General features: G+C 41.8%; 9 protein-coding genes across 20 annotated transcripts; 3 read left to right on the plus strand and 6 right to left on the minus strand.

The window, feature by feature from the left end:
- The first annotated feature begins 29,911 nt into the window (after positions 1 to 29,911).
- On the plus strand, positions 29,912 to 39,394 carry LOC115365461 (4-aminobutyrate aminotransferase, mitochondrial-like). The gene is made up of 15 exons (XM_030060521.1): positions 29,912 to 29,973; positions 30,237 to 30,334; positions 32,740 to 32,769; positions 32,900 to 33,017; positions 33,174 to 33,223; positions 33,353 to 33,433; positions 34,294 to 34,386; positions 35,159 to 35,221; positions 36,023 to 36,086; positions 37,202 to 37,350; positions 37,486 to 37,623; positions 37,919 to 38,086; positions 38,314 to 38,460; positions 38,636 to 38,747; positions 38,913 to 39,394. Exons 1-15 carry the CDS (start codon positions 29,925 to 29,927, stop codon positions 39,032 to 39,034), a joined length of 1,482 nt encoding a protein of 493 aa, XP_029916381.1. The 5' UTR covers positions 29,912 to 29,924; the 3' UTR covers positions 39,035 to 39,394.
- A 6-nt stretch (positions 39,395 to 39,400) lies between these two features.
- On the minus strand, positions 39,401 to 42,235 carry tmem186 (transmembrane protein 186). 2 transcript variants are annotated; one of them, XM_030060909.1, is made up of 2 exons: positions 42,126 to 42,235; positions 39,401 to 40,849 (listed from the first exon to the last, which is right to left on the minus strand). In XM_030060909.1, exon 2 carries the CDS (start codon positions 40,622 to 40,624, stop codon positions 40,163 to 40,165), a length of 462 nt encoding a protein of 153 aa, XP_029916769.1. In that variant the 5' UTR covers positions 40,625 to 40,849; positions 42,126 to 42,235; the 3' UTR covers positions 39,401 to 40,162. The 2 variants fall into 2 exon arrangements, with proteins under 2 accessions (XP_029916769.1, XP_029916692.1); XM_030060832.1 differs by lacking the exon at positions 42,126 to 42,235 and adding an exon at positions 41,470 to 41,601.
- gde1 (glycerophosphodiester phosphodiesterase 1) lies at positions 41,664 to 49,924 on the plus strand. Of its 2 annotated transcripts, none has more exons than XM_030060720.1 (6): positions 41,664 to 42,369; positions 43,648 to 43,823; positions 45,076 to 45,181; positions 45,586 to 45,678; positions 45,983 to 46,194; positions 46,441 to 47,509. In XM_030060720.1, the coding sequence occupies exons 1-6, from the start codon at positions 42,100 to 42,102 to the stop codon at positions 46,472 to 46,474; spliced, it is 891 nt and encodes a 296-aa protein (XP_029916580.1). In that variant the 5' UTR covers positions 41,664 to 42,099; the 3' UTR covers positions 46,475 to 47,509. The 2 variants fall into 2 exon arrangements, with proteins under 2 accessions (XP_029916580.1, XP_029916505.1); XM_030060645.1 differs by lacking the exon at positions 46,441 to 47,509 and adding an exon at positions 48,038 to 49,924 and having other exon boundaries at positions 41,670 to 42,369.
- Positions 49,925 to 52,029: 2,105 nt separating this feature from the next.
- On the plus strand, positions 52,030 to 57,179 carry mcrip2 (MAPK regulated corepressor interacting protein 2). The gene is made up of 5 exons (XM_030061031.1): positions 52,030 to 52,632; positions 52,804 to 52,873; positions 54,307 to 54,440; positions 55,590 to 55,697; positions 56,637 to 57,179. The coding sequence occupies exons 1-5, from the start codon at positions 52,578 to 52,580 to the stop codon at positions 56,705 to 56,707; spliced, it is 438 nt and encodes a 145-aa protein (XP_029916891.1). The 5' UTR covers positions 52,030 to 52,577; the 3' UTR covers positions 56,708 to 57,179.
- Positions 57,180 to 57,277: 98 nt separating this feature from the next.
- On the minus strand, positions 57,278 to 74,302 carry slx4 (SLX4 structure-specific endonuclease subunit homolog (S. cerevisiae)). 3 transcript variants are annotated; one of them, XM_030060234.1, is made up of 14 exons: positions 74,243 to 74,302; positions 73,217 to 73,750; positions 72,069 to 72,276; positions 71,677 to 71,895; positions 70,382 to 70,614; positions 69,512 to 69,807; positions 68,852 to 69,116; positions 64,623 to 64,822; positions 64,148 to 64,294; positions 63,435 to 63,604; positions 60,162 to 62,686; positions 59,207 to 59,306; positions 58,647 to 58,967; positions 57,278 to 58,203 (listed from the first exon to the last, which is right to left on the minus strand). In XM_030060234.1, the coding sequence occupies exons 2-14, from the start codon at positions 73,683 to 73,685 to the stop codon at positions 57,825 to 57,827; spliced, it is 5,532 nt and encodes a 1,843-aa protein (XP_029916094.1). In that variant the 5' UTR covers positions 73,686 to 73,750; positions 74,243 to 74,302; the 3' UTR covers positions 57,278 to 57,824. The 3 variants fall into 3 exon arrangements, with proteins under 3 accessions (XP_029916094.1, XP_029916258.1, XP_029916176.1); XM_030060398.1 differs by lacking the exon at positions 74,243 to 74,302 and adding an exon at positions 74,106 to 74,156; XM_030060316.1 differs by lacking the exon at positions 74,243 to 74,302 and adding an exon at positions 74,090 to 74,152.
- A 2,175-nt stretch (positions 74,303 to 76,477) lies between these two features.
- crebbpa (CREB binding lysine acetyltransferase a) lies at positions 76,478 to 141,352 on the minus strand. Of its 6 annotated transcripts, none has more exons than XM_030058417.1 (31): positions 140,437 to 141,352; positions 126,042 to 126,772; positions 118,997 to 119,176; positions 116,821 to 117,073; positions 112,395 to 112,508; positions 108,198 to 108,467; positions 107,936 to 108,035; positions 107,615 to 107,752; positions 106,566 to 106,683; positions 106,202 to 106,373; positions 105,679 to 105,741; positions 102,497 to 102,618; positions 100,397 to 100,612; positions 99,743 to 100,060; positions 99,223 to 99,402; positions 98,914 to 99,085; positions 98,076 to 98,194; positions 94,768 to 95,007; positions 94,512 to 94,600; positions 89,066 to 89,146; positions 88,271 to 88,327; positions 87,497 to 87,574; positions 86,216 to 86,283; positions 85,479 to 85,629; positions 83,069 to 83,215; positions 82,684 to 82,797; positions 82,293 to 82,458; positions 81,460 to 81,627; positions 80,943 to 81,104; positions 80,337 to 80,618; positions 76,478 to 80,050 (listed from the first exon to the last, which is right to left on the minus strand). In XM_030058417.1, exons 1-31 carry the CDS (start codon positions 140,522 to 140,524, stop codon positions 77,753 to 77,755), a joined length of 7,455 nt encoding a protein of 2,484 aa, XP_029914277.1. In that variant the 5' UTR covers positions 140,525 to 141,352; the 3' UTR covers positions 76,478 to 77,752. The 6 variants fall into 6 exon arrangements, with proteins under 6 accessions (XP_029914277.1, XP_029914292.1, XP_029914286.1 ...); XM_030058432.1 differs by having other exon boundaries at positions 99,743 to 100,048; positions 116,821 to 117,076; XM_030058426.1 differs by having other exon boundaries at positions 99,743 to 100,054; positions 116,821 to 117,076.
- A 957-nt stretch (positions 141,353 to 142,309) lies between these two features.
- Positions 142,310 to 203,044, minus strand: LOC115364037 (adenylate cyclase 9). Of its 3 annotated transcripts, XM_030058463.1 has the most exons (12): positions 198,868 to 203,044; positions 165,595 to 165,788; positions 162,063 to 162,170; positions 161,510 to 161,784; positions 160,351 to 160,453; positions 156,502 to 156,719; positions 154,675 to 154,831; positions 151,325 to 151,473; positions 151,049 to 151,078; positions 148,938 to 149,223; positions 147,859 to 148,350; positions 142,310 to 142,885 (listed from the first exon to the last, which is right to left on the minus strand). In XM_030058463.1, the coding sequence occupies exons 1-12, from the start codon at positions 200,786 to 200,788 to the stop codon at positions 142,832 to 142,834; spliced, it is 3,987 nt and encodes a 1,328-aa protein (XP_029914323.1). In that variant the 5' UTR covers positions 200,789 to 203,044; the 3' UTR covers positions 142,310 to 142,831. The 3 variants fall into 3 exon arrangements, with proteins under 3 accessions (XP_029914323.1, XP_029914310.1, XP_029914317.1); XM_030058450.1 differs by lacking the exon at positions 142,310 to 142,885 and having other exon boundaries at positions 143,745 to 148,350; XM_030058457.1 differs by lacking the exons at positions 142,310 to 142,885; positions 151,049 to 151,078 and having other exon boundaries at positions 143,745 to 148,350.
- Positions 203,045 to 210,143: 7,099 nt separating this feature from the next.
- On the minus strand, positions 210,144 to 227,645 carry LOC115366324 (sarcalumenin). The gene is made up of 9 exons (XM_030061687.1): positions 227,576 to 227,645; positions 220,030 to 220,685; positions 219,547 to 219,861; positions 216,725 to 216,803; positions 215,658 to 215,753; positions 213,759 to 213,875; positions 212,280 to 212,513; positions 211,194 to 211,543; positions 210,144 to 210,777 (listed from the first exon to the last, which is right to left on the minus strand). Exons 1-9 carry the CDS (start codon positions 227,631 to 227,633, stop codon positions 210,277 to 210,279), a joined length of 2,406 nt encoding a protein of 801 aa, XP_029917547.1. The 5' UTR covers positions 227,634 to 227,645; the 3' UTR covers positions 210,144 to 210,276.
- A 680-nt stretch (positions 227,646 to 228,325) lies between these two features.
- Positions 228,326 to 239,703, minus strand: LOC115366331 (transcription factor AP-4-like). The gene is made up of 7 exons (XM_030061700.1): positions 239,373 to 239,703; positions 236,563 to 236,728; positions 236,331 to 236,429; positions 235,753 to 235,923; positions 234,044 to 234,196; positions 232,979 to 233,149; positions 228,326 to 231,898 (listed from the first exon to the last, which is right to left on the minus strand). Exons 1-7 carry the CDS (start codon positions 239,459 to 239,461, stop codon positions 231,743 to 231,745), a joined length of 1,005 nt encoding a protein of 334 aa, XP_029917560.1. The 5' UTR covers positions 239,462 to 239,703; the 3' UTR covers positions 228,326 to 231,742.
- Between the last annotated feature and the right edge of the window lie 5,164 nt (positions 239,704 to 244,867).

Genomic DNA, 244,867 nt, shown 5'->3' on the forward strand with positions numbered 1-244,867 from the left:
TTCTGTTGCAAATAAATTGTCAATGACTAATTTTTACCTTGTGCGGCCCCTACCCCGGTCACAAATGTGTGTGTGCATGTGTCTGTGTGTGTATGCACATTTGGATGCATGCGCCTGTGTGTGCAGATGGCGAGTGTTGCTGTATTCTGGATGATTGTTGTGCTGAGCCTCGCCCTGCCAGGAGGTGTGCAACCAGGGAAAAAAAAACCTTCTGCTTCCCCCAGGCAGCCTGTTGCTGGTCCCAGTCAGCCTGTTGCTGGTCCCAGTGGTGCGGGCGCTAGCGGTCATGACACTGCTAGTGGCTCTACCCAACAATTTGATAAAAAAATCCTGCACAAAACGATGATGGACTTTTGGAGCATGTGAGTAATTTATAAGTAGCCTAATATCTGAGGGAAAAAAGGAAATTGCATTGAAACTGAAATTATTAAAGCTCAAAAAATAATATGTCAGCGATGGACATTTGTCATCTTAAAGTGTTTATGTAGAGTATTTTGAGGGTGATTGGCAGCTCTCTGTGGGTGTGGCACTAACGTTCCATACCAACAGCAGATAGGCTAGGAGCTGAATCCCAACAGTCATCCCTTGCACTAATAGAAACTCTATTTAGCTGCCCTTGTCTTTTTGTTTTGTTTTGTTTTGTTTCAAGAGTCCTTGCTGATACAAATAGATAAATAGATTAATAAATACAAGGGACACTGTTGACAGAAGTAGCAGATTTTTCATCATAGCTGATTGCCATCACAGTTGACATTAAATTCGGCTGACGTCCCATACTGCTTCCTCTGAATTCTATGTAAAAAAGACGGTGTTAAATTGCATCTGGTGAATGGCCTTAAGCTATACACCATCTCATCTCACTCTCTCTTCTCTCTTTCAGATATGATCGTTACAACAATTTAAAACAGTACAGCATGGCCATAATCATCCCATTTGTAAACGGAGAGCCAGACTTTGACACAGTCCAAAGAGCAGACCATCCAACAAACGTCAAAAACAAAATCACTGAAAGAGAGGTTTATAGTGGTGATTACATTGTGGCAGCCAAACCTTCTGATCCAAATCTGGGCACCAAGGACCATGCTGAATATCGGGTGTTAGAGGAGATGCAAAGGATAAACTCCGGACGATATCACACATTTAAAAAGAAGCAGCTTGACCAGAATGCTGATTATCGACTGATTCTTTACACTTATTTTTCTCCATGTCTTTCCCCTTGTGCTAACAAGAGCCGTAGGAACAACATTCTTCAATACCTTCACTTCATCAAAGACTGGGGAAGATATGCACTTGTGTTCACTAAGCCTTTTCAACCCGGAACGGGAACAGATAATGAGATACAACTATACACACGCAGTGAGCTAGAAACAGCCATTATGAATATTGCTCAGGAAAATGAATTTGGCTTGGACCACATATTTCGTTGTGATAATAAACGATGTGTGAACTGTAAATATCAGACAGTTGAGGGAAACATTAAAATCCATGACAGATGTGTTGAGGGTGAACTGCGTTAGCTGATCAGTAATTTGGCGTTCAACACAGAGAGGTGGGGTCTTGGCTTCATGAATTTTGGAATGTATGCAATGTATGAAGATCGTATTAAGATCATGAGCCATGTATTAACCAACAAATGCCAAACATTAAATAAAATGCTTGAAAAACCTTCTCTTCTAATTTTTTTCTCTGGTAAGTTTCTGCCATACATGATCATGTAAGAGACAACAAACCTGTTGTTGCACCTTTTGTCTGGCCGTCGTGGCTCTCTACTCATCACTGTAGGTCATGGAAGTTGTTGGAAATTGTAAAACTCCTATCATTGTTTTCCTAATGAATATGTAAATTTGTGCCACAAAATCAGATCATCAGCCTTGGGAACTTTGTAGTGTAATCATGAAGGGTCTATCATACTTTGAGCTATTGTGTTCACCAGAGTGTGAGTTGCTTTCTCTTGGCATTATATTCAAGAATGTAATTTATACTATTGCTATTATCTGTAATATTACTTTCAGTCAGCACTTGTGTATTGGTAACTGTTGTATCAAGGCCATAATGACTGAGGATATGTTGGTGCTATACTGAAATATAAAGAGTGGAGGCATAATCATTTTATGGTTCAACTACAATTCAACTGACAATGAAGGCTACACAAAGCCCTGGTTAAAAAGACGTTAGCATGCATAACCTCTTAAGGTTATGCATTTGATACAATTCAGTGACATCCCCTGTGAATTATCAGAGTAACCCTGTATCACATGACCTAGAGAAGGCCATAATTTCTGTCATATTTGATCTTTAAGCTCGTTCCTGCATCAACTGAGAAGATGATGAATGTGAAATCTGGCTTTGCTATGATTCAGTTTTCTCTCTGTTCCAGAGACTGATGATGGCGATTAAGGATCACCTTGTTTGGTATTCATTCATTACCAGGATAAGTAACGACATGTGTGTGAAATGTATTATCATCAATGTCATATTGTTGATAAAATCCTGAGCCATCATGGGTATAATTGCACATTACTTTATAATCGTAGCACAGTTCTCCACAATCATTAAATACAACATTCCTGAAAAGCACCACAGACCCAAATCCTCCAATTCCTCTTTCCATGTGCTTCAGCGTGTACAGACACCAGGCGTACTTTGGGTCACTCTCATCACACAGAAGTGAAACCATGGATGAAACAGTCCTTCCATAATTAAAATATATGCCACCAAAGATTTACAGCTATGTAGCAGACACATACAGAAGAGGAGCGAGGTTGGTGGGGATGACAGATTTGGTTGCCGAGGTATTGCACATCCTCAAAAAACAAACTCCAATCCATCTTCCGCTGTGTCCTTCAATCTTTGCTCAGTCGTTACTGATTGAGATCACATGAGGTACCAGGCGGCAAATCCAGCGAGGACCGCCACCCAAGTGAGCAGCACCACCTGGCAGGTGGGGTGTTTGAGAAGCATCATGGCTAACTGGCAAGCATAGGTGGGATTTCCACCGGCAGCTGTAGAGAGGAGAGAGGAGGAGAGGGAAGAGGAAGTGACCCTTCTTATTTTGGACACCCAGCCCTTATTATGGCTATAGTTAATAGCATAGATATAGAAACGTAGATGCCGCATTTGCTATTGCCGTACATCGCCACTATGCTTCTGTCAGTCCGCCATATTGCACAGGGCAGAAGCTAACGTTCTAAACGTTGTAACCCCAGATTCTGAGTAAATCGACTATCACTTGCTTAATCCTGAACCAATATTCATGAAATTTGGCTTATTATAAGCACACGAACTTGAGCATGATACTGGTTACTTATTGGAATTAAATTCAGATACTGATGGTGGGTCTAATCAGCTCTAAATATCAAAACACCTTCTGAATAGCCACAACTTACCTCTCAGGGATATGCAAGGCTACTGTCCAATGATTAAGGAACATCAAATGTAAAAGAATATTAAGAATTTCAACTTGAGTGTCTCCAAATATATAGATTTCAACATCCATTTTATTGTTAGCCTGTAAAACTGCCTGGTTGCTTGTTATTCTATTAATAATAATAAAATTCAGTAATAAATAGAGCAAAATTATTTTTCCCCCAGACTCCAGTTAAGAGAACACCCAGTCAGTTCATCCGTACACACCCAAGACACATGATAAATCCTATTTTTTCCATCTTCACAACATGCAAAAGATGTAAGTTTGTTGTTCCCTTTCCACACCACACTTAAGCTTGCCCACATCATCACCTGTAGGAATCATTTATTTTTCAGCACTCTTGACTAGGCCTACACAGAACATCATTTTCATCTTCATTAATTCAGACATGGAATACAAAACTAATTATAATATACACATTCATTCAACCTTTTTTAATCAGGTAAGTCCCTTTGAGATCAAGATCTTATTTTCAGGAGACCTGGGTACATAGGTGCATCCACAAGCAATCAATATAAAATGTAAAATATTAAGTTGAGGATGATTAAAATAATACCACATAACACACAATGCCACATAATAACAGCATAATAAAATAACACAAAAGCAACACAATAAAAATGTCAGGGAATATTATGAAAATCTGGGAATAAATTCCTCACCAATTTTTTTTTTGTTTGTTTTTTTTTTGTTTTTTTTTTTGTTTTTAACCAATGTGTTTATAAATGTGTTTAATAGTATAAAAAGATTTAAATTCAACTCCGTAGGAAAATCTGTAACAGCTACTGAAAGTTCGGATACCCAGGGAAAACTGAAGGGATGACAAAGAGAAGCGTGGTCTCAGTGGGCTTAAAATCCTTCCTCCTGACAGCTATGGCCCAAGCTCTCCTAGCTTCAGGATCTCTCGGGAACCTTTTGACAAAAAAACAAAGCCATCAGCAAGCCCTAACATTAACTAACCGTTAGCAACTAACGGTTGCTGAATGATGCAGCTAGTGCATTAAGCCAAAGTTAGCAGCATAAACATAGCTTACTAGAAGTAGCTAACGTAAACACACTCAGCTGAACATTTTTATTAACTAAATTATACAAAAAGATGTCAAAATATCATGTTTAACTTTACTTTAGTCATATACTCAGTAAGCTAGCTAACCCGGAGTAAGAGGCTGGTGATGTGAGGTTACAAACGTTAGATCACCACCACAGTGTCAGCTTATATTCATGACAGTTTGAAGCAACATTTTACGATCACTAACTTTAAACAGTTCAATACAATGAAACTGCCACTTATACCTGTGAAAGGTCATCCCACCTTGTCGATTTCTGCTGTTTGCCTGTGAGAGCATCCAAAAGACATGGTGAATGGATTTTTTTTTAATTACTATGCCAACCCTTTTTAGTTTTGTTAATATAGGCTATATTGGGAAGTCTTATTGTATTCTTACTTAATTTATTTGAGAATTAGGCTGTCCGATTAAGAGAGATTTTATGTTGTTGGTACTCAAAATCTGGATGGATATTTTATGTCATTCTTTATTATTTTATGGGGCGGCCCTGCAAAATCCAATTCCATGACGAAACACCAGAACACACCCCACCCCCCTTTCCTGCTGCCGCCATGTGCCCCCTTCACATTTATTTTTGTGATTCAGAAAAATACTGTAACCGAGGGTACAATAATGAGGCTAGTTTATTGGACAACGCCACCTGAGGTTAAACCCCCAAGAAAGACTAACTATGGGAAGGTACGGGTTCCCCACAGATAGTAACACAGAGACATGGATTTGGCTGGCAGACAGTTTATTAAGCACTAGTTAAAACATGGGTTTTTGGACAGTTTATTCATCACCCCAAAATATAGACAAGCTGTAAAAGACAAATGTTGATGTCAACTTGCCCGGCGCTAAAAAGACGATAGACAATTAAAGCAATAAAAACACCTCCAAACCATGAGGGCGCCAGAGATGCGGGGGTGTACCCTTAAGTGCTACCAGGGGGGCCCAAACACCACACACACACACTTGAGTGTTGCCACTTACACACAGCAAAAACACACAATAGTGAAGGTTACAAGTCCACGCGTAGCCACGTCACACCACATGCAGGAAAGGGGGAGGGGCACCTCCAGTGCACCACCCTAATCATCTGGCAGGACCTCTATAAAAAAAAGGAAAACAGAGTAAGGAACTGAGATTTACACGCGTAATAGAAAAAGTACAAAAACATTAACATTATCAACTGCTGGCATCAACATTTCTCATGTCCCACCCCATACCAGCTGGGCCCAATACAACTTTAAACACACAATAACATAAATGGCAGTGTAGTAGATTACAGGCAAAACAGCAGTGGCTATGACCCCTAAAATGACAAAGCAGATTAGAAAACCCAGTTAGTACATGTAATGCAAGACTAACTAATTAACTAAGAGTTTTAGATTGATTACTTCCAACAATGCAGTATCTGGCAACCCAGATCTGGTTCCAGTTAATGCTACCTCAAGCAAAGCAATCTCAGGATGTTCAAGGCAACTGCAGTATCTCTCTCTCTCTCTCTCTCTCTCTCTCTCTCTCTCTCTCTCTCTCTCTCACTCTCACTCACACACACACACACACACACCAAAGTCACTTTTACCTCTATGGATTTACAACTCCCAGTGCCTTTCCTGTGGTGGGCTCCAGCACACAACAGCTACCTATATATATATATATAGATATATATATATATATATATATATATATATATATATATACCGTATTTCACCAATTAATCGCCTGGGCGTTTAATATGCAAAATCGACTTGGACCCCGGGCGTTTAAAAGAACCAGGCGGCTATTCGCTGCAGGCCTTTATTTATTTTTGCACCAGGTCATTATCGTGATGACAGCTACTGTCCAACATATTTTCAGTCGGTCGATTTAATATTACGGTACACCCTTTTGTTCTAACGTTAGCTAGCGCTCTTATTTTGACAGAAAACAGAAGTGCCGCACTGTTATTGTGCGGCTAACTGTTTACTTCTGCAAAAATAAGGTGAGTAGCCTTATTTTAGGTTACCTCATTATGATGCAAATAATCGCCCCGGTGGTTATTTGGGTGGGCGTTTAATACGCAAAATGGGTGCAGACCCCAGGCGTTTATAAGAACCCAGCGGCTATCTGCGGCCAGGCGGTTAATTGGTGAAATACGGTATATATATATATACACTACTCACAAAAAGTTAGGGATATTTGGCTTTTGGGTGAAATTTATGGAAAATGGAAAATGTTCACGCTACAGTGATATTATATCATGAAAGTAGGGCATTTCAGTAGAAGCATATACTGGTGATTTCCTCATCTCAAACAATTTCTTGAAACAAAAGCCAACAACAGTGGTGGATATACCACAACAAAAAATGTCAGTGTCAATAACTTGTCATGTGCCCTTGAGCATCAATTACAGCTTGACAACGACGTCTCATGCTGTTCACAAGTCGACTTATTGTCTGCTGAGGCATGGCATCCCACTCTTCTTGAAGGGCGGCCCTCAGGACATTGAGGTTCTGGGATACAGAGCTCCGAGCCTCTACACGGCGACTCAGCTGATCCCATAGGTTTTCTATCAGAGGTGGCAAAAGTACTGACATTCTGTACTTAAGTAGAAGTAAAGATACTTGTGTGAGAAAAGACTCTGGTAAAAGTAGAAGTACCAATTCAACTTCTTTACTCAAGTAAAAGTAAGAAAGTACAGGCTCTGAAATGTACTTAAGTACAAAAGTAAAAAGTAAAAATGATTTATTTATTTTTTTTACCATTAATGATACATATACCTTTTTGATAACTTTTTGACGAAAAAAAAAGTTCAGGGCACACAAAACAGGAACATTTCCTCTTTTATTAACAACCTGCAAAGTGCTGGTACAGAGAGAATGAAAATCACGCAACATTCTAGTTTTGCTGCAAGCCCACTTTCACACAATAATCAAGACTGAACTGACCAGAGGTCTTGAATGAGTACCTTGATAACAGCTTTGGTACTCTCAATACTTAATATACTTAACGTATATGACTTTTAACAGATTTTTTCTTGCTTCTCCGACTCTGTTTTGTTGTCGGCTAACGTTATCTTCCCTGGCAACTGTCTTCCTCCATGTCTCCAGATTTCTCTATATGGTTTTCTTTTTCTTAACTGCTCTCACGCCCCGCGCCCTCTCTCCCTTTCCCTCTCTGTGCAGGGTTTCCTCCAGGATTTTTTGAAACTGTGGGGGAGGGCTTCAGCATTAATGTTAATAATTTTTACCACGGATCTTTTGTAGCACAGAGGAGATATGCTGCCCAAACACTCAGTATGTAGTGTTGGTGTATGTTTATGAGTTGTAGAACATAATAAATTATATTGAAGGAGTAGATGTTGACTCCAATAATTTAAAAATATGTTAAATTATTATTTGTTTTAAAAATGTAAATTACTTATCAAACAGACCTAACAATTCAACTACCAATGAATGAGCAGTAGTATGCATGTGATAACATAGAATGAAAAATAAGCCGAAGTGATACCTCTTCTCTGAATAGACAAGCTAAGCCAGTGTGCTGCTGTTAGCCAGTGAAAATACAGCGGAGTGGCAACTCTTCGCTTTGTTTCACAATCTATGTCAGTCGCTGCTGTAGCCTGGAAAGTTTCTCTGCCTTTTGTTCTCGTACGGTGCCGGTGCAGGTGTTGTAATGTTTTTCTTGGTGGTAATGAGCCCGCCCGCCCCCACCAAAAAGAGAGAGAGAGGGAGAGAGAAGTAACGAGCCTGTTTTGACAATGTAAGGAGTAGAAAGTACAGATATTTGTGTTCAAATGTAGGGAGTAAAAGTAAAAAGTCGGCAGAAAATTAAATACTCAAGTAGAGTACAGATACCTGAAAAATCTACTTAAGTACGGTAACAAAGTATTTGTACTTTGTTACTTCCCACCTCTGTTTTCTATGGGATTCAGGTCTGAGAAAGTGCAGGCCACTCCATTTGAGGTACCCCAGTCTCCAGCAGCCATTCCCTAATGATGCGACCTCGATGAGCTGGAGCATCAAACACCTGATGTGAATTTTGCCGTTAAACTCCTTGTTAGAGAGCAGCAACTTGTGCAAAAAGTACTGAAACACTGAACAGTTGGACATGTGCATTCAAAAGTTTACAGAAGGTCACATTAAGTTCACCTGTAAAGGTCATAATGCATTTTAGGTTCATCCTGAAATTTCACCCGAAAGCCGAATATCCCTAACTTTTTGTGAGTAGTGTATGTAAAATGTATACAATGTTAACAATCACCTGTTGTCATTTGTTATCCTCACACATTAAAATAAGCCACTGATCATACCTTTCAAACAGATTATGCCGCCTCTACTGGGCTTGGCCAAAAGGTTGCTTACAGTGCCTGTAGTAAAGAGGTCAAAATGGTCAATCAAAGTCTTTAAAAGTATTCCACAAAGTGAAGACAGAGTCAGCTTAAAACATACCTTCTGGAAGACTAGTCTCTTCCCTAGCCACACACACAGGACCAAATGCATCAAGAGTGAAAACCTGAGTGCTACCTATATACCAGCTCTTAATGAGACAATAGTCGTCTTCTTCTTCTTCTTCTTTGGGTTTTTATTGGCGGATTGCAATCTTACCTTGAAGGTGCATACCGCCACCTACTGAATGTAGGTGGCGGTATGCACCACCTAGTATGTAGAATGTATACTAGTTTATATTACGTCATGTCTATTAATTATAATTATAATTTTAATTTAAAAAAAAAAAAAACACTATATTCTACAAAATAAACCTGTATTATATAAATAAACTATTACTTCTCTTTGTACCTCCCGCACCTTATCTCCCTGTGTTCCCAATATCCCTAACATAGTCCATTCCCTTCCTGCCTCTCTAACTCTTTTTTTTAATCTAACCCTTTCTTCATAATATCTATTGCAGTGCATTAAAATATGTTCTACAGTTTCAGTTGTATTACAAACTGAGCAATTTTGTGATTCCACCTTTCCCAATAAAAATAGTGTCTTATTTAAACCCGTGTGATCAAACCTCAACCTTGATAAAACTACCTCCTCTCTTCTATTTCTTCCCTTAATATTCTGTACTCTGATTGTGTTTTGTATACTGTAATATATTCTGCCCTTACTGTCCTCATTCCACTTCTTCTGCCAAAATTCTGATATTTTTGAGTTGATTAGTGTTTTTCCCTCACCTTTCCCAAATGGTATATTAATTATATGTATCTTGCTAAATGCTCTTTTTGCCACCCTATCTGCACATTCGTTTCCTTTTAATCCTGCATGAGCAGGTACCCAGCAAAATTCAATCTCAATCCCCATTTTCTGAACTCTATACAGGCACTGAAGGATTTCAAACATTAGATCCTCCCTAATTGACTTCATGTTCTGTAAGCTCAGTAATACTGCTGCAGAGTCAACACACATCACCACCCTATCAGGTTTCACCTCTTCCACCCACTGAAGCCCAAAAATGACTGCCATCATCTCCGCTGAATAAACAGACTGAATTTATCTGTTATCCTATTGCTTAGATGAATTTGAAAAAGTGGGATGTAAACTCCTGTACCAACATGATCATTTTGATCTTTTGAACCATCAGTAAATATTTGTAAATAGTTGAAATTATTCAATATATATTGATTTGCACAATGTCCTATTTCCCTTTCCATCCAGTCCTTTCTGAGTCTCATAATACTAAAATCAACTTTAGGAAAAAGCCATGGAGGAACATTGCTTAATGGAAAAGAGGAATTAAAACAAATTTCTTTAATACCATATTTTTCAATTTTATCTTTTTTCTTCCATCCAAAACTATTTCCCTTAAACCTGTTATATTCCCAGCATTCATTTATGTCACTTTTGACGTTTTCATCCCCACATCCTCTTAATCTTATCCAATATACTAATGATAATTTATCCCTTCTGAACTCTAATGGACTTTCACCTGATTCCACCAGCACTGCGTTATTTGGAGTTGTTCTCATTGCACCAATACAGAGTCTTAAGGCTTTGTTTTGCATTCTTTCAATTTTATTTTTTTTTTGTGACCAAATTTTTATTATTTTCCACAATTAATAACAGGTCAGTTCACATATTTAACATACATAATTCTTATGCAAACTTGTCAGTCTCCTATGTAGTACGTGACTGCCTGACATCCCCTTCCTTCCCATCTCCTTACCCCTAACATGCTTAGGTTCCTTGTATTGTAGGCACCTTAGCATTGAGGGATGCATACATCATACATCAAAGAAATGAAAAAAAAAAAAAAAAAAAAAATTAAGAAACTTCTAGGCTATATACATTTCAAATATACGCACATATGTACATTTCAATGTACATATACATACATGATGCACGTACATACACATACACACACATATACATCTGCATATATATACATATACATGCACACATACATACATATACATGCACATACATATATATACATATATATACATGCATACATACATATACATGAATACACATACACACAAACATACATATACACCTGTACATACACATACATTCATACATGCACATACATGAGCACACCCGAAATGCATTAAAAAAAAAAAAAAAAAAAAGGCATCTTTCAATTTTGTTTAAGTGTGATTTGGCTGCTGCTCCATAAACAAAACATCTATAATCTATTGCTGATCTCATCAAAGCCTTATATATGTCTATTAGTGCCTGCTTATCTGCTCCCCAGTCATATCCTGATATAGCTCTCGTTAAATTAATCACTTTTTTGCATTTTGTTTCTAGTTTTTCAACATGCAGCTTCCATGTACACCTTTCATCAAGCCACATCCCCAAGTACTTGAATTCCTTTACTTTTGTCCATATAAAGTAAGACTCTATTCCTCTATTTTTCTCTTCTTGGTAAAATACATGTAACAAGACTTACTGGGTGAAAGTTTAAATCCCGAATTGTATGACAAATGTTCTACTTTTTGAATAGCCTCCTTTATCTTTTCAAAAACACTTTTATCATCTCTCCCTCTGATCCATATTGCTCCGTCATCCGCATATAAGGATCAACAAATCCTTCTATCTAGGTTCATGAAAATATCATTAATCATAATATTAAATAATATTGGACTAATAACACTTCCCTGGGGAATGCCATTCACTATATCAAATTCATCTGACATTTCCGTTCCTACTTTAACTCTAAACTTTCGTTCAGAAAGAAAATCTAGTACCCAGTTAAACAACCTTCCTCTAATACCTATTTTATGAATTTGGATTAACATCCCTTCTCTCCACATGGAATCATAGGCTTTTTCAATGTAAAAAAAACAACAACAAAAAAAAACAATTATCATCAATTGTTTCATTTTAAATGTTTTCTCTATTTCATTACTAACTTTTACAACAGCATCCATGGTTGACCTTGCTTTCCTGAAACCATTCTGATATGATGCCATAATAGTCCAGTCATTTTATGAAAAAACCTAGGACAAATTGCAAGAGAACCAAACTCAGCTGATTTTGTATCCTCAGTTTGTCCTGAGTGAGGGAAAAAAGTCCCAAGAAATCTCATTGGTGGAAAGTTTTGAAAATCACCTATTTAGGACCACATATTACCAAAAAACACTGTTTTTAACACACAGGGGAAATGGGTTCAAAATTTTACTTTCAGATATCACTATAAAAATTCACAAGTTGATTACACACACAAAGACAAGAAAAAAAGTCAATTACAAGTTCTTTGAATTATTCTGTTTACACATGCATATCATACATTATCTGATTTGATATGCATTAATAAGGAATATAAGGAATAAATGCCATAACAGATATTAAAACAGTGAATTAAAAGGTTACTATATATATAACAACCTTTTAATTCACTGTTATATAGTAACCTTTTAATTCAAGGTTACTATATATATAGTAACTATGTTTGTTCTCAACAGTTCTCAACATTTCATGAATGTCTTCTGCTCTCAGATCATGGATATCTAGGAGCTCTTCTGCTGCATTCACCACTGTCTTGATTCTATCACTTTTTCTCTCTTGCTTAGTAGCCACATTGATTATTTTACAGATAAAGGCAACAAAACTTTTCTGATCCACTATCAGTGAATCCTCTTTAACCTTACATATATGTGCACATTGCATCACCGGTGTCACTAGAGCCTTATCTGCTACATCTTCATATCTTCTATACCTGCTTGTTCTCTGTGGTAGAGACCTCAGATTGTCACTTATTCCTTGGCTGCTTACCACTTCTACAGATTTATCAACATTGACTCTCTTTAAAGCTTCTGCATATGATATGTTGTTGATTACCTTGCATTTTTGCACCTCTTTTGCTTTAATCTGTACAGCACAACCTCCATATGCTGCACTGTGTTCTCCTCCACAGTTACAACATTTCAACTTAGCATCTTTCGCACATTTGCCATATTCATGTTCCCCTCCACATTTTGCACATCGTTGTTTACCGCGACACTGTTGGGCTACATGTCCCATTCTTTGACAGTTGAAGCATCGTATCGGATTAGGGATATATTCTCTTACCCTATAATTGATCCACCCCATTCTGATCTCTTTGGGAAGTATGCTCTCAAATTGTACTAGCACTGACAAACTGTCATTCTTTTTCCCCATCTTTATTTGTCTGGAGTCTCTTGACATCTATCACTTTTCCTCCTTTGATTTCTTTCTTTACTTCCTCCTCAGTCATTTCTAGCGGCACATTTGAAATTACACCTCTCAGTTTAGCCACTATACCAGGTATATGAGTTGCGATCTTTACTCAATGAAGTGTGTTTATCTTAAGGATTTTTTCTTGTTGCTGTTTGTTCATAGCAAAAATGAGAACTCTGCGGTTGTTGAGAAACTTAGCGAATCTTATCTTTCCAATTTCTTTTCAATTGCTTTCGTCATTTTAACTGGATGAAAATGTCCGGTCTCTCTTCCAAACGTAATGACTACTTTCCACTCTTTCTCAGTCTCACTGTTCAACAAATCTTCCCGATGAGTTCTTACTTTTTTAGAGGCACCTTCTTTTTCCTGGCTACTTCGATCTGACCAGTCTTTGCCTCTACCTGTCTTATCTTGTCTTTTCCTTCTTCTGTTTGATGCAATACACCAATCCATACCTTCCTCGCCCCATTCCTCTGAACTTTCTCCCATTCTACACTCACGGTTCAGTTGATTGCAATCCGATCCACACCAACGCCAATTCTCTCAAGCACCCTCCTCATCAGACAATAGTCTCCAGGTGTGTGCCTGCAAGTGAGGGAAAAACAGAGGGAGGATCCCCATGAAAAAGAGGCTGAGCTAATGGCCTTACCAGGCCCAAAAGCCTACCTACCACATCTACCCCCCCATTTTGTATCGACGTCCCGGCGATAAATCAGATATGATTTGACGCTATATAAGATGCCGTCAGCACTAACACCAGGGGCGAAAAACAGCTGTCACCATACTACTAGAGCCAGGTATCCGGGAATTCACAGTCCCTATTTCTATTCCCCTGGGTGGTCCCGGGAGATGATGTGGATTGCCATGAAAAAGGGGCTGAGCTAATGGCCTTACCAGGCCCAAAAGCCTACCTACCACAGTACTTTCTGTGATCTTTGTGTGTCTGTGTGGTTGTCATTGGTCACTTCAAAAACCTAAGCCTAGGGCTCTGGTTACCTAAATAGTTATAGTGTAACATACATAGCTTTACGTACATTATGAGTAAAAGTAAAATGTCTAATATGATTATTCTGTTTCCAAACTTGTATTTCTGCAACACAGGAAAAGATTTTGTTCAGACCCTCGTAGCTCATGAATAACTTGCAAAGTAACACAAAATTAAGATATGGTAAGGAAACAGTATAGCTCCAATCCACAAGCATTAATCCAATTGTCACCAAAATGACTACATTTGTGTCTGAAGTACACAAATGCAGAGGACAGAGTACAAGCTAGGAGGTTTCTTAATGACAGCTGCTGTACCTACAGTATGTGAATAATAAGTCATGTCTCAATGATTTCATTAGTACTAAAGTTTCAATAAAAACAACTGGATCATACTACACTAAACAAAATGGTTAAAGGATTATCAAGTATTTAAGGATAAATGCAACTTAAGTGAAAGAAAAGAAGATAAAAGACACTGGGCCTCATTCACCACTATCGTCCTAACTTTTTTCTTAAATTTCTTAATAAGAAAGATTCTGTCAGAGGTCAAATATCTGGGAATCATCATTGACTCCAATCTAATGTTCAAAACACACATCAAAAAAGTAAGTCAAAGAATTAGGTTTAGTCTCGCAAATTTTAAATATATAAGGAACACAATGACTTTTAATGCTGCTAAATTATATGTGAATGCCATGATCATGTCGCATCTAACATACTGCCTCACAAGCTGGGGACAAACCAATGCCTCAACCTTGAAGCCATTGGAAACCCTCTATAAGCAAATCCTTAAAGTGCTGGACCAGAAACCGAACAGCTCACATCATTGCACCATCTTACACAAACGCTTCTGAGCTGGGAAGATGTCATAAAATATAGGAACATCTGTCTGGTCTTTAAAATCCTGCATGGTTTAGCTCCTCCTCCACTGGACTCATTCATAATCCAATGCAATGACACTGGTCAGATCACTAGAAGCAGCACACGTGGTGACTTATCAGTCCCATTCAGAAGAAGTACATTTGGTCAGCTATCATTTTCTGTTAAAGAAATACAAAACTGGATCTCACTTCCCATCCATATTAAAGACATACATACATACTGCACTTTTACAGCCAAATTAAAAACATGGCTTGTCAACAATCATACTTGCACACACTAACATATGGCTGGGTGTTATTTGCGTCATGATCATGCTGCCTGTCTATACGTGATGTCTGTCTGTATCCCTGAATGTATTGTATGTGCCGATGTATTGTGTGATTACTGGTATGTTGTATGTGCTGCTTTTGTATGTTTTCATGTGCTGTCTTTGCATGTTTCACTGTCCTCTCTCATCTTTACTGATTTATCTTGTCTCTTAGCTGTCTTAACCCTCTCTTTTTAATCACTGTGCTGTAATATATTGTTGTTGTTTTTGGTTGTTTTTTAGGGTGCCTATTGTCATCTGGCCGGGGACTACAGCAGGATTAGTCATGTTGGCTAAAGCTGCCCTTTTTATTGTCATTGAATTGCAGTTAATTAATTGGGACTGTCCATGACATAATAAACTAATAAACTAAACTAAACTAAACTAAGAAATGTCTACGTCGGATTAATGACAGTGCTGCAGGAAGAGAACACCCAAATGACTGGTCTTTTTTTATTGTGCAAGAAAGTGATTACAAAACAAGTGAGAACAAGTACAGGGACACATAAACAGATATAAGAGCTGATACAAAGTAAGACAAACGCTCAAAATAAACTGAAGAACGCAAATTGAGAGAGTTCGAGGTCCAGAAAAACTGTATACTCTATACTTTGTATGGGTCTGTGTGAGGTGTGTATGCATGTGTGTACATGACAGAGGAAGCCTCAACAGGGGAACTGCTGCAGAACCCAGAGCTGTCATTTCTTATTTCTAGCACCACCAGCAGGCCAAAATGTCACAGCAGTGGTAGTGGTGGTTGTAAGAGTTAAAACATTGATCAACATTTCATGCTACCTTGTGGATTGTGCTTTGTGCACTGGGGCACAGTCATGCTGGAACAGAAATTTGGTAGCACAGAATTGTCCAAAATGTCTCGGTGAGCTCAAGCATTAAGATTTCCCTCTGCTGGGACTGAGGGGCCGAAGCCGACCCCAGAAAATCAAGCCCATAGCATTATCCCTCCTCCACCAGACGTTACAGTCGGCACAATGCAGTCAGACAGGGTGTTGTGCTTGGTGATGTGAAGCTTACATGTGGCTGCTTGGCCATGGAAACCCATGCCATGAAGCTCCTGGCACACAGTTTTTGTGCTGATGTTGATGCCAGAGGAGGTTTGAAACTCTGCAGTTACTGAGTCAGCAGAGTGTCGGCCTCTTTTATGCACTATGCACCTCACTCTGTAACTTTATGTGGTGCTGTCCCCTGGTGGCTGAGTTGCTGTGGTTCCTAAATGCTTCCACTTTGCAATAATCCCACTTCCAGCTGATGGTGGAATATCTTGGAGGGAAGAAACTTCACCAGCTGTCTTGTTGCAGCGGTGGCATCCTCTTACATTACTATTACAGCAACACGTTGGAATTCAGTGAGCTCTTTAGAATGAGTCGTTCTTTCATAAATGTTTGTAAAGGCAGACTGCATGGCTAGCTGCTGGATTTCATACACCTGCGGCAATGGGACTGAATGAAACACCTGAATTCAGTGATTAAGAGGCATGGCCCATATACTTTTGTACATATAGTGTAGTTTCTGCCTGTCAGATAAGACCTGAGCCAATTTGAGGCTGTGCCAGAGTAGCCAACACAGTCCTGAACTCTGTTTAAAATATGCCAAACAGTATCCAAAGCAGAGCTTATCTACAAGAACTAAAGTTTACAGCTTCCTGTCATCCCAGTTCATTCAGAGGTCATGAATCACTTTCACAAGGGCCATTTGAGTGCCAAGAGGAGAAAACCAGACTGGAATTTCCCTAAAATACTGTTGCTGTTGTTAAGCTGGGTAAAATAACATTCTCCATTGATTTTGCTGAAAAGGAAAGAGTTGAAATTGGTCTAAAATCATTAAGAACCAAAGGATCAAGTTTAATAGTGGCACCGGGGAAGATACCAGCAAGCAGGGACTGGATTACAATCATCACCACATCATCCTAAAACAATCAAAAACTTAAAAAAGCCGGATGGGATAAGATCATGAGAGCATGTTCTGTGTTTGAGTTACAAAACCTCTTTTTATGTGTCTCCCTGTCAGCAGCCATTCTGATATCAGCTGGCTCCTGGCCTTGTCAAAAGGAGAGAGTGTTCCCAGACAGGGGCTCAGAAACAACATTATTAATGTTCTTGGTAATGTTTAACTTTACTGCTGTTATCTTATCTCTGATAAACCCAAACTGTAAACTTTGGAGCAGGATTTATGAGCTTGTTAATTGTTGAGAAAAGCATGTGACGGTTAGGAATATTATTGTGTTTATCATTATTATCATGTCATTATTACTATTGTCATAGCGTTTTTTTTTTTGTTTGTTTTTTTTTTATCAGGTTTTTCTAAATTTCAAGATGCAGTTGTAAGTTAGATCTTCTCCACTTACCCCCAGCTTTCCTGCAGTCCCTCTTTAGTTGACTTATTTCTGGTTTGCAGTGAGGTTTGGCTTTAGGTGAAACCTTAAGTTCAAAAGGAGCTACACAATTAAGTGTATCTGTCAGCCTTTTATTGAAGGTGTGCACTCATTCATTGCCTGGCGAGGAACAAACTAGAGAATGTAGACTATTAAGGTGCCCACTAAACTAAACTGCTTCATAGGTAAGATACAGTTTCTTAATGTCCCGCTGTGTAACAGGGAAGGAAACTGAAACTCAGGCAGAAAAGAATCACAGTCACATCAATTCTGACAACAATCTGCAGATGCCTCATTGTAAAAAGGTAGTCTGAAAGGAATATGCCAGTGATTTTGCATGTTTAGTCTATTGTCTATTAGTCTATATACTTGCATTTCTGCTAATCTTTTCCCAAAGCAAGCGGTCATATTTTACAACTCTGATATCAGTTTCCCTATCTTTGATCCACCCATTTGTTTCCATTCATTCCACTACAACATGCAAATGAACTTTCAGAGACTTCAAACTTTCTTCACACCAGTATTACATCACCGTAATAAAGTCGTCCACATTCAGAAACAAACAGCCCCTTAGGAAATGTCTGATTTACACAGAGGAGTATCATTTCGATGGCTTAGAAATGGTGATGACTTTGTTAGCTGGCGAATCAGAATATTACAAGGTGGATGTTTCAACGAAAAATTCCAATTTAAAAATCAAAGCATTTTGTTTGTGAAATATTTAGTACCCCTCACATGATTTGCATAATGATTTACTGCAATGCAAGATGTGTCATTTGCAGTAAATGGGCCTGTCACAGGGTTAGACTGTGCCCTGTAAAGTAAGACATACACTCGTTTTCGCACATGCATGATGTGGTCACTTTCATTCATAATTCCATCAAAGTCCACTTGGAAGTGTCTATGTTGTAACATTAGGCATCAAATTCAAAATGAGTGAATATTTGCCAAAAAAAAACAATAAAGTTCATCAGTTTGAACATTAAATATCTTGTCTTTGAAATGTATTCAATTGAATATAGGTTGAAAAGGATTTGCAAATCATTGTATTCTGTTTTTATTTACGTTTTACACAACGTCCCAACTTCATTGGAATTGGGATTTGAAATTGTCTTTTTGAATTAATATTTGCTTGTCATTTGTAGTAGGATGTCTAACAATGACATTGTTAATGTCTTAATATGTTTGTAGTGAAGATAATTGTGTTGTATGAGATAACTGATTTTGCTGTGTTTCTTGGTAGGGCCCTACTTATAAATGGAGCAGGCTGGAGTTGTAATCAGACAAGGCAGAGGCCAGTGAGTTTGCATGTGCTAAGGGTCCTGTCTTTAAAGGGCATAGCCTTCAGTGCGGCTGTTGTCTTTGGTTAATTTTCTCTTAATTTGCAAGTATTGTTTTCTTTTTCTTCAGTTTTGTTTTTTCGCAAGGCCTGAGCTGTAACTAGTACTGCACCGGATTTGTCTGTTTTTTCATCTTTGGAAATAAAACACCTGGACTGCATTACTGAGTTTTTCTGTTTTTTTTTTTTTTTTTTTGCCTTTGCTGCTTTGCCAATCTTACAGGGCCAAACATTCAAAATCACTGGTACAGTCTTTTCAATGACATAAATTATTTGCATGCCGATACATACCCCTGATTATGAAGTTGTCCCCCACTGTGAAGAGTAAAACCTGCCCGCACTATTGTTGATGTCCATTACATTGTTGTTTTCATATGTTTTACACATACACACACACATTCTTATATCTTAAATAGTAAAAAGACAAATTAAAGTATCTTTTTAAAAATATTTTTAGGGAAATTTCTGTTCTATTAGACAGGTACTGTAGAGAGAGATGGGGGGTGAGGGGCAGGGGCATCGTAGTAGGGGAAAAGCGGGACTGATTACCCAGGGCCCCAATGGGGGAGTAGGCTCTCGAAAGGCCTGAAATAAAAAAAAAATACAAGGGCCCAATAAGATTTCTTTTCATGGGGCCCAAAATCCCTGGTGGCGCCCCTGGTGAGGGGTGACATGAAACAAAGGTTCTGGGCCGGATTCAAACCTAGTACACTGTACGTTAAGTGTCACGCCCTCTACACTGTGAGCCACCAGGGCACCCCAACAAATGATATCTTTTAAATTCAATGTTCAGTGGATTGAAATGGCTAGCTGGTTTGATTATTATTATTATTATTATCATCATTATTATTATTATTATTTATTATATATTTTTTTAAATGAACAGTACATTTACAAACAATAAGGCAAGTCAAAATGATATTATAAACTTAGGCATGTGTCTGAGTATTTTGATTCATCAATAGTGGTGGTGAATGTGCTTCCCTATACAGGCAAAGCGTCAACATCCTGGGAATATACCATTCATTTTGTTATTTATTATCATTATATTTTTAACTTTTTTCCTCTCCTGTAAATAGAAGTCATCTATATTTATTACTTTTTGTATTTTACTTGCACAGTTGCTGGAGTAGTTGCAATCCCATTTCACTGCTGCTGTACATGTACAATCATGCGTGTGACAAATAAACCTCTTGAATCTTGAATCTCGAATCTTGGTTGCATGTTTTTTTTATGTTTTTATTTTATGCATTCTATGTATTCCATCTTTTAACTTTCTTTTTAAAGTGTGACAGTACTGTTTGGCATTTTGTCTCATTCTTCATCATTGATGAATGAGGATATAGTATTGAAGAAAAGCGTGCTGGTTTTCTTTTGTTACATTACTTTTAGCATTCTATCCCGTTGTTACATTCATTCTATGTATATTTACCCTTGAAGCACTTAGTCCGTGTAGTTTCTTTAATGTAACGCACTTTGAGCTGTGTTTCTTGTATGAGGGATGCTATACAAAGTTTATATTATCATTATTATTATCAATAGTGTACTAGTATGCAGTTAACTTAGCAACCCAGAGTATCAACAATGGAAACAATGAACAGAGAGACTCATTCATGTAGCCTCATGTGTGGTTTTGATTTCATGTGTAATTATATTGAGATTTCGTCACAAGATTTCTTGAAAGTTCTTAACATTCTCAACAAATGCTTCGTCCGTCAACCGTAGAACAGCTAGGTTTGGAGCGGACATGTACACTCAAATGACCAGTGGCCGATAGTTGGCGCCCAGCTTTAAGGACTTTGATGACAGAGTTTTTTCCCAACCCATAGTAAGATGCTATGGTGTTCCCAATATGGCATGGCTAGCAAAAGGTTCTTGACAATTTGTGAATGCTTGGCCAGTACTGATTTGATGTCCACTATTGCCTTTTCCTTGCAGGGTGATTCCATGATGAGAGGTACGTCCAGTTCTGCATGATGGAAATGGTGAAGGAGTAGAGCGAATATGTCGATGTCATCAGAAACCTCAGATATTTGATGGGCTTCTTCAGCTCTCTCGAAGACATGTTGGACGATGATGGTGTCAGCCTCTAACTGCTGCATCTCGGCTCCTTCTTTCTTCCATCCTGATCTCGCTGGGGCATGAATCCTCTCCTGTCCCTACCAACTTGTGTTTAAGCCTGTCTTGGGTCAGTTCCTCACATAGCAATCAGTTCTGCTGTTTCTTGTTTTCAATGGATGACAAGACAACCATCTGGACTGGTAGCTTTGTTGATAGGAGGAGATGCCTCCCTGACCCTTTGGGTGACGGATTTGATACTTCAATCATCGTACCTTGAAGATGAGGTAGATGTCATTGTTTGAAATGATGGTATGAGGTCAGCCATGTCTTAACATTTTTGATTAAGTTAGCTATGGTGCTACCAGCTGGCCAGTGGATGATCCAAAGAAGGGCTGATCCATCAATGATAGTGATGTCTGCATCACCACCATTCCTCCCGCAGACTTCTTTATTGTTGACTTGGTTTTACAAATTCATAGTTGGGACTGATGCCAGCTCGTGGTGAGGACACCCTTCATATAAACATCACAGTCACTAGACAACAGTGCAATGATGCTTGAATAGATGGCATTTAGGTCAGAGGCGTTGCCAGGATGCCAAGCTTGGGTGGGCATTTGTCCTCTTTTTTTAAATTACCTTAATGTCCAACAACAAGATCGACAAAATATGCGGTGGAAGAAGTAGCAACAAAAAAGATGATATGGGTGAAGTTTTAATTCCCTGAGAGAAGCACAGGTCCTATATGAGCAGCATAAACGTGCGAACTCAGACTGAGTGAACTCAGAGTGAAGACGCCAGTCTAACTAAGAGAATGGGGGAGTCCCTAGTAATTCGAGAGTGCCCATTGGTTAGTTTCACATCAGAAAAGACTGGCAAAGGAATCCACCAATCACACATAGTGATGGATAGCCTAGATGAAACATATGTAAAGCTCTCTCTTAATGGCTGTCTGCCTCCGGCTGTGAATCATGTGGGATATCTCGTAATTCACTGTCAAATAGTAGTAAATGGTGGGCACCTCTTTTCTCAGGGTGGGCACTGCTCACCCTGGGATGTTTGTTTGGATCCAACAAATGAATGCAGGTGTCTACTTTCTGAAGAAGTCTAGCCCTGTCCTTGGTATCTGCTATAATGTCTGCTAAAATCTTTTTTACTATATAACATTTTTTTTAATTCAATATTAGTGTCCCAGTTTTTGGAGGTATAGTGAGAGAGACTAAAAATAACAAGTATCTGAAGATATATGCTATGCTAGTGTAGCATCTAGTGCAATGATGATATGTTGCAATTATGGTTTAATTACATTAAGTATAATTGCAAGACACATTACACTATAGATGAAATGGTTACAAAGTGCGGAATATAATTACACATGAAATAAAAAGCACACTTACCTCAATTCCTGCTGGCCAGTCAGTCAATCAGCTTTTAGCACACACCACACCACCTCTGTCCTGTATGCCTGTATGCAGAGACTTCAGTAGAACCTTACAAGTTCATGATTTCCCAGGGAATTTCAGACATAGAGGGGTTAATATCAGAAAATGCTCAAGGGATATCACTGGGCAAAAGGTTAATATTCATTAATTTATAATCAAAATACATTGTGCATGACCTCCTTCATAAAAAAACATGTAAGAAAGTAAATTTGATACATTTGCTTTGAGTGTTTTGCATAAAATCTCATAAATCCTTATTGTTCTAGATTTTTTTACTTCCTCATTTTTCTTATTCAAGAATCATGAGAAAAAAAACTTTGCCCAGCAAAACCAGGTTCAACACCATGGCTCCCGACTAAACCAGCTGGCACTAGTTATAACAGTTAGTGCATGTGATCGGTTTACAAGGACAAAGGTTGTAGATATGATGTTTTTGTCATACCGTACGTACTGTTACTATGTTCCAAGGTCTTTTGATTAATAAGGTACAGGATGCAACAAAGTGAGGGACAATATACCCAAGTCTTAGATGGTGTCTGATTAGTTCTGAAGATTAAAGGGATTAGATCACACAAGTGAGATTGAATGTTTGGCCTACTTACTACAGTTTACCCACATTTTACCTCGTAACAAACCATTTCAGAAATCATCAAGAAGATTTCACAAACAAAATCCTTTGATTTTTAAATTGGAATTTTTGGTTGAAACAGCCGCCTTATGATGTTCTGCTTCTGTGACTCACAAGTCGTCAGCATTCATAAACAACACACAACTGATCATTCTGTGTGTGAAGCCATTATTTCCCAGGGGACTATTTTCCCTGGCGGACGGAGCGATTCGCTCGACCCCAATCAGCCAAGTATCAAGGCGAAGCATGTAAAAAAGCCGGCGGTCCACCACAGGAAAACATGTCAGTGGGACATTGTTTGTCACGGAAGCGTGAAAGATAGATGGTTGTATTAAAGAGCAGCAAAGTGCCGTAGTGTAAAGGGAGCGACAAAGTCCATGTTAGGAGGAAGGTGGAGTGGTGGATGGGTAAAACTCACAGACTGTGAGAGACCTGAGTTCAAACCCACCTCCAAGCAAAAACTGTCCCTGGAAATGTCCCCGATTTAAGCATATTATGAATGGTACGTGTCATTGCACGCAGGAAGCCTGAGCGAGCAGAGCGCACTTGCCATGCCTTTTTTTTTTTTTTGGCTTTGCTTGTATTATTGTCACCAAACCTAATTTCCATCAGGCATAGTTACAGCCGCTAAGCTTTAGCGGCCATAACTAATGGCCCGATTAAGAGTCACATTCCTGCTTTTTACACCGTAGTTTATTTTAGGTTTATCTGGTTAATATCTGATTGATGGTCGTTAAATGATCAAAAGAATGTGTAAAATATGCATTCTTGGCACATGCTGGTGTTTTGTTGCTGGTCTATTTGGTTAAAATAAACTAAAATTGTCCCCGTTTCTTTATTTCATCATTAGGCTATAACATTTTTTTTTTTTTTTTTTTTAACCTCAAAGCTGGAAATGTCCCCGGATTTCATTTGAGAAATCTGGTCGCCTTACTTTACCCAAACCTTAACTGAACCCTAACCCCAACCTTAACCTAACTGTAACCAAGTGTCTTAGTTAACATTAGCTAATGATCTAAAGTTAAGGCATGCGCAAATGTTACGCTGCACCTGATAAGTGACGTGTGTAGTTGTGATTCCCAGGCGACACAAAATGCAACACTGCCTCTGCTGGAGCAGTGGGTGCATGACATGCTTTGGCCAGGCATCACCCTGCCCATGTTCAAGTCATCAAAACGCAATAGTGCTGCTGCTTTTGGGGAAACTAATGTGGAGGACTTTATTGTGGTGGTGGAATACTGGTGTGAAGAGAGTCTGAAGTCTCTGAAAGTTCATTTTCATATCCCAGCAGAGTGAATGGAATCCAGTGCCAGTACCTTGAAAACAATGATTTTAATGTTAAATAGGAGGGAAGTGTGAAGGAATTTACCATTAAAATCATGTATTGCGTCAGCCTTTGTATGACCTCAGAGTTAAACTGGTGGTATGTGCAATGGAGCAGACCCTCTACCAGCTTATCTCATTTAGTTACTTTTCAGTTACTTTTCTGGAATTTATGACTAGGCCGGTTCATTAGCTAGGTTTGTTTCTGGAAAGTTTTTATTGCTTTATTACATGATTGACTATGTGAGACATGCAAAGTATAGGTAAAATCTGAAGACCTTAAAAGCTTCCTGTCACCTCTGTCATATTGACGATCTACCTCCAAGCTTTGGTGTATGATTCTCCTGCAGTCACAGCATTAAAGGCCTGAAGACTATCTGACTGTTCGTTTTTGTTGAAGAATTCCACAACAGTCCGTCTAGGCTGTTTGCATTTCCAGCAGTAGCTTTTTTTCTAGCTTCATGTTCTTTAATTCTTGCCCTTTATTTGGTTGTGTTGGCTTTGTTTGTTCCTCGATCGTCTTGTATTGCATCCATTCCAAAATTCATTAACCAGTGATCCGCCCCTCTCTGTCTGACTGGCTGTTTGGCAGGTTGATAAACCTGCAGTGGCAGGGCGGTTGTGCTCTCTCTGAGGTGTTCCCACTCATCCTACAGTGCTGCTGTTCCTCCCCCATCTCTTTCCTCTCTTCCCCAGAGTAAGTGTCAAATCGCTTTATTTACAAGGTCATTCAGTTGTGCCATCTCAGGCACAACTGACATTTATTTACGAACATTTATGTCGTGCATAATGTTAGGTTGCATGAATATCCCCTGACAATGGCTGTAACTGGTACAGAAAACATTTCTCTTTGCTTTGTGTAAATTTAGCCTGTGTTTCCATGGATTACCATTATCTTTTTTGTGATTGCTCTATATATTTCATATGAAATCTGAATCAGTGTCATCATTTTTAAGACCAGTCTTGGTGTGAACAATGATCTGAAAAGGAAAAAGTAATTGTTTCAGTTTGTTTCAGACCTTATGTCTCTCTTTTTCTGACACATTTCAAACATATACTAAAGTTATTATTTGCTTCTCACTGACTGTGCTCTATGTCTGAATTGTTTTATATTCCTGTATAGACCACTGCCACATTGCACTTTTATCAGTTTATGAAGACTGCAATGCAAGCACAGCTGTTTTTGTTCAGATGTGTAAGCCTACATATATGAGAAATGAACTGAATGAGAAACTGAGTGAAAAATCCCTCCAGCATAGTGCTTTATGAAGCCAAAACATCTGGTTCCTAAAGTCTTTCCAATGTCACTGTGTGATTGACGTGCGCGGGTTATGAGGGGCTAATTAAGCTGTAATTTCATACTTGTTGGCATGAACCCCATCATAGTCTCACACATACTATCCTGTCTCAAGTACACTATCATACTCTGCCCATAGAAACACAATTGAGCAGGATTGGCTTTGGTTCATGGTCATTGGCTGTTTTTGCTGGTGGTTCCCCCTGCTGAGGCCACAGCTGTAGCACTGACTGATGTCACCGCGTTGGTTTGTTCAGGTCTGTGAAGGTGACAACCTGGGCTGAGTTGCCTGATGTACAACTAACACAAAACATGTTTTCACTCTACTCGAAGAAAACTCAAAGATACTGAAACTCTAAGAAACTGAAAACAAGACCTGAAAATAACACTATGTAATATTAGTATTACTAATATTACTATGATTGAATTCGATTTTTTTCCCCTTAATGTTATGCGACTGAACTAGCAAAGTGGAGATTTGGTGAGTTTCTGCTGCAGATTTGGGTTAAGTGTTAGGTCCCAACAAATACCAGCTAACTACCCCCTTTTAACATCCACAGTCTGAGCCACAGCGACAACTAGTGACCAAAATTAGATGTTTTATTGTATGCTGTTTTTTTCTTCCCATGTCAACTGTAAACTATACATATTTCCCATTACAAATGATTAAACTTTTTGCACAATGGTATTGTCAATAAACTTATTCCATCAGTTCCCCAAAGATTGCCACCATTTGGCCCATTAGCAACTGTAGAATCTGCTGTACAATATCAGTTCTACTCGATGCCATTTCCATGACTTCCCATGACACAGTGGACACATGAATAGAATGATTATGTATGCAAAATACGTTCCATCTTTGTTCTTTAATTTGTATTTATTTGTTTATTTATTTATTACACATATACAGGAAAGCACAAAGTGCAAGGAACTGATAACTGTGTTGCAAAGCCAATCAGAAGCAGCATATTTATCTGATGACACAATTAAAGGACCATACCAGTGATTTTGTATTTTTGACCCATTTACTACAAGTTCCCCACATTTTACATTGCAGAGTACTAAAGATTTCACAACATCTAATCAAAATCCCTAAATCTTCAAATTTGAATTTTTGGTTGTAACAGCCACCTTATAATGTTCTGTTTGCACATCTACCAAAGTTGCGACCATTCATAAATCACAGAACTGATAATTGGCTTTGTGAAGTAAATGTTTCCCTGGGGACTGGTTTCTGGCAGAGGGAGTGTTTCACTCCGCCCAATTTTAAATCCTCAAAACACAACAGTGCTGCTGCTTTTAGGAAAACTAATGTGGATGACTTTCTCACAGTGATGGAATACTGGTGTGAAGAAAGTCTGAAGTCCCTGAAAGTTCATTTTCATATCATAGTGGAATGAATGGAAACCAATGACTGGATAAAAGGGAGGCCATTTATTCATCCTCTGGATTTGTTACATTTCAACATGTATGGCGCTGTACTGCTCGCTCTGTGTTCAGTTGTATATTAACTTACTCATTTTAAACCCAGTTTACGCTCACTGTTCTGTGTGTGTCTGCAGATCAAGCAACCAGTCAACATGACCTGTAGTTTACTGAGTCACCACGCGGCCTCTTCACTCAGACTCCACCTCAGACTCACTGCCACAGGTCAGATATGAAGATAATGTACTCTATAAGAGTTCAGAAAAAAAAAAAAAAAACATATTTGTTGTTAACTTCTTATTGCATTTAGTTTTATGTGTATGATGATTTGTCATAATTATGAAGAAAAAATGTTAACCTACACATGCGCCAAGATTGAGCAAAGCACATTTTGGAGTGGCTTTTCCTCACTTGTGCAAACACCTTTTCTCTTTTTAATAACAGCTTCTGATCACTTGAAAGGTGAAATTCATTTTAGCCTTTGTGTTTAGAGACATTTTGACAAGAATTAATATCATATTGTGATTGTTTACCCTACAGATCAGGGGTTGGGATGAGCCATCTTATTGTATTTCACAGTGGAAAAAACAGTAATTCCCTGGGCATCTGCAGCTTATTCCGTTGTTTGATAACTTCTCCCTTCAGTTGGCTGATTTTTTTTTTCCTGTCTTACTTTTAAACGCAGTTGCTAATATGCAGATTTTACTGTGAAGGAATCCAGGCTGAGTCAACAGGTTTCAGCGAGGAGAGCAAAGATGATATAAATGATCAACTCAGTCCATATTGCTCCTGGTTCTGGCTGGTTCTTCACTGTATTTTCACAGAAAATGACTAAACCAGCCAAAGTTATGTTACTGAGAGTGACTTTGTACATTCCTGCACAGGGACAACCCCATCTTATAATGTAGGGGTACTACTGCTCAAGCCGGCTTAAATAATTAAATTAAAGTAAATTTAATTAAAATGCATGTACTTTGTATCTTCACATACCAAACAATATATTCATATGTGATAATAATATGATAAAATAAAAACAAGAATACTTAATCACTATCATTACATCAATTCTTGGAAGAAAAAACGTCAGGAATGACATCGCTGAAGGAAGCGTTGTAATTCCAGTCAAAGTAACATGAGCTGTGGGCATAACTATGTTTCCAAATTCAGCAACAGGCAGTGTTACATCTATCCTTAATCCTTAATAGGGAAAGCAAATACCAAAACATTTGCAGATTGAGTGCAGCACGCAACTTTCATGGACACCCTTGAGAACAGTTTCATGCTAAAACTTTTGTTAGTAACTAGTTTATACAGCAGTCTGATTTTACCGGGCTTTAAAACATCAAGCTTCATCAGCTCACTCCCAGAAGATTTTAAAAATTGTTTTTAAAAAAGATTTTATGAATGACATTCTGGGTTTTTAAACACTTCACTTTCTCCAGAGTTGATGATGAAAGTGGCTAAAGAGTGAGACATCTCACCGCCGTCCTGTCTCTGTTGACAGTTGTACAGGCTCAGCACCGATCAGGCCGGACGTGCAGATCAGGCAGCGACAATCAGTGATCATCAGCTAATTGTGATAATGTTAGCTATGAACTGACACTGCATATCATCACATTACTCAGTGCTTAAAGCTACATTAAGCAGTGTTACTTCTTTGTTCTGTTGTTTTGTTTTGTGCAATAAAATGAGCCCTTGCAATGTGACAGTCATCACTGTGCATCTTCTTTCCATCTTCCTGGCTTGAGCTCTCTAAATTTCCAAACACATTGCCCCGAATACGCTCCTCCTGGGGTCCGTTTCCCAAAGCAGGTTTAGTGAAAACTCTGAGTCTGTTAACCCTGAAATGAGGGAAACTCTGAGTTTTCCGTTTCACAAAGGGAGGTAACTCAAAGCAGAGAAAGAGGGGTAACTCCAGCCCGTTTTACAGAGGGAGGGAACTTAAGCTCTCGGTCAGTTACCGCAGTAACAGACTCCATGAAACTAACCTGGTTGGGACCAGGTTTTTCTCATGAAACCTCGAGTTTCTCCCTGTGTCCGCCCTCTTTCAGCCACACACGGTATCTAACTTCCTCATTCAGTTAGTCAGCAGGCGAGTTTTAGCGTGGCGTATTAGTTCTGCCGTCTGTTATTTAAAAAATACTAATAATAATTAAAAAACAGTGAGGAGGCCTTTATTAGAAGTCCATTAGTAGTTAGGTGGCGACTTTTTTCCACGAACATGACATGTCCTTTCGACAACGATCCTGTGGATGAAGGTGCAGCGTTACTGTGCAGAGAATTAAATATTCATCGGGAGATAAGACCGCACATAGATGTATATTTAGGTCTTACCTGTTTGAACAATGTTTTTATATTTCATCTTAAGCTGCTGCCAAGTGCGCTTCTCACCCACGGGGTTGCACCTAAATGAAATAAATTAATAGGCTACCATTCAAGCAGTTTTCCCCTGTAATATTATTGTTAATGCAACGGACTACATTTAAACTTACGCATTGACCCGAGCATGTTCTCCCACGCCGTCTCCCTCTCCTTTGCCGCTGCAGCGGTGTTGCACTGTTGTTGCTGAACCTGCTTCGTGAAACGGACCCCTGCTCTGCTCTTCACGCCCTCACACTTCAACTCCAACAGGTTTTGTTCTCTCAACATCCTCTAGGGGTCCAAAATCCCTGACTGTAGCTTTAAGGGGACAATATTCAAATGAAAACATGGTAGCACTATTGCTTTTTCTTCTGCTGATGTCTATGAATGAAGCTGGAAAAAGTCACCCCCCTTCTTTGATCTCAAGTTGGTACTCTGCTGAAAAATACTTTCTGAGTATTTTAAAACACAAAATACCACACACATAGTAATGCAGGGGTAACATTTTACAAATGATGTTATATTTTTATTCAGACTGATCAAATACAAATTACAAAATACTCAAAAGTACTTCAAATACATATTTTCAGTTACTTTTTTTTTAAATGCTGCCTGTTTCTGAGTGTATAGATGCTAGGCTTTTTAAATGAAGCATGCTCCGGATAAAATTGTGTGCGTTTTGCCAACAGCGTACCGTCACGCGAGCCAGACTGCAACCGACCTTGTTCATGAGGCTGATTTTGAGGGTCCGTGCATGAAGACAGAGGTGCCTGGCCCCATATCCAGGGTAAGGCAGGCGTCACGCTTCATCTCCTCTGTGATATTACATGGAAAGGCTATAGGATTGTGATGATCAGTGCCAGTGTGATACCCAAGAGTAATGGAGGTACAGGAATTTGTGATATTAGTACATACATATTGACAACATTCACAGTAGCTGTACTTGGGGTAAACTGTCTGTCACAACCTCACACCACAAAAAAGAAAAACTGCCATTAGTGAAAAATAAAAGGAGTCACGAGATTGCTTTCATGCCCATATCACCAGTTCAATATTGTGATGTTTTTTTCCCTTTTTTCGTCCTCTTTTTGGCCCATGTGAGCCTATGAATGATTTATGTAACAAGATACATAAATCATTCATAGGTTTTCATAGATAAATCAACCTTTCTTGGGGGTAAAAACCGTTCCTCAAGAATAGCTTCATTTACTCATTCATTCATTCATTCAGATAAAGGGTGATTATAAACACAGCTTCTAAACAGAGAGGTGTCATATTAAAAGATCTGATGCTGTGATGGATTTTCTTTGCCCACTTGAGAAAAATAAAAGCAAACTTTGTAACACACTGTTCCATCCTGTTCACTGTGGTGAATGTTTGTCTACTATTGTGAACATTAACATCAACAATGACCAAAGCTTATTGTGAGGTCAATCATTCATTCACACACACATACACACACACACACACACACACACACACACACACACACACACACACACACAGGTTTAATAATTTTATATTACTTTTTAGCTATTTTTTGGGGCCCCTGTCAGGCAAGGGCCCTTGGAATTGTCCTAACTTTTCCCCCATATATGGCGCCCCTGCACACACACACACACGGAAAAAACTGTCATCACAAGGCCAAGCAGGCCTATCAAACATAAAAATAGCATGTGTTTTGTTTACCAAGTATTATACACATATAAGCTAAAGGTAACAAAACTGGCTAAAATAGCGTTCAACCAGATATGCTGATTAGAAACATATTTGTGATACATGACAAACAAATGTAACCTACAACAACATATGTTTACCCCTAAATATAATTAAGCATGAAGTTTAGTTATATGGGAAGATAATATTTGGGAGACAGGGTTGATATCCATCTAGTTTCAAGCTGGAACTATGGAAGACCTGCAAAAAGACTGTCCAGCTTGCAATGAGAGGCTACGTTTATTTGTGAAGTTTCAGTTGTAGATTTTCAGACAAAATGTTGGAGCAATACCTCATCAGTATCCCCACCTCTTTTTGATGGCACTATCATGTTACTGTCTGAACATTTCAATGTTTTTTTGTTTTGTTTTGGGTTTTTTTTTGTTTTTTGTATGATTCTTCTCAATGAAATGACATGCCACAAGGGACAGCTTCTTAAGCTATCCTTACACTGAGTCCTTGATGTCTTTCCTACTTAGTACGAATTACAAGGGCATGAAAGCAGACAAATTACATTTGAAGCAGTACAGCATCATACATGGTTTCATTCATTGATTTGATTATTTATTAATGGGTTTACAAGGCACTACATCTACAGCATTCACTGAAGCACAGTAAATTATAGACAGGCCTACATTACATACAAAAATGGATCCAGTACCAACTCATCCAGAAAAACGAAACAAATTCAAAAAATGTTTTCTCTTCCAGGCTTTTTTGAAAAATCCCACTCAAAGAACAACAAATAAAAACCTCCTCCTTGAAGAGCCATATTCTCTTCTTATCTAATCTCATAGGTCTTCCTTGTGTTTCAACATGTGAATTCTTCTGTGCGAGCAATATAATCACATTATACAGTTCCTACACATGAAACCATCAGAAATAAGTAGCCCACATGCTTCCATCTATGCATGAATCTAGGAGGATGTGTAAAGATATTATTTAAAATTTGATCAGATTCAAATTTGATTCTTTGTCTTTTTGTAATGAGGAACATCTCTCGGTATATCTGTAGCATTTTTGTATGCAGCTGCTAAACACTGTTCAGGGTAATAATGCTCTTGAAATCTATTTAATATGATGCCTGATTGTTCTTTGAACCCGTGATTCATCATTACAAATACTTTCAAATTGACAAAACTGGCTTGATGGAAGGCTTGTTTTTATCCCATGCTAATGAGAATACAGTAGCAGGCTATTCTCCTCCACAGGCTTTCTATATTTGGTTGAGATTAAACCTGATCATCATCATGAAAAAGTATTAACTATAATCTGGTGTTCAGATACAGGGCAAATCCATCTTATAATGACATGGTATCTGTGTGCAGGAAAAGGTGGAAAAGGGATGTTTTCATGAACGTGTAGCAAAAAACAAACTTCCAAGGCAACTCCTCTTATGAAAATAATTATGGTTAATGTTATGCCTGGTGAAGTGACACTCATTTTTGTTTTTATTCTTATGTTTTTCTTTTACAGAGCCTGTCAAATCAGCTGGCAAAAATCCAGGTGAGAATTGACTCTGTCTCATATGTTACCTCACATGTTCATTTCACTGACTTTGTAGGAGGACCAAACACAAATGAAGAACAAGAGATGTTCCACATTTGATTTATTTTTATTTTCATTTTGTTCACAGAATGTGATGCAGGTGAATTTCTTCTGTGACTACGAGGAGAGCAGAGGGAACTACCTGGTAGATGTGGATGGCAACCGCATGCTGGATGTCTATACTCAGATCGCCTCCATTCCCATTGGTGAGGGACCCAGCCATCTTTATGTGATACTGTTATTCTGTTTTTCATTTCATAGTTTATCTTTTCATCCTTCTTTATGTCTTTCTCAAATTTACTGCATATCCTGTGTTGAAAGTTCTCAGCAAAGCACAGTGACTACAGCTGAATTCTTTTCAGGATACAACCACCCAGCACTCACCAAAGTCATGGCAGACCCAAAGAACTTGGTAAACACGTGTATTGTTCATGCATTCATAACCATTGTTGGCGCAGCATGATCATATGAAGAAAACGTGACAAGACGCTTGCTGTGGATGAAATGTCACACAAATTATGTTTTTTTTTTTTTTTTCCAGGGTACACTGGTGAATAGACCAGCTCTTGGTATGCTTCCACCCCGCAAACTTCCTGAGACGTTGTTTGACAGCTTAATATCAGTAAGTTTAAAGCAAAATTTAACTTTGGTGAAATGTTGGGTTGTGTAGTTCCCTGGGTGTCCACATGGTTGTGAAATATCCTCATTAGTTGCTCCATGCTCCCCTTGGCTGCTAATCTACTATACTGTATTTCTATCTTGCCATTCACTTGCAGCCCCCAAAATAACTCACACATTAGCACACAAACAAACAGGAACAAAGCAGATTATGCCAGTATAAAAACAAGTCCTTGTACCCATTTTTGTGCAATTACAATTATTTCAGGAAGGTCTATTTTCTCCCTTCCCCCTGAGGAACATCTACTATGTTGAAGTTTTCGGCAGATGTTACCTGCCGGATGTACTTTCCAATTAAAATAGAGAAATAGCAAGAAAAGAGGCACTTAATTTCCTCAAAAAATGGGTACCGGGACTTGTTGGTTTTATTTTGGCATCATCCACTTTGTTCATCCTCATTTATGTGCTGAAAATGTTATTTAGGAAGCTGTTTTGCTCTGGAAGTAAATGGAGAGGTAGAAACACGGTGTTGTGGATTAGCAGTCCAGTGGAGCATGAAGCAGCTAAAGAGGATATTTCACCACCATGTGGACTGATATAACACCCAGGGAACTACACAACCCAACACGCCAAAATTCAGTTTGGTTTTAATATATGACAGTGGTGCAGCTTTGTAGGATCATCACTATACTAGGGTTATTAAATGAGAGAACAGTTTTCACAAGATCATGACTAACAAAAACTCTAAGAGCATGTGATCAGTGCAATCCTCTCTGTCTTTCAATAACATTCCCGCCATATAAGCAATTTGTGCAGATCATAATGATTACAACTCATTGGTGTAATTCTCCAATTATCCACCAGGTGGCACCCAAGGGCTTTAGCCGAGTGCAAACCATGGCCTGTGGCTCCTGCTCCAATGAGAATGCATACAAATCCATCTTCATCTGGTACAGAGTGAGTGATGGATAAAACACAAAGGCACACATGGAGGTGTTGTCAGAACAGATGTTTTCAGGATTTTATTATTGCAAACATGATACATGCAAATGTCTGCTGAGATTTGTTTCTGGACTTGCAAATATGTGATAAGTAGCTTATGTTTGATCCAACCCAGTCCTAAAGACTATGTATTTGCAAATTAGCATCGAGCTATATGAAAGTTTTGTCCATTGGCACATCTATAGGTTTGCGCTACAATTTGTAGATATGGAGTCGGTTTTGCAAATGTCAATACACATTTGCAGATCTCAGGACTAAACTAAAAACGAAATGTATCTCAGTTAAATGCATGAATTTATGAAACCACTTTGGGGACAAGTTGTAAAGTTTCAGCTTCATATGGAAACCTTTTTTGTTTTATTCTCCATATTCGCTCACTTATTTTTGTTGTTTATTTTTAATATGTCTTCATGGCAATTAAGCTCATGAATTTTATAATATCTATATACAATGTGGATAATATTTTGTTCCCTATGTAATAATTCTGACCATTTTGATTACATATTATCCATTGCTGACCTTTTCAATATAGGTTCTGGGAGAACATCTGTAAAAACTATTTTCAATCAATCAGTCAATCAATCAATCAATATCATATAATGTGTAATATAGTGTGATTTGTTTTATTTATTTATTTATTTATTTAAATGAGTAAAGCTGCTTCTAGAGATTGGTTGTTTTTACATGTAGGTGACGCCTATTTATACATGTGATGTTTTCCCTATAGAACAAGCAGAGAGGCACCAGTAAACCAACCCCAGAGGAGGAGAGAACCAGTTTACTCAATCAAGTACGTCAAGACTGACGTCAACTTAGCCATGACTCAAGGCAATAACATGTTAACATTGACGCCTCCATTGCCACTAGTAGATCAGGCTGTAAGGAATTCATTATTTTGAGTCATGCCACACTGGTGAGCCATCCATCCATGGGATCATATGACACCATTACCAGTTTACACCAAATAGTCCAATTATTCTCCGCAAATTTCCGTCCACAACAGACAGAAAAATGCTGAGAACGGACAGTTTGTACAAACATGCACCCTCACATATACATAGTATCTACATGTGCATGTAATACACACTTACATAAATTAATATGTAGTTTCATAAATGAGGGACAAGCAAAGATTATTCCTTTTGTTCACACAATCTTCCTTTTTTTTGTTTCTCAGCCTTCCTCCAAATAGTTTTTTACATTCCTTAGTATATAAAAGATTATTAAAACAAAATGGACCTCATTTGCAGTTTCATATGTCTACATCATATTACAATACTGGGAGGGAAATATAACTCATATAAACTGTATACTGTACATATGTATATATGATAATAAAAAGCACTCGGGATAAAAACATCTACCAAATGGCTTTAACATTTTACAATGCCCCCATTCAGGAAAATTCCTCAGTTGACTTATCCCAGCCCCATTAACTTCCTGCGCACGCACACACACACACACACACACACACACACACACACACATCCAAACTATTTTTCTAATGAAGTTATGCACTGACAGGAAGGTTACAGTATTTTATAGGAAATATTCTATGGGAAACATTTCTAGAATGATCTTCTCTCTCTAGGTCCCGGGATGTCCTGACCTGACTCTGTTGTCCTTCATGGGAGGCTTTCATGGAAGAACTTTGGGTATGACACACAGCCCAACTTGAGCTGGTTCATCATCAGTATTAAACATGTTTATATATGTTATGTAAGGCACTTATGATCTGATAACATTTTACGGTTATCCCTAGATGACACTTGAACAAATGTTGTCTAAAAAAATTTTTGCCCCTCACTGTCCTGGAAAACACTTTCTGGGGCTTTCCACACTGCACTTTGCCTGGGGCTCAAACAGCTCCCTTAGCCCCTGGCTAAATTTGTGGGATTATCCCCAATAGTCAGGGTTAAAGTCTGCGGAGTGAATGGAGGTCAGAATCAAGGTTTGAACAACAGCAATAGAATTTCTGTTGTCCAATCAAAACCCTGTTACAAAGGTTCTGAACATTAACCCTGGGCTTTGATTGTCAAGCGTGAAACCTTAACCCAGGGCTAACTGTTAGCCCTGGGTTAATACATGTGGGTTAATAGTGTGAATTGAGGCTAACCTTAACCCTGGACTAGAGTAAGCTCAGGCCTTAGTTAATCTAGGGCTAAAGACCTCAAGTGTGAAAAGGGCTGAGCAGGTTAGTTAGTCCTGGGTTAAGAGTGGGGATGGCCCACATTCTAAGTTGCAAGTGTTAAAAGACAGTTAGCCCAGGGCTATGGGAGGTTTTACCTCCTGGCTAACTGGGATCTCAACCCAGAGCTAAGTGTGATGTGAAAAGGACTAATAATAAAGGTTCAACCAAATATGAGTTTTTGTGGACTGATACTAACATTTGTGGATTGAAGGTGCTGAGAGCTTATATTATGTACTCCATGGATACATTTCCTCCAAAGACTTACTCTTGTTCAGGTCAGGAAGCCTCTGAAACAGCACAAGGTGCTAAAACCCTCCACTGAATCCTCAACTAATGAAATTCTTAATTTGATTTTGTGGTTTTAAGGCAAGGGGGAGACAGGTTTCATTGCACATTTTGTGGACTGACATCTCTGAAGCTGGTTGAGTATGACACACACATCTGTCATATTGGCAGCAGGCAACATTAACTGACTGACAACTGATTTTTATTGAAAGTTTTGTTGGCAAACTGATATATCGGTCTAATGCAAACTATTCATGTAACTGTAATAAACTCCATTTATAATCTATGCTGCAGGTTGCTTGGCTACCACACACACAAAGGCCATCCAGAAGCTTGATGTGCCATCGTTTAACTGGCCCATTGCTCCCTACCCCAAACTGAAGTACCCGTTGGACCAGTTTGAGAGGGAAAATGCTCAGGAGGAAGCCCGCTGTCTGGAGGAGGTCAGGGTCTTCCACAATGTTCCCCATAATCCATCTATATATTTGTTATTAAGCTAAGTCCTTCGATGTATTCTGTCCTGTATCAACCATCAGCATCATCTTTCATCTCTCTGTATTTCCTCCTTGCTGCACTAGGTTGAGGACTTGATAGAGAAGTGGGCGAAAATGGGCAGGCCCGTGGCAGGGATTGTAATTGAGCCAATCCAGGCCGAGGGCGGGGATAACCACGCCTCCTTTGACTTTTACAGAAAGCTGAGGGGCATTGCCAAGAAGGTACCTGGTGAATCCTAATGACTGGATTTGATTTCTGAAATATTATAGATGTGGAATTTGACAATATCGCTAAAAAAAAATGGGATTCATGCAGAGTGTAAGCAATAATCTACAACACTTAAATAAATGTCAGTTTTGCTCCTCCCTATTGCTGATTGTACTGTAGAGTAGTGGTTCAATCCTGTTCATGTTTTGTGGGCGATAGCACAGTATATAATGCTGGAACTTGAATTTGGTATTCTGTGTGTGGTTTCACTGCTCAAAACCTTCCCTCTGACCTTTGTGTGTTGGACAGCATGGCTGTGCATTCCTAGTGGATGAAGTGCAGACAGGGGGCGGGTCTACAGGGAAGTTCTGGGCTCATGAACACTGGGGATTGGACGATCCAGCTGACATCGTCTCCTTCAGTAAGAAGATGCTGACAGGAGGCTACTACTACAAAGATCACTTCCAGGCAGGCGAGGTAGAAACCTTATCCATTGGATAACATCAGAAAACACTGACAAGTTTACAGTGAGATGCTACCTATCTGCAGCATCGCAGAAAATGCAGATCAGTCTCTTATTATTTGGGAAGCAAATAGACCTTCTCAAACAATTCATTTTGTGGCTGAGTGAAATACATTTGAATGCACAGCGTTCATTTGATGGCTCCAAAGGATGACGTCCTCCAAGGTATACTTCTCCTTAGCCTTTCAGGATCTTCAACACATGGCTTGGAGACCACACCAAGAACATATTCCTAGCTGAGGTGATTAAGGTGATCAGGACTGAGAACCTTCTGGAAGAGGTGAAGAGGTCTGGCAAGGTCATGTTGCAGGGTCTCTATGACCTCCAGGTGAGACGGTGTCAGGACATTTGACTGATCCTCATCACCAACACAAGAATAAAGACAAGAATAAACTCATTTGACTGAACTAGAGTATTTCCACTGTATGATTGCTGTCATGGGTGTAAATGTGGCAAAATTCTGAGCCCAAGTACAACAATCTCCTGTTATCCTCTTGCTCAAGGCAAAGTACCCTCACCTCCTCAGCAATGCCAGAGGTATCGGGACCTTCTGTGCCATTGATTTAAGGGATGAGGCCACTCGCAACGTGCTCATCTGGAAAGCCCGGAACAAGGGTAAGACATTTTAGAATGCCTTCTTTAAATTTACCCTTTATTTAACAAAGAAGTCCCCTTGAGAATAAACGTCTTGACGCTTTGCGGACCAAGCAACGATACTGACTAACAAAATAAGTATACCTGACAAGGTGTTAGCATGCCAGTGCTTTGTCGTCCTTGCAGGTCTGGTTTTGGGTGGCTGTGGAACACAGTCCATCAGATTTCGTCCTGCTCTCGTGTTCAAAGAGCGTCATGCACACCTCTTCCTAGACATCTTCAACGATGCCATTGCTGAGCTCAGATAAAGAGCCAGTGGAGATGTCCTCAAAATGACTTTTAACTCTGATTGAGTACTTTTGCCTTTAATGTACACCCCATGTCTGTTATGTGAAGCTGTGCACATTGTTGTCATTCATCAGAACTATCAATTAAGTTGCACTAACTAAGGCTGAAGATGACAAAATAGAACAGTGGTGCAAATACATGTGGAGTTTTTTTTTTTTTTTTTTTTTTTATGCTGCTAGCTTTTAACAAATAACCTAATGGACAAAAATGGCTGTTTATATTCTGTAGAAGGCCAAGTAATGTAAAAATGTATACTTAATGTTTTAATATAAAAGAAAATGTACAGCTTTAAAAATGCTTTAAATAAAACCACAATACTGATTTCATTCAGTGTAATGTTTTTATTGATACAACTCTCCCATTTGGAATAGCTGTCTGATGAGAGCAGTTCAAAGCTGAATCACTGACAATGTTGGGGAAAATTACTTTTAAATGTAATTACTCTGTTATCATTCCTGTCAATCTAATGGTGATGAAAACAGAGGGGATGATGGAAACCATGTGAAACCAACACGGTGCAAAATACAAAGTAAACATATTACGCCCAACATGGGTCGTGGATCATACTGTTGTAATATCTTGCTGAGGCCTGAAACTGGTCATCCTTGTTATTCAGTTTCAAACCTACCTTACCAAACACCCATTAGCCAATCATTCACACTGCACACAGACTGCCAACATCTGGCTCATACCAGAGGGTAAATATAGTTAGCATAGTTAGACATTGCACATCATTGCATAATCTTTAACTCTCATACGACCTTTACCAAGATCACAACATTCTAGCAAAGTGTTCAGAACATGATGCTGAGCAGGGCCAGGTGATATGGCACAATCAAATAGTAGGTTATCTTTGACCAGATACTTTGCAATCAATATTGCAACACTGTAAGGATGACTACTGGTGTTTTCATGACATCTTTACACACAAGACACTTTTCATTAGCAAGCATTTGTCATGTAGATATAATGACCAAGAGGGTAGAATAACAACTACAACAGTCTAGTAAGTTCTGAAAATTGCATCCCTTTACTGTAATGCATCATGTCTGTAATATAAAATCAATCTACGTCTAACAAACCAAACATCATTTTAGGGCCCCAAACACTTTCTCAAAACCCTGCTTGTCCACCACACGCCCAAACTGTGTGGAAAAATACAGCGTGTGTGGGGTGCTGTATCTCCTCAGTTTCAATATGGGCTCGCCTACAGTGTCCCCCGCATCCCCGATGGTCATAACATCCGTTACAGGCAGGTACATATCATGGCGCTTGCCCCAGAATGTGAGGTGGGACACTTTGAGAGTGGTATGGGACGGGTCCAGGTACATCATCCCAACCACCCTCCTGAAGAGGTGACTGGCAGTGTACAGCATGACACCGGCAAACAGCGCTATCCCTGTTGTATAACCCACCAGGAAGTAGGAGACGTCTCCCTGGACATAGAGGTAGTAGACAGGGGGCAAGATGACTAAGGTGAGTCCGGTTTGAAGCAGTTTGAGTCTGGATATGGCTCGGAGGAGCTTGATGTGCGGTAAAGTGTAGATCATACTGTACGTGTGTGTGGACACGTCACTGTACTTAACCAGGCCAGTGACTTGCGGTGGAAAGGGTCCCTTGCAGCAGCGCTGGATGGGTGCTGTCAGTCCTTCTCTGCCAGGTAAACGAGTCTGTCCACCATAAAATAGGCGACTGGTGGGACTTGTCAACACACATGATCCTCTGGAAAAGTACAGCACTTGGGAGGTCAACCTGGGAAGAAGCACTGACCTATGCTGTGGGACATAAACATACAGATCAAATGGAAATTAACATTACCTTACTGGCTGGTTTTGTATGAGGATTATGCCACACTATCTAATTGTAGGGGAACATGTCCTTGGAGCTGAGGACATAAAACATGTAGACACAAATACACAAAGTACTAAACAGCTCATCAAGCCTGTCATTCACACAGCGATATAAACAGCCATAACAATGAACTCTGACTAGTCTATAAAAATGCAATAACAAGCACAGACCTTTTTCAGAGCAGTCATTTTGATATGACACTGAGGGGTAAACACAGGTGTTACAAATGACATTACTAAAGGTTTTGTACCAGTTAGGTTTACAGAGCAGGATCCTGGCTCTGTTAGGTGTAAACGGAACAAAACCATAATACTTGCTGTTTCATGTCCAAATGGTTACTATGAAAAGCGTTGGTTAAGTAGCTATCAAACATAAGAGATACAGGCTACTGAGGGATAAAGTGAGCTAGCCTACTGTCCCAGTGCAAAACGCCTACAGAACTACAGCTGCGGCTAATATCGTTTTCTCTTCCCACATCATTTACACCTCTTGCAAACCAGTGAAAGCATTACCTAACAGGGGTTAGAGCACACCGGCAACTCACCATGACATGCGACAGGCTGTGTGTGTGATGAAAAGAAAAACAGGCCAGGGGAAAGTACACACACATTAACAGGTAGCCATTATGCTAGAGGTCAAACGTTCTGTCTGTGACCCGGATGTGTTTCATGCCGGCATCAGCATTTTTTCTTTTTTTAAATCTTCTCACGCTTGATCTGTTGACACATCCACGGCTTGTGTGCCCCCTTGTGGGGATAACGTTATTTAAAAAAAAAAAAAAAAGTAAAGCGGCACATATACTTTATTGGGATTTTTGAAATTTAAATTCGAAGAAAAAGTTTATTCTGCCCTTCTCACATTGCGCAATGCGGAAACGACAGCTGTCATATCCGTCACACAGCGGGGTCAGCTTCTGTAGGTTTGCCTTCATGTGTTTAACGTTTTAACTTTCCTAAATTACGACTGTCGTTGAAATTATGCCATTAACCAGTTGAGGACATTTCGACGGAGAATGAGCCCATGTCGAGTCAGGCTTCTGAAGAAAATACAGTTGGCGAGTCAGCCCGGTAGCCTAGCTGCAGTAACGATAGGCTGTTGTCAAGCGCCGCAACGGACTCCGCTTCTTTTTTGACACACACCCACACACACACCGCCTGTACGGGGTAAAAATAAAATGCTGCAAATGGGAGATGAAGTCACCCTTTACACGGTCGTGTTCGTTGTGGTTCTGCTGGCCTCTAGGAGTCCGGTCTGGACCACCGTCCTCACAGCCTCTCTCTACCTCTTCCTGGTGATGTTCCGGTTCCCTCAGGCTCCGGCGAGCCGGGCTCGGCAGGTGCTCCGCCCGGCTAGAGGCGCCGCTGGCTCCGGCGGGGTGTCGGTGGTCGCCCACCGGGGTGGTGGGCACGATGCACCGGAGAACACAATAGCAGCCATCCGTGAGGTGAGCCAGGGAGCGGAGGAGGGTTTTGTCTTGTTGTCTTGTCCAAGGGTGGCTTTCCTCAAAGCGAATATAGGCCTCTCACAGCATCTTGAACGGTGATACCCAGTGGGTACAAGGCAGCTACAACAACTGGAGAGGTGACAACAGGGTTACCACTGGTACAACCCTGATAAAACAAAGTGGATACATTAGGGGCGGGGAATAAGATCAATTCGCTTAAGTATGTCGGTTTTTTAATCGATTTTTTTTTTTAAATATGGAATCGATTTAAGACATTGCTGTTATATGAAACTAGATAGATGATGCAAGGAATCTGTTGGTACCAAGCATGTTATGTTAGATTGTAAAATCTTGTTCCAAAATGAGGCTGAATTTTGGCATGGGAAAATCTGACATTTTCAGCATGGTCCCTTGACCTCTGACCTCCAGATCTCTGCATCAAAATGGGTTCTGGGCCTGGGCAGCCATGAGCTCTCCCCTTTGCAGACGTGCCCACCTCATGCTAATCCCATGCAGTTTGGGCCGCAAACCATGCAGTCCAAATGTGTTCTTTTGGCCTGTTGTAAAATGGTGTGTTTGTGCAGACTGGGGCCTAAACAGTCTTGGAGTTGCATCAGTTGCGTCTGACTGGAAAGCTGAAACTCTTCTGGATTCAAATTAGCGGATAGTTCAAAAACAAACATTTCAATAAATCACAATATTGAATCGTAATACTTGTAGAATCACAATACTTAAGAACTGCAATACATATTGAATCAGCACCCGAGTATTGTGGTAGTATCGTATGGGAAGATAAATGTATCATACCAGCCCTAAAATGCATCATATCTGTTATTTGATTTGGTCTTAACCTTATACTATAAAAGAGGGTGAAAAGATCAGACAGATTCAGGGAGTTAGGGTTAATGTTTTCAAGCACACAGTATACATTTAGACTTAATTGCATCAAGGTGTCCTTACATTGAGCACAGAGGAGAATACAATATGTGAAAGTATCGACATCCTATTGTTGCTGCTTTACAGTGTGAAATTAACTTGTGAACCATGTAGCCTTTCATTAAAATCATATAGGCTCTTCCATGCAGTATGCCCTCTTTGTGTTCTCATAATATCCCAGTCCAGTGTCCAGCTCTTGAACACACATTTTTGGCTTCTATTCATGATTCGGTCTGCAGTGAGGTTGCAGTGATTCAGGCGAAGGTGAGAATAAATTCTGGTTTTGCGCTCTACCTTAAAAATCATCCCTCTCTTCCTTGTCGTTCATCTGTCCTTTGCTAGGCCAGTAAGAACGGGGCGACAGGTGTGGAGTTGGACCTCGAGTTCTCATCAGACGGAGTCGCCATACTGATGCACGACGAGACTGTGGACCGCACCACAAATGGGTCTGGACCACTCAGTCAGATGAGCTTCTCAGAGCTGCGTAAACTGGATCCAGCTGCCAAACATCGGCTCAGGTGACAGGGAAAGATCCGCTTTGTTATGCGCGGACACACAGAGACAGATATCTAGCTTGTCATTGTTCGTGTTCTGTTTTTGCAAGCCAATATCAGAACGAGTGCTTTTAGACTGAACTAACAAGGGAAACTAAAACTCTCCACTGAAACTTAGATTGATGAAATTGTTTTAGGGTTGGCAGCTCTTTAAGGTTATATATTGCTTTATTGCAGTTGATTGCACTGTAGAAACAGCCATCATATAATCATAAACTGCTCGTATCTCAGGAGTCTTGACTTAGATGTGCTTTACAATTTGACTATTTGGAGGTATGACTGGTGATGATAGTCACCTGTGATAAATATTTGGGGCTTTGAAGACATTTTTGATGAAACATAAAAGAGAAATGATCAAATGAAAGTTGCTGAGTTGTGCAGATCAGATACTAATAACACCATCTTGCATTAAAGGAAACAGACAGTCACAATAAACAAAGATGACAAGCTAAGGCACAACTTATTGGATCCCTTCTAAACTGAGGTCAGGACTTTTCAGTTTTCATTCATCTCATACTGGCATTTTTGTCTTGTAAAATTGTCATGACATTTTTCCATAGTCTTTGTCATCAAATGTTCATTTCTGTTTAGTTTTTGTCTTGGAAAAAGTTTTGCTGACAAAAACAAAAATTAACACTTTCTAGAACACCAATGTTACAAAAAAAAAAAAAACATTAGTAAGATGTGGAAGAATTTGAGTCACCATGCCTTGACAATATTCCTTTGAGTTGAGAATGGTTGTATAAAAGTAAGGGTAAAAATGAAAAAAATAAAGAGTGCTTTTGAGATGTAGAAGGGGATATCAGAGGATATAATCATATCCTCTGAAACATTAATAAGATGACAGAAGATAAAGAGAAAAAGCATGTGTTCAGAGAGGTTGATAAAGCTGATCACATGGATTTCATTGTGATGCATTCACAGATGCATAGGTGTTTCTGTGATATCTTCTCCACATTCACCGACAAGCAGAACCCAAATAAGGAAACTAGCTCTGACTGCTGTCTGTGGCACTGACCCGGGCACAGCTTGTCATGTTGTTGATCATTTTAAATCGCTCTTTATACGAGTCTCAGTGCCTTCAAAGTAATCTAGCTGTGAACAACTGTCTTGTAATAGTGATGTCTCTGAAAAGCTGACGTGCACCTGACTCTGTCTGGATTCACGGTCAGGAATAGCACTACAACATTTGTGTTGTTTCCTGTGACCCCCCCAGGGACAAGTTTGCAGGAGAGAGGGTTCCAACTCTTGAGGAGGCAGTAGAGGAATGCATCAAACTGCAGCTCACCATCTACTTCGATGTCAAAGGTCACCCGGATGAGGTGCAGCCAATCAGAGGAGTCTGCTATACGTTTTGACTGAGATGATGGCATTACAACTTGACAAAATGAGCAAATGATCCTGTAATGTTGCATCATTAAGTTTAGTGAAAATATTTAATTTATGGACTAAAGGTAGAACACATCAGTGTTATCTTTATCCACTTGATAATTGACAGGTGGTTTGCTAAGACCAGTGATGGAATGCAGAGCTGTAAGGGGTACTTGTTGTTTCAGGCAGTGAATTGCTAGAGTTCAAGCCACAAAGCAGCGTTACTACACTTACACAGCTGCTGGCTCCCACCAGCGAGTGGGGAACACACACACACATGCAGACAACTACTCACACATATTGTCAAGAAACACTGCTGACATATGATAGCCATGTGTTTCTCCTCTGCTCCCAGGCAGCCGCAGCCCTTAAAAACCTCTTTAAGAAACATCCAGTTCTCTACAACAGCAGCATCGTCTGCTCCTTTGAGCCCAAAGTCATCTACAGGGTAAGAGAGGGCGGGGGGGAAGCATTACACACTAAGGTGAGGTGTTGCCAAATTACTTCCAGGGATATTTGCCTTAGTTTTTGGCAACATATCGTGTTTGTGCAGAAAGAAACAATGAACGAAAAAATACCCTTACAATTAAAGCAAGGTAGCTTTTTGTCTCTTTGTATCCCTCCAACTTTTTGACATAATGGGACTGGTCAAAAAAGTGAAATGTGGGTCTTCATTTTGCATGTCTTTTGCGTTATGTTACTAACTACTTGTGTGTTGAGTAACGGCAACCAACACTTTCGTTCTTGCCCAGATGAGGCAGACTGACCCAGAAGTGGTCACAGCACTGACCCACAGGCCGTGGAGCCTGAGTCGCTTCGGAGACGGCGCCCCACGTTTCTCGTCACTATGGAAACACCACTGGACAACGCTGCTCGATGTGCTGTTAGACTGGGCGCACCATCACGTGCTGTGGAAGCTCTGCGGCATCTCGGCCTTCCTGATACAGAAGAACTTTGTCTCGCCGTGAGTTTCCTCAACTGAAAGCATACACACTCATGTCTTCTCTACATGACTAGTATTTCAATTTTACAGTCAATCTCCTCAGTGCTTCTGTGCATTATAAAAGTGTCATTTGATATGACCAGAGTCAGGGTGGCATAAAATATTTGCTTCGTAAGGCAAACTTAAAGGAAAATTCCAAACTCTCAGTGTATTCCGCAGTCTGTGACATTCCCATGTTCCTTTAATAGGCTTTGTCTACTTGTGTAGGTGGGGAGAGAGCAGCTGTGCGAGCAAAAACTAAGTGAGTGTTTCAGTCAAGAAAAAAAGAAAGTTGGGAAGGAACAGAAGAAATGAAGAGGGCGCTGTATTTCACATGCTTCTAACACATCTGCAACTGTGCAGGCTGTGGCTGCATTGCATTATGGTCTGTTGAGGCTGTGGTTAGTGGACAAATCGGTATCTTTGTGTCATATATGATGGCTTTCTCCTTATAGGACTGGTGACCGGTGGTGCGAAAATGGTGAATCTGTAAAGAACCCCTTGCTCTTTGATTGTGACGAATGGAGATATCAAAACCTGATGTTTGCTTTTGACGTTTTACATAGCTGACTTTTTTCTGGTTAAGGACCATTCCTGTGTTTTTGGAGTTTCACCCCATTTGTTACACTGTTACAAATGTTCAGGTGATAAACCTACATTACAATTTTCTGCTGCTGCGGTTAACATTCATGCCCAGATAGAAGCATTTAGTAGTCAAATCCACATTATCCTACCTGTGGTATTTGTCTTCAGGGTTTGATTCTCTAACCAAACAGCAAGTGAAAGCAGTGTTATGTACAACTGCCTTTCCAGTCCTGGATGTTGGTGCTTCCTGCCCACATGTGAGCACAGCAGAGGACATGCAGACTTATCAAATCAGTGAGGGCATTGCCATGCAGCAATAAAGTAACTTTGAAAACTGTAAATCTGAGTGGGATGTTCACTGTGACGGATTACCTAGCTGAGGGATGTCTGCAGTAAAAATAAATGGAAATAAATGGCTGCATTGAACATAGCAAAATGCATTTAAACATTTAAAACAATATGGTATGCCTTGGAAAATGGCCAGGAGTAATGTAAAATATATGAAAATGTTACTCAATGGGCAAAAAAACAAAAACAAAAACAAAACAAAAAAACATTGTATGAATATCTAAATTCTATCTTGACATGTCTTCCTGTTTAAATTGGGCAGTTATTTGCAGGAGTAAGAAAAACAACAGCAAAGGACTCAGAGAAGCAAAGTATATTGCCAGTACCTGTGTCTTTTAGTGTGGATTTTTTTGTTTGAATATGGATGATTCCTTGGTGGAATCTAAATAAAGACTGATGAATTGTTTTTCAGACTTCTCACATTCACTTTGTTGTGCTGTGAGGAGCCGTAGTTGACGTGAAGCCAGGCATCAGTAAGGACTGTAGCTTCCTTTCACATCTCAAACTGTGATTCCTGTGTTTGCTTGCATACACACAGATGTGCTACCGATCAAGCTCAGTCAAACCCTTACTAGCCATGTGGTCAACAGATAATATTTACCAAAGGAGTAAATTTAACCAACTTTTGAACTCTGCCATGCTTGCTGTCCTTACCTGACTCATGGAGAGCCGGGCTCTCCTTGTGATCGGGGTCAGCGGGCACAGTGTCACAGATGTCATTCACACTCACGAGGACGGCAGTTTATCCACAGAGCGTTTCCCCTTCCAGATCTTAAACTGGTAGCCTCACACTTGCCGGCATGATTGACAAGTGTACTGCCAGTCCCACTTGATCAAAGGTTATTGTTCCTACCAGAGAGTTTTACAGTGCAACTGTGTCTCCTGTGTGCAGGGACTACGTGCAGTACTGGGCCCAGAGGGGGGTGGAGGTGGTAGCCTGGACGGTCAACACAGAGGTTGAGAAACAGTACTACCAGGAGCAGCTACAAGTCAACTACATCACCGACAGCCTCTTGGAAGACTGTGACCCACACTACTGACGTCAACATGCACCCCAAACACATGTACACACAAAGCAAACAGCCGGGCAAGTGTGCATCTCACTGTTTTCAAGATACAGTAGGTGCTCTGCCTACAGCAGGAAATAGTCTGAATGCATAAAGAAAAGTGGCACACAAGAACGAATAACATGTCAAGTCCCCATTCATTAGGTCTTTATTAGTGTAACATATTTAAAAAAAAAAAAAAAACAACAACAACAACAAAAAACAACAACTCAGGGTCACCTTTCTTTATCCATGGGTCCACATATGCTTCAAAAGATTAATCCCATGTTAACATCATATTTCAGCTTCTACCCATTACTAATACTGACACATTGTTTGGTCGGGACATTCCCATGAGCACATACATTTAAAACATGGTTGTTTTTACCGACTGACCTGACTCTGGTCGTCAGTCTTTGTGCCATGCTGTAGTTAGTGTGTAATGGAGACCTAAGTTCTATTCCTAACCAAGTCATTTTTTAAAAAAAAAATAGCACATTTTCCCTCAACATCTTTACATGCCTTTTAAAACATGCTAACATAGTGTGTTGGCATTATGATGTCTGGACACCAGGCATCAGAAAACAGACCTGTATCAAATGTACTGTACTCACCAACTCAGGACTACACTGATTGAGAAACCATGGTAATGTAAAACCTATACACTGCAATAATAGTGTGACTTTTACTTAGTAGAGGCCTGCCACAGAATATCTGGATACCAGTGAGGGATGCCATGTGGGAGGAGTGAGGACATTTTTCTGTTGTATTTTTTTCCTGAATTTTAAATGTCCTTTTGTTGTCACTCCTCCAACGTGGTTGTGCGTCCTTCATCACCACCATCAGTCACTCGCCCAATATTCTGAGTGTGCAGAATGTGCCTACCCAGCCACTACAGGAAGAATTGGAATCGCTTACAATAAATGTACAACTTTTCTTGGTGGCACTGGTGCAGACATTGTCACATTAACAGTATATAGTGACACATGGTACAGCAGCAGCATAGGATGATGCAGATTGCAATGCGGATGTAGTGAGTGTACAGAAATGAGAATAACATTAAGTTGTATGGAAATGTGTTCCCTAAGTGCAATAAGTGGGCAGGGACTTGTCTTGGCGGCATTGCTAAGGATACAAACTTACAGAACTTACCTACTTGAGTGCAATAGTCTACACACTGACTTCTTTTACCAAACCTCGTATATAGTTCACAATCTAGTGAGACAGTAGGCCATGTGTATCAAGAGTAGACTTGTCCCAGTCAATGAGGGTTATAAACCAGAGACTAGGTAGTAAGCGCTCCAGAATAAAATAATAAGGAAGTCTGTTTACTACAGGACTTCTATATCAGAAAGCTGTAAAAGATTATATGTCCTCAATCAGTATTATCAGTTGCTACGTTTGATCTGTATTTTAGAGTAATGAGTAACTTTTAAAATATCTAAAAAACTTAAATATATCTCATAATTAGCTAACATAAAAAGAATATACAGCTATGGTTATTGGTTATAAAAACAGAAAATATAGAGAAAATTTGGCCCTAGACTCAGTTTTACTTAATAATTTACATTTATTATGCAGGTTTACCAGTATTTTCACAAGTCCTGTAGAGGGTCTGTAATCTCAGGTTTTGCCCCAGATACTTTTGGCATCTGTTCACATTGCATTCACCTGACCACACTCACAATCAGGGGGAAAAAATAAATCAATAAAATGTCTCAAAAAGTGGTGAACTCTGCTCCAGTTCTTGAGTGTGTTAACACTTGAAACACCAGTGGAGGGCCAACAAGCTGCCAACTGAGGAACATTATAGCTATAATTCCCTAACTAGGCAATTTCAATGGCCATTGCAATCAGTTTTTAAAAAGCATGCAGTGTGGACTATTGATCATCAGCCCCACGGCCTGGAGACTCAGCCTGATGACCCAGATAATGAAGATGATGGAGGTGTCGGCGGGTATCACCCTAGATAATCCTGTCTGAGCCGCTTCGTGTCACAGCTGATCTTCGGTCACCAAACAAGTGTCAGCTCCTACTGATTTGTCGTTCACGTGATCTGTGCCCTACAGAACTAGAATGTTCCAACAAAAAGATAGTTGATGTGTAGTATAAAAATATCACCACAAAATACTAAGTCTCAAGTGGAATAGCACAGTGGATACAGGTGATAGTGATAAAACAAAGATCAGATTGGTCTGCATGGAGTAGGGCTGCCCTCACACAAACACATTTGCAGTCCTCAAAGGAGTATGGTAGGAGTGTAAGAGGGAATTTTCCATGTTTTCTCTGCTGCTCCCTGAATTATTGTCGAACATTCTGCAGGTGCACGCCACTTTGCATGGAGCACAGTGTGCATGGGCTCCTAATAATATCAGCCTTCACTATGAGGCCTTGACCTGGTTATATAACACCTGCAAATGTTTGATTTCAGTGGGAGACTTTCACTATAAACAAGCTTATGCACTTCAGAGTTTGGTTTAATAGGTGAAAGGTGAGCGGAACGCCCCTCCTCCAAATCTGGGGGCGTGTTGTGACGTCATTCGGGGTTGCCCGGCGTGGAAGCTGCGTAAAGGCGGCTCAGAGATAACAGGAACAAAACCGGAAGTGGAGAGACTTTCCCTTCAAAATAAAGGTACAATTTACGCATAAAGTGGGGTGTTGAGCACAGGAGACCATAAAACGAGAACAGGTAGTGGAATCAGCAGATTAAATATTGAGTACAACTATTGTTTTAAAAAGGAAAGCCTACTAAAAACATGTATCATAATGCATGGGTTAATAAGTAAAGTGTGACGTAGTTGAGCAAATGTATGGCTAAAGTAAAATTTAACAACACGCAAATGAAACACAGGATGGTGTCTACTTGATAAAAAAATGGATCACAATTTCCCAGGTTATCAACTGTGGCCTCTAGCACCAAAAATCATGCAGATAACGGCACTACTAAAATGCCATGTGCTTTATACCCACTGTATACTAACAAAAACTTACAAAATCCTTACAAAATAACATACAGAAAAAGTCAGGCAGTTTAATAATATGGATTTCAAAGTATATAATCGAAATGTATAGGTGGTTCACTTATGAATAAAAACAGAATGTATGCGGAAACTTGTGTCTGTATGATAGTGGCTTTGGGCCACAGCAGTCTAGCTGTGGTTGAAACTTCTCAGAAACAGAATGATCATTCCACCTCTGTGGTTTATCCCCTGCAAACCAGGGAAGATGAGCAAGAGCTCTTTAATTATGAGAAGTCAAATGTTGCTGTTAAATTTAGGGCCACAGTGTGAGCGCTTATTAAGACTCAAACACAAAACCCAAGCCATTCAAGTTCTCCTCACTTGTTCCCAGCCTATTTCAAAGTGTAAATATGACAGATATGATATGCCATGCATTTTAGTGATTTTGGCAGGAAAATATAACCAAATGGACTTCAGTACAAGTGATGGCTGATTGATTGACTGATAGATTGATTTTTAAATCAAGTCACACAGAGCTACAAAAGGGCATGGCTATATGCTAAACGAGGATAGCAAAAAACATAAAGACTGTAAGCTCATAACAGGCTGAGGCCAGACTTTTCAAATTTGTACATTGTGCATACACACTATGCAGACTTGCACATATTACACATGCTTTTTGTACAAATTCTAATTCATATGTTTTTATGTCTCTTATTTTTTTTTCTCGTCTTATGATTTCACTTATGCTGATAATATATTCTCTTGAGAACTTTCACACCTGCTAATGAACCAGTTTCCCCTGGGGGATCAATGAAGTATTTGTGATTGTGAGTCCTGCACTTTGAAATGTGACCGGAAGTCGTGCTCGTTATCGCGGCTGGCTTGACTAGGTCGAGCATGGTCGGACTGAGTCCTGGTGAAATCAAAGCGTGCGGTGCCCTTTACCCTGGCAGAAAGGTGTTGTCAGACCCAGAGCATCGGGGGAGCTGAGCGGACTGAGCTCCCACCTCACACTGCGACCCGAAGGGAGGAGCGCAGCCTTGTCCCCGACTGATCCCGGGCGTGCGGAGCCGCTTTCTCCTTGGATGACCTACAGCCAGGCCACCTTGTGCAGGAGCAGCGGCCGTCGCTTTATTAAAACACAACACCTGCTTACCAGGAGCGAAGGCAGGGCGCCTCTTCATCCCAGCGGGCACCGTGTCAACAGAGCCAGCCGCTCGCAGGCTTCGGGCCGACCCCGACACACCGGCTCACCGGGGAAAAACACACGCTGCAATATTCCTGTCCACCGTGGCTGCGTCAGGGGGAGCTGGCAGAAGACGGGACGTCGCAACTGTGTGAAATAAAGTGTTTCCAGTCATTTGCACCCGATAAGTGACAGGACAGCAGACGCCACACTGAAGTTGGGATTACGGGCGTTCACATGATGTACACAATTACCAGAGGTCCCAGTAAACTTGTTACACAACGGAGGACAGGTGAGCGCTTCCCCGGAGCGGCCGAACGTGATGCAATGTAACACGGGATTGCACTGGGATTACTGAACTCGGGGGAAACGCCAGAGTTGTGACGGCCTCCAGGAAAAGTCTGCCAGTGTGGTCGGTGAGACTTGAGCAGGCCCGTCTAACGATTTGACTTGTGTCTTTCAGGTCCCACGCAACAAATTGAGAGTAAACTCAATGATTTGAAGCTTAAACCGACATCTTGGCTCACGTCAAAGTAAGTAACGCGCAGTTGCTTTCTCTCCCTCTCCCTCTCTCTCTCTCTCTCTTTATTTTTCCATTGCATTGGGCAGCGCGAGCTCAAAATACCCAACACGTGCGCTTTTGCGCGATCATGTAACAGCGTTGGCACTTAGGTAACTGGCTAAGATCCATTATCGGACACGGCTCTTTCCAAGTTTTGTCGGCAGGCCTATAACCGACTTGGTTTTGACTTTAAAATCAGCAACTGGTGCACAAATAGTGAGGACACGGTTATCTACTTGTTGCTCGCACCTACATCTGTTTCAGCGCCGTCAAGAGGCACGACGTATGCCAGTTTTTTTTTTTTTTTTGCATGCCAAGTAGTGACTCGTGGTTTGGATTTGGACGATCAAACGAGGCGACACGATAACAACATGCTCTCCTGCTGCAGGCTACCGTCCATAACTGTGACCTTGCAAGGTTAGCTGAGGGCCCTACTACCTGAGGGCCACTCTGAGGGCCACGCTGCCCTACTGTTTCACTCAATAATCAATAATGAGCATTTTAAAAAAAATCACATAAACTACCTAACCCTCCTGGTGCCTCCAGAAAATGATTAGAATGAAAATGTTACCTAAGTTTATGTGCCAGGCACTTTGTTTCTTGATGACACCTAAATAGCCCCCCCTCTCTCCACCACACACACACACACACACACACACACACACACACACACACACACACACACACACAAACATCACACCTCTTGTAGGAATCAGGTGTTGTCACATGAGCCATCAGTGGTTGTGGCACCACTACAGTGGTTATGTTAGGTGAGGGCCCTAAAGCAGAGGGAGGCTTTTGGAAGATTAGAAATGGCATGTCATAGTTCCTCAGTGTCCAAAACAGCTAACACAAATGTGTGTAAAATGTTGATATTCCATATGTGTTTTATGCAGCTAAAACAGCCTTGGTTCAAACAGACCCCAAAGTAACACCGAGCACCAAATGTGACCATCATCAATTTTATACTTACCCACTTGTCCCCATTAAATTGGTCAAAGGCATTTAATGTGAAGCAAAAACAACAACAACAAAAAAGACTCCAAAGATGTAAAGGCCGTTTTTAGGTGATGTAACCTGCCTTCCCTGCCTTTTCTGTGCCCATTGTGTTGCTTTGATGGTATATATTTCTATTATTTGTAATTACTATAACCAGTCAAGCACAGACTCGGTGGCACCATGTGGCACCAGTTTGATTCTAGTCCCTCATAATCAAAGAGCAGATTTGCTCCGGACTCCTGATATATGATTTTGCACTGACGTTCAAAAGGCCTACAAGGAGGAATCCAGTCCAGTCAGTCACTTTGGGCATTTTTTTTGGTTAGGAATTATGTTGACCAACCCCCTTGTGAGCACTTTCCCACAGGTCTGCCTCTAATACAACCCGCTGTCTGAATTTTCCAGCTCTCCGCCCCCTAAGATAGTGTTCAATCGGCTCAACGGGAAGCGCTACCACGCGGCGGCCGCGCAGAAAGCGGACAGCCCTGCAGAAGGTTTCACCCCTGCACACGAAGAGAACGTCAGATTTGTCTATGAAGGTGAGTGCTGAGTTTTGATCTGAGTGGCTGAAGGAGAAGGTCACATTGAACCTTGGCCAGGGCCCTCAGAAATGGGAATTAGAGGGATACTTCACCCATTCTGAAAAGCCAACATTCATGAAAATAATCAGTCAAGTAGACAATAGCTGCTGTCCAGAGTCGGTGAAGAGAGTGTTGGCAGTCGTCACCAACACCCAGGACTGTGCAGGAGCAGGAGTGCACAAGTGGCCCGTCTCTGGTGCAGGTCACTAATACTTCATGCCCTGGTGAAAGTGAATGACTTGTGGAGCTGAATCAGCATGAACCAGCATCTATGTTACTTTTGGATCGCTGCCAGAAAAGATTGCTCAGTGGCGTGCCATTGTGAGCAGAAAGGTTTAGTTTGAGAGCAGCTCCTCATTTTTCTGCAGCACTCAGACCTCGAGAAAACCTGTCCGTTTCTCATGCAGCAGCCTTCATTTGCAAGTTGTCTCCAGATGTCGAGCCCAAAATTGTCACTGGAGTTTACAACACAATTCCTTTTAAAATATCTTAAGAAATTCACAAATGTCTCCATGGCTTTAAACGTCAGTCATAATCCTCACTGACGTTTTTATCGTCACATTAGTCGCTTTTTCAAAGTTTGAGGCCACTTTGTGCACAGTCGCCTCCCAACACTCTACTGTGTGTTCCAACTGAACCGCCTGTTAAAACAAGCAGAACCTTGAGCTTATCTGCGGGTGAAGCTGAAGCCCTTCACTCAGAGCTGATAAACACCCTGCACGCCGCTCTGGCCTTGGTTCAAGGGCACTGGGCTGCGCTATTTTCATTTAAATGCTGACAAATTTATTTGAAGTATATTCACTTAATCCTACCAGTGGAATATCTGATGCAAAATTAGTCACTTTACCCTCAGTCTCAACCTGTGCATTTCTGCTTTAGTAAATGTTTAATAGAGGCTTCTCCTGTGTGTATTTTGTAGAAATGTGAGTGCAAGTGATGTGAGCAGGAAATTTTTTTTTTTTCTCAGCAGAAATACATCAGGATTGCATCCCTCCCCCAAAATAAGTGAATTCTGATGAGATTTAAAATGTCCTCCTTGTTGTGGAGGAATACGTGGATTTCAAGTGTTAACTGTGTTTTCTCTAATACCGGTTTGCTGGTGCGCAGCCTGGCAGGAGGTGGAGCAGAAGCTGGGCGACAGTGATGGTGGGAAGCCGGCTGGTGGCCAGGGGCCCGTGCAGTACACCGAAAAGACCCCCAGTCCTGTGATGAAGAGTACGTCTCTCTTTGCTTTTGCTGTATTTTCCTACATGGGTCATTTTTTTCCCCAATTGCACTACAATTCACATTTATTCTTCTCCTGCATGTTTGGTGTTCCTCATCACAGTCTCCATTCTGTTTGGCTAAAATTCTCAACCGCAGAATGGGAACATGTATGACATCTTATGTCACTACTCACTTTTTTCTGCCTTGGTATTACACACTAAGTGTGTTTTGGCACCGCTTTGTCTGTAGCAAGAGGGCAACTGTTGCAATAGTTCGTCAGCTTTAATTTTTAACTCTTGACATGTCTATAAAGAACTCACCATTCTTGATAAACCTGCCCTGGCTGCTGATTGTAGCGTCTCCTGTCCCGCCCACCGGCCACACCTGTCTGCTCCTGTTCCTCCTGCTGATCCCTGCACTGAGAGACGGGGGCAGGGAACAGGAGGTTCAATTTTGGAAAAAAAAGAAAGAAAAGAAACAGGATCCAAGGCATTCTGTTGTGATGAAGAAAGGTTAAAAGCCTTCATTTCACCGTGGCAGTTGAAGTTTAATGCTGCTGGATGCGTTTCAGCTCCAGTAAGCCTTTTGTCAGATTGTGTGATGGGAAATAAAGGTCAATTAAAGGCCAGTGCCTCAGTTTGTAACACCCATTCCAATTTAATTGGTGGGGCAGATGTGGATTTATAGTCCACATGGCTTGAAAATATCACATCATAGATTTTCTTATGGTTTTATGAAATGTAATATGAAAATGTTCATCTTTGCTATTTATTTTGTTTCTCACTTTAGGGTTAGCATGACCTTTTTCTTAGTCCCCTGTGTGGTTTTTCTGGCTTGTCTTCTATGCAACTGCACCAATAAGTTAATTCACCACTCATCGTGAAAAGCAGAAAAACACAAGTAACATATTAGCCATGAATTCACGGCTTTGTGTTTGTCTCTGTGCAGACTTTGTGCCCATAGACCTGGAGGAGTGGTGGGCCCAGCGTTTCCTTGCCAACATTGCCAACCTGTCATGACTGGGTTAGGCTTTGAGCTGGGGGAGGAAGAGCTGGGAGGATGAAGAGCCTCAGCGGCCTCGTAGGTCCAGCAGTGAAGGCATCGTGAGGATGCAGAGAGCCGAGTCCGTCACTGGGGGCTGCGTTGCCGTGGGTTGTACGAACCTTGGAATCTGTGATTTGACATCGTTGCGCTTCATGCTCATGTAGAGAACCCTGGCTGTGCAACATACAAAATCACCCCCCTTTGCAACAAACAGCCTGACTATAAACTCTGACCATGTGGACCTGATGTTGCGCTGACAAGAGGGGGTCCTCTCTCTACTTGAATGTCCTGTCAGATAGAAGAGTTGAGATTTTTCTTCCAAATGTTTTAAGAACCTGCCTCCTTCCTCAAGTGTGCTCAGCTCAGCTGTATGCGTTTCTTGGCTGATCTTTGGATATAAAACTACTGAAGAGCAAAAGAAAAAAAAAAGTAAAATGTTTTCCAAAATTTCCCTGTGTACTGGAATTATTTGTTTTTATCCTCTTGTTTAGTTGAATAATATGGTCTCATGTTTTTTAATTGAGTCAGTCCAAATTCATAGACAGAATTAAACCTTTTCTTGATTAGGTTTGAAGACTTTGGATGGTATTCAGATTAATATGCTTGTCAGCAATATGACAATATGATTCAACCAGGTCATATCACAGAAGCTGAAGATTATTCATTGTGATGTCAAATATAATAATTAGTCATTTGTATACTGAGACTGATCAAGACTGGCTATGCCATACTACTGGATATGAAAACAGAAGCATCCACTATTTTTTATCTTCAGCTGTGGCAAAAAGACACTTGGCACTTTTGTTTATTTTCACAACCAGAATTTATGCAACATTTGAAAAAAACATTAAGATACACAAAACCTTTTGTAAATTAAAGTGATAATTTTCATTAAAATGGTAAAACTTGTTTTTATCCATGAACTTTCATGCTCTTTCAGTTTCAAGGCTCAGCCTTCAGTCTGGGTTTGTTTCAAGGTAACCAGGAATAATTATAAAACATTATTTTCAGAAAAGTTTCACAACACACTGCAGTAAATCTCACAGTAGCAAAATTAGTTTCCACTTAAACCTTTCCTGCAGTCCCAAGGTTTTAATAATCCCTGGCTGTAACTCCTCTCTTCCTCCCTCTCACATGGCGTTCACCTGCTGCCTTCGCCCTCCTGCCCCGCCTGCGGCTGGCTGCGGTGTGGCCGGGCTTGGCTGTCGTGAAGGTGATGCACTGGGAGTCCAGGTAGTCCAGCAGCTTGGAGGCACCAAGCCGGATCCCGGCGGCTTTGAGCCGTTCCTGGAGCTGGGAAATGACCAGAGGTTGGTACTGGAGGATCTGACTGTACAGCTCTGAGTCGGACAGGATGAAGGAGCGCACCGCCCGGAGGCGATCTTGGAGGCGGGAAGCTGCCTGAGATGCTGTCACGCCTCCGTCACTATCTGTGTCGCTGTCAGAGGAGAGGCACAACTCTGGGTTGGACCTGCAGACACAGAAATAGATGGATTTATCCTCCAGAGTCAAAATCGCCCTGTAGATTTGTTAAATAGGTTGTTGATGTTAAGAATGGTAATTTTTCCATCCACAGGAAATGACAAATTGAACTTTAAGATTAAATACACAGTGCCTCCTAAACAGCGATGAGAAGGAGAAAGCTGGACTTGCAAATCCTAGATCTTTGGCCTTTTTTTCTTCTGTTGGTATAAAGACATTACAGACAGCACTGCTGCAACAGGCTGCTGCACTGGGGGGTTCAGTTACCTCTTGCTTGTCATTTGATCCCACCAATATGGGAAGCTACTAAGTGCAGCTTTATTGCTGTGTCATGTTTTAGACCACTGCAAACATCTACAACGTCAAAAAACACTCATGATATAGGCATAGCCTAATATTTGAGATACGAAGCACATCTTTAAAAACCCTTACCGTTCAGATTCTTCACTGGCGGCAGCTGAAGACGAATTGGAGCCCTGTGAGGCAGACAGGGGCTCAGCATCTTCCTCACTGTTATGTTTTCTAGGGGAGACAGTCATGGGTGCTCTGGGCAGTTTGAAGCTCACTGCCTGGACGCAGGCGGCCGGCCTACTGGTCACACTTGTGGTTTTGGATAGGGGCTTCACCTGAGTGGTGCGACCCTCAGAGGGTGGCTCATCCTCTGAGTCAGAACTGACCAGCTGGTGGGTGTAGTGGTGGATCTCCTTCAGCTTGAGGATCATCTGCCGCTTGGGCAGAGGACGAACACCAAACCTGCCCACAAGAGAAAATAGCTGGCATTGGTAACAGACAGACTAAGCAGCAGATGGACGGGGCAAAATAGCCTAAGAGGGAGAGTGGAAACAGACAAGCAGACTAGGCTGACATCGAGGGTGGTAATAGGATATGTTCCTAAGTTAACAGCCTTGATTAGAAAAAATAACACACACAAGCTTGTGTCCTTCCTTAACTTGCTTTTCTGTGTGGGTGGGGATGAGATTGAACCGACTGACCTGTTGAGTTTGCTCTTGAGCTCCGGCGTGTCCATGTCGGAGTAGCTGGGCATGGGAGTGATGGGCACTATGGGACCGCGCCTTTTTCTCCGAGGTGCAACTAGACAGACATCAGGACATTCTGTAAGCTCAGACAATGCTCGATGGTTTCTGCACCACAATTTCTAAGTGCCTGATGTTAAACAAAATGTAGTTTTCGTTTTCTTTTTCTCCACAAACTCCATTCAAATGTACCTTTCATTATTTCTTTACATTAAAAGCAAAAATCCACCCTCAGACACTCTTGTTCTGTTAGATAACAGTGATGTCCAGTTCATCACAGCAAGTGCTCCAAATGACTTCTTTGATGTACCCACTTTCTCTAAACCTGCGTCATTTACTTCAGCTAGTGAATGACCACGGACAACCTTGCTGCTTCAAACAAAGGAGGGAGTAACGGCAGATAAATGTGACTATTCAGCTAACTAGCTCATGAACATTAGTAGGCAATCAGAACCACATCCCTTACCCAAGCCTCTACTCGTCTTGTGGCTGCACTGCATTTTGGTCTATAAAGGCAACTGTTGGTGGCAAAATTGGTTATCTGTGCCTCTTCTACAATGGATTTCTTCATGTGTGATCGCTGAACAAAACGGTGAGTCTAATGATGTTTTTAATGACTTAAAAATATTCCAATGTCAGATTCTACTTGTAGCTGCACTGGAAATATCACATTTTGGCCAGTTATGCACAGGAAAAAAAACACCAACTAACAAAATAGTTTTAGTGGAGTTTTTATGAGTTTTAGGATAGATTTTTCCTTGTAACTTATCATTTGCAGTTTGGGGCTGGTACAGTGCTTCTGTGGTTAATACTGTTGCCTCACAGCAGGCGAGTCTTTCTAGTACATCAGTTTTTATGAATTGGTATATCAGACAAACACTGCTTCATCTTTGCACCAAACAAGCCTTCATACCTGGGGTTTTTAAATGAGCCTGAGGGTTCACCCGCTGAGAAAGGGGCAGAGCTTCTTCCTCCTCTTCCTCGTTCCAGCTGTCCCATAACTTGCTGTCCAGGAGGCTACCATTGACATGCGGTGGGGTGGGGGTAGTCGTGTCAGGTGGAGGAGGGGTCAAGGGGGAGCATGTATGGGCAGGCATTTTGGATGTAGGCGAGGAAGATGGTTGTGTGGTGCGCAATTTGGGTGGAGTGGAGTTAACATGTTGCCCAGGGTTGTGAAACTGGAATGACTCGATGACATGACTTGTGTTGGGATGTTGAGAGGTGGTAGATGAAGATAGCCCAGCTGTTCCTCCCTGTCCAGGGCTGCGATCATGTGGGCTGCTTCCTCCACTGTCCTCCAGCCTCAGACTGAAGCGGACACCTGGGTTTCCCTCTCTGTCTGCACCAACATCGAGGCCCCATGAGTCGTTGAAAGCCATGGGAGGCTCGTCCATAATCGTGAAACTTTGCTGGAAGCTGCCGCCTAAAGCATCCTCTGCATTACCTTTCAGTGACGTTTCTTTCTGCTCTCCTGCAGTCCCTCTACCTTCTTCTTCCCTCTCTATTATTCCATTTCCTGTGTCATTTCTAATTCCCCTGGCTTCATTTTTGGTCTGCCCTGTCAGTTTAGTTCCTGTGTTGTCAGCAGTAGATCCTCTTTGTGTTGAAGTTGAAAGGCCTCTGTACGAGGAAGAGGATGGTGAGTCTGAGAGGTTAGATGAGGAAAGACGAAGACTTCCTATCTCTCTGTCAGAATGCTCCTTCACTTGACCAAACGAACTCTCCCTCTCAGGGTCACAGTGGACGGGGGAGGCAGGAAGATGGACAGGGGGTTTGTGTAAATCTGTGTGTAGGGGAGTGCTGCTGTACTGCTGAGACTGGATGTGAAGAGGGTTTGGCTGCATGGAGGCCCCCTGTTGGGACTGGAAGGGAAGGGAGTAAGTAAAGCTGGAGGCTTGTGAGCACTTATGGGGACCTGCAAAAAGTGGGAAGTTATCACTAGACTCCACCTCTCTGTCCATATTCACATCACTACTTCTATTGTTTTTTTCAGCACAGTTAAGAGCCATCCCAGAACTACAAGGGAAGTTCTTCTCCAGTTTCCTGGAAACACTTGCCTGTGTCTGATTTGTGTCGGATTTGTGACGTCTGCTCTTTAATGATAACCTTGGAGAAGATAACACAGGGGATGAGGACGGTGAAACACTGGCTTTGGGGAAGAGCTGCGTCCTGCGCATGCTGCTGTGCGTCTGAGTGGAGCTGGTGATGGTGTTTCTGCTGGGCTGTACTGGCGTGGCTGGAACGAGCCAGGAAACTTCCGGAGAACAGTCTACTGGACTCTGCTCCAGAGCATCACAACTAAAACCAGATCGACCTGGAACTGGGAATGCAGATGGAGTGCTGGGACTGAGCCCAAAACTACATGACTCTTTCTTCTCCAAGGTAGCCTCGTTAGGTTGCGGCACTGGTTGGGGTTTGATCTGGGTGAAGTTCTGCACATTCTGACTGGTGCATGGTGAAGGTCTACGGGAACTGGCAGCAGCTAGATCTACTTCCATCTCTTCACTTGAGTCAGACAGAACTATTAGCTCAGGTTCCTTTCTGTTCTGAGGTGAAGCAGGAGAAAGGGCAGCACAAATACTGCGACAACCTTGGCTGGGCCTTTCATCTCTAGAAAGAGCGCATTCTTTGGAGAAGTCTGTATCAATGCTATCTGTTCGCTCATCTCCTCCATTACCAACTTCACCAGGGGACAAACCTGGGAGAGGCAGGTTGGATGTACTGGGTGGAGGGCTGATTGAAAGGTCAATGATTTCACTAGCTGAGGACTGAAGGCAAGTTCTGTTGAACTGTGTCTTTCCCTTGTCCGTAGTAGTTGAGTGCTCAAGGTGTTGAGACTGACAGGTTTGTGTCTTACTGCGACAGGAACTGGAGGGTGGGGAGGAGGGGTCTTCTTCCTCATACACCCCCCAGGAGTCTGAGAAGAGGCGGCTGTAGCTGCGATTCAGGTTGTGGTCTGGCTCAAGGTTGGAGACAGGTGGCACACTTTTTTCCTTAGAGCCTGTTGAGATCATTTTAGGCTCTGTTATGTCTGGTTTGGTGAACACTTCGTTGTCCTCCATCTCCAGGTCTCCTTCTTTCTCATCTTCTTCTTCTTCCTCTGTGCTGCCTTTCCCCTCCTCCCTCTTTCTCTGTGTGGCAGCAAACTCATAGATCTCCTCCATCTCCTCCTCATTCACTTTTTCTTCACATATCTCTTTGTCTGCTAATGTGAGGTCATTAACTCGACCTGCTTTTTCCAACCCTGTCTCGCCGTCCCTTCCTTCATCTGTATCTTCATCCTCTTCATTCCACATAGACTGAAGGAGATCCATGAAGGCGTGGTCTGTTTGCTCCTCGGATGGCTGCTCCTGGCCTGCACAGTCTGCTCCTTCTGCCTGGGTTACTGCCTCTTCTTGGTAGAGCTGACAATGCTGCCTGAGCGCCTCCAAGTCAAATCTTAACAGTTCAAATATACAAAAAGAAGAAAGAGGAGTTTTCACACAAACTGCATTCAGTGTTTCATTCAATGTCTCCCTCTGGAGAACTGTTTTCCACTGGAAAAATTCCTACATTTTCTCAACCATCATTGCCATATAATACCCAGAGAGCACACAAACATTGGCCCTTTGTGTACCCGATGTTAAACTGATGAATGAGTCAATTGTATTTATATTGGCTCTATATAGTTTACTGCACATCATCAGATCTATGTTTCTGTTTCTGATGTCTTTCCTACATCATCACCATGTAGTCTGGAGTTCTGAAGTCATGCCTCCATAGAACAACTCCGATGGCATGCCTACATTGGACATAGGTGGGCAAGACGCTTTTTCTCAAGTTCAGCTGATTTGTGATCTTTGATCTACAACCTACAACAGACCTACATATGTGTGCTATCCAGGTATGAACCTCTCATTCTGGAATGAAAGGAGAAAAAAAAACATTCTGACAAACAAAACTCAACTTGTTAGTATAAATTTTGAGGAGAGAATCCCAGTGATTCTGCAGTTTTTGCTTGGAATATCCATGCATAGAATTATTACTTGATCAAGGCTTGGTTAAAATAAAGATTGTTCCAGTGTATGTGGTTACGTTTTTTTTTAGTTGATTGTGATACTGTAAGGTGTTAGGTTCTTTATGGGCACCACTGTGTGCACAGATGCTGTATGGATGCATTTATAGGGTTTTTAAATCTCCTACTGACCTGGATGCCAGCTCCAGAAGATGAGGCAGCAGGGATGCTGAGATAGGACAGTGGGCTGTATAGACGTACTGAAGCAGACTGTACACCGCCTGTCCTGGAACCTCCCCTACCAAAATCCTTTGGGCAGCAGGCATGCCTTCCTCCTGCACTCCGAAACCACTGTCATGTACCTGCGACAGGGGGAGAGTGGAAAAGAGAGAGTTATGAGATGAAAGACAGGCAAGGAAAAAGTAAGGATGGCAGCCATGAAAACCATGAAGTCTGATTTCCCCTCATATCTCCCCTTAAGTAGCTTCAAAGTTAGAAAAACATTTGTTTCCATGGTATAAAATAATGTAACATACATGCTGTGTATCTGCTGGTTGCAACACCTCTCAAGCCACATCACACTTCAACTGTGTGAAATATTCAAACCTAAGCTGTCATTGTTTTATGGCTGAAACATTATATCAAACAAAAAATGTAATAATAATAAAAAAAAAGTTCTGAGGGGTTGAACAAAGCTTGGCTGTAAAGCAATGACAAACTCACTAATGGAACCAATAGAGCCGTAGAGGTTAAAGCAGATTTACCATGGCCTTATTGTGAACTGCAAAAGGTTTGAATTTTTATATACTGGCAAACTGTATCTACATTTAGTCAAATTAAGATAAAGGGTTGCTGTTTGGGTTGCACAATTATGGTTGCCATCAAATACAGTGTCAAGTATTTACCATCTGTGCCAGCAGAGGGCAGCGGGTGTAAAGCATGAACGAATGGGCAAAGTAGACCTCTCCGCTGTCCACCTGGAGCTGCACATCACTGAGCTGTGGGTTGTTCACCATGCTGCTCAGGTCTGACGCCAGCCTGGACAGCATCACCTACAGGGGACGTGGCAGCACAACACATCAGGGGTTAATGGACTGTGGGACAAATGCAGAGTTGTGGTTCTGTGTCCTTTCAGGCGCCATACACAGGTTCTTGTGGCATTTGTACAAGAGAGCCATGACTTTGGATGGGTTTTGTTGTCCTATAGTGGTGCACTGGAGAACCACACACACAGACAAGCTAGATGTAGGAAGTTCTGTAGTGAAGCAAATAACAAGATTTTGGTCAGAACTGATAGGTGTGATGGAGAATAATGGGAAAATTGAGAACAGGTTGATAACAGTCTGAGTTATGATTTAATTTTATTACGAATGGTCTTACTGATTTGTGGCTGCCTTGCTCTCTATCTGCTCCTGAATGGCCAGTGGGCGTCCTTGCTTGGCAGTGGGGGTGTCGCGTGTAGGTGGTTGTTGTTTCTGGCAAGAAGCCACTCAGACAGAGGTCAGCTTGCTCTTGTGGCTCCTCCAGGACAAATCCACTAAGATGAAGGTCAGGGATCAGACCGCTGCTGTTGTCTATGTCTGCGGGGGAACAGACGATCAAAATCAGAATTATAGAGTTAACACATACAGAGAGTTTGACTTGACAGGACGCTCCCATCGGTTACAGTAAACTTAAAAACACACAATAAAATAATAATATAATTTAACGTTATCCAGCATAATTCACAATATATTTTCTGCAAAGTGCTGTAAACTGTATGGAATAAAATCACATAATAGAAGATATAAGACATAAGTGAAGTAATGAATAATGAATAAAAGTACTAATAATTAAATGAAAAGAAGTAGAACCGAATAAAAACTGTGAATAAAATCAGTTAAAAGCAAGTCAATCAAAGTGAGCTTTTAATTCTGAAATCAGCCATTTGGACAGAATCAAAAGGTAAATGAAGACAACAGTATGTATAGTGGTTAATTAAAAAAAATGTTTTGCACTGAAAACTATGCAAAATTTTACTTATTGCACAACAATACGTCTGTTTTCACACAGGTGGTATCTTGCCTTTGCATCTGGAAAATGGACATTATTTTGGTCAGGCTGAACAAGACAAGCTCTATCAATTATGTGATTTTCAAGAAACTGAAAGTGAGTCACTCTGTTTTGTAATGTCGGTTTGTTTTAAGATTTAAGTAAACTTTTATTTATTAAGGTTGAGAACTAATACTACTATTTTTTTGAAGACTATGAAATACTGAAAAAGGGCGGACCGCTGTCTGCCTTTGCTACAAAAATATCAGATTTTATTCATGTTGACTTTGGACTGTACTGGACTGATTGCTGCGGCAGACAAGCTCATACCGGTTTTCATTTGTCATTTATCTTTTATTTGTTAAGGACGTTTCACTTCACTGGTCTTATTGATCATCAAATATACTATACTATTAAGTCACTCATTCTTTCTGTTAAACAGACATACGCATCATACAGAGATATGCATTATAAAACTCTATCACAAACATGACAAATATAATATATCACTGCTATAAATCCACTGATGGGGACAAGAAATTATGATTCTCAACTTCAGAATTCATTTAGACCCTACCAGACCTGTGACTTACCACATTTTTGTGGATTTGAGAGAAGGTAGAAATGTGAGATGCAGATCATGACGACCTGAATTCTTTAGAGTCAGCTTTCTCATGTAAACATTTGCACGTCCTGTCAGCCTTAATAAAAAAGGATGGGGTGCTATAGAGAAGAATGGCTTCTCCCCTTATCCTTAGGGCTTTACCCCACTACTTCAAACCCCATAGTTTGATTCTATTTTCCTGGTGTCGGGTAGGAATGCTTCTCCACCCAAAGAATGCAAGGAATCTAAATTTAAGAGTGAAATCCAAACCTCCTAAACAGCAGTGAGCTGTGCTCTGTCCAGACAAAGCTGGGCTCAGCAATGTTAGATCTTTTCCCTCTGTTGTCTCTTTGGTGTGAAGCATCACAGACCAGCTGAGTTAGTAAATAACTATATGAGAACATGACTGTGCTTTGTCCAGATACCGGAACATTACAATTTTTCAAACAGTTACACCGAAAGGACTGAGCCCTAATTTCATTGCATTATTATACGTATATGATTGTGCAATGACAATAAAATCTATCTATCTATCTATCTTGCTGCCATTAGGAGCTGCCAAGGTGCAAAGTTACCTCATATTGTCTTAAACAGATAGAGCAAAGAGAAATTTTTAGGCTAAGTGCACATCTGCAGCTGTCGTCTCACAACAAAAGTGAAATGTTTTACAGTAAGAAAATCAACTGAAATGACAGGTGATACCAAGGCCAGGGTTTCCTCTAGGATTTTTTGAAACTGTGGGGGAGGGCTTCAGTGTCACAATATGTTAAAGTATTATTTGTTTTAAAAATGTAAATTACTTATCAAACAGACCTTACAATTCAGCTACCAATGAATGAGCAGTAGTATGCATGTGATAACATAGATTGAAAAATAAGCCGAAGTGATACCTCTTCTGTGAATAGACAAGCTAAGCCAGTGTGCCGGTGTTAGTCAGTGAAAATAGCGCGGAGTGGCAACTGTTCGCGTTACACAATCTATGTCAGTGCTGCTGTAGCTGGAACGTTTCTTTGCCTTTTGGACTGGTACGGTGCCGGTGCAGTTGTTGTATTTTTGTTTTCTTGGTGGTGCAGGTGAAACGACTGAGGGGTTGCACCACCAAGATTTGCTTCCCTCCATGTAATTTTCCCCAGACAAACGTTCAGATTCCACACAAAAACAGCATTTCATTCAAATTATGTCAAATCCCGCGTTAAAAATAGATTCCGTTTCATTTGGCAAATTCCGCGATTCCGTGTTCGCGGAAATTATAGGGCCCTACAATGTTAACATTAACGATAACCATTAACGATAATTAGGGTCGTTTTCACAGGCTTGAACAAAAAAATGGATTAAATATAATCTTGCCTAGGTACCTTTCTCTTGCCCTCGTCTCTCCCTCTGCGAGGAGCGCGCAGCAGCAGAATCAAAACAGGCGGGTGATGACTCCGGTGTTCATTTTTCAAAATAAAGTTAATTGCAGTGTAGTGTAACATTTCAGTGCAACATTTCAAATTCTGATTATAGTAAGTATATGTGCGCAAATATGGGCTATATATATATATATGTGTATATATATCCATCCATACAATATACTTTAAATTGTTTTAACATCTGAAAAAAAAAAAAAAAAAAAAAAAAAAAACATCATTCGGAAGGCGTGGTGGCTTTTATTTTGCCGTGTAGCGGAAACCCTGAAGGCACAAATGTCAGTCATGTATTTGTATGAGCTCTCTTGAGTTGTATGCATGGAGGGTGAGCACTTTGTCCAGACATGTCAGGCGAAGCCATCGGTGTCAGTGCACTCTGTAGGTCAGTGTTTCCCAACCGGGGGTACGCGTACCCTACATTGCAGGGGGTACGTGAAAACATAGGCGGAAATCCCGGGGGTGTCGGGGGGGACAAGACCCCTCCATCCATAAATTTTGAATAATATAGTAATATTCAATCAAAGTGCAATGCAAGCGGTGCTAATTATAAATGTAAAATAGTGGGTTTTTAAGTGTTTAAAAGTTATGACCCCCCCCCATGCCTCACAGTGGTTTGGTCCGCATCCTGCTCCCGGCAGAGCGGCTGCGGCAGCTCGGTAACTTTCAGTCCTTCAGCCGGAGAGGCAGCAGCCTGATGAGAGCTAGCAAGAAAACCTCCTCAAGTGAAAACCAGTGAGTCATTTATCACACCACTTGTTCACCAAGCACAAGGTTGTAATATGAAAAGCTTGGTCCAAACCCTGCCTCCTTCAGCTCACTGTTTAAGCTAATAGCTAATGACTGTTTCCAAGCTGAAGGGAGTGCAGGACAGTGAGGGAGAGAGAGGACAGACCACAGGAGGAGCAAATACTGAGCTTTTTATTCTTTCAGAAAGTCTGTCAGGATATTAATGTCAGAAATAGTTCATATTTTACTGATATTTTGAGTTTGTCTCTAGATAGTTATCTATTTTTTGCATTTTAAACTGCATTATTTTGTGGCATAGTTTCATTTCATTTTCTTATTTGATCTCAAAGGGACAGTGCACAGCTCAAACATATACTGTATGTCACTATTTGATGCCATATCTTGCTTTGTTTTTTGTTGACACTACAATAAATTTTTTTGAAGAATAGTTTGATGTAGTTGGATTATTCAAGGTATCTCCTGTAGTTTTAGAGCTTATTTTGAGTTTCTAGTTCTTGTAAAGCTACTTTGATGGACTGTAGTGGAAATAGAACAGTGAGTAAAGAAATTAGGATTATTGCTTTTAATAGCATTATTTAAAACCTATGAACATGCTGAGGGCTCAGCACTTAATGGCAAATTTCAAAGGAGCATAAGAGAGTTCAGAGAGAGATGTACAATCGTGCCAGACAGCAATTAGTCTCTGAAATTTTGCTGTTTACCCCCCCCCCCCCCCCCCCCCCCCCCCCCCCCCCCCCCCAAGACAAAAAAGGTTGGGAAACACTGGTTTAAGTTACATAAATGTGAACTAGTATTAATTTAGAAAGCTAGACTGTTACCTTTGGCAGGGCCAGAGGCAGTGTAACCCCACTGGGTGAGGGTCATTCCGTCTTCAGCCAGCTCCACCAGGTCTCTGACAGCCTGGCTGCCTATTGAGAGCTTTGCTGAGGATGAGGCAGAGGCAGCTGAGGAAGGGGCCGTCTTGGAGGAGGAGGTGGAGGTGGAGGGGATGATGGAGCTCCTAGTCACTGGGACAGGGGCATCTTCACCAGGAGTTTGGACAGAGGAATCAGGCTTCTCACTGGTTGAGGAGACTGTATCAGTCTAGGAATGAAGGGCAACAGACATTTTTTTGTACACATATATTTGGTCAATGTCACTGCATTTCAATTCAGGAATCAATTTACTTCATTCAGCAATGTCATTACATGGTACTATCAGTTACCAACATTTGCTGTGAATGCAAGGCAGGAACAGAAACAGAAACAGGAACATTTTAGTCCACAGGAAAAAGTGACTGATTCATCAAACGCTTTCACTGTTCCAGCCACTTTCTATATTTACATGCCAAATTTGAGTGGTAATATAGAATAGTCATTGTGTGGTGGGGGCGCTGTCAATTTCTGGCCAAAACTTTACTAAAATTTGGCTGGTGTGGCATCAATGTCTCATTCAGATAATAAACAAGACAGGGTGTAAAAGTGTTGTTCATCTCTCACCATTCCTGCATCCTGAGGCATTATGAACTCCCTGAGCTCCGGGGTGTAGAACTCAGACTCACAGCTGGGCCCTCCATCCCGCAGTGCACTCTTTTCCCAGAGGGGGGCGTCACCACTCCAGGCAGACAGGCTGCTGGGGCAGCGTTTGGGGGTGGGAGGTGAGGGGGCCCTGCCGCATAGGAGGAGAGCAGAGACACGCTCCTGAATCCTCCTCAGGGCCGCCTCGGCATCTTGAATAAGGAGCAGCGGGGGAGGGCGGGGAACACCGCCCTTTCTCTTCCTGCCACGCCCCTTACCTGCAGCAAGAGGTGTCAAAGAGAGGAAAGGGTTTGTATGCTGTCCACATCTGTATGACTGTAAACATGGAAATAGCTTGATGATGTATTTAATGTCTCATTTGATTTCATCAAAGAAGTATCTATCTAGTTCCATGACTCAAGGAAGTCACAGAGCCAGGAGAGTAATGCAGGAAGGGTGAGATTTTTATCAGTGTTCACTGCTTCAGGCTGCTTTCACACAGGACACTAGCACAACTGAGAACAAGTGCATTAGATCTAGGAAATCATTCAGTAAATACTGGAGTTTTGAACCCACAGTGCAGTTGTTTCATTCATGATGTCTGGAGTAATTGTATGGTCTTTTTTGGGCCTTTCTGGAACTCTACAGCCTGGCACAGCTGGCTGACTTGAGAAACCATTTGGCCACGGACCGAAGGGTGGATACACAGTGACCCTAGTCACCATAACACCCAACCGTCCCATGTTTACAAATGCAGAGCATTAGTTGTGATTATCTTTTGTGCTACTGACCAAGACCAAGCAGAAATGTGGACTGAATGTTAGCGAGCAGGTGTTGGAGACGCTACTGTACCTGCATCTGGTCTCCACTTCAACAGTGGGGTCATGGAGGTGTGAGACGCAGCAGTCTCCCTCTGAAACTCTTTCTCCACCTCCCTCTCCCTCTCCTGTTCTAGCAGGGAGGATGAAAGAGCTAGGGCCAGCATGGTGTCCTCATCCAGAGGCTGGGTCTTCTTCCTGGGCTTCTTTTTTGCTGGGATGCCTGGTTCAGATGGCGCCTTTCTCTTGGTGCCTTCAGGTGCTGCACTGAATGAAAAACAGAAGAAGAGACAAAAAGTTAATATAGAAGACAAAGTACATTTGATGACTTAGACAACTTCAGGTACTCGTATGCTCCTTTTATTGTAACGGTTTAATCCTGTGTTCATGCTGTAAGCAGGACAATCAACAAGTCACCAGAAGTCCGTTCACTGACTACAGAGTTGAGCAAGCAGGAAAGCTTGGCTGAAGTGTGGATGGTCAACAAGATTGCCATCTTAGAAAGGGTGGCCACTGCCCACAGCTTAACTTTTCGGATAACTCTACCAGAGAGGCATGAAATGGACAAGAACCAAGGCTAGGTGATACAAACAAAATCAAATATTATAATATCTTTGACCAATATATTAATACTGAAATTGTTACAATATTTTAGGGTTGACTACTGGTGCCTTCATGTGATATTTACACACACAAGATTTTTCACTAACAATCAATAATGTGGTTATAATGACGAAGCAGATAGAGGCAAAAACAGACCAGCTAGAACAGTCTAATCATTACAGAAAATTGCATTCCTTTACTGTAATGCAGCCGTTAAAACCAGGAAAAGACAACACTTATGATATATATACAATATCCAGAAACCCCAGAAAATATCTACTCTGATACAAAAAGATCATTATATCAATATATTACCCAGCCCAAATGAGAAGTTGATCCTAGCTATTCAAAGCGCTTCATTTCAGCTTCTGCTTTACAAATTACAGAAATAAACATCTCCAAAACTATGCTTGGAGAATGGCTGCATCCATTAGTTGATGGTATAATCTAAAATTGTTTCTTTCCTGTTAATTGTTTCTCAGTTCTACTTAATGCCACTTATTTTGACTTGTCAAAACAGTATATTATGAAAGGCAACACCAGAGCAGAGAATATAAATGACTGGATTATGTTTCTTGGTCAAAACATTGTGGCTGCATGAAACCAATTCACAGATGCAACTGAAACCTCTCCCCTGGTCACATAACATTTGACCACGTTCCTCATAGTGCGAGCACACAGCTGGAGGAGTGACTGGATGGGTAGAGGCCACTGAGGCTGACTCACGGTTGGTTTGCAGTGCTGTCTGCCTGGGCCTCGGTAGCCTGTCTCTGCAGAGCCTGCAGCAGCACGGCTGGGGACACACCCATCTCTGAGGAGCAACGCTTCAGGTGGGCAGAGCGACTCTTCTGGGACTTGAACTTTTTGCCACAGATGGGACAGTCAGAAACCCCAGAGGGAGCAGGAGGAGGGGCTGGGGCACTGTCTTCATTCTCATCCAAACACCTGCAAAAGGCATTTAATTCAACAAAACCCAGAGAAAGGCAAACAATCATTAAGGCAGAGCCAAAAACATCTTAAACTAGCATTCAGGATGGTAGTTCAAAGAAACTAAATGCATCAGTTGTGCACATTCTCAAATGCTCAGATGCCTAGAATGAAGATTTATATATCCAGACCGGTTGAGGTGCTGTGTGCGCCCCTCGGGGGACATGTGGGACAGGTCTCTGTGGCAGAGCTGACAGAAGAAGAGGCCTCTGTCCTCCAGGTCCACCACCTGAGCCTCGGCCGCCTCCCTGTCCAGCTCCTGCTGTAGCCTGAGGGCCAGCACCTCATCACTATCCTGGGGCTCCTGGTGGAGGCCAGGTGTGGCTGGTTCTGGACTATCTGCATACAGGAGACACAAATACAGTGAGGGGCATGCTGGGGCAATGATTTCACAGTCAACAATGAAGGGAAAAGGGATTGTTAAATCCCTAAAAAATTATGTCACTATAACTACAACTACTAGCTTTTTCTGATACTGGTTATTAGGAACGGGACTCAGCACGGACCGCCCAATATGATACCATTCATGATACCTGGGTGCCAGTTCATGTATTGTTATCATGTAATTACTGGAAGTATTGTCATTTGATTTGATGATATTGTGCTATAGAATAACTTTTTTTTTTTTTTTTTTTAACACTATAGAAAACAGCTGAATCATACTTAAAAAGACAATTATCATGAGCATGACAGCCAAATTGATTTTTGAATTTCTATCATTTATTGCAGGGCTAACAAATAAATAAATAAATAAAACAACCAGCCACTCAAAACTGTATGATGTTTTCTTCCTTGGGAATCTGAACCTGATATGGGCAGCATGTTGGGTGTGTTACCACAAAGCTTGACTTTTCATTCAACTGTGCTAAGGTAAAGCTGTTGCATTCTGAACTGCACTTTTCCCACCTTGAATAATAGAAACGTAATAATAATAATAATAATAATAATAATAATAATAATCACAATTTGTAAGTGAACTGATTTTTCCCACCATCCCATACTGGTTAGGGTGGAGTTAGGACAAGTTTGTTTCATGTCCTGTATGGAGGACCCATGTGCACACAAGCCAGAGCTCAGACAAGAAAACCTGTGTGCGAGCCATGAGAGCCAAAGACAGGAAAATAGCTTGCACCGCCTGAGTAATGGATCATGAAAATGTAAAAACTCATGAAAAGGCATGAGGAAGAGCACACCTTCATCATCTTCAGCAAACAGGGGGCTGACGCTGTGAGAGATAGACAGTGGAAATCTGCTCAAAGCACAGATGGCATCTTATTACCTCGTCTTTGCGGCGGCAGAGGAGGAACACAGTCGCTTTCACTGCCTGGCAGCTGGCTGATCTTCTGATGCGCTATCCTCTGTGGACTGGCTCTCTTGAACTGCTGCATTCTCAAAAGCACTTTGTCTTTGGCCCTTACATTTGTCGCAACCACCTCCTCCGCTTCGGGCGCACCAGAGCCCACAGAAACCGACGAGCCGGTGTGTCCCGGGTCGTCAGCCAGCCCTCCATTGACCGCTGGTGGTTTGGGTTCAGCGCCGGTGCCACAGGGAAGCGGCTGGGTTGCACTGACACGCTTCGCGTCCGGGTCCGTCTCTTTCTGGTGTCTCCTCCTCTTGTCTCCGGTGGCCGCCTGGCTGCAGGACCGAGCCTCTGCCTTGCTGGGCTGCCCGGGCTCGCCTGCTTTCCTGCGGACTCGTTTGAGCAGCTTTGAATAAAGATCGACGAAGTCCTGGTCCGAGTCGTCCATGATGGATGTGCTTTCTCCTCACACTGAGGCTACGCCGACATGTCAGCGATCGTATTGTGTTCACCCTGCAAGGACAACATGTTAGGGCAAAGCTTCCCAGAGTCCGGCTCGGGGTCAGCACGGGCTCCAGGGGGATAACTCAGTTTCAGACGTCAACTAGCAAGACGGAAAATACTGTTTTGAGCTCCACGGTGCTCACTATGACATTCCCAAATACACAAGGCAATTATACACTATATCCTCAACATCAAACCACAACTACAACAGTATGTTCAGGAGGTAAAATCAAACAAAAAGAGGCTCTGAACATCGTTTGGGGCTCTGAAAGAGGCGTTTCTGAGCCCCGGTGCACAGCTAGCTTCCTCTTGGCACCAACACCGACATCAGCATAAAACAACATTTACTTCATATTCTCTCCACCTTCCGCCTATCTGGACAGATGAGCGTTCGTCGTCTGCTATTTACTTATCGGTTACATTGGTTAAAAATAATTATGCTAGCTGTTGGGACATAAAAACAGGCCTAAAGACTTCAGGGTTTATTTTTAAAGTACTCACGTTCGAGCGCTTCGTTTCGCACTTTCCGGTCATGTGACTGATCATTCGCGCGAATGCGGTCCTTCCAAGTCACATGACGAGGTGCGGTTGAGTTACAAAACCTGGTTTATTTAAATAATTAAACACTGTGTACAGGCTATGTTCATGTACATAGGCAGACGTAGATAGAATAAAAAGACCTTCACTGGGCTATCCTCATAATCCAAGCATCCACAAATAAAAACATGTTACCCCTAGAAAAGCATTAATTACCTCAGCTGGGCTGCTCGCATCAGTTGTAACTGCTTTATTATGGTGACGTTAAGGCGTAAAACGGAGAAAAACTATTCCATTCGTGCAAAAAGAGGCAAACTAAGAGGAAAACTAAACTGAGGCTCGTTTGTTTGCGCTGACATATGTCAACTATTATGCAATAATTTAGACCTGTGGGACAATAACTCAACCGTGCATCCCAGTGTATGTAAAGTGCATATACAGCTGTCCCTCGCTATAACGCGGTTCACCTTTCGCGGCCACGCAGTTTCGCGGATTTTTTTTAGTGCAATTTTGCATGTTTTTTTTTTTTTTAACAGCGCATTGTGTTCTGCGTCCTGATTGGCTAAGGGACTGTAGACCATTTCAATCAACCTCCTCCGTGCCGTGTCTCCTGTACAGTACAGAATGCGTTCATTCTATAATACTGGACTTATTTTTCTACGAAGGTTTGAACTTTGAGAGTGTTTAAACAAGAGAGAAAAGTGAGAAAATGTTAATGCCTGTCTGAGAAAAGTGTATAAAGTATGTAGTGAGGGGTTTTACAGCCTTAAAACATTATAATAATTGTAAAAAATAAAGCTGACTACCTCCCGCGATAAACGAGGGACCAATGTACTTTTTTATACATTATAGTTATACATAATCCATTTTTTTAAATTTCTTTTTATGATTTATTCTTTTACAAATTTCTAATGCACATATTTTTTATATTTGTTATTTCTATTTCTAGTGATTTCACGTATGCTTATGATTTATTCTCTTGAGAATTTGACTAACTGCAACTGACCCATCGTCCCCCCGGGGATCAAAAAGGTATTTCTGATTCTGTTTGTAATTCATCGCCACATCCACGAAAAACAAAACAAAACAAAACATTCTCTGTAGTAAAAGTTGGGCTTTGTTCCAAAACGTTGCTGCTCACATTGGCATGCAAAAAACACTCGCACATCATCAAATATCCAAACACACTGTCAAATACCTTATGTGGACTTTATGTGGTATTTTACAGACCAATTTCTTTCCAATTGTTTCTAAGAAAACTTCAGGGACTGCTGACAAGTATCTCACACAGTAGCAGGAGCAGAAGTCAAAATTGGTCCTTCAGTTCCTGGCGAGTCTCTGAATGGCTATGGAGACTCTGGTGACAACCACACAGTTACTTATGCATATGATCTTTGATAGACACGAACCCTTTTGGGGAGTTGTGATTCCCAGCACCGCCACAGAGGGAGCACACAGATGGTGTCTGTGAATGGGCTCGTGAATTTGGACCCAAGGCAGGATGAAAGACTGTGGCAAACAGCCAAAGAAAACTAAGGGCATTTTCGGAAAAGCATTTACTTCTCTCTTATATCAGAGGTCAAACGACACTACATGGCTTTTACTATTTTGATATTACCAAGGATGAACTGATGCCGCTGAGACTTACGTCAGCCTCAATGGGGTCACACTGTAAGGTGTTGGCATTTTGCTTTTCTGGACCCATGATCCTCACTGTCGAAATCCTCCATTACTGCAGTAAATGCATCAGTGTTTCTTTGCTTGCAGCGCCAGACAAAAATTGTTACAAATGTAACTCATCCACTTTTCAATTTGCATGATACCTAGTGGAGGCTGACATCAGTCTGTATATAGACCGTATGTCCACGAGTGGCATCAGATAACCTTTGCATTTCAATCATTCAGTCAATCAATGTGGTAAATTGTTGGTCACCACCAGGAGGTTGTCTTTCCGCCTGCACCCTACATCAGGAGGTCAGAGGTCAGGGGTCCGGGTTGGCCATGGAGCAGCATCCCTGGAGCTGCTAGAGATTCTGTCTGATTCAACAGCAGCAGGGCAGAGGTATGTCGAAGCCAAGCTTGAATCTGGACCATGCAGTTGAGGGACATCTCTTTGAAGCTGAGCTGAAGTAAATCAACACAAATAATGAAAAGAAGGGCTATGCCACCATTATTTAATCAATGGAGTTACTCAGGTTCTTCTGTTGCACACAGTTTATTTAACAATATGGTATATAAGTAAGAAATGAGTCTTTAACCAGTTTTATACAGTGATTTCATTCTCTCTTCCTTATATTTATAGTATTTTGCTTAATAACTTGCATGATTTACAATAGGAGAAAAAGTAAATCCCCCTAATTCAAGTTTTTGTGTGAGAGAGGAATGAGGGTTGATGACGCTTAGTTTTCCTCGGTGAATCTCAAATACACCTGGATAGCACACGACTTAGTGTAAAACTTAGAGCATAGGGCGTCATCTGAGATATTGCCTATAAACAAGCAGTCAACCTTTGATCATTCCATCTCAGCTTAGGGGGCTGGTCATTTTCTCACACTCTCTTTACACTTTACAACATCTGTATGACAAAAAGGTATGACAAATTCTTTTTAATGTCAACAATTTTCTACACCTGCAAGACAGATTTTCCGATTTCCAGACCACTGAGATGTGGGTTGCAGTCTTTATTTCCTTGTTTGCGAAACCGGTCATAACTGTGTTTCTCAGTGACTGTGAGGGTTTGTGTCAGTGTCTTCATGTGCGCCTGCATACATGCCCGTGTGTACACAACCTGTTGCAGTCCATTTCCTTTTTTAATACAACTGAGTGCTCTTCATACACAGAAGGAGGAAGGGAGAGGTCTCCATCCCTGAACGCATTGTCTTGAAAAATGGTACAACACTAGATTACAACTGCCAGGAATGACAACTTGAGAAGAGAACGAAAACCTGGCCCAATTCCCAGACAAATTATTTTACAGTTTCAACACAAAAATGCTTTAAGGTTTTTTTCCAAAGGTACAAAATAAAAAGGTATGAATAATATAATGCAATTGTCTTGTAAATTTTCTTTAAAAAAAAGAAATGAGAAAGGCATGAAACCATACCAAAACAAACCAAAAATAAAACAAGTATCGAGCACATTTGGTCTCAACCAAAAAATATATTCTTTGTGATTTAAATTTCATTTAAGAAGCAATTTGCAAATCCCTCAACATTTTAAGGAAGAAATACCCATCACGTGGGCTTAGGAAACTATTACATTCCCTAGAAGTGTTGACTTTTTTTCTCCCCCCCAAAGTCTTTTTTTCTCTTTACAACTGTTGAAACTTTTTACATGTCAGTACAAAAAGCGTTCTCAACCTTACAAAGAACAAACAAAGCCTTCTAACAGGACAGAGTCCGGGGGAAACAAGGAAGAGGAGTGGGAGGATGGGTTCCTGGGAGCAATACTGTTTTTCAGTTCCCAGCGGAAATGCTACAATCCCTCCACAAACTTCTCCAGAGTGTCCCCTGTAGCATCTCCCACCATCCCTAAGTCACTGTTCAGCCCCCCTCTATTGGGTGTGTTAAGCTGCGGGAGCATGGCGCTTTGTTCTGGTGTCCCCATGTGTCCCTGTTCCATGGACCCTGAAAGAGGACCTCCCAGGCCTGGGTGTGGGGAGCCCGAGTGTGGTGGAGGTGGGTGCTGGGGCGAGGGCTGGGGCTGGTTCTGAACCTGTGGCGAAGGACTGGAATGTGGCGGCTGCTGTGGTTGCTGTTGTGAGGGCGGACAGGGAGACTGAACAGGTGCTGGGGAACGAACCTGGTTGCTGAGGGCGTTGGCCAGGGCGGGTTGGCCAGGGAGGTGGGCTCCACCCTGGGGCTGGCCAGCCAGCAGGTGGGTCTGGGGGCTCATGGGACTGGGCTGGGCTGGGGAGCCCATCTGCTGTTTCAGGACGGCCTGCTGCTGCTGGGGAAGCTGCTGTTGCTGCTGCTGTTGCTGCTGGAGCATTCGTTGGTGCAGGAGGTTCTGGGGTGAGTCCATCCCCATGCCGGGCTGGCCCATCTGAGCCATGGGTGGGAGCTGGCCCATGGGTCCCCCGGTTGCTCCCGAGCCTGCCTGCATGGCTAGCTGCTGCTGCTGCTGCTGTTGCTGCATGCGGAGCTGGGAGTAAGTGGCTGCTGTACCCTGGGCTTGGGGAGGGAACTGGCCAGGGTGTCCTTGAGGCATCACTCCCTGTTGTTGTTGCTGCTGCTGCTGCTGCTGTCTTAAAAGCTGCCGACGGTAGAGCTCTTGGATCTGCGGGTTGGAGTTGTGAGCTGGATTCATCAGCTGCCCTTGGGGCCCTAATGCGGTCATGCCCTGGGTAGGAGGCTGCTGTGGCTGCTGTGGGGGCATCCCAGGCCTCTGCACCGCCCCTCCTTGCATGGCCATGGCCTGCATTGCTGGCATTCCGGGCTGCTGCTGCTGCTGGCCTGCTTGTTGCTGCTGCGGCTGGTTGGCATGGTACTTGGCAGTTCGTTGTTTGATGAAAGCGGCCATTAGCTGGGGGTTGGATTTGAGGATGTTGAGGACTTGCTGCTGCTGCTGCGGTGAGCTGGGAGACTTGAGGGTGCGGAGGAGGTCCTGGAGGGCGTTGGGAGGAATAGCACCAGGTCTCTGGGGTGTCTGTGGCCGGACGCCAGGCTGCTGGGGTACCAGCATCCTCTGGGCCTGCTGCGGCTGCTGCCCTTGGGGCATCATGGCTCGCTGCATGGTCATTGCCTGCTGTGGAGACTGCCCTTGGGGAAGGCCTGGCTGTTGAGATGGGGCGGCCTGCATGGGTCCCCCAGCTCCGGGCCACTGTCCTGGGGCCATACCGGGCTGCATGACCTGGGGCCCCCGGGGCCCTGGCACCATCTGCATGGGGGGCTGCATGGGTCCGGCCATGCGCTGCTGTGGCTGCTGAGGGTTCATGGGAAGGCCGTTCATGTTGACCCGGTAGTTCTGCTGGTTCTGTTGGGCCTGAGCCATCATCTCGATGTGCCGCGCCATCTTGACTGCAGCCAGGGGAGGCTGCTGCTGCGGGGGCTGCTGTGGTTGCTGGGGTGGTTGGGGAAGAGGGGACTGCTGCTGGTGTAGAGGGGAGGCCTGGGGTCCTGGCTTGCCCTGGGACACTGGTGCTTGAGGCTGGCCATTGCGGGGTGTGTTGGGGAAAGAAGGAGACATGACACCTGCTGTGTTTGGAGTCTGCGGCTGGTTGGAGAGTGGCTGCTGAGGTGTCTGGGGGGTGTTGGGCTGAGGGTGGGAAGTGGGTGTGCTGGGGGCAGCTGAAGCTGGTGGGGACGGTAGAGGCATGGTTCTGCCTTGCATGGTGGCCATCCTTCTCCTCATCAACTGGGCCTGCTGGAGCCTGTGCTGCAGCTGCTGCTGGCGGAGCTTGTGCTTGATGTTCAGGCAGAACGGGACAGGACATTTGTTCTCCTGACAGTGCTTGGCATGGTAACAGCATAAAGCGATGAGTTGCTTGCATACTGGACAGCCTCCATTGGTCTTGCGCTTGCAGCCCTTGGTGTGCTGCACTACCCTCTTCATCTTCTGGCAGGACGGCAGAGAGCAGTTGGCATTGCGGCACTGGCAGGCATGGACTAAAGACTGGATGCAGCGCTGGATACTTAGGCGCCGGCTCTCCTGTGGACTCTTTGAGGCTTCTCCACTCTGGCTGTTGCTGTCGTCGTCCAGGCCAAGGCCCCACTTGACCATCTGATGCTCATGACCCTTGGTGTTGTAACAATTGATGCACAGATCAAAGTCCTGAAAGAAAAGAGACAGAGATCCGGTAGTTAACAACACTGTGTGGTCGAGGTTTCACAAATTCCATCACATAGGTAAATGATCATATTTCTGATCTAGTTATTCCTGATCTGATCTCTCTTCATGCTTTTACCTGTTTTAATCCACTACACTCAATAACATGCAATGCAAAATAACATACATGCACTTGAGCTTTGTTCATGTTTTTAAATGACTGTAACCATTTTGGTCACAGGAAACAAGATGAATTCCTTTGTTAAAACAGGACAGCATTATCCTATCTCACCTCACAGACGGTGCAGTGCCAGCGCGTCTCCACATGGTGCTTGCACTCATTGCAGGTGTAAACGAAGCGGTCCTGGCCCTGGTTGTGCAGCTCAACCAGCATGCACATGGTGCTCCACTTACACCTCCTAAGGGAGCTGAACTCCCAGTGTTTGTCCCTGGCCAGAGTCAGGAAGGCGTCGCGGCCATCCATCAGGTCACAGGTCAGCAGGGGGTCCGGGTCGATGATGGGCGGCAAGGTGTTGACCATGGGCCCAGAGTGCAGGTGGATCACAAAGAACACCTGCAGGAGACAAAAGTAAGTGCGAAAAACAGGTGAGACACACAGCCAAACTGAAATCAACATTCAAACAGTATTTGAAGAAGAACTTGAGGTATCTATTACAGGTATCCAAAAAATTACCTTTGTTCCAATGATGTGAAAGAACTCAATTTGTAAAGGTATGTGTCACCTTTCTTCAAATGGTGGCTGTCCGATTTAGGTACAAAAGTCTTCAGTTATTTTTGGCTTTTGAATCATAACGTGTCTTTGTAATACAAAAACAACTCCCAGAGGGCACCTGTGAACTGTAGCACAACAAACAACACAAGACACGAGCAATCTCACCTCTTTGTGCTTCTCCATGGTAGCATAGAGCTTCTGGGACAGGTCATTGGCTACATTCGGCATCCCAGGCTTCTTCTTATTGGCTCGGCTCACGCTGCTCTTGTTTTTATTGGTCTTTTTGTTGTTCTTTTTCTTGGCATTTTTGCTGTCACCCGGCGTACCCTGGTGTTTAATTACAATGGCCAAGAGTATGCAAATCAGCTTATTTTAACAACATACATCACACATTCTTGCTATCTTGACTATTGACATTTTCTATTACTCTGCCAGAAGTCAGTATAATTAGAGTGCTTTCAAGCGAACAGCAGCTCTGTTATTATGACAGAGGTGCTGCATGTTCATCTTCAGTATGTACAGTATTTTTTGCTGAAATTAGTTACCTTCAATATGTTCTGTGTCCTTTTTGCTGCCACAATGACAATTTCTCTTCAAGGATTTTAGGGTTTCATCTCATTTTATATTATAGTAAAAATTCACTTTGAGCACCAATGCATCAGACATGTCACACAGCTCTGACCTCAGGAGTTTCACAGGCAGCGGTGTTCTCTTCCTTCTTCCTCTCCTCTTCCTCCTGCTCCAGCTCCTTGATGCTCTCCTCCAGCACGTTGGGCCAGAAGTCACCTTCAAAGTAGGGCAGCTCATTGGCGCTAGTCAGGCGGTCCTCTGTTGCCTGCTTGAAGATGTCCTGGGATGGAGGCAAAAAACAATGTTTGATTCCAATTATTCAAAAACAAGGCCCACAGCAAATGGTCCTGTTGCAATAGAAACAAAACACTTCATTCAACTGCAATAGTTTACATATTCTGATGTGCTAAGCATTTCCACATTCTGTTTGTTAAGCTGTGTAAATTGTTTTTCAGTAAAACACTGAGGATTTTACTTGGTGGTATTTCCAAAAAAACAGACAGTTAGAGAGTTTTTGTTCTGAGAGCAACAGACCAATGGTATCACACTAGTCTTCAAGGGCAGGATGGTGTCCTGCAGGTTGTTCATTCTCCTTGACAGTTAACGAGCCAGTCCTGCCCGGCGTTCCAAACTGCATACTTCTGCTTTTTACTTTTAGTACGTACTGCAGCTGCCCTTACAAAGTATGTAGTGTAGTATGCAGGCGTATGCATACTATTGGGACACACTATATGCGTCAGCCCTGAAGTCCGACCCTCTTGCTCACTGCCGCCGCCGTCCATAGCGGCACATTTGAATGCTGTTGTCAAAATCCTGGTGCTGTTTCATACTGCGCGGTAGTCTTCTGTCTTCCTGTCGCTTGTGCTGTCACTGACTGAGGTGAGTGCGGTGACATCTTCAAAAGCCTTAAGCCAATGTGTGGGAAGACTACAAAGTGCCCCTCACCTTGTAATCATGCAGGATCCTCTCAGCAAAGGCCTTGTCCAGCATCTTCCTGTACCACTCCTGCAGCCTCTTAGGCTTGGGGATCTTCTGGTCGGCAGGGTGGCAGTGGAAGATGTAGTCGTCCCCTTCACTGGGTGGACATGCCCAGATGTGGCCCTGGGCATACCTGCAGAGACACAAAAAACCACAATTCAGACGAGGGACGTAGTGTAGTGGGTATGCCCCTAGTGGTCAAAAACTGAATCCTACTAAAAGACACTCACTGTCTCAAGCGTTCCTCTTTACTGTCTCAATAAAGGACTGCATAAGGACTGTGGATTGTCTGTTGTCTTTTAAAAACACAAGTCAATAAAAAATGGAGGAAGCAAAGGTGAAGGACAAAGTGGCTCACCCAAGTTTCTTGACATATTCTAGATAACCAATAAGGATCTCGTGGTAGACAGCTGTCCGTAGCATCCGAGGTCTGAAGAAGTGAATACTGTCAAGGTACGATATGTAGACCCGTCTGAGGAGAGGGGAGGAACAAAGACAACACCATTTAAGTTTCTGCTTTCTTTTAGGAAAAATAGCGGCCGATACAACCACACCTTCTGTTGTTGTAGGAATCTTAAACATAAAATGTATCCATCTATCCATGTATATGTGTCCAAACACAAAAATTTGCAGTTGCATTGCCTCTACCTTAGTACTTGAAATCACTATATTTCTAAGATGGTTAATAATATGTACCATGTAACATTACTACATATTGCTGTCTTTTGACACACAATACAGACCTGGTGTTGGGGAAAGGACAGTCGGAACCGTACTCCTGCACGTGCATGCCAAAGAAGCACACGTCCACACCGTCAATCTCCTCAAAGGCGAAAAGTGCTTTGGTTCTGTAGGGAAAGGCCTCGGGCATATCACCTGTGTCCACAAACCTAGTTCAACAGGAGGGAGAAAATCAAACTGCAATCACTCTATCAAACTGCACAAAGAGCAAAATGTAGTTTATTGAGATGAGATGAGAGAATTTGGCACAGTATTTTGGAAGAAACTGCAAATGAATTAAAATGTTTTCACCAAGAAAAAAAGTATACCCTCTCTGTAATTTCTTAATTCTTTACCTACTTTTGTTTTTACTATGTACGATCTCTCTAAGGAAATTAAGTGTCTGGGAACTTTGGCCTTTGTGATGGGGGACATAGGAATTCTGAGTCTTTCATTAAAGGCTTAAAAGCATAACTGTTCATTCAAAGTGAAAATGATGTGGCCTTTCTTACTTTTGTAATTTGATGTATTTATATTTATATTTAGTCTTTATTATCTTTATTGAATATACTTCTGCATCTATTCTATTTAACTTTATTTTATGTTTCTATTGATGCTGCTGTAACATAAGAATTTCCCAGTTTGGGATCAATAAAGTAGCCTAAATCTATCTATCTATCTATCTATCTATTTATGGTTAACAAGTTGTAGGGGTGGAACATGACAAAAAGTTCTTTCTTTACAAAAAAACAAAAACAAAAACAAAAAAACAACAACTTTGCTTGTATTACTGGTTGGATTTTTTTTTTGTATAGCCACTGGTATGCCATGAAATAATCACTAAAAATATTCTTCATTTCACTGCTATCCATTCTATTACAGCTTTTATTGACAGTCAAGGGCATAAAGGGACAATTGTAGGCCAAAGGTCATGAGTCAATAAAAAGCAAACAGCCTTGCATCAGTCAACTTGAAGATGACAGGCTCTTCTATTTGGGCCACCTCCCTCTCATGAAGGGACAGGCATCACAGACTTTGATCGTGTCTAACTAAACAGTGAATAACCGCCTGATGTTGTCACAGGTTGTGTGCACCATGTAATCAAATGTCAGCTGTACAACAGCTCTGAGTAGGCATAAAAGCATTATACAGGGTGCTCATCTTTGTATGGCATGGACAATAAAAAATAAAATAAGGACAAACACTAACTTTACAAATAGCATTGTTAAAGAGGGTGTGACATGTATTTCGTAGTCCAGAAAACACTTTTGTCCTGAGAGGGCCACCCTGTCTTCATTGTTGACTACTTAGCTACCAAAGACAGTTTTAGTTGAGAGGTCAGTTTAAAGTCAGTTACTTCTTCTTTCTTCTTTTCTTTGTTCTACCATTACTTAGGTTTAAAAGCCTGTTTCTGTCACAATCACAATACTTAGCAAGCTGTGTTGGTCTTTGACTGACCAAACAATAGATTCCAAGGTCAGGTAACATGACCTTCAAGATCTCCTCAGTCTGAATTAGGGCTTTACCCGGCTCACAATTTCCAGAGTCGACCCAGAGTTGGCATGTCAATACAATGATCCAAAGATCCACCACCCGACACACATTACATCAAACACAAAACTGTGTTCTCTGGCACTTTAGCAGTGAGTGTTTTGTGTGGCATGAAGAGCTGAATGCTATATAGAAATCTGTTTTTCACATAGTAGTACTTAACATCATACAACATTACTGAGTCAACCAGTCAACCAGGACAGTTGATGTTAGATTGCAAGCTTCATCACACCCAATGTGTTTTACTTCCAGACTTTACTCAATGTGTCCACCATGTTTGTTGACATTTGATCATTAATTTACGCTATTCCTATTGTATCATGTAACGCTGTCAAACGGTGACGTTAGCTTGGAAGTGGCTGAATGCTAATGTTAGCCATTGTCTAATGGTAGCTAATGGGTGATCAAATATATTGTTTTACCTTGAGCTATGACCCAATATCGCTTCAATTTTTACTATCCATTGTCTTTTCAGTTGTTCATCAATCAGGAAGCAGTGAAATGACAACAGTTTGTCAAATTCCCCACATTGATATGACATGCACCCTGGAACACAGCAGTGCTACATGATAGCAGCATCTGAGCTTCTCATCTTGAGTATGACGTCAGGGGAGGATGGCTGCAGTGTGAATACGGTCTATTCTCTGGCTAATTAATCCAATTAATCACACATCATCTAGCCATTCTAAAAGGATATAAAAACATAACATTTTGTTCATTCCCTATTGCAGTATATTCTAAGTACATATTTAAGAGAATGTGTCTTGTGTTACTGTCATATTGCAATGCCCAGTAACCATCTTAAAAATAAATACCAATGGATGATTCAACTTGGTGAATTTCAGTCTGAATGAGCATTAATGCCATTAATAGTGCCCTCACCTGGCTTTCATGCCGGGTTTAACCTCCACCGTTTTGTCAGAGCTGGCCACCACTCGCACAAACACCTCTCCAGCCTCCGGGTGGTTCTGCCTCTTCAAGTATTTATTCACACGATCCTCTATGTACATTCCCAACCGTGTAGACTGTAGCCCTACAATGTGCACATAAAAACACAGGGGAGGCATGAGAAGAAACAGTTCAGAAAATCTATAATTCAGTCGGATTTAACAAAGGCAGCTTCGTCTCTGGATTGGCTAAGAACATTTTTGTAATGTTGTAGGTCTTGACTGGATTTGAACTTGCTCTACCTGTGAAAAGGACTTTCAGTAAGCCTTTGGCTCAGTAAAAACATGGAAACCACCAGGAGCTGGAGTTACAAGGACTTTCCATGATAAAAGTGATGTTTCATGTGATACAGGGAGAGATGTAATCTAAGTTAAAACCAGATGCCATAAAGGTCAGACATGCTCTATGGGGTTACAAACACCAGGGAGTGAATGCCAGTAAAAACCACGAGACCAACAACAAAAAAGGCAGCCAATGCAACAAAGTCAACGATGGTTTTATGTCACAGACATTTGCAGTTCACACTAGGGACAAAGGTGGTTTATTTAATCATTTTTTCACAGTGCTTATGAAATAAAAGCGCAGTAAGGTGCTGAGATTTTAAATACTATGAGGAAACGTGGCCAAGGGAACCAAGATTGAGCCATCTGAATATAGAGAATAGTACTAACGTTTTGCAGAGAACTTGTTGTCCTTCCGTGTTTTACCACTCTTCTTCAAACAATTGTCACAGACGAATCTGGACAGAGAGAGAGAGAGAGAGAGAGAGAGAGAGAGAGAGAGAGAGAGGAAAATTATAATTCTTGCTATTATTAAACACAAAACATATGCAATAATACTGTTTACCATTTAGAAAACTGTGAGATATCTTTCTATTAGAGATTGTCTAATAGGGAGATATTTCACCTACAACATCTGAGACCAAAACACCAGGGGGCAACTTTGAGCACTAAAACTGGGCTAAACTGAGTAAAACGAATGGTGGTCTATGGGGCGTCACCAGGAAATCAAAACTATAAAATATAATCATTTTTATCCTGAATTGAGGATAAGAAAAGAAGCATCTGTATGTCCTTCGATGAATGAAATCTCAAAGTATTTAGGTGAGAAAATGCTTTTGTTCTCCAGTTATACAAATTACATCATGAATAAATTACTAGCCTATAGGATGATGGGCTGCAATGTGGCCAGCAAGCAGCCAGACTCAAGTACTGATCACGGTGAGTAAGTAATGGGAACCAAGTGTTTTTGGAATCAATAAACTAGCCTATATATCAGTAAGTAACTTGTTAAATCTTGTTTAAGAGTGGATGTGTAATTCCTCGCCGTATGTAAACACACCAGGTAGGTGTGAGATCCCTGCACCATTGTGCAGGGATACACTTCAGTTCTAGAACGACAGTAGTTCCACCAGGTTGGAAGTAAGGGGGCCGGAGAGAGCGTCTATTATGAAATCCTTGACAAGCATGTTATTATGCATCCTTTAAAAAATTTTTTGCAGCCTTGGTCACCACTCAAAATTGTGTCATTTATTTTGGAAAAGAGTAGTTGCTTGTTCTTGTGACAGGGAAGGAGTTCACAGGACAAACTTGCATGGAGTAGCTTATATACTATATAGGTAAGAACCCAAAGCATCACTTTAATGTAATGGTAATGAGAATGAAATGTTGTGCTGTGGAGTTAGCTCTATCCTTGTGGTTTCCCATGCAGGCAACAAGATATTCCGTGGATAGCTAGAGCTAGCCAAACAAGCTAAAACTGATACCTGTAAATAATCTACCTTTCATTGTTCTTTGGAAGCCTCACTGATCACCATACACTCTGCTCTGTTTGGCAAATTGTCAACAAGGCCCCTGATGCTGAAAAGACTGCTGCGCTCTTGATTTTTGTCTCACTGTGGTCAATGGTGATGGTTTGTTTTCCTCTCGCTTTAGACGTTGATGAGGACTTACCCAGACGGCCAGATGACGTCGTAGTGTAAGACACATATCTGGTGCATCTTCCGTCCACAGTCTTTACATTCAACAAATCTGAAGAAAAGGAAAACAGCCATTGTGGATATTTCACATCATTTAATTATCTTTGACTGGAACAGGTCCCAAGTGGTTGGAAACACAGCCCTCTAGCTTAAAGGTCGCTCATTCTAAATCATACTGGGTCAGACTGTTGACTGTTGATATCAACCACTGTACAAATTCTGAAACAGCTTGAGATCATGTTCCTGGTGCCCATCATCTGTATTGTTTCACTGTTGACAACTTAGCAGCAGTTGCAAAGAACACCTGCATTCAATTCTGTCTTCCTCCAGTTATTGCACACTTGCAAGTGTTATCACAGAAGATTCAAATGCAAGTGTGCCTTTTAGAGGATGCTGAAGTATCCTGAGTTCAGTTTAACTCTGTTTAAAACAGGCACTGCATGTCCAAGTGCATGGCCCAGGTTTTCTGATAGAAAACCTCTCTTGAAGCTGTGATTCTATTCAGCAGGTGGTGCTGCTGAGCTGCCCTGGGGCTCTACTAAAACCCAACTAATAGATTTTAGAGGTGTATGGAGACTGTGCACCAAAAGCACAAAAACAAAGCCAGATATAAATGGCAGAAGAGTTAGCAACTATCAAAGATGTGATTAGAAAGAAGGCAAGATAAAAGTAATTTTAAAGACAGAATCCTTTAATAATGTGACATTAGTCTCTCTCACTGATTTAGTGTGGGTGCTTGTCTACTTACGGTTCAGGGTCTAGTGTATCATTCTTCTTCCTTTCAAACTGGTCTTTTGATATCATTCTGTATAGGCAATAAAGGAGGGGAGGGAGAGCGAAAGGAATGAAAAACAGTGATAGAAAATAGACAGGTACATACAGGAATTAAGCCATATCTAAAAATAAAAAACAAAAATGACGCATTTTCCTTCTACCCCACTCAAAATGCAATTGGTTTATTAGGTGCTTGGAATGAAGCACCTCATCAAGAGCTGGGCTATGTATGTTCGTCAGTGTTGGCAGAGTCTGTGGGTACATCTGTGAGGATGTATGCACAGGATTATACAAGATAGCTTTGAGATCGAACGTGTCAGCATGTGCATATTTACTGTTGCTCTATGGCACTCCAATAATGCATTCCCTACAATGCCCTAGACAAGTGCTGGTGTATTTGTTATGAAATGAATGAGTTAAATGATGGATCTGTATCTGAAGTCCAGTCGAAAGGAAGGTTTAACAAAACATGACAATATACAGCAGAGATAGACACCACTTTGTGAGATATTAACAAGAAACAGCGAGACAGTTGTCACACCTGGAAACAACTTTATTTCTAACGGCATTATTACAAAACTGTGTAAATGTCACTTTTTGAAAAAAATATTGCTGGATAGTGCAATCACAAGAGGAACCAAAAGGCAATTAACTGACTAAAATCCCAGGGGATATATAGTCTTACATCGGTATAATAATGATGTATCACCCATTCCAATGTTAATATTAAGCATCTTTTTCTATCGGTACAATGACTGGCAGGACTTACGTCTGTGGCTGTGCGGGATCATCCCCTAGCGTCACACTCTCCCCCTGGATCTCATTGAAGCACTTCTCGCAGAAATGATATCTGCCAGGACACACAACTGGTCAGCACATTCAAAACTGAATTATTTTGTCACTGAAAGAATAGTCAAGTCTCTACGTTCTTTTTCCAAAAGGTGTGTAGTGATTTAGTTTTCCCATATTTAGTACTCAGGTACTTGTTTCTATGTCTCACAATCAAATGTGTGCAAAATAACGCAAGTCTTAGATGAATTTTAAAAGAGAGGGGGAATCCCTGAGCTCCCATTGCGAGTGTAAATGGGCCACGCTGCAGGAGCCCCATGCTGCCTGTCAGGCGGTGCTGTATCATTACTGCTGCTGCACAGCTCCATTCTCAAAGTGCCCCATCAAAAGAAGGAAAGGAAAAAAAGAAGGGAAAATAAATAAATAAATTCTTTGGGCTGCAGTTACATATTTCATGCAGCAGGAGGTGCAAGGAAACATGGCACGAGCAGTCATCTGCTGGCTTTCAACAGTTGAAAATTCAATGATACGCAACGCTGCTTGTGGCCTTAACTAAGGCTTTATATTTTCAGCTGTCTTACAAGAGAGGAGCAGCAGCACTCAACCCACAGTCTCTCAGTGGATGCTGAGCAAATAAATGAACACACTGCTTTCCTGCACTGTGTGGGAATGTCCTAAAACCACTGTTGGGCAGTCGTTAGTATGAGTGTTTTTCTGTGTGTGCTGAATGGTGATAAATGATGTTGTTATGCCATGCTGGACCTTAAGGCAGAGCCATGCCGGCCACAGCTGTCAGGGTAAACCCTTTACAGCTTCAGGGGACCACATCCCAGGGCCCTGGGAACGGGGACTATAGTTCAAACTGCTGCATTTATAGCCTACTAAGACACTTAATAAGCCACTGTGCATGCCAGTGACATAGTGTATGTAAAATATATACCAAATTATTAGTTAATGCAAGATTCAAATTCCATCAAGTGTAATGTTTGATCTACTTTATACCAATATATGAATTCACAGCCACCAATAATTGGATGTATATACAGCAGAGTCCAAAAGTCCACAGGAACTGGCTGTTTTCATCATTTATCAAAAACTAATACATTATTTAGAACTGATATAAACAAAAAATGTAGGTCTTTAAGAAAGGCATACACAAAACTGAAATGGTATGACTAAAATCTATTTTTTTCCTCAAACTGTTTGCTAAAATTGTTCTCAAGCAATATATTTCACTCAAATATTAACACATGCATGAAGGGTGAATTGTTTAGGTCTTTCAACAAATAACTGACTAAATTAATGTGATTCTCTATGTGTTACCGTCACTATTGCAAATGCCTTAAAGTTGAAAAAGGACCTCTGTTAAAAATACTTTCCAGGCGCTCATAAAAATATCATAAAGGTTAATGAAGCAGTTCAGGGCCAAACTCTTCTGAGTGCTACGAAGCTGTTGTGGTGCCAACATGTAGCTAAACTGAAAGTTTCTAGAAAAACATACACAATGGAAAACATTTCAAAGCTGTGACATTTCCATTCTGAAACTTCATTAAGGTTGTTGGATTTAGGTACATTAACAACACTGATGAAATGTTTTGCTGTTGCAGCTCAAAATAACCCAGTACCACTTTGTTTCTAAAATAGTCACCAAATAGCTACTTTTGTTTTAGGGCTATTTTGCTATTTCTAACTAAAAAGTGCCTGAATTAAGGTTGGGTCAATGGATGATGTCATCTTCCATTGCTGATGGTTGACAGCCATCAACCACTGGGCCCTCTAACATCATAACGTTGTGATTTAAAAAACCCCATTCCAGAAAAAAAGGTTACAATTCCACTGTCTCTGCTATACCATACAAATGTGCATTTATAAGTCATGCATTGCTTATTAACAGGAGTTTGTGCTAGGATCAAGCTAAAGCTCAGAATAATCTTCATGTATCCGAGGGAGGCATAACATTCAGGTCTCATGATAAAAGGCGTCTAGGAGACGGGAAAAAACTTGTTTGGGATGGATATACACTACCAGTCAAAAGTTTGGATACACCTTCTGTTTTTTCTTTATTTTCATGACTATTTACATTGTAGATTCTCACTGAAAGCATCAAAACTATGAATGAACACATGGAATTATGTAGTAAACAAAAAAGTGTGAAATAACTTAAAACATGTTTTATATTTTAGATTCTTCAAAATAGCCACCCTTTGCTTTGATTTAGGGCTGGGCGATAAAATGATAACGATAATTACCGCAAAATAATCTTTCCTCGATAGAAATATAAGACATGGTCGATAGAACTCATTCCATCCATGTGTTGACAGACAACACGTCCAGCCAATGATAATGAGAATAGCGCTGTGCCGAACCAATCATATGGCTGGAATAGAGTTACAGCCTTGTCAGGCTACGTTGACGCGCACACACACACAGAGCATAGGAGAAACAACCGGCATAAACATAAACACACGTGCTTATGTTTTTAGGTACTGCAGTGCACACCAGTACGTTAGGAGTGGGAGCGAGATATGTGAAAATTTGCAGAAAATGTTAACATGAGCGACAGCGTCTCCTAAGAAGACACCCCAATGACCACAGCCCAAGGCTCAAAAGACGAGCGCATTGTAGAGAAGAAAAGTCCGAGGAATTCGGTAGTGTGGGGATATTTTGGCTATTTAAAGTCCCACAAGAAGCAGAGTGGCGTGCACTGCAAACTGTGTCGAAATCATGTTCACACAGTCAGGTAAAACCACTAATCTTTTTTACCATCTGAAGCAGTGCCATCCTCTAGAGCACACACAATGCAAGACTTTACAGTCTCAGACCCAAGCAAGTGCTGGTGGTCCCCATAAAAAAAAAACCCAAAACAACAACTGTGTGATACCGGCACAACAACAGACTATAGTGTCCTCTCTCTCCAGCGCCATGCCTTACAACAAAAAAAATGAAGAGACACAGTGATATCACAAGTGCTATAGCCTACTTTACTGCAAAAGACATGATGTCAATAAGCACGGTCAAAAATTATGGATTTAAGCAGCTGATTAAAGTAACTGACCCTCGTTACTAACTCCCTAGCTGTAAACATTTTTCTCAGACGGCTCTTCCCAAGTTATACACAGAGTGTAGAGAAACCGTTGAAAAGGAGCTGCGAAGATCGATATCGACTGATATGAAAAATCGTGATAAGATTTTGTTCCATACTGCCCAGCCCTACTTTGATTACTGCTTTGCACACTCTTGGCATTCTCTCGATGAGCTTCATGCGGTAGTCACCTGAAATGGTTTTCCAACAGTCTTGAAGGAGTTCCCAGAGATGCTGAGCACTTGTTGACCCTTTTGCCTTCACTCTGAGGTCCATCTCATCCCAAACCATCTGGATTGGGTTTAGGTCCGGTGACTGTGGAGGCCAGGTCATCTGCCGCAGCACTCCATCACTCTCCTTCTTGGTCAAATAGCCCTTACACAGCCTGGAGGTGTGTTTGGGCTCATTGTCCTGTTGAAAAATAAATGATCGTCCAACTAAACGCAAACCGGATGGGATGGCATGTCGCTGCAGGATGCTGTGGTAGCCATGCTGGTTCAGTGTGCCTTCAATTTTGAATAAATCCCCAACAGTGTCACCAGCAAGCACCAGCACACTGTCACACCTCCTCCTCCATGCTTCACAGTGGGAACCAGGCATGTAGAGACCATCCGTTCACCTTTTCTGCGTTGCACAAAGACAAAGATCTCAAATTTGGACTCATCAGACCAAAGCACAGATTTCCACTGGTCTAATGTCCATTCCTTGTGTTTCTTGGTCCAAACAAATCTCTTCTGCTTGTTGCTTTTCCTTAGTAGTGGTTTCTTAGCAGCTATTTGACCATAAAGGCCTGATTGGTGCAGTCTCCTGTGCACAGTTGATGTAGAGATGTGTCAGCCACTAGAACTCTGTGTGGCATTTATCTGGTCTCTGATCTGAGCTGCTGTTAACTTGCAATTTCTGAGGCTGGTGACTCGGATGAACTTGTCCTCAGAAGCAGAGGTGACTCTTGGTCTTCTTTTCCTGGGACGGTCCTCATGTGAGCCAGTTTCATCGTAGTGCTTGATGGTTTTTTGTGACTGCACTTGGGGACACATTCAAAGTTTTTGCAATTTTGCGGCCTGACTGACCTTCAGTTATTAAAGTAAGTAAGACTGTCGTTTCTCTTTACTTAGCTGATTGGTTCTTGCCATAATATGAATTCTAACAGTTGTCCAATAGGGCTGTCAGCTGTGTACCAACCTGACTTCTGCAAAACACAGCTGATGGTCCCAACCCCATTAAGAAGGCAAGAAACTCCACAAATGAACCCTGACAAGGCACACCTGTGAAGTGAAAACCATTTCAGGTGACTACATCATGAAGCTCACTGAGAAGGCCAAGGGTTTGCAGCGCTGTCAACAAAGCAAAGGGTGGCTACTTTGAGGAATCTAAAAATAAAACATGTTTAGAGTTATTTAACAATTTTTTCTTTGCTACATAATTCCATATATCTTGCTTCATATATTTGATGTCTTCAGTATGTATCTACAATGTAGAAAGTAGTAAAAATAAAGAAAAAACATTGAATGAGAAGGTGTGTCCAAACTTTTGACTGGTAGTGTACGTCTCTGGTGGGACTCACTTCCTAGATCAAAGGGGAATTCAGGGATTTTATTATCATTTTCATTAGCCTATACCATATAGAAAAGGACAAAATGAATGCACTCCGCTTCTATAGCTACTACAATCAGTGTTTTCCACTGCAGAGGCTGACTACAACTGAGTGTTTGTCCTCTTAGATGACTGAGGCATGAGACCTGTGAAAAATATGATTCTGAAATGTTCCCGCAGTTCTGATCATTGCCCAGGTCATACCAGCAATAATGCCTGTTTATTTGAATAGACTAACAGCAGCACACTCCCAGATGACACACAAACCGATCATCAACACCAACCAACCAACACCAGCCTATGAGTTGGGACAGAACAGGGATGAGGATCACAACCAAATTGGAACAGAAGCCTGTGTCTTTCGAAGCTGTGACTTTATCCACACTGAAAGCTAACCCTTGTTATTGTTAGGCTGCATTGAGTTACATTATGGTGTGTTCAAGCTCTACTCATTAAAAATGAGTATTGGGCAAAAGTACATTTTTGTGGCAACACATGCTCAAATGTAATCTTGGAAATTTTTGTCAAAACACAGCTGTCCTAAGGAGCAATTTGTTGATTTTTCCACAGTGATGTAACATAATAAAAAGGGAATTATGACCTGTTCACCTTACAAATTCAAGGCGTCTTATAATATATAATTAAAAACACTGGTGTCAGTTTTTTTTTTTTTTTTTCCCCAAATCAAAGCAAATCGTCTGGAGCCCTGTTGGTCAGAGAAACAAATGTAAAGAAAATCCTGCATGGGTACCTGTTTTGGTAGCTGTAGTATGTGCCTCCAGTGGGTATGGTGCACAGCTGCTTGCCGTAGCAACACAGGGTTTGAGGGGAGAACTCGTACTGCAGAGGCCAAGGAAACGGCAAGATGTGAGTTAAAAAGCAAAATTATTTTTTTTTCAAACTCAACAGATGCGGCATAAATCCCTACTTCAGATCAAACCTCATCTATGATTTTAACTACTTTGCTCTGTCATTCATCCGCTCGCTCCCCCCGTTCTCCATCTCACCTTCCTGCCGCAGCAGTAGCCCAGGCCCTGCATGACGGGGTCGATCTCAGACTCAAACACCTCAGCCAACTTGGAGCAGTACTTGTAGACGCGGGACGTCTTGCGATTGTAAAGCCAGGCGTTGTTGAACATGAGCCAGACGTCATCCACATACTGCCAGGGCTCTTGGTATTGGCCTGTGTCCAGCTTGCGTTTTATTGTGGACAGGTCTATGGGGTTCTTCACAATGTCAAAATAGTCCTGGAGAGACACAGGCAGACACAGGGATATGTTCCTGGGTCAAACATTAAATGGTACTGATGAAATTCTTAGTGTCTTTTATAACTCTTGTACAACATTTAACAATATGAGTGATATTTGGTGACATCTCTGATTTCTCTGTTTTATTTTTTTTACTGAATAGTTGGTGGGATGACTGAGATAACTTCAATCATCCGCTAAGACCTGAAGTTAGCCATTAGATGAGCTGGGCATTTCAAATTCGAGACTCAATGCTTACTGCCAACGCATGTTTGGGATTTGATTCAGTGAGTTCATAAAAAGGCCAACAAAAATATATGGAAAATTAAAAACAAAACAAGAATAGAATAAATCTAGCAGAACATATGAACAGTCAGTTCAGTCAGTTAAATCAGTTAAAATGAATACATTAGAAAAGTTAAGAAATAAAATAAAAACCTCTCATTAAAATAACATGACCAGTGCGTTTAAAAGACACCTGCTCATTACCTGGGCATTTACTGTTTGTTTATGATGTGCAGACGTATGGTTGGTGAACTGTTCAGCAGTTGAATAGTTTTGCACTTCTGAATAGTTATGTGCTGTTAAGAAAGCCTGAAGTTCTGGTTTTCAGAGACTTGAATCTTTTACCGCAGGGGAAAGGGATTAGAAGGGGGTGTCTGGAGGCTCAGTCTTACAATATTTTCAGTCCTTTTTGTCAAATGCAGTGGGTGTAAAATGTACAAGATGGAGCTTAACTCACATGCAATTACTTTCGACACTGAACAAATAATTCTGTCCAGATGTTTCCTTCACTGACCTGTGGAGTTGCCACACCAAGCACTTACTGAGAATTGTGGTGATATGTAAACATTGACTAGTATCGCAAAGGTCAAGTTATTTGGCAGAAAGAGAGGTCTGCATTTGATGACAAGTAACTCCAACAGCCATGATTTGCCGGTGTCTAATATGAAAGAGTGATTTTGTCTGTGCACCACCACTGGTTAACAAAAACACATATCTTCGCTTTTTTACTTCAACGAGCCGATCATGCTGTCAGCACGGTGAAGAAAAAAAAAGCCATCCTGATGTAATTCCGCATTTGGTGTACAGTTGTTCAGCGAGATCTCAGTTTAACACAGTTCAGCGATATTCTGTCCACTATTTGTGAGGATGGCAAGCTCATCTTGCTTGTTGGGACATCAGTAAACATCTGGCTCAGTGTAAACCCATGATACACCAGCAATTTTGGGGGTAAATTTAGTTTTAAATTTTCATTTTTTTTTTCCTGGTAATACACTCTCACTGAAGGCTATGTGTCAGTTGGAAATCTAGCCGAGCTAGACTGGAGAGCAAGATCTTCTGGAAACGGTTCAACTTTAACTAATCAGACTTTAACTACAGCCTCCTCGCCTTTGTCTGTCTTTACAGTTATCTTCTTGACCATGTCCTCTTTTTCTTCGTCTTTACTATCAAATAAACCGAAAAGAAATTGTTAATTGTAAATTGATAATTTACTAATTCTGGGCAACTGATGGTTGATAATAGCAAGGGTTATAAAAGAGGTATTCTACATTGTTAATAAAACTACCTGAGCCAATAAAACACCTTAGAGTAGATAAAAATAAAGACATATTAAATGATTATCTTTTCAGTAGAAAAAGAAACCAAAATGACAGTGATCCAGCAGTCTCTGCCAGTCCATCCATTTCCAACTGTCAAATTTGTCAGTATTCGGTGCCGACAAATTTTGCCCTAAATTTGCGCACATAAAAAAACAGCACCAGCTTTTCCTCCTTGCTTCCTATGTCAAGGCCAGTGATTGCAGCCGTGCTGTAGGTTTGCCTCTGTGCTAGTTTGTAAATTTGTGTAGTCGACGAGTTAGGCACTGGTTTATGATGGCCTATACTGTCACAAATATTGAGAGGGTCCAATATATTTCATTTGATCATACAATTAACAGAAACCACTTGGAAAGACAGAAAAACTACACAGGTTAATAGACAGAGCAACACCAAGTGGCTATACGCAGCACTACTGTTTCCTTTATCACCTACTTTACAGAAAATGTTCACACTTCAAAAACAAATGACACCACTTGCAAATGAGGTAATCATGGTATTTGTTCTTTGGATTATTTAGTACTCTCACACAGGAAAGTCAGTCTTGGAGCAGGAAAACTTGAACTGTTGACATAAGAAGTTTACGAACAGCTTCCCACGACATTTCAAAACTTGTTTTGGAAGAGTTTCATTTCCCTTGATATTTCCACCACTTAAAACATACGTATTTGCCATATTCTATTCCATGTTTTTTTATGATATAGTGATGTCTGACTGCTTTCAAGTTACACTAAAAAAATGTATTATTTAATCTATAACCTGGGGATACAGACACATTCTATGTTATGGAGACTTCTGAACGGTTTGGCTGTAAGTTTAAGTTGGCAGTTCCAGGTTTTCATCTACACGTTTTCGGTCAACTTTTTTGGAACTGGTGTTGCCAAGGGGCATGTTAGAAGTGCCCAGCAATGCCTACAGAGATTAATTCAAGTTATCCACGCTATCAGGGATGGGACTTTGGACAGTTTTGGCTGATGGAAACGGCCGACGAGTTATCAAGGGATGATGCTTTGTGTGACAGGGAAGAGTTTCCCAGAGCACAGGTGTCACTGTTTAGGCATCACTAACCTGTCTGACTAGCTTTTCCTACGCTAACTGAGCCAGTAACTGTGACAGCTGTATCATTTGGGTCAGCAAACACAGGTTGTGTGCTAAACCTAGATTGCTTGGAGAAACCACAGTATGTTGCCTAGTAAGCACTATTTAAATTGACTGTTTTTATATTTGATATTAAATTTTAGACTTGAGGAAATGAGGAAGCTGTCACAGGGTCATTCTGCTTATCAGTGTTTCAAAATCATAGAGTCTGTGAATAGAGAATTAAATTTCTTAACTACTAAAATTATGACTCTTTCTGACTCCTTCAAATTTTACTGTAAACTAGAGACAAAATGAAATGTGCTTAGAGGTTATGAAGTCATAGGGTGAAAATCTGCTTTAAGTGGGCTATGTATGTATGTTACCTACCGGGATGCCCAGCAGCATGGGGTCTACCGGTTGTCTGAAGGGCAGTGACTCTGGGTCCTGCCTGTAGAGAGACTCCAGGGTGGGCATCAGAGCTTGGCGCAACTCCTCAGGCTTAAAAACTGAAGTGAGAAAACAAATAAAAGATAAAGATGTTACAAAAAGGGGAAGCCATATAACATGAGGAATATCCATCCAGTGTTTGAAGTCACATTTTCTGCTGCTCTGAGGCTTTCCTAACCTTTCAAAAAATGAGCAAAAATCTTTGCCTTATCCTATAATGTCAAGTTATCATTGAGAAACAAACATTAGGCCATTATTATGTACTTGTCTATAGCTAATGAGGGCTAGCATGCGACATAAACATACATTTCTCCATACGGCTTAGGAGAGTTCTGGACATTTGTAGCCAAGCCTGAGACCTTTTCAAAGCATGATTCATACAGAAGACACAATATTACCAAATTCTAACACTAGCCCATTAGCCATTGTTTTGTCTTTTTTATGTCACAATGAAGCCATCACTCCTGGCCAGTTCACAGGTTGTGATCTATATTGAGTCACCCATTAATATTCAAGTTTACTGACAACCAAAATGGAAAGGCATGCCAACTACAACACTAACAACACATGACTAATGTTACAAACATTTCACTGAAAACTGAGAATATGTGACAGCCTGAGTCAGATGTAACACAAGGCAGGCATCTTAACATTACTAGGAAAGACGAGAACTCCTTCCCTTCCCCTTGCTTGCGCTGCAAATCTTCTCCATCTCTATTTATTAATGAGAGGTGCTATACGAAAGAAAATTTCACTGATCCCTTAGCTCTAGACTCACTTTTCCTCCGTGACTGCGATGGGGATGAGGAGGTTGTGCTGTTACAGCCTCCATCCTCCTCGTCTTTGGGTTCTGTCTTCATTTCCGGCTTCTTTTCCTCCACCTCCATTGGCTCCTGCTTCTCCTCTGGCTCCTCCTTCTTCATTGACAGTGAGCCAGAGTCATCTTCGGTCTACAAATGGGGAAAGGAGGGGAGGGGCAACTGTGATTTTTGTCCTTTTTGTCAACTGTGCAATCACAGCTACAACTGATGAATGGGTGAATGAATCATTGGTGTAAAAGTGCCAATGAACACACATCATCACCCACCTCCATCTTGGGCTCAGTCTTGCCGCCACTGGCCTCAAAGTCCTGCTGGTCGTGGCGCGGCTCTGCTTTGGTCTCCTGGACAGGCAGGTCCGCTCCAGCATGCTGTGAGTGTAGGTCAGCACTGGCAGCTGAGGCCGGGGTGGGCACCCGGTTGTCCAGACTGGCCCCTGGTTGAGATAGCTGAAAGAGGGGAGCAAGGGAGGGAAGGAGAGAGAGAAAGAGAAAGAAAATACATGAGACATTGGTGACAGCTCATTGATCCCTTGTTTGCATGCAGGGTTGAAGTTATGACGCGCATGAACACCTCCCATTTGCAATTCATTGCTCCCAAAAGTCCAATGATGCGATAATCCCATTGTGATGAATGCTACAAACAAAGCGGTGGAGATGCAGTTATAAGACAAAAAAAATGGCTGAGTGTGGGTGGGACAGGTTGGTTCATGGCAGTCAGAGGGATGGAGTTTGGGGGGGGGGGGGTTATGGGTCAGAGTGGAGGGCATGCGGCGGGTCTCAGTCTCACCGGCGTGGTAGGGGGCTGAGGCGGGGGCTGCGTCTGTGCTGCTGCGGGGAGCTCCGCCTGGGTTTGGGGCTGGGTGGGGCGGGGTGGGGTGGCACCCTGGGCTGGGGCGGGGCCAGGGAGGGTGGGGGTGGAGCTGCGGCTGGAGGGCTGGGGGTGCGGCAGGTTAGTGGCCCCCCCAGCCGAAGAGGCAGAGGAGGCAGCGGGCGGAGGCGTGGAGTGCAAGGGGGTTTGGGAGGAGGCTAGCTGCGGGCCCAACGAGGGGCCAAGCGCATTCATGGGGAGGTTAGCACTCTGCTGCTGCTGCTGCTGCTGCTGCTGCTGGAAGGACACACAAAAAGGGCAGGCGGACACGGACACACACACACATACACAAAAGATAAGCAGACAAACACAATCACAAGGTCAGACAGAAAACAAAGACAAACAACACCACACAGAGATCTGGGTTTAGAGAGCACCTCGTGATTGGTATGAGAATAATTCAAGAGCAAGTAGTAGCTAGTATGGTTGGTTAAGGCAGGTTCAGATTAGTTCCCCAGCAGCTAGTCTGAATTAGCGTAACTTAGTAGTGAGTCTATTCCTACAGGAAACAGGCACCCCATCAGTCACCCTAGGTCACCACCACTCCACACACTGTCTCCGTCCATGTCTCACCTGGGTGACTGCAGCCTGTGCTGGTGGCTGGCCCATGCCAGGCCCCACGGTAACATTCATGGCACCCGTGGCAGCAGCGACAGTGGCAGATCCGGGTGGGAATTGGGTCTGAGCCAGAAACTGTCCCTGGGTAGCCGTCTGGCCCGTCATGTTGCCTCCACTGTGAGTTGCCATCATGCCCTGGGCCTGGGGCATCCTGGAGGGGGACATGCCCATCTACACGACAGCAAAAGGGAGGGAAAAGGGAATGGAATGTTACCATGAGCAGACCAGCAGGATGTATAGAGAGAGGTTTCAGTGACCACACCAGAAACACATGCTTTTGCAAAGGTTAATCATGCTGAGGTTCAGCATTTTCCCTAAATGCTGACAGTCAGTTTAAACTGTACACTATAAAACAAAGAATAAAATAACAAAATATCCACTGTTTGCCTGTAGTGGTCTCACACAACTAGAGAGAGTTGAACAGGCTAAGTGTGTATTTTTGCTTCACTGATACGGCCACTTAATTCATCTATAAGGGCTAAATAGGTAGCTTCAATCCAAAATAAACAAACTCATTAAAATTACTTTCAAATTTGTCATCAGCCCCAATGATGAATGCAACCATTCCCAAAGCACTGTTTGTGTAATGTTTTCTTGTAGTCTTATGAAGTTAGGAAGCTTTCTTATTTTCATTTGCCAGGCAGAACTATTGCTCACGGAGCAAAATCATATTTGTCAGGAAACAGAGTAGCTTCAAAAGTGTCTGCACACTATCCAAGTTTCCTTTCAAGTGTCTTTTTGATCGTGCTGCTAGTCATTTGAATGCACAGTTAATGATATTAGTGATTATTGTTTATAAATAACTTCAAAGCAAAGTCAGATAGCATCATTACATGATCAATCTGAGGCTGGGTCGCACTTTTTTGCTAAGCATCTTCAGGGAAGGCTCTGAGGGTGACAGGGTGAGGGTAAGGGTCAGACAAACTAACAGATGTTTTTGCACTTCATGAAGTTTTTGGTGTTTGTGTGCAGTGTGAAGTAACGTCAAAACAGCAATATAAGGATATTAATTTCAAGAAGTCCAAGGGATCATGTAGCTGCTATGTGTTCTCATAGACATTCAACACTTGAGGTACGGAAAGAGTCTGGGTGCCTTTTTCTAAGCTTTGTCTGAGGGGAGGCCCACAGTCTCAAACTTTGAAAAACCCTGGTTTAGCTAGTCAGCATCAGGTGCTCAAAGTATGTATGTAGTGTGGGGATCCTGTGGAGCAGAATTCTGCAAGAGGCAGGCTATACAGTGATTAACTGTGGAAAAGGAGCCCCCAAGAAAATAAAAGACAACAAGCATCAGACTGAAGAGACCACTGCTACAACAGCCAGCGCAAATTCCCATAACCATAGCAACAAAGATGCCCCAGGGTTCCTTGTGAATCGAGCATGCACAGACGTAACTGAATATTCGGGTACGGGGCATTTTTCGATTAAGGTGTTTACATGGCACAATATTCTAAAAAAAGAGGCATATGCCAGGGGTCTTACTCGGAATTTTCTCCAACCGGAATATGACCTTAATCGGGTTCGGTGCGTGTTTACATGACTCGTGCGCAACCGGAATATTGAGGATATTCTGAATAATACAGGAATATGGTGTGCATGTAAACGTGCTCAATGATTCAGGTGCTCCAAGAATACGGCTGCAGTTTAAAGAGGGGGTCATGTTTTGTAATATGTGTCGTGTTAACACAGAGGAAAGCACAGAGGCAATTTCTTTGTTGTTGGCACTCCAACTATGAAACCGGAAACCATTTTAATTCACAAAGAGCTCAAAATGTCAATGTGATTGTTACACTTCAATGTTGAAACAGATGAATATTTTTAGCATACAGTGTTACTACTATTATTACTGTACGATAATATTGACTGATATTCACATGTGACCAAGATGACATGCTAAATAGAAATAATAGTAAATTTTTCCATCTGCCAGCCACCTTGACAGCTAGGCCAAAAAGCTTGGACCCTGATCCCACACCTATGTTTCTACAAGCTCTGTAGTTCCTAACTTGTACACTGTGAGTGTACAATGTTCGATTTGTATGTCCCCTCCCCTCTCACCGTTGGGACAGAGCTCATGTTGATTTGCTGTGGGTGGTTCATGGGGGATGCAGCACGTGCTCCTATGGGTGCCTGGGACATCTGGACATTGGGCAAAGCCATGGGGTTGAACTGGTTGATTCCTGCACACAAGAATGGTGCACAATGTTAGGCAATGCACATACAAAACATTGAAGAAACACATGTACAATGCTAATAAAGTATTCAAGATGTTTTTTTTGTTGTTTTTTTTTTTTTTTTTACAGCTATTTATTGTATATTGAGTCAAAATTGAGTAAAGTGATTTTTCTTTAAGCAAGCAACACGATACCCCAAAGGCAGCAGAGCAAAACATGCATGAAATTAGAATTTTCTGTTAAATTTGTGAAATATTTCTTTTATCTAGTCCCAATGTTAGAACTTTGCCTAGGCACATCTTGCTGCATTATATTTTGAAGTTTTTTTGTTATCTGTAGCAGCTTAGCAGATCTAGATTTTGCGGTTGTGTCCCGCTGTTCCTTGGAAAATTCCTGGAGCTATTAGCGTTTGAAGGAGAGCATCTGAAGCACTTACTTCAAGTTATTACAGATTTCAACAGAGGTGAATCAATTCTAGTGCTGATTTGGCTTTATGCTTAAGCTCACCGTCTTGTTGCAACATACACTGCTTTGTTAATCTAAGTGGGCACTTTTTTTTTTCATTTAGTGAATCACAGCAGCAACAGGGCAAGCAGCGTAGCATAGACATCCTTGCCCAAAGTGACTCCCAAAGATTCCCAGGTACTGCCAGGGTTGCTGGAAGTTTTAATCTCTCCAGTGTGTCCTGTATCCACACTGGGATTGCTTTTCAATCAGTCCTGTTTGGTACACTTGACACTAAGGCGCCTGGGGGTTATGCTCAGTATGAAATGCAGTGGCGCAGCGGCTTGACACCAAGGTCTTCCCTGATGCTCGCTGAGCTCCTCATGCGATAATGCAGTGTACAGCCAAACACTCTGTACCTGCCTCAGCTGCATGTAACCAACATCTCATTTTTGCGGTCACTACCCAGAGCTCATGACCATAGGTGAGAGTCCTAATCAAGACTGACCAGTAAATAGAGAAGTTTGCTCTGCAGCTCCCTTTCCACCACCAAATCCTTCTACATTACATCTGCTACATCCATCCATATCCTATATTTATTCCAGCATCTTTGCTCTCTGCTACACTGCACTATTGTCTGCTTGTACGTCAATCTTTGTAAGTACATGAGAGCAGCGGAAGTGACAGAGTCAAATTTCTTGTATGTGCATACATAATTGACAAATAAAGCCGATTCTGATCATTGATGACAATGCATCTGGGTAGCAGTCAACATACATTCAAAATATGGGACATATTCCACTGCAAATTTTATGGGACAAGTGGTGAAATGAAATGAAACCAACTCTTAAATATTTTAATACCTGCACTCATTATGGAGAGGCATTAACACAGCACAATATATGGCTTGCATTGTATGTTAGGATCCCCTCGAAAATGAGATGGTTCATCTCTTGTGGTTTATCCTAATGAATCACCTTGAACATATAAAAATAAAACTCTTAATGAGGAAATTAGACAGAACTTGGACCCAATAGAAAGGAAGAGGTGGAAGAACTACAAAAGACGTAAGAAAATGTTTGGTCACCAAAAGAACTCAAACAAACGTGTCTCTTGACATCATTGTGCTGTGCATGATGTCTTTTGCCGCCAAAGTTTTCCTTCTTAACAAGTGTACTGGGGCCACCCTCATTTGTCCATAAGACCCTAAGACAGCCAAACTCCTCCATTTTGGGCAGCTGCTCCCCCTCATCTAGATATGGCAGACCACATTTGGCCTCTACCATCTACCATTGTTTCAACGTACATAAGGCATCACAACATTCAATAAGTAATTCAGCTTTGAATTTTTAAATGAATGTATGGGTAACTGTGTAAATCAGAGTAGGAAAACAAACTCAATCCTGAATAGACCCATTATTAACATTAACAAGGGCACTGGATACTTTCAAGGTGAACACTAACACACATTTACACAGAAAGACGTTTGCAACAGAGGTCCATAAAAAATACATACATACACACAAACCTGGGGTGCAACTATCAGTCAACATTGTGGACAAAAACTGATGTCAAAATTTGTTGCTGACAGAAGTGTCAATAATTAGTCATCGCATGTGTTTTTCACGCTGTGCATGGACCTGACATTGTTTTCTAGAGCTGAGTTCCTGAGGGGTGACCCATCTTGCATCATTACTATCTTTGCTGTTAGGCGTGCCAAACAGTGACTGGGAACCAACAGGTAAACACAAAATGTAGCAAATTGGCAGCGGCCGATGTGGAACCATTGCATCCCAAAACTTCAAAAGTTTGGGATTATTTCACACTAAACCCTGCAAAGAAGAGGACTGGCTACAAGATTTGTAAAGCTGACCTTGCATATTATGGGAGCACATCAGTCATGTACCAACATTTGAAAAGAGGGCTCATCAGACTTGTGGATGATGCAGACTCATCCGGGTAAAATAATTAGCTTCTCAACTAGCTAACAGATATCTAAAAATGGAGTCATACTGGCTTTTAATTTCTTCCACCCCAGACTTGCCATCTGGACTTGCCGTCGCTCTTCATCAATGTTCAGTCGGCTTCATTACACCAAAGAAAATGTTTAGAAAACTGAAATTGTGCTGACTCATGTCACATGTTAATTTTGCAAGTGTTTTAGGGATAACGGCAGGTGTGCAAGACTTTTGTGGGGGAACGCCTCTTATGCAATGCTAAATCCCCAACTAACGAGTTTTAGGACTCTGACGCAAGATAGGGCCCTATCTCTCAATCTGTGTTCGATTAGGAATCAGATAATTAACTGAATTAATTTGCAGAACAAATACCTTTAGCTATTAACTTTAAGTGGACCAAAACTTGATAACGATTTTTTTTTTAAATCATATCTATTAGTAGTGGCTAAATCAGCAGCAGTTTAATAAAAGACATCGTTTTGAATGAAGAAGTCATATATTGTCTGTCTTGTTAGTCAGCACATGCAAGAGCCATTTAATAATTGTGCAGTTAATCATCCGATTAGTCGACCATGAAAACATTTTCAGCTCTAACACATGCGCACATACACACACAAACCCATTCACAAACACACAAAGTTTGTCATCATTACGGAGGGAGTACCTTGAGAAACCTGCATTCGATTCATGATCTGATTTGGCACGTTGGGCATAGGCACAGGTCCATCTAAAAAGTAAAATGAAAAATGACAACATGGGACACAGCTTAAAAGAAAAAGTATCAATGAATGCTGATTCCCAATCAATGACCAAATTTCAGCACATCGCTGACCTTGATTTCTAGAGACTGCTTGGGTTTCTAAATAGTTTTCCATTTTAAAGATACACAGTTTATCCTTTGCACAATCATTGAAATAAAAAATTAGTTACATTGAAATTTTTAAAAAAGGCCATAAAATCCAGTGGTCAATATGATTTGTTATCTAGTCTGTTTCTCTTTATCAAGATATATGAAATGATAATGGATCAACTACTAAAGAAAATATTAGGTTACTATGTTTATCAGGACAGAGAGAAGTTTTATCCCTTTTCCATACTTCTCCAATTCCCACTATGTTCAAGGACTGAAACTCTAATCTTCATTTTCCAAGATTTTTAGACCTGCTCAGGTAAAAGCATGCACTCACTCTGTGGCCTGGGGCCCAGGGCATTGGGCTGAGGGAGGCCGGGCTGCTGAGTCCCCTGGGCGGCCAGGGGGGCCTGGTTGATGATCTGCTTCTGTAGCCGTGAACGCCTCTTTTCCTCCAGTTCCTTCTGGATCTTATAGATTTTCTCAGCCAGGAAGTGGTAGTACTCATCCTTACGGGAGGAAGGGAGGGAGGAGGAGGGATGAAGAAGACAGATAATGTATTGAAAACAGGTGACGATCAAAGTAAGTATAGCGTAACATCTTTGTATACTAGTTTCTTTACTGTTGAAAACTGATGGTGCCCATATGAAGCTGGCCAAGCTGAGCCATGCCCCAGCTGAGACCTGTTAAATAATACCTACCCTGCTGTTAGCTGACTCGTACATGTCCCCCTCCACCTTTCTGGCGTAGGCCACCAGATTCTCCATTCGTCTGTCCTTCAAAGCTGCCGGGTCAGGGGTGGGGAATATGGCTTGTACTCTGTACAAACATGTAAGAAGACAATTTCTAGTAACGATTATCAATATGACAGGATAAAAAAAAACAAGCATACAATGATGAATGACCATCCTTTCATCCACTGACAACAAGTTCAGACACAGCACAAAACTGACTAGCACTTTGCATTATTACACTTAATTTGCACCATATTCCAACCAACCAACCAACTAGACTGTAGGGTTAAACAATTTGTCAAAATTTTGCTACTGCCCTCCTTCAGCCCAACAACCAGTGACTGCAAATACAGTCACCGGGTGTGCAGTGTTGGGGTTTGCCAAGCAAAGTCAGGAGAGATTTATCAGCCAGGCATTTCTTCATTCTCTGTTTAGAAGCGTTGGAGATTGTCACTAAAATGAGAATGGCTGGTCTGCCTTGTAGGTCAGTCCACCTTAAGCGAGCATGGTCAGGTTAGACTAACCCACTGTCACCAACTTTGGAGCTAAAAAAGACTTGGCTTGAGGAGTTGTATTTATTCACTGACAAGAAGCCTAAACTGTACACACATGGCTCTGCTACGTTCTCAGCTATACTGCTGACTTCATACTCTCTGCTCCAGTCGCCAGCCTCACCATCTGAGTTGCTCGTTCTCTCTCAACTGAACACTCGCAGATGTATAGAGGGAATTGCACCAATGTTGTGTATGTCTTCAAAAGGACTCAACTTTGCTAAGTAAATCCAAGTTCCAAAACTGCTGGTATACAACTGATTAGACAATCCAATCAGGGTGAATTTGATATGTTGAGTGTTGAGTTTGAGAGGCTCCAGAAAACTCTAACACTCCTCTCCTTTACAAAAAGCGTTTAATATGGTGTGCCTACCTCCCCAATAGAAAACTCTTTGGATCACCACAATTCACATAAATGGCCTATTTATAAGTCAGAGCATTTCTCCACTAGGGGGCTGGACTTACAGTTTGTGTACGAGGTGATTGCGCAGGTCCTGAGTGACGTGCTCATGCCAGGCTTTCCTGGTACCTGTGGCAGAGAGGGGTGCTGCTGTGGGCAGGTTGCCCATGGAGCCCACAGCTGACCCATCTGACAGCAGCTGACTGGAAGAGGAACAGGAGGGGGAGAGAGAGAGCAAGCAGAGAAAGACAAAGAAAGAGACACTGAATAAAACTTTAAGCTCTGTGGAAGAGAGAAACTTTATCAAATTCATGAGGGAACGTTGGTTTCAGTAATTACATTTAGATTCATTAAATGGATGTTAATATATATTGGTGGGGACTGACTTGTTAGCGTTGAGTGTGTTGGGAAGGGAGTCTGTGTGCAGGTTTGTCTGTTCTGACGTTGCAACACCCATTGCAGCACCTCCAAGAGCCATCTGGTTACCTGTAAGCACACAACAGTGTGAGAAGATCTGACATTACAATATAAATGCACATACCTACCTTAAATACCATTAATTCTACATTTCTCTTGATTGTATCACAGCAATAAAAATCACATACATCGTGTTAATTTCTGAATTTATACTAGTTTTCCAGACTTTACCAAGTGCATTGATGGGTCTCATCTGCTGCGGAAGCTGCTGCTGGGCCTGGGCATTCTGTGTAGCAGGGGTTTGCCCAGGTCCTGGGGCCTGCTGTGCCTGGGCCTGCCCTGGGGCCTGGCTGCTGTAGGGCAGTCCCAGTGCTGCGTAGGCCCGCTGCATGGAACTGGGGTCTATGGGGGCCGAGGTGTTGATGGTGGGAGCGCTGGGCTGGCCCGCGCCCACTGACGACATGGGGTTCTGGAGGCCTGTGTTGGGGGAGCTCAGCATGGCTGGAGAAAAAAAATGGAGCAGTCAAAACTTAAACTTTAAAGGCCCCATGGCATGAAAAATGCAATTTTCATTGTTTTATCGTGATAGGAAGGTCTCTGGGGCACATAAATACTGTCCCATGCATTAAACCTATGATAAACAGAGAAATGCACACAGCCCATTCTTTGAAACTCTCCCTTTCAGACGAGCGGACAGCACTTCCTCCTTTTTGTGACGTCACATATAAGGCTACGCTGCCCACTTAAACTAGCCGGCCCGCCTCCGCTCCCCAGGTAACAAGGTAACAAGTTAGCAACATGTCAAAGACACGTTGTTGTGCCATAGACGGATGCAAGGAGACTCATGTTTCATTGCACAGTCTTCCAAAAGAACCACACGTTAGAGACCAGTGGCTGATGTTAATTTTTTCCCGGGTCCCGCAGGATTTTTGTCCAAATTTGCTTGTTTGTTCGGCTCATTTCAGCTCCGACTGTTTCATCAACCTGACATAATACAATGCCGGGTTCACAAAGAAACTATTGGTAAAGGATACTGCTGTCCCCACATTTTATGGACCAATGTCAGCTCCACGCCAATCAGTGGAGAGGTGCTGTGAAACTACATTTAGCGGACCACAGGTACTCAAAACCACAAATACATCTTGCTAGGAATATTAACAGTTAAATCAAAACCCTGGAAAAGTGTACAGCATGGGGCCTTTAAACAGAATCCTGTTCACCTTATACTGTTGCTTGTCAGTAATGTTGGCCACTGTTGAGCTAACACTCATCCTACAGCTGCAGTCCACACAATATCTGTTACACAGTCAAACTGTAAATGCTGATGCTATACATATCAAGCCTAATAAATGTAAATCAATTTATTCTGCTGGAAATGGTGCATCCAATGACATATTGGTTACAGTATATAGATACACACTGGATAACAACAACAGAGGCTCATAAACAGAACAAAATGACAAGCATGGGTACACACCTTGGACTTTGACAATCATCAGTCACAGGACAACAGAGTGAAACAGGACTAGCACTATGTTATTTAAAAAGCAAAGAACTGAATGAATGCATAAATCCCTTTAGGGACAGACCATTTGCATATTATTATGAGCTCAGGCTTTGGTCAGGCTAAAAAAGCACTCAGTATGTGTAAAGACGAAAAATTGGTGGAGGCAAACAAAGAAATGCTGCATGCTGTTTGCACTGGCATGAGAGAACACAAGTTGTGGCACTGTGCTCTCCAATGTGAGCCAAACAGGGACAAACCAACACTGGGACTCTCTGGGTGATGAAAGATGCTGAGCAGAGTGTTGAGTTAAAGCACAAACTGGAGTGAGAAAACCGGAATAACTGTGCAAAAGTAACTAATACAAGTGAGACCAAAAAAAAGGAGGTTCAAGAGGATGGTAGACATTAAGAAAGGAGAGAGACTATGACATGCAAAGAGTGTGACAGAAAGAAAGCAGAGAGAAAACAGTAGTTAGTATGTGGGAGAAAAAAAGAGGGAGCAGCAGCCACCAGCCCAACAGTCAATGGCTCAACGGGACTCCTCCAGCACACGCGTTCTGCTCTCTGCCCTCCTCCCTCTTCCACCCCTGTCCTCCCCGCCCCCATTCCCCCTCAGTGTCAGATTACAAGCCCAGCAGGACGCCACTCTTGTTCATCAAGCCCTCTTTGTCAGCACGGAGGGGCATAGAGATAGAAATATATTGCCTGACTGGTAGCGTTTGCAGTCTGCACAGAAATCTGTAAGCCTATTCCTCACACAAACATCACACCAGCTGAATTCTTACTTAAGTAGTGACTACTGGCTGTATTTACCCAAACAGATATGGATTTATCATGGTGTCCCTTGCTGCTCCTGGATTTCTATTAGGGTTGCAAAGGGGCAGACAATTTCTGGTAAATTTCCATAAACTTTCCATGGGAAGTTAAACTGGGAAATTTTGGAAATAATCCAAGTTGCAAACTTTCTATGGGAATTAACAGGCTTAAATGGAAATTAATGGGAATTTAAGGGACTATATTTATACAAACATAAATATAAGCATTTCCCTTTTTTATGAGCAGACATATGTGCAAACTAATACAATTTTTTTTTTTTTAAAATGACTGATTAATTTTCTGAGTCAAATTTTAATTGATTCTTCATTGAAAAACAAAAACCATGAATGTTGAATAAAATAAAAAATATTCTCTTTGGACCAATTCAAAATATAAAATGAGAACATTTTCTCTCAAGTCTCAAGCTTCTGGTTTCTGCATTTTGTCATCAATCCTTTCAGGTCTAATGTGCAGGATTTTAGAAATGATCGGTGCATGTGATGACGGAATGCACAGTGCAGTGTAGAAATTCAGCTGATTTGCATCAAACCTGGTTGTTTAATCTTGGTTGTTTTAACCAAGGATGTTTTTTTTTTTTTTTTTTTTCCCCCCCAACTACATCTAAGTTCCCTGTTATGGCCTAACATGCACTCATACACTATATTACCAAAAGTATTCGCTCACCCATTCAAATGATCAGAATCAGGTGTCCTAATCACTTGGCCTGGCCACAGGTGTATAAAATCAAGCACTCAGGCATGCAGACTGTGAAACAAGACATTTGTGAAAGAATGGGCCGCTCTCAGGAGCTCAGTGAATTCCAGCGTGGAACTGTCATAGGATGCCACCTGTGCAACAAATCCAGTCGTGAAATTTCCTCACTCCTAAATATTCCACAGTCAACTGTCAGCTCTATTATAACAAAATGGAAGCGTTTGGGAACAACAGCAACTCAGCCACGAAGTGGTAGGCCACGTAAAGTGACGGAGAGGGGTCAGCGGATGCTGAAGCGCATAGTGCAAAGAGGTCGCCGACTTTCTGCACAGTCAATTGCTACAGAGCTACAAACTTCATGTGACCTTCAGATTAGCCCAAGTACAGTACGCAGAGAGCTTCATGGAATGGGTTTCCATGGCCGAGCAGCTGCAGCCAAGCCACACATCACCAAGTGCAATGCAAAGCGTCGGATGCAATGGTGTAAAGCACGCCGCCACTGGCCTCTAGAGCAGTGGAGACGCTTTCTCTGGAGTGATGAATCACGCTTTTCCATCTGGCAATCTGATGGACGAGTCTGGGTTTGGAGGTTGCCAGGAGAACGGTACATTTCAGACTGCATTGTGCCGACTGTGAAATTTGGTGGAGGAGGAATTATGGTGTGGGGTTGTTTTTCAGGAGCTGGGCTTGGCCCCTTAGTTCCAGTGAAAGGAACTTTGAATGCTTCAGGATACCAAAACATTTTGGACAATTCCATGCTCCCAACCTTGTGGGAACAGTTTGGAGCGGGCCCCTTCCTCTTCCAACATGACTGTGCACCAGTGCACAAAGCAAGGTCCATAAAGACATGGATGACAGAGTCTGGTGTGGATGAACTTGACTGGCCTGCACAGAGTCCTGACCTGAACCCGATAGAACACCTTTGGGATGAATTAGAGCGGAGACTGAGAGCCAGGCCTTCTCGACCAACATCAGTGTGTGACCTCACCAATGCGCTTTTGGAAGAATGGTCAAAAATTCCTATAAACACTCTCCTCAACCTTGTGGACAGTCTTCCCAGAAGAGTTGAAGCTGTAATAGCTGCAAAAGGTGGACCGACATCATATTGAACTCTATGGGTTAGGAATGGGATGGCACTTCAGTTCATAGTATGAGTAGGCAGGTGAGCGAATACTTTTGGTAATATAGTGTATATTCCCCCTAATTCCCATGGAAAGATTCCAACTTCCAAAACTTCCAAAAACCCTGGAGTTTTGCGACCCTAATGCCTATTAAGCTTGCCATGACAGTCTGTGGCACAAGTATAAACTTGTGTTTGATTCAATGTATGAAAGAGAAGCAACTTCACAGTGGTGAAGTTATCCTGGACCAGAGGCTTCAGGCTCTACTCACGCTGCTGTGTGCGCTTGTCACTGGCGTTCTTCAGCGGCAGGCAGACGGGACAGTCATGTCGTGTGCAATTCTTCCAGTGGGAGATGATCTGTCTGGACGATGCACAGTGAGGCACTGGAGCAAAAGACACATAAAATCATGGGTTAGAACTTGACCACCGTTTCTGACCTAGCTCTCTCTTCGCCAATGTTTTCTCAGATGATTACTCACAGAATGTTTTCAGTGCTGTATTAGTAACGTGAAGCTTTTTTGTTTAACTTGCTGAAAACATGTTGAATGAAAATACGACTGAAATAGCCTCAAACAACTGGGGTTTTCAGTCCACTCAAAACTAGGAGTTATAGACTAGTGATACAGAAATGAAAAAAAAAAGTGGCAGGTTATGATTTGAACATGATTATAAGAATAAAATCAGATGTACATTAATGCAAATACAAACTTAGGAAAAGGTCAGGGTTCAAAATGAGCACCCACTGAGTGCTATATGCAGAAAGATTTTCCGTCAGTCGAACATGATGTGTAGATTTTAATACATTACTGCGATTGCTAGACCATGCAAAAATCACACACACACACACACACACACACACACACACACACACACACACACACACACACACACACACACACACACACACACACACACACACACACACACACACACACACACACACACACACTAGCATCCAAGAGCACTGAGTACTGTTTGAATTTTTTTTAATAAAGAAACCAATACCCATTCCTTGGAATCAATGCCAATGCTTTTGTTCAATGCCTTTCAAGTGTAAGCATGTTTTTGTGCAGTAGTGTTTTTATTCAGTTAAGAAGACATAAGTTCTAAAAGCACTTATACACAGGGTTTCCCATTAATGTATTAAACTTTGCCCATCACATACATGTTGTTAGTGCTTTTTTGCTTTTGATAATTTTTTTTTTTCCATTCACATTTTCCTGGTGTCAAACTGCTCCTGGAGAAAAAGCGTAAGTTCAACAACATTAACGTTACCACATTTAGCATTACTCGGTCTTTGAGGAGGTTTAAGGAAAACTGGCTCACAGATGACTTGGATGCTGCTAGAACCTGGCTTCAGTTTGATGTTGATCACGTTGTGCTCATCCTTCTGGTTAAATGCCAAGGAAAAACAAAGATAGTTCTTTTGTTGTTGACAGGAAGATGATAGAACTCAAGAGCTTCAAACACCATCAGCAAGTGTTATCTTTATTGTGTCACAGTCAAAAACCAACGGTCTCAGGGACTTCAATAATTAATCTCTGAATTAAGCCTTTAATGTTAACTCTCTAAATCCTTTCTATCTAATTTTTGTTTTTGTTCATGGAAATTATTAGCAATCACAAGAGACTACCTAAAATGATGTGACAGTCATGCAACACCGCTATTTAAAATGGATGTCTGGTGGGTAAATTCTATCATCTACCTGCCACCTTGGCAGAAAATTTTGGATCCTGAAAATACCTCTCCTTATGGGAATATACAATCCTCCTGGCCTGTTCTCAACAAAAACAAAAAGACAAAAAGCAAAGCATGCTTAAGGGGCATGAGGCAAAAGCAGAGGTGTGTGTGAACATACATCTACTGATGCCTCTGGATACATCGTCAGTGATGTTCCAGGCAAAAGCAGAGAAACCAAGACAAATGGATTGCAAGAATAAATGTGTAAAAATCAAGAGACACAAAACTGAATGCCCCACAGTCAAAGATGTCAAGTTTGGCACATTGCACCAGTTCCCAGACTTGGAAAGCTACACATTTGCCGAAGAGTAAAGAGAACCTAAACCGTATGTTCCTGGTGAATGACTGGACAGATCGAGTTGCCTCATCTCAGGCTTATGTGCTAGCATGTAATATAACCTGAAGTCATAGCCTCACTGGTCTAGGTCATGCTCACTGCCTTGCATTACTTTGTTGCTCCATGTGCAAAAAGACTATTACTCCATGACTTCCAGCCTTGAACACCATGTATCAGCAGTGTCAAATATATTAGCAGGCCAATCATGTTAGTGGCTTTTTGTGCTTTCGGAATGCAGTGATAACCACAGACCAGGCCTCAGATTTGGCTTGCTAAACCTTGAACTGACTCCAGATTAATTTTAAATCTTGGGGACAATAGCTGCTTGTTGAGGAACAAGCTGCCTTATTGCATGATTTCAGAGACAGTGAGATGAACAGAGCCCGAGCAAGAGGAAATGAGTTGGCCAGCACTGAGAAGAGACACACAACCAGTACACACTTGCACACTTGGGCCTCAGAGTGTGTCTGGCTTGAAATATAACTTTAGTATTCATATCCAAGAGCAGTGCGATAGATGAGGCCAAATTTAAATGGGGGTGGCTTGAGGGGAATTTTTCATTAAAGCAATGTTGCTACTGACACAAGAAGGGGTGGAGCTGGGGGCTAGAGATTCAAGAGTTGGTGGTTTTAGCAGACAGAAAAACACTTAAAAGGCAGGTCAAGAGACGAAAAAGAGGGGAGGAAAGGGCAACAGTGCTCGCTGCTCTGAATGGCAGGCTGGCGTGCAGGTGGGTGGGCAGTGTTTGGTTTTGTGGATGGCTGGAAATCCTCCTGTGCCGTGTCTGGATTAGGCTGAGACAAGTGGCGTGACCAACGAGGAGTGAAGGGCACCGTATGCTAGAATGCCTGGCCCTGGCTTAGCTCCTGGTCTTGCTGTGGAGACCAGGCAAGATGGTGTCGGGATCCAGGGATGTAGATGTAAAGAAAGGAGTAGCCCAAGGTGGCAAAAGTAAGGGTGCATGATTAATCATAGATTACAGTGCAATCTTATACATCCACTATGCAGTTACTGAATAACTGACCAACACACAAGTTCTGATTGTCCCAGTGTAGGTGATCAAGCTCTTGGATTATCCACATAAAATCACAGTCACTAGCCTAAATTAAGAACATGCACCCATGTGACAAAAACAAAAGTCAAGGAGAAGCCATATGCTAGAAGGGAAATCAAAACAACAAATCCCACCAGAGACCATTTTTGGAAAAATGCAACAAGCAGAGTGTAAAAGAATGGACTAGCCCAACTTTACAGTGAAAATCCTTCTCCCAAGTCTGATTGTGTAAAGGTTTTAGTTCCTAAAAGTGGACCACTTGCTGCTTTTAAATGGATTTGTAAACAATCTCTCTTAAATACAATAATTTGCTCAAGTTTTTTTTATGAGACAAAAAGCATTTCCCCAACAAAAAACACTAATCAGCCACCAGTAAAACAAGCAATACAAAGCTGAGAAAACATGCAATGCAATGTCAAGATTATGGCCAGGATGAATCAATAACAAATGGTGTCTTCTACCACAAAACCAGTGATTGTTGAGTTAATTTAAAAAAAGACAAAAAAAGGTCCACTTATTTTGAATTGAGCAGAACTAAGGTCTTGTGCCAATGTTGGGTAGAGCACTTTCTAACGTGACACAGCAACAACAACATCTGGCTGTGTGATACAGCTCTCACCGGTCTGCTCATCGCTAGCCTGCTAACAATGTCAAAACTGTGCTTCGATTGTTTTTGTGCAGGTCTGGTTGTCAGAACTTTTTTTCTACTCTTGATCATTGTATTGATTGTACAATATTTGGTAAATAGATGTAGATTTATACATTAATAATTCGGGGCCTATTTATGCAAAATGTTGCAATATGCATTGTCAGTGCACTGTGCTGTGCATGGTTTTGGCTTTAGCCTGTGGCACCTTTTTCTCTCTCCTGCTTTCTGCATATTGTTCCATTACATGTAGAGTATCATCAGTTAATTAGATGGATTAATAATTGCAAAATTTGGGGATTATATGTTTGCTTTTCCTGTCTATTTATATCAAATACAGCAGAATTCCCACATTGTCCTTTTTTCTTTTGTTGCACTGGATTCTTCTGATACTTCTGCTCCTAACAACAGGAAATTAATGAGGACTCACACTTGGACAAATATTTATTTTTTTCCATCATACTGCTGTTTTTTGTCAGTGAGATTGCAGTTGATGCTCTGCCCACTATCAGTTAAAGCTTTTTGTCAGCAAGCACAGTAAATAATTTATTATTAGTTTATACCACTCATTGATTTGTCAACCTGGAAAATAGGATTTATGCACATTTCTAGTTCCTATATATTTCCCATTTTACAACTGCGTACTTTTCTTCCAGACAGTAACTTTTTTTCAGGGGATGGGTGAAAATAGACAAATTAATGAAAGAAAGAAAGAAATGAATGAATACAGCTGCAGGCAGCGATGAGGGCTTGGACCCTGATCATCGCCTTCGACTAAGTATGACCTTCAGAAGATTTTGAAAACTTTTTGAAAAGATTTTGGAAATTTTTATCCATTTTCCAAACTTCTGAAACTCTGGCAATCTTTAACTTCATTTGATTATTTAACCCTGTCAAATAGTGGAAATCTAAACTCACCCTGGCAGGACTTTCCGGCCTGGCAGTGGGTCATGTGGTTGAGGACGTTCTTCATGGTGCGGCAGTGAGGCAGGGCACAGGCCCTCACCTCCCCATTGGCCTGCTCCCGCCGCTGGCACTTGTGTGCGTGGAGCAGCAGGACCAGCTGCTGCTGGATCAGCTTGCGCTTCTCTGGGTCAGCCGTGGGACCCGCCGATGGCACTGCCACACTTCCACTGCCGGCTAGAGGCAACATGCCTGCCTGCTGCTGGGGCTGCTGCAGGTGGCAGGAAGGAGAAGACCAAGAAATCAAGAAATGCCCAAGTTGAGATGAATTAAAATAACACCTTAAATTTCTTTCTTCCATTTTCAACTGGCACTGTGAATACAGCACCATGGTCTTGCAAAGACTATGGCGCTGTCACCCCGCTCTCACTCTGACTATCAGTCAGGGTGAGAGACTTCTCTCCACAGAGACTATCAAACTTCATCAAGGTTTTAAGTAAATCTTTTTCTACAAATAAATATTTAAAACCAATCAAATCAATTCTATATTGAACATATCAGAATTAAATCAGAGAACAGAGTTTTTTTTTTTTTTTTTTAAATAACATTTTAAATCAAAGAAATTTGTGATGAAATAATTGCGCTAACATTTTTTCCAAGACTCCTCCTGCACCTAGAATCTAATGAGCTGTTTTGGAGATATTCATTCCAATTAAATAAGCTACTGGCGAATAATTGGCTGGTGGTATTGGTGGCCCCGCTGTTCGCTGGCATTAACAAGAGCTGTTCAATATAGGGCTGCTAAGGCAGGAGAGGGTTGCTGCAGATGTAATATTATAAATGACTGCTTATTTTTTGATCAGGCTCAGTTGTAACAAAACAACTGGGCCAAGTTCTGCTTTGTTTTTTCTTGTGACATAATTTCCCACAGAGAAATAGCAAGGAGTACCACCACCATCTTTTAAAATCATTTCAACAACATCTAAGACTACAACATGCTGAAACTGTTTTCTGTCATATCCCAACTTTAAAAATTACAATGTACAACAATCGTTTTATCTAGCAAAATAATCAATATCAACAACTTAGGGCTGGGCGATATACCGAAAATTTACCGATACCGAAATTTATGACGATAATCGACATCACTTTGCTCATGTCGGTATGATCGGTATTTTAAAAAAACAAAATAAAAGTCGTTTTTGTCTTTTTTGGCTGTGTAGGTAGGCATGTTCATGTCCCTTTAAGACGCTGTACTACGTGTATAGCGTGTGTAGTCATGTGACTCCACCCCCTCCAGTCTGCAACAAGAAGGGAAAGAGACGCTGAGGAAACGGAGGACGGCTCAAATGTAGAAGCGGCTGCGGCTGCAGCTGAGGCAGTCGAGGAGGACTTGCTTGTCATATTTTATACTTTTAAACTTGGTTTGATTGTCAGTTGTTCAATAAATTTAACTAAAAGTATTTAATTTGTATTTTCTTGAGTTATTCTCAGACAGCACAGAGTTAGAGTCGCACTTCTCAGGCATGCAAACTTGTCGCCTTTCGGCTACAATCGGAGTTTTTTTTTTTGGTCAATCGGGTCATTCATGTGAATCGCGTAGTTTGGAAGGGATGCCTGGCTTCCGAGTCCGATGGAAAGTTTTAATTTTAGTTTGAAGTAACCGCCTTACGTTAAACTAGACCTTGCATAACGTTATGCTTTGAGCAAAATAGCTAATAATAGCTCCAATTTTTACTTACTTACCCGCAAATTTTTTTTTCTCTAATTTGTTTCTAATGCTCCAGTATTATTTTTATAATTTATTAATCACCTTTTTTCCCCATGTTTCTGAAGAAATCAAGTGAGTTTCCTCAGGTTTCAAAGGATTAATTTGCTAGACCTTGCTACAACATAAAAACATCAGTGATTATGTTTTAATCTCAGCACTACTCATTTATTTGAGAAGTAAGACAGTTAGGCAATTTCATAATTATCACCAACCAGAATCTTTCCATATCAGAGTTACAAGGGCAAAAAATAACTTCAAATGGGGGTTCAGCCTTAATGAGAGTCAACATGGGGGTCCAGAACATGTAAAAGTTTGAAAAGTTTTAAACCCATTTAAGTACAACTATCTAGAAAGTATTGCCGAGAAATGTATTTTGTATATATTTATTTTTTTAATGTTGTGTGTGTGAGAGGTACTAACCATGTTTGGCACGCTAGTGACTGCGGCCCCCTTGAGTTCGCTGGGGAAGGGTGGCAGGCTGTTGGTGAGCGCAGCTTTGTTCTGAAGCTGCTGCTGAGGGTTCAGCTGCTGGCCTGGACCCGCTGCACCCTGAACGTATGCCTGGTTCCCGAATGGACCCCCATTACTGCCCAGGCCCATCTAAAGAGATCGATAGGACGATGAGAGAGAAGGGGCAAAGTGATTACCACAACAGCAACAACCATCAAATAAGCAACAAATGAAAATTAAAGCTGCAAGCAGCGTTGGACGGGGCCTCGCACCCGTGCCCCGCGTCCACCTCGTGCCCGTCAGGTTAGCCCATTTTTGCACCTGGGGGGTTCGATTTTTGATTTTATCGAATTTTTCGCCAGACCTGATGTGCGTGCCGAATTTGGTGAGTTTTTGAGCATGTTTAGGGGGTCAAATTAAGCGTCAAAGTGGCGTAATAATAATAAGAAAAAAAAGAAACCTTACAAAAACAATAGGGCTTCGCACTGGGACAGTGCTCGGGCCCTAAATATATACAGTGCACAAAAATGAATAGCCTATAATTTCACAACAATACAACAACATGCAAGGTTAAGGCAAAATATGCTATTGATTTTACATTCTAACAACAAGTAAGTAGAATATACTGAATATCATCGATCTGCCTGTGACCCTGTGGATGGATGGACGCCCTGTTTGACTGAATCAGCTTTTCAGTTGTTTTTGGGCAGTTTTTGGCAGTTTCCTGCACTGGAAAATGATTATAAGGGCTGTAACAATATCAGATTTTTACTAGACAATTATCATGACCAAAAGAATTCATGATAATTAATAATATCATCACATCTATAGAAAATTTGAATGAATACATAAATACAAACTTCTACTAAGCATAATAACAATAACAACAATAATGATAATGATGATGATGATGATGATGATATCAGTCAAAAGTCCTTAGACTTGGATCATGCAAATAGTCAAGTTCAATGGCGTGAATGTTGACAACAACTAGCAGGTGTGCTCTCTCCAGCACCAAACAGGAAGCAGCAAGCTTGGTAGATGGCAAATATGGCGGGGACTCCTAGGAGCCGAAACAACGTGAAAAAGTCTCATGAGCAAGTCTCCTGTGTAAGTTAAAGTGTGTGTAACGTTGTTGACAGTTCCTGCCATCCTGCAGCTGGAAAAAGCATTTTGTACAAGTCTGATTTATTTTAGTATGACATCGCATTCAATCTATGTATTAATTGTTACAATAATAAACCAGAATATTTCTGACATGAAATGAGGAATAAATTAAACCCTGAAAGCAATGCCAGTCATCTTAAATGGAATTAAAGTCAGAGAACCCAGTCACTTTCAAACACTGCTATTAACAAATGAAGTGATGAATTAATGTCCACACATATGTGGCCCATTATGTCTGTTACTCTCATTTTTCCTGTTCTTATTCTCTTGGCCATGAAAATACCAATCAAATCAATCAAATAAAATCAATGTCTTAACTAGGACACTATTATGTTACCCAGTGTCAAAACCTGGTGTCTATAACGGCATCAAATTAGGAAAGAGGAGGTTTGGGTGAAGGCTGGCCGTTAAAACGTCAACAATTTTCACAATATACGTATGAGGTTTTTGTCAATATAGTTGTTTTCCGTTCCCCCATACTGCATGAACAGCCCATGATGCAGCAGAGAAACCAACGCGTGGCATGAGTCGTTGACATATGTTTCCTGCCCCTGACCCACTCACAACTTGGAATGACCAACTGTATGGAGTAGCTGAATGTTACTTGGCAAAAAATAAGCAGCTGCAGGAGCGAAACCAAATCAGAGGAAACTGTCACCAAAGATGAAGAAATTGTACCAAAGAAAGATCATACCACTTCAATTATTTGGAAAAGGTTCGGTTATCTGAAGTCTGACCAAGCACAGAGCAGCATTAGGTGCAAATTATGTTGGCGAGCAGTCCCCAGCAGAACAGGAAACACTACCAATGTCTTCCACCATCTCAAAAGGTATCAATCCATGGACAACACCAAAGCATCAGTTTGCACTATCATGCTAGCCTCAGGCAACAGCCCAGCCCAGCCCTATTGCTACTACAAATCAAACTTCCCAAGTTTGACAACCAACAATTGTGTCTGCTTTTCCACCATTACCCTATATGAATAAAAAGAGAATGCAGTTACCAGAGAAATTACGCACTGTACAAATACGTACTATATTGCTAAAGATATGATGCCTTATGCGATGTTAGTTCCAGTGAATGTCACCTATTTGTTCTGATAATAAATAACTGTTATAAACCATAATTAACGCCATCCGCATTCTGTATGTTCTTTCCTAAGAAGAATACTCCTAAAACTGTAAATAAAGCATTGTTATTACTAAATATATATTGCGATAATTATCAAAATTGATCTCTATAAAAAACATATCGTTCAGCCCTAGTTTGGGTGCTGAACTGCCTGTAATGACACAGCCAGGTCTGTTACATAGAGACACCTCCTCAACCTTTTCTTCTGAGCCAGTAAAAAGCCTGCGTGTGGCTAGCAGTGAGCTTTGTTGTGGCTGTCAAGCTGTGGCTAGCCACCAGATTATGGGGAACTAACAGTAGCAGCAGACCCAGTTCAAAAACTTTTTTTTTTTTTAATTGTAGACTTGTCTGTTACCTTAGCCTAAATCCCATTTCAAAGTGGATGATCAAAACGAGTGACAAGTAAGACAACATGCCTAACAGCCAGTCACAAGACAGAGTTGAATATTGTAACTTTAATAGCATGCTATGTTACATAAAGAAGATGTTTGGCATCATTTATTTTCTGCTCACTGACCACTCATCTATTATTTGTGAAATAACACCAAAATGCCAGCCAGAGTTCTACCTCCATTTCACCACTAATTTGTCATTACAAGACATCCTATGCCACTGTAGGCCCTATCTTAGCTGTCTCAGCCCTGTCCAGCAATGCTATGGCACCATGACAACTCAGCATGACACCGCCTACTGGCAGGAGGACCTTTTCCCCTTCACGCTCGCTCTCTCTATCCTTGGAGGCTGCAACCAGTGGGCCCAAAGGAAGAAAAACAAAAACAAAACAAAACAAAACAAAACAAGACTCTGGATTACAAAAAAAAAAGGATAATGCCCATCGATAACGTTCCCTTGATACCCAGTTTTAAACACTTACAGATCTGGATATCAGTAAGCACAACTGACAAAGACAGTCCTTACAGGGTTTTTGCTCTGAGGCCTTTACTCTTCACTACCAATAAGCCAAGTTTTTTGCAGGCAAATCTGGCTAGGCGAGCCTGAAAACATCTTATCCTCCAATAAAAAAGTAATGCTTTTACTTTATTTATACCCCTGTACTCTGAAATAATGCAAGAAATGGCTTCATCAACAGCCAAAACTGCCATATTCTGTTGCAAACAAGTAGTTGAGTAAACAAATACTTGTTAAACTAGTCATCAAGGCAGTGTTTCCAAAAAATGGGGGTGTTTAATTTGATGTACTAATCTAATAAAAAAACAAAGAAGAAGAGTTGTGCTACATATTTTGCTTTTAAGGATTTGAGCTTAATATTGCTACACATGTCAGCTTGTCATTGTATGTGCAGTGTTTCCTCTGTAGCTGTTTTGTGGCTGTGGTGGTAGTAGATGAATTTTGGTGACTGTTCCTTGTCTATCGCTATCACTCCTAGTTTTTGTTTTAGTGCAGTTTGTGGCATTTTATAGTTGTTATAATTGGCCATTCTATCTGTATAAAGAACTAATTCTAAGCGCTCAGTCTATCTTTGTTTGTGCTTGCTGAGGCAAACTCGGGTAGATTACAATGTTATATTAATTTCCTATGCTGTGACGGTAATGTTCTGTGCTGGTGCACCACAGTTGAGCGAATGTGGGGGAATCATTGAGTGTGCAATCCATGCTCAAATATGGGGCAGTGTTGCCATACATAGGCTTTACCTGGGCAGCCGAGAAAGCAAGATTTATTTTCGCTGAGGAAGATAACTTGACACCATGGAATCAGGAGCAAATACATAAAAATATTTTTGCTTATTTTTATTTACCACACAATATATTCAAGTCTAATTCCAGTACTCTCTGAGGAACTGGATTGTGTGATTGATCTTTTAAAAAATGTTTTTTTGTACACTTCATCATTGCTACTGTTTATATTTGTGCTGTGCTGCATTTCACTCACGGTACCTCCTTGGATCAGCTTCCAAAACAGTGACTCACCCTTTGAATGGACCTGCCTTATTTGTAGCCTCTTTTCAGTGAGAGAGGCCAGACATTACTATGTGATTAACTCGAGATACTTGTCTAGGACCCAAGGCTACGTCAGTGTAACTCATGGACAAAAAAAGTTTACTACACTGACAAATTAGGAATAGTTTACAAAGTTGCTCCTTTCTGCTCCCATTTTACCCTCCCAGTTCAACCCTTAGTTCCCTGTCTGCTCTGTCTCCTGTCCAGCAAGCCCCATCTTTATTCCAAGGTGCTTTACAGTGCCACAACTGCATACACATTTAACACAAGTGACCCCAGTAGGAATAAAAGCCCTGTTAGTGCCATGCTCTACACATTGATCTAGTCTCTGCTACTCTCTCTTCCCCTGAGCGGCTGGCAGACCAGACCAAACTCAGCCATGCCAGGCCAGACAGTAGCCCCCCAGGCTGTTGACACCACTCCAACAGACCAGATAAAAAGGCCCAGCTGAGACGACCAGAGACTGGCAGCCTTTCAACACAGCTGAGTGGGCGGACACACATGCGCACGCACGCGTGCCCCTCCACTCTGGTCTCTCATTCAGTCCCCCACTCTCCACACACACTCCACACTGCGCCGGCCAGCACGGCTGCCAGCGATCATCTCAACAGCCGACTGCCAGGCCAGACCGCAGGGCTGTGATGCTAAGGGGGGCAAGAGCCTCCCCACATTCTCTCTCAGTGCACTCGCCCCCCCTCATTCTGACTGATTAAGTGGTTTACAATAACCTGCCTTTCCCCAAGTGGCTGACACGGCAAACGGCCAGTCAACAAGCCAGAGAAAGGGAGGGGAGGGTTCAAACTCAAATACAATAATGAAGGAAGCATGGGGGCGGGACACACACACACATGCCCAGAAAGATTAACAACCTGCACTTAAAGCACCACAGAGGAAGCCACACAAAGCAGTGCAGGGGTTTTCAAACATGTTCATGTTTTAGACCCCTAAGTTGACTGTAATTTAGCACTAGACACTAATTTGAAGTAATTTCGCCCTTGGGTCTCTGATATGAAGACATATTTTGGTTTCTGTTAATTATGCAATTGTCTAGGTGTCATGCTTTTCATATAAACTCAAAGTGGTCAAATTAAAACATAATGGTAAAATAATCACTCATTCTTTTTTGTTTTGTAGCAATGTCTAGCAATTTGCAAGAAACTGCCAGACAATTAGCAAATCAATTAGCAAAAAAAAAAACAAACAAACAAAAAAAACCCAGATAATTAGCAAAACAACAAAATACCAGATAATTTGCTCTTTTTTTAATTACAAGAAAACTGTGTTTATAATTAGTAAAATGACATATTTGAAATCAAACATCAGATTTCTTGCGTGTAAAGGATTGTGTGTCACAAGCATGTAAATTATGGTGAACGTAACTATTCCTCCTCTTGCTGAGGACCCAGCGGAAGATCTTCGAGGGCCCCACTTTGAAAATAACTGCTCTAGCGGTTTTTGGCCCCAGCCTGCTGCTCTGGAGCTGCTGGTGACATGATAACCACAAACAGACTGACTGAGCTTGCAACACACACACACACACACACACACACACACACACACACACACACACACACACACACACACACACACACACACACACACACACACACACACACACACACACACACACAGGATTCCTCTTTCAGACAAATTATGTTAGACCCCTTGCCAGCTCTTCATCTTTCTGTTGTGGTTTAAGAATGTGTGTGTTCTCTGACAATGAATCTCCCCCCCACCCCACACATACACACACACACACACACACACACACACACACACACACACACACACACACACACACACACACACACACACACACACACACACACACACACACTATTTCCCCTTCACAAGTCCCCTGTCAGTAGCTAGCAGCGATTGTCTGTGTTGTGGTTACAGACAGCTTCAGCCTCCTACTTGCATCCAGTGAAACCACACTAGTAGCAAGCTTAGGTACCCTGTCCCAAACACTACACACTATAAACATGCTCTATTACACACACCCTCACAGACTGATCCTGACAATGACTGAGCAGTTGACAACAGTGTCAATATCAGCTCCCTGCCAAAAGTTATGGTAGAGCTGCCAAGTGTGGAATGTGTCCATTTCAAATATAAACTCAGTCCAAGGAATGGCAGAGAGAAAAGAGACAAAAAAGTGAGCGAGCCAACAAGGCAACTGGCTTGTTATGTAGATGCAGATGCACACACCACATGCTCACACATACACACAAAAAGAGCAATTTGGAATGTAAAAGGCTTTGATGAAGTTCTTCATTGTTGCTCTCCAAGGCCTTGGAGGATTGATGCAGAAAATATATCAAGCCATTTGAAACAAAGCCTTGGCAGTTTTACGGTCGACCATGTTACATCTCCACTCATTAACTGGCCAATTAAGACCCACTTAAGGCCAAGCACTGGCAAGCGTCGCATGCACGCAAATACGTTCAAAATCAAGCTACACTGTACAGACAAGGGCGCCAACACACAAACATGCGAGCACGCATCAAGGAGCACATGGAGGGTTTCTGTCAAGAGTTTGTGTCCTTCCAAGTGGCTTACTTTCAAAGAAAATCAATTTGTGTCCAATGTCAAATGCATTTCTAACCCCCCCCTTATCCTCACAGGCTAAGAATAACATAAATTGATGATTCTGTACAAATAATGAATCAGAGCCAATGACGTTTTCAGTGCACCCATGCACTTGGCTGTCATCTGAACATACATACACACAGGCGGTGAATGTGAATGTGACTCACCTTGTTCATGTTGCCTGCCTGCTGGGCTGCATTGTGGGTGGTGTGAGCTCCCATCTGCTGCCCTCCCTGGGTGAGTGTCTCTGCCAGTGCGCTCCCTGCTCCTCCAGGGCCCGGTGCAGTCCCGGGCATGCTCGTTCCCTGGTACTGCATGCCTGCCACCCCAGCTCCCCGGCCTCTCCCAGCCCCAGGTCCCAGGCCCCCGTTCATCACCTGCCCCGGCTGGGACTGCCCTCCCTGGGTCAGGAGCCCTGCATGGCTCTGGCTATTGTTAATCATCGCCTGGTTGAAGCCTGCTGTGTTCAAGCCCATAGCTGCTGTGTTGTTGCTGTTCTGCCCCGTTACTCCAGTGGGTGTGCCTGCTTTCTGAGCCTGGGGAGATGGGTGGTTGTTGGGTGAGCCCTGACCCAAGGGGCTCTTCCCCAGCGGCGTGCCCAGCTGAGCCCCCATGCCACCTGGTTGAGGGCTGGCTGAGTTCAGCCCTGTGCCAGTGAGGCCCGAGGTGCTACCAGCTCGAAGGAGCTCCGAGAGCTGCTTGTGCTTGGCGGCTGCATCTGGGACGATGGTCGTGGCACCGCCTCCGCCAAGGACCGCTGCAGTGCCACCCGGCCCACCGGTGCCTGGTGCAGAGCCGCCATTGGAGGGCATCCCGCCCATTATGCCCACGTCTCCTCCATTAGGGATCAGCTCATCTGGAAGGTCATTCTCCAAATCATCCCACGACAACCCCAAATCTGTTAGGAGAGGAGGAGCATGGGAAGAGGAAGAGGATGAAAAGAGGTGCACACAAGTGGAAAAAAAGAGAAGGGAAAAACAGAGGTATGACTGTTAATGGGTTGAGGGATCCATATAGTCATCAGGTTGTTTCATCAACTTTCCAACCATTTCTAAAAGGAATTTGTGCAAATTACTGTCAAAAGTAGAACAATCATTGTCCATCATATACAGCTGCGCATTGCATTGTTTGGAAGCAGCAAGGCAGCAGTCAAATGTGAAATTTCTTGAAATCATAAAGCAAAACAGTGAAATGGCCAACTGTAATATTTGCAATGCATGCATTTTGAGGTGCGACAGCAGCCAAATTAATGAAGATACTACTAATTTAATCAGGAACATGAACAGTGTTTTCATATTTACTTGGCTTAGTGTGGACAAGGCTGAAGTAGCTCAATGTACTCCTGCAGGTATAAACCCCTAGCCTAGTTCCTGTTAAGTGTGAGGGGACTGCATTTCCAAAGGGGAGCTTCTTTATGACAAAGATTTTTTTTTTGTTGGGGCATTTCTGCTTTATTTGTCAGTCACAGTAGAGATAGACAGGAAAGGCAGGGGAGAGAGAGGGAATGAAATGCAGCAAAGAACCTGAAGTCGGATTCAAACCCCGGTCACTGTGATTGGGACTAAGGGCCCTATCTTGCGCCAGACTCCCTAAACCCGCTATTTGCGGATTTAGGATTTAGGAAGAGGCGTTCCCCCGTAAAAGTTGCTATCTTGTGCACCTCCCGCTATCCGCAAAACACCTCCGCTACCCGCTATATTATGCATAGGTGTGTTTTGGGCGTTACGCCAGTTAAACCAATCAGTGTGCCAGGTGCCATTGCCTTTAAGGGCAGGATGCGCTATCCTAAATCCTAAATCCTAAACCTGCGATGGAGAGAGGGAGGGAGATTTTCTCAGGGCTTCTACTGAGGCTAAAGCAAGTTGGCTTCATATACATATGATATATTATATTATAGGCGAGTTAATTCGGGAGGTGGAGCCACATGTGTCCAAGTGGACGCGTCACAAGGTTGTACTGATTGAGTAAAATCCCCGGGCCACACCACACACACACAAGAGGCAGAGGTGGAACTATGTGTAAACTAATTTATTGACAAGGTAGATTGGGCAAATAAAAAATATAGCACAGCTGCTGGCTTATGATAAAACAATAAAACGTGCTGGCGTAAGTGTCCAATTAAAACAGTCTTTCCTCTAAACAGTCTATATGAGTAATATACTCAGTCCATTCCGGCGGCGTCCCGGTATCAGTCCAACCGTGTGTGTGGCGAGGCTCCGTCGGGGCGTGCATTGAAGCCGCCTGGGCGCGCTCTCCTAACAGCCCAAACTTTAGGGATAGCGGATAGCGGGTGGTCAGGACCACCCGCTATCCGCTTTCCCTAAAGTGTGTGCGCAAGATAGCAACTTTAGGGATAGCGCATGAAACACGCCCACGACGCACCTCCAGGCGCAAATGATGCAGTCGGCATAAGGGATAGCGGGTAGCGGGTGGCGCAAGATACCGTTTAGGGATAGCGGAGGTTCCTAAATCCGCAATTTGCGGGTAGCGGGTCGTGGCAGCGGATAGCGGGTGGCACAAGATAGGGCCCTAAGTCTTGGTACATTGTGTGCACTCTTAACCAGTGAGCCACCGGGACGCCCCAACAAATCTTGCATCTTGAGATATCCCGAGGCCATATCAAATATCTGTACAGGGACATGATCCAGGCATTTTAAGTAATCATGTCAGGCTACAAAACGTCAAATTCCAATCACTGTATTTCCCATGTCTGCCCAATCCATCTGTTTTAAGACAAAGTGCCGCAAATCATCACTTTCTACTACTTGAGGAAATTAATTCTAGAGAGAGGCACACTGTCAAAATGTGGACCATGTGCAATTACTTCACTTTGCAACCTTTTAAATTAATATTTCAAATTGCTCATGTTTACAATCATGTTCAATAAGACTATTAAAAGAAAAGAGCCATGATGTAGGCTATTTTTTTATTCAGCAAAAGCGACTGCTTAATAAGCTGGACCTGCCTGTACTGGGTCTGTTTTTTCTCACCTCAATGTTTTTATAGCATGTGGCTATTCATTATATTTAATAGTTACGTCCACATGTAGTAGCCTAGTGAGAAAGCTCTTGGTTTGATGAGTCTCAGTTAGTCATTTCAACAAACCATATCTGCTTTGCATTCATCTATTTGCACATAACAACATCTTCTAGAGCTGACGAGGGAGCCAGTCCAACTAACACAGCTAGACCAGCTAGCAGGCTAGCTTGCCATTTAAGCCAGAGTAATGCAAATGCTGCACAAGTATGGAAATCACTCTCTATTTTCACAGTTCTCTAAGGTTAATGCGGAATTTATCCACGTGATTTCACCATCAAAGTTATGATTGGGTTGTCATTTCTTTGCCTTTCCAAGCTCAGCTATGTCTCCTTGTGCCAACATCATTTGTGAGCAGGATAGAGCAGGAAAACAACCCAGTGCTGATAGCCTGTAAACATGCACAGACACCAATTCCTCCCTCTCTAATACTGTATTGCGCACTATGTCACCTGCATCGTCATCACATTGTGTGTGCCTGAATATCATGCAACTGACCTCCTAAGCTAACAAGCAACAAAATTTTAACTTGTGGCAGGAAACTGTCATCTTTAATTAACCACAAGGACACATTGTGTCACTGATGCAAAGCCTCACTCTTTATTTGCACCCATGTTCTGGGGAGTTCAATAAAATACAGCCTCTGTGTTTATCACAGAGAAGTCGAAGCACACCTCCAGTGAACGACTACTGATGCTGGCATCTGCCGAGATACGCGAACCAAAAGGCAGCTTGATAGGCACAAAGTTGTGATGGAACTTCCTTTGTGAAACAATTCAGGATTACAATGTTGTCAGCCAAATGAAGCATAAATAACTAACTGGACAGAGAACTAACAAGAGAACTGAACATCTGTGCATGCCCTCAACTTAATAGCACAATTTTAGCTGTATTTTAGATGTTTTCTGAATGATTGATTGCACTCCAAAACCTGACTGGCACATGCCGGTCGGTCAGTCCCACAGCTACAAACAGTTGGCCCAACTATGTGTAGCTGACCCCCCACACTCTTTTTCAAAGAGAATAAACAATTATGTAGGAAGTTCCATTACATCATGTTTTATTTTTAAAACATGATTTGGAGCATCTGACATTAGTTTGCATAAGACAAAAAACATGAAAGTATCCTAGAACATTTTAATCTGTAACATTACAGTGTAAGGCTAAGGCATAGCCTATGTTTTCCTCATAAGACATGGGCCTAGTACTTTGATGACAACACTGCCCATATTAGTGTGTGTTTGCAATGTGTCTTAGAAATGGCTCTGCAGTAGAAAGCTCAATGTAAATACAGATCATTCATTCATTCATTATGCCCATGAATGTCTGTCTTGTCTATATGAAAAAATCTTTCCGTTTTCCGATATTTTCTAAAGTAGCCCCTCTAATAAGGATTTTCCACATCTGTGTTATCAATGCAGTTCTTAGTGTGTCAATTATTTTGCTAATATTTGTCAAATACTGAAGACAACTCTCCACTATCTAATTGGCTACACACAACCTTTCAGGTGAGCATATACACGCATCATCATGCTGTTTTGAAGCAGGGGCTAGTGGTTGTAAATGTACGTACATAGCCAGTTGCAATTTGTTTATCAAACTTATTTTATTAGAATTTAAAATTTAAGTAGCCAGCTGTTGGCCAGTAGCCAGCACCTACAGAAAGATATGATAATCGCAACACAAGACACAGAGTGATAAACGGGAGCAGCACTTCTGGAGTTCCTGCTGGGCTGGGGCAGTTGGAGGAAGAATGTGTGTGTAACACCATCCTGAAGTGTGAGCGTAATGTGGCAGCCTGGAGAGCTGAGGTTTGTCTGAGGCAGATGAAGTGATTAAGATGACATGATAGATGGGAGGTGTGTGTGTATGTGTGTGTGTGTGTGTGTGTGTATGCCCATGTACACTGAGGGAGTGTTAATTGTCAGACATGAAACAGCTTTAACAGAAATGGCAATTTCTGAAAGATGCCAAAGGATAATTAAATCACTAATTAGCCTTTAATTAGCAAGTCAGGAGAACACTCTGAATGCAGAATCCCTCAATCTATCAAATTTTCCTATGAAAAATTAATTGAAAACATACCGAGCCAATCCAAACTACAAAGCTGGAAGATTAAACAAAAAAAAAAAATGTCTGAAAGTAAACCAGCAACCACGTTTGGCTGGGAAGTTGTGCTATGTTAGCAGATAAGCACAAATGATCTCAAGTTCCAAATACATTATAAAAATAGCTGGATGGTAAATACACCAGCACACACAAAAACAAGTTTTCTTCCCCAAAAATAACCTAAACAAAGTACTTAATGATGCTGTGCAGGTCTAACTACTGAAAGATGAGAGCGGACAGAACAGAGCAGGCAGAATAAAGCCTGTCTGCTCCATGTCTTCATTGATATTCAGGCAGGATCCAGCCTTTAATGAGGCCACTTGGCCCGCACACGTCCTCAAGTAAACACAGCCTTCCAGTTCTGCCACACAACCCTGCTGTCTTACTCTGGCATCAGGCGAGCAGGTGCTCAATGTGGAGGAAGCCTGGCTGAGGCTGCGGGGAACATCCGTCTTCCCTCGCTCCCCTCCCTCCTCTCTACTGAAGCAGCGAATGCTCTTTCACTGAACGGGACCGTTCACTTCAGGCCTGCCCCTGCATTTATTTCTCTAAGAAGGGGAGCATGCTTTCTACGACCTTGCCCCCAGGCTCCTTGGCTGGAGACCAAAATGCAAAGCAGTGTTTTGATTTGGTAGAACCATGCAGTCGGGGAAGCCCCAGCTTGCTGTCTCGTTGTTTCGCTTTCCTGTCTTCTATGTCCATTTTACTCCCGTTATTCCCCTCCTGTGCTCTTTCCACCCATCTCTCCTCCACAACTCTATGCACACCATTCCCAGAGGCCACGCTGCCCCCTGCTCTCCTGCTCTTTTTTCTGTCCCATCCCCTGTGGCTGCCGTCTGGGAATAAGTGGCTATTAATAGCCTAAGCAACGGCAGTGGTGGCTTTGCTAAACCCAGCAGTGGTCAATACTGCAGCCGTCTGTCTTCTTGCCTCAAGAGTGTCTGCCATGAGATAGACAGGTGCAGCATGCCCCCCTTAATGCCTGGGCTTTCACTCACAGTTCAGCATCACAGCAGGGGGGCAAGAAAACCACTTAGCACTGGGAATGTCATCTATCACAGTTCTTTCAACAAAACTTCAGGTTTCCTTGCTGTGTAAGCCAACACTCTGGAAAGTGTATGCCTGTTTAAGAAATTGGATGGCAGAAAAGGTGGGAAATTAAGTGTGGAACAGAGATATAACCTGAGGTGAATAAAAAAAAAAAACTCTTTAAGTTAACAAAACAAGCTTCAAACAATTAAAAATGGTGTGGAAAAGTAATAAAAAAAAAATAAATAAATAATAAAAAAAAAACTATCAAATTTGTCAATGCCAAGCCTCCTCTGAAACATCTAACGATCAATTTCGCCCATTTCTTGACACAGTTACTAAGAAAGCAGAAAATACTTGTTTTGCTGGTGGCTGTTAGGCAGTCCGCCAGGGTCCAAAATTAACACCCACCAAGTGCCAAATGCGAGTGATTTCTCCCTCTCGCGACTAAATTTCAGTCCTATGCACCACATGGTGTGTAAGAAAAGTTGGTGCCAAAAATATTTTTTGGGGGGTGGGGTGGGAGGTAGTTGTGGTAGTAGTTGTCACTGTGGTAGTTAATATCACAGTGACCACAGCAGTGCATTCATGGACTGAAAGACAAGGTGACAATGTGGAGGTATTTTCCTGGTGTCCAACTGTCCCCAAAGAAAACACACTGACAATACTAACATTACTAAAACCATCACTCAACTTTGGAGGGGGTTTGAAGGTGGCATGAGGATGATTTCGATTCTTCTAGATGTTGCTATCCGTCTGATGTTGTTGAGGGGATCATGGCGTGGCTCACCGTGCTGGTTAAATGCTATGCAAAAATAACAACTCAGTGATTTAACTCCGTATCTTTCAAAATCTATCAAAACCAACCACATGGTAACATTTTATCCTAACAGCAAGTGTAGTGGGCATTGATCATAAAACAAAACACTATATTTAATAAATGATGTTGTTCAGATAGGTTATGACGTATCAACAGACCCTGTTTCTATTCTGATGCACTACTACTCAACCATTTTTCCCATTGCTTAAGTGACATAAACTGAGCCCTCAGTTTGTTTACATTTGGACCTGACCTTAGTAGTACAGACATCATCATCTAACTCCTTAAATCCTTTCAATGAATTAATCATGTTCTTTATTTTGTTGTGGAATTGATTAAAAAACAGACCAGAACAAGCCTACGCAGTAACTTAATTTTGACCGGTAAAAAAATTAAATTAAAAAAATAATAATACTATGTATGTAAGTGTGTGTGTGTATCTGGATATATAGATAGATAGATAGATAGATAGATAGATAGATAGACAGATAGATAGACAGACAGACAGACAGACAGACACACACACACACACACACATATGCGCCTAACAAGTACATTTTAATTATTACCTACCACCTTTGCAGTTTAGCCAAAAAGTAAATTTTGGAACCTGTTGTCAGTCACAATCTGAAGTGAAAAACAAATCCCAGCAACCAACCAAGAGCTGCTGGCCAAGAGCTGCCTTGCCATTTCATTGTTTCTTAAAGTTAACATGACTGGACTGCTATTTTTTCCAAATGATATGTTAGCTCTACAAGGACAGGACAATATTTTCAAGAACTGCATCTAGCAGAAATTTTGCTCAAGCAGTCCAAGACGCTGCACTGTTGCGAATTATTGCCATGAGGTAGTTGCAGGTGTTTCATAAGCTCGCTGCTACCCTCCCTTTGCAACATCACCCTTACATAAATTCCATCAGTACTCTTTTCCCAGCTCTACTGCTTTGTAGACACAAATCTTGAATCAAAGTGTCCGGCCAAGAAAACACACACTTATTAGCAACTGCTTTCATGGAATAGATAAACCTACCAGCCACTGCCCAAAATTACCAGTATTTAGTTGGTGGCTGGTGTTCATTTTCCAGTCCATCCATGTAGTGAAGTAACCACTGGAGCTCAATTCTAATGATTCCTTTCGCGGATCCTCTCACTTTTCATTGAAACCTTTATTCAACTTTTCAATTTCAACTTTGCTATACGATCACTTTGTATTATTTGGAACATTTTTCCCCCTCACCCTCTCCTGTATACACACTTCTCCATCGACCCAAGCTGTGCAAGGTGTTGGATGTATTTACTGGGTGGGGTGAAGGCATCCCTCCCAATAACAATGTGAGGATGTCCAGCAATATACAGATGAAAGTGACGGAATGTCATTATAAAGCCACATTTAAAGCTTAAAGGGACAGCCAAGCATAGCAAAGAATACCTTAGTTAAGAGTAGGGATGGGCGGGGTTAACCGGGTACCCGACTATCCGAGGAGAGAATTTGATACTCGGTTACAAATTACTACTCGGTTATCCGCGGCCCAGTTAGGATCAAACTACATTTCTACAACACGTAGATCCGACCGAGCAATCTGATTGGTCAATCAGACGTTTAGAATGTGCTCAAATGAGCAACTGAGTTCGGCTAGCCGTGCTCAAATGAAAAAAAAAAAAAAAAACACTCATCACTGAACATATTACTCCTCCCACAATATTAGCTATTTCTCGAGTCTGTGTGGTTTCCATGGCAACGCGAAACGTTTCACTGAAACCCGCATCAAAAGCCGCTGTCAGCTTTGTTCAGCTGCATAATGGACCGTTTCGTCATCAATTTTCATTTGTTTGCGACCTAAGTTTGGAAAAATGGCTGAACGAGGAAGACAAGACAGAGGAGAAAAAGGAGAGATACGCGAGTGAAGAGCTGGATCAGCTGGAGAGGTCAGGAAATGAAGCCGGTACGGCCCCGTCAACGTCTTGGGCCGTCAAATGTCTACAAGACTACCTGACAAACACCGGGCAAACAGCTGATTTCTCACCTGTAAGGAAAGAAGAGCTGAACAAGATCCTCCGTGACTTTTATGGAGCTTTAATTTCTAGGCTATAATAGAGAATGAAATGCAGAGTCAGCACCACGGACAGTAGCTACCTGTAAGATTTTTCACGGAGATGTGCGGCTATAACTTTGTTATTGTTATTAATGTGCTAATGTAATCAGTTATTAATCAGCCTATTAATCGTTATTAATTTGTTTAGTCTTTCTGAGTTGCCAAGACCACTGATTTAATTAATTTGTCAATTCGTTTGCAACTGTACATTGAAATGGACATTTAATAAATCGACACATCTGAGAAAACTGTCGTCTTTCTTTCAGCGGTAAATTGATAACAGCCTGAAAAGGTGATTAGCAAAAGCCCCCGAAAGGTGGGGCTGAAATTATATAACTCTGTTCAGCCTTAATGTGACTGCTTACTGTCGTTACTTTTGCTGCTTAGCCACATTAATCGGAGCTGACGTTAAATTGGAGTAACGCAACCCCAGCTGAAATAAAACATCTGCCGGTGAGTTTATGAAAAGACAGATGTTTGTTGTGGTGCCGACACTGGAAAACAGTAGCCTATATTTAAATATAACTGTTCATATAAGTTGGTTGTAGATAAAGATCAGCTGTGTCGCTGTCACGGCACCTGTTAGATTAAAAATGACTGAGAAGTCGGCAGAAGTATAAGTAAGTATCGGTCCATGAAAAAAAAATTCCAGCAGATATTCTATAGTAACAATATGATTGAGCTAGCAAATAAATAATTTAGTCTAACATCTAGATAGATATACATTTTCAATTTTCAGAGAGAGGGTACCTACTTGGCTATGCGCATCCACACTGAAGACTGCTTATTCCGTCAGCTTCGTGAACACTGGTTGAGACCGATTTATTTAATAAATGGATTCAACCACGCACACCAGGGAGCATTTATACATGTTTATTTTATTTAGCCTACTCGGACATGGATAAAACATGAAAGCAGTCTACCACCAAGATAACGATGACTGTGAAAAAAGTTTTCTCCTCAATTAAACAGGGGTATATTGATGTGCTGTATATGAACGATTTTATGTGTCCCCATTTAACCTAATTACTCGGGTACTCGAGTAGGCCCAGGCTAGGTTACTCGGTTATAAAAATTAATCTAAATGCGCATCCCTAGTTAAGAGGTGGCTTACTAAAACATTCAGTCTAGGTTTCAAATATTAAAACATTTGTGGTGGAATAATGCTTTTTTCAGCTGACATTTTTATGTGATATTTTGCACCAAAATAAGAGAATCCAATTCCCATTTCCTTTCAGAATTTCTTAGCTGTATCACAACTGTAACATTTCTCAGTAATCTTCTTTCCATTTTACAGGGGGGAGCAGGTAGCTCCATGTGGGAACGGCAAAAAAAAGCAATATCAGCTAATTGGAACAGCCTGGATTAAAACAAGGCAAATCAATCTTAAATACAAGCTCAGACATGTGGCAAGTGGCATTTAAAACCACCAATTAAGATGTGCTGCAGAACTCGCCTGCCAAGGGGGAAGAAAAAAAAAAAAACACAAAAAATGAAGTCATATGTGCTTTTTGTGGGAGTTATGGGTGGGTGGATGACATCTGCATGTCACCTTGTCCACTTCCCCTGACACACACACACACACACACACACAACACCATCCCATTTTCTAGGGGTTTTCCTTCTATGCCTGCAGGCACAAACCTGAATGGTCCCATTAGTGTCTGTGTCATGAGTGTGCTGTCTGCTTGGCTGGCCTTAAATGTGTCTATTAGGAAATGGTAAGTGAACACATTAAGAGGTGTGATGCCTGTATATGTTAAGGATGGGTGTGTGTGTGTGTGTGTGTGTGTGTGACTGTGGTTGATTCAATTACAAAGCACAATTTTCTTTGTTTGGCGATTTTTACAATCACCACACTTACCCCGAATCGATACTTTGACATTATTTTAGAAATTGCTGTTTTACTGAAAGCAGGAAAAATGCTGATTTGAATGCAGCAAATGGCGGACTGCCTGTTTAAAACAAAACCATGTGGTGTGTTTTTTCTATTTTTCTATGTATTTCTATCTTCAGGCCTGCAATAACTTAAAATTTCAAAGTAACATTGACTGACAAGCTCATTATAACGGTCTTTGGAAGTATGATTCAGTTGTTATCAACAATACAGTATTAAAAATACATAAATAAAAAATTAAACAAGATGTATGCAAAAATGACACAATGTTGTAAAATCAAATAGCAAAACAACAGAATTGTGATAATTACTCAACCGCAATACATATCAAATGGGCACCAAAGTCTTTTGAATCGTATTGTAAAGTGGAGTCCTTGCTGATTCCCATTCCTAGTATATGTCTTCTTGTCAAAGCAGTTCACTGCACTGTCCATGCCAGCAACACATTATGTATCAAGTATCAAATATTCACTGTTTACTTTTTGGACACTTATGACGTTAATAAACACAAAAATAATGAGGCAATTTGCTGAAACTCTTACTGTGAACTGAAAACATATATATACACTGCACCTTTGAATCTCTGGCCAAAGCTTTCTACATATCAAATCTGAGGAGAAATAATTCCACCAGTTCCTAAGGCTAACTTCTGTGCAACGCCAAGACAACAACATAGTAAAAAGTCCACATACAGCCAGTGGATTATTTGTGGACAGAAGTGAGGGGTGGGGGGGTGGGGCACAGAGCAACCATGCAGGGGTGACAGATGGCCTGAATGGGGAGAGACGGGGCACGTGTTTGCTCCCTGTCACCCCAATAAAGATGTACCCGCCCATACCACAACTAGATAAAAACATCTCAAATCTACAGACACTGGCAAAACCGATGCTTCACCAATCATAGACACATGCACTAAAAGCATCTGCTACCTTACACCCCAAAATGGGACATGCAACCCAAGCCAGGGCACGCTGCAAAAGGCCAACTGTCAGGGCAGAGGGGTGTTGCATTCGAAGCTGCAGGCATGACAGGCACCACAGTGAATGCGCACTCTTTGTCTGCAGTAATTTACTGCTGATGATGGTGCTGCACAGGACTGACCCACAGGGTCCTGAAAACTATAAAAGTTGGGAGGGTTTCGTGATTCATCACTGTAGACATGTGGTGCCTCTGCCATGTGTGACAGCAATCCTAACTCATTGTTGATGAAATTGTTTTTGCTGTGGACTGTGAAAGCTTTTCAATTCAAATTCAATTCAAAGAAACTGACTGACATTTGATTGTGTATTGCTGTTTCTTAGTTCAATGATATTCCTGCATCTGCCTTACAGTTTAACTACCTTGTCCCTGCCAGTCAGTAATTAAATCCATGCAATGTCTGCACAACTGGGCTTTGAAAATATTTGACAAAAGGCAAATTAGGAACCATCACTGCAGTATTTCCAATGAATGGAAGATTTTATGTTTTGAAAACTTTATGGACCTTCATTATCGAAAACCTGTTTAAATGTTTAGATTGACTTGCTCCTCAGCTACACAGCAAATATTTAAAGAGACTGGAAAGCTGTAGCAGATCTACCAGAGCAACTGGCAACAGTAAAGTTTCATTCTGGAAAAAAAAAATTGCTCAGAAATGAACAAAGTCCTGCAACCTGTTACCTGATCACCTGAAATTATCTGCAAATTCCAGTTTTTAAGAGAGCAACCAAATCCTGTTTAATTCAGCCACAAACTAGTACTCATGTTTAGGGTTTTTTGCTTTTTTTTGTGCACAGCTATATTCTTTTCTAATTTTCTGTGGCTATGTTATTACTACGTTATGTTTTATTGTATCTTACGGTGCTATGCTAACTTTGTTTTCTAATATTTTCTTTTATTATTTTACTGTTTCTGTGATAAAGACTGTTTGCTTTACTGCAGATACAGATTTTACATTTACACTTGTATGTCAAAGTAAGATGACAGAATATGCACAATATGCATCAACGGTGGCAAAACTAAATCCATGATTCTTGAGGACAGAGAATGAAAAAGATGTACAACTCGAGATGGGCATTTGCAATTAGGGTTTCACAAAGCATGCACCTAAATATTCCGTAACTTTTCAATTCAGGAACATCAGTATTTCTTGGATGGGGGGTGTCACTCTATGCCCTGTGCATGGCAATGTAAATAGCAAGGACTCCAGCACAAATGTATACTGTACACTTAAGCGCAGTCCTACTTCACCCAGCTTGAGCTGCACTAAAGAGTGTAGTGTCCACAAAGATGACTGAGTTTCTGACTCTACTGGTCATGCTTTCAGACTAAGATCTCTGTTTGGCCTGGCGATGTCAACACTATTTGTTAGTTATCCCTTTTCCTTCTAATAAGCATTCAATATTTAACCCTCCTATTATCTTTGTTAGTTTGACCCCATTCAATACTGAACATCTCTAAATACATGATTAAAAACATTTTTTGGTTCACATTTCATGACTTTTCCTAATTTTATGGTGAAAAGTGGTTTTGCATGAAATTGACATGTTTTCAATGTTCTATAGACATTTTGTACCATTGGTGTTTCTCTAGGGTCAATTTGACCCCAGGCTATTTTAGCTATACAAGAACATAAGAAATATCAACACTTTACACAGTTGTTCTAGCTGTTTTGGACACTGAGGAACTATAAAAAGCCTTTTATAATCTTACGAGAACTTCCCTCTGTTTTAAGGCCCTCAGCAAACATAACCACACCTGTACTAGTGCCAGAGGCAGTCCAGTTTGTGAGACATTTGGGAGGGAAAAACATGATTCCCACAGGAACTTTTAGGTATTAAGAGGGGGGCTATGTTTTACTTAAAGTGCTACTTAGGTAGTCAACAACACATTAAATACCTGACACATAACCTTGGGTAACAATTATAATTCTAATCATTTTCTGGAGATTTAAATTATGGGGGTCAAATTGAACCCAACTGATAAAAAATGTTAGCAGGTAACAGGGGGGTCATTCCATCCAGGCAGACCTAATAACTAATGAAACAAGTATTTCTGTTCTGAGCGGAACTGCCTTTGCCTAGCCGGTGCATGCTTCTAGCAACTTGTTTGTGTACAATCAGACATAGTTTGATGCCCGAGCTACGCAATCAAGAACAGACTGTATTTGGTGTGCCCATTATTTGGGGGTGATAATTTGCACTGTTTTGAGTGGAAGCGGCTCAGGATCTAGGATAAATAACGTGGTGTCTGGAGTCGGTCATGTCGTCGATAACTGCAGCTGCTGTGCAAATCGGTTTACTCCCTTTAATGTTAAAAATTCGACACAGATTAGAAATTATATTTGTAAAAACAACTCTTGGTTCAGGTTGGAAACACGAAGAACACAGGAGTTCAGCATTTAAACATGGTAACCACCACGAACAGAACTCACTGCCCAGCACACCTGGCTGATTTAGTGACATTACAGCACAATGCCTTACTTTATCAATGAGTTTTGTTTTGTTTTTTTGCTCGCAACCATACGGCGAGTTGCTTTAAATGTGCGGCTTAACGATATTCATAGTAACAGGTGCTGACAGTGTTGAGGCCTTTCTTTACCTGCTCCATCTGACGCTGACAGGGCAGGTGAATTCAGCTTCGGTCGCTTTGAGTTGGGAGGTCCAACATCCAGCAGGTTTTCAGCCATGGTTGTGGATCTTCTCTAGCTGGTTGCTTGCAAAGTGTTGATAAATATGATGATCTTTTGACAGGAAAAGTTGCTCTGCCAACCTGCACCTTCCCGGTTAGCTAGCACATTAGCAAGCTGGCAGCCTGCTAACGTTAGCTAACTGGCTAATAGCTAGCTAATTGCCTGCTACCAGCTAAGTTAGCGTTAGCTACTCCTTGCAGTGAGAGTCAGTGTCTTTCAAAAGAGATGCAATAGCGCCCCGCTTCGCCACCGCCATTCACCCCATGATAATCCAACACCCAACACCCACATTATTATCGTTAAATAACCCAAAATAAAATATTCCCCATGAAAAATCGAACGTCAAAATATTAGCCAAATATATTTAGGTCGATTGTTGCATTCCAGGCAAGAGTCGTTATTTTTAGGTGTTCAGAGAACCCATTCTGCGTGACGTCAAATTTCTTCATGCAAAAATCGTGCGAGGCTCCATAAAAATACACAATTGCATAAAAATGCTGTATTTTTGCAAAATTGTCCGAAAGTCACGGTCTCGGTCTCCTCTTGCCCACGGTAAACAATACTGCTCCGAACGGCGATAGGGGCTGAAGCGCCGCACTCTGAAGGGGAAATCAGATATACGGAGCTTTTCTGTCCGACGAACGCCGATCCAATTCCCGGTTTTTCTCACAAAATACGTCCCAAACGACGATAAGATTTCGTTTTCAGGGGAAAGAGGCTGTCATATCTAGGTAAGGATGCTCGATTTCTCAGTAAAAAATAGTGTTGGACCGAAATCCTAATTCCGAACCACGACAAGATGGCGGCTGTTGATTCCTTCGATACAAAAAAGTTTTTTTTCTTTTTTTCTTTTCCAGATCGGCTGTGGAGGGGGAGGGGCCGCGCAATCACGCCCTACGTAAAACCACTACACCAGCTGACCACTAGGGGCGGTAGTGCACCACCACAGAAATTAAATCACAAGTTCTATTGCTTCCAAGTAAATTATAGTTAAATTTGCACCACGAAGGAACATAATATCTGAGCAAAGGTAGGAAGCTTCAGCTCTAAGCCACTGTGTATAAGGAGTGCACAATGGCAAAGGTAAATAAAAACCAAAAGCACCTTTCTAGGTACAAAGCAAACCCAAATGACCTGGGTTTTGGGGTTTGGCACACAATAAAGAAAGCAGTTTTGTGTGTGTCACTCCTATCTAAACCTCAAGACAGCTACAGCAACATAATAAAATGGAAACTACCAGCCAGTGGATGTGTAGTTGGTTTTCTTTCGCATAACATAACACTAATCTCTTCTATGTTCTTGATTTTGGGCATAAATTCATAATTATTTATTTTTCAACATCATAGCTGGTCTTTAGACATCTATTCTGAGGCTGTTTCTCCTCTGTTGATGAGAGTACATATTTATAAATAGTTATATATAGTTAAGGCAAAGAATTAGTCAAATTCTGATGGTTGATATCTGTGAAAATGTAGCGAGACCGGCTAACAGTTGAAATATAGCCTCCTAACAGTGTTGGGATAAACCTCAGCAACCTTTTGGACAGCCTCCATATTACTTGGCCAACATATCGTGTTTGTGTGTGTGTGTGTGTGTGTGTGTGTGTGTGTGTGTGCATGGTTTAACCTGATCCCATCCCATATCTGAGTAAATCAGTGTGTTGGCTACTGTGCACTCCAAGATTTTCTGCTTTGTGATTTCCATTGCACTGGAAAAAAAAAAAAAAGAGTAAAGAAATCTCAACACTCACGATAACACACACATACACATTGGATCTTTTGGTAACAAGTGTCTCTTTTTCATTGTTTTCTGGCAAAAATCTGGCACATGCACATGTATAAAAAAAAAATCATACGTGACATACAATACCTGCATATGTACAAACACAGTGCTTTGTGCAAATGTGTACAGATTATGATCATGTGTTGATAAATGATACATGGGTAATGTGCACAAAACATACAAACATAATATCATCTGATTCATGAAAAAGAAACGAATACACAAAGATTTTAAAATCAAACATCTCTGCCTTATTCAATATCTTGTCCCAGTGTGATTGAAAACACGCACAGGCTGAATGTACGAGCAAATGTGTCATGAAAAGATGTGCATCTGTTACCACGTGAGTGAGAGATTAGGCTATTTGACTGTGATGATTTTAATAAGTGCTGATAAAAACACTTAAAAGTAAGAATCTGCTCCTCATCTTTCTGTTATGAGTCATCACATTCCTTCAAAATAAAGGGATGGTTGAATAAAGATGCCTTCTGCTTGTGTTCAATGGACTTGACTGCTGTTTTCTTAATTGTTGCTTTGTACTGGTAATGGTTTTCCACTTCTTTCCCTATGCAAAAACTAAAAAAAAAAAAAAAAAAATTACACACATCATTCATCATTCATCAATACAGTGCCAGTGAGGAGGACATCTAACCGTAATCTTTAAATCCAAAGCAAGACTTGTGAAGAATTTGGAGTGCTGTTATCACATGGAGACATGCAAACCATGATTTAGACTCGAGTGATTTTGAAAAGAAATGAGTGATAGCGTACTGAAGAATGAAACTACAAAACATGCAGCGAAGAAGAAAAACACTCAATCAGTCTTTACCATGCAAACAAGATCTCTCACACACACACACACACGCACACACACACATCCCGTCCTCAATTTCATCACAGAGCAGAGCCAGCGATGTTAACGTTAATCTTTCATTTTATTTACCTGTGTGTACAGAGCCTCTGGAGTCCCACACCTCCTCACTTTAATAGAGTTTAATTTGCCTTTAAGTATGGTGGGGTTACAGTGACTGCCTAGAAATAACTAAGGATTGTATAATAATGTAGAGGGGTAATCAGGAAAGTGTGGGGCAGAACAGGACTTCTCCTTTAAAAAGTAACAACTGATATTTTCACTGATCTTTCCACAACTTTATGTTGTTTGGCTTGTTAGAAAATTTGACAAGTTGAGAGAGCTGCAAGATTAAATGTGCCATTACAAAATACTTTTAAAAGCCTGACTTCACTGAGACCAATGAAATATAGATTTTTACCAACACAGCACATGTGATGCTGCTGTCAGTGTGCCTTGATCTGGGGGGAGGGCTGCTGGAGAAACCTCCTTTGGATTTTGAGGGTGGAGATGCTACTGGAATTATCAAGATTATTTGATACAAATAATCATGTAACTCATTCAAACTTACTTATAATATTTTGAGTTCAGAAGGCACTGGTTGTGTACATCAGGAGTGCACAATGGCAGAGGTAAAGACACTTCAAGCTACAGATGAAGGTGGCAATGTAAATATAGAAGATTCCCCCACATTCCCCATTCCCCCTCATGTCTGTTTCTTCCAATGTGAGGCCAAAATTTCAGTCCAAGGCTCTTTATCGAGGCAAAATCCTTTCAAGGGATAATTTGCCCATGTTAAAAAAAAAAAAAAAAAAAGATATTATTTCACCTGCCCCCCTCCAGCTGTTGTGTAGGACAGTAGTGGTGCTGTCTTCCTCTCATTGTTACTGAGTGCTGGATGCTCCAAATGCTAACTGTTAGCCTCCTGCCATTCAAGTGGATTTCCCCCCAGCTAACATAATTAAAATTAACCGACTTTATCCACTCAAGGAAGGTTTAATATGACTTTTTAAGTGTCGTATGACTTTTTAAGTGTCACACACAAAATACACATCTACTGTGTGCGCACAAACTTTGTTTAAACTACTGTATCTAACTGGGTTTTTCCTGTTGGCAGCAAAAGAAAAAAGATCCGGTAACTTCCTCACTTCCTGTATCACTCCACATCAGAGAAGCAGCAGCCACCACAGAGACTGAAGCAGATTGTCTGGGTTTGCTATTATTCGTTTTCCTCATTGAGTTTATGAACACGTGTTGGAGGACAAGAACAACAACTTTCTCCTGTAATACTAAAAGATAGCTTACAAGTAATGTTGTGGCTAGCTTCTTTTCCTCCGCTCCCCTCTATCACATTTCCCAAACCTTTCAGACCCCTGCTAGCCACTGCTGTACCTGAGCACCAGCACAGAGAGAGGAGGCCGCACAAGAAAATAGTTCTACTCCCTGATAATTTTTTTAGTCAACATTTTTACGCATTTTGCACTGTAAAAATTCTATAAAAAGTCGTAGGTGCATTTTGTTTCAGAACCTATTAAACCTTTGAGTGGATTTAGTGCTTTTATTTAAGGATGTTAGCTGGGGGGAAGTCCACCTCAGTGGCAGGAAGCTAACAGTTAGCATTTGGAGCATCCAGCCAGTATCCAGCACTCAGTAACAATGAGAGGAAGATAGCACCACTACTGTCCTACAGCACAGCTAGAGGGGGAGTAAAATATCAGAAAAGTTTTCAAAATGCGCAAACTATCCCTTTAACCAGAATGTAAGGCATACTCTAAAGAAGGTGAATTGATGTGCATTTGCAGGACCAATTCATTATGTAGATTTCATACTTGGGGCTTTCCCTGCAATCACACAAAAAAGAAAACAGTCTTGTGCATGTGACTCCTCTCTAACAGATGAAAACAGCAGCAACAAAATAACAAAATTGCCAACAATCAACCATGTAGATTTATTTCTTTGGGTATCACATTACAGTGATCTTTTCTGAGTTACTGATTCTGAGCATAAATAATTTTTCATTCATTTCTCAACGTCATGGCTAGTGTGTCGATGCCTATTCAAAAGCCTGTTTACTGTTTTTTTTCTGCTGCTTTAAGTGAGTATTTGGAGCAACACTTGAAGCAAAGAATCAGGATCCTTTTATGTAAGTCAAATTGAACATTTGGTTATCAAAAATCACTTTGATCATGTGGCAGGACAGAACTTACATGAAGTCTAGCTTCACACAGACACAGACACGCGCGCACACACACACACACACAAGAGGTACAAGGTACAAGGGGGAAACAAGTGAATTTTAACATGTCTTTCCAGAAGTAAAGACAAAAACATAAAGTGAGTAATGGGCAAAGAGAAAAACTTAAGAGGTGCAAGCTATTCCACGGGCACACCACCACACTGTTCCAGGCAGCCGGTTAATAACAATGCTAGAATTGGAAAAAGAAGAAAAAAAAAATGGAATTTGTCACGAGCTGCAGCAAAAACTGCAGAAGGCGCATCATCTCCTCAAAAATACAATCATAATCTACCGTCATCTTGACAAGAGTGTGATACTTTTTTTTTTTTTTTTTTTTTTGAAACAAAACAAAACAACAAAAAACCCAAAATACAGTTTGTCATACTTTTAGGCACCTCAAAACAATCAGATATTTTAGGTTGCATTGCACCTATAGATCACTCAATTAAAGTGGCACAATTGAAGTATATTGATACAGTAGTGGGCCCCCTCAACACAGAGGCTGTGATTGGATAAAAGTCAAAAGTCCCACCCCTTCAACAGCAAATCACACAGCTAAAGCCAGACAATATTCCACTATTGATTGAATCTAGTGATGGTTTGACTGATTATTCTTTTTTTCTGTGGTAATGACGGCAATGGATGGAACTTCACAAAAGCCGGGTCTGAGATCTTCTATACAATACTGCAGAAACGATGTGAATTCCATAGTCAGAATCTGATCTGCGCTTTGACACTTTAACCGATGGCGATCTGGACCACCCTGTTGTCTAGTCCAGTTGATTATTACTACACACTGATTGTCACTCACAGTTCCACTCAAGTATCTTTAAAGTGCCTTCCTGCTTTTGTGATGATCTCACTTTTTAATATCACCTTTTCGTCCTGACGTATTCCCTTATTTGATTTCATTTTGTGCTTCTGCATGTACGTGCTGTGACAGACAAGAACTCTGTTAAAACTCTTTTTAAAAAGCTATCTTATTGTAATAACTACCAAATACAAGTGGTCGAGAAAACACTGTTTGTGCAAGACCTGTGCTTACATGTGCATTTAGCTGCTACACAAACTAAAATCTATGTAGCCCTATTTAGTATGTCCCTTTTTACTGAGACTCTAGCACAAATGAATACTGTATCAAGCCCTCATGTCGAAGCAGAATACATAAATTAACACTGCTTGTTGTGATTCCCTCATTCCACCCATAGTTCCCTGCTCAGCCCATCATGCTGCACTGGCACTTACATAGAATCTAAAATTATTTTCCCTTTAGTCAGGTCAAGACTTTGATCAAGTTCAAACAAAATGATATGGCACAACAATATTGTTTTTTTTTAACAAATACTTGCACTGAAAATAAAAGCATGAAGTAAGAAACCACAGCATGTTCCGTAGTATAAGTATTAGGGGGGAAAGCCCGTACAAAGATTGTTAAAACTTATTTTTTGTTCAGATTCATATTTGATCGTTCATGATTTTAGTCCTGAAGGCACTTAACAACAAAAAATAATAAGAAAAAAACATCATCAACGACGACACCAACAACTTTCCCTTCCCTCCTAGCCCCTTTTTGCCATTTCTCCACTGTATATTGCTGTGTTCAACACAGGTCCAACCCACCCCAATGCTCAGGCAACATTCCCATGGAAAAAAAAAGTTAGTGGCCATTTTTGTAGCCACTGTAGACATAGTTTGTGTCCAAACAGATGGAGGGACCAATTCCCTCTTCTTCATCCATGCCTACTACTTCTGGAAAAGGAGAGGACACCGCACCCACGCCTAAAGTAAGGAATGTCCAGCCCGCACCTAAACAGAGACAGTCCTGAAGAGACAGCGGTCAGGAACAGCGAGGGAGAAGATAGGGGAAGGGGAGAGGATTGATCAGAGACGAGCGTAAAACTCCTCATTGAGTTTTGTCAGCTCATTGGCCTCCTCCTCTTCATCCTCCTCCTCCTGAAGTGCGAGAGGTGCAGCCTGCGCGGAGAAGGGCACTTGTGTGGCACTAGGTTCTGGGTGTAGTTCTTGAAGGGATGGGGGGTGAAGGTCTGTGGCAGGAGACTGCCCAGGGAGGTGTGGAGCGTCCCTATATCCCTCCTTCCTCACCTCTGTGGACTTAGCTGGGACAGGCTCAGGCCTCGCTCCTGGAGGCCTCGCAGCATTGCTTTGGGATTGAGGAGGGAGTGTGGAAGGTGAGGAGGAGGAAGGTGGGTGAGACGAAGAGGGACAGGGAGGAAGAGCTGCTGCCGTGGCAACAGATTCTGAAGTCTTATTGGCTGGCACTGCCACTGATGAGGGTCCAACGCCGATGCCCACATCCAGCCGGTCTTGGCACCCTGATATACTTTCCCCACTTTTTGGGTACAGAAAGGTCCTCATTTGACCTTTTCCCTTTACATTTACGGTACCTCTGTAGTCAAACTCTAAGCCCATGGCACTCAGCATGGCGTGACTCTCCTCACTCACCTGCACCCGGCACTCCACACCAGTGGAGTCCATCCGGCTAGCGATGTTGACCGTATCTCCCCAGATGTCGTAGAGCAGCTTCGTGGTGCCAATCACCCCCGCTGTCAGCGGCCCATGGTTGAATCCGATGCGAAGCTTGAAACCGAAGCCCAGCATGTTCTTGTTGAAGTCGTCCAGGACACCCATCATCTCCAGGGCGAAGTCAAACAGTGCTCTCAGGTGGGCATGTGGATGGTCATTATCACTATCAGCCATCTGCTGAACATTCAGTCCTGACGCTGCCATGTAGGTGGCACCAATTGTCTTGATTTTCTCCACGTGGGCAAATTCAGGTTTGCGGAGGAGCTCGTCAAAGTCTCCAATTAGCTCGTTGAGCACGCGGTAGCACTCCTTGCCACCCTCATAGCTCTCCTCATAGAATTCACTGAAGTTTACAATGCTGGCAAAGATCACGCCCACGCTGTCGTGGTTCTTGGAGTAGCTCTGAGTCACCTGAGCAAACATTGAGAGATAACTGTATTACAAAGCGCAGTTACTGTGAGACAAATGCTTTCAATCGTAGTATTTTGGTCTAAAAGGTGTCTTTCTATATTTTAGTGATTTTGTGGTTTGTCAGCAAAACCATAAATTACATCATATACATTGATGGTATATTGGTTAAGACTCATCTCACACGATGCACTACTGTCCAAAGGACTAAATCCCATGACTATCTTCTTTCAGGTTCACTATGCATAATTGATGAGGACTGATTTGAACGTGGACCCTTTACACTCAACTGAAAAAAGTCAAATGCTGATCATAAAATCCATGTAGACTCAACCATCAAAGTATGTGAAACATTTTTTTCATCAACTAAGCCTAAACATCCTTGACACTTTGCACCTTTCCTGTCCTGTTACTTGATGTGCCTACTGTGTGTATCATTCAAGAAAAAGTCCTGAATGAAACAAACTACTGGTTTTCCTATAAAATGTACCTTTCCCAATTAGAAAACAAGAAAAAAATGTGTATATCGTGTTACAATGAGGCTTGTGTTATTAGCCTGCATATCTGGGGATAAAAAAACAACAAAAAACCTTGAGTTGCTCAGCGACGTGGATCGGGATAATGTTTCCCAGTAACCACTCTGCCTGGTCTCGCATCGTCTGGATCTTGAAGCGGTGCTTGTCAGCCTCCACAGTGCCGTGGTAATGGAGGCGGTAGCTGACCTCAAACTCGCGGTTGAGGAACCAGACCAGGAGCAGGAGCAGGAAGAAGGCGAGGATGGCCTCTGGGACCAGAAGGTCAAGAGGTCGCAGTGGAGGGTCTGGTTCTGGAGTGGTCCATGCAGAACCACCATCACTAAGAGCAGTGAGGTTAACCCTGAGTGAGGAAAGAGGGACAGAATGAGACAGAGGAACAGGAAAGTAAAAAGAAAGAAAGAGTCAAAGGAAAGGTTAAAAAAAGGGGGAGATCAGCTCTGGCAGGGGTTCAACATCAACATTGGGATGGCAAATAAGGAGATGTAAGAACGAGTCTATGGAAGAAAAAGATGGATGAGATAAAAGGGAGAGAGAAGCAAGAGGAAAACATCTATTGGTAATGTATCTTGCATTTCTGGGCCCATTTGTTTAGCGGTGTCATTTTCTTGACCCTAACTCTCAGAATCAAAGATCCAGGGCTTCTTTCTACATTCACCATGTTGCACCACTGACAAATATCATACAGAGAGAAATCCATTGTAGAGGAGGCAGAAACAGGATTTCTCCACTAATAGTAGCCTCAAAAAAGCCGAATGCAACACAGCCCCAGACATGATGTGTTTTGAGGAGATTTATGGTGCCTCCCAGACAACTTAGCAGTGGAGATTTTTTTCAAACTTCTAGAAAAAGTTCCACACAACACCCCTCAAGGTCGGAGTTACTGCTTGGAAACTCAAGGCAAGTCCATCTAACCGAAATTCATGAACAGCAGCGGTCTGACATCACTCAGCTATGGCAGCACCCATGCAGGCGCACACTGTAAATGGAAAACAACTGAAAGGCTGCCTTCAATAGTTTTTCCTGCACAATATTAAAATAAAACATATATTGCAAAACCTGATTCTGCATATAAATTACCGTGATATATGCAATGAGTTTCCACTGTTGACAGTTCATGGTGTGGACTTGCCACATGGGGATTAAGAGTTTTTCATGGTCAGTTTTTTTTTATTTTTTATTTTTTATTTTATTGGGGTTTTGTTTGTTTGTTTACATTTGGCATGGTGGATCTGAAATGCTTGGAAGTCCGAAGTCCGAAATTTCACCTGGGAAATTCTGACACCGCATTTTGAATGGAATGCAGCACTAGTTGCAGACACAGCCATGCCCCAGTGTTCACACACTAGTGACTAGTGGCAATAATTATAAGTCCATAAGGTTAGCCCTTATTGTATATTTTAGTTTTTAGTCTTTATAGTCTTTATTGTATATATTTAGCCTTTATTCTTTTTTATTTAACTTTATTGTATGTTCTACTGTTGTTGCTGGAACACCAGAATTTCCCTGGTTGGGATCAATAAAGTATATCTATCTATCTATCTATCTATCTATCTATCTATCTATCTATCTATCTATCTGCCTGCCTTTGATTAAAAGTAGCAACAACAAATTCAAATGCTTCTCTGGTGGGGAGAGGGAGGTGTTAAGGCACTGTAGGAAATGTAGGAAGCCACTTACTAAGTAGAAGTAGGAGGGGTAGGTTGAGAGAAACTGCAAAATAACACCTGATGTTATTTTCTATGTGAGTGAGGATTTTTCCTGTGAGAAATGAGTTCAATTTCGAGACCTTCATGAAGACATACAAACTATATCCTGTGAGCCTTGACGACTGGGCTGCAAGCCAAGATGCGACCTGATACAGAGACAAAGCGTGTGCCTTGGTAGTGCGGAACGCTAACGTGGCTCTAACACAAAAAGCTAGTCAGCGCTGGCTATGCGAGTCAGTTCAACTGCTGGTGACATTTAGAAGCCATTACAGCTGCTGCATGCTTGGTGTGAAAGAGAGGGAGGGGAATAAAAAGCAAGAAAGCGTGAGAATGAGTAAAAGTGAGCGAGCGAGAGAGAGAGCTGTGGTTATGAAAACATGAAAGAGGCCCGTCGCTCCCCGTTGACCCTTCAAATGTCACTCATCCATCAAACTTCTCTGTTTCCACGGAGACACTCACCCAAGTGCAGGCAAGCTGTTATTACCAGAGCTGAAAGAGAGGAGAGTGGTGTCAGTTAGGAGCGAGGACTGGTAACGTACACATACATGGCGCACACACACACACACAGATCAGCGCGGGACACCTCCTATCTGTTGGCTGAAAGAAAGGCCATGTTTTTCAGGTCTGGAAAACACGACCATAGAAACCCTGCTCATAGCTTGTCTGTGTTGCACACATGGTTGCATGTGGGTGTGTATGTGGGCGTGTGTGTGTGCATGCGTGTATAGACTGCACCTGGTCCTGTGGAGGGGGCTGTAGAGCAGCAGCAGCAGGGCAGCTCCTGTGGCAGTGGCCAGGGCTGAGCGCATCCAAAAACTCAGCTGACAGAAGTTACAGTACTGGATGATGGCCAGGATGGTGGCACAGCACAGGAACATGGTGACCTGGGAAAAAAAAACAAAAAACGATGCTCATTAAGTGTTTTACAAAGCAACAAAGGACACAAAAATGCACAAACATGTGTGACGATAACATGCATGATAAATCAGTTCTTTGATAGCATTGCAAGCCATAACTTTTGTACCGCTTTTTCTCTTTCTCCGGGACAGCCAGAAAGCTGTACATGACCAAAAAATATAAAAACAAATATATTTTTAATCATTTGATTATTTAAAAGGTCAAAAACCAATAAGAAATACCCATTTTAGATTTTTTGATACATCTGAGGTGATAAAGTGTTTTGGATCATCAGAAAGGAGATGCGCACACATTTGCACATGAATGTTTGGAGTCATCTTGGTAGCTTTGTGTACGTTATCTCTTCAAATGTACAGGCATGCACACAGCAGTTAATAATTTGGGCACACTCAAGAGTATTTACTGATGACATTGACAGGATAACATATCTTTCCCTCTCATCCCTACACATGTCCTCCCTCTCTCTCCCACCCGCGCTTCTCCCTCTAGCACTGTTATTGGGGCTTAATATCTTCAAAGGGATAAAAGTCCAGAAAACTGCATGTCTAATTAACCACTCTCCCTGGGACTACCGCTTTGATCTGCAAGCCCTAAAGGAATGGAGAGAGAGGATTGGGGAGACCGAGGCAGTAACAGGGAGAGAGGGCAGGGTGGGAGAGAAACAGGGTGCTGAATATCCTTGAAAAACAAGATATCAAAACACCACACATCTTGCAAGCAGCCGCTGGCTCAAAGCTGGAAGCGGAGTCAAACTTATACGGAGCCGGTTGTGGCGTTGACTCAAAGCAGCATGAAAACGCGAGGGCTGCTCTCAATCTTCTCCCATGCAGGATTCAGAGAGGAAGAAATGTCAACATTTGTGGTGCCAAGGTCCACAGGCGAAGCCTCCTGAAGCCTCATGGTTGTTTTCTTTCTACAGTTCCTATTAGTGCTGATGCCAGCTTACAGTTCTGCAGGCCTCAAAGGATCTCTGGCTTCAGACTGCCATGGGCAAGGGTTCAACTCACCCGACTCCTCTCTGCTTTCTTTGGCTTATAGAGCAGCGAGGGCAAGGCATTATAGCTTGGAAATCACAGGTATTACTACTACTACTCCTACTCCTCCTCCTCCTCCTACAATTCACAGAGGTAGTAGTCATAACAGCAGTGGCAGCAAGAGCGGAAATGGTGGCTGTAGTGCAAGAAGCAGCAACAGACAGACAGGTAACTAACTAGATAGACAGACAGATAGACAGCTAGACAGACCAACAGATAGATAGATAGATAGACAGACATAGAGATGGATAGATAGATAGATTTGTCAGCTGATATTGTCAGTCGATATTGGCCAATAATATTGGATATTGACCTATTGAGTTGTCCAATATACACCAACATGAAAACTTTTTTTTAACAGAGCATAATGCAGAAAAAGATGCTTTGGATGATTTAGAAATTAATATTTGACCCCTTTTCAAATTTAAGTTCCAGGTATTGATGTTGATTTGAGCTATTTATTTATTCTTTCTTCATAATGGTCTTTACTAGAATTGGTTGACAATGTATAATCATGCTGAATATTACTTAATAAAGTTTTTTTTTTTTTTTTTTTTTTTAGGAAAGCAGCCTCCTGAATACCTTTGCATAATCATATTAGTGCAGAATCAGTGATTTTCATTCCAGCGAAAAAAAAAAAAAAAATCAATATATCTATATATCTGTGAATTTTCCCCTGTTGTGCAATGGGCAAGCGGGACTGTCCACAATGGCCAGAAGCCCAGACAGTGTCCTCCATCACAGGCTTACTGCTCTCCAAATGGTCTCTGTGCACCGGCACAGTCAGAACCCTGTCGATGGTCACGCTTGAGTCTGCGATGTGGTTGTGCGGCACATGATGACGCGTTCTCCCAGCTCCCTCTGACCCCTCGTCAACACCGCTAGCTCATCTATCTTGGCCGGTGCTCTCACGTTACCCATGATGATAGAGGGGATAGCAGGTTTATATGTCCTCTTCTTTCAAGCTATTTTACGCCTGCTCTGCACCCTGTCTCTGCCTCCAAAGCTCTAATAACACTGTTAATGGCAACAAACAATACAAGCTGTAGTTGTAGCAGAAGCAGTATGAATATTTGTCATACTTGTAACAATGGCAGTTGTTATTATAGCAGCAGTAGTGGCTATAGTACTAGTAATAATGGTACTATCAGTAGTAGCAGTATCAGCAGTAAGAGTGACGATAGTAACAGTAGCAATGGAGGTAGTAATAGCAACAGTAATGGGAATGGGAATGACAGCAGTTGCAGCAGTTTTTGCAGCTGTATTGTTAGCAGCAGAAATGGTAGTAGTTGTACTATTACTAGTTTTTAAGGCATTGAATGGCCAGGCTCCTGCCTCTATCTGTGAACTCTTGGTCCCTTATGAGCCTGTTGGCCGCCTGAGATCCCGCAGCAGGGATCAACTACTGGTCCCTAGATCCCAGCTTGTAACCAGGCCTTTTTTGTTCGGGCCCCTCGGTTGTGGAATTCTCAGGCTGATCTCAGGCAGGCAAACTCAGTGTCTTCTTTTAAATGTCTTCTTAAGACTCACTTTTATAATTTAGCTTTTCTTAACTGATGCTGGCCACCTCTTAATTATTGTATTGTGTTTTATGTCATGTTGGAATTTATTACTTGTGTTATTTATTGTGTTATTGTTAAGCACATTGTAACCCTGTTTTGAAAAGTGCTCTATAAATAAAGTCTATTATTATTATTATAGTTGTAGTGGCAACTGCATAAAAAGTCATTCTAGAAGAGGTCCATGGAACTGTTTGTCTCATCTCTATTTCTTCTATGTCGTTGTTCTATTCTCGTTGCCAGCCACGATCATCTCCTACCTCCTTCCTAATTCTTCTCTATCGTGCAGAGCCTAAGCAACCCATCAGCCAAGATTCTTGCAGCACAAATACAGAGACAGTGGTTGTAATGTGCGGTGAGAAGGGAGCAGCACCCCTGGAGCAGGCAGGGGTTAAAGTGTCCCACTCAGGGGCACTTAGAGGAACACATCTGTGAGCTTCCACTTGCTGCACAGTTTCTAGGAAGACCTATGTTTGTGACCACCTACCTACCCACATTCTGTTCATCTCCCAACACAGTCTACATCTACCTAAAAACCCCTATACCCTCACCAATGCACATTGTCCCTGTTTACCTGGAGAGGCAGATGGAGACGGGTGAGGTGGGAGAAGACGGAGATGGCGGGGAGTGAGACCAATACAGCCCCGATCACGTGACGGGGAATCCAGCCTGAGACTGCTCTGAGCAGAGATCGGGTACAGCTCATCACCTCCTCCAGATAGAAGGCCATCCTGCAGGTCAGGGGAGGTCGAGACAAGCAGAGGAGAGGACAAACACATTTAACAACTGGGAAGTTTCCAGCAGCAAAGTGTATCTCATAGACAACCCTTCCCCCAAAAGCTAAACATTTGGTATCATTGGTATCAAGCACCTGCCTAATGAAAAATTAAGGTTCCAAACATTGTAGCTATTTCTGGGGCATGATGGAGCTGATCAGTGACTTGGACAAAACAGCAGCAAAATGATATGAAAATAACCATTTCATCCCGAGTTCTGATCCATCATCCATGTGTTCATCAACTCCATTCTAACAGCCTAGTTGGCTACAGTTTTTTGAACCTTTGCTCTCTGGTAGATGTGCGGTCAAAAGTTAATTTGTCAGACATCCAACAAACCTCAGGCCGAGGACATGATACAAAATAGAAGACACATCTCAATTAGTTCAAATAACGGAAAATATATTTAGATTAGTTTTTTTTGTGGGTTTGATACTGGACTTAGGCAAACACATGCCAATTTATCACTGTCCAACTACAGAATGGTGTGGGCGCCAACCCACCACAAAACCATTATTTGTATGGGTTTCAGTGGAGAGTAGTGTCACATGATGCTCTAAATCAGTGGTTTTTTAATTCTGCACCATCAAGATTTGTATTCAAAACAAACATGACAGCAGCCAATTTGGAATGAAAAAACCAAACACTCTTGGGCCTTGTTGGTACAGAATTGACAACCGCAGCTCTAAACGGTCTTGTGGAGGCTTTTTACTCTGCCTAAAACATAATTCTGGGGATAACACTGAACCCTTGCCATTTTGTGGCATGCAAATGGTCAAATTTTAAGATAATGAATATCTGCATAATATATTTGTTATCAGCAGCTTCAGTCCAAAACTATAAGCACTGGCATCGTGATGTCAGACCAGATAGCATCTGGGATTTTGGACATCGTAGTATTGTGATATGGTGTAAGTGTCGTCTCTCCCTGGTGTTTAGGTTATTTTCCTCTGCTGTTTAAATTGTTCATACCTCTGTTTAATTTGTTCATATTTCTATTTTTTTATATTCCTTGTTTATAGTGTTTATATTGCTTACTGCTATTTATCATCTGTGTATACTGTATATTTCTTCTAAATTTGCACATTGACCTACATCTATGCACATTTTATACACTTATGCACATGGTTTTTTGCACATTGTTTTTTGCACACTGTTGCACCTAGATCTCTAGTGTGTTGTACTTAGATCTTATTCTTTATTTTTTATTTATTTAATCTGTAATCTGTGGATACTGCTGAAAAACTGCGAATTTCCTTCAGGATGAATAAAGTATCTATCTATCTATCTATCTATCTGGTTTTAAAGGTTGCGTGACAGTAAAAGGATACAATTTTCTAAATTTATTAGACTGTTCTAGCTGTTGTGTTATTTGCCTCTACCTGATTGGTTATCATATCTGCTTACTAAAGACTGTTTATCAAAAATCTTTTTTGTGTAAATAGTGTATTTGTAAGAAGTTATTCAGTCAGAGATATTATGATTTTGTCGTTATTGCCGTTATTCAGCCCTTTTTGATGCCACACACACACACACACACACACACACAAACATATGTATCAGTAAAGACACACAGTCTCCATCTGCAGTGTCCATCTGCATGTCACCCTCACAGGCCTTCTCACCGTATGGAGAGCACCAGGGAGGCCAACTCCAGCAGGCCAGCCAGAGGGACAAGGACCAGGGCAGTGGGGGCTGGAGGGCCTGTGGTGTCAGGGCTAACCAGGGGCGGAAGGAAGCAGGCCAGTGTGAGGGCCAGGAAGACAAAACAGCTGAGGAGCACGTCCAGGAAGGAGCTAAAGGTGGCGCTGGCAAAGGTCTGCACCTGAACCTGGTTCTTCACCTGCAGAGAATGAGCGATGAGAGACTCAGCAGACGGGGGAACGGTAGTCCCATTGCCCCAGAGCTTATGCATGGCTGTTTCCACTGCACCTGCTCACATAATTATTATTTATGTGTCCATAGACAGATATTCACCACCTTTGTCATGTGATTAGGTTTAGGCATGGGCTACTGTTTCTGTGAACAGTATTTGATATATGTCTTAACAGCTGTCAAACATGCAAATTAATCCCATGCATTAAGATGTTAATGCATGGGATTAATTTGAGGAACTTAACACATTATTAAAAACTTAAATTGTACAAATTAATGCAATGCTCAATTATGAACCACTTCTGACCCTTAACCTCACTCAGCGTCACACATGACGCAGCACATGCTTCTTGCAGTTAGAAATGGTGTTTCTGGGGGACCGAACTTAGGGATGGAGAGCGGCCATCTTTTTCCACTAGTTTTTATTTGTCTTACGTCATGAATAATAGGGAGCGTGGTGCATAGCCCAGATGAGTTCACACCTCTCCTGGAGAATTTGCTCTTATACTAGAAAAAAGTTTATATAGATATATGTACAACATACAACAATGAAAGAGTAAAATGTGATTAATATTAAGTTATCAATAATTAGCCTGCGATTCAAATGTTTTCATGCTTGCCCCACAAATTACTTTGTCTGTCGAATCAAAGCGTAGGAAGGGTTTTACCCACAGCAAAGTCAAAAGTACTGGTACAATATCATGAAATCTCTATGTTTTTGTTTCTATTTAAGGCTGCACTAAGCTACTTCTGACCACTAGAGGGCGTTGAGAGCACAAACTCCATTTGTAAACAGAAACGGCTAATCCTGCTTTTGGGTACGCAGTGGACTGCTTGGACAAAACTGAATGTCAATCGGGGAAAATATGTTTTTTTGGATAGTACTGATACATTTCACTGTCATAAGGTGTCAAATTACTTGGATTACTTTGTCTCCAAGTCGAAAATGTGGTGAGAGATACTTGCACAACTGATCTGAAATTTGGACATGTGATGTTTCAGAGAAGCCTTGAATGAAGCTGAAGCTCCGGGAGCAAAGTGGACAGGCTTATTGTCAGGCTGATACAGAAATTTAGAAAGGCAAAACGACGAAATAAAAAAAAGGCTGGCTGTGAAGTGTACGGTGGAAGGAGATCAACAATGATGACTCTCACATTGCAAGGGATCATTTTACTGGAACAAAATGAATGTAATCTAAATCAGTAGCAAAAGGTGGCACACCCAAAATGAATGATACCTCAGTTCTCTAGTCTTCAGGTCTCTATTACAATAAAAATAAACACTGTGGTAGCCGACATATGCTGGTGCGTTTCCGCTATCAGGCTTTATCAGAGCTTTTATTGTTGGTAAAAGCTGCACTAAGTTATATCTGACCACTAGAGGGGGTTAAGAGCTCAAACTCTGTTTGCAGAGAAGAGTCTGTTCTGCTTCGTAGTTTATGGCAGCTTGATTGTAATTGCTGATCAGGACCAATTACTTATTGATTACTTCACCAGGTGCTGAGACATCTGGCTTTCTGCTCTGAAACAAAAACTCCCCACCCACTGGAATTTCAAGACATTTCAAAAACCTCATTTCAAGGATAGAGAAGGAGATTCTTGTGCACTCATGAGCGACAGGTGCTCGGAGAATGACGATAACTTATACAATAAAAGGGTTTAACTTCTGCACAACATCTGCACTACAAAAATGTATTTTATCTAAGCAAGCAACATGCCTGAGGATGGTCTTTGTATTGTAATGCTGCTGCTTAAATACATTTTTTGTAGTGCAGATGGTGTGCAGACATTAAACATTTTTGTTGCAAAAAACCTCAGTTCAGTCAACAGCCGAGTGGCTGAGCTGGGCCTTTGGAGCCATATGTCTGTCCCTGTGGGCCCAGAACCAAATCTTGCCAGAAATTTCTCTCCATCTCCTACTTTGCTTTCAAGCAGTGTAAAAAATCTGAGAAGTAAGTGGAGTGCCCTCTCCTTTTTGTTAAAAAAACATCTAAAAATGATTGTTCACCTACTAAAATATTTGGTTAAGTAGAAAAATTTAGCAGATACACTATGGATTAACAACAATTTGGTTAGTGCATAGTGTTAAACTATAACAATGTTTTTGCATGTTTTACCCAATTACTGCATTGTGTTTTAGATGTTTGAGTATCTCCTCTATTTTCCTGTATTTTTAATTCACATTAAAACTCTCTGCTGCTCAAGCCCAGAGAGAGCCCAGGTTTGGATGGACATTTGAATTTAGCTTGTTTAAAAAAAAAAATAATAAAAAAAAAAAAAAAACTTTACTTCAAGGACTTTTTTTCCAGTGGAGTGGAGAGTACATTGTGTTGTAGGGGTTTCCAGGTGAAACAGAGAATGTATGTGCTTAAATCAGAAAAACATATGTCCTACTTGGTAGTTAGCCAGACTACTACTATTTAAAGTAAGAAGAAGCCAAATTCACATCATCATTTTCACAGTCTCCATGATTGCTTTTCATTTGTCTTTTAGATTGGATTTTCCAACCATAGAGCATGTGATTGCAATACTGTTTGGCAACCGACTTTCAAGTCCCAGATGCCAGAGCTTCCCAGCAGCACATCAACACAGCAGCAGACAGTAGACTTTCCAAATCAAAGCGAAATTACAACACAGTGAAAATACACTGTGACGTAAATAAACCCAGTTAGAGTTCATTTCACTATGATGGATCATTTACTTCAAGCAAGTTGCTTGACATAGGGGATCTTGAAAGACTAGAAACATACAGCTGCGTGGAAGGTCTGAAAGATTCAGACAGCTAAGACAATATGGTATGGTGTGGAAAATGGTCAGTGGTAATGTGAAGTATGCATGAACTGTAGTAAACGGACTGTAACATGCAAAAAACACCATTATGGTCCTTCAGTTTCCCACCCTGATTAAAAGAAGCAAGGTCACTGCTGTGCAATACAGCAAAGACTAAGAGTAGGTAGTAAAAATAATTGGAAATTAAATAAATTAATTGATTTAAAAAAAAAAAAATTAAAAAGAGGCTTCAAATTAACCAAATTAAACTCCTGCCCCCCTGTTTGTATGGAAAACTAACTACAATTAAATAAAAATATGGAGGATAAATGTTTAGGTGCAGGGTGGCAGAATGAATTCCAACTGCAAAAATGAATGCAAATTGTAACTGTATGCTTGCTTGTGTTGCATGACACCTGTCACAAATGTATTAAAAATAATTGCTTTGAATTTCATCAAGTCCATCTTTAAAAGATACCACGGCCACTAAAACACCGATACTAAAATTCAACTTTTCTGAAAAAATAAAATAAAAAACTAACCCTAATATTGGGATAAAAACTAATGACTAGAGACACAAGCAGGTAGAGAGAGAGAGGAGGGTAGATTATGTTAATTTCTCAGTGTCACTGTGACTGAATGTCTTTGCAGAGTCTGAATGAAATGAACTGAGAGGCTGACTGTGAGAATGAGAAAATCAAATGTATTTTTTGTGCCATGTAATGACACGACTGTAACAGCAGGGGGCTGTAAAACTATAAGATCAATACAGGCCAACCGGAACTGGCCTGAACAAGTGTGTGATGTGTGTCTGTGTGTGCGTGTGTGTACCTCCTCCTGGTAGCTGGTGCGATAGGCCATCTCCAGGGGTCTCTCTAGGAAGTTGAGGCTGATCTTGTTGATAGGTGGTTTGAAGAAGTAGTCCTTCATCAGACTAGGAACCAGAGGGACACAAGACCACATATGAAGAGCTTCCAGCTTAAATTCAGATATCCACTTAGATTTTCTAAGGATACAAGGGAACATATGTTCTTGGCTAACTAAATAACACTTAGACTGGACCCCCTACATTATACTGTTCCCTACACTACTGGATCACCTACATTACATGTCATTTTTTGTGTCTGGATTTAACACATCTACTTGGATTCACTTGGTTGGTCTTTTATGGAAAGAGGCAGGCACTCACAATATTTCATAACGATGTGACGATATGGCTTTTTGAGGCCCCTTTGCCGATATCCTGGATCTTTCCATCGGAAACTTTTTGCCTGTTGTTTGATTGTTAGCAGGATACCTCAAAAAGGTATGACGGTATTTGCAAAAAGCTTTGAGGAATGGTTAGTCATGGGCCAAGAAAGAGCTGATTCACTTTTCATGCTGATTGGTCAAAAAGGGGCAGGGTGGTGGGCAATGCCAGTCACAAAAAGGCATATAACTTCTGAGCGAATTCACGTAACACAGCAAAACTTTGTGGAAAGCTTGGTCATGGGGCAAGAAGAGCTGATGAACCTTTTTCACTGATTGGCCAACTGGGAATGTGGTGATGGGCATGGCCTATCACAAAAAGGTGCAGAACTCCAGCAACAGAAATACCTCCTAAATCAACAACAGCATCAGCATAAGTATGCACTCTGCTGAGTGTGCCATTTTTCTAGTTATCATTGAGACACTTGTGAAAAAGTTTCAGAAATGCCAAATTTCACTATAGGACAATTACTTACATTTAATGCATTATAAATACTTGTTGAACTGTTACCAATATTGCTTTTCAAAGTTGATACTGATTATAGTCTGCTGATATATTGATCTATCCCTACTATTTTGTGTGTCCAGTGTACAATAAGGCAGGATGCATTTATGCTGTTGTGGATAACATGAGGAATTCTGTCCAAGACCCCTGTGGCACAGACCTATTGGGAGTGTAATGTTATCACACAGATTTTTCCAGCATAAATTTCACCTCACACCCCCCCTCTATCCCCCTCACCTGTCCTCACGAATAACATCCACAAAGTGGGCGTCGCTCTTCTCTCTGAAGTTTTTGGCACGCAGCTGGATGAGAGCTGAGTGGTCCATGCCCGTGCCCGCCGTCCCGGTGCCCCCTGCCATGCCCAGGCTGGTGCCAGTCCCTGTGCTCGTACTGGTCTTCTTCTCCTTCTCCTGGAGCATGTCGCACAGGGAGCTCTGGCTGGCCCGCACTGGGTCCTCCAGTGGAGGACTCAGCAGGCCATTGGCTGCCCTGGGGCTGTGGCCTGGGACAAACTGGAGGAGGAGAGGCAGCAGGAGAGTAAAAGGAGATGCAGGTGGGGGATGAGAAAAAGGAGAGAGAAGAGGAGGAGGTGGTGAAGAAGGATGAGAAGGAGAGGAAGGGGAAAGAGGAGAGGACAAAAAGATAAGAGTCAGGGTTTGTTGTAGGTCAGCGAGGGTCACGGACAGATGCTTAAAGGGGTGGCTGACGAATGCACTGTTGCTGTCGCTGCTGAGCATGCATCTGAGTGTGTGTGTGTGTGTGTGTGTGTGTGTGTGTGTGTGTATTTTACCTTGGCACTGCTGGTCTTGTGCTCCTCCTGGCAGCCGTTCAGCACAGCCACCTCATCGCCCTGCTCTGCTCCTGCTGACAAAACCACACTGCAAGACACACAGGGAGGCTAGAGGGAGAAATAAAGTGAGAAACAAAGAGAAAGACAGGGGGTAAAGGGGTTAACAAATGAAAAACATGAGGTAGAAAAAACAGGTTAATCCACAGCAGACATAAAGCTCGCACAAAGTATACTGGAGACATAATCTTTCCATAAACCTTTTCTTAACAACGAAAATGAAAATCTTGCAACTACTGACCAAAAGCGGCGGTCTTGCCATGCCAAACCTGCTCTTACATAACTGCGTGATTTGCACATGATGCACATGGATCTTAAGGATAACCTATGCATGGACTCCTGGCCTTGCTCCCCATATTCTTTATGGAGCTCGGTGACATGAAATGTAAATAAGATAGATGCACATGTAAAATGTAACCAAATTGTTTATGATAGCATAGAAACCTGGCATAATATAGTAAAATATCTAGTGAGGAAGAATCTAAAATCTATGTTTCCCGTAGGATTCACGTAAATGGCGCTCTATACGAGGACGTGTTGCTCTTCTTCCAGCAGCGACAGGATCGCTATGACCTTCCCAAACAACTTTTTTGGAGTTCTTGCAAATAAGGCATTTTATAAATTCAATAGTACTCCTGTCCTCGGACAATCCTCTGTTTAATGCTGCTGAGGATTTGATTCCTGAGCAAAAAAAATACAAAGCATTTTATCTCACCCTTCTACTCACTATTAATTTCATCTGTCATACCCGAAACAAGTAGCTTCTCGAATTGGGAAAGTTAAGGGTGTAGAATACATTGAGGATAGTAGACCACATAGACCTCAATAAATCGACTTTTTTCCTGTAACAGATTAAGGGAGACACAGTATAAGACTCTTCTTAGGTTACATATTATCCCTGTGATTCTGAACAAAACAAATTGTTTGTCTCACTGATCTGGGCACTCGTTTTCACTGCCTTTGGAAGTGCAGGCTTATTTCATGGTTCTTACCTTTCCCTTTATTTACCCTTCTCTTTATTTCCTGTGAATTTAGTGGACTCTTTGAGGTTAAAGACTAAGACTCTGACTCGTTCTTCTAGGTTTTCCCTCTAGGAAGTTAAAGCTTTCTTTGTCATTTTATAAACATCTTGACAGCCTTCTGCTTATTCCAAGGAGGTGTATTTTACTTAGCTGGATCAAAACCATCCCACCTACCTTGATCCTCTGGTATAAAGAGATTTTCAGTACACTTCCACATGAAAGAATACATGCTGTGCTAATGGGCAATCATTATTTGTTTTTAAAAGTGTGGTCACCACTCCTAGATTATCGTCCTGTTGATATTTCATGCAAACTTAAAAGGGGTCACCACTTTTTGGAATGGAAATTCCCGTGTACAGTCCAGATATCAAACACTGTAGACTAAAAGTTATAGAATCTGGCGCTCAGAAGGCAAATTAAAACTCTGAACTGGAGATATCATCTCCCTTTTTTTCTCTCTTCTCATCACTTTCCTCTGTAATATTTATTATTTTTATATATTTAATTATTTATTTATTTTATTCTTTTCTCTTTTATTCTTTTTTCTTTTCTTCTCTTTTTGTGTGGTTATTATGTGTTGGCTGGTTGTTTGGGTGGGGGTAAAGGCTTTGTCAAATTCCTGCACCTTGTATTGTTGATTCATATTCAGTAACATTTACTTGTTAGAAAAAAAAGAGCTGGAGGATGGATGGTGGTAAAGTCAACAGGTACAGGTGGAAATCAACGCATCCCTTTGTCTCATATGTACCAAGAATGTATATTAGATATGAGAGAGCCATGTATAGTAGCGAGCAAACAAACTGGTTGCATGTAGCAACAGTGTGATGATGATGATGCGATAGGATACATAAACACTGGTACTCAGGGGAGGCTATATTTTATTCACTTATACAGGTCTATGAAATGTTGTGTACTCTGCTCTGCCTGCCTCTGGTACCAAAGTCTTCAGCCTGTCCAAACTGCTGCTGCCAGAATCGTGACCAGAACCAGGAAGTCTGACCACATTACAAGCGTCCTGTTTCCCCTGGTTCTCAGTCATACAGGTCATGGTTATCTACGGAGAGTTGAACAGAGGTCAACTGGACTATTTATAGATTCTTGAAGACGTACCACACTGCAAAAAGTCAAAATCTTACCAAGATTATTTGTCTTATTTCAAGTAAAAATGTCTTATTTCTAGTCAAAATATCTCATTACACTTAAAATAAGACATGATCAGCTCAGAAATAACTTGTCTTTAGACAATTTTCACTTGTGAAAATTAGCTTGAAACAAGAAACAAATTTTGCCAATGGAACAAGCAAATTTTTCTTGTGACACAAGTGAACAAGTAAAAATTTGCTTGTTCCATTGGCAGAATTTGTTTCTTGTTTCAAGCTAATTTTCACTTGTTTCAAGTAAATTTTCACTTGAAACAAGTGAAAATTGTCTAAAGACAAGTTATTTCTGAGCTGATCATGTCTTATTTTAAGTGTAATGAGATATTTTGACAAGAAATGAGACATTTTTACTTGAAGTAAGACAATCTTGGTAAGATTTTGACTTTTGCAGTGCACTTCTCATCCAAGAAGCTTCTTCAGTTCATGGGAGCTTCAGAGCGTCTTCAGAAGTGAAGAAGCCTCTTGGATGAGAAGTAAAACGTCTTCAAGAATCTTAAAAAAAAAAACAGCCCAGTTGACCATTATTCAACTCCATGTAGACAGCTATCTGACTTAATTCCACTCGGTGACCCAGCTGGCCACCAAGCCTTCTCTTACCGCTCTCCCCTCCTCTGGAATGGTCTACCTACAGAAATTAGGGAGGCAAAGTCTCTTGATCCCTTTAAAACGAAACCTAAGGCTGACTTGTTTTCTTTAACTTATGGATAATATGACTTCTTTTAGAGCACTGAGGGAGGCTCAACTCCTGCCTCTGGGCTCTTCTGTCATAGTTGTTTTCTGCGTTACTAACCTGTTCTCTTCTGTCTGTGTGACAATCTGTGTCCAAGGCCTGACTCTGTCCCTGTGCCCTGCTGTCCCTCGTCCTGCTCCCCCTGCATGGCCCTGCTTACTCCTACGCCTTCCACAGCCATTACCTTTGCTTCTTTCATACTGATGTGCCATATTCTCTCCTTGCTTTATTACTTCCTCCATCTTCTGCGTGTGTGTGTGTTTGACTCCTATGCTTGAGCATGGATGCCTTGTGTGATTGCAACCGTCTTCCTCCTGCTAGATTTTTTGCCTTCTTCAAATTTTTGCTTGCATTTTTTAAAAACGATTTATGGGAACACACTGTCTCTACTGTAAGTTCACATCTGTGAATGTTTCAGTCGAAAGGCTCATCATCAAAAGGCTCACTTGTGTTCCACACAGAAACAAACTCAATCGAGTGTTCATCTCAAACCACGACCAAAGGAATGACAGAAGTATCCATCACTACACTCCACCCTTCCCATTTTTATCCCTTTGACTTACAGCGGTCCTGTCTGGGGGGCGGTGGGGAAGCAGGGACTCAGCAGCCTGCGCTCCCCCGGGGATGAGGTCGGGGGTGTGGGACTGAGGACAGGAGGGCAGACTGACCGCTGCAAACTCCCCCACTGGCAGCTGGGAACAGCCACACTGGGCATCGTGCTCCAACTTCCTCCCTGAGATCAGGTACGTCTTCAGTCCTGAGGGCAAAACACACACAAACTCTTTGGTTCTTTTGTTCAGCACTTTTCACTACACAAAAACACACACTATAACACAATAGAAACAATTATTTTTTTTTATTAAATTAATTTTGTTTCGTAATAGATTAATGTAGCAATATCTAACATACTTATCTAACATACAAAAAAAAAAACAGATGACCATGTGCTGACTGTAACATTGATAATCCCACTGTATAGAATAGATGGTGTTCTTCTCACCCACACACCACTCAGGGGGGTTCATTTCATTTGCACAGTGATAAAGCACGGAAGCACATTGATAAGATAAAGTGATACAATTCAATGATAACAACACAAGAGAAAAGTTGGTAAACCTTGATACCAGTGAGATATGGATTGTGGATACTGGAAAGGATCAATATGGAAAGGCATTTTCAATACGCTGCACATGAGGATATATTGCTTGTGTTGATGTCCTTCCTCTCTATTACATGTGCGCACTCTCATCAGCCACTCACCAATCTCTCTGTATTACTGCACGCAGCCTGACAGGCAGGAGGTAATGCAACACTGGGTGTTTCACAGAGTGTGTTTGCACATCAACCAAGATCTCTGGCCATGTTCACACTAGTGTAGGGCCAACAAGGAAATCCACAAACACTGGATTAGAGAGGTGGCCAGGAGCCAACCACTATCAGCCTGTCCAAACACACAATAACCTGGCTAGCTGGCCTCATTGTTCAAACAGCTAAAGGCACTAGCCTTGCTAGCATGCCAGTGAGTGGAGAAGTCACCGTAGGCCATAATTGGTGCACTTTAAAGAGTCTTTAATAGGCTCCCTGTCTCAAATTGATTGTGGATAGTGCTATTTTTCAGTCATATCACGTAAAGTGCAAAATAAAATATTTGTTCCTTTACTTAAATAGCCAAGTTTTTTTTAAGTATCTCTATTTTGCTTGAGTATATCACTACATTTCTTGATGTGTTATTTAGTTACTTTTTAGGAATTTTTTCAAAAGTGAAACAAAATAGCCTTGGCAATACTAGCCACTCTGAGATAGGTAACTAAAGTCCCTCTGTTCTTCCTTCCTGAAGACACAGTGTTTGGAATGGTGTGTCTGATTTGTTGTTCTTGGGTCAACGTGTGCCAAATCTCAATCTACAGTGGTAAAAGTTACTTGAAATAGTTGGCGACAAAGATTGTTTACCGGTGATTCATTGGGTTGGCATCCTTGTTAACTGCACTGACACAACAGCTTACACTATTTTTTCATACAAATTATGATCACGATGCACATGATCATTCATCTGCAAAGAGGCAGGCACAACACATGGCATATTCTAGCCTCCGGTTACATCACAGACAGGGAATACAACAAGTGCTTTCTTTTTTAATACTTAAAGAAACTTTAAAGGCAAGTACTTATTACTTTTACTTAAACAGAAAGGTCCAGATAGTGCTTTCACTCTTCCTTGAGTTGCATTGTGTTTGGGTATTTCAACTCTTACTTAAGTAGAAGTTTTGTTATCTTTTTCCACCTGTGAAGGGGACGCACAATTGTCAAATATGGTATACTTTAAGCCAAATGTAAACAAGAGTGTTCTGTTTCAAAGTTGCCACAAAATGTCAACCTTAAAACTACCGTTACCACTGTTGGCCTAGGGGAAGGGTCATGGGGTCACCAAAGTCAACAACTATAATCATTTACCCAACATGAATGTTGTCACCAAATGTCATTGAAATGCTACATGACCTTTTGAAAGACTCTCAATCTGACCTGTTGGTGGTGCTAGACAGAAGGTCATAGGGTCACCAAACCTTGACAAGTTTATCTTCTAACCAGCATGCTGTCACCAAAATTCATAGTGATCCACCAAAAAAATCTTTCTTTTCCAATGGGACAAAAATGCAATTAAATAACTAATTTATACTTTTACTGGCAACATTGCCTTAAAGACACACCCCCATTCCAGCCCAGACTTTATACTAATTTTTTACATTCTTTTACTGTTTTACATCACTGTAGATCATTTTATATTACAGACTATGGCTGCCAGAAGCATTCTGCTTTTTCTGTTTTGGCATTTTGGCTGACAACGTTAGTTATTTGTTGTCAGACTTAATATGAAGAAGAAATGCAGAAACCAGACGTAGTGTCCTGGTATCACCGTCTTGCCTGTGAATCTTGACTCATTTCGGCTCTCGCGATATTCTTTATTGCGCTTTCAAAATGTGAAATTTTATAGCCTGTTATTAGGGCATCCTCTAAATCTCCAGGCTGGCCAACATGTAGTTTTTTTTCATTCAGCAGAATGAATAAAAAATATGTGGTGATGCGTCAGTGCGAGTGTGATAGATGGCTTCCCAACTCTTACATGAAAGCAATGAGTCAGACACACACACAGACACACACACCTATCACTCCCCCTCATGTCTGTCTCTTTCACCTCTCACTGGATGAATCTCCATTTTTCTTCATCTCTCCTCCTCTCTGCTAAAGCCTCCTTTCTCCGTTCTCTCAGTCGTCTCAAACTGATTCTACATTTCCTCCATGTGATCTTTTTTTGTGTCACTCTCATTCATATACTCTGTATAGAATGTAAGGCTGCACAGTCTCAGCAAAAAATAACAATCTTGCTTCTTTTTCCAACATGAAGTGATCATGAATATCAATCATGATTACTACTCTTGTTGATTTCACAAACAAAATTATTTTGCGGGACTTCTGGCATCTTGTGACTATTTTCCTCCACAGCAGACAGTCTATATTAAACTTATCAAAACAGCCCGTCTTCATCCATTAACAAATGCATAAACTAAAATCATGACATACAATTACACAACTTTGATTGTGCAGCCCTAGTTTAGCTCAGGCCTTCTTACAAGATATGCAAGATATTCAGTGTGGTTTTACAGAGAATGTTTTCCATCTCAAGTATAAATTCATTGCAGTTCCATCATGTATTTGTGGCAGTGATATACAGATCTACTTAATTAACAGATACTTAATGTGGAAACTTGGATTAGATTAAAGTGTTAGTTTGCCAATGTACTGGGCAAGTATACTCGCCTTTTCTTACAGTGATAATCCATAGCTATATCATACAAATGTCTGTTTTACCTCTCTATCACCAATTTATTCAATACAGTAGTGATCCAAACTACACACAGTGTGTGAGGGCTTTTACATTTGGTGCTCTAAACAAAAAGGAGCATATCCAAACAGTCTAAGAAACCTCTCAGAGTCCTTGGTGTACTTTTGTTATAATCTTACAAAATGACAGTCTGTGTTTAATATGCAGTTTGACAAACCTAACAATTTCAAACTGTTTGAAAATATAGCCTACCTTTACTATTCACATGGTCTGCACAGGCTGATGCATGATGACTTTATTTGTGTAGATGTGGTAATCTTAAAATGACTTGTCTCAATTTGCGGTGAAAATTAGTTATTTTTGCATAACCGTGGCAATTATAGAGCTAATCTATTCAACAAGCGCTGGCCTTCATGGATGCGTGCATTTCTCAAATCCAAAACTCATGCCGAGGCTCTGGTGAGTCTGGTGGCAGCATCTCATTCTTTTCACCAGCTTTCGATGACACAGTCTGTGCCTTACCCACTCCCAATCTGGAGTTAGTGTTGAAAAATGGCTCAATATTTTGACCGGGTGGCATGATCACCGGCCTGTATAAATAGGGTTGCTGCACATGACTTGTTTATGATGATGCTGATGAGTGTCCCACCAATGACCCTGGCAACGGGTCAGTAAACACAAATCCTTGATGCTGCACTGCCTTTGCCAAATGCCACAATGTTTGATGGTTTTCATTGTAATAATAGTATCCTTCATTGAGTGGGACACATGAGTGCATATATAATCAGATCAACCAGAATTATTATCTCTGAATGATCTAATCTGCAGTGCTTTATTAAATAACTGTCATTCGGCATTTAGAGAATATTTTTTCCTGCCTCTGCCTCTTTCAGCCATTTTATTCTCTGTTTACAAAAGTCCTTGGCATTCTCAAAGTTCTCCTCCATTCTCTCAACAGTTTTCGCCTAAGGAGTTGTAATGGCTACAATGCTTCCTGACTGACTACTGTCTTTAATCTGATTTTTAAGGGGTCATTCTTAGAAAAGGCGCATCGGCACAGAAAAAAACACCAAATCTAGCGTTTACTGGCATTCATCAACTGCACAAGTGGTCATCTTACCTTCAATGTGGAGAACTGGTGGCTCAAAAAGGTACACCCAAGGCTATATTTATGTCATTCTGTGTCAACTCAGCAAGATTAGGGGAGGTCAGTTGCTTGACCATCTCAGAATCTCTTGAAACTTTGTAGGAATGATCTTTGGCATCTGAAACTGACATCAACAGTTTCAGAATTTTTCGCCCAATGGAAATTTTCAATAAATCACTCGCAAGTTGGAAATTCAACAAGATGCCACTTTCAGATCTCCATATCTCTTGAAGGGTAAGTCCTAGAGTCGGCAAATTTTCAGGAGGTGTTCAGAAGTATCTGGTGAATGGTGAGAATGCATCAAATTCTGGCAATCAAGCCTTAATTGTTTGCTTAAGACCTCTCAAATTCAGGATTTGTTCAAAAATTGCAAATAAACAGGATCTTCAGAATTATGAAAAATATATCTCTAAAACATAGCTTATTACCAATGCTTTAAGAGCTTTTATATGCTAGTAGAAATGGGAGTTATGACCAATCAAAGTTGACAGAGGTAAAAAAAAAAAAGTAATTAATTTCCAAACGGCCTGATGGACATCTTGAATCATGGGTAGGTTGATGAAATTTGGGATAGTAAGAGATGGATGTATCATCTACTTGCGTGCACTACTTGTAAACTCGTAGCTGATGGCAAAAAGAAGCAGCTAGGTAGTGTTGGTGACTAGCAGTGAGCAGCACAGGAATACAGTGAAGCAAGGATTGACATGGAGCAACGAGGAAACATATCAGTATGTGGCCCAAACAAACACTGCAATAATGAAGAAATGCCAAGGCTGCTGCTGGCACTCCACGCCCGTGTTGGCCCAACGTGTTTCCACAATAAAGTGAGGGAGGAAAAAACATGGTCTTAGCAAACACTTCCTTTCTCTGCCTTTCAACCTAATGAAATTTGTCTGACCACGACCAATGAGCTAACAGCTCTAACATGGCTAACATGGCAATTTTTTGCTATGTGAAATCAAACCAAACCAAATGAGCGACGCAACAAAATATGAATTACGCCGCTGATTCAAACCACAGCAAACAGACTGCAGGTGTGAAAACACCCTTAACCTTAATACTAAAATTAACCAATTCTAATTGTAACTACCGTATTTCCCCAATTACTCACCCGGGCGTTTAATATGCAAAATCAACTTGGACCCCAGGCGTTTAAAAGAACCAGGCGGCTATTCGCTGCAGGCCTTTATTCATTTTTACACAGACCTGCACCAGGCCATTATCGTGATGACAGTTACTGTCCAACATATTTTTTAGTACGAAAGTATTAACAATATGGTACAATATGGTACATGCTTTTTTCTAACGTTAGCTAGCTCTCTTATTTTGACAGAAAACGGAAGTGCCGCAGTCATTGTGCAGCTGTTTACTTCTGCAAAAATAAGGTGAATAGCCTTATTTTGGGTTACCTCAATATAATGCAAATAATCGCCCTGGCGGTTATTCGGGTGGGCGTTTAATACGCAAAATGGGTGCAGACCCCAGGCGTTTAAAAGAACCAGGCGGCTATTTGCAGCCAAGCGATTAATTGGGGAAATACAGTAGTAATTTAAAAAGGGATTGATTCAACGTCATTTTCATGTCAAAAAATTGATTTGTGAACAAGGCCAGACGGCAGCTTCACCCTATGTCATACTGTCTATTGGTAGCTACAATTCAAAACCACTGCGATCAGCCTTCAAAATATCATATACTGTAGATTGAACCTTACAGTCACTGTATGATATGGTATGGATTCACTGATACAGGGCATGTCCACGTTAATCTGCACACGTACTGGACAGAGTCAAGAGGGTGTCAAGATTGGCCACCTATGAAATCTACAGTTACAACTGTCTGCATAACTTTAAAATTAAGACTGCATCACTAACAATGAGTGGCTCTCGGGAGACTGAAAGAACAATGTGTCTTGTTCTGGGCCCTTGGACAGCAGCGCAGACTTTGTGGAGGCCCTTGGAGTCCCTTGCTTAAAAACATAAGCTTCTGGCCCACAGGAGCCCCAGCTTAGGGTTGTAGTTCCATGCCAAGCAGGCGACAAAGGCCATTTGTCTCAACCCGTTCACACACATGCACACACGCTCTAACGAAGCGGGCCATCGCTGCTCTGTGCTTTCCATTAGCTCTGAGACATGGGTTGTGTACCCTATCAGATTTTTAATGGATGTTAACAAGGGCCTTCTGTATAACAAGCGAGGCACAGGGGCTGCAAAGGCCTAACGATGGCTTGACTGCCTCTGTCTTTCTGTTTCACTCCCTATCTCCGATCTCTCCCCGTCTGTCTCTTGTGATCTTTCTTTCCCTTACACACACACACAAACACACACAGAGCACATCACTGGACAGAGACAGAGCGCCAATTCTGTGTGAGAGTGAATGCAGGGTTGGGTAATTATGGAACATACACACTGAATGAGTGGAAGGAAGCAAGACCAGTTTTGTCCTGCTGTCCCTTGGTTTAACTTGTAACTGAGTCCTCGGCCTTCTGTGAAGCACTCTGTGTTCAAACGGTTTGTTTAAGGTGGTTTTTAATTTAATTTGATGAGATCTGAGAGAGGGAGACAATGAGACACACAAACACAATCACTGTCTATTTGTGTCTTTTTCATTTATTATGACTAATGCTCTCTGGAATGGAAAATGTGGGCAGGGGAAATGAACACTCAACCATCAAGATGCTCTGCTGTCAAACCAGAGAAACCCATACACATACATTTACCGATAACAAGTGAGGATGGGATTGTTTTAAAATGTTGAAAATGTGTTTGCTGATGCTCACGTTCATTTCAGAGAGGTTTATCATCTGCTTTCATCTGCTGTGATGACTAAAATATGTCACCTTAAAACATCAATCTATTGTATATCCCTCTGCATTCATTTTCATTTCATTGTTTTTCACTGGGAAAATGTCAATTGATACATATTATATATATGATTCATCATTTTTATATGACATGCATTTTGGTAAACAATAGTAAGACATAACTGGGCTTGTATTTGTTCTTTCCAACCCAGGTGTGACCTTCTAGGTTCAATATGGCCACTGTGGGAATAAGGTCTAGAGTTGCAAAGCGTTTCTTTGATAAATAATTGATTCTACAGTAGTATGTAATGGCCATGCTTCGAAATGTTTCAACCTCGTGCCTGAGAAATAGCATTTTTTCCTTCTGTTTGGAATGTAAAATGGCACAACATACTACACTGCAAAAACTCAAAATCTTACCAAGATTATTTGTCTTATTTCAAGTCAAAAATGTCTTATTTCTAGTCAAAATATCTCATTACACTTAAAATAAGACATGATCACCTCAGAAGTAACTTGTTTTTAGACCATTGTCTCTTGTTTCAAGTGAAAATTTGCTTGAAACAAGTGAAAATTGCTTGTTTCATTGGCAAATTTGTTTCTTGTTTCTAGCTAATTTTCACTTATTTCAAGTGAATTTTCACTTTTTCCACTGGCAAATGTTGCCAATGAAACAAGCAAATTTTCACTTGAAACAAGTGAAAATCATCTAAAAACAAGTTACTTCTGAGGTGATCATGTCTTATTTTAAATGTAATGAGATATTTTGACTAGTAATAGACATTTTTGACTTGAAATAAGACAAATAAAATAAAGATTTTGCGTTTTTGCAGTGTATAGGGCCCATGAGCTTCAGCCAGTATACACTCAAACATATTCTATATATTAATATATTGTATTCCAGATCAGTGGTAGCAATCAGGAGCAAAACACTGCACCGTAGTTGTTGACATTATCGAAGAATGTGTGTACAAAGCTGACTCAAAGCCGCGCAGCTCAACATCACCAGCGCAGGGAACAGAACTGCAAGATTTGCGATTGACTGTGTTGCAATGCATTGTGGTCACTTGTAATTAACTTATGTACACAGTCTTGTGGAGAGGGAGAGGGAGAGAGGGACAGGGGTGGGTGGGGGTCAGGATGGGGTAGAAGCGGTCGCTTATTTTGTGATTTTCCCTTTCGAGAGCGGCGCCCAGACACAGAGGAGATAGCGAAAGCACAACGGTGGACGGCAGGGAGGTGGCGAGCGGGGAAGAAGAAGAAGACGGAGAGCACTTTGAAGGTCACTGAGTTTAGCATGCCATGCATAGCCCGCATTCCTTGTCTACTTCCATTTCAGCGTTCTGATTTTATCTACACACTACTCCAAACTCCAAAACAAGCCTTGAATTTTGAGGGCGTTTGCAACACGGGGCTTGACGTAATCAACACCGAGCGACTGCAGTTTTGGGGCAGCCAGTGAACAATACAGTATGTTAATGTGTGCGTATTTGTATGGAAATACAGTCTGCCTGCGTCTGTGTGTACTGGCTTTGTTAGACACACCGCAAAGTGAATATTTGTCATTTCTGTGTGCATATCAAAGCTGTATGGCATTACAAAGATAATACTTCACTACAGACCTACTGTAAAGAGTAGGCAGCACTCTGAAAGACACCGACACCATCACGTCTAATGCAGCTCAATGGTTTCTATTGATTCTCCATTCAGACCAGGCAGCTGGAGCAGAGAGGGTTCAGCTGAGGACAGCTACTGAGAGAGCAGCACGTGCACACACATGCACAGACACACACACATGTAGGCCTACATACATTCTGACATGCGTATATGCTGATATACAAAGAGGAACACATGTACACACACACAAAGGCGCATGAGTGTGCAGACCAGGGCCACTCTTGTGAGCACTCACATACACACCAAGAATTTGGTGACACATGTCGAAGCACACAACACGCATTAAAATGAACTCACACATTCAGCAGTGTGCACCAAGACACACACATACACACATACACACACACACACACGCACACATCTATGGAGACACAGAAAGCCTCACTGCACACTATGACTGCTAATGAAGACGTGCAGCGTACTTTGAATTAACTCAGGGAGGGGGGAAAGCCTCTCCAGTTGGGTTTCTGTCCTACCAGGTGCACAACAGTCCCTCATTAGCTGGTTCGGATGAAAACCGGCAGAATTCAGTGCTCTGGCTGACAATGACAAAGACAGAGCGACAAGATGCATCACTACTCCCGAGGGAGGAAAACGATGCGCTTATACTGGATTTGATGAAATGTCTGTGTAGTAAAAAAAAAACAAAAAAAAAACTCATATCTTGATCATTCGCTGTGCTGACGTTTTTCAAAATCAGAGCAAAAGGCTTGAAGTGACAGTGAAAGAAACCATCAGAAAAAGTCCAAACGAATATCTATGAAAGCACTCAATATTTTTACAAAAACAAAATCTGTCAGGAGTCCTCCTTAGATCAGTTTGTGACTTATCAGAGAGTGTCAGCAAAACCTGATGTGATGAGTGTCGGGGGCCTAATGAGTCAACACAAAATACCCATCAGATAGATAGATAGTTAGACAGACTAAAGAGCATATCTAAAAATACCCTCTCTGTGAAAATGTAGTAAGAAATCTTCACATTTGTATCTGTGATATGTAGAACAACTCCTCCAGTCTCCCTTCACATATGCAAATCAGCTCGGATGACATCACGCAGCAGGAGATCGTATGATTGGGCTCTCCATCTGTTGGTTTGCATGGACTGCTGGAGCTGAGCACAGTTCCTATGTATTGCATGTATGCATGATACGCACTGCACTATTTCAGTCAGTGCCTCATGTGAGTTGCATATAAAACATGCATTTATTAATTGTGGTATGACTATAGAGGCGCGTTTATACTAGCTTTACGTATGAAAATAAATATGTTTGTTTCAAACGAGGTAACTGTCACTACCAACACTTTCACACATCCTTTCTGCTGGCATACATGTTGAGCAATAAATCCACTAACATACACAAATACGGATGAAATGAACGCAGAGTACAGACAGACGGCTCCATCCGTATCCCTATCAATATCTGTATTTAACACTGACATAGGGATTAACAAAATACCCCTGCTTAATGTAAAAACATGACTAAACAGGTGAAGCTGAGTCAAAGCTTTGAATGTAGGAGTGAAACGATGATGGGGTGACTTGAGTTTCCTGACTGAACTAGCTTTGTTCCTGCTTACTGGTGTCACTGTGTTCACACAGAGGATGAGGGCAGCTGATCAGCTGGGGAGCAACATCACATTCAAATAATTCAAGTTTTAACTGGCTTACACTACTCACAAAACGTTAGGGATATTTGGCTTTTGGGTGAAATTTATGGAAAATGTAAAAAGTTCACGCTACAGTGATATTATATCATGAAAGTAGGGCATTTAAGTAGAAGCATACACTGGTGATTTCCTCATCTCAAACAATTTCTTGAAACAAAAGCCAACAACAGTGGTGGATATACCACAACAAAAAATGTCAGTGTCAATAACTTGTCATGTGCCCTTGAGCATCAATTACAGCTTGACAACGACGTCTCATGCTGTTCACAAGTCGACTTATTGTCTGCTGAGGCATGGCATCCCACTCTTCTTGAAGGGCGGCCCTCAGGACATTGAGGTTCTGGGGTACAGAGCTCCGAGCCTCTACAAGGCCACTCAGCTGATCCCATAGGTTTTCTATGGGATTCAGGTCTGAGAAAGTGCAGGCCACTCCATGTGAGGTACCCCAGTCTCCAGCAGCCGTTCCCTAATGATACGACCTCGATGAGCTGGAGCATCAAACACCTGATGTGAATTTTGCCGTTAAACTCCTTGTTAGAGAACAGCAACTTGTGCAAAAAGTACTGAAACATTGAACAGTTGGACATGTGCATTCAAAAGTTTACAGAAGGTCACATTAAGTTCACCTGTAAAGGTTATAATGCATTTTAGGTTCATCCTGAAATTTCACCCGAAAGCCGAATATCCCTAACTTTTTGTGAGTAGTGTATTTTACCACAACAAATGTACCAAGGGACAGTGCAGAATCTGTGCTTGTTTGCGATGTCACTTGTGAGGACTGTCTTTCCCTCTTTTATCTGCATCTAGCATACATTTCACCAGAGGGGTCAGAGGTCACAGGGGCAGCCAGGAGCAGCAGACAGGAAGGAAGCAAGGCACTCCACTCAAGAGCTGCTTCCGTCATCATTTTTGGAAAAAAAAAAAATAATAATAAGGACACCTCGGCAGCAAAACTTTGTTGGGTTGAATGTATTTGTCCCTCTATCAATACAAGTGCATGAGGCTTTGTTTGTTTGAGCAACACATTTTTGAAATCTGTATGATCACGTTGTGGCACGCTTAACTCAAAAATCCATTCTGTAGATCTTTTTAAAAATGTCTACTTGTAACAAAACAAAATTTCCAATATTCCCAAGCTTAACTTCGCATGGAAAGTTTCTGGAAAGTTTCTGGAAATTTTCCGCCCCCTTTGCAACCCCCACCTCCCACTGAATCCTCTTTGGCTGCACCCCTGACAGAGACAAAGTTTGGCATCTTGCTCAAGGACACTTCCACTTGAAGGGAAGCACCGGAATCACAAATGTGACCCTGTGATTACGGGACAGCCTCTCAAACTACCAGGCCAAGGGAAGCTGCAGTGGAAGCCCAAGTGACAGGGAGAGAGAGAGAGAGAGAGAGAGAGAGGGAGAGAGAGTGTGAGAGGGGAGCTGAGAGAGAAGATGGCAAACACAAACACCTCTAGGGAGAGATGGGAAGTAGTGGCATCTCAAAGGCAAGAAATTTCACTTTATCCCTCTCAGTGTCTCTCTCTCGCTCTCTCTCTCTCTCCCTCTCTCTTTCTCTCACACACACACACACACACACACACACACATGCTTGAGCACACCAGCATATATACACACCCACACACCCCCGGGGGGGCATTGCCCATTAGCCACAATGCACTTTCTCCAGGAAATACAGAACATCTGCCTGACCCACGAACCATTGTGAGATGGAAGATATATCCTAAAAACACACTCACACACACGTGTACACACTGTGAACGAAAACACCAATTTGGCGGCGAAGGAATACAACGGATTGCAAACTCCCTAGATCATCAGACACACACACACAAACACACACACACACACACACACACACTCATCACATGATGCTAACACTTCCACAGAAAGAAATAAACGGTGTGTGTTTATATGAATGAATGAACAGGAGAATGAATGGAGAGGAAGCGTGGCTGAGCTGTGACATTCCACATGTACAGCCGAAGACCATACACACCACACACACACCACACACACATGTTGCACCCAAGCACTCAAAAGGCCAAAAGGGCAAAAGGGTGACTGTGCATTCAAAGTTCAGGTTTATTCTGAAATTATACAATAAAAATGTCATTTGGCCTTGACAACAACTGCGGTTCACTGAACTTGCTACTCTACTCTCATGACCCGGTACCGGATAATTGGCTGAAAATGGATGGTTGGTGGATACTGTTCAATAGTAACAGAGTATTTCATATTCTTCTAAATAACTACAAGCTCAATAAACAAAGTGCAACATCATTTTTCAAGAAAATAATAAAAGTAATAAAGAAATGACACAACCAATACATCTCTGTTCATCCTCCAACTCTCCGGTAACTAAACGTGCTACTAAACTACAATAACCCACACTCATTCTCCTGCTAGCCAGAGGCAGTACAGCACCAGTGCAAACTGCTGAACACCACTCACACATTACTACTTGTCTAGTGGCATCATGTGCAGGCTAAGCTGGTGAGCCAACTGTGCCAAATACTCCCACCATCATAAACTCATAGTTTATTACACTTAAATGGCGACTTAGAAACAAGAAATTATACTTGGACGACAAGTTATGAACTTAACACGTGTCTCCTTGCTCTTATCATCCATTTCTTAGCGGCAATTACACAACACTGCAAAAACTCAAAATCAAACCAAGAATATTTGTCTTATTTCAAGTCAAAAATGTCTTATTCCTAGTCAAAATATCTCATTACACTTAAAATAAGACATGATCACCTCAGAAGTACATTGTTTTTAGACAATTGTCTCTTGTTTCAAGTGAAAAATTTGCTTGAAACAAGTGAAAATTTGCTTGTTTCATTGGCAAAATGTGTTTCTTGTTTCTAGCTAATTTTCACTTATTTCAAGTGAATTTTCACTTTTTCCACTGGCAAATTTTGCCAATGAAACAAGCAAATTTTCACTTGAAATTTTCACTTGAAACAAGTGAAAATTGTCTAAAAACAATTTACTTCTGAGGTGATCATGTCTTAGTGTAATGAGATATTTTGACTAGAAATAAGACATTTTTGACTTGAAATAAGACAAATAATCTTGGTAAGATTTTGCGTTTTTGCAGTGAATACTTACTAACTTACTTACTTACAAGTTTATTTCCAAATCATTTATAATACAAATACAACTTACAATCAAGATATGTTTTGTAAAATGGGACTCCCCAGAAGCTATCTGTAGCTTATGAACAGGGGCCCAAACATTAAATAACAACCATACATTACAAAACAGTTCCTTATTTCTACCTAATTTAACCTAACCTTAACACTAAAACCTCCTCAGATTCCCTAGGTGCAGAGATATTCACACACAACCAGCACATCAGTTATTGGTACATGAGAAATACATACATTCATACATGCATACGTACATTCAAGAGAGCAGTTCATCATTTAAATCCTCAGCTGTTTTTAGCAGTTTCATAATAAATAAAGTTAGACATAATTTAGTAGCAATTTTTGTTTTAACCTCTTTGAAAATAGAGATGCAGACTCTTTTATAGTGCTGTCAATCTCATTCCAAATTTTTGGACCTTTGCAGGTTATACTAAAACTTCACATTTCAGTTTCCTTTTCTTTCCCTTTAAAAGTTGTTTTCCCCTTGTGTTGTGTTCATGAGTGGGAAAATAAATTGGAATGAGATGGCATAGTCTGTCATTGAGTCTAAATATTGCATTATACATTACACGGGCATTATGAAAAACGTTACACTCAGTAAGCTTCAGACGTTTATAACCATAAAAAAGGAGGATCAGTACAAGACTAGGTCAAAATGTAATGTAAGGGCTGGATCACAACTACATTAAAGGGCATCTGTTTTGACCTAGGATCTGTTAGGATATAGCCATGAACAATGGCTATATTGGACAGCAGTTTTCAAACCCTGATTATTACACAAAGATCCATGTAAACACATACACACACACAGACACTAAAACAGAAAAGCATCTTAAACGGACTCACTCTCACTAGACACACTCACACACACCTGAAAAGCACCTGAAAAGCAATTCACATACATGCTCGCACAAAGCTACATCACAATCTCACACACACATACACTGGAAAATAACATCCTCATGCACACACACACATGCATAAACACACATGGACACTAGTGCTTGCACACACACACGCGCGCACACACACACACACACCCATCATGCTCCCGCGCCAGAGGTCCTCCCATGAGAGTGTCTGGGCAAACACTTTAGACTAAAGCTGACATTTTAGTCGATCCCAAGGAGGCCGTCCCAAGTCCGGACTCTGCACTTCCTGTCATGTGACCTTTGATCTCAGGGCGGCTTCCAACCCCATGATCAAAACCATCCCCAGTGACCCAAAGGCCACTGGCTCCCCTCTGGTCCCACACACAAACTCAATGTGTGTGTGAATAAGAAAGAGAAAGAGAGAACAAAAATGACAGAGAGAGAGAGATAGAGAGAGAGATAGAGAGAGGGAGATATATCCACTCCCAGCAGATGCACGCTTCAAGATTTACTCAAACCAATTAAGCATCAAAGTAACTTAAGTCAACCTCAAACTGAAGCAAAAACAGACAAATTAAGGCGGGCAGCGTCTTAAGTTCTCGTTCTCTCTCTGAACTTCACCTAACCTTTTCTCTCTTTCATCTCATGGCTTGGAACAGTCAAAAATAAACTGCTGCACTAAAAATAGGAGTAGACTTATTCTACCCTTTTTTTTTTTTGACCGCTTTCATTTGCTAACCTCTCAACTTAACTCAACTGTCCTCCTTGTTTTCCCCTTCAACTTATTCTCTTTTGTCTTTCCAAACCTCTCCATCTCTCTCTCTCTCTACCTCTCACTTCGTTCTCTTGGCCCATCCCTCTCTCTCCCTTTCGCTCATTTCAGCTTTGCCTGCCGGTCTTGCTCTCATTCCTCTCCCCTCCCTCCCTTTCCTACCCTCCAGTTTTCTCCCTGGTCAGTGGCAGGTCTTGAGAACGGGGCTTGGTGTGGTAGCAGATGCCTCCATATTTGGACACGCTGATGGAACTGAGGGACGAGACTCTCCAACTTCAGACCCCCCCGCCCCCCAACCCCCATCCCATCCTGTCCCATCCATCCACCCCTCCTCCTACCCCTTCATGGGCTTCAGTCCAGGGAGTTCCTCGCTCAGTCTCTCCATTTTTTTTTCCTTTTTTTGCTCCATCTCCTTTCTCCCGCTCCTAAATTTTCCCCCAGGGTTTAATAAAATATCTATCTATCCATCTATATAGCCCTCTATCTGAGTTCCTTTTTCCAAGCTCCTCCATCTCACTGTTTATTGATGCCTCTTGCCTCTGTAGGTCCTACAAGGGAGGGACATGGAGTGCAGAGGCTTGACAGCGATGGTGACGCACTCTGCCTGGCGCTGCGTCACTTACTGACAAATGAGGATTCACAGAGGCATACACATGCCCACATACAAACACCCACACCCACACACACAGCCTTTAAAGACATGTCAGTGACTCAGTTCACCAGTGTGGAGTTTCTCTCAGGGATGCCCATCACTGCGAGGCAGAATGGAGGATGGTCCTTGAGCAAAGGATGACCAACCTTGGTCCTACTGAAAACAGCACGCTGATGACGCTGGGCTCTCCGTTTGTGTTGTACACATATTAACTCCAGACATACCAGTGTGTGAACACTAGGGCTGTGTATTGACAAGGACCCAACAAATATGTACCATGACTCATCGCATCACAATACAATTTGTACCACCATTACACTGCAATACTCTCCAGGGCTGAAGACAAATGTATACAATGTTTAAAAGGACCATCCCAGTTTGCTACAATACCTTGATTTTCAAATTGGAAATTTTGGTTGAATCACTCACTTTACAAAGTTCTGCCTCTGCAGCTCACAAAGTTGTCAGTATTCATAAACCACAGAACTGATAATTGGCTGTGTGAAGTAAACGTTTCCCCGGGGACGATTTTCTGACAGCGGGGCCGTTTCACTCCACCTAATTTCAAGTCATCAAAACACAACAGTGCTGCTACCACTTTGGACCACTTTTACTGCGGTGAAGAAAGTTTGAAGTCTCTGAAAGTTCATTTTTATATCATAGCTGGATGAATAGAAACCAATGGCTGGATAAAAGGGAGGAAAAATGATATGGCAACTTACAAAAAAAGACTGCTTAGTTTGAAAAAAGATTAGCAGAAATCTGAAGTATATACATTTTATAGATATAAGGCTAAACATGCAAAGTCACTGGTATGATGCTTTAAAATACCACTTACTGCACAACACCTTGGTAGATGAATAAATTGTGCACCACTATATTCTAATATAATGTATTACATTATATTCTAATGTATTATCGCACATGGTAAATCGGGTGACAAACTGACTCAAAACAATTTAAAAAAGAATGAACACAATGCACTTGATCAATAAAGTGCATAAAAATGTATAAGTCATAACATATTTAAGAACATAACATTACAGAAGTTTTGTGAAAAATACTATTGCAGCACTCTATCAACACACAGTTTCCATGGAAATGTAGAAGTGCATAGAATGCGTATACAAGGGGTAGCGGTAAAAAATGGGTTAACTATGACCTCCAGTTGGCAATGATCATTAGGCGTTGCTACAAATATGAGCAAACGTCAGTTATACTTTCAGAAAGAGTTTTTCTTCAGATATTTTTTTCTCCTTTAAAAAGTCTCCATATAAGTTTTGCCAGTGTACAGAAGTCATATGCCTTACTTCTGCATGGTTGATACTGAGAATTTATGCCATGAAGATTAAGCCTGAAAGCTGAGAGCACTGAGTTGATGCGGGTTTATGCTGCATTACCTGCCTGTATATACACGAACATACAGTACATTTGTATGTAAATGTGAATGTGAGTACAAGCGCTAGCATTGTGTGTGGTCTCTTGTCCGCCCCCGTTATATCTTCATTTGAGTCATGGGGTTGTTGCCAATGCCCTCACCAGCCCCCCCACCACCCCCACCCCAACACACACACACAGTCCCCTCCCCCCCCCCCTCCAGCTAGACTGTGGGAAATCCTTGGGAAAAGGTCATGACCAGAAAATATGCTCCTTCTCTCTCATTCCATCCCCTCTCCTCCCCGCGAATGTCACAGAACTCTCTCTTTCCACAGATGACGAGGGTCCAACAGCTTACAAGCCGTGCTTAGCGGGGTTCAACCAATATTGGTTCCTGAAGACCTTTCTTTACATAGGAACATACTCTCCCGCACTATTTTCCCCGTATTATTGGCATTTGAATACTGTGCAGGAACACGAAATCCGAACACACATCTGGATAAAGACCATTAAACCATTACATGTACACTTGCTAAACGTCTGTTCTGTGATGTGCAAACTCTGATCCTGCAGGAAATCCAAACTTAAGTAAAAACAGTTAAGTTACAACATTTCATCAGAAAAAAGCTTGTGAAATTAACTGAACATCACAAATGATATTTAACACTGTAAGACTTCAAAGTATGGATCTTTCCTCTGAGGCCAACTGGGACACAACAGGCCTTTAAATGAACAATTCATTTGCAAAAACATAACTGAATGATTAAATAAATAAAATGTGCAAAGAAAATAAATAAATTTCACTATAGGTTTCATAAACGGTCCTTATGTGACTGCAGTCAGAGAAGAACGTCTGTTATATCGGCGGTGGACATTTTAACTGGCTGGGATCCAACACATTAAGCAAATTTCAACCCCATAAACCAACGAAAAATGATATCACTCTGATTCTCACTTGGTTGCCAATGAGATAAAACGTCCCAGACCTTTTAGAGGCTGAAAAACAGACGAGTACGCCACGGCACGAAGATTTTTCTGACACCTCAATCGGTGATGAGCTGGTAAACGGTTCGAGTAAAGTATTTCAGCCGTGTGGATCTGTTTATTTCATATCTCTCACTCTCTCTCTTTGCTTGTCTTTCCATCTTGATTTTGTGATCTCCCAAATCTCACCAAATCTGTCTGTAAATGCTTTCCTTCCCTCCCATGCACACTGAGTTGAGCTACAGACACCAGTGCAGAAGATGGATTATTTAACAGGCTTGGGGCTGCACTCTGTATCCATTATTCAAAATAGCCGTTTAACACAGCACTACTCCGGCACGGATCTCACACACACACACGCACACACACCAAGTAGTGCCAGGGACAACCAGCTGCTGTTGACACACTGACAGATCCAACTGTTCAACAACTGGAATTTTAAACAGTTGTCACACTACACTTGACACACAAAAACACACACACAACACACACACATTCACAAAAACCACGAGCAAGTGAATAGGGCTTGATTAAGCTACAGAGACACGTGCCCCCACATGTGCAAACGCAAAATGAAAGCGCACAGAGAGCTATTCAGCCATGCCCTAACACACTTTCTCACACACACACATACACACACACACAGAAAACCAATTCTTGGCCCTTGCTCCTCTGTCTGTCATACAATCAGTATGAGTTGGTCAATCAGTAACAGGATGACAGGCGTGTAAGGTGGGAACAGTTGTGGCCTTTGACCCCAGCCAGTGAATCAACAGGACTACCCAGTATTTAACCGCCAGCAATGTGCATGAGGCGGCAAAGATTAACACTACCCCAAACAAACCAAAAAGTTTCACAAAATTAAACCCTGTGAACTGTTTTAAACTTTTATCAGCGGTGCTACTTAGGCCTCAGCCACCATGACGTCCTTCATAATCGGTTCAACAGTGGGTTAAATTGTTGTAAGTGTTCATAATGGATACCAATGTTACGGTCCAACTATAATGCCATGTTTAACTGTTGATGTAGCCATGTCGGTGTGAGTGCTAGATGTACGCAGGAGTGTGTGCACACACACTGATCTGATCCATGAAACACTGGACAGCAGTGTCAAGATTGTACTAATTCACATATTTTTTTGATTTTACTAATTAACATATTTTCAAACCTCCTCGGCTCCGGCCCGTTGAAAAGAGATGACAACTGCTAACATTTTGTCTTCACTCTCAATGAAACTCCATGTGCAAAACACAGAAGCAAGGCAAAGTGGTCAAGTGGATCAAGCACAGACCTTGCTGTCTTGCATCGCCCTACGCACAGCTACATTATTTGAAGACGTACATGCAAGATGTGGCAGCAGCCTCTGTGGGTTCTGCTGGAGCTACAGACACCGATGGGGTAGATGGTGGCGTTTTGCAATTTCAAGTGAAAATTCACTTGAAACAAGTGAAAATTTGCTTGTTTCATTGGCAAAATCTGCCAGTGGAAAAAGTGAACATTCACTTGAAATAAGTGAAAATTAGCTAGAAACAAGAAACAAATTTTGCCAATGAAAGAGGCAAATTTTCACTTGTTTCAAGCAAATTTTCACTTGAAACAAGAGACAATTGTCTAAAAACAATTTACTTCTGAGGTGGTCATGTCTTATTTTAAGTGTAATGAGATATTTTGACTAGGAATAAGACATTTTTGACTATTCTTGGTAAGATTTTGAGTTTTTGCAGTGTATGAAGCTTCAGGGTACCCTGGATACTCTTTTGAGAGAATCACTCTCCAGGACTTTTCAAGGGCATATTCAATCACTTATGTAGATGTTAGCTGTTGCTCACAGAAGGTCATCTGAGAATTATTTAAAATGAACCAAGTGGCCAAATAGCTCAACAGTGTGAGAAATTGATTTCAAATTAAAAACTGAATGTACATTTAAAATTGCACGTTGTCAACACGTGCAAACATGTTGACAATGGTATTAGGGTGACCAGACGTCCTACAAAATTTGGGACAGTCCCGAATTACATGCAATTGTCCCGAATCCTGAATCCTGAAATTAGACTAAACCAGATTTTTGATTAGTTATAGCCTAAAAAAACTTTAAATACTTCTTGAAAGATTATTTTCATGTTGCCCACAGACAGGCACGGTTATGTCCATAGCCTACATGAGTTATGGCTGTTGTAATTTTTTTTTAGTCATGTGCAGTAGTACTACGCATTGATAAACACCTATGTATAGCAGAGACATTGTTGAATTAAACCATTTCTGAAGGGAAATCAAACCATTCATCGCTGACATGGAGCCCAGTGCCTGAGGACCTGATGAACATCCAGCCAAAAAGCATAAAAGTTACTGCAGGTACACTTTAACGTGCTCTGCTGTTACTGTTACTTTTTGTTGACATTAAATATAATGTACTGTAGGCCACGCCCACATGATCACACCCACCCCAACTCCCCTGTTCCAAATTTCCAAATTGAATGGGAGCTGAAACAGAAACCAGCTAAAAATGTGCAACATGAATGCAATTTCATTCCATCTTAACTTTATAATAGCCCATGATCACACTATTTTCCAGGGCATCCGTTTTTGAATTTTCCATGACTGGAAAACAAATCTACAACTTTCCAGGTTTTTGAGGATGTGTGGGAACCCTTGGCTTGGGGTCTGTTGGCCTGGTGGTGACACTATGGTGTGCCAATCAGGTTTTCATTCAAAATGTCGTATCCCAGTACCAAAATACATCATTCCCCAAAGTTCCAATCAAAACACTCTAAATGCTCTGGACACTGCCTCGTCTTTCATTTCAAGGTGCTATATTTTCAACACTGGGGCAGGCCATCATATCAGCATCTAGTCGATATTACAGTTTTGGCTGGGTGTTCTCGGCCCTCTCGGTGCTGCTGCTACACATCCCACTGCCAGGGCCAAAACGGCAGCAGGCTTGTTACCTGGAAGGAAAATGAAAGCCTCCCTGTGTATATTCAGCTAACAAGATAATAACTGAATCCACTTGTGAGGAGTCAGGTCCCAGTTATTCACTGCATGGCTCTGAGTGGCTGTGACACGAGATAATGCTTTAGTGTCTACTAAAAACATGCAAATACGCCCACGTATTAAAAGAGAATTTAATGTGGCACGACACTCTTATGTAATCCACATCACCGGATGAGTGAGGACACAGGCCAACACAGGCACGTGGATGCAGAGATGAGACAATGAGATATTAGAGGCCTATTAGGGGAGAGAGAGAAAGAGGGAGAGATTTAGAGAATGAAAGAAAGTGTTATTAAGGGTCTATTCAGAGAGTGTGAGAGAGATCCAGAGACAGACAGAGAGCTATTGGATTTCTGTTAGGAGAGACAGCAGAAATAAGGCTGGTCTGGACAGCTCTGATTATCAAAGCTGCTGGCCTTCCCTGTGCTCTGCTGCTTCATTAGCTACTGGCTGTCACTTTTTAATTATGATACAGGGTCAGATCGACACCACTCTCTCTCTATGGGACACAAACACACACACACAGCCATAATGATAATGGAATTTGGATGTACCTAATAAAATGTTACATAACTGCATTTTGTAAGTTATTTTAAATCCGGTACAATGAGTGTGTGTGTATTCAAGCAAAAGCCAAGCAGAGAAGCACAAACACTTTTTCTTATTAAAAAAAAAAAAACTGTGTAAAATATACACACATATTTTGTGTAATTGACATCTTGTGTCAGAAGATGCAAAGAAAAACAACAAAATGTGCAGCCATACATATTTTTTCATGTACGTTTGATTGCCTTCCGCTCAATGAGCACTAGGCTATGGATAGGCTCCAGCAACCTCCCGCAACCCTTGCGAGGATAAGTGGTTTGGAAAATGAATGAATGAAAAAAAAAAAAAAACGTTGGATTATATGTGACAGCACTATCAGGGTGATTCTTCCTGGTGTAAGGCTACTATGTGAAAATGTCCTGTAGGTACTACCTGCCGGATCTACTTTACATTTCAAAGATAAAATAACAAGAGCCATTTAATTTCTTCAAAAAAACGGGTTCCAGGATTTGTGGTTTATTATATGGGCATAATCTGCTTTGCTTGCATTTGTTTATGTGCTAAAAACATTATTTTGGGAGCTGTTTTGCTGCTCTAAGTGAATGGACACAGAGATACAGTATTCTGGATTATTTATTTATTTATTTTTAATATTTATTTGACGGGGCGATACATACAACATTGCCACAAAAAAGGGAAAACGTGATGTATATAAGACGTCTAGCTTCAGCTAATTTGCAGTCCACATGAGCATGAAGTGACAAGAAGTTTGATTATACTTTCAGTCACTTCATTATATATACAGATAAAATATGGTCTGCAAATGTCTCATTTTGTCAAACACAAATTCACAGACAATACACACCGCTCTTTCAAGACTGCCTTAATTCAGTGTCAAGTATTAACAGCCTTCCACACTTATGTTATTTAACGCTCAATGAGACCTGTTCAACCTCAACCTGAAAACTCTTCAGTAAAACTAAAAAGTTTTTGTCTAATGTTTTGGTTGAAGTAGCAAAAATCCACACCAAGGCTGATACTGAGCAGTTGGTGCTGACCGCTCCTCCACTGAGCCTCCTTGCTTTTGCAGGCTTAATGTTGCAAAATCTCATTCCTCATCTGTAAAAACACTCTTTGATATTATGTTCAGTTTCATCTGATCGTTGCATCAAAGAATACATTAAAAATGAGAAGGTTCCAGTCAAACCTAACTTCATTTCACAGAAACCAATGTGGAAGCAAAGCGGGGCTGAATATGGAAACATTTTCGCATTTTAGGAAGATTTATGCAAACCTGGTCTCTGACTCTCGTCCTGCTGCTCTGCTATCAGATTACTGCCTCATGAAAGCTCATTTTACAAATTTTACCTTTGTTCTTTTATGGTTAGCCTATATTGAGTTCATGAAAGTTTTTGCATCAACTGTTCTGAACATTCTGTGTCTGGCCAGTCTGGTAGGAAAAAAAAAAAAAAAAACCTCCATTCTGTGTTTCCAGCGGCAACACTGGTTAATTTGGAACAAACATTAGCACTGGGTGGTTAGCAGGAGCAGTGACAGCCACCTTGACTGAGCAGACAAAAAAGCACTACCTACAGAAATGCAAACAGAGGAAAACATCACAGCACTAATGATGCAACACAAAAACAATGACCACTTTTCAAGATGTGGATGAGAAGAGAAGAAAAATCAAGAAAAAAAAAGTCAAATCTCACTGGTCAGCTCCCTTTCTGTTCTCTCTCTCTTGCTCCAGTAAATTCCTCCATGTCCTCTGTCTCTCCTCCTCTGCTTTCCACTTGTCTAATCCTGCCTTTCACTTGTTCAGCTCTCCTGCTATCGGCTGCATTTTTCTTTTTGTGCTCTTATCACACACATGCATAGAATGGCAAGCGCAGAAACACACAGACACACACACACACACAGCCACCCTGCCAAGAGATTACAGTTGACCTGTGAACCCTGTAGTGACAGCGGGGCTGAAATCAGCGACAAGTGCTGGGGGTTGAAGCACACTGTGGTGGGTCACAGGCCTCAGGGCAACAGCTCAGCTCTGTCGACTCTCCACTTCATACAGAACCTTGCTCTCGCACAGACACACACAGAAGAGGCACACCATCGCAGAAGCCAAGAAATGTGGATGCATACTGGGAAACAGGAGAGTGACAGGGAAGCTCAACAATCCTTACTGCATAAAGATTAAATGCCCAACATGGCTCATTTTTCCCTAACTTGCTCAGCTCTCAGTGACAGTTCCAGTGTGTGTATGCACGTGCACATGCATGTATCCGTGTGTGTGTGTATCCTAAGACTTTGATTATTTTTTTTATGTCTATTATGTCTTCTAACCTAATTTTCTCTCTCTCACACACACACACACACACACACACACACACACACACACAGTCTGGTGCAGTACTACACCTTTCATCAAAGAAGACCGAGGCAGTGATAATCCAGTAACATGATGGACTCTTGTTTTTCTGTGCTGTAGCCCTTTGCTCCTCACCCCCATGTCTTCTCATACTCTGTGAAACAAAGTCATGACTACTTGCTCTGACAAATATTATGGCTACATTTACCAGAACTCTAAAGGTTAGGGACATAAGCTCGTGACCGGTGCCAAGACGGCTTGGAAACCTTGGCCATGAAGGGCAACTTGGAGAAAGTAACACTCTCCCCAAGGTGCCTGGGCACAGGGCAGCTCCCATGTGTGTTCTAAGTGACTCTTTGACTCACAAAGATGCCAGTGGGATCAGAGCATCAGATTTGTTCAATTCACATGTTTGCAATCTATATACACTAATGTAGTGTGCTCAATGTGATAGCATGTAGCTTCCAAAACCATTTGTTTTCCGAATGAAGGCAATCTTGGAACCCACTGGCTATCATCTGACAACGATTTTGCCTCTGGGGGCCATGGCGAGTTATTCGGGGCTTCCAGTGTAGCTGCTGGCTACTCACTTCCATTATGCATTTCCGTTTCTTTTATTACATGAGTCAAACATTTCTCCACGCAATACACAAACGTCTGAACTTGGCTGTGCTTGGGTAGGTGTTTTATGTCCAGATGACATTTTGGCCAATGTGTTCTGCCTCTTTCACTCCCCACACAGACTCTTTACCTGCATACAATCACTCAGACTACAAATGGAAACTACTTGGACTAGAAAAGAGACCAAAAAGCCTCCAATACCCGAATCTTGCACAAATACACACTAGGGCATTAATGACGCCAGATTTGAGGGGTGGGGGGTGGAGCTGTCACACACACACACACACACACACACACACACACACACACACACACACACACACACACACAAAAACAGAACAAAAAACTGTCAGTTAATGACGTTGATGTTTTGACAGGTCGACTTTTAGGTTAATGCCCTAATACACACAAGCATATTTATATGTATATACACTCAGTGGCCACTTTATTAGGTCCACCTGTACAATCTAATCCAATCCAATCCATGTACCATAAAGTTTCCTTTCCTGCTGCAGATTTTGTCACAGTAACAGAGGAGTTCATTCACTTCTATGTTTGGCATTGAGCTCATAGTTAGTGCTGCTGTTGGACTGGATTGTGTTTTATTGACAGCTGTTTCCACTATTCTGTCCCCCCTCATGTATATTAATAGGAAGGACAAAAAATTAGAAACACCTCTCAATATAATGTAGTCCAGTACAAGACCTCTGCAAACTACAACCTCAGTAATAAACACAGAATTAAATTTCCACATCCTCCAGAATGTCAACAAAAACTGAACATTATAAACTGCGTTGAAAGATGGCAGAGCTCTTGACCTGAACTGCAGGTGGACCTGATACAGTGGACACTGAGTGTATACATACATAATCTGTTCAATAGCCTAAAGGTGTCTGTGGAAGTGAACCAGACTCATTCAATCACAGAAAGGCTGAGATTAATATATAGTCAGGATTCCTCCAGGCTACCAACAACAGGTATTCAAAGGTATATTAATTAACTTGTAAACCTTTATAAGCAACAAAGGAATTGACAACCACAATCGACAGATCTGTGGGTACAACGCACAGCGGCCTGTCATGGGAAGAATTACGCTTTTTTTTTTTTTTTTAAATCACCTTTTCACCATAGAGTGAATAATGGAGTTAATTAGATATGGCACCATCTTTTTGGCTCGAGAACAAAATGTCTTCATCACCAGTAGCTCCCTCATAGCACTGCCCTCTATCGCTTGGCAGCTGAAAACACCAGAAGCACACAGGATGTGTTTCCAAAGCAGCAAGTGCAGGCTGGTAAGTGAGCTCTGAAAGGCAGAAATCTCATTATCTGGTGAAGTAATCGTTTAATCATTGGTATCAATCATCAGCCACCTTATCAAATCCCAGCAGATGTATTATGGTCATTTTGCACAATGAGGCTGTAAAACCTTCCTTAATGCACCTTGAAACAGACAAACAGAAAAGCTTGGAGTAGCAGAGCCTTCAGCCGAGTGGTTACGGTTAAGTCTCTGCTGTTTGCCGCTGCATATTTAGGTGACATGTTTGATTTAGCCCAGACGAACCAGCCTGAGGGCACGGACTTCCCACTGCAACGCAGTGCAGGGGAATCATGGGCTTGCCGGCACACACTCATGCACACGTGGGTGTGGGCGTGTACACAGACACACACAAAGATACATACAGGCACACACCGACAAACACATTTCTACCTGCACACACAAATACACCAATTTAAAGTGCTGAGGTGCCACCCTGTGATACCATGGTTACAGTGGTTCAAGGTCCAAACCTTGAATCTGCACATACAACACACCGAACAATAAACAATATCTATGTTTATGACTGTGTGTGTTCACACAGTCATAAACATTCACAGAACTACCTATTCATGTATACCTAAAAATAGACACTTCCACATGCGCAGATATATACATGCACACACAAACACACTCACACACACACACATGCCTGAGAACTCCACGACCTCATTTCCCCAAGCAACAATAACTCCACAAGGAGAGCCTAAAAAGGCATTAACGCAGCAGATATAGGCAGGATATCAAGACCAGCTAAACAAAAACCCGGGGCAGAGAAAACTGCAGCCCTCACCACCTGCAGTGAAATACGAGTGTGTTTGTGCTCGAACCAGAAAGACACACGGCAAGACCAGAGAGGAGAGGACAGGCAAGAGTGAGATGAGAGCAATCGAGCAGTGGGACTGGGAGCGACCGACGATGGGAGCTAGATTGAGGGATGAGGAAAAGCAGGAAAGTGGGAGAACAGCACTCTCCCATTGGGAACAAATGTGTGGATGCAAACTGAAAAAAAAGCATTCCTGTGAGTACAGATAGTCAGGTCAAGAAATGATAATGCGTGGGCATGTGGAGACTTGTCAACACAGAGGATGAAGTTCCTAGAGAGAATAGTTGTTGACTATAATACCACATGGCCAATTATCACTATATTGTTCAGTGGTCATTAGGGCTGCCTCTCTGCCACTGTGCCACGTGTTGAAAAAGTTGTCAGGGCAGTTCAATCTAAACAGGAAACGGGCTCTCCAGCAGCCCAAAGTTCTTCTCTTGGGTCAGTAAAGGAGGTGTTGCCTCATGTTGGCTAATGGGCACACGCCACACCCCCAATTGCTACATTTTTCTGTATTGTAAAGTTTAGCCTCTCTCCCTTTCTCCACAATCATCTGCCTATCCACAAAGTTTCACCCAAATTCATGCAATACCTTTTTAAACATCCTGCTAACAAACAGCTGGAACGGGCCAAAAACATGAGCCAATGTTACTCCATTGGTGGAGAAACCAATTCACATTCTGAGGCTGAGCTTTGTTCAAACTTTATTTGAAATTGTAGTGGAGATCCAAAAGATTCCAAAGAAACTAAGTAGGTCCTGCTGAATACCAGAGCAATGTGTACAAAATGTTGCACGAAACATGTAGAAATTTCCTATTAGATGGAATGGTGCACCCATAAAACAATGACATCTTGGCTTTGAATATTTCACTCAAAAGAAGTGTGACGGAGCTTCAGTGAAGCTGCAACCAGCAGATACACAATGTTTCTGTCATTGTCATACAATATGGGGAAAAGGTATGGACTTTATGGGGGTCAAACTACAGTCCCATAGAGGTCAGGGAATCTCATTTACAAGGGAGACCTAATCATGGCTGTATAAAGGCCAATTAAATATAAACTGTTAAAGAAACAAGATGAATACAACTAAAAACAAATTAGTGTTACGTTTATGCACCAAATATTGTGGATCAGTAGAAAATGGGATTTAAATACATAGGAGATCTATTAAAATATGGCAACTGTATTATCAATTTTGGCAATTAAAAGTTGATTCCAGGGTGCCAAACCTATCAACAAAAGTTAGTGTGGAGTCCTGCATATCTGACCCCCCCGCCCCCCAACACTTCACAAGGTTGTGCAAAATCTGTGTGATGTTTGAATGGAACCATAGCCCGGAACCATGACAAAGAGTTGTCACATGGCATTGTTGTTTCTGTCATCAGCTGTAAGAGACCTTTTTTTATTTTTTATTTTTTTTTTTTTTTTACAGCAGGCAATTTGACATGAATTAGCAGGTAAATACAGGTGCTACTAATGACATTCATTGAGATTCTGTTTCATGTGGGTCTAACAGAGCAGAACCCTGCTATTGTTCATGCTGGCTCAGTGGAAAAGACTCTGGCCATGGTAACATTTGTCTTTCCAATGAGACTTTTGTCATCTGATAATGTCAGGACACATTAACTGTCATGTCTGCATGCTCCGAGATCGAGGGCCTTGCTCACATTTGGACCCGATCGGCCAAACCACATTTCGAGGTGGCCTGGGTCACTGAAATCAGTGAGGTGTGGACAGCATGTGGGCACAATCCAGACAATTCATCAATACAGACATTGGAACATATCCAGGCAGGAGTACATCCAATCGCTATCTCATCAGGCAGGTCGCACTGAAGTGTCAAGTCTGGACATACCTATGTGGACACAGCTGAGTTACGATGTGGCACATCTGAAAATCATGTTGACAAGACATGTGTGACCACAGCCTCTGTTACACAATTAATGTCATTAGTAACACATGTGTTTACCTGCTATTTTTTGTCCTGTGAAAAAGCTCTATTAAATACTAAGGGATTGTCTGTTTGTAATCCTTTGTATGTTTTTTGTCTAAATTGTAATATATTATGAAAGGAGGGGGGAGGGAGAGGGAGAGAGAGAGAGAGAGAGAGAGATGGGTATTAGAGAGTGACAGACAGTGACAGGGTGATTGAAAGCAAGCTATCTGAAATGGATCAGCCGTCCTGCTAGGGATCTGTAGCAGAGCCATGAGTCAGACAGACAGACAGACACACAGCAATAAAACAGTGTTACACAACGGAGCAGAGACCACATGTACAGGCCAGGGAGACAGGTGAGAGACCAAGGCAATGACTGTGACAACACGCTGAGGAAGAGAGGGCAGAGATAGAGATGTGGAAAGAGAGGGAAGCAGACAGACAAAGAGGGGGGCACAGGGGGGAACAAACACATCGAGGGAGGAGTAGACCTTTTCAGTGTATCACTAATGGTAACATTTACACAGCAACACAGAGTGATAGTAAGTGACTAGCATTATTCCAAAAAAAGAAAATAAGAACTTGAACAGACCTTACATTATGTTAAATACTTTTAAATAACATCAATCAACAAGCAACCAAGACTGGCAGTTTGGTCCAATTACACACTACACACAGTATAACATCCACTATAACATGTGCAGCCACCAAATCTGCAACACCTGACATTTCCATGTTAAGTCGCTAAATAACTACTAGTGTGCTAGTTGGCTAGTAAAGCGTGGCTAACTTAAAGCATCTATAGAATCAGTATGTGCATAAATGTGCCATCTAATCATGCCTCACAGGATGACACATCTTTTTTGCTTATTGGTGTGTCCTGCTAAAACAGCGCTTTCAAAAACTAAAGCATGTGACAATGCTGTGATTATAGTCTCCGCCATTTTGAATTTTCTTTCAGAGGTCAACATGCCCAAAGCTGTATTTTTCACCATGTAAGGACTGCACAGGCCTCACAAGATAAAATGATTCATTTCTTATGAATATAGCAGTACAGTAATATTATATAAGTAAAATATAAGCAAAACTGCAATTCAAGCAAACATATTTTTTAATTATTATTATTATTATTATCATTATTGAGATTTACCTTTAAAAGGCATAATGGATAGGATTTACTTAAAAAAAACTGTAAAGACACATACAAAAATAATCCCTCTCAATCATCGCTTCTGAGCAACTAGAAGTGTGTGTTGGTGTGTGTGCCTGCAGACACCCTGCCCTCTGCCTGGATTTTCTTGTTTTGCTGAGCTCGGAACTCTCCTGGCCGTCATCCTTCAGGCAGAGGGTGTGTACCTCCTAGCCAATAACAGTGCACCATGCCAGATCAATAGCACGACATCCAACAGGAAGCTACGCAAATCGCAAATGTGGACCATGGAAAGAAAAGAAAATATAGCAAGGCTAACAGCTAAGTGGACAAAACTGGTTCCACAATGACAGTAAATCTGGGACTGGCTTTCACCTGCTGGTGAGCTCTGAGGGAGAGGATGAGGATGAAGAGCAATGCGCTGTTGGCTTGTTGGACAGGGAGATGATGGCTGGCGGTTAGCTTAGCCAGGAAGGAGGGGCAAACTTTGAATGTGGTGTTCACAACCTGCAAAGACAAATTCTACTCATCCTGCCTTTAGTTTTCTTCCACTTAACCAAGTCCTATAAGATCCTGTAAGATCTCATTTTCAAGAGAGACCCGGTCATGGTGAGAAAAAAAAGGCCTGTTAAATATAAACTTTAAAAGGTTTGGGATATAATTACTTAGCACCTTAATCACTCAAAATATAGTACAGTAAAATATTGCAACCATACTGCCAATTTTGGCAAGCATTTTGAAATGTTTGGGCTCTGCCACATATTAAAACACACAACTTTTTATCACTCAAAAGTCAGTGATGGTGGCTGTATATTGTTTATGTTCTCATCCGGGACAAGCTGGATGGAGCAAACTCATGAAACTCCCAACAGCTTTGAGTAATTATCAACTATTTTGTAGAATGTTTTAAAAACAAATGATTAACTGATGCTATATTGGTGACAAGATAATTAGATATGGCATGTTTTCAAGCCAAACAACATGATCATGACAGCATGGTTTGGACATAAACTATTTGTGGGTTATGAACATTTTGTACAGATGAGCGCCCATGTATACGGCTGCCCTCATCTACTTTGGTTGCTCTGACTCGCTCTCGGCAACTTTGCCAATCTTGCCCTCTAACAAGAAGTTGCACCGTATTTCCATCACTCTCACCATGAACGTGACCAACTATTCCTCTCTCAACAAGGAACTATGGCCGTCTTTCAACAAGAAACTGTATGCCAATGCATCATTGTTGGTCCGTCGACAACAAACTGCATGGTTATCTCTTTCTTTCAGCAAGAAACTTGCTTCAGTTTAACAGGAAACTGGATGCCATTATCTCTTTCTCTCTCCCTCAACAATAAACTGGATGTCAATATCTCTCTCTGTTCACAAGTCTGGAAATAGAGAGTGATGGCACAGTTTAGAGCCATGTGTGAATATGCTCTGACATAAGGCCTGACAATAGAACAAACAGCCTCTATTCACACGAGGCCTAAGATTAGATGGCCCACAAGGAATTCCCTGCTGGAGAGATTAGTCTCATTGATGCGGCTGCTCTCCACAGAGAGGTAACTGTGGGTTGTATTAACCTGCTGCATGCACAAATGATAGGCTGCCTCATTTAAAGTGTAGTTAAATGCATGTCCTGCACTGTCCCCTTGCAATAAGTCTGTTCAAATCCCATGTGTTTAGTGTGCATATATGTCACCACATCAGTTATCAGCAGTTCCTGAACCAACACTGTCAAGACAAATTCATGTTTTGTTTATTTTACTTAAAGCAATTCTGATTCTGATATGTGTAGACACACTATGTGTGATAAATGTCAGAGAAGTTGCACACAGCCAAGTAAAACTTCCTTCCAGATTTTGATCTCAACTTCCCTCTAAGTCTCCCCCCTACACCTCACCGCTCCCTCCCCTCCTATGCACCTGCACTCCCATGCGCCCTGCTTTACAACAGAACTGGCCTGCCCTCTTCTTGTTGACTGCCATCTCCAACTCAAACATTCTGGCCAACCACAACAACAGGCCATACACACAGCTGGAAAGATATGAACACACCTGCCTGTCAGGAAGGAGAGATCAGAGAAAAATAGCTGGTGGAGAATACGCACTCTTTACTACTAAATCACACATTTAAATCAATCAGCCATGCCCTTGAGTTGCAATCATTTAAGTGATGCATCTCTACATACAGTAAATGTATACATGCATGTCAAATATCTCCCTTAGCACTGATTTCTGACATCCTTGCACTACATGTCCATTATTATTATTTCGACGCAGGTCTTCAAAGTTTCAATACTGAATCTTCAGTGTTTTGTTCCAAAATGACAGGCTACTGTCTTAGAGCTTGTAGAATAAAAAGGGCTGGTAGCATAAAATTCTGACAAGGTGTACTACTTTGTGAGGACAGTAAATAGTTTAGGAACTGTTTGAAAAAAAACAAACAAAAAAAAAACGGTGTTAAATTTCAAGTCTGGCTGCATTTTAGTGATATTGAAAGATGAAGTTAAATTTGATATGAACACTGTAGGATAGTGTTCTAGAATAGAATTCAGGTGATGACTTTTACTTTCAGTATCAGCAGACTGCTACTGGCTGTTGAATGGCATGCAATCCATATAAACCAAAGCACTTCTCTGTTCCTTGTACTCAATCTCTTGATCTTGTAGCCTGATCTCCTACAGATACCTGATGGTTGTCAACCAGGACTACTTGATCAGATAGCCTACCTCAGTGCTGCACAGACACGCAGTGACCCCCACGCACTTCTAATGACCTAGTGTTACAACAATGTACGCTTTTTACACATTATTCAGCTCTTCCTTCAAGTCTTCTTTGTATTTTTTCACATATTAATGACCTTTGCTGCAATATGCCACACTTCATCCCAAGCCCATTGTGTTCATAATGTTTTATAAATACATTTATAAATAGAAATTGAATGTAAAGTGATCTTAAAATGAAATAAGCCACCTTTGACCAGTGAAGTCTGTACTTAAGAAGTCAGTGTTTCTCCAGCAGTGAATGCCTTGAACGATTCTTATAACACAAAATCTAACTCACATCCTAATTTACATCCAACTGATGCACAGAAAGTTACATCATGAGAAAGTCACAGATGAACCAGCCTCTTACCCTTCAGTTTCTCCATCATGCTCTGCCCGGCCCTCTCCGCCACCCTCCCATCTTCCCTCTGGTAACGGTCATCCAAGAAGCGATCGGTGGCTTCCGATAGGTGCACCTTGCCCGCCACGCCGAGCTGCTCCATCATGTTGGCTAGATTGACGTCGTTTGACCACACATCAAACTTGAAGCGCTTCATTCCCAGAATGCCACACAGGACGGTGCCCGTGTGGACGCCGACGCGCATGTCGACTGTCTCACACGTCTCCTGGCAGAACTGCTCTATGGCCTGGATCATACCCAGGCCCATCTCAACACAGCAGTAGGCGTGGTCCGGTCTGGGCTCAGGGCAGCCTGCCACACAATAGTAGCAGTCCCCAAGAGTGCTGATTTTTTCACAGCAGGTCAGTTCGCAGAGACGGTCAAAACGTCCAAAAAGGTCATTGAGGAGGCCCACCAAGGCGTGTGCTGACTTATTGGCAGACATTTTGGTGAAGCCGACTATGTCTGCGAAGAGGATGCTGACGGGTTCCATGCGTTTCATGTTGAACGGCCGGAAGATGATTTGGCCACGGGGGATGGAGGTTTTCTTCCGTTTGTGGTGGTTGTGAGGGTAGTTCCTGGGGCTTGCAGTGCTTGGGGTTTGCGAAGCTCCACCACCACCTCCACCGCCCACTGACATGGCCGAGGCAGAGCAAGCCCCAGCAGAGTAACGCTTACCGGAGTTATCCCCACCGCCACCCTCATCATCACCCTGCTTCATTAGCTCATCTGCGACCCGCCGTGGCATGACGGAGTGGATCATGCGCTCTTTAAGGGCCTTCTCCACCTCTAAGTCCTTACCATGCATAATGGCCTGGCCCACTTTGAGGAAGGTGCTGCGGGAACGCACCTCGGACATGATGAACAGGTGGATGCCAATGACATGGGCGCACAAATGGAGCAAAGCTTTACCTGGGCCCAGCCAGCGGAGGGTGTCTCCTTCCCAGTCAGAACCTGAGCCACCGCCTTGGCCTTCGGTTCCTCCCAGTCCCATTCCCCCGCTGGTACTATCATACCTCCTTTGAAGCAATGGTAGCCATCCCAAGGCCTCAAATAACACAGAGTACAGGAGCCCCAGCAGCACTGAGGCATACAGACGGACATGGAGGACGCTGTATAGCAACAACAAAACCTCCATACACAGGGAGAAGGTGCCCACAGGGGAGATGCAAGGGGCCTGGGGAGAGGCCATGCCATCTGGAGAAACATATGTGGTGTTCCCACCACCAGCCCACTCCAAGTCAGTATAGCCTGCAGTCTGTATCTGTGGAGCTAAGGTGATGGCGAAGGTGATCACAATCAGGAGCAAGGAGGCTTGGTTGTACAGCCGTGTGTAGGGTTGGGTTAAGGTAAAGAGAAAGAGGAGCACAAGGAGCAGGAGGAAAGAGCCTGTCGGGGCTAGGAAGGTCAAAGGGTCGCAGCGGTCACTGTTGACCCCAAAGTATATCCCCCACAAGACAGCCACCACCGCCAGGTAGAACAAGACATAACGAAAGCGCCGCTGGGTCTGAGGGAAGCACCGTTCTCGGCAAGCCTCTTCCAAGGTGCCCGAGTCAAACTTGGGGTCCCAGCACTGGGCGGCAGAGCGTTCAAACAGCGGTGGCACATTCCTCTGTATTCGTGGTGCGGTCATCACAGTCGGTCTCATCCCTGACTCCCCCGAGCTACAGCTGGAGGAGATACTGTATTTGTGGAGGTTGGAGTTCATTTTATTCACAGCCCCATAGCCTCCTCCTCCTCCTCCACTGTTGGCAGCTTTTAGCGGCTCCTGCTGATGCAGGTGTGATGCACTGTTGGTAATCCGCACGGTCACAGCGCCGTCCCCGCTGGAGTCGCAGCTCACTTCCGTGCCATGCATGAGAAGCTGCCGGTGATGTTGCAGAGTGGCCATATTGACTGGTGTGACGCGGAGGGACGGCGAGGGGGGGTGGGGGGGTATTAAATACTAATAATATCGTCTCGGCGCTGACTGATGGCGCTCAGGCAACTGGATGCGGTGTGTGGGCGCTGTGTGTGCACATGTGGCACGGTGGGGAAGGAGTGGGGGCGGCGGTGAGGGAGTGACACACAGGCGGAATGAGAGAGACAGGCAGACAGAGAGAGGGAGGGAGGGAGAAAAGGTGTTTGTTGGAATAATCACACTGCATGAAATGTGCGCACGGCACAGACGTCTTCGCTACGCACAAGGCAGCCTGCACATTCACTCGCACAAGACGCGCCGTTCCAGTTCCTTGAGCAGTTCATTATCCGAGCCCGGTTTTGCGTCAGTACTCACATTACACTTCTCCGTCTCCTCTGAGGCTCTCGGCTGGAGCCCGGCTTTCTCTCCAGCTGCGATAAAAACACTGTCACCGCTCTGCCTGCTGAATTGAACATCCTTCTCGGAAAGGACTGGTTAATGCTCTGACGATATCTACGACTTGATCAAGGCTTTTCTGAGGTCAGCCCTGTCATTTCAACACTGGAAATGATCTCCTCTTGTTGTGCGCGGTGTTGTGATAGTGTCAACAGCGAAGAGTCAACCGTCTGGGGGAAGGCGTTTTAAAATTGCATAAAAATGAGACAAGGTTCAAGTCCAGGATTTCATTACGCCAAGCTGCTACACTTGTAGGATATCCACAGCTGGTGATGAGGACAACAAATTGCTACAGAAGTTATAGTCCCTCTTATCATCTCAAACCACATGCGTCAAACGGTCCATTTTATAATCCCCCTTGCCCCTAAAAAACGGCCCAAAGCTGCATCCAGTGATGTAGTGGTAAATAAAAATGTAAAGGAGCTATGACTTCCAGTCCATGATCATAATAAGGCATCACAGCCACCATTAAAAACAAAACCGACTATATTTTTAGGAAACTGACAATTTATTCTTCCCTTAAATAGACCTCACCTTCAAATAACTTACCTACGTTGGTTTGCTGCTGCTTACTATGCTGCACAGGCTACTGAGAATTTCCCTTATAAACATCCATGCCAGCCATAAAAGGCAGGTAATTCTATTCCACAAATGAAAAGGTGGAGAACTGACCTAAGGTGGTTTTACCCTCCACTACATCCCTGCTCATGCATGGCTCAATGTGCTCATCAATTGCATTTCCCAGCCCCATAAGTCCTCTTTTGCTGGTTATTCCAACGAGGCCATGTAAATATTCCAGCCGGAGTTATTTTGGAGTCCTGTCCAGTCCAAGATTCAGATTATAAGAGGCCTGACAGGCAGGCCTATTCCCACAGATCCAGCCCCGTCCTTTCCTGAACTCCCTCTCCGGATCTCCACCGTTTATTTTCCCCCTGCCTTCCGAAGAGGGGGTCGGGGAGAGCTGTGTGGTATTTGAAAGCCGCTCAAATCTAACGAGGAGTGCAGAAAATACCATCCGCTGGCAAAATTATCTTAGGTTTGCCGCTGTTGGGAGTGTCTGCAACTTGTTGCGCGCAGTTGGCAAAACATACAGATATGAGGAACAGCCTCGGTCGGAATAGGCTGGTCTATAAATAGTGATGATCAAAACTCTTGCATTAACCGCTCCAACGGCATGTTACATTTGAATGCGTTTCTCCAACTTAGTTTGGGGCACAGGGGGTGAAATAAGAGGGACAATCTAGTCGCTTAGAAACGCACTGCTAAAAAAACGAAGGCATTTAACGCATGCAGAACGTCAGAGCTAGGCCCCCCTTGTGTTTCCAAAAGCTCCCAAACTTTTTCCCAGGCCGTATTTCCTGCGTTTGGAGAGGCGACCCAGCTAGGAGTCTTGATTTTTTGGAGCTGAGGCTGGATTTCCTCCCCTCGCATTCCCCCCACAGCAGAGGAGAACAATCACCAAAAACCCAGGGTCCAGGCTCATCCACCGTGTTATTAAAGCCGCTTCATAAACAGCGCTGTCCCCTTATCTCCACACCAATTCCTCAGGTCTGGATAGCACTAGTTTTCGCTGGCATGCATGTGTCCAACAAACACAACACTGTGCGCTTTGGCTGTGCTGCGTCCTCTTCCGTCCGCCGCTGCTTGCCTCCCTGTTTTTTCGCACAGCTTTCCTCCGGAGTCGGGGAGTAGAGAAACAGGACACCAGCTGCAATTTTGGGATGGTTTCCCTTCTATCCAGGCGAGGGTAACTCAGCTCCTGTCGCTACCACCATCTTCGCTGTGACTGGGTCGGAAATCCTCCCCCAGCTGTTGTGGCGGTGCTGGGACTAGCCTGTCAAGGTAGCCAGGGGTTCTAGAAATTAGCTTCCGGTCGCCCTTTTCAAAATGAAAGCCCTGATTTGAAAACTGGTAGGCGAGGGTGGGGAAAAAACATAGTCAAATGCAGGTTCATATTGGAGGGTAGACCACTTTGTTTACTCATGTTAAGGCAGCGGTGGCCAGAGTGCTGAAAATCTTTACTCGGATAAAAGTACAATTACTCACATGGAAAAATATTCAACTAAAATTGAAAATCACCATTTGACAAGCCTACTTAAGTGAAAGAACCTGGTTAATGAGCTACTCAAAGTTACTTTGTGTTTTAATACTGTTTAGTGTTTGAGAGAGAGAGAGATTCACAAGTCCTTTTATGTAAGTCCAAGTCCAAGCTTTAAGTCTTTGGCCTCAAGTCTCTTTGGAATACTGAGTGTTACATCTGCTGTGCATCAGGTTAGAAATCACCACTGTGCAACATGGTTATTTCTAGTGAATGCAATTTGCTTTGCATGTTGATTATCTTTATTAATTTTCTGTTCACTACAATTGTTTTATTTTTTTAAATACATGAAGCATTAAGCATACAGTGTAAAAAATATTTTTGGCAGTAACATCAGAATTTCCAATTGTTGAATGGAGTAGGGCGAGCCTAACTCGAGAGAGATCTGTGAGTCTTGAATCAAATGTTTTAATGTCAAATACGCCCAAACACATAAACAGCAGAGCACAATGTTCTTATATTTGGTGTTATGATGGGGTAAAAGAGTTGTCCTGAACTCCTGAGGCATTTCCAAGCTCTGTTCTTTAAGGAAGTGGTATTCATCATTCTTTACCACATCATAACAAAGTGGGCTGCCCTCCCTTTGAAACTGCATAGTATACCTTTAAATATAGCTTTAGTTGCTATCATTTCCATGCAGGACTTAGAAATGATAACCACACGGTTTGTACATCAAATATAGTCACATGCTTTATACGGAAAATTGGTGATGGAAAAGCCATGTTGAGATATTTGTTGAGACACTTGTGCAGTGCACCACAAGAGGCCACAGTGATCTCACAGCAGCCAGGGGATGCTGACAGGTAGCCTGGGCCACAACATGAAGCAGAGTAAATACATATCTCTAGCTCTGACTGATAATTGGCTGAATAACATTAAACAGAACATTAAAGGATAAGTTTGATATTTTCTAAACATAGGCTGCATTAATTTAGTTTAGTGAGTTAGGTACCTGGCCGAGGCAGGCGGGTGGCGGAGGCAGGGCTCTTTGCTCGGAGAAAGCTAGCTGGCTAACTGTTGGTAACAGCGCAAAGTTGGCCTATATTACAGCAGTTCTGAGTGATACAAAGCGCCAAAGTAAAAAACAAAAATAATAAAGCATTTACTGAGGCTGGAACTGTAGTGAATAAATGAATGCTATTCAGGCTTTTAAGGTGAAGGGCCGGCGGCCGGAGCTCCGGCCGTGCGGTGGCTGCCTCCGGCGGGCTTGACGCAGCGGGCGGTGGGTGGCTGTCCACACGGAGCCTGGCGAGCCTGGAGCTGCGTTCATGTCACATGAGAATAACCGTCGTAACGACTTTACGGTGAGGATCTCTAACGCCATGATTGAATTTTCCCGTACAGTGTAGTCGCTACTGATATTTCCTCTCAGCCTCTTTGCACTCCACACATGCCCTCAGTGGGTGATGCATGTGGCCTAATGTTTAACAGTGAACCAAACATTGCAAAGCCAACCATAAACTAAACATATAGCAGGCGCAGTTGTGACCTTGTTTGGCAATTTGAGATATGTAATCACATAATTTATTAATTGATAAATATGGTACATTTTGTTTATTTTGTTTGAAATGTGGCTTTCCTAGACTGTACTGTATTTTCACATACAGAATTCAGTCAGAGAAGTCTATTGCTTATATTTTACACAAAACCCTGCTCCCCACGTAAATCTTAAATGCCTGAATTTGCCATTTACCTTGTGAAAGCTGAAATGAACGGCATGTTCCACCACACAGGGCACATGTACCATCTTTCCCATATCACATGAATGCAGCATCTCTCCAGGAAAAGCATGCACTCAAGCAGCCAGGCTAGAGGTCGTTTAATGTACCAAGAAACAAAAAACACAACTTTCCAGCCTCTCAGTAGCTGATTCCAGTCACGTCAGAGTAATTGTAGCCTACTATGTTGCTTCCCACTTTTCTATGTGGCCAAACCTCCTAAAGGTGAGTTTGGCAATAAATTAATTTTTAAGAGTTTTAAGAATCAAGATAACTCTCATGAATGATCAATGGAACCAATAGTTCAATAGTTACAAATTAATTGATGTTAATTAATCAGTAATTACTATGTTACCACCTGACATTATTACCACGCCTCCAGGGGACAAAAGAAAGAAAACCTAAAAAAAAAAAAAAAAAAAAAAAATCTACAATTTATTACTTAAAATAAAAACTTCAGCCAGGGAAAGAAAGCCCGAGAGAAAGTCAGACAAACCTCCAAGAGCAGCTTATTTGTACAAAAGATCTATTTTTTTCACCTCTCTTCACAGATACTGTGTGTTTTAAATGCTGGGTTGACTGCAGATTTCACTGCAAAATGGCTGGGAACTCATGATTTGGCTACAGATTACACCTTGAAACATGGCCTAGGTATGCTACAATGAGGTTTGGGACTGAAAACGTTGTGGCTGATTTGGTGTGATATCTCTGTGTAATTATTTGATACCTACAGCTGATAAAATTGTTGAAGGATGACAGCAGTTGTTTTAAGGCTGATACGTGTAAAATATTACCAGATTAGGACATTAGTATAAATACCACAAACAGAGAAGACTGCACCGTGGACAGCACTGACTCTATCAGCCTGGCCTACATGCTCCATTTTACATTTATTTTTACATTGTGGAAATCAGCTGGGTTGCTTTAGGGCACAAAACAGGAAGACAGCGCTGATCTAGTGGTTCTCAAATGGGGTATATGTTCCCCTAGGGGTATGTTGGAGTACTGCATGGGGTACATGAGATTTTTTTAAAATGTTAATTCAAAAAGTACCAGTCAAAAATGAGCCAATGTTATAATAAGCTTGATAAAAATGTAAATGTAAGTTAGATAAAGCATATTTTGGTCCTCTGTTTGTAGGCTTTTTTTTTGTCCTACCAATTTTTTTTTTCACTGGTCAGGGGGTACTTAGCTGAAAAAAAAAGTTCAAAGAGAGAACATTATTGAAAAAAATTATTGAAAAAAGTTTGCGAACCACTGGGTTGTGTTGCAATTTCCAAGAACAAACATCTCAAGAAGGGAGCTTGGCTTACTGAGATATATGACCAGTGACAGAATCATACGACACAATTTTTCCATCCTATCTTATTGTCGATATCAAATATCTGGTTTGTGTGCGTGGACACAGCCCTATTGTTCCTAAAGAGCACATGTTATATCTCTGGGGAGCCAGTGAAGTGATGAGATTGCAAGCAACAGGTGAATAGGAAGAAGATAAAGGCACTATTAAATTGCAGGGAACATAGTGTAATAGATCTGCCTCAGTGTGTGTGTGTGTGTGTCTTTTACACTTTGAATCCAATAAATCTAGACAAGCAACCCTCCACCTGTTTGCACGTGCATGTGTGTGTGTGTGCGTGTGTTTGGCTTGTGCTCGGTGTGTGCCTGTGCATGCATGCGTGCTTATGTTCAAGAGCTTAGCAGAGAGGCTTGTTTGTAGAGTTGATAAAGCTGCGCTGATAAGTTACTGTTAACATTGGGCCTGATGTACAGGAGCACTGCCTGGGAGCTCTGCAAACACAAATCATGCATGAAATATGAGCGTATCAACATGTCTTGCCTTTATTACACGTGCAGAGCGGTGTTCATGCTGTGTATATCACGTGTGGGTGTGTGTGTGTGTCGCTGTCATTTTGTTGATGTGATACTTTATTGATCCCAGTAGGGGGATCCTCGTGTCACTTGAGACGCAGCATCGTGTTTTGTCCCAAATAGATTTCAAGAGTAAATGGAATAAGCTGCCAAGAAATATGCTCTTTTGATTACACATGCAAATTTGTAAGACTGAGCTCCTCTCAGTGTGAAAAGGCCGTGTGCAAGATTGTCATTTTGAACCTGTTTGATGGAAGCTGACATGAGTAAATTATCTGTATTTGGGCTGTTGGGTTGTATGTGGCATTCACATGAAACTTCATTGATTCTTACCACGTCTTTTGTGTTGCACCGACTTCTGCACAGTTGTTAGCAAATTGGCTTATTCTAGGATTAATTGCAAGATTTGATTTTGATTAAAGCAGTAAATGGCTTGGCCCCATTCTGCCTGTATGGGTAAGAGCACAATGTTAGATCAGCTGACAAAACGTAGGACCTGTCCTCATATCGGGACTGTAGTTGAGAGCTGATAGAGCCCTGATAATATGGAACAACCTCCCAGTCAGTTGGCATGCTTTTAAAAACCTGCTCCTAACTCACTTTTAGCACCCTCTGTTTTGCTGGATTAAAAAAAAAATGTGGCACCTTGTTTTTCAGTTTGTTAATTGGGTTATTGATTGATTGATTGATTGATTGATTGATTGATTGATTAAATGATTGGAAGTGTGGCACTGTCATCATATGCTGCTGTCCTGTTCAGGTTTATTGTGCTATGCCTGTTTGTTAGCTTGTTTGTTTTGGTGAGTAATATGTATTTTGTTTCTTATTTGATTTTTTTTTTTTTTTTTTTTTTAATGACTGAATAAAAACAATAAATCTCTGTCTAAAGTCGCTTATTAAGATGACAGAGAGATGGGTCCTGTGCAATGGCCTGCCTCAGCAACTTAGGCTTGTCAAGTCAGTATCAGCTCATATCAAGTCATATTTTGTGCTGTGTAGCTGTATGCTTGTGGTTCCCTTATTATACTTAAAGGATCGCCCCAGTGATTTTGCATGTTTAGCACAATATCTATAAAACATAAACACCTCACATGTCTGCCAGTCTTCTCCTCATGTTGTCCTCTCACCACGTGTTTCTATATCCTGTCAAACTGTAAGTTGTTGTTGTGTCTCTGCAACAAGGTCACAGACACAAACTCCTTAAAGTGGATTTGAGTGATACCTCATTACTGTCTCTGCTAAGTTGCTGGGTATCTGATTGTTATGGACTCAGGTTAAAGAGTGTGTTGGTAAGAAAATAAATGCAACACTCACTTTTGAGCTAAGTCCAATCTTAGCAGCCCAACTCATGACAAACTATCAATACACATTGTTTCATTAAGATATTATATGATAGCTAAATGTATTACTATTGAAATAAATACAGACTGAAGTGCTGCTTTTATAGTGAAACTACATTCTCCAGTATAAACAGTACTTAGTATAGCAGTCAGATGCCTTGGTCAAGGTATATTTTGTTAATTTCCTCCTTAACTTTCACTTTAGCAGATAATGTAAAATAAATAAATAAAATCAAGCATAAAATCAGATGCTCTACCATATTTTAAGTAATCAAAAGTTCACACAGCAAATTTTCTGTTTTCTTAACACATTTGGTTGAGGCGCCCCCTTGTGGCAATTTTTTTTTAGCCATTGCAGGGGTTAATTAAACAGCCCTTGTCAAAAGAGCATCCACATTTAATTGCTCAGTCCACTGGGTTTTGGGCTGATGTTTGCTTATCCAGCTGTCACACATTTTATTATGTCGTGCCTGCATACGGTGCTGTAATGACTTGGTAGTAATAAGTCATTCTGCTGTATTTCATCCTGCAAGTGCCATTTCTTCAATCCGAGGCTGTGTGCTCTCAGGATGTGAGCTGGTGGCCTATATTTTCTAAACCTCATTTCACCACATTTTCGCACCTTAACAACAAACCATATGAATAATAAATAGTTTCAGCGGAAGAAATTTAATGCCTTCTGTCTCCATGGCCTTACAAAGGCAACAGGCCTGAAGACTTTTTTGGTGTTTACTCAGAAGAAAATCACACAGAAGTATCACAATCTCAAACGGACCTAGAAAAACAAGGAAGAGACTACATTTTTAATGCAACTGCCCATTTGGCATACGGCATTGTCGAGGTAAAACTAGCAACGACATCGAAGGCAAACAGAGCTACACCGGCATCAAATGTACAAACGCAAGCATCCATGACTAAACTGCTACATGTAAATGATGAAGACTGACTTTAGAAGAAAGGACAAACAGGGTTGGATTCAGTCAATCTCACACTGCAGTACTGACAACTGGCTGAAATCAAATAAATTTGTTTTTTATACTGTAATATATAATGTAGAAAATGAACAGTAGAATGTCTAATTGTGGTTGAATCATTACTGAATAAACCACAAAGGCAATATCAATCCATCTATTTCATTGCCACGCTATTGGCAAGATGCATACAGCCCCCTATAGTAGAATCTCAACACTGGTGAATAGGAAGCCCTCTACTTGTAGATTGAGCAGAATTGACTGAATCCTCTCCTCAGACTTTGCAAACAACACAGAAGACGTCAGAGCGGTGGTATAGATCTCTGAAGAAGCAGCTATTCCTGGTGTCTTTCTCAGGTTACTATGGATGAGGAAAAAAAAAAACTTGAATAAATAAAGCACAAACTTGAAAACAATAAGAAACATGACAGCAGACTTTTGCATACATTCTCAGATTTCATTCACATGTGAGGTTAAATAGAAAATATAAGTCTTTATTGTTATTATTTTTTTTTTTTTTCCATTTTCATCTGTTGGATGTAGAACTGGAAAGTTGTCTGCACACCTCTTTTTCCACCCTCTGTCCCAGACCTTGGTCAAATAGTGTTTTGGCTAGAACATGCACACATTTCATGGTTTGTTTTAGGCTACTGAAATACTGGATAGGTGCCACATAGGATAATAGGTGCCAAAGAGTTTAGACAACCACAGAAAGGTATTTGAAAATCAATTAAGGGTACTTTTCTGTGATCTGCAACCTACTATTCCAACACCACCTGAACTGTCCTAATGTACTGAAACCCATTCATTTGGGCACTCTATGTGGAAAGCACTATTAATTATTCCTAAGTACCATCTGACCCAGGTCTGCTTGGTACATTTTTGCCCTTTGTTTCCATTCTCTCCATTTCTCTCTCTCTCTCTGCTCAGTCCCCCACATCCAGTCCACACAAATACAGTAGTGGGGATCATTTAAGGAAAGCTTCTGGCTACCGCCATCTGCCTCCTCCTTCCTTCCTCCATCTCACTGCCTCCGCCAGCGGTTCTTGGGCTTCTCTTCACAGCCGGGGCCCTCACAGGTGCCAGGGAGAGGGGGCGGAGGCCCTGAGGCAGCCTTAGCTGGGGCAGGCGTGTCTGAGGCCTTACTGATGCCGCTGAGCAGAGCTGGGAGCTCGTGTGAGATGGCCTTCTCTATCTTGTCCAGCAGACAGCCACCAGACCAGCTGCAGTGGTAGGAGAGCTGCTTGAAGCTGGCAATGGGGTTCACTCCGAAGAAGTCCTGGTAGGCCTCCTTGTCGGGCAGGTCGAATTTGCTGACGTTGGTTTTGGCCAGGATGGACTTGAAGATGTAGTACTTGTCCGGATCGGAGACGATGTCTTGGAGGACCTCATAGGGGTTGCCGAACCAGCCCAGCTTGTCGTAGTAGGTCTGGAGGTAGCGGTCCACCAGCAGAGCGTGGATGCGCACACGGATGCCGTGCTGACGGATGAAGGCAATCTTGTTCTCCAGCTGGTTCTCAATCACCTGCAGGAGAGGAGACAGAGAGAGAAGGGGAGAAAAAAGAGACAGAGACAGACAAAAAAAGAAAGAAACAGAAGGTTGGAGTGAGAGGATAAAGCGTTAAATCCCATTACACTAAAAGTGGTTCAAATATAAGTAATTTGAGTATAATCTAATCACATATACTCACATCAAATACTGCACACATGCCAGAGTAGATGTGTACTATAGAATTTGGGGTGCCATTTAACCACAACTAGGCTATTCCAGTCTCTTTTAGAAGGTATGAAAACCCTAAGTTGCAATCCTTCTTAGAAACATTGCGAGATCACCCCAATCTCAATTGGGATGAACACTTTGGTGCTTTATTATGCAAATAAGAAATTTTGGTGTCCAATTTCAACTGTTGGACACTGCAAACCAAAGGCTGGAAGTCGCACCTGGTTGAGGTCCTCCAGCAGAGAGATCTCCTCCCTCTTGAAGAGCTCGTGGCTGGTTTCTGGGGCGTATTCCTGAGGCCAGAAGGAGCTAACATAGACCCGGGGAGGCTCTGTGACATTGATCAGGGGTGCCATGCTCCAGAACAGGGCTCCGTAGACCCTCATAAGGTCCTGGGTGGCCAGATTGTCAGCCTTGTTGAGGATGATTCGGATCTGGGACTCGCGGCCCTTCATCTGTCTGAAGAGCATCTCCAGCTCCCCGCCCACGTCCAGCTTGGTGGGGTCGAACACCAGGAAGATCAGATCAGCCCGATCAATGAACCACTGACACACCTCGTTGTAGGGGTAACCTGGAGTCAAATGGAATCAGTGTGTACTTTTATATCATGACTAACGGCAGCAGCAACATATGCATGTGGGTGCACTTTAAGGACTATTAGTTCTGTTTCTGTTATGTTAAGGTTTGCCAAATGTGACAAAATTCTACTTGACCTGTTAAAGACCCCATGAAACGTAATATGATCAGTTTGGGAGAGAAACACAATTTTATTTAAAGGGATAGGTGGATCACTGAGGATGTTTAAAGATCTGTGAGGGTGTATTGGTTGAAAGTTTAATTTACACCACCTTGTGCAGGATAATGTCACTATTTAAGATATTCTTTTCCATACGAAAGGAGAAGTCATGTGACGTCATTTCAGAGGAACTTTAATCAACCTGTGAACTATGGTTAGGTGATGGATTGTTTTGCTTATTGAGACAGTACTGGTCTTTCATTACAGATCAGAAATCAGCCAGTCATGTCACCCTGGGTCACTCTGACTGACTAGCTACTAACCGACTTAAAAGAAAATTCATTTCTACAGGTTACAGTGGAGAGTTTTAGCATAAATGCTGCTTCTGATGCATCTCCACCCTGACCAAAAATACAGATTTTAGCCTGAAAACAACATGATAATGCAGAAATGCGCAAAAATCAGCACATACATATAAGCAGTTTTGATACCAATGTATTTGCATTGGCGTCAGCCTTCAGAACCCAAATCAGTTGAACTCCACTGCAATTCTCTTCCTCCCGTCTCCTACCTCTCTCCTGCTGCTTGCGGTTCTCGATGATGCCGGGCGTGTCGACAAAGGTGACCCTCTCCAGCAGCTTGTGGGGCATCTCGATGCCCACCAGCCGCTCCAGGAATCCCTGGCCAAATTTCTCCAGGGGTGAGAAAGACCTTGAGCTGTCCGCTGCCATAACAATGCCCTCCACCGTGCGGATCTTCTCTCCGTGCATCACGACTGTGTACTCTGAAGTGGTGGGCTCAGCACCTGCCGCAGGAAAGGAGAGGCTGGTTTTACCTTGGTTGTACTCTGCTGTTGGTTTGTTGGTTTAAGTTGAAATATTGATTTCATTAATGATAATATCCTGTACATTTCATGGCACAATATTAGTTCCCACTGGTCATGGATTTTCTGGAAAGTCATGGAATTTTGAAGAGTCTATCCCAGAAAGTGAAAATGAGGGTAATAAATAAATTCCTAGGACAAGCATGGAGGTTTTTAAGCCTCATTAAAAAAAGCAACTAGTTATTCATTAAATGTAATATTGTTTTTCCAGTAGGGCTGGACACTATATCAATAGTGTATCAATATTGTGATATGAGACTAGATACAATCTTGGATTTTCTATATCGTCAAATTGTGATATATGTTGTCATTTTTTAATTTTAAAGGCTTCATAACTGCTGAGGGATGCAATTTTCTGAACTCATTTAACTGTTGTAGTTATTCTGTTGTTTGCCTCTACCTGTTTGGTCATCATATCCACATCATTAATGACCTCTGTGTAAACATTTTGTGAAAGCACCAAAAATCATCCCCACAATATCATCACAGTATCGATATCAAGGCATTCCATCAAAAATATTGTGAAAGTCAATTTTGTCCAGATCGCCCAGCCCAGTTTTCCATTGTTTTCATATTTTGTTTACATCCCTGGCTGAGTAAAACAATCACTTTAATAAGACATCTAAACCTGAAGTGTGCTTAACATTATCATCAAAGGAAAAAAAAAACATAATGTTAATAGGTATTAGAAATTCAACATAATTCAATTCAACAAAAATGCATAATTAACTTGTGATTAAGCAGTGGCTAAGCATGTGTTATTGTTACATGCTTAGTTATTGCTTCATCACTGGTTAATTAGAGATTAATTTGTAAACCTTAATGCTACATAATGACTGTAAGTTAACTGGTTACTGGTGCAGATTAATAATCATATTTGTTGACCATGAGCACATAAGCAGCAGCTGACTGATATGTTTAGTTAATGCTCAGCTAATTTGCTAACTATCAGTGTTACCATTTATTATGACCTATTCCTATTGCTGTGAGCTTAGCAGTGTGTTACATATCATTACTTGCACTGTTTTCCCATGTATAGCTGTAGTTAGTTGAACAGTGATGGCTTGAAGAAGCTGTACTACAGCTGTAAGTACATTAACAATAATTTTCTGCCTGATGTGGTGGGATAAACGATCCGGATGTCAGTCTAACTGAAACAGGACATACCTGTGTAGAGTTCCTGGGAGGTGCTGTGAAGACCCAGCAGATAGTTGATCATGGAGGACTTGCCCACACTCCAGGGTCCCAGGAACAACACCATGGGCTTGGAGGTGATCTCACCATCTGCAGCGTGTGTGTGTGTGTGTGTGTGTGTGTGTGTGTATGTATGTGTGTGTGCGTGTGTGTGTGTGAATGTAGAGGGGAGAGGCAGACAAAACAATAAGTGAGGGAAATTAAATGTATACAGTAAAATCAAGCCCTGTCTCCTACAAATTACATTGTAATACAACTAAACTGCAACATGATATACAAGATATGTTGATGTATCACATATTTGTGATACATCAGAAACAAACATAATACACAACAAAGTTTACCCCTAAAGGTTATTACGAATGCTTTAGTTGTATGGGAAGATAATTTTTTAGGAGACAACAAGGCTATTTAAAAGTGCTTTAAAATAAAAGTTATGAAAAATAACAGTAAGATTCAAACGACAATCACATTTAAAGAAAAAAGGATGAAATACATCAGAGAAAATAAGAAAAACATTACAGTGTATTACAGTTACAGTGTATAACTTCATAAAAAGCAGTGGTAAAGATGTTACATGCATGCCAGCATGAATAAATCATTACCTCATTAATTGTGAGACATCAGAAAATTACTCAGTCATTGCTAAAGAGACTGGCAGCCTTCTACACCAGATTTTGAAGGAAATCTGCTGGATTGCTTTATAGCACAAAACAGGAAGAGGGCGCCAGTGGAGCTAAAGATTTCAGTGTCTCACAATGACAGATGCCATAATGAATAAAAGCCAGATAGAAAAATGGGGCAAATGAGAAAACAAACATATGCAAGACGTTGGGGGGGAGTGGACAAGACACAACATCTCTGCTACAGAAGCAACAGGGCTTCTGGAAAACACGGCCTTACGCTTGAGAGACATGGCCTCATTTGTTTACGGCAGTCACTGCAAGACATCCCAATTAATTTGACAATGATTGATGCTGCTGCTTAAAACTGAAAATTCCCCTCCATCCCTCACCACAAGGGGTCACAGATTTACAAAGCACAGTATCAAGTTTTTTTTTTTTTTCATCTGACGCCATTGAATAAATAATTCTCCCTGCCCTCTGGTGCTATGGAACAAAGTTGCATGGAGCCTGGCCCACACAGCGTTCCCTTTAAACGTCTGCATACAGAGTCCTCATTGTGCCTCCATGTGTGCGCCTGCTTTGATTAATGTCAGGTGTCCCAGCTCGCCTTCCTCTATAATAATAACTTTATTTGTATTTCGCTGTCTCTGCACAGCCCCGCGTATTCAAACAATTTATGTATTGATCACTGGCTGTTCTTTCAAGCATGTGTGACGAATTGATAAAGATGGTGAGCAGCTGTGGGTGGAGATGTCACATGTCCGGTGGATTTCCACTGCCAGAGTCATGTGGGCTACACTTCCATTTATGGATTTGCTTTAGGTTCAATTGCATTGCTAAAACAACAATATGGCATTATTAAATAAGAAAATGATCCACCATTGAAAGAAAGAATTGTAGTTATGGGTCTAGCAGCAGATTAATAGCAGGGTATGATTATTTAATAAAATTTAATAAAGATACTGAATTTCTATGGTAATTTAAAAAAAAATTTTATGGTTTGTTTTATCCCACTTGTGTGCCAAAGGGGTGGTGTCTGCAACATGGAGGGAAACAATGAGTGCCAGAGAGCGAGGCAAGAGATAGGAAAGTATTGGAAACTCAGTTTAGTGTGCTCTTCTGAGATTAAGAACATACCTCACACAAGCTAGATGGGCTTGATATAGTTAAACACAACCAATCTGCTATCCCAAGACTGTAAATAAAACCAGTGTTAGAAGCTACATGGGACATACAGTGCAGTTACCTGTGACTTCATGCTGCCTGAGCTCATTGTACTTGTAGATTTGTTCCAGTGGCTTGATGGCCGTGTGGTAAATGTCCAACAGCTTCTTCATGGCCGCTAGAGAGAGAGAGAGAGAGAGAGAGAGAGAGAGAGGTTGGGATGGTATGGCAAGAAGACATGCTGGATGAGAGTATTTATATTTATCATTTATTGTTACTGCTGCAAGTATTACACATGCTGTTGCCTCCAATTATGATTAAAGCTAATTCTTTGTCAGTATGTAATGAATAGCCCTTCATGTCCACAAAGCTCACTGAAGTGTATGGAGGGTCAATAGAACCGAATTAAAAGAGTACAGAGTTGCTTTCATGCAAAGAATGGGGTTGTGTATTTGCACTGATTAATCACCTGCCTCAAGGCATGCGTCTGCACACACACACACACACACGCACATACACAAGCCTCGGAGAGTGGTTGACATCCTGAAACAATTTTCAGAATAGTTTCTGAAGAAAAAATCCCGCCGAAAACCATGTCAAACCTCCTTTTCTTCACATGCAGATACATCTGGTTTTCCTTGCATTGAAAAAGGAGCTGTAAACACTCTCTCGCACTTCCATGTAGCGCCCTCCCTCCAGCATCATACAAAGCACAAAGCAGCAGCCCATCAATAACCTGAAGGGCATTTGAGATGCTGAGCTGAACAATAATATTTTGAAAATCCAGTTTTTGATTTTGTGGCAGTATGTTTAAGTGTTCTGAATGAGCGTGTGTGTGTGAGTATGTGTCTGTGTCTTCTATACATATACATATTTTGTTATTATGGCAGCCGTTTTGATATGAAATAGCAGGGTAATCACAGGTGTTACTGCTGACATTAATGAAGTGTAGTGGAGCTTTACAGTGAGTGAGCATGAACAGCCGCAGGAGCCTGGCTCTGTTAGACCTGAATGCAACAGAACCTTAGTAACCATAGTAACACCTGTTGTCTGCCCTGTGATGGACCAGCGGCCTGTCCAGGGTTTTCCGCTGGACAACCACACGTCTTCAGCTTGAGGTCAGATTCATTTTCCAAAGTTGCTCCTTACCAGAGAACTTTGCTGAGGGCTCAGTGATGGCCAGGCGCAGCGTGTCCTCAATGTGGGAGCGGTCCCGCAGGGTGGAATCCTGGTGTGCTGATTGGAGGAACAGACCGTCAGTCAACTGTCCAGGTCATCAGCCCTGACATGCATTTACAAGTGACTGTTTCAGAGGACAGCCCTTACTGCATACACTACTACTACTACTACTACTACTAATACCACTAATAATTAAAACAACAGTAATAATAATAATTATTATTTATATAGCACTTTTCTTAACTATGTTAGACAGTTCTTTACAAAACAAACACACACAAAAAAAACAGGTAAAGCAGAAAAAATGAGAAAAAGGAAACAACAACAAGAACATGAGCAAAGATGTAGTAAAAGACATAATAAAATAACAACATAGAATGAATAAAATCAAATAACTAAGAATAAAAACAGTCATTAAAATGAATAAAATATCAAAAAAAAAAGGACACAAAATAAAGTAAAGTAAAAACCAGCGGTATAATCTAATGACCACAAATGAGGAATACAAAATGATTTTTTTCATAAATAAAAAAAATGTACAGCTTTAAAGAGATTTAAAGGAAGCTTGAGACTGCGTCTGAGTTCAAAATGCAAAGGGTCCCAAAGTGTGGGGGCTCGAACAGCAAAAGCCCGGTCACCCTTTGTCACAAACCATGACCTGGGATCCTGAGAGGTGTGAGGTCACATACTCGGTCAGCAGGTCAGAAATGTATTTGTGAGCAAGGCCATTTAAGGCCTTAAAATAAATAAATAAATAAAATCACTTGTGAAAAATATTTGGCTATAGTTTTTAATGTTTTGAATCAGATTTTTTTAAACAAATTTGCATATTAATAATTAGTTTATCTATGACCTGGGAAAAAAGGGTCAATTTTTGCAATAAACTCAATTGAGCAGAATTTTTTTGCTGGCAGGTAACTTTTTTGTATTATATTTTGTTATAATTTTGCATCACATGTACACTGTCAGTTTGCTCTTTGTTTTGTCACTGAGTGGGTTGAACTATTTTTTTTCTAAGTAAGCTTTAGTTAATTTTAGATTAGTTTAATTTAACCCAACTACATCTCTCCCTAAGGTAGCTTTGTTGTAGTTCATCTTCTTTCACTGTTAAGTAAATGGTGCCTTGCAAGGCTATACTTTCAAAGTCAAAGTGGCTTCCTCAACACTGGTTATATTTATCAAATGAACCACATTATCTTATCCACTAAAGCTGTGAAAGGTATTTAGTGAAAACACAGCTGACATGGTTACAAAATAAATGTGATCCCCAGGTAATTGATTTCCTGTGTGCTGAATGACCAGGCCATCTGGACTGAGTGGAGGCCGCACTGTTACATCAGGCTGTTGTCCATCTATTGGTCTATTCCTTTCCTCTGCTATTTCAGAGTGTCTATTTCTGTCCCAGAGGTTATTCCTTAAGCCCCTTTGACTACAGTGTCATGTTCTGTGGGTACGGCACGGGTAGAGAGAGAGAGAGGGACAGACAGACAGACATTTGATGTTCAGCACATCTCACTTAAAGGTCCAGTGCAATGACAATCACATTTCCTAACATCATCATTTTGTTAAAGTTTCCAAAAAAATATAACTGCCCGTGTGTCAAAAAAATGACCGATTTTTATAAAAACTCTACCTTCAGCAGAATCAAACCGTTTCAGTTATTCAGTCTATCTCCTAGAATAAATTACATAAAATTCACCCTCAGTTTAATACTTGCCTTGATTGGATGACAGTATGCATAGATTAAAAAGTATCATGTAGTCTGTCAGACAGCTGTCTGCTAGTGACTATAAAATGGTCACTCTCATCATGGATCCTTAAAGCATGCTGAAGTTCTAACAATGGATATTTGTTCCCCAAAAATAAAAATGTGACGCAGTAAAAAGGTTTTTTTTAATCAAAAGGTCCAATTCAAAGGTTTAGGTTCACTTTAGACTACATGCTTTGTCAAACACAAGCTTCCTTGATTAGCAAACTTGGCTTGCCGGAAGTGCTAACAACCATATGGAAGGGCGACAATCTTAACCTACCGAGAATTTACTGAACATGGAGAAAAGGCCCAAAAAAATGTTATGAAAAAATTAGATGAGCAATGAAAAATGTTTTTTAAAAAATTATTAAAAGACATTCCTTGCGTTAGAAATTAAAAAACAACTTTTCCGGATGTAGGTAAAATAATTAACACTAAATCATGGATCTCTAAAAAGCACCAAATGAGAAAAATGTCAAAAACTGCAAATAAGACATCCTCATCTGATACACCCACTGCAGTGATGACTTAAGTAGAGTAGGGCTCGAGTAATAACATATATTAAGTAATGTAGGGTTAGAAGTGGGATCAAAATAAGAGATGGCAGCTTCTTTAGGACTCAGCCATCATCTTTTACAGCAGGTGTCAACACCAAGGCACCATGTAATGGAATGTGCCAGAGCTTCAGTAATTACAGAAGCACCGACTGCTTTTAGCTTCTCGGGCTCAACTGGAATTTATTTGAGCAGCAGAGCTCAGGATAGGGACAGATAGAGCAGGGCCCCACCCACTCTGAGCACACTGGACTATCTAATATGACAAGGGCATGATATTAGGCTCCAGTGCTGAAATTAAGTTATCTTGCTACTAAAGTTTTATATTTGATGGACTATAATGTGAGTTGACAGGAGACAAACATAACTGTTTGCTAGAACAAAATTAAACTTAATGCAGTTTGATATAACCCAGTTGATGTGTTTCTTTCTCTACCTTTGGTTGGAGTCTGCATGGCCTCCTCTGCAGCCACTTCCTCCACGGTCACTTCCTCTGAGACAATAGGCGCCTCCTCAACAACAGCCTCCACTGGTGCAGCTTCTTCTTCTACAGCCGCTTCCTCCACAGGTTCTGGAGCAGCCTCCTCCACAACAGGCTCTGGCTCCACTTCTGGGACAAGTGCTCTTAGCTCTGGTTCAGGTTCTGGAGTCACCTCTGGCTCTGGCTTTGATTGGAGAATAGCTTCAGGCTCAGTTTCAGGTTCTGCAACCACTTCTGACTCAGGCTCTCTTATCACTTCTGGCTCTGGTTCTGGTTCTGAAGATGCCTCTGATTCTGATTCGGGTTCTGTGATTACTTCTGGCTCTGGTTCAACAGGTTCAGATTTGGGATCTGTTTCAGGAACCTCCTCTGGTTCAGCTTCTTCAGGACTCATCTCTTCCTCAACCAGTGCAACCTCCTCTGCTGTGTCCTCCACAGCAGCTTCCTCCTCCTCAGCCTCCTCTTCCTCCTTTGAAGCTACCTCCAGAACCTCCTCCACAGCTACTTCCTCCTCGGCTGCTGCTTCCACTGCTTCTGGGTCCTCATGTGTTTCTTCACCCACTGCTTCCTCAACAGTTTCCTCAACTGCTTCTTCAGCAAGTTCATCCTCTGCTTCTTCCACTGCATCATCTTCCTGAGGCTCCTCTTCCTCTTCTTTCTCTACAGCTTTCTCCTCAGTGCTAGCAGCCTCATCCTCAGCAACCACATCCACTTCCTCTTCAGATGATACAGTCGTCTCAGCTACTTCCTCCTCCTCAATACCTTGTTCTTCCGAAGATCCAGCCTCTTCCTCAGATGACACCTCTTCTTCTTCCTCCTCCTGGGAACCTACTTCCTCCTGTTCTTCATCCCCATCCCCAGCTACCTCCTCAACGGAACCTTCATCTTCAGCGGTGGCTACTTCCTTGTCGTCTTCCTCCTCGGTGTGTGAAGATGCTTCTTCTTCAGCAGGGCTGCTCAAAGCTGATGGAGGGTTGCAGGGCTGACACATTGCCCTCTCTGGGGCCGGAGTGTCATTGGAGGAACTCTGGCTGACATGTTCCTCTGTTGGGTCACATCCACAAGAGAACAGATCTCCCTCAGGCCGCTGGAGCTGTAAGTGCACCAGAGGCTCCTCATCATGCATAGAAGGCCGTGCCAGCAGATCTAGGAGGAGAGGAAGTGACAGGGTGTTAGCCAACTTACTCTCTGTTCTGGTCTCTGTTCACCACAAACATCTGACCCCTAAAACTGCCTTTGTCTTTGATCAGCTTACAATAGAACAAACACGCTCTTAGTATGAGATATGTAATTGGCCTTGACTGGAGCACTGAGTCCCATCATCCGGGGTCAGTCATACATGCATTTCTATTCCTGCATGCTAATAAAGAATGGGCATTATTATTCCTATTATGAGTAGCCTAACTCAGTGACGTGAGTAGATAAATGGCTTTTTATGACTGCGACTTATGCATGCATACTAGCTGATAAGTTTTCTTCAAGGCCTTACTTTATGAGAATGATAGAAATGTGTCTTTGACCAGTCACATTGCTTGGGTTACTCATTGTGTAATGATCATTAAATTAGACATCTGCAGACCAGCCAGCTTTGTTTGGTGTATCAGCACTTGACCAGAACACAGTCAACGTGCAAGAACACAGCAGATCCAATGATCAACACCCTCTCAAATTCAAGACTCAGGTTTCAGCTCCTTGAATGGCAATGCTTAGGCATAGACTATTTGAGGCAGATAGACAGGCATATAGCACAGTGCACAGTTGTGTAGGGAGTCCACTGAGCCTTAGAAGAAAAGCAGCTGCGTGGACAGCATGGCTAGAAGTGGCAGAGTGAAGAATTTTGAACCAAAAAAAGAAATAAGCTTTAATTGTATAAAAGACTCTCATGTTGGTTTTTTTTGACAGAAAATAGAGAAGTGCCACAAAACTTCAAAAAGTTTGGTGAATGAGAACAGTAGCACAACTGAATTGGGGGTTACTTCCCTTGCAAACACTGTGAGTTTGATTTCAAAGCAAATATGTCGCAGGCACTCTCTTCCAACAGTGTGCTTGGAACAAGCTGACATACATACAGCAATGACCCCGTATCAAATATACACATGTGAGGTGATCAGGGTTTGAGCGATCTAAGGGTTTGAGGGTCAGTGCCAAAATTTTTGGATTGAAGCTGCCAGTAGTCATGATGCTTTGCTGATATTTTGTGACCATTGTCATGCAAATAAAGTTGGCCTGGTATATTGGCAAACCAGTAGGGTACACTGATGTCAGCCCCTAAAAATAATATGTGTACTGTACACTCAGTTGTGAGTGTTGCACTGTCCCTTTGCACACCATGTGAGTTCCCGTTCACCCATGTACCATTTGTATGATTATGTGCTGTGAAACTTTAGAAGTCTTCCACATACTCTGCACTTGTTTCCAAGAACATTTTCATATATTTATTGTAGTTGGTGAGTAAGGTGAGTCTGATTTTGATTTATGGTCTGCCTCATCCAAAGAGAAAATACACTTTGATCATGTTCAAAGCCATACGCCGTTCTCAAGAGCAAATCCACAGATGGTTTCGCTCTTTCTTTGAAGTCTTTGAAAGAGCAGCAGAACATATCACGGAGCAGTAGACCATAGGCCTCTTGCACACACAGAGCACTGTCAAGTAAACAGACATCATCATCTCTCATCAGTTGCTATGACTTCAAAACAACCATGTCATTACACCACATACATTCATCAGATACCTCCAACCTTAAAAACCACAGCATACAAAGAGCACAAGGCTATGACCTATCTGTTTAATTATAACTGCCTGTCAAGTCTGAGGAACACATAGTGGTACATGCAATGTGGTATTAGGCTGCTAAATGTATGTCTACAGTTCATGTTACAAGGCAGGTTCAGTGTGGGATATGGGATGTGGGATAGGCGCTACTAGCCATAAGCAGCTGTCACGGGCTTCACACACTCACAAGCACAAACAGGATGACGCTACGGAGGAAGCTAGCACAGTCATCTGATGATGCAGAAACACAATGTGCGAAGATCTGAAAGGAATCTGCATCTTTGCATACTCAGTTTATGATGTGCAGTGCATCCCACAAGTCTTGATATTCATCATTCCTGCATAAAAACAAATGATTTTCCTTTCAGTGACCTTGCAACGTGCACAAAGGCTACAGCCACCAACAACTGCACCATCTCTTTTAAATGTGGACCTGCAAATGCTGCTGTAAAGCCTTAGAGTTGAGACCTTGCAGCCATGATCGGTTTCATCTGACCCAGCCTAGATTAGTCATGCGCGCTCAACAGAAATCTTAACAGCAGCACTCATCTAGCTGTCCCGGATGCTCGCGGTACTCCATGTACTGTCCCTCTCCTCCACCATCCCCTGTGACACCCTCCTTCTCCTATTTTGGGGGCACTGATTCGCACGCCAAACAATTCAGTGCACATGATCCCGCTCGTCACCTCTTCGTCTGGAAGTTATGCCCGTTTATCGCCTCCTGGGGGGATTGTCAGCATTAGTGACTGAAAAACGTCTCGCACTTTCCTGAAGTGTGTGCAAACAATGGGTTCCGACCTGTTTTTGCATGTGATGTTGACATTGTTTAGCTTCCTGTGGCTGTGACTCAACAACTTCACCAGCAGTGATGGTCAAATAGCCTTATTCCCAGTCTAGTCAAAGGCCAAGGTATGAATCTGATCACGGCAGGACTCTGCATATCGTAATATGAACCTGGTCAAGAGGCCATCACAGTTCAACATGGAGGTGTACAGGCTAAAGAAGCCTCTTCTCTTTTCTCCTCTCCACTTTGTATGTTTTCTTTCAGCAACAGACAAGACAATCTACTAGGATAACCAGTGGCAAAATGTTCCCAGGTCCTACGATGGACTTGGGAACCATCCAAGCTCCAAATCAAAATCATCCAAGAGATAAAGAAGAAATCTTTGTACACATGAAGTCACCTAGTTTAGTGTGTCTCCCTCAAGCCAGGTTTGTTCTGTGGAATGTCTTTTTGACAGTGTCTGCCTATTTTCTGTCTTCAGAGAGACAAGGGGTGAACACAAGGAGAAGAAGCTACTGTAGACAATTTAGTAACACTCTCATATACTTATATTACTATCAAAGACAGAGGTCACGACTGCTAAAATGATCCCTGTGTCACCATCCCTTGCCATTCAGTGCAGCCTGAGCTCATAGACCTTGCTCATAAAACGTGTCTCGCTCAGACTTAAGTGTACCCTACGTGTCTCTAATTAAGTGAAAGAAATAAGATGGGGATTAGTGATGGTAACCTGAGAAGGGGACTTTGATGCTGTTTTGATAGGGCCAAAGTGGATAAGCATTTGCTGTGAGGTTTGGATGTAACTCAAAGACATAGTGCTACAGCATCGTCTGTGTTGTGACCAGTGCCGTCCCTAGACAATTAGGGGCCCTAGGTAATAAATAATTTGAGGACCATTCCCTTCTACCATGGGTACATCAATGTAGGTCCAAAAGATTACCAACCTGAAAGGTTTCATCAAAAAATATTGGGGGGCGTAGTTCTTTTTCATTTTTTTCTTTCTTTCTTTCTTTCTTTCTTTTTTTTTTTTTTTACAGTTTTATGTTAATTATTTTTCTAGTTTTTATCATTTTGATCAATTTAGCAAATTCTTCAGTAATTTCTGATGATTTCTGACGATTTTTTTCCACACCAATTTCTAATCATCTTGTAATTTCTAACTGGTTTTGTGCTAATTTAAAGGCCATTTTCTTGTCATTTTTATTTTTTAGTTGCCAGTTTTCAGGTCATTTTTTGCTGATTTGAGATGTCCTGTCTTTAAATGCATGTACTGTATGTAAATGCTTGTGAAAGGCATAGACAAGCAGTGAAATGAGCTTTCCAAAAAAAGAAAAGAAAAGAAAAATACTGTTTGGCTGTTGGGGAGCTATTCAGGAAGGCAGGGCCTTAGGCGCTGTGCCTGATCTGCCTGGTGGGTTCAACCACTCTGGTTGTGACATAAAAGGCTACAGCCACCAAGATCCTTTAGTATGTTGGTGATGTGGGGTTGCCAGTGTTAACTGACATTACATAACAGAGTCTGTTTTTTTCCCACCTTATGTTTAATAAAATGGACCCTGGTAAAGGTTCTCTGATTCTGTCGAAGATCCAGTCCCTGCCTCGTTATATTTCACTTAAAGGTGAGCACGAAAGGGTAATCTACTCAATATGGGAAACGCACCTTGATAAATGTAAAGCACATTTATTGCTAAGCTTTGCGTCTTGTCAACAGTCGTCAGAGCAGACAGCATATAATATGGCAACACAATTGCTGCACTGCATACATGAAAACACAAAGCCCGAGCAATCTGCAGACCAAACTGAAACCAAACCCCCTTAAGTCACAAGAATCTAGAGTGGTGGCTTTACTCCATCTTGCATGCCTCCAGACTGTTACAAAGAGATTGCAGAGAGATCGTTTTCTGCTGTTGGTGGCAGAGCTAGTAGCTAATGGTAGCCAAATTAAATTACAGCTAATATAGTTAGTGAAATGCAAGGAGAGTGGGGAGGGAAGTTGGAGAGAAAAAGTACATGTGAAAATAATTAGCAAGATTTCCAAGAGATTTCCTATTAGATTTAGTGGTATAAAAAGGACATAATTTTGTGGAAGAAAAGCGCCAAAAGAATGCATCCCTGAGGACTGTGCCAACAGATGTTGTGGCCCCCCAAAATACTATAAAAGGTAAGAACTTCTTTAAGAGGAACTATCACAATATAATGTTATGGAATGTGCCTGCTAGGTGGTCTTCCAGGCCCGTGGCCCTGCTATGGCTGCAACCAAGCCTGTGCACGGCACACCACAGCGGGGATGGAGAGAGACAGGTGCCCTGGGTGTTGGTTGGTACTCTGAGGTCCCTCTCAGAGACAGAAATAGTCCCACAATGAGTCAGGGGGTGAAAAGAAGGAGGGATAATTCCACTCCTATTTTCAGGAGGACTGACGCTCTTCGCTTCCCTGTGATTGTCATGAGGCCGGCCTGCAGCTGTACTGTACTATTGCACATATTCCCTGCAACAGTGTGCGGTGTGTGTGCACATCAGACTCGACCATTTCAATTGCCTAGAACAATAAATGCACCAGCACTGGTGCTGCTGACATAGCCCCAGTGTCATTCAAAGCAAGGAGCAACTTGAATTAAACCTCTTTCCGGGTTTGAGCTCAGTCCTGTGCCAGGCAGGATGATTGATGACCGAGCTGCTGCCCAAGCTTGGTTAAAAGTGTGCTTTGAATTTGTTGTGGTTTACAAAGGAGTGATCTGAATTGACTTCTTCAGCTGCACAGCACAGACATTTCCCTCGTCTCCTTACAAATCCACCCATCCTTTCTTGTTGCTGTGCAAAATTTGGGGGAATCTTGCAATCTCTGAGTAACACCCAGTATCACACACACACACTCACACACACACACACACACACACACACACACACACACAGAGTGAGAGATGCTGTCAGCTTCAGCTCTATGACGGCCGCAATTTATCTCCATCCACCCAGCCTTTTTATGGCCCTTCATTATCTACACAAGACAGATGACTCGACAAGGCTCAGCTGTTGGGCTACTGTACTCTGGCCATAGCTCTCTGCCCTGCCCTCTCATGCCCATTATAGCCGGGACATCCCCTGGACATAGACCCTGCCGCCTGACTGCCTGGCTGGTTGGAATGCCAGATTAGCAACTCTGCAGACATGGGCAAAGATAAGGAGAGTTGAAAATGTATTAGTAATCTTACTATTTTATTTATTTTAGTATTAAGAATGTGGTGTCATGTCTCTAGCTATGGACATAGAATCTGTGTTTCTCAATCTGTCTGATTTTGCCTGCATACGCCCCTACGTCATGTGCGCACATACATGTGGTGTGTACATGTAGACGCCTGTTCACGCCTGTGAGTCTTAAAGGGATTGTGCATCAGCTCATGACATCCGTGTCCACAGTGTATACTTTCTCGGACTAATACCTAACACCTGACTACGGCAGCTTGTAGAGGCCAAAAAGAACCACTGCAAGGACAGGCAAGGGTATTTCCTTCACCCAGCTTGAATCAACCAAGTTACCTCAACAACTGGTCACCAATAGAAGTTTACAACCCATGAGTGCACAAGATTGTTTCACCGTGCAACAATTTCATTTGTTTCTTTTACACACAACTTGATATGCCTCTGAAATATCAAGTGGTTGTAAAATGTTAAGACCCTCACAGACTGTTGATTGCTGGACTGTTTCAAATGCTGTGAAAAGGCAGTCAAACCCGAGTAGAAGCATTGGGAGGACAGGTCAGCTCAGCCAACTTTTCCTTTGGCTGCGATCGAGAATGTGACTCTTTCCATTCTAGTCAGTGTTCAGTCTGTTCTGGTGGCTCTGGCACTCCTGTCACTCTGCTCTCCAGGGCAGAAAGAATAAGCAGCAGACAGGACAGTTTCCATCAGCTGGTGTCACACCTCAGCGCTGACATTTCCACTTGAAGCCACTTGAACTGCACGGCTGTGGGTTACACCTGCGTGCGTGATCCGCTGAGTTCACGTGCACTGTGGCGTGCGTAGAAGTCATCGGAACTTTGAAACATACGTAATCTGAAACACATCTTTGTACATGTTGGGTCACCCAGGTACTTGTGTCAGTGCATCTTTTTGTCAGTCATGCCTCCTTTTCTGGCATCTTTGCTGACAATAAACTCAAACACTTGGAATGCAGGTCCAAACACGCAACACCAATCCACAGGCAACACATTAAATGCATCAGGTATTTAATCAACCTCAATTTCCCTACCAACAAAGTTATTTTTTTACCTTGCACTTTTGACAGACTTAAAAAATCAATGTCCCTCCAAGCCTAAAGATGATATATGCAACATTAATGCTGTGATGGAGACAGAGCAAATACACAGTTGCATCAGTCTTCCCAGTACATTCAACACACCAGCTCAAATAACTCCCTGAGGAACTAAATGCATCCATATGTGATAACGCACATCAACCAAAACCCCAATGCTCTCATCCATACCTGCAGCAGCGAGGGCCAGCAGAGCCGCCAAACAGCACACAGACACCAGAGACTTCATTTTGGCTGCCAGGGGCCTTCCCCTCGTCTCCCAGGCTATATATACTCCTCCAGCAGAAGGTCAAAGGACATGCCAATGGAGGCGGGGCAAGGCCACTGCACCCATGTCGGCCATTGTGTGTCCAAAACAGTTGCCAAGCCCAATCAGGCTTAATAGAGGACACAGAAGCAGGAAGAGCCTGGGGGCCTGTGTTGTACAAGTGTAGTTCAATGGTATAACGCTGGTTTTGTCAGAGCCTCTGGAAGCTAAAGCTATTTTTTTTTTCTTTTACATAAACAGGTTCATTCCTTCACCAATGTCCATGCATTAAAATGCAGTTAATTAAATCTCTGACATACAAAGTCTTACGACAGTTTGGTGTGCTGCCACCGTGTCGTCTAATGCATATGGAACCAAAAGCCCTCAGAAGATTAAAATGAGACCTTGATGACAAGTGTGTCATAAATTTTTAAGTGGAAGCTTCAGGCTGCACAAAAACCCCTCTATAAATGCTGTTAGTTTGCAGTCACTCAACATCGCCACCTAGTGGACAGGGAGGATCATGTCAAGCATAGTGAAGGAGACCTGGCAGTGCAGATTTGGACCCACACCTGAGTAAGAAGAACACACACACTTCCCCAATGTAATAAAAAACAAAGTACAAATTTTATTGTTTTTTTTTCATTGTCTTTACAAAGGCCTGTTTACCCAAGTTTTTATAAACAAAATATAACAGCTTCTCATTGACCTGGACTGATGGAAGAAAAAAAAAGTACAAACTAGTATAAAAAAAAAGGTTTGTCGTAAAAAAAAGGAAACATGACAACAAGAAAGACAAGCAAAAGAACAGAAAAATAGGACAAACACAGTCGTTCAGTTTAGGTCACAGCAAAGAGCTTAAAAAAAAAAAAAAAAAAAGAAGGGCCAAAATATTCCTCATCGATTCAGGCAGAACAGAACAGCAAGTGCTTCATATTGTTTATCTCAAAGCCCACTAAAAGACAGCAGTGCTGCGATACAATGTACATACACATCTAGGGCAAAAAGCCTTTTCTCTGACCAAGAGCAAGCCTCAGCCCAGCATCTGTTCAATACAGATGTACCAAAATAACCCGAGACTAGGCTTGGAACCTGTCAGTGAAAAGTTCAACCCTTGAAAAAAGCTTCACAAATAAAACAAACGTTTCCCCATGTGTTCTGCATGAAAACACTACTCTAACCAGATATTAAATTGATGTCCAAGCACAAGAGTGACTGTGACAGAGTGTTCTCACAACTCACGCAATACAGACAGTTCAATGTACAATGCATTAGTCATGGTGAGCCGATTTATATTAAAACAAACAAAACAAAACAAAAAAAAAAACACAAAAATAAAAAATAAAAAAATAAAATTATGAAACCCACAAAACAACCTGTCAAAACAGAAGCTCACCTAAATCAAGAGGACATGGCAGGGCTGGGCAATATATCAATATTATATCAATATCGTGATTCAAGACTAGATATTGTCTAGGATTTTAGATATTGTGATATATGGCGTAAGTGTCATTTTTTCCTGGTTCTAAAGGCCGCATTACAGTAAAGGAATGCAGTTTTCTGAACTCATTACTGTTCTAGCCTTTGTAATATTTGTCTCTAGCTGCTTTGTCATAATATCCAAATTACTAAAATATTGGCTTAATATCAGCATCGAGGTATTTGCTCAAAAATATTGTGGTATTTGATTTTGTGCACATCACCCAGCCCTAGAAGACCGCAAATAAAAATGCATTAAATTGGCAAAAGAACACAGAGGATGAGTTCAAGAAATGGATACCATCCAAACACACGGAATGTTTACAGCATCAACTCAGCGTTATCAAGGAGAGTACGACACGAGAGGCTCCGAGGAGGGATTTCCAGTCAAATTCCCAAGACAAATATAAACAATGTAACTTGGAAGGTTGGGGGAGGGCTTGAATTTTATGGAGCAGTGGGAGAGGGGGGGGTGGGTTTCTCTAGTTTAGTTCAGCACACTTCACCTGGGGTTTGGTCACATCTGGACATGTGCACTTTTATTCACGAAAGCCAAAAAAAATCCTATGGACACCTTCATTTTGCCCCTGTACAGTTATCATTTCCAAGCTCTGCGCTTTTTCTTGACAGAGAGTTGGAGGTTTTGGTTGAAGTTTAAAAAGATGTAGCTTGGCAATATGACTCATACACACCTTGTCACTCTAAAGTTGACGAATATATTTCACATAAGCAAATATCACAATACGATAACAGATGGTCCTCGTGGCACATGAAATGTTGCCTCGTTGAAGGACCGGCCCCCCTCCCTCCATAAAATGTTTTGTGCAATTCCAAAATTGCTCACAATGTGGAAAAGACCTGTTTAATTTCCATAAAACTTCCGACAGGCGTGGGAGACCTGACTAAGTGGTAGTGCGGGGTACATGGTGAGGTGTGGGCCTCAGCTCACTACTAGTCAAAAGAGCACCAGGTTGACAAAGAGCACCTTGTAAGTAGAGACTACATTCTATTAGACAAGCATGTCAGGTTACATACACATAGGTGTGATGTGCACACCTATTAAAACGGTGCATAGATAGCCTCTCCATTCCACCTCATGTATAAATGACACGAATAAATGTACTCTGAGATGGAATTGCATAAATACCAAAAACTCTAGTGCATAGTCACTAAAATCAACAAACCAACAGACGTTAGACTGGGTGTCTTTGGAGGAAAAAAAAATAACTGAGGCCTTTGGGCAAAGCATATGAACCATTTCAGTCTGTTTTAGCTTTCAAATGCCAGTATTTTAGGACTGAAATACTCAACTCATATCATGTGGGTTGACTCCACAGTGGGGAACGAACACCAGCTACTAGCCAAATGCTGGTAGGTTTCAGCTGGTGTTGATACATTTGTCTACTCTACTAGCCACTTAGGCAAGTAATTAACCATCATTTGGAGGTCCTATTCTGTTGCAAAAACTCTGGATTGTTGGTAAGTATTAGGGTGTACCAACCACTGTAACCAGCTAAAAAAAACAAAGGTGCCTCCCCAGGTTGACTTGACAGCGTTCACTGAAAATTCAAAACAGACTTACATGCACAGTGATCTCAAGGCCTTTGTTTCCTTGTGTGAACCTGACAAAACCTCCAAATTTCAGTTAATCTCAAAATAATAAAATCTTCACTTTCCACATTCAGTAACCCAACAGAAAAAAGCACATTAAAACCAGAAGACAATCCATGTAAGTTGCTAAACAGCTTATTTTTAAAGGTTCAATCAGAACTAGACAACACAACATGGAACCTTTTTTTTCAAGTAAACCAGACATTATTTCATTTAACATGTATGCTCAGATTAAATTTGCATTTTTTCCCAAAGTCAGATTTAGCTTTAGTCGGGCTTCAAGACCATCAGCACTAGAATGTAGCCTGGCCAACAGTGTAATGTATAAAAAAAAAAGACGAAAAAAAAAAAAAAAATAAGACTTAAGGGGGCATAAGTGCAACTCCATCTCTTTTCTGAATCAGAGGAAGAGTTACTTGCTTACTGTGTTGTTACATTCAACTCTCCATTATACTGATCATTTGTAGAACAAATAATACTGTAAGTGCGCCAGTGAGGCGGAGTAACTGCGATTGTGTGATTGTATGTAGCGCACATTTTAAAAAGACGGGTAAGGACGGAAACATGCAGTTAGCTTTGACCTGCAGAGACCCTCAAGTTTCTGGTGTGTCCCCGACGACAGGGACTGTGTTCTGATGTCAAACACATCGAGTCTGGTTGCCGCAGACTGGTAGAGACATTGTGCCGCAGCCTCTCCAAGTCCAACTGGGCTGCCAATGCACAGTGGCTAGCCTGCGGCCTCAATCTTCTGAGAATCTACAGTACGCGACTGACAGAGCTTAACCACTGGATTTAAGAGTTGGGATAATGCCAAAGAAATCTACTTCTTTTAAAAAGTAGTCAAGCTTCTGAAGGGAATCTTACAGTGGGCAGGCATTGGAAATGCACGTGTATGTGTGTGTGTGTGTGGGTGTGTTTTATTTTGATGACGCATGAGGATCAAGTTGAATCTCGATGGAACACGCGTCCGAAGATCTTTCTCACTGCCTTGTTGGGATGCATCAGTTCATCGAGCAGTCCTCGCCTTCTGTGTCGGTGTCTGTGTCTGAGCAGGCGGTGTCCATGGCGACGTGGGCGGGGCTGACGATGACAGCTCGCCTCTGCTCCTCTTCGGCGCTGGCCCTCCTCTCCTGAGTGCGTTCGATATGCTGGATGGCCTGTGAAAGGCAAAACCCACTGTCAGGACGGCTGTGGCAAATAGTCAATAAATTCAAAAACAGTTGATGGTGAAGAATAATTTCCACTTAGGGCTGGGCGATTATGGTAGAAATCAAAATCACGATTAATTGAACATTTTACCTCGATTATGATTAATGAATGATCATTACCGATTATCATATCTTGAATCTTTTGCAAACAAAACAGCAATGTCAAACTACAACAAGCTGCATCTCTTCTAAACAAATATTATTTCAAGTAATATTATTACTATATTATTATTAGGAATAGTATATATATGCACTAATAATAATATAGCATGCCTGCATGGTAAGCAGGCTATATTAATTATATTAATTCTCAGAATTTTGCTCCCTAATGATCATTATCATTATCATTATTATTATTATTATTCTTAGTAGTAGTAGTACAATAATTAATCATCAGTATCGAGGCTATATATTATTATCATATCTATATTACTCTTATTCTTATTCACTACCCAGAATCACGGAGCGACGGTCGTATGACGTCATGATGTCAGTTAGCTTTTGTTGTTCTTAGCAGCCGAGCTGTGTGCTGCCTGTGGGCTAAACGATGCGGTGAGGCTCTTTTGGCGTCTCTCTTTTTAATCCGTGCTGCTTAAACTGCTGGAAGTTTGTAGTGTACAGCCTGAGTGAGGAGGAATGGACCGTGTTTACGATGACAACAGGAGCATTTTGTGATGTGACGTGTTGTGGTGTGGTAACTGGAATAACCGACATGGGCAGGATTGTGTTTGTTAAGGGCCCTAAATGTCGGTTTTGATTATTTTTCGATTAATTGCCCAGCCCTATCTCCACTTTCAAATAATCTTTACGAGAAGCTGTGGCTGTATGAAGAAACTGATTATCACAGCATTAAGCACCACATACATGATGATGGCAGTCTGAACTACAGTGAAATTAAGTTGCATTGTTTTGTTCTACCACACGAGTGCGCTGTGTTCACATGTCTACTCGACTGTTTCTTTTTTCTTGAAGGGACAGGTTTAGCCATCTGCTAGAAGCACAAACAATTAAAATAAAGGACGGGCATACCTGCACAATGGTGTCCAGGTTCTGTCTGGATGTAGACACAGTGCTGGTGTGGACAGCCGGGCTCATGGTTACCACGGTGATATGATGGTGAGCGTGCTGGGTTAGTGTCGGGGCTGGGACGATGACTGTAGGGTGGTGGGTTGGGGCAGGGGGGGTGGGAGGAGCCTGCACCTGGAGGACAGACAGACAGGATGAAGGACAGTGTAGGCTGTGTTTATACACCATCATCTTCTCACAGAACTGATATTCTCCAATCCTAAACTATAAATTTCCAACCTCATGGTTCTTTGATTTAAAACATTTTTTCAAAGGGGGTCTAAAACTTTAGCGAAAATGAATCAATATAATTTCACACCCGTTTTCTCCAAAGTCTTTGAGAAAATCTCCTTACCACACAAATACAACCCAAAAAAGTTAAACACTTTGTATGGTCTGCACTGTCTGCTTCAATAACTGATAGTTAAACATGCCCGTTTGATGATGATGATGATGATTTATTATTATTATTATTGTTAAGTTCCTTTTAGAGATGCACAGCTGCTTCAGAGCTGAGTATGGACAAGTTGATTCTCCTGTTTCAGTGTATATGTGTGTGTGTGTGTGTCTATACAAAGCTGGGCAAAAGTTTCTTTTTTCAAAGAATATGATTAAGGTGAAAGGGATACACCCACTTTTAAAAGGCGATGTAGGTGTGAAACATTAAAAATGAATATCACTTAGATGTGCTCACTGAATATTATATGAGCTGTGACACTTCTTCTATACGTTCGTATTGTTGTTCGTTATGAAATGTGAAAAACTAATGTCAGAAGCTGGCAGTGGTGTGTGAAATGACATTTTTTTGATTACGATTTGATCAGTTGGGATGAAATGGAAAACTTTATCTCGCACGTTTGTGTAACTCAGTTAAGAAGTTTTTAAGACACATTCCCATCAAAGACAAACTCACAGCCTTCTGCAACCTGGAAACTGTAGCAGTTGATAATGTGATCTAACTGAACAACCTCAAAATGCAGTTAAAAGAAACCTTACAACCTTTATAGTGTAGGGGTGTGTGTTTCTGACCTGTGGGCTGTGTGTGTGCCTGTCAGTGGCTGACCCATGGATCTGCTGCAGCCGTAACAGAGTCTGGCTCTGGAGGTGGGCCTGCTCCTCCTCCACCTGCTGGGTGATCACCTTCAGACGCTCCGGGTACAGGTGGCTGTCCAGAGAGCGCACCTGGACACACACACACACACACAAACACACATTATACAGATGTGTTTATTATTTTAAATTTTAGGTAACCTCCAAAAAGGCCTCTGCATTACTACTTATTTCTAGGGTTATAAGCTAAAAACAAATTTAATACCACAAAAATAAATAATTTCATTACATAACAATATCTGCTAACCCAGAAATGACCGATAATAATCTTGTAATGAACCCTACTTTACAGCTATACTGAGCTGCTATATCAACAATTGCTTTTCTCAGAAACACCTCACTGCATGTTGCGTGATGTCCTGTCTTATTTATTGTCCAACTCTAGCTGCTCCTACTGACCCCACCCCCATTCACTGCTGCTCTCCACAAGCAATGCTTTGCATTTTTCAAACTAGTGGAGCAGGACAGGGATTGAAAGTGGTGGCACTTTCATGCTATGTTTCTGTTTCACTGAGGGTGCACTCATATTAGGCCCAGTTAGTCTGCATCATTCTGAGGCACGAATGCTCTCCCTCCACAGTCCCCCTGCTGGCCTGCACTCACATTACCCCAACCCCAAGCAGCACTGCCTCTGATACGTACATCATCACATTGAAATATGACACACGCATGGCTCGATGGATAACGACGCAGACAACGTGGTTTATTGTTGACTGTGTGAAGCGGCGATTCGCAGTTAATCGCACTGTGCTCATAAAACGATTTTTGCGGAGGCAGAAAGAAACGCGGGAGGGACGGTCGCATGATTTACAGCATATCCATGTTCGCACGCTGCGTGCGTGACCATGCATGTGCCCGTGCATGAACACCTGTGCCGTACTGAAGCACACCTCCTCCAACTGTGCCAGAGCGGGGTATGTGTACTGTACTGAAGCACAGTACGGAGCGCTCACACTAGTCAAATAATCTGGATTTTGGGGTCAAGCGTGCTTGGGCACGGCACAAATGGCCTAATGTGAGTGAGCCCTGAAACACTTCCTGGCCCCGTAACAACTCCCGCTCTCCGACATGCTCTTCAGGTGTATCCAGTAGCACTCGCCACCAGCCAGATATTAGTAGCTTTTTCACTGCACTCTCTTCTCACTTCTTCAAACCCACCACATTCGTTCATACCTTCGTCAAATAAATGAGGAAGATGTGTACGAGCCACCGAGTAAATGTGTGTTTTTGTATTCATGTAGGGGTGAACCATGAAGTTGACAATTCCTCCTAACATAGTTTTCAGAATTTAACACTGGTTGTCAACTATAAAGACCATGTTTCACTGCACGTGACACCGCGTATCTGTGTTTCTCTATGCTGCAATGTTTTTGTCCTAACAAAAATTGAACGGGGACACAGCTTCAAATGAAGCCGCAATAATTAGATGGACGTATAACAGTTTGCCAATGTTCAAATGTCTTTAGCTTCTTCAAGGCTGAGAGACTTTGACCAGTGCTCTAGCAATATTCCTGTGACAATAAAATGATTGTAGAAGACTTGGAAAGAACTTTTATAGAGAAATTGAGTGAATGGAGGAGTAACTCTCCTGCTCTGCCCTCCTCTCCTTGTCCCACCCTCCATCTCACCTGCTCCTCCAGCACCATGCGTGCCGCTCGCTCCTTGTCTAGCTGCTGCCGGAGCTCCAGCATCTCCCTCCTCAGCTCCTCTCCTTTCTCCTCCTCCAATGTATCTGGAGACCCAATCCCCTCATCTTTCTCCTCTGCTCGCCTCCTCTTGGGTGAAGAGCCATTGAACTCCTGGAAGGAGTTCAACATAATGGTGTGCCAGTCAGAACACAGGCTTTGCACAAGAAAATAAATTTTTCCACACACTTACAATCAGGCAAACAATCCCTTTACAAGTAACAACAATCATTTATAAGTATGCTACATATTTAAAACAAAAGAGGACCTGCAAACAATGGCTGCATGCTATATATTCTATCGTATGCACCTAAGTTATCCACTGCTTAACTTCCTCTTTGTTTACATGACACAAGAAAAAATGACTATTAACTTCAGCCACTGTTACTGTTCAACCAAACCCCTTTTTTAAGAACCATGTGGCAGTATACATGCCATGGTTGCTGGTAAAATTAAACAACCTTACTAGCCACAACCAAACATTAATAACTCTGAAAAACAGCCATTAAGTACAGCATTACCTGGATGAGGCGTTTGAGTTGGTTGTTTTGCTGCAGAAGTTGGGTCTTCTCCTGCTCTAGGGTGAAGATGTAGTCTGCTGTCTGCTGCAAGATGGCCGCCTGGAAAGGATAATATCATTGGTTAGAATAAAGGGCCAGCATATATTCATCAAAAATAAATAAAGAAATAAAATAAAAAATACATCATGCAATGGAACCGAGGTGTAGATTCTATATGTGTTGGTGCATGCACCTTGCTCAGTTTTTCTCCATCTGTGTGGGGTAGGAGTGTTTTGAGGGACTGGAAACCAGCGTTGATGCTCTGCATGCGCCGGCGCTCATTGCTGTTGGCAATCTCGCGGCGGATACGTCTCTCCTGGTCCTGGGCTGTCTCTGGACTGAGGGGGATACTGGCCAGGCTGCAGGAAAAGGGTCAAAGGAGAGATGATCACCATCCCATTCCATGAAGGAACTGTTCCCAATACAAACTTTAAGCGCCTTGCATCATCTTGGTGGCATCACAAGGTACAACTCCTTAGTTTTAATTATTGTATCCTCCATGGTTTTTGACTTGATTTGTTCAGTTTTAGGTGTACTGGCACTCAACCAAGGAAAGGAGGCACATGTTTCTCCTTGTTAACACCGAATTAACATCACAAGTGTTGCAGCTACAGGAAAAAGCAGCCTCAAATGCTGACAGCAACATAAGTCTGCAACATGTCTTCAATTAGCAGGGTTAGAATGACCAGGTTTCTACAAAAACAAAGCAGAAGGTAAACAACCAACCCTCTGATTAAACACAGGGTAACAATCCAGGCAGAAAAGGCACTTCATACATTTTTGTTCAAGCTGCGCTTTATGTTTGAAACAGCTCTTCTAGAGAACAATTTGCACACTTGGGCAACATCACACACTAACACTTCCTACAAAACAAGGCAACCTTTACCCTGAAATTTTACCATGGTTTGACACTGACCCTTTACATTCCTCAGTCTAGCTACCTTGAGGTCTCTGAGTTTGCCTCAACCCAGTGCTCCCTCACACAACCTCATACGTTGAAGCTTAACCTTATGGTGACAAAACCTCTTATTTACATCAGTTACTCAAGAAAAGTGAACCATTACAACTGAGTCGAATTATAGTGCAGAAAGCTAAGAACCTGGGCAACTAAATCTGCAATGTTTTCACAGAGAGAGAATAAGGTGCGGTATAGGATAGCGAGGCAGATAACACTATGACAAAGCTGACACTGTCCAACAACATGCAGAATGCATCGATTAACAAATAAGAAAATGGCCGTTCTTGACATTTCTTAGATATTAAAATCAACCAAACAGTATGCATAAACTTAATGCAAAGACTGTTCTAATGTGCCGGCAAAAAGTGAGTAGGCAGAGTTAACTAACATGTTCTATACTGTAGGTCCTGATTCACAATCTCTCAAGAGCAGTGTAGTGGCACAAAAAATGGGCATCATGAAGCAAAGTCGAGTACGAAGTTAAGTCAGAGTTTTAACATCCTTCATTTAACTTTCAGTTTGATGTAAAACAACAATTCATTTCATAAAGATTTGCATCCAAGCACCACGATATGACATGAGAACTTGCTATGGAAAAATATATAAGAACCTGCACTGGTGCACACTTTGCTTTGGACAAAATGCCTCGATGAACGAGTAGCTATGCTGGCTGAGAAACAGATGCAGAACTCATATGTTAATGGCACATGGACCAAAGAACAGAAAGCAGTAACAGCACTCTAGTGTGCAAATGTAATTCATAAAGCAGTCCACACACAACTTTTAGCACTGCTCGGCCATTTGTTTTTTTTTTGTATGCAGATTTGGATGTATGTAAATGTAAAGCGTTTATTTCTATCCACATGTCCAATATCAGTCTTTTCAGCTACCTAAACAACCAGAAAATAAAAACACTTATCTGAAAAGGATAGGAATTGTGGCAGTGTAGGCAAAATATTATGTTATTGCTAAAAGTGAATGGTGTAAGATGGAAATTTTATTTCCAAATTAAGATAAGTGTGATATAGATAACATCTACACACCACGTCGGCTACAAAACAGCCTAAACAGCACAGAAACTGCTTGCCTTATGTAAGCACTTCACACTCCTCAGAACCAGAGGCCTTGACTCCAATCAGCTGCTCTCAAATATTTTGCCAAGAGCTGCGGGGCTGCCACAGGCCGCCAGAGGGCGCGTTGGGTCCGCAGGAAGAGCGCAGCGGCGCTGGGCTGTAGCAGTGAAATGTGACTCCACCAGGCCCCCTGGCACGGAGAACAATGCTTTCTCCCATTAGCGCCGAGCTAACTGCTAATCTGTACGCCTGCTACCCCGCTATACCCACAGTTACATTTAATAGACGATGTATTAGTTACCGCAGTTACCGCTCGTGGCTCTATTTGTGTAGCCTACAGTTAGCCAGTGCGGATAGAAAATAAGTGTACTGGGATAACTAGCTAACTGAGCTAATTCCAGTCCACGACACACAACAAGCATGGCTGCTGCATGGACCAGCTATGCTCGTAGTGAGGACCATTTCCTCATTTCACAATGCTTGACGCCACAAAACTCATTTCTGATGCTTCCCCGCGAAGAGTAACTGGCAGGAAATGGGCATATGGAGTAACTGCTGTTGTCGGCAAAGACTTTAGAGTATAAAAATCATCACGAAGACCATCTGGTTCGGCGTGGCTGCAAAGCGGCGGGCAGCACGGAAGTAACCACGTGGTTGATGTTGAACTACACGCTAATGTATCGATTTCGCCTTGCTGGTTTACATATTTCTCCACTACCACGACGGGCAACGTGCACTGTCGGCTGCCCAATGTGCCACACCTGGCGCTTTGACAAAATATCGTGTAATAATCGAGCCAAGACGGTCATTCCTCATAGCTAACATTAGCTGGCACGAGAACTGCTAGTTCTACAACCATGTTGCGGGCAAAGCGGCGCTTTGGCTAACAGCTAGCATGCTAACATGAGCCAGATTGCAGTCACCCGAGAGGCTCGGCGTGTAAACAGTTTCCCAGCAGTGGGGCTACATTACCTGCAGAGACCTCCAATAACATCCTTCTCCGACTTCTTGAACTGCTGTAAGGACGGTATCTTCTCTGTCGGCATCATGAAATATTCCATGCTTTCAAAGCCACCTTCTGAAGTCCGTGTTTTTGTGTCGTTTCCCCTCCACTGCCCTCTTTTTTTATATATATATGTGTTGTTATAGCGAAGAGAAGTCGATGCTCTCCTCAGTGGCGCATAGCTAAAATAACAGGAACAAAGCTTCTCCGGGAGACAGAAATCGAAAAATAAAAAGACTTATGAGTGTGTTGCTCGCACAGCTGATGGGGTTTCCTGCGCTGTGTGTAGATTCAAGCCTCCGCCTACTACGTGTGTGTGTGTGTGTGTGTGTAGCTTTTGCCTCCGCCTACTCCGCGCGCGCCTGTGTATGTGTGTGTGTGTGTGCATGCACCTGATGTGTCTCAGGCGGGAAACAGCTGGTTGGAATCAGAGAGCCTGTTTTCGTTTTCCTGAGCAGAGGGCAGTGTGCTGAAATGGCAGCAGAGTCAAAGCTGCCACACACATACATAAGACAGAATGAATTTACATTGAGCGAATGAAAGCGGCTCAAGGATTTTTTTTGTCTGTCGTGTTAAATAGTTGCATGGTGTTTGTGACTGGAATATCTGGATAACTTAAAAAAAAAAAAAAAAAAAAAAAAAAACATTATAGGCCTACGCAATAATAAAAAACAATAGGAAAAATAGGAAGCCTTGCTGATTAATGCCACAATATTGCCATTCCAGTGCCGGTGACTGCTGAAATATGATTTTTTTTTCTATGCATCAGTCACTTAGCTGGATTGCTTTCTCATCTGATCAGAATCAGTAGCAGAATCAGATACTTTATTGATCCTTGAGGGGGAAATTGGGGATGCACTTTGTTGTCTTCTGTGATGTTTCCTTTTATTTTAGCTCTTTCTTTCTTTCTTTCTTTCATGTTTATGATTCTTCTCTTGAGAATTTGAGCAACTGTGGCTGGCCCAGTCTCCCCTCAGGGATCAGTTAAGTATTTCTGATCCTGATTCTGACTGTGACTAGCACTGCCACCACCACCAAAGAGGAATTTGGCTCTGTCTTCTATCTCTGTTTTTTTTTAGCTTTTGTTAGAGGGTATTTTTGGACTCATGCTGAAGTTAGAAATAGTTTCAGGTCTTGTCAAACAATACCCTAAGTTGGTAGGTTGTATAAGACACCTAGTGTTACTGTTTACGTCACAAAACAGATGATTAAACTAGCTCCTATTATCGTCAACCTCCAACTTGTCAGGTAAATAAAATCTTACCCTTAAGCCCAGCCTATAAGGTTCACTGGCAGTATGATCTTCCAGCTGCAGCCCGTTTCCATTCTGTGAAGCGAGTAAATGTAAAAGTTTATATTATTTCAGTCCTTGAAATTCTTTGCGTGTGTGTCAGGTTTGAGCCATTGGAAGAGTTGGTTAGTCAAGGAAAGGGGCCCTAACATCTTTTCTAACTCTCCAATGTTCCCATATTCACAAGCCTACAGAGACACCAATATCACCAACACCTACTATGTAAGTTACATTTTTAATACACCTGGCAGATTTGGGACAACTGCAAAACTAGTGGGAAACTATGAGCATGCTTAGCTATTCAAATAGTGTTCTATGCAGCTTCACCTCTGATAAGAGTCCAGTGGCCTGAGGTTAAACTTTCATACTCAGACTGGCAAGGACAATGATGTGAAAGAGTCCAGCATGTTTGAAATGCCAAAAATCATAGTTTAGTCATTTCTCTGTAATGATTTCATATGATGGGTGGCCCACTCCAGCATTATTGTTATTTTTTTTTATTGTTATTACAATCATAAAGCATCTTTTCAGTTTGAGACCATTTGCTCATTTGGGTTTTGTCTTGGGTGAAGAGTCATGAGTTCCCACTTCTGACCACTAGAGGGACAGGCTGAACAACTGACAGCTAATGGAGTCTCCACCGCCTCACAAGTTCACCAGAAAATACCCTCTTTTTTTATACCTCAACAAAAGAACAAAAACAACAACAACAACATGTATTTCCCATTCCTAATGCGGTAATTAAGATGTCATCAATTAATTGATTAATTATTGGATGTTTGTTTTTCAAGGTATTTTTAAGGTTTTGTGCATGGTTTATAGGTTTTAAAGGCATAAAACCCATTAAAAATACCTAAATTTTGTTAAAGCAGTCCCTTAATATGGACCTAATCTAAATCTAATTTTGCAATTAAGGCACTTTATTGTGTTGGATTATTACCATGTTTGAATATGTTTCCAAGAGCAGTTGATACCTTAAAACCAAAATACATTAAAAATGCTATGTGTGTATACAGTATATATACATATACATATTAATGTGTGTGTGTATATAGCTTATAGGACACACCTTCTCATTTCAATGTTTTTTCTTTATTTTTACTACTTTCTACATTGTAGATACATACTGAAGACATCAAATATATGAAGCAAGATATATGGAATTATGTAGCAAAGAAAAAAATGTTAAATAACTAAATATGTTTTATATTTCACATTCCTCAAAGTAGCCACCCTTTGCTTTGTTGACATCGCTGCAAACCCTTGGCCTTCTCAATGAGCTTCATGATGCAGTCACCTGAAATGGTTTTCACTTCACAGGTGTGCCTTGTCAAGGATCATTTGTTGAATTTCTTGCCTTCTTAAGGGGGTTGGGGCCATCAGTTGTGTTGTGCAGAAGTCAGGTTGGTACACAGCCGACAGCCCTATTGGACAACTGTTAAAATTCATATTATGGCAAGAACCAATCAGCTAAGTAAAGAGAAACGGCAGTCCATCATTACTTTAAGAACTGAAGGTCAGTCAGTCCGGAAAATTGCAAAAACTTTGAATGTGTCCCTAAGTGGAGTCGCAAAAACCATCAAGCGCTACAACGAAACTGGCTCACATGAGGACCGACTCAGGAAAGGAAGACCAAGAGTCACCTCTGCTTCTGAGGACAAGTTCATCCGAGTCACCAGCCTCAGAAATCGCAAGTTAACAGCAGCTCAGATCAGAGACCAGATAAATGCCACACAGAGTTCTAGCAGCAGACCCATCTCTAGAACAACTGTTAAGAGGAGACTGCGCCAATCAGGCCTTCATGGTCAAATAGCTGCTAGGAAACCACTGCTAAGGAGAGGCAACAAGCAGAAGAGATTTGTTTGGGCCAAGAAACACAAGGAATGGACATTAGACCAGTGGAAATCTGTGCTTTGGTCTGATGAGTCCAAATTTGAGATCTTTGGTTCCACCCGTCGTGTCTTTGTGCGACGCAGAAAAGGTGAAGGGATGGATTCCACATGCCTGGTTCCCACTGTGAAGCATGGAGGAGGAGGTGTGATGGTGTGGGGGTGCTTTGCTGGTGACACTGTTGGGGATTTATTCAAAATTGAAGGCACACTGAACCAGCATGGCTACCACAGCATCCTGCAGCGACATGCCATCCCATCCGGTTTGCGTTTAGTTGGACCATCATTTATTTTTCAACAGGACAATGAGCCCAAACACACCTCCAGGCTGTGTAAGGGCTATTTGACCAAGAAGGAGAGTGATGGAGTGCTGCGGCAGATGACCTGGCCTCCACAGTCACCGGACCTGAACCCAATCCAGATGGTTTGGGGTGAGCTGGACCACAGAGTGAAGGCAAAGGGGCCAACAAGTGCTAAACACCCCTGGGAACTCCTTCAAGACTGTTGGAAAACGCCTGTGTGACGTGTTGTCGCTGTGCTGCAGATTTCTCTGTACAGCCTTAGCAAAATGTCTATAAATCTTCATCTGACAGTTCTGAACTACTGCTTTCATGTTCACTTTCCTCTTCACACTCCTCTGTGTCTCCCTGTACATGACAAATGATGAACCTGTGTCAACACAGGCATAGGTGCTTGCCACCTCTCTCAGTTTTTGCTGCAGAATGTGCCGCTTGTGTAGAAGACAGCAGTGCAGTCCCTTGTGTCCTTCTGCCGTCAGCTCTCCGGGAGAAGCTGGAGTAAAAAGAGAGAGAGAGAGAGAGAGAGAGAGAGAGAGAGAGAGAGAGAATTGAAAATTAGGCAGCTTTTAATGAACATTTAAGCAAGCAACATTTAATGCAATTTGTATACCCACTTCTTAGGGTGTGCATTATTATTTAAAAATGTTTTTTAGAAAATGTTTTTCTTCCTGCGGGCACTGCGCAGGTCCTGGTTGAGACTTGAGATGGCTTGAAGTTGCTGCTTGAGGCGTCTTCTCTCCTGGTGTTGCTGATTGAGGCGTCTTCTCTCTGGGTCTTTTAGGACACATCATGGACAGTCTTTTCGTTTGCAAGGTTGCCTGCTCTCCGCTGTTTGTGCAAGCGTACTGTCACTTTCCGCGCAGGGATGCTGCCTGGTGGGCTCGGCGCCGATGGAGATGGTTGGCTCCACTTTGCCAGTGTCCCTTGGCCACAGGAGGAGTCAGGGTGGGTGACACAGAAAGAACAAGGGAAGAGGACATGGGATCGAGTGAGACTGCAACTTCAGTGCCAGAGTCTAGGGTAAGCAGAGCAGTGGGCACATCAGATGCTGGGACATCTTGGTATGGTGGAGTCGCGGTCTGTGTCCTGAGGGTTTGGTGCTGGAGTTTCTGTAGCTGGTTCAGCTGCCACAGAGACTTTGAGGAAGAAAAACTGTGATGTGGACCATTGCGTGGCAGTTGCAAAAAGCAAATTCACATATCCAAAGTTGCACAAAGCCTGATGATGTGAATTTAAATTACTAAGTAACTACACTCCAATATATAGTTACAGTTTGTACAAAAAGCTCATATCATTATGGTATACTGAAGAGCTGAATAGATTCTTTAAGGTAAAAGAGTAACCTGAGTGCATATCTTGATCTGAAAATGGATATATCTTTGGTTACATAAACATATAATGAAGCGATTAGTCATAATCCTAATAACTGTTGCAGTAAGATCTAATTCTAGTAGGCTACATGCAGATCTCTTTTGAACAATATGACTATCACAAACTTGATTTGCTATGTTTGATTTTCAGTGGAGTGAAATGATAACAAAAACAGATTAGATGTGGTTGTTTTTGAGTGAAAGTACTCAGACCACATTCTTTGGTAACAAATAACATTTTTTTTTTTTTTTGCCTGTTTGTTTTCAATTTATGTAACCATTTATTATTATTTATTTATTAATCTATCAATTTATTTGGATGTACACATTTACTGTAAGTGGTTGATGTTTTCTTTACTTATATTAGGCTACTTTTAATAAAAACTAACTTGGCAAAGTATCTTAGGGGACCTAACAAAATCCCTACATATTTAGACTTTTCTTTTGTCACTGAAAATGTAATATCATTGGTGTTTTCTGAGAAATAATTTCTAATTTAGAATCTCTCTCTCTCTGTCTTGTAGGTATAAATGTAAAATACGAGTGGGTCACCTCATAGAGAGCAGTAATATTTCAGAGCTGCAGTGTACCGCATGTTGCATAGAAGAAAAAGAG

This window comes from Myripristis murdjan, chromosome 1 (assembly GCF_902150065.1).
Source record: "Myripristis murdjan chromosome 1, fMyrMur1.1, whole genome shotgun sequence".
Lineage (NCBI taxonomy): Eukaryota > Metazoa > Chordata > Actinopteri > Holocentriformes > Holocentridae > Myripristis > Myripristis murdjan.

Excerpts from the sequence above, each read along its gene's own strand:
- gde1 (XM_030060645.1), top strand. The coding sequence starts at position 42,100 with ATGCTGCAAATGGGAGATGAAGTCACCCTTTACACGGTCGTGTTCGTT. Across the intron at positions 42,370-43,647 it reads CAATAGCAGCCATCCGTGAG|GCCAGTAAGAACGGGGCGAC; the intron begins GTGAGCCAGGGA and ends GTCCTTTGCTAG. Across the intron at positions 43,824-45,075 it reads GCTGCCAAACATCGGCTCAG|GGACAAGTTTGCAGGAGAGA; the intron begins GTGACAGGGAAA and ends TGACCCCCCCAG.
- mcrip2 (XM_030061031.1), top strand. The coding sequence starts at position 52,578 with ATGATGTACACAATTACCAGAGGTCCCAGTAAACTTGTTACACAACGG. Across the intron at positions 54,441-55,589 it reads CGTCAGATTTGTCTATGAAG|CCTGGCAGGAGGTGGAGCAG; the intron begins GTGAGTGCTGAG and ends GCTGGTGCGCAG. Across the intron at positions 55,698-56,636 it reads CCCCAGTCCTGTGATGAAGA|ACTTTGTGCCCATAGACCTG; the intron begins GTACGTCTCTCT and ends GTCTCTGTGCAG.
- LOC115365461 (XM_030060521.1), top strand. The coding sequence starts at position 29,925 with ATGTCTATGAATGAAGCTGGAAAAAGTCACCCCCCTTCTTTGATCTCA. Across the intron at positions 29,974-30,236 it reads CCCCCCTTCTTTGATCTCAA|CGTACCGTCACGCGAGCCAG; the intron begins GTTGGTACTCTG and ends TTTTGCCAACAG. Across the intron at positions 32,770-32,899 it reads ATCAGCTGGCAAAAATCCAG|AATGTGATGCAGGTGAATTT; the intron begins GTGAGAATTGAC and ends TTTTGTTCACAG.
- crebbpa (XM_030058401.1), bottom strand. The coding sequence starts at position 140,524 with ATGGCTGAAAACCTGCTGGATGTTGGACCTCCCAACTCAAAGCGACCG. Across the intron at positions 107,753-107,935 it reads AACACACTCAACGCTAACAA|TCAGCTGCTGTCAGATGGGT; the intron begins GTCAGTCCCCAC and ends TTCCTCTTCCAG. Across the intron at positions 82,798-83,068 it reads TGTCCTTTCCCCAACACCAG|ACGGGTCTACATATCGTACC; the intron begins GTCTGTATTGTG and ends CCCTCTCCTCAG.
- tmem186 (XM_030060832.1), bottom strand. The coding sequence starts at position 41,535 with ATGTGTGTGTACTTTCCCCTGGCCTGTTTTTCTTTTCATCACACACAC. Across the intron at positions 40,850-41,469 it reads ACAGCCTGTCGCATGTCATG|CATAGGTCAGTGCTTCTTCC; the intron begins GTGAGTTGCCGG and ends TATGTCCCACAG.
- LOC115364037 (XM_030058450.1), bottom strand. The coding sequence starts at position 200,788 with ATGGCCACTCTGCAACATCACCGGCAGCTTCTCATGCATGGCACGGAA. Across the intron at positions 162,171-165,594 it reads GCCCCCCAGACAGGACCGCT|CCTCCCTGTGTGTCTTGCAG; the intron begins GTAAGTCAAAGG and ends TTCTCCCTCTAG. Across the intron at positions 148,351-148,937 it reads ACGTCGCTGAGCAACTCAAG|GTGACTCAGAGCTACTCCAA; the intron begins GTTTTTTGTTGT and ends ATGTTTGCTCAG.
- LOC115366331 (XM_030061700.1), bottom strand. The coding sequence starts at position 239,461 with ATGGAATATTTCATGATGCCGACAGAGAAGATACCGTCCTTACAGCAG. Across the intron at positions 236,729-239,372 it reads GTTATTGGAGGTCTCTGCAG|CCTGGCCAGTATCCCCCTCA; the intron begins GTAATGTAGCCC and ends CTTTTCCTGCAG. Across the intron at positions 231,899-232,978 it reads ACCTGGACACCATTGTGCAG|GCCATCCAGCATATCGAACG; the intron begins GTATGCCCGTCC and ends TGCCTTTCACAG.
- slx4 (XM_030060234.1), bottom strand. The coding sequence starts at position 73,685 with ATGGACGACTCGGACCAGGACTTCGTCGATCTTTATTCAAAGCTGCTC. Across the intron at positions 69,117-69,511 it reads TGCCTCAGGATGCAGGAATG|ACTGATACAGTCTCCTCAAC; the intron begins GTGAGAGATGAA and ends CTTCATTCCTAG. Across the intron at positions 63,605-64,147 it reads GCCCTCTGCTGGCACAGATG|GTACATGACAGTGGTTTCGG; the intron begins GTAAATACTTGA and ends CCCCTGTCGCAG.
- LOC115366324 (XM_030061687.1), bottom strand. The coding sequence starts at position 227,633 with ATGAAGTCTCTGGTGTCTGTGTGCTGTTTGGCGGCTCTGCTGGCCCTC. Across the intron at positions 213,876-215,657 it reads CAGGCAGCATGAAGTCACAG|ATGGTGAGATCACCTCCAAG; the intron begins GTAACTGCACTG and ends CACACGCTGCAG. Across the intron at positions 210,778-211,193 it reads TGCTGGAGGACCTCAACCAG|GTGATTGAGAACCAGCTGGA; the intron begins GTGCGACTTCCA and ends CCTCTCCTGCAG.